The sequence below is a fragment of the Pholcus phalangioides genome, unplaced genomic scaffold (assembly GCF_987345545.1).
Source record: "Pholcus phalangioides strain wild (caught in Gottingen) unplaced genomic scaffold, Ppha-v1.0 ptg000013l_1, whole genome shotgun sequence".
Taxonomy (NCBI): Eukaryota; Metazoa; Arthropoda; class Arachnida; order Araneae; family Pholcidae; genus Pholcus; species Pholcus phalangioides.
In genome coordinates, this window is record NW_028301606.1 from 30,354,734 (window position 1) to 30,643,091 (window position 288,358).

Below are 288,358 nucleotides of genomic sequence, written 5' to 3' on the forward strand. Positions count from 1 at the left end.
GGTTATTATGCATAATAGACATTTCGTATTGGTAAGTGGGATAAATCGGTCTCATTTCCGTGATAACATTTTATTATCTAGATGACTATCGGAATCAGATATAATGAACTCTGATTTAGCGAATTTTTCCGAACATCTTCGAAATAACACCTATAATTATCTCATATTTGACGAATTCTGAAACTTGACCTTGATATATAACAAACGCCTGGTTGACAAATTTTACGATTGTTACGATTTATATGCAATGAATCTTTTTCCCCAACGTTAGGTATAAAAAACAGACGAACATTCCCTGGATGGAATCAGCTCTAATCTCAACAATTTCTTGAGAAAACGTCATCAGCATGGGAACAAAAGTGACGCTTGCCACCTGGCAGTCGAGCCGTTAGGAAGCTAGCCTCTCACTGTGCAGGTCTGGGTCCTGCAAAGTCCCTGGACGGATCATGCTGATCCCTTGGGAATACGTGAGGATCACAAATTTAATTTAGTAATTTAATTCGTCGTTGTATCCGAGGTGGTTGCATTTTATCGACGCTATAAGCAATGTTAATTAACATTATTCTTTATGGGAATGAGTACGAACAGTCAATAATTACAGCCGAGGTGTCGTTATAACCGAGTTTGACTGTACGTTAGGAGTCACGCATATGCACACAACACGTTCTGCATGCACAAATTCCTTAGAAATTTCCCAGAGAAATGTTTACGAGATGCATGGGTGGTTAAGTGTACTACGGTAAAACCCCTCTTAACGGGGACACTCCACTGATACAAATACAAATACAACGCCACAACAGGCAAATTGCCCAACGAGGTGGTTGACTTAAGAACATCATGGATCCCCGAGCCCCTACCTACTATTGCTACACCACATCCCCCCCCCCCCGCGGAACCCCCCAACGAATCGGTACATGCGGGAATGTGCGTGTACGTGTAGTGCAACCTGACGTAAAGTTTGTTTCTGTGTAATGCTTGTTATGTGTAGTGCTGTCATCTGCCCCCAGTTTTACTAACTATGAGTGAAGTGTTATGGTTGAATGATTTACCGTTGTAGGACTGTTGCTCTCTGTGGTGAGACTTTTTAACGGGGAGATCGGCTCGCATTTGCGCCTTGAAGTTGGGAACCACAGAAAACCAACTTCAGCCGACCACCACTGTGGGGTTCGAACCCGGATTCTCGCATCACGAGTCCGGCACTATAACCACTCGACCACCACAGCGGCAAAGTGGAGTCACCCCTCTTTTACGGCCACATAATATTTTCCCTTGATGCAATAAAAGTATACCATTGAAATCCTTGATAAACGGTCACCCATTTTTTACGGACGAATTTTATTTTCGTCCCACCAGTGACCGCAAAAGAGAGGTTTTACTGTACTTATAATCATCTCATTAATTACACTAGTAAACAAATTGATACTTTCTAAATCTCTTAAGCTAAGCAAATGGGTGGCTTTACTCAATGGGCGGCTTTCCTTGGATCAGCGTGGAGTCACTTCGGTTATAACTGGAGACACCCAGACTGACGCAAAAATCAACGTAAGCACTTCGCCCCCCCCCCTCCGGGGGAGGGGGAAACCGGGTATCTCAGGTAAAACCAAAATTTATTGATATGCCAAAGATTAAATGTAGTGCATCGTAATTCACCACCACTGTGGTGACGGTAGAGTTCGAACCCGGGTTCTCGCATTCGACCACCACAGTGGTTTAGTGCATATACCTACGTTTGACTGCAGTAGTCTTGAATGAAACGGTTTCTGCTCAGCTCTGCGAACCCTTAGCCCACCACCTCAAAACCCGGCACCATTGGCACAGTGGCTCGAAACAACGAGCCCGTGATACCATTGCCACGACGATGTTGAGTGTAAGTGGCTGAGCAACTGACCTCCAAATGCAGAGAGGACGAACGCAAAGGGTTCGCTCACTCAAACTGCCGGGGGTCACGATGCTCGGTACCTCTCTGGTCCACAGAGCTAAGCCAAACTAACAGGGGAGAAAGAACAACGAACCACAAAAACATCAAACGAAGACATCGGGAACCCTTCCCGGAGCTACCTAACCGTGTCAATGCCCACGACCGAAGCCCTAAAAACTGTGATTCTTACCTGAATCTAGATTAAGCCTCATACAGAGGCCTTCCTTCGAGGTTAGACGCAAACACGTCTTACCGGAATGGAATCTCCAACACGAATGATTTTCAACAGACGTTTCAACACCTCCAAAATGTATTTTTAGGAGATTCCGTTGCTCAATAATGAGCGAGAAAGTAATTCATTTGTTGAAACACATTGTTATGGTAAGAGCGAATCACAGTAGTGCGCAAACCGTGGGTCGTGTCAATGACCTGGGGGTCATGAGAGATTCTCCAAAATAAAAACTTACAAATAAGAAATGTTTATTAAAAAATATGTCAAAACTAAAGAATGCCTTTATTCAGCTGAGCTAATTACCATGTATCATACTGTAATTTGTTTTGTAACGTAATTTTGTCAAATTCTGCTTTTACAATAACCAATATATCGGCTACGTCATGCCAGAATCACGAATGTGCAATGTCCTCGCAAAAAACACAAAGAACGTGGGAAATGACATTTGAATGGATTCTCTAGCCATGTCGCTCTATGGAAGCTATTTTCCTAAGATGTTTTGTAACGTGTGCTTCAAAAGGAATGCACATCCGCGTTTCAGGAACAACTTAGTATAGATCAGCGATTCTCAACATTTTTTGACTCGCGGAGCTCTTTTCAGTACATAACTTTTCAAGGGCGTAGCGAGGGGGGGGGGGGGAAGTTGGGGGTCTGGTCCCCCCCCCCGAAATGTGAGAAAATGACCGAAAAAGGGGAAAAAGATGGCCAAATCCATTGTTCTGTCACTTTGGTCCCCCCCCCCCCCGAAATGAAAGTGGTTCCCCCGAACGAAATTTCTGGCTACGCCCCTGTAACTTTTATATCGGAGCCCGGTTTGACTCGAGGAGCCCTTTTTGTATATAATTTTTATGGTGGAACCCTGTAGGCCTCTTTTTTTCATTTTATATATATATATATATATATCAAATTTACTTATTTATTTTATTTTCCTTAAGTCACCGCGGAGCCCCTAAGAAGTGCACACGGAGCACCGGTTGAGAACCGCTGACTTAGAGCATGTGTAAATGATGAAAAGAATGACCCAGCAAGGAACCCTGTCAGTGAGCAATCAAAAGAATGACCTACAGCGTATGCAACCGTGTGAATCACCAAAACAATGTTTGAGCATGTGAATGACTAAAAGAGTAACTTAAAGCGTGTGCTAGCATGGAAGTGACCAAAAGGGAGTGACTTGGTTTTACTCCACTCTTTCAAGTACATTTGTGTTTCTTAGCGGGTTATAGCACAGGGCGACGAATTCGAGTAAAGAGCAGCCAAAAAATTAGACTAGAATGGGAGAAGGGCGGCTAAGTTCGTGTAGACCAAAGGCAGCAAAACCTTAAATGCCTGCCCCCCCCCAACTACTGCAAGTAAGCCCGTGTCTCCGAGTAATTATTTCAGCACACTGTTTTGGTCACTCACATGCTTGCACATGCTCTAGGTCGCTCTTTTAATTGTTCACTGATTTAGGTCACTCTTTTGATCATTTACACGTTTACACAGTAGGTCGGGCGTTCTCAAACTGAGCACTTGCAACAGAATGATTCTTTGTTAGACTGCTATGGGAGAGCCGCGGATAAGCGTTGATTAGGAAAATGGGTGCCATGTATGGGTTTGAGAATCTCGGCTATAGGTCATTCACATGCTAGCACACGCTCTAGGTCACTCACTGAACTGGTCCCTCGCTCGTAGGTCATTTCTTTGGTCATTCACATGTTTGGTCACGCTCCAAGTCACTCGTTTGCCCACTCACGTGCTTGCAAACTCCTTAGGCAGTGAGTGCACTGACCTAGTCCCTTGCTGTCTGGGCAGATGCGGATTTATTGAGGGTTATGCAAATTTTGCCGCCCTTCTCCCATTCTACTAATTTCAGAATTTGCAGAACTGTTCATAGAATCAGCACCATTTTTTTAACGCATGCGCTCATACACGGTCATGGGGCCACTTGAGCTGTTTTGCAATGGAGGAAGGGCCAAATTGTGTTTCTACCATTAGAATATTTCCGGATCGCAAGGGGACCTACATGACCCTAGGTTAACAACTACTGGTATAAGTCTGGCCAGAGCAGGTCTATATTAAGTGCATCTTGGGCAAAATGACTTTTCTGAACTCCCCAACTGGCCGGCCGGACATGCCTGCTCACCATTTTAAATGGTTACTCTTGAAAATTCCAACCAGATCTCATTAACATGAGCCCCCCCCCCCTCCCCCCCAATATGTCGCGGGTCGCTTAATTGATATGAGAATGTGCCATGAGCAGCTTGAGTGATGTGTAACTATGCCGCGGGACAACAATTGAGTTTTCTGGGAATGAGCCAAAGGTCATTGAAGGGATCTTCAAGTATGCCGCAGTTCACTCAAAAGATCTGAAAATATGCCGCTGAAGTGGTCTGAGAATATGTCACGGGCCACACTCGAGTGATGTGGAACTGCAGTAAGGGTCACCTAAGCGATCTGTAACTATACCGCTTAGCAAGGGCTTAGCGGGGGGGGGGGGACTTGGGGGTCTGGTCCCCCCCCCCCCGAAATGTGAGAAAATGACCGAAAAAAGGGAAAAAGATGGGAAAATCTATTGTTCTATCACTTTTTGGTCCCCTCCCCCCGAAATGACAGTGGTCCCTCCCGAACGAAATTCCTGGCTACGCCCCTGCCGCTTAGCTTATATTTACAAAATTAGGTTTTAAGTCGCGAGCCACATAAGATGATTCCGACTGCAACGGGTTCAGCATGTATAATAAATACATGGTAATTATTTTTACAATAATTCTCACGATTTCAATATTAATCACAATAATAATGTATTTATAGCCTCTGGATATGGATCCTTATATTCCAGTCGCCCTAAATTTATTTGGATCAACGTGAACTTGGATCGTATTTATCAAGCAATTTTCTTGGTAAAAATACCTTTATTCGAAGGGGAAAAACCCCCAACGGATAAAAAGAGAAGTTTTTCAAGAAAAGATGAGAGAGAGAGAGAGAGAGCGCCCGCGCTCCCTCCCCGTTCATATTTAGGCAAAGTATCAGCAGGTACCTTTTGTTCGCGTAACTGTACAAAGAAAGGAGTACAACAGCATTCACAGTTCCAGACGTGTCTGGCAATCACAGACGGTATTCCCTACTGCTGTCCATGCTCAACGAGTGGTCTATTATGACGACTATAATAATGGTAATGGTTGGGTCCTACCCCCTCTTGTTGAAGTAAGTAGATGACTGGACTACAGATGGTGCTAATACCTGGTGAATGAAACACCCGCTATGATTCCCACAGTCAAAAAGTCATATTTTCGCTCCAGGCCAAAATTCGCGATACCTCGAGAAGTGGACAGACGGTCGCCTTTTTATTACAAGGTGGTCAATTCGCACCTTTTATGATAGGCGGTGGGTACTTATGATGTTTTCATCGACGCTTTTGATTTGAGTCTTGCCGACGTATACATTCGGGGGGAGGGGGGAAACATATGTTCACCGCCATTGATTCTCTTACGACAGTTTGGACAATGGATGGTTCGAGATGAAACACTACTTATAGCGACCCCTTAAGGGTAAAACCGGGAGCTACTGACTATACACTGCACACAATCGATGCCTAATGATGTCTGAAAGCTTTGATCTCGGACCTCCTCGTTGATCTATAAGTGAAGGGTTATCTAAAAGCAATTGAGAGATCGTATAATTTCATCTCTGAAATTACCCCTTCGATTGATCTCACGGTGCCCTGGGGTGACGCGGTATACTCACAGTTTCGGAATTTGTGATGCATCATAAATGTGCATAAGCTTTCACAAAGGTGAGGCCGGTGAAGCCTGGTTGTGTCCCGCGGAGATATTAATATAGTACAGCTTCTTTTTCTTTAATTTCTTATTCTATAAATTTTCTGGGAAAACAATATAGACTTTTCCGTTTTCGCAAAGTTTTCTCAGAAATCCTGGGTAACGGACCCCACACCCCCGAATGAGGGGGGATGGACTCTGTTTATATAAGGCAGCGTTTTCCGGCTAGGTACCGTTGCGTGATTTCCCGATTTATCCTTCAGTCAAAATAGTCCCGTTTCATCCGATCTCCTCTTGCCCCCATGTCTATAGATTATAACTGTCAATCAAAATAAAATACCCCGTGGTTGAACACTGAAAGAAATACGAGTGATTGACAAAACAAGAACTTTATCATAAATAGAGCTCCTAGAGTAAATGCACTCTCTATACTGTGTACCCCCCCAACAATCATATTGAAGTGTTTTGTGAGACAGTGACGATTCTTTGTCTATTTCTAACCGAACTCCTTTGGTAATGAAAAAAAAAAAAGCACTAAAGCGCCACCTTAGAATAAAAACTTTTTCAAAAAACTCGATAATTTGAAAATTACGAGCTTCTTAAATAAAAACTGATTGAAACGAAATTTGTAAGATGGAAAAATTATGCTATGGTTGAGTTTTTGTGTTCGTATGTCAAGTTTTTTTTTTAAAATGAAACTTTTTTTGCTTTTATTTATTCATTTATTTTATTTTATTAATTTTTTTCGTGAAAAATGACTAAAAATCAGTTGCAAATGTCTTTCGAGATGCACAATTAAACAATAACTTTCCGTTGCAAAATGTTTCTAATTCATTGGGAAAAAAGTTACAGCAGTTTTAAAATTATTCTTCCACTCAAAGTTTAATTTTTCTAGCTCAAAAAAAAAAAAAAAAATTAATAAATATAAATATATATACAGTCAAACCTCGTTATTGAGTCACTCTTGGGAGAGCAAAAATATGACTTAGTAAGCGGAGTGATTCGTTAAACGGAGTAAGCCATAGTTGTGCCAATTCCTGCCTGAGGACAATTGGGACTTCCAAAAAGTGACCCGGTAAGCGGAGTGACGTGTTAACCGAGGTTTGACTGTATATGTTACCGGCACACAAAGCACAGAATGCCTGGTCGTTTCAGGCAAAGTATGAAATACCGGTTTTATTCCATACTTTGCCTAGCCATTCTATAGAATAACTAGTCATTCTATAGAATGCCTAAAAACAATCAGGCTAAGTACGAAATTCTTCATCTTTGAAACAAACATTGGCAAAATTTTCATTATATAAGCCGCAGGATGCCTGCCAAATGAAATAAGAGATTTTTGTTGAATTATAAATTTTAATAGATTTCTGATGAAAATGACACGTTTTTTTTTTCTCCAGAAGAGAATTTCCTTTTCGCACTCGTGAGAAAGGATCTCTAGAGGGGCGGTATAAAGTATTACAATTTCGTCAAATTAAAATTTCACAGAATTTTCATTTTTTTTTCTGGAAACGTTTCCCTTTGGCTCTCGTGAAAAGGCATGTGTTGAGGGGCGGTATAAAACATTAGAATTCCGCCAATTTCCCAAATTAAAATTTCACAGAATTTTTGTCATGCTTGTCTAAGCAAAGTATAGAATAAAACCGGTATTTCATACTTTGCCGGTAACATATACATCATTTAAACCTAATACCTCCCTCCAAGTTTCATGTATACAGTATACCGGCTATATGGTGATTCCAATACGAATTTATCACATTTTCCGGTGTTTATGCATAACCGCCTGTTCGTAGTCTTCGATGTCATAATCGAATGAATCAGATTTACCGGACACTATGCATAATCGTCACACAATTCGGAATAATTCAGAATTTAAATTGGAATTATCTATTCTTTTTGGTAAATGATGATCTCTGCGTCATTCATACTTTCGAAATGAAAAAAAATAGATATATATTTCCCGAGTTATGCAAAATCTGTGCTTCTCACCTGAGGATGAAACGGGAAAAGACGAATCGGGACATCACCGCGTTTTCCCAACCTTTTTTTACGTCGCAGACCTTCTGAAGTGAAGATCAATCGTACAAAGCACGTGTTCCTCGTAAACATTACTCTAACAGCAGTATGCAAATTGTAAGCATCTTCTGAATCGCTTTGTAAAATGTAATAATGTGTGTAATACGTAAAATTGGTGAAACACATGTCGACAGATTAGAATTTGGGAAGCAGTTTTGTAACCGATGGTAAAGTTTTAATAATTGATAACTATTACCCTATATGAATGTTGATGAATGCAGTCGAATCCCTTTATGTAGCGGAATTTGATTTTATTATCTAGGTAATAAAAAGAACGAAGTTAAAAACTCCAGCTCAACAATGTTAAAATGGGCATTAAATTAATCAAAAGAAAAAAAAAAGATTAGAGGAAAAATGGAATTTCTAAACTTTTACTAAGACGGGATTTACACTAAAAAAATTTGACAAAAGATATTTCACAAAACTTGAAAAGACAAAAAATCTATGTCTATTGGTTACGTTCGATCGAATTTGACCGATACTCTTATTGGTTGCATTTTTCAAGTTTTATAAAAGGGTTTTTTTTTTAAACTTTTATAGTGTGATGCCGGCCTCAGTCTTTAAAAATTTGTTCTTTGACAAAGTTATCAGGGGAAAGCAAAGTCTAGCTTCTAGTAAAATGTTTTCCAACCTAAATTTCCTCATGCAAAAATCATGATTTTTTTCTCTCCGAAAAATTCGAAAAAAGCTCGAATTAAATAAGAAATCTTAACACTAAATTAGATAGAAAACTCAAGGGGAGTTCGTAAGAGTTCGAATGTATTCAAGTTCTTCTGTATTCATATGTGCATAATCAATTCTGCAAAATGCACATCTGGCCCCGTGATACAGCCCATTCTTGTTTATATTTTGGCCAAAGACCCTGTCTGTTCTCTCAAGTTTTCTCAACATTTTCGTTGTCAAGGTATTGCTCAAAAAAGAAGTGAGAGCGCGTGGTGTCGTGCGAATTTTCGTTTCAAATATTTAAAAATTTATGTTTCTAATCAGAGGGGGGTTCTTGACCTTTTACAACCAAGACCTAAAACAACAAAAAGATCGATGGGACCGTTATCGGAATTAGAGAAACCATTGGCGCAATAAGTGCATTTATAAAAGGAAAGTGGATTTGTACGACCCATATTGGATGTCCCTGTGAATCAAGTTTGGGTCGTGATCCATAGCTCTGGAATCCTTGGCTGTAGGTGGATTTATACGACCCATCGGTTAAAACCTCTGGTCTGGAATTCCTTGCCGCCCCAGTGCAATGCACCCCTTGCATCCTCGCTTAAGCCGCCACTATCCATGGATACGGTCAAGCCTCTTTTATGGCAAAGTAATTTTCATTTCAAAAGCTTCAGTAGTAATCCCCCCCCCCCCATTTTTTAATGGACGAATATTATTTGTTCCGCCGGTGTCCACAAATGATGGGGGGAGGCTGTACTGTATCAGAATTTTAACATGCATATAAATTAGGCTCAAAAGATGGCTATTAAAAAAAGAGCTTATTTCGCCCGATCCCCCGAATTTGTTACAACGAACCTGTATAACTTGATTTCAATAGTAATAAAAAAAAAAGTTTAAAGTAAATTCAATGATTATAGAAAAATTTAAATTTTAGCACCTGATTACGAGAAACGCGTATCTCCCAGAATCGAGACTCAGTGGAAGAAATATTTCAAATAGCCGAAATCCCCCAAGGGGGAAAGGATCCTGAAAGGAGATCATTCCTTTGGTCTTGGATGGCTTGGTAAGATAAAGAGGTCCTTAGGGACACCAGGCGGATGCACAAAGGGTTATCTTTTCCATCTTACTCCTCCTCCTCCTCCTCTTCTTGTTGAAGAGAAGTGCTTATTTTACCTTGAACTTACGTCACTCAAAAAAAAGCTGCTCCATGTGCATAATGGGTTGAATTCTAGGAGGAGGAGAGAAGGGTTGTTTTGTGTGCGTTGATCTATACGCTTATTGGTCTCATTTGCCTGTTTTTCTCTTGGTATACCAATTTCCTATCTTCCAGTTGGTTGGAATTATTTACCTACGACAGAATATCAAAGGTGGTTTCGTTTTTAGGAGGGCGTTTCTCGCGAAACTTGGCCAGAGCTCTTTAGTTGGTTGATCGAACGATCATTTTGGTATTCAGTGTATGATAACTGAGTTCAAGCGATATGAATTTTTTTAAGGACGAAACCTTGCCCACTTATGCCTCGGCTCTGCAGTATCAAGTCGAGCAAAACGTTCCGCAACTGCCTCCGTTCTCAGCTCTATTGAAGCCTGAAGATACGGGTTCACTAGCACCGAAGACGATGAAGGCAAACTACCAGTGTCAGTACGACTTGAGATCACGCTTCCAGTACGACGGATTGGTCCAGGAGAACGCCACCCAAACTGTCGGCCCCTTCGATTTCAGCGTGTCGTCTTCACACGTCGACTTGACGGTGTCTTCGTCGCACCAGCAAACCCTTAAGCCAACCGCCGGTTTTCTAACTCAAACTAATCCCGATTGGAACTTTTTCGATCGAAAGACTTCCCTGGTCTTTCCAGAAATCCATCGTGGGGGTGGTGAATCGGAATCGAACCGCTCTTCGTCGGATCAAAAGCCTGACACCGTGTCATCATCATCGCAGATCGGCATTCGAACGGAAAGTTGCTTGTATGAAACTACGCGACGTGCGTGGAAGAATCCTTATCCTGCCCATCAACCTCATAACCCCCACCAGATGAACTCTTGCGCTCCCCAGCATCATCCACAACACGAACATCCAGCAGCGAACGGGTCTCCTCCGTCCAGCCAAACTTCGGTCCAGTTCGGCAACTTCCACGACCCGGTCTGCAACTGTGGTAGCTTCGTCCAGGAACTGCACACGGAGGAATGCTTCGCCAGGAGAAAAAGACGTTTCATGGCCAACAAGAAAGAACGCAAGAGGATGAGTGAAATGAACGACGCCTTCGACATCCTGCGGGAACTCGTCGCGTACGGCAGCAGCCACCATAGCATCCGGAAGGCGAGGATGTCCAAGATCATGACCCTCAAACTCACCATCCAACACATCCAGCGACTCCAGAGAATTCTCAAAGACGCTCACCACGTCAAAAAGTGTTGAAAAACATTCGGTATTCGGTGTTTTCTGGACTGAACTACCTCCGCGTGCAGTGAGTGAGTGCTCTGTCAAAAAATAGAGGATAATACCGTGTTGGTAACTATATTTCGTCACGAGTTCTTTACTTAATTCTAATTTGATCATGGGAAAAGCGTGTAAATATATATGTAGAGTGTATATGAGTATAATATTATGAGAGAGAGGCTTGTTCTATTGCCAGGTGCTTTAGATGTAAATAAACAAATATTTAGATCAAAAAATGTCATTTGATTTTTGAGTTCAGTTGAACAACACGAAACTCTGATCAATATTTCATTTTTTCCCCTTGTTTATCGGATCTTAATGACGTTTGACAAATTTCAGTGGAATATCGAATTTATATTCATAAATGGAAGACATTTATCGTTAATTTACTTTCTCAAATGCACACATTCAATTGTTATGAGTTTCTAAACGTAAACTATATAGGAAATACAGAGAAACAAGACAATCTGGCAATGAGGATTCTAACACGGTAATAGTAACGATGATACAGAGTAGCCGCGCCCGTGGGTTGTGCGACAGGTACGGTCGCACCTGGCCCTGCGTTATGGGAATCCCCCACACTTACGGTAATGGAAGTGGAAATATATATTTATCAAATGTATTTTTTGTATACTGCTCAAAACAATTAGGGGAAATGCAGTTTTTATTTAATTGATAAAATATTGACAATGAACATTGCTAGGTACATTCACAAAGAGTTATGTCACAAGAGTTAATAATCATCAAATAAATTTTAATAAATAATACATATACCCCTAATTGTTCTGATCAGTGTAGTAAAGGAAGTGTCTGAGCTTCAACTGTGGAACTCTGAATTTTCATCAATTCTGTGGAATTATTCCTTTCCTAAATTCTGGAATTGCCCCTTCCATGAATTTTGGAATATTTCCTTTTATACATAAATTCTGGAATTATTTATTTAATGAATTCTGGAATTATTATGGAATTATTTCTTTTTTATAAATTCAGAATTCTCTCATTGGTGCTGGAATTATTTCATTTAATCATTTTTCTTATTTCTGATTCATCGATTCTAAATTTTTAATTTGTTTTCAGATAATTCCTTTCATTAGGTCTTAATTTCTTCTTAGTTCCGGAATTATTTCTTTTATAAATTCACTTTTTTTTTTCAGTTTCGAGTTTTGATCAATTTGAAACTTCCATTAATTTTTGTGTTAATTTAATTGAATTACTTGAATGCAATAAATTGGGGAAGGCCGAAATTGTTGATGCCTCTCGCCCCGCTATCAGTTTTGCACCGGGTCCTCGCTTCTGATAAAGGTGACTCCGCGATGATGCCTAATCAATTTTATGGCCAGATCCATCCAATTAATTTGTTTATTTTAAATATTGTATTATATGTGTACAATAAAAATCTCCGATAATTGTTTTGAAGGGGGGGGGGGAGTTTCATTCCACAGGGTGAAATTATGCAATTATAATTTTTGTTATTCATTTGAATAATATTTTTTGTTGTTTTTGTGGCTGTAAGTTTTCGGAAAAGCAAAAGAATCTAATTTCGTGACGAAGGTAAAAGAATTGCTATTAATACACTCACCATATGTGCTCAAAGCAGTTAGTGGGGAGGTTGGTGTAGTTTTTATTTCGATTGTGATTTTTGAACATTTTAATTGATAAAATATTGACAAAGAACATTGTTAGGTATTCACAAAGAGTTGTGCCACAACACAGGGCCGGACATGGGCAGGTTCGAAAGGTGCAGCCGCACAGGGACGCTAAATTTTAGGCGCCGCAAAACTGAATAAAAATACTTTGATTGTATTGAGTTACATTTTGACTTCTTACAGGGCCGTCATTTCACTTTTTCCGCCGGGGGGGGGGGGGGGGCCCGGCAAAGAACATGTAAGTAACTAGCAAAACTAGATGTATTGCCAAGCATCGCAGGAACTCCATCAAATGAACGAAGTTTCTCTTTCTAATCAAAATTTTGTCTGTGAAAAAGTGTTCGATAGCATCGAAAAACATCGATAGCCTTCGTAGTTTCCGAAAGCTGCTCACAAAATAAGAATTATTTTTTTGATAGCTTCAACAGGCACATAGCGAGCAAAACAAGAAGCCGGCGATATTGAGAGATGTCTGTAGTTTCAGATCCAGCTGCCCGCGTGTCGATTCCTCGATGAAATTATGAGTACAATTAATTTCGTTCAGTGTATGAAAGAATGTATTTAGGAAACAGTTATTTTCCGGATATTATGCTGAGGTGAGCTCGGAAAGAAAAGTCATCACGTCTCCGCCGGGACTCGAACCCAGGCCCTCTTGCATACCGGGCAAGTATGCTACCATCTACACCACTGGAGACACATGAATCTGCCTTCCAAATTTCACGCACTGTGTCGTGAGGCGCTGAAGTAGAGGCATTAGTAGCCTCTCTTAACTTCAGGAAATGGCCCCCGGGTGGGACGGTTTAGAGAGATATAGATGACTTTTTTCTCAGCCAGAGATATCAAGGAAACAGTTATTTTCCGGATATTATGCTGAGGTGAGCTCGGAAAGAAAAGTCATCACGTCTCCGCCGGGACTCGAACCCAGGCCCTCTTGCATACCGGGCAAGCATGCTACCATCTACACCACTGGAGACACATGAATCTGCCTTCCAGAATGTATTTAGTTGAATTTTCTCTCAATGAAGCTCACGGACCCCTAAGAGGTCCATGGACCCTCGGTTGAGAAACGATGAGCTAGAGCATCGTTGAAATAGTTAGTTGCGCACAGTACCGTCTCAACGCATGGGCCCACCCGGGCACGGTCCGGGGGCCTCAAGAGAAGAGGGGCCTCAGAAAAACGAGAAGCAGTTGAATTTTTCAAACATTTTCCAGGTAAGGCCCTCAGAAAAATCACTTGGCCCGGGGTCCCATGATGCTCTTAAGACGGCCCTGGTTGAGCAACGCTTCGTAGATAATCCGCCGTCTATCCCATGACTGCCTTTCCATTGTGGTGAACTATATAGGGTGTCCTGTAAGTGGCCTTTATCTCATCAACCGTCCGTCGCAGCGGTATGATTGAAAACAGGGGTTCAAAAATTACTCATACCAGTTTTAAGAGTGGAAATACAGTGTGTGACAAAATGAAAAATTTAAAGCTTTATACGGTAACCGTGTGCTCAAGAACTCAATTTCAAAGTTGTTGCCCTATCTCTGCTGATGCCATCAAAATAAAAAATTCCATGTTTCTAAGGCCGGTATAAAAGTTTGATAAAAGTCCTATTATAAAACTTGAAAAATGCAGCCAATAAGGTTAACGGTTGCATTTTCTAGAATATAACCAATAACCTTATTGGTTAGATTTTTCAAGTTTTATAAAATGGATTTTATCAAACTTTTATAGTGTAATACCGGCCTAAGTGCAATATTCTCAGAGATATTCTCGAATACGAAAAATTCATCGCCAAGTGACTTTTTTCAGAATAAATTTTGCTCATAGTTTGATAATCGTTCTCTGGTGCAAATGTAAACATGGCTTGCGCCAGGGTACTGAGGATACTGAAGTAAGTGTATACAAAAATACCGGAAAAAATAATTTTGAGGGCCGCTAAGCTGTTTTCGCACCGGTCCGGAAATTACTTAAGCCCGTCCTCTGCCACTAGAGTTGATAATCAATTAACTTTTATAAGCATGATGTCTACAGCCATCTATTGATGTAAATTAATGCTATAGAACAGCGTATCTCAACCTATGGTTCGCGCAAGGCCAGATCCTGAATCCTGCGAACTATGCTGCCTCAGAAGGCGCCAAGTGAAGGAACCCGATTTTTTAGTGCTACCTGGGAAGGGGTGATTTTTTATCACCAAAATGTTATTCACTTACTCTTGAAAACTGTCCAGAATCCCGTGGACCACCTCTGGTCCACGACGATAACATGGTGCAGGGTCGTAACTGGTCGAGCTTAATGGGAACCCACAGAGAAAAATATACATTTATTTTTCATAATGATAACCCTTTCAAGGCCCCCCCCCCAAGAAAAAATTTTCCCCGGGCCCCGAGAAGGCACGCGACGGCCTTGCATAGGTGGTCTCATGGCTCCACATGGGGGGGGGGGCTGACAGGGCTCTAGCCCTGGGACCCGGGACGGTTATCACAATTTTTTTACTTTTTCACGCTACAAATTAACTACAGAAGGGGCCCGTTAAAAGTCTGACCCAGGGGCCCGCAAAAGATCCCAGCCTAGGGGCCCCGCTACAGGATGTGGGGGCCATGGGTGGTCTACAAAGCAGACTTGATAAAACTATTCACCAGTTGTAATTGATGGTTTCAAATAATATTATATCTTTCTTAATAATATACTTATAAGTTCACCCACATATCATCGAGGAGAATGCAGGAAATTGCGATCCCAAATGCGGAATATCACTAAATTTTGCCAAAAATTGCAATTTATTGCTTTAAGTGCAATTTGCAAATTACTGCTAAAATTGCTGAAGGGTGAGGGAATAGAGGGCTGCTACAAATCGCAGTATATATATATATATAAACAAAAATGTATTTCACAAAAATATATATATATTCAAATGATCAGATGACCATATTTATCTCATTGAGAAAAATAACATTCGGTAAACTGAGATCTTATCTTAAATAATAATCCGTAAAATACGGGACTTCTCCAACTGTCATCAAAAACATTGTCAAAAGTAGGCACAATATGTATATCGTTGTTTGTTATTTTCACATAAATTAATAAATTTCCGGATACACCCATCCCCCGGGAAAGCTTCGATATCTCTCTGAGATGGGAAGCGGGGTGTGTCTGGCCCTTCAATATCAAAAGTAGGCACAATCACCGATCGTAATTAAAATTCAAAAAAAAAAATTGAGGACAAAACGTGAAACTTAACAAATAAAACGAAGTAAAGATATAAAAAATATCGGAAGTACAGTAATATGTCCCGTAATACGGGACACGAGCGGTCCATCAAAATCTTTGCAGGCATTTTTTTAAATAATAATATACAGTTTATTGAAAAAAATATATATATACAATATACATACAATATCATACTCAAGGGATCGGTGGTCTTTTTTTTCAGAAAGGTTGGGAAACAAGTGCTATAGAACAGGGATTTGCAAACTCCGGCCCGCGGGCCAAATGCGGCTCATTTCATCCGGTCCGCGGAAGGTATTCGGGTAGAAAATTTCAACACACATAACACAATAATGGCTAATAACCGTATTAGGGGCCGTTCAAGTATTACGTCATCATCGATGGGGGGGGGGGGAGAGGGGTTTCCGATTCGTTGACTTTTGATGACAAGGGGGGGGGGAGGGGGGTTTGGATAATGCTTACGTCATCAACCACCCTTTATGAAAATATGAGTTAGGATTCAGAGGGGCAGAACTGATGACGAAATTTTGCTGACAAGGGGGGGGGGGGGGTCAAAAATGGCTAAAAATTTGCTTACGTAATACTTGAACGGCCCCTTACCTTCATAAAAATACGGGTAATCTATCTGATGTCACTCTCCGCTACCCATACAAAGCTTTTTAACAGCTGGCTGATGCGAAGATATATTTTTGAAAGAGAGAAAATTCAATTGTGCGCCCTTGCGGGGAATCGAACCCACGTCCTTTCGCTTTCCGGTGTGAACACTGCACACGAGCGCCAAGGAAAGATCGATATATTCGTTGTGCTTCTGTAGTCCAGTGGTCAAAGAAAGGGTAAAAATCTGCTGATGTAATCAGGGCCGTAGCGGAGGCCTGGGGCAGATCTTTTCTTGTGGGGGGGGGGGAAGTTATGCAAAATAAATGCACACGTTATTTGTAAGGTTCCCCCAATTCGGGTCAGGGCAGTGCCTCGGCTGCCCCAGCTTAGTTACGGCCCTGGACGTAATACTTGAATGGCCCCTAAACTCGTACAGCAAAATTTCCTTTTGAGTAAATCTCCCCCCCCCCCTCCCTCATTCCGGAAAATTATCCTGTCATCTAACGGGAAAAATACTTATTCGAGCATTTTTAAACGCAAGAAAAGTATTGCATTGTATTTATTTTATTTTCCTAAAAAAATTCTTTTGTTTGCTGAGCTCTAAAAATTTCTCACAAATGCTAAGACATTTACCACGAAGACAAATTTTGGCTAATTCTCTCACGAATTGCCATCACTGATTTAAAATCAGCGCTGAATTCCAATTTGATGGAACTTATGCTGCCATCTACCGAATACTCTGAAAATACGGTGAAAAACAGGTCATATGGTCATTTTGGATTATATGGTGACAGAAACTACTACTACTAACACATAATCACCTGGTCAAAGCCGTCTATGTTTACTCTCAAATCGACGCAAAACTTCCATTAACTTCATTTCATTAAATCGTGATTCGCGTGAACCGGACTTTATAGAATTTTGCATCGGAAGTATTAAGTAAAATATCAAATCCAATTTTTTGATTTTTAAAGCTTCGTTTATCGTGTAATTGATCACATTTTCAATGCTATGGTGGAGGGTGTAAATGAAAATCGACTTGAAGTGTTTAATAATTTTATTTTCTGTTTCTAGATTGGCTTCTGTTGAGTCGCGATATGTGTACACCTTTTTCTCGCCAAGTTTTAGACGACGCCAGAACAGCGATATGTCGCTAACACCATCTTCTCTGGCACGCTTTTTAAATCTAGAGTGCGAAACCTTTAAGAGGACGCAAGCCACTTCACTGGTTTGAAAATGTGCAACAACTGGGATGTTGGTTACCACTTGGCAATTCTTGGGAGAATATTTTTGTTTTCTCCCGGTGCCAAAACACGTCTGACCACCTGACGAAAAGTCGCCAAGGCCGTCGGAATTGGCAGCGTAGGAAACATGGCGGAAAATAAAAATATCACTACCTAGAATAAACAACATATTGTTCTTAAAATAAACAACGGTACTTCTTGCTGTGTAATAAATATTCTCTCAGGGCCGCAACTAGGCTATTGTACAGTACACCAACTCCAGTCATATATCGCCATATGGCAATTTCCAACTAGCGGAGTTGGGGGTGGGAAATTAAGGCGGAATCTATCCGTAACTAGGCTGGCTCAACCAGGGCCTTAAGTCAAATGGGGGCCTCAAAATTTACATTTATTTTGCGTAATTTTTTTTCTTTTTAACGACCCTCCTTCGAAGAAAGTTTATTTCTTTCAAACTGAGCACAACTCAAGTCTATCACCATTTATGGGCAATTTACTACTTACTGAGTTGTGCCGGTAGGGTAAGTGTGTGTGCCTAACAGTCTGAATGCATATCTAGTGTTGCGTCTGGCTTTTCTGTGCTGACATCTATATTTCAGAAGTGAAGTGTAATGATAGGTTTACGTTTGCAGGTCTGTTGCTATCTGTGGCAAGACTTTATAGGGGGGGGGGGGAATCCACAGTTGGAAATCACAGAAAACCGACTTCAGTTGACCACCACTGTGGTGGGGTTTGAATCCGAGATCTCGCGAATCCTGTGGCTAACACTTTCTTCATTGGTTCTCGAAAATTCTTCCTAGCGATATTCTAGCTTGCCCCCCCCCCCCCCAAAAAAAAATGTGCCAAATTAATTTTTTTGTCTGCCATCTAGATTTTTATAATGTTGAAGATGTTCTGCGAGCAAAAAAATTCTAGATCACCAAGAAATAAAAAAAAGTTGTCACAATTGGAAATCCCCGAATTTGGCGCTACACACACACAAGCGTAAGGAAATAATTTTTATTTTGGACAGAAAAAAAATGCACATGGAAGAAAATGGATGACCGTCGCCGACCAGGAAAAAAAGCTCGAACAGGCTAGAAAGAAAATTACCAAAAAAAAGTCACCAAAGGGGAAAAGAGGATCATACTATAGCTCAGTGTGTGTCACGGCTCCTTGGGGCATTGCCAATCCTTGTCAGAGGTATCGGGGGAGCTGTAAATATTGATGTGTTTGTACCTATTCACATGCTTTGAAGTAGTTTTTTCAAGTGAGCGCACAATATCTGCTAAACTAGTCTGGAGAGCCGCGGATGACAAAAGTTTGAGAAGCACTGCTAATAGCTGTTCCATGTTTCAATGCTGTTTTCTTTGTGTATATTAGATTTGTGTTTTGATTGTATGAAATCGTTTATTTTCAGTTGCTGGTAATCTACGGGAACTACTCGTGCATGCCATAATATATGAGAGCATTATGAATCTGTCAGTGCAGCTGAATTGCCCTTCGTCCAATGATGCTGAAATATCCAAGAGAATGTTTGAAGCGTTGAAAGTATGTTTTGAATAGTTAGCCGATAATAACTCATAAATTATTATTTCGCTTATAAAGCTAGATATTAGTGAAGTTTTACGAATAGAAATGTACAACCTGATAAAACAAATCTAAAATAAACTATTCCAACACGGAAAACAGTGTAACATGCTGGGGAAATAGTATATGCAATACAACATATAAACGAATGAAGAAAAAATATGCTCTAAAATGCTAACAAATTCAATTCAAACGGGCAATCTATACAAAAGCCAATTATCACTGGCCACTTCTAGGAGGGTGGCATCACCCTCTTCAGACAATAACCAATAGTAAGAAAGAAAATGGCAACCTAGAAAGCTAAAGGAACAATAATAATAGCGGGAATAAAAAGATAAACACAGAAGAAAATTTCAACCACCGCTAACCAGGAAGAAAAGTGTCTACACGCTAGAAAAGAAAACTCCCAAAAAGCCATCACCATAAAAATGGATTATACTACAGAGAGAGCTGTTCCTAATCTTCTAGCTATGTATAGGCAATATTTTCTTACTTTGTCGAGAAAAAAGTGAAAGTATGATGATAAGTTGTCAACAACACACACACGAAAAGCATGCAGTGGTTATAGAGATTACCGTGAGAGTGGTTTTTATGACTTCCCATTTCGTAGAAATGTTGTTTTTTAGAATGAACTGAACAAATATAGAAATTTTGATGCTCTTCTCATTAGTTTGTTTCCCAAATTTCTGTAGCCGCTTGATGATGTCCTGAAATGCCACATATGTTTCGATTATTTCAATATCTGCGTAACAACCAAATGTGCTCATAGTTGTGAGTATTACAATTATTATTATTTTCCAATTTCTATGCTTTTCTAATTTTAATGACTTATAGATTATGATAATTATGAGTCTATCATAATTGATTAAGGCAGGGGCTCTCAAACTTTTTTCACCCATGGTGCCCCCCTCTCCATATTCAGTGATTATCAGAGAGCTCCGCCAGCTCCCTAGAGCTGTTTAATAAAGAATCTGTTTTAGAAAACCTTTGTCAGGGTCACCGCTCCACCTCTGACAAAGGTTGGCGGGGCCACAGTTTGAGAACCCCTGGATTTAAGTATATAAATATGTTCATCTCACATATTTGCCAATCACGTGCTTTTCTTGGTGAATTAAATTTCAATCCACTGCGACTTGCAGTAGCCCTCTATTTCTTGTCATTGGTGATTTTTCAGCAATTTTAGCAACAGTTGGCACTTGGCAAGTTTACAAACTTTTGAGAATTTGCTTGGCTATAATTAGCATCTTTGCTCGACTTTGTGACAATTTCATTTTATTTTTTGATATATAGTGGAACCTCAATATAACGGTACTCTGTGGATTAAGAAAAAATACTGTTGTAGAGGGATTATCGTTATACATCAAGTATCATTGTAGCAAGGTTTCACTGTAATTAGCAACCTTACTGGCCTTTCACAATTTTTTGTTCATAATTGGCAAATTCACTTGCCTCTTAAAAAGAAAAATTTCTCGCTGCAATTGTAACTTTACTTGCCTTTGACAATGTTTTCTGTAATGATTAACTATGTCCTCTATGGATCTAGGCTAGTGATTTCCTGTATTTTTATTGAGGAGATATGATCAGCCTAGGTGTAGATCATATTGTTAATTTTCTACCGGAACAACTTTCGCAGGCTGAAGGTTGTGTTCCCGTGCTGTAGATCAATCCAACAAAGATAAACGTCTACCCAAGATGCATATTTGTTCAAAATTTCTCTGGATTTTAGCAGAAAAACAGATTTGGAAACGTTTTTTCGATTTCATTTAGATCAGATTTTTTTTTAGATTTTCCCTCAGCTTATAGGATGTGATAACTTTGTATGCCAAAGATTATCCATCGCTAATAGCATCAAAGATTATTATATTCTGCTCAGGGGCTACGCAAGACCTGCTTAGGGAGGAAGGGGGGCAATTTTTTTTATCGGGTCCACAGGGAAGGGCTCCCCCACCCCAGGCGAATCTCCATATTTCTGGATTCCAAAAGTTGGCACGTCTGATCATATTTAATATAATAGAGTTCTAGAATAAATATTTTTTACACCCATGAATATTTCAAACATGCAAAAGTGCATATTTTACTGCAATAACTTTCACATCGGCATTTTGCTACTTTGAGAACAAAAAATGCCCTGTAATCTACATGAATAAATTTTATTCCCCCTTTAATGAAATCAAGAAATTTGAGGAAAGTGTTTGTGATTTTCAGAGAAAATGTTGCTGCTTCTAAATGATGCATCCATGCACAGTCTGTTACGCTATAAAAATATACACATATTTTGCTAATTTTACATTTAATTCTTGTTTATCTGACTTCTATTCCGCCAATTATACACGGGGGAACTACGGTATGGTCGCAGGATTTTTGCAGGAAATTGTGGGACTTTTGTGAGAAAATTATAGGAATTTTGCATTTTCAAGTTGGCAGGTCTGTGCATTATAAAATAATAACCAAGATATTTATATTCTTGATTTATTTTCTATATGCTTTTGAATTTTCATGCCACAGTATTCTATAGGATTTTTTCCTCTTTTTTGCAGATTGTTCATTATGTATCAGGAAATACATGACGTATAAATCTCAGTGTCCAGAATGTCTTCAGGTGAATGATCCAAAATGTTTTCATTTATTGCAGCGCCCTTAAAAATGTTACACGAAACCATAGCACTGTATTTGACTGGATAACATGTGAAAACATTAGGATTAATGCAAATTGCAGCATTCTGTTTATCTTACCGCAGGAAGCTGTTGAACCCGATCTAAGAAGCAACAGACAAATTGACCAAGTTCTTCATGCCTACCACAAGATAAGGTAACAAACTCGATCAGATTTTGTTTTAGCCATAACATGTGTTTTTGATGCTGTTCGCATGTGCTTGTATGTATGTTCTCGTGTGGGTATCGTGATACACTCGCATCATGAGTACGAGGGTTAGATTCCTTCAGGCGGCACCGTGGTTGTTGGCTGAAGTTAATTTTCCAACTTAAAGGCATGAATATGAGCCAGTCTTCCATTAAGAAAAGTCTCTCCACAGAGAGTAGGCAGACCTTCATCACAATACTTAATAAACACGAAAAAATTCAGGCTTCTGCCACTTTTACTTCCAATACGGAAGATAGATGGCTGCACTTCTTGAACACACAAAACATTCATATCTCTGACAGGGTCACACATGTACACACAACTAATTCCAGCACTAGTTCATTAGAAATTCCCCCAAAGGTTTTCCACATGAAAACCTTTGGGGGGGGGGGGGTTTCCGATTTGCTGACTTTTGATGACAAGAGGGAAGGGGGTTGGATAATGCTTACGTCATCAACCACCGTTTATGAAAATATGAATTAGGATTCAGAGGTGCACAACTGATGACGAAATTTTGCTGATGGGGGGGGGGGGGAAAGGGGTCAGTGTTTTGCTGGGGAGGGGGGGTCAAAAATGGCTAAAAATTTGCTTACATACGTAATACTTGAACGGCCCCTTATCCATAGTACCCAAGTGTCATTGATAAATTTGATAAGCTCTAAAAAAACATGTATTCATCTCATTTACTAGACTCATTTGGAATTTTTTTCGTATTTATCAAATCTCCCAATGACACTTGGTTATTATGTATAATTGCCTGTAAGTGTTTTTAGTAGTATTTATCAAATTTAGCAATGACACTTGTGTGTGTGGGGGTATTATGCATAATCTCCGGTGAAAATTATAATTTATTTTGTATTTATAAAATTTAAAATCTTCACTTTAATTTTGTTTATGTATTTTTTTAGGAATTTCTTGAAACTGTCAGGTGGAAAGAAAAGCCACTTGGAAGAGTTTAGCAATACCACTGACAAATTTTCTGCTCCCAAAGTGCCATATTCAGAGGTATCGTGAAGTTATGAAGTTTTTGAGTACACTTAAGTATTACGTATCCAAAAAATATTACTGTCTATTTCTGGTTAGTAGAATATTTAGATCCCCTTAATTAATGGACACATAGTGTTATATTTGGGTTTTATCAAATATATACAACCAAATAACAAAAACAGTAAGAGGAAAGATCACAATTTTGTGGTAAGTATTTTGAATAAATTGCTAACAGTACCTGATGCATTTTTCCAGGTTATTTTGAAGACAGAAATACATAAAAAATCAGATATGCTCATTTCTGAAGCGGCAGCTGGTTCATCTACGGAAGATAAAGGTAATAATATCTATATTTTCGTTTGCTAGGTCAGAAGTTATCAAACGGTGAGGCATGCTTCCCTAAGGAGTAGTTTTCCCAGAAGGGTTGCAAGAACTTCAAAATGCTCAGAGCCACTCATTAATTAGCTTATTTTTGAATGCAGTAGTCCCTACATCATGCCTCTTATAACATACATTTGGATATTTCACCTCTTTTATTAGAACTACTAAAGATTTAACTGATGGTGGAACTTAGATAGAGTCGCCGATTATATTGTGCTTTCAGTACATCCCACTTTTTCCATGTCTCTCAACATGTGCGATGTAATGAGGAATACTATTTTGATAGAAAAAAGATATGGGGAGGGGCAAGCACAGATATTTCAAGCTCAGGGAGGTCATTAGCTCAAAAACCCCTCTCACAGCTACTAGGAATTAATCACTATACTTGGTGTGGATTGGATTTAATTTTTTGTTTCTGTTCAAGATGTTATTGCTACAACTTTTTTACCCCCCCCCCTTCCCCTTGAATGATGTACCATTTCTTCGAATGGTTATTCTGTTAATGAATTTTTGATTTTATTCATAAAAGTCCAATCTAGTTTCTAAAAACGTATATAGAATGTATTCTGAGGTTTGCTATAGTGGAAGTTTGACTGTATATGTTTAGCCTTACATTTGTAAAAAAACAATTGTTTCTTGATTCCAGTTTCTTGTCCATCTTGCTCAAGGCCTATTTCTACCAAAGAGATCAATGACCATTTAGATATTTGTCTTTCAGTTGGAGTTAAAGGAATGGAAAAGTAAGTCCATTGTCATGTTTTTTTTTGTTTCCTACTTTAATTAAAGTTATAGATTTGTCAGTTCCTTGAAGTAATTCAAGTTACAAGCAAAAATATATTCAGTAAGGGGCCGTTCAAGTATTACATAAGCAAATTTACTCTTCTTTTTCTCTTAAATTCGAAAGATATTCACATTTGCAGACAGAAAGGCATTGCTTTTCCTTCATAGTGCATTACAGACTATTCTGTTTTTCATTCTACTGATCAAGTAGAACTTCTACTACTAAATTCTACTGATTCAAGTTCTTCATTCTACTGATATTTATATTTTCTTGTCCTTCAGATTCCACAAGCCAAGAAGACCTCTATCAAAAGTTGTTTATCATTTACTCACAGACAAAGGTATCAAGAAGCTTCTGAGAGAGAATGGTCTCTCCACATTAGGCGATAGACAGGTTATTTAGATTTTTCTTACTTTCATTATAATTTAAGATGTATGTATTCAGTTAAGAATATTTTTCTATATATCAGGAAAAATAAGTGACACAAATTATAAAAAAAATCATTAATATATGCAGTAATAGATTAAGCTAATCACTAATAGAAATAACATAATGAACATATTCAATCAATAATAATATAAAATTATAATTTAGTTCTTGGAACTTTTATTTCTTTTTCTCTCTTACCCTTTGACATTCATTGCATTATTTCACATTATTAAAATAGTCAGACTAGTGTTTTCGTCTGTTTAGCTCTTACCTGAGGACCTTTTGATTAACACTAGAACCATGGAAACAGTCATGTTGACCGCAAAACTACTTTGACATGCAATTACACCCAAACGGTTTATCTCAGGTTGTTGAAATTTCATAACTTTTCTCATCTTGTTAAGGCTTTTAAATTCCTAAAATATGAAGGTTTTAGGTGTCTTGATTTAGTGGTAAAATAATAACTTGGAACACGACAGTAGTGCTTATTTTGACCGCTATAGAGATATTTAACTGATGTGATTGCAAAACATGCTGAAATGGACAATCTTCTTATGCGAACATCGATATTGAGGGAACAGATGTTCTATCATGGTGTTTGTTTTTCCTATTTTGCACTCAGTACCCATTTTGTACCATTCAAAGGTACACTTTTGAAGAAGCTGGTTATCTTACGTTATCTTTGGAACAGAATGTTAAAATTTTGCAGGACAGATGCAAAGTGAATTGTTTTTTTAAAAAAAAACAGGAGGTGATGATCATCAGTTGAGCTTGCCAAGCAAGGAATGATTTACATAACAGAAGTATTCTATGATGAAGGAAATCTCACTCAATCGTAAACTGTCAATGAAACTGGATATGGACATGACTATGTGCTAGTTTGCGTTTCTCACGTCAGATGATGCTGCTATCAATTCAGCATCTTTTTCTTTTTAAACTTTGAGTGTCCATGCTTACTCTTAACCTTAACTCAGCTTTGTTCTAGAGTTAAACACCAAGTACCATAATCACTAGCTGTATTTTCATTCTAATTTGTGCTTTGTTCTAAAAGCAGTTTTGCACAGACTTTATTAAACCCTCTATAATATGCGATATTTTTTTTTTAATGAAGTAGGATTTCTTCTGATTTTCAGCAGGCATAAACTAAGGTATATAGGGAAAAGTTTTCCATTGAGAAATAAACTTTACAAAATATCTGGGCTTTGCCAGTTCTTAAATAAGAGGCTTTCAAGGAGGCAAGATATCTCTTTAGTGCGGTTAAAGAGAAATTTATAGTCTTGTGAAATATAAAAATAATATTATTAGTATAATAATCTTATATGTAAATTTCATTATAGAGTATTCATATCTAAATTGTCTATTTTTCCTGTTAATTATGGTATTATCACAATTTTCTCTCCTTAGAGTCTTATAAACAGACACAAGAATTTCATCGTCTTATACAATGCTGAATGTGATTCATTACATCCTAGACCAGGTTTGTTGTTTATGTTTACACAAATCATGATTTCCTGTTGTGAAACAAATGTTAATAAAAGTTGAGATAAGATTAGATTCTCAGTACAAGTATTAAAAATTTGATTTTACAGTAGAAACCTTCATAATTCTACTACCCCGGTAACTTGACATTTATTATCATCATGGTTGGCACAATATTGATTCAATGGTGAGAAACCTCTCTAACTCAATACAAGATGGCTAAACCACGCTTAAGTTGACTATGATTTGCACGGTGTTATCACAACTAATTTTTTGAAATCACTTATGTGTTGGCCAGTTTATAAATTTTCTCGACAACATTTATTTCATAATTTTTCTATTGTGTGAAGATTCTCCCACAAACCTTAGGATAGGGTCTTTTCCAATGTTTGGAACCAGAAAACTCGACCTTTGGACTAAAAAAGTCACAGATAGGTGTGATGACTGCAGTTTTTGGCGAGTGACGATTGAGTGAGCTAGATCGAAATATTTTTAAGTTTAAAAAAATGAAAGTTTCATCATATTTTTAACAATTGTACTGCTCCTTCACAAACGACAGATCTTTCAACAAGCTAGGATTTTTTTAGAAAGCACACTACGGCAGTATTTTTCTGAATTAGCCAGCATGCTTTGGGGGGGGGGGGGAACTAGCTAGATCAACATGCAGAAATGTAATTTACAGATTTTAAGCAATCTGAAATATTACGACTCTTAAGAAATGATAGAACTAACGGGTTTCTATTTGTCCTCTGCATCTTGAAGGAGCCCTTAAAATATCACCAACTGTATTCAGATGTTTGCATTTCCTACTGCAATCTCGATTTATTAAAAACGTCAGAAACACTATAGAATATATTATAGGTGGCAATACCCCTAACTCGAAAAATGTGTGGTTTGTCATGTGATGAAATGTTTCGCTGCCGAAGACATGCCATAAAAAAAAAAAAATTAGTAGTTTTTTTTTTTAATCGTTTGGGTGACCATATTTTCTGGAATATTTGTGTTTTTTAGTAATTTTGGTTGTGTCCTGACTTGTTTTATAAAAATGCCATTTAAAGAATCCCGATTTCCCATACTTTTTTTCGAGGAAATATAATCAACCAATTTGTCAGCCAGGATTGCAAGAACCGAGGGATTTGCTTTGGGGGATCTTTCTAAAACTATACAAAACATCAGAAGAGTCTGGTTTCTGATTGGAAGATTTCAATAGGGCTAAGAAATTGGAAGGCAGATTATTCTGGCCAAGATTGGAAGCATTGATACCTATGATATATGTATGTGCTCTCAGCAAAATTTGCCTGATCATATCCCTTACCAAAATTGTAGCCTTCCAAATTAAAAAAAAAATTATTTTTAGAGTTTTTTCCCCCTTCACAGTTCTTTTCTGTAACTTTTATCAAATATTTGCATATTTCTCTGACCTTTACTAAATATTTAACATTTTACCTGACTTTCCAGGTCGCTAGGAACCCTGATATAGCTTTTATAATAGAAATTTTTACGAAATTGTGTGAGTTAAATGCACATATAACTATATCTTTGTTATTCTTATTATAACCATGCATGCAAGATTAGCACAGGCAGCACAAAAGGTTAAAGAATCGTACAACAGGACATGATGTTGAAAATGCAAGAATAGCTACATATTCCACGGATTTCTAAATATGCAGAAAAAAATTCATGAAATATCCTGAAATGAAAAATGTTCTATTTGATTGAAGAGATAATAAAATCATGTATCTGCTAAATAATGCTTATTCATTTACCTGGCGCTATTATTTTTAGTGTCAGAAATAGTGAAGCAAGTGGAGAAGGAAGAATGTGAAACTGAACGGGGCTCTGCTAGAAGAGTAAGTAACTTCATCACCAATTTCAATGTATATTACAATATAAAAAAATGTATATATTTAAATAATTTGTAAAAGAAAAACACAAATACGTTTCTTATTCCAGCTATTCCAAACAAGCAAGATGAGTGATGCAGAAAAAATAGCTGAAGAAAATGAAAACTACAGTAAGCATTCATTCCTCATAATTTCATACACTTTTCACCCAAGAGATGGCCAGACACATCTATCAATCCTGCTTCATGCTCAAAGTCATCTTTGCATCTGAAGCTCGGGTCACTCTAGCCTCTTAATAACTCATCAATATACAATGGGATCATAGCATCGATGTGGGGTGAGAGGGTTGGGATTTGGACTTTTGATGACAAGGGAGGAAGGGGGTGGGGTTGAATGATGCTTACGTCATCAACCACCCTTTAATGACATCTTTACTGAATGTGCCAAAAACGAGAAAAACCTTTCCCTAGTTTGTGGGCACCTGAACTAATATTCCCCTCATAGATGTCTTCTATAGAGCCACTTTAGTGATCTCTAAATGTTCCGCAGATTTTTTAAGTGATCTGGAAATGTGTTGTGGGTCTCTTAAGTGCTATAGTAATATGTCGCGGGCTGCTCAAGTGCTCTGGAACTGTACCTCACATCACTCAAATGATCCGTAAATATGCTGCAGATCACTTAAGTAATCCGGGAATGTGCCGTGGGTAACTTGAGTGATGTGGACTCTTTAAGTGCTCTAAAACTGTCTGTCACTTAAGGCTCTTATTATTATTCTGTCACTTCTTATCTCTAAATGCGGCCACAGACCGCGTAAGTGTTCTTTAACTGTGCTGCAGGTCACTCAAGTGATCTGTAAATGTGCCACGGGTCACTTAAGTGATCTGAAAATGCGCACTTAGTTCATTTTTACGAAATTAGGTTTGAGGTGGCCAACTGGGATTTGAGCATATATCATAGGGTAGGTCGCAATTAATTTCTTAAAAGAGAAATTTTGAGTTCTTAGCCTTCAAATAGCATTGAAATTAACAGAAATTTATTATAATAACAAATAAAGGTATTTTTTTCAAATATTTTTTGCATTAAAAAAAATTTTGATCGCTGAGGGGTGCATGGGGGGAAGGCTCTCCCCCACCCCAGTATAAGTCTCTGATCCCAATGTGCATTGGGGGGTCAGAGTTTTGCTGACGGGGAGGGGGGTAAATGGCTAAAAATCTTAATACTTGAATGGCTCCAATATACTCACTGCATTGTTCGCTCTCCCCCTCCTGCATGCATTTTCAATGTATTCTGTGTATCAAAGCCTTCTGAATGGATGGTATTGTATACACTAGTCCCCCTCCCCCCCCCACCAACTCTGATCTAAACTCAAAATCAAACATCTTAGAGTAACTTACAATGCCAGACCAAAACTGGTTCATCATGTTGCAGGAGATGAAAAAAGAAAAACACTTCTACTGAAAACTAAGTAGAAAGTTATTAATGAAAAGAGGCCTTTTTGTGTGATATAGCACTGAATGATGGAATTACAGCCTCAAATTAAGCAATTTCCTACAGACATCCTGTCATTGATGTATAGTTTGTAAATTACATTATATGCAATTGTATATGCAGTCAAACCTCGTTAATGAGTCGCTCTTTGGAGAACAAAAATATGAGTTGATAAGCGGAGTGACTTGTTAAATGGAGTGAGCCATAGCTGTGCCAATTCCTGGTTGAGGTTAATTGGTATTTCCAAAAAGTGATCCAGTAAGCAGAGTGACGTGTTAACCGGGTGACGCACTAACGAGGTTTGACTGTATATATACTAGAGACCGGAGGTTTAGGCAAAACACCATAAATGTCTTTTTTTGCCTATTTTCAAACTTCTTTGTAAAAATGCCCTTTTCCAATTTTTCCTGCCATGCCTTTTTAACATTATTTTGTTCTTGAATTTCAGAGGCCATATTCTGTAGAATTTGGATATTTATAGCATTGAGAACTTCAAAAAAATTTCTCATTTCAAAATCTTCAACACTCAGTATTAATTCTTATCAAAAAGCCTTCCTCGTCCTGGCTTCATTTAAACACAAATAGGCATAAATGTGTGAGAGACAGGAAAATCGGTGTTGGGCATAGAAGTGACAGACTTTTCATCTCTGCTATATGTAGCTTTCAGATAGAAATCAACACACACACATACCTTTGAACTTGCATCAAGATTGTAAGGGTTTTAGACAAAAACAACCTTTGTATAAGAAAAGCCAAAAAGAAATTATAAGTTTGTTTTTCCACTTGCTTCACATGTTTTGCACAACATAGTTGAATAGCTAACCAGTGACTGTCCCAATAGCCTATTGGTTCACTTCATGGCTACACCATAGTGGAGAGGGAGGGAGTAGAAACTGATAGGGCTCTAGCTCAGGATCTCGTTATTTTGATTTCATTTTTTTACACAAAATGAATGCACTGCAAACAGTCATGGTCAGTTATTTTAGACGTGGAAAAATTATCTCCCAAATTTGAGAGATTTTTTTTTTAAATTGATACAAACTAATCAAATACATAATTCAATATTTGAAAATTTTTAGACACATATATCGCTATCATAAAAATATTTTTAAATAACTTCACTACAGTTTTGACATTTTTAACCTCAGCTAGCACTATATTCTTGCGTGTTAGCTAATTACATTTTAAGTATTCGATTGAATCGAATTCCGACTTAATTTTTACTAATTTTGAGGGACCACAAGCACTTTTTCTTTAGCATGATAACATCAAATTAATTTGGCTGATAATGAAATAATTATAATATATTATTGAAACAGACAATTCAGTGAGTGCAGCCAAGATTTTAGCAAATTTTTGGACCCTCAATATGGTAGCTTTTAGTTACTTTTGCTTTTTTTTCATTATAAATGCCTTTTTTGACCATTTGTAGTGCCTAAACTTCTGAGCTCTAGCAATTACAGCTGAGCCTGCTTATAACAAAATCAGATTCCAAAGTATTTTTATAACAAATTTTTTTTCAGTCCTGGTGAACCTGTAATACTAAAATAATGGTAAAAATATAACAAATTGCTATATTTATGGATATCAGATATAACAAAGTATCAGACAGTTCCATAAAATCAAAAATTCTCTTTTAGAAACAAAGGCAGAACACGTGAAGTAGTATCGTACCATTCCAAGAATGGCTACGGGTGTGTGCTCTCTATAGGTAGATGATGATCTCTATCTACAGATAGAGCTGGTTCTGTTAATTCCCAGAACCGCTCGAATAAAGAGGGATCAGCATAACCAGTTTAATTTATGTCGGAGCGTTTCTCAAACTTTGTGCACCCCATGGCCATTAAAATGTCTAATAATTCAATGGTTCACTTAACAGTTGATTAAAATGCAAAGGCTACAACATACAAAATGTCCAATGAGGTGGCTGAAACAAGATGCCTATAAAAAATATATGTTAATGTTCTTAAACTTTCACCACCTGCAGCTCCCTTGCCATAGTCAATCCCAAAAAAATCTAATGAGAACCATTTAAAAGCATTGAACAGGCACACACCAATATTGACAGATCATTTCTGACAAAAATTGGCAATGCCCTTAGAAGCTACAATGTACACCTTGAGAACCACTGACTTTCGGTTCTGTCCAACAATGGTACAATTATTCAATCATTACACATCATTCATAGTTAGAAAAATTGATGGCAGATGACAGCACTACACATAACAAGCCATAAACAGAAACAAACTTCACATTAGGGTCACAACATGTACACACACATTCCGGCATGTTCTAATTTGTTAGAAATTCTGTAGAGGAATGTGTACAAGGTGCGTGTATAGTCAAGTAGTAGTATATGGGTCTGAAATTTTATTCAAACCTATGTGGATATGGTTATTATTATTTGTGGCATACTTAAATAATTTTAAATTAAAATTTCAAGTCTGTCCGCATACCAACTGTCCGATCTTTGTGGACCATAGGCTGAGAAATGTTTGTTCAAGTGGATTCCTCTCATTAAACCTGAGCATCTATCATTTATTGGTTACAATGCATATTGGATATAGTAAATGTTTTTCATATAAAATGTGACTGTTATAGCTGAGATTGACTGTAATTACATTGCATACATTTTATACTGCATGAAAAGTTTTTCTTACAGCTTTTTATTGGACTCTCTAAAAATATGTATTGGTAATATAACTCTTATATTCTCATTTTATTTTTCTTCTATGTTTGCAGTAAAGCAAAACAGAAACCAGTTCAATGTTCTAGTCAACGAAATTATGAGCAGGACTCATGGCAATAATCTTGATGAAGCAGGTAAGCTTTCTGTAGGCATAAGCAGATACAGGCTCCTCCAGGAAGAGGGGGGGGGGGGAAAGAGATATCATTGAGAGTGTAACATTGAATGGGAGTATTGTCATTTCCATCCTCCCACCTATATGGCAATATATATATATATTTTACTGAAGGGGGGCCAGTAGGCATCTTGCTTAATTTCTTGGTTAAGTTTATACAAATTTTTCTAAACAATTTGTTTTAAACAGAGTAGATATTTCACTTTTATGCTTGAATATCTTACAAATGCCCCCCTTTTTTGTCTTAAACCAACTTTCGGCAGTGATAAAAAAAAACCCATGAAATACAGTAAAATACCACTTTTCTGGCCAAATATTAATTTCCTTTTTCTTTGTAAAAAGTATGAATTTCAAACTTCTGATCAAAGGCCACCCCTCTTTCACAGACAAATTTTTTGTCCTGCCAGTGTCTGGGACTTTACTGGTTGAAAAGTTAATCATAGAGGCATACATTCAATTAGAAAAAGTATCCTATTTGGATACTACGCATGAAACTTAGATATCTCATTCATGTTGCAAGGGATGGCATAGTTATTAATTATTAAGATGTACAATTTAAGTTTTTATATGTACACCATGTTCTCAAAAACAAATTACAAAGCTGTTGCTCTGTCTCTTCTGAGGCCACCAAAAAATTTTCATGTTTCTAAGTGCAGGGGCGTAGCCAGAAATTTCGTTCGGGGGGGGGGGGGGGGACCAAAGTGACAGAACAATGGATTTGGCCATCTTTTTCCCTTTTTTCGGCCATTTTCTCACATTTCGGGGGGGGGGGGAGGGGGGAACCAGACCCCCAAGTCCCCCCCCCTCGCTACGCCCTTGTCTAAGCGCAATATTCATTGAGATATTTGAATTCAAAATCAGAGAAAAGTTGGGAAAGAACATGACCTAACGAATAACTTTTCTTTCCCTCGTTCATGCTGTTTTTCCCTATTTTTTGAAGCCAAATATCTCAGCAAATATTGCTCTTAGCAATGTGGAATTTTTTGTTGGCCTGAAGAAAGACTGGGCAACAACTTTCCAATTGGGTTTTTGAGGATGGGTGCCCGTATAAAAAGTTATTATTATTTTTTTCAATTTGAATATCATAGCTGCCAACTTTTGAAAATGAAAATTCTGGAGATTTTCGCGCACACCCGTATTTTATGCTAAGACCACTCCCTAATAAATACAATAGGGATTTTTCCAAATAAAATAGTGATTTTCCAAACATAAAAGTTGAAGCATAGGGAATAAAATCCCTACTCAAAAACTGAAGTCAAATTAAAATAGGGATTTTACACACATGGAAGTTAAACCCTTGGGAATAAAATTCCTACGCAAAAAACAAGTGAAATTGGAGGCCAAAATTTCAATGATGTAAAAATAAATATTGTGTTCAATCAGAAACGCTGTGAACAAACATTCTCTGCGAATGACCCCAAAATCATCGGAAGATGAAGGAAAACACCGTCAATTTTTGAAGAACACTGACTTTTTGTGACACTTGCTTGATGTTTTTTTTTCACTTCACGACTGATGATGGCAGTCTTTCCATGACCGATGTTTATGTCCGTAACACAACTTGTACAAAAAGGAAAAGTCAGCCCTCTTCTGGAACGTTTGATGAAAGGAAATTCATCGGAATAAGTATCTTTAAAATTGATTAAATATGTTTTTGCTTATCATTATTCATGCTTTGTTATATCGCACGTACGTAACTTCAACAAAAGAAATTTTGACCACATGTGCATCACCATAATCTTCAATTATTATCCAGGACTATTGGCTGCTAAGCCATTTCCCTGCACGATAAGACAAACAACTTTCTTGTTACCATCAGAGGGTTTGTAAAACTTCCTTAAAAAGGGAATTTCCCCATTTACGACATGTGACGTCATTTCGAAAGGGAAAAAAAAGAGGCCTTATGCCCCACAAGAAATTCCTTAGGGATTGTTTTCATAAGTGGGGATTTTTTTAATGAAGTAGGGAATTTTTAGGGACAATTAGGGATTTTTGTGATTTTCGTAAAAATTTGGGAGATTTAAGAACTTTTCGGGAGATCGAGCGATGAAGATAAAATTTGGGAGATTCCCGAAAAATTTGGGAGACTTGGCAGCTATGGAATATATATAACTATGCAACCAGGGCCACAACTTGCCTTCTCAGGGCCCCGAAAGGGTTATGCTCAGAAAAAGGTAGATTTTGGGCCCCATTCTGCTCAGGGTTCTGGAGTGATTCCCCAGGTTGTCCCAGCTTTGTAACGGGCCTGTGTACAACCCCTTGCAATATGAATGATGTATCCGAGTTCTACATTATTTTGATACTTTTTATAATTGCAAGTACGCCTATAGGATCACCAGTAAAATTCAACAAGGGGAATCATGGAATCACAACAATCATCAGAATTACAATTATTTGGATCACTTTGAGAAGAAATAAGAAATGACTAGTCAAATGGGCTTTTTTACAAGTTTATTGGTAAATGATGAAAAGTGCACTAGTGTAGCGATAGAAGATACACTGGCAATGAGTCATCAGTCTTGTCACTTTCAGTGGTCACGCTGAAGACCCCGGATTCCAAATTCTCAGTGACAATGAACTCATTCAAAGTGTGAGAGGAGAACTGATGACTTGTAAGATAATGATGACTAGGCTAACTCTACCAGATACGGGACTGTCAGCTAGCAAGGTATTTTTTTAAATGCCTTTATGCAGCTAAAATGGATAAAGCGGATAAACGCTACGACTACGAAAACGAAGTCGCGTCTTTGCCAGTTGCTTAAATGCGGTCACAGAGACTTTTTTAAGGCTCCTCAATGGAAATGACCACGGCTGTCCTCTATGGGTGTTTTCCCTAACGGCGGTGGCAATCATTGACGCCATGGCAACGCGAAAACTAGCGTAAAATCTAATTTTCTGCCAAAATCCGGAGAAATTTTAACAAATCCGGAAAGCGGGAGGAAGGGTGAAAAATCCGGAGTCTCCTGCCTAAATTGGGAGAGTTGGCAGGTCTGCTGATATATTCAAGCAATGATACATTTTACATTTTAATCCAGTATGCAAGTACAAAATGTAAGCAATTGTTTTTTCATAGTCATTAAATAACATACTGAAGCAAAATTTGTTTTTACTAAGAAATAACCTTTATTTTGTAAGTTATCCAATTATCCGGATATTCGATTACCCAGATGGGGTCTGGTCTCACAATTGATCCAGATAATTGAAGTTCTACTGTATACATAATCATGAGTATAACCAAAGTCATAATGCAAATAAGATTCAGTGCAAGAAAGGGGGATATGGAAGTATATATGCAGATAAAGTAATAAAAATAATATCCCACTTCTAATGTATTTATCACAAAACTGTAGTTGACACAATAACCAAAAGAGCTCTTATTTGGGTACTAGAATATCAGAAAATTCTGATTAATATGGAAAAGCCTTGTGTGCTTATTGATAACTGTTTCGAATCCACTTAATTATCTTTGTGTGTGTGATTTTATTCCTGAAATAGAATCTACAAATATTCAAGAAGTTATGAAAGAAGTTGAAGAAAATGATAAAACGATTATAGAATCTAATCAACAATCATCAGGTATCGTTAACTCATTCTCGTATATCACATTACATCTCATGGTATAACACACTTAGTACTTGGTTCCCACCCATATTTCGATTTACCAAAATTTTTGTCGTCAGATAAATTTGTATTTTTTTTTATTGTATTTTTGTTAGCAAAATATGAAACGACAGAAAACTCACCAGTGTTATTTGTTACTTCAGAATCAGAGGATGAGGGTTGCAACTCTGGCAAGATATTCGATAGTAGTACGTATTTACGTTTGAAGTAAATTTGATACTGATTTTGAACATAGCTGTTTCCAGAAAATATTATCAATAGAAATTATTACTTTGTCTTTTTTTTTTTAAGTTACATATCAGTAGAATTAAATTTTATATTTTTTAATAGATGTTATACATTTAGCAAAACAACATAAAGCTCACACTTCAAGCTGCCACTCCAGTTCAGGTTCATCAGACAACTACACAATATGCCAAAGGTATGTGTTTTTTAATAACTTAATGCTTAAGTAACCTTAATCTGTCCATACTAAAGTGATTAATCTGATAACTTCTCATTCAAATTTAGATGTCTCATTTGAAAATGCTTAATTGATTGCTTCTTGATTTTCTTTTAAATAAATGTAATGCTAGTGATCTGTGAGATATCTTTACAGTGTACTGTTTTCATAAAAAAAATACACTGACTAGTTAATACCATGCAATGGGATTTAACCTGTTAGAGAATGTTCTAAACTTTTTTGCTGTGTGGCTTCCCCGAAAATCCAAAATATGATGTACCATCCCTCTTCCTGAGCATCTAAAATCTATTTGCACTTTTCTAATGCCCTATTTCTGTCAGGATAAGGCTTTAAAACCAGATAATCAATAAGTAGGATAAATTCTCAGTTATCATGCATCCCAGTTTCCTAAGCAATAATTTTATTCTTTGTAATGAAATCATTGCCAATTCCCAAATCCTCCTGGTAATGAAAATAAAGTTCACAATTAGAAAGAACAAATAAGCAAAAAGTAGTGCCTTTGAGTTATTTTTTAAAGATGTTGCTTTATTAGAGTGGCAACATTTACTGACTCATCAGAAAAAATGTTGCCAAAAAATATCATTAAATAATTACAAAGCAAAGGATGACCAATCGGCCTAAAATGACTTATCTTTCGAACCGAGCACAACTCCTGTCATTTGCCTTGGGAAATTTACTAGTGCAGACGTGCCAACTTTTGGAATCCGGAGATTCTACCAAGGGGTACCCCCCCCCCCCCTATACTCATAGACTCGATCAAAAAAACTTTTCGAAATTTTTTTAAGATTTAAGACAAAGTTCCATTATTCCCCCCCCCCCCACCCCCAAAGCAGGTCCTACATTGCCCCTGAGCAGAATATAATTCCATGTCAGTCTTTCCATGCAGAATAGAGAAATCAAGTCTACATACTGTTCATAAAACAAGTGTTTCCTTTCGTGGATGCAATCAGTGATTGATAATGAACTCTTAAAAGCTTGATATTTAGCTTTATATAGCTTAAAGTTTTATATTTTCTTTCTGAAGACATATTTAATCGGAGGAAACAATTTAAAAACTTCAAAATACAAAGCTGCTGACAAAAAAACTTGTGTTTACCGCACGGCTGTTAATGGGATATAATAACGATTATACAGGAATTTCATAACCAAGGTCATACCACTGATAAATGACTACAGATAAACGCTACATAAACAGTCACGTCTTTGCCAGTTGCTTAAATGCGGCCACCAGGACTTTTTTTTACGGCTGCTTGATGGAAATGACCACGGCTGTCCTCTATGGGTGTTTTCCCTAACGACGACGCAGTCATTGACGTCACGACAAAGTGAAAACTTGCGTAAAATCCAATTTTCTGCCAAAATCCGGAGAGCAGGAATAAGGATGAAACATCCGGAGTCTCCCGCCTAAATCCGGAGAGTTGGCAGGTCTGCTAGTGTCTAAAATGGTTACGGTCAGTTGTAATTGAACCTTCAAATTAATGCATATTCCATTACCTACAAATTTCTATTTACCAATGTAGGCTCATCTCAATAATGTTAATTATCCATAATTGAGGATCTACTGTAGTTTCTAAAATTCTGAACCTCTCACATCTCCGATGAGAAGCTTTGATGCCACCTGAAGACACACCTCAGTCTGTAAACCCCTGCACTAGTCTGTTCTGTAACTGGTCTCAGATAAATAAATATGGTAGAGTGTTGGTAATACTAATTAGAGTTGAAATTGATCAGAACTACATCAAATTATCTGTAAAACCATAGAAAAATACTTAATAAACAATTGGATAGAATTTCTTCATGCTAAAATATATGATGAGCTCTAATATTTAAAGTTAATTACATCTCTCTACTTGAAGTACATACATTTAATTCTTTTTTCCAGCATGAAAGAAGTAAAGCAATTGAAAAGAAGAAAATTAGAAGAAAACGAGTCCCGATATCATGATAGATGAGGAAAGTAATGCTTCATTTTAGCATTTCCAAGTTTCAATACACAAGAGAACTTCAAAAATTATTTATACATATATTTTAATATATTATGTAATAATTGTGATGTCACACAGTGTATATTTTTCACTTTATATAAATCTTTTGTTTTTAATATAGTGCTATGTGTCTTTTCAAGCAGCATAGTTAGATTTTACCATTGGCAAAATCATATATATACACCATATTTACTCGCATAAGATTTTTTTATTCAATTTTCACTGCTTTAAAAAAACCTAGGCCATCTTATATGAGCAAGCCTTGGATTTATTACATAATGGTTTTCTTTTAATCGGCTATAACTCGCACTGCAATAATACTACTACTGCTTATATACAGGGTGCATAGGTAACAGGGCGTATGACATTTTACTAGTGAACCATTGATCCTAGAGGCATACTTCCAATTAGAAAAAGTATCTAAGTAACGTGTAGTACTCAGATATATCTCATTCATGTAGCAAGGGGTTATATAGTTATTAAAATGTAAAAAGTTAACTTTTTATACAGTCCTTGTGTGCCCAAAACCCAATTAGAATGTTGTTGTCCTCTCTGTCTCTCTTGATGTCAACAAATAAAAATTCCACGTGAGATATTTTAAAAATACAGGAAAGTTGGGGGAAAACACCATTAAATGCAGAAAAACCATTTTACTCAGATTTAATGCTGTTTTTTCCCAACTCTTTCCTGTTTTTGAATATCTCAGTGAATATTGCACTTAGAAAAGTAGAATTTTTTTGTTGGCACCAGGAAAGACTGGGCAACAGCTTTGTAATTGGACTTTTGAAACACAAGGTGCCTCAGTATAAAAAGTTAACATTTTCATTATAATAACTATACAAAACCCACATTGTAACATGAATGACATATCTAAGTACTACAAGTTATTTGCAGATACTTTTTATACTTGGAAGTATGCATATAGGATTAATGGTTAACCAGTAAAATGCCATACGCCCTGTTACCTATGCACCCTGTATATATATAACCATACATACACATTTCTTTCTGGAATTTTTAATGAATCGGTTCATGTTGGAATTCATGTTCTGAGTCTGCGTGTGGCCCTAACGTAATTTATGTTGGCAGAGTTGTGCTTGTTTTGTGTTTTTCTGGTGCAGCGCTATCTCTCTTCCATATTTTGAAGTGTAAATCCCTTGTACTTCAAAATATGGTAAATGCTTGAATTTTCGTGTGATGTATCATGTTGTAGGTCTACCTGCTCTCTGCAGCAAGCCTTTTTCGAATGGAAGGCAGGCTCGCATCCTCAATTCGGAAGTTAGAAAATTGCAGAAATCCAACTTCCACTAACACTACCTGTATACTCGTGATGAGAGCCCTGAGCGCTGCAATTACAGCTTACTATCAGACCAATCTTCAGAGGTAGGTTACATGGTTTGCATTTAAATACACTTGACAGATCGCAGGACAATGTTCTGTGGAGTGAGAGTGAAAAAGAGGAGAGTCTGAGTAGATGATAGTGTTGAGGAAACATGTTTGCCTGCCTTAATACATGCATTTTGTGCTATTATCCGGGAATAAATGAAATAAGGAGTTTATGTGTTAATAAATTTAGTTTTCCTTATTTTGATCTCTGAATATACATAAGTACATACTCTCCTATACATGAGTAAATACAATGTTTATATATATATATATATATAATATATATTATATGCGAGTGTAAAGAAGAACTGGCAGAAATTGAAGAGAAATCATGGATGGATTTGTGAAAAAATATTTTCAAACTTATTTATTCATGCCATCAACTTATGCATGTGGGGGGGGGGGGGGGGGAGGACTTATATATTAACTTTTAGAATACACCAGGAAAGTCCAAAAAAAAAAAAGCAACACACTAGTTTTAGTACATCACTGTTTGTAGAAAGAATATCCAGTCTGGTTCCATGACTTGTCATCTGTGCTTGTACTGCTCCTAGTTGAACCATATCCTGTATCAGTGTGAAGAAAAAAATCATGTTTGAAAAATATATCCAGTTAACTTGATGCATCTCGTTTTCAAAATATTGTGCATGAAATATCTATATAGTGTTTTAAAAAGACCAAATGAAACTTTCAGGATAAGGGCTTTACAGTTATAGATGGAATCTAATTAAATATATGCCATCACTATGGGACATTATGCAAAAACATAGAATGATAAATACACAAAGTATTTTTCATTATAGATGGAATCTAATTAAATATAGGCCATCACTATGGGACATTATACAAAATCATAGAATGATAAATACACAAAGTATTTTTCAAAAATAAAAGTCAATTGGCAATAAAAAAGCAAAATATGATCAAGTTACTTGCGCTCAACAACTTTTTTTACATTGATCATGTAGTTATTATACATTTGTCATGTACATATAAATGCAATATTTAGAAAATTTATAATCCTTCACTTTTGTGTGTCATTGAATAATGACAAATGCAGAGCCTGATTGAGAGAAGAACGATGAGTGATTAGATTTATTATTAAAAACACCAACTCAATCAGAAATAAAGATTGTGGAAAACATGAATTATCTTTGAGGCCAAAAAGATATGCTTTTGGAGAATTTTGCGGAGACTGGGACACACAATCCCTCAAATATCTCAAGTCTATTCCAAAAATTGTTTGCAGCAGAATTCAGAATTGCAGATTTTATGCACACAGCTTGAAAAATGTGTGTAAAAAAATAATTGGAGATATTTTTGTGTGCTTTGATCTATTTAATTTTTGTTTCATTTTTTGCTTTTTTTATAATCAATCAATCTCTACTTTCCAAACACCCTTTGCATTGGTGTTATTCTTATGATATAGCATTTTGATAACCATAACAGGGCTGGACAAATCAGAAAAAAAAATTCCCGAAGAAAAATGGTGAAAAATAAGATTTCTTTTGACCTTTTCAGGACATAGTGACCCTCTTTCATGTTGGCAGATATGCTGTTATAAATTCCGAACATTTTGTGCTGCTTTCAGTCTGCAATTTTGTAACTGCACAAAAAAAAAAAAATATTTAAGCACCATACCAATTTTTTAAGTTGCCATGGCAAACCTGGCGCCTACGATTTGTCTAGCCCTGAATATATTGTGAAATATTAATTTTTTAAATTAATTAAATTTAAGGAAATATTAATATTTTGAAATGAAAATTACCTTCACCACTGGATCAAACTTTTAATTTTGATCTTTTAACTTGATCAAAATTTTACATGTCACACAAATTAAACATTCATAATATTATGGGATGGGGAAAACTTTTCAACTTTCAAGAAATCACCAGCACAAGTAATTTTTAGATGAGATAGTTCAACTGATCCAAAAATATGAAAACAGGCCATTCTAGAAATTAATAATGTGTTCAGTTTTACAGCCCCAACTCTATTGATATTTACCATATTACTTACAAACCCATGAACACATAATTAATTATATGTAAATGTGAAATCACAAAATAAACTAGGCTTCCTATTATACCTTGGGGTACATTATAGTCATAGAAGCCTTGGTTTCCATCTGCACTTGCCATTGTTCCTGTGGTGTAGACCGGACTCGCTACATTATATGCATCGGGACAGCTGAGGAAATCTTTGAATAGAAATATTCATCAAGTAAATAGTTATTTAAATTCATTTAATATTTCTCATGCATTCACGCTCTTTACTGGTTCAAAATGAATATGCACTGGTTAATTTATCAATATTTTGAGCATAAACCAATGTTTTTGTGTTTGTTTCTTTAATTTTCTGATTTAAGTTTAAATGGCTAAAATTGCCAAAAAAAAAACAAAAAAAAACCATGAGTTATGATTGAATCAAAAATGACTATTAAATCATCAGCATGTGATATATGCACACTTTTCATAAAAGAATTAAAAACTTCAGGGATACACATATTGTAGTACAATAATCACTCACTTGCATCATAGGCATTGCTGTAGAAACCGCAGTTTGGATATGCATTTCCAGGTGTTTGCCCAACACCTAAGAGGGAGGAGAAAAAAAAAACCTATGAAAACCTTATTTCAACCTCAAAAGTATACAAATACAGCAAACTCCAATATAACGATACTCAAGGGACTGGAGAAAGGTATCATTATAAATTGAATTTATAAAAACTATAAAAAGTTTACTGGGACAGCATTGTTTTATAGGATTTACAGTTTGTACTTACCAGGTGTTGAATGCAGTGAAGCACTTCCATAAGTTGGATCTGACGCTTTGTTGTGCGAAGCTTCAGGATATGAATAGAGCATCTCGTATCCAGATCCTGTTGGGCTGCAGGTAGTGCTATTGTTATAATGATCCATGCCTATAAACCAAGAAATAAAAATTCATGTCAATATGGAACTCATAACATTGTTAAAAATACAGATATTTATCTTTACTATAAATCTCTTGAAGTTCATGAGTATGATTTGGGATGATTAAAAATTTTGCACACCAAAACTTATACCAAAATTTTACATTAACTTGTGTACAAAAGCTTCAGCAATTTGAGTTCTCCTGGTTCTAAAGACACATGAAAAATAAAATTTATTATCTCTCGATATAAACAAAAAAAAAAAAAAGCGCGCTGAAGAGTAAAATGAGAAAAACTTTTTTTGAATATACAGCAATACCTCGGCTAACAAATTTTTCTGCTAAAGATGTTCTATGTTTTTCCACCTTGGCTGATGAATACGGATTTGGCTACGAACATTTTTGTTGATATGGATGCACGTGCTAACGCAAAACAGCTGCATTGCGACTGAATTTTCATACCAATTAAAATGAATCCAATGAATAACTGTCACTCGAGCCAGATTAATTCATCTTCACCTCAGAATTATGTTCTAGATCCATCTCTATCTTTCAGAAAGATTTTGAACCACTCCATGTAAAATGAATGATTAAGTTAAAAAAGATGCATTAAAAAAAGTGGAAAGCCTTAGACTTGAATGGTTTAAGTGATTGGTTCTCAAATGTTTTGGTCCATTGTACCCTTCTTTAAAATTTTTTTCCTCTCATCTATCACCAACCCATAGGATCCTATACTAAACCCAAAGCTTCTACCACCCCCAGGGGTGCAAGCGCCCCTCATCTATTTCGGAGCAGCAAATTTCATTTTTGGAGCAGAAATTTTGAAAATGGAGCAGAACTAAAAACGAACTATATCTGCAATATAAGGAGTAATTTTTCTGTGAAATGCCAAAAGTTTTGCCAAAAATGGTTGAAACAAATAATTCTAAATAAATTTCCTTCACAAATTAAAATCCATTTAAATTTTTTCTGAATTATGTCACTACTAAAACATGCATTACTGAAATGACGAATAAAAATTATTAGACTCTTTTCAAATTAAGCAACATGCATACTAAAAACCTAGGTAGCAAGAATTTCTGCTGTTTGAACTCCAAAATCTTATTCATCCTGATATAGCAAAAAAAAGTGCATGCAGAATATAATAAGGGTTTCCGTGAAAAAAAAAAAAATAGCTTCTCACAGAATTTAAAGGAATTATTAAATTTAAAAGCAAAATGTGAAAAACGAGAAAAATATATATAAAAAAAGAAATAACTTATTTACTTAAGCAATATCTCAATCTAATAGCATGTTAATAGATTAAGAATCACGAGTCGCTTTCAGAAGTTCAGCATCTCAATGACAATTTTTTTCAAATTTTTCATGCCCTTGAACATAAGATTTTGTATGTCTTATTCCATTAAAGCATTGGATGGACAGATTTTTTAATGTTCAAACACACTTTTATTTATTTGTTAACAATGAACTCTCATTCGCTGTCTGTGCTAAAGATAAAAAAAGCCTTCACCAAAACTGGCAAAATTTTGAACTTTGGGCTGCTTTCAAGGTTGCAAAGTTTGAATGTGTCAGCCCAATATCTATCTCTCTATTCTCTGAACTGATTTCACTTCTTGTAATTCTTTGCATTATAGTGCAACCCATTCATCACACATAATTAATAGTTCTGTTGGTACTACAATGTTAAGCAACATCCCAGCAATACGTGAGGGAGTGCAAAAAACAATAAAGAGTACAAACGTTTCATTCTCTTCAACATGTTTCGGAAAGGTAGGACATTAATATAAAAAAGGTATCTCACAGAAGTTATATAAAATGAGTGCATGCTCCTAGTACAAACTCCTTCCTTTGACTATTGTTAAGAGCATGCCCCTCCCCCCATCAATGCAGTGGCGGACCGTGAGGCCATATTGGGCGCCGCTCTAGGAGGGGTGCCAAATGGAGTTGAAAGGGTGAAAAAAGCTTTGTTGACCAAAAAAAACGCCGTCAGTAGCGCCAAAAACAGATTCCACATGGGTAGAAATTTTTTTCCTCGAGTCGCCCCTGTTCACCAAATCCGGATTTTTGCAATGTGAAATTGTCACGATCGGCAACCGCTGACGATAACTACACGACCGCATAGTAGCTAGACGACAAAACTATGGATATTTTAGCTGGAGTTTTTGCAGATCCCATTTTTTCCCAATGATCTTCGAAAAATGTCGGTAATTTAAACGAGTAAACCAATCCCCTTTTCGATGTATGCAGTCTTTGAATTTCGCAGCCGCGAAATTACCATTATTTTCAGTATATAACCAGCAGGAGAAAAAACGGTCTCCGAAATCGGAAAATTCGGCATATTCATTCAGGGACTTTGATAGCTAGCCGGTTAACCAATAACAGTATAGGACTTTACACTTCAAGGTAGTAGAACTACTTTCCAAGGTCACGAGATAACGCGATTGTGGTAGATGGTGGGAAGTGAAAAAAAATTGAAGTTTCTCCCGCCCCGTATCTTTTTCCGTGTCTCGGAAAAAACGCGTCCCGTGAACAAAATTTTCATGCTTCTTTTTCCTAAATTCCGGGTATTTGACGCACTACAGTGCACTAGCGGTACCTCCGCGAATCACAAACAAGAATTTGCGCAAATGCGCAGGGATTCGGCGCCTTGGAGCAGTTCTTGCACCCCTGCACCCCCCTGGGCATATACATCACCTTCCGGGGGCGACGTTGCCCACTTTGGGAAACACTGGTTTAAGTGAATACAGTAAAGACTCAATATCAAACTGTATAGTGTGGAAATTCTAAAAACTTATCTTTTCCATCTGCATGTGTGTGTGAGAGAGAGAGAGAGGGGACTTTATATTCTATAGCACACCACACCTCACACACTTTTGTTTCACTATGGCTCACCAATCTGACTGCACAGCATACATAGTGTAAAATAAAAAGATGTACAGTTTTACATCATCTTTTGAATTCTCATTCATCCAATTGTGAAGTAGTTTATCTTAGCTTTCTCCATAAGTTTCTATTTTTTGTTAAAAGTACTTGGAACAAATTAAAAGATTTTCAATAGAAATCTGAGAGAAAATAAAATGAGTTTTGGTTAACGATCACGATTCTGTAACAAATTATCTTCATTAGCTGAGGTATCATTATAAAACAATAAATATGCAATAGGTGGGACAGACGATAACAGCATGAGACAGGGGAAAATTTTTCATGCAAATAAATATGAATATTAGTTGATTGGGCCCAAAATTTAGGGGAGAACGCCTGCTTTTTCTTCTCTCTTTACTATAGCTGTATTACTATGTTATTATTCCTCTATGGCTTCATAAAGTTTACCTTGCCTTGCAACTTTGCAATTTGGGCCTTGAAAAAAAAAAAAAAAAGAAAAAAAAAAGGGATTATTATGACATGAATACGGATTTGAATAAGGATTACTCCCTAAAAATCTTGTGAATGTTTCGATAACACCTTAGTATATTGAAAGAAATAGGCTGCTTGTGTTTGGAAGAAAAACACTTTCACCCACAGATTAAAATTAAGGCCTGCAGCCATTGTCATCAATGAACATCACATTAAGCAAGTTATTTTTTTAAACTGACACTAATGTTAGACATCAGCTTTGAAACTGATCAATCGGCAAAAAGGTAAAAGGTGGGTATACTACTAGCCAGTCCATTTCCAAATCATAAAGCTTTCTTCTTTTCCTCTAAAAGATCAGCTTAGTTAAATTAAATACAGTAATCTGATTGGGCTAAAATATTCTTGATTAATAATCCCAATTCACAATTCTGTGATTTTACTGAGGAATTAGTATTTCTCATATAAAATTATGTAATTCGGGGTACAGCATAAGTAAAGGAAAAAACAGTTTTTATTCAAAATAAAAAGAAGGAAAAAGCAATATTACCAGGAGGAGGGGGAATGTATGGCTGTTGAACAGCTGGCCCCCAATTATTACCATAGCCAACATTGTAGGGAGACCGAGATGACATGGGATTAGAACCTGCTGAACGGAACTTTGAAGCTTCTGATGCTTCCTGAGAAGTCCACGTCATATTTTGCCTTCGAGCAAACTTTCTATTTCTATAACTGAAACCTGTGCCAGATTTATCTTGTGATACGGATGCCTTACACTCAATCTGTAAAAAAATTACAGAAAAAATATGTGTTTCATATATTTTTTCTTCCTTTATATTTCATACAATCAACTTGTATGGTTGGCACAGCAAGTTATAGGTATTAATCAACATTATCTACAAAACTAGTCTAGGTGAATAGTTATGAAAATCAATTGATTTTTTTTTTGTTATGTTAGTGTAATCAATTATGCAAAAAAAAAACCAAAAAAAACAAAAACTTTTATCCTAGGCAAAAGTTATTTTTGCTTAGCATGGATGAACAACAATGATGATTATATCAACCTCAAACTTTGCTTTTGTGGTAAGGGGGAATCAATATTTGAGAATTGGTCATTTACCATTGGCTGACTGAAATATTGATATTGAAAAAAACTTTTTGTGCTGATAATTATTTTAAAAACAGGTAATAACTTCCAGAATTTAAGTCATGCATCTAGATGTTCCATAGAAAATAAAAAAATAATAACTTTTTCCCATCTTTATTCATTTTTTCATTTTAATGTATGCTTCATTTTCACATTTTAGTCACCAAAAATCTCTATGATATTTTTGATATTTTCCCTGATATAGATGAGTTAAGTCAAGAATTCCTTGGTGAAAGTGCTCTTTTAAGTAAGAACCCATGGTTCTTTTGAATTTCTCAATAATAGCATGGAGGGCATGATGTGCCATTTGGAGAGACTGACCATTCCATGTTTTCTATAGATTTTTGTTTTTCCACAAGCTTAGGATGGTTTTTGATCCTGCGATTATCTAGGAAACTGTTAAGCGTGCAAACAAAGATATCCCATGCTTTTTTTTTAGTTTTTTTCCTTTTAAGTTCCTTGTATTTCAAATTCACTTTAATCCATTAAAACCATTCTTTTGATCTTTGCAAATAAAAACATACCGTAGGTTTTGTTAATGCTGCTGATTTATCATCTAGAGCTGTAAAAAACTATTTAATATTTTTTTTTTATAATATATTTTTTTTGGTGCACTGGTAGCATACATACCTTCCGAGAGATCAATCACATGAAATAATGTAGCAGACTATCAGTAACAGTATATCAGTAACATATAATCACAGCAGAATATCAGTATTTTTAAAAAAATTTAACATTGCATGACACAAAGCTAAATAAAGAGTGGCCGTGACCGCGATTCTACCATCAGATATATTTTTAAATAATAACGTGATCAGCACGTATTCCCAAGAGATCGTTACGATCTGTCCAGGGAATTTGTTAGTGTTAGTAGACATCCATGCCCGACCCGGGATTATATCAGATATAATCCCCTTATAATCAGATATATATCTGATTATTTTTGGTCTCAAATCCACTATTGTTTTATTAGTCATAACTTTGGTTTGTTTTGGAAGATTAGCAACTGAGGGAAAAAATTGTTGTCTATTGCATAATATTTTCATGCTACTTCATCACAATTCAAGTAATAGTGCTTTTCATGTGTTTAATCCCCTGAAATACCAAAAATTTGCTCTTCCGAGGTCAAAAGCAAAGTTTAAAACATAAAATTCCTATTTTCTGTCCTTTTTAGTCCTAAGCCATCGGCAAATAAAACTGGTTACCAGGAACAAAAATTGTGTTACATAGTGTTGTCAAAACTCAACTGCATCTTTTCAATCAATACCTTGAAAACATAAACTCACTAAATCATAGAATTAATAAGTAATAAAAAAGGTATCGTGAACCTAACAAAAGCATTGATCCATCCTACAAACCTGACTGCCATTCACATCCACATAACGTTGATCACAAGCTTTCTGGGCACTATCCTCCGATTGAAATGTCAGGAATCCATAACCTGAAAATGTACATGTTAAAATATTCTCATTGACATATTATGATTATTTTTTCACCAATCACATCAAAAGACAATGGAGGGTGTAATAAAAACACACATGGTTGGTGAATTTTGCGTGAAGTACTCATAATAGTTCATACAATATTGAACAGAAAATAAACCCTTACATTACGAAAGCTTATCCATCACATCAATACTAACTTATGGACATACCCAGCGAGGGACAGCTGACCCTCAGAAGAGAAATTAAAGTGCAGTAATTGGTACACAGCACAGACATATCAATTTAGTATCGGTGAGTTGCCCCCCTCTAGTTCAGATCCTGGGTATGCCATTGTACTAACCTATCAATAATAAGTATGAGTAGCTAAACAAAATTTTGAATTTAACACAAGGTGATATGAAACTGAATTTGAATCACTTTTAAATCCTGGAAAACACAAACTAATGTTATGATTACTCATAATGTGAAAAAAGTAATTGACAAGACACAATCTACAATTTTGTGTGTACAAGTTACTGTGTATACTTGTGTATAAGATAAGTTTTCTTGTTCAGAAATTGAAAAAAAAAATTCTACTTGTTCTAAAAAAAAGTTGCCCATGCCGAAGTCATTGATACGATGCAAAACATTTTAATGCTGTCTCATGAAGTGAAGAGTGAGTAAATGGGAGGAGGACAAATGCTTAGAAAAAAGTTTTGATCATTTTTCATTGTGTATATATACTTTTATATTTTAGAAATATACATTTTTTTAAGATTGGCTTGTACAAAGGTTTCCAATTTTCTATCGTTTTGGTAGTCCTTATGATGGGGGTTGGCTTATACTTGAGAATACATGGTAATCACAACAGTCAAAAAGTGAGAAATCGAAGTATCTAAACAACGTATTGACAAGTTACAAAATATATTTGACAAAATTCAATATGACAAATCACCTTTTGACCTTCCTTTCTCTTTGTCATATATAATAGAAACATCTGCTATCTGAAATTACAGTAAGATTGAAATGTTTAAAAAATGACAGATGCTGGAGAGGAAAAATATACGAAATCTATATTCTTATTTTTTTAGAATGCTTTTACAATATTATCTTACCAATCCAAATTCTGAGAAAGCATTCCTAATGTCCATCTCTGTAGTATACGGTTGCAAACCACCAAGGAAAATCTGGAACTCGTTATCTCTCTTCATTTTCTTTGCCTACAAAATAATCACATTCATCAGTGCCTATGAATCATTTGACAAGTTTCGCTGCAGCACTCGGAGAGAGAAGAAAGAAAAACCAACTTGCACCAATAGAACTCAACCCGAAATATCAAACTCACCACATTTTCACTTCGAGGTCTGCAAATCTGTGGATCGATCTGAAAGGAAACAAGATATTCTGAGGAAAAGAGCTTTGGAAAACGAGTTTGTCAATCAAATATTTTTTTTTTTGGGGGGGGGGGGGGGGCTACAGTCATTTTTTTGGCAAGCTAAATTACTTTTGATAGGACCCAAATACATATAGAAAACCCAAAATCAATAACATAATGTTTAAATTTGTGAGAAAGTATCTACAAAATAGCCATGAATCGGTATGCATACTGCAATAAATTTTACAGTTTATGTGATGTTAAAAATAGTGCATTGAATAGTGTAGTGAAATAGTGTATTGTTTGAATTGCTTTGCAGGCCTGGTATAATGCTTGGAACAGACAAGATTCGCTCATGGGCCGGAATTTAAGAAAACATGCTCAGGGGTGGGTTCATAGTTTCGCTGCCTGTGGGCTATGCATACTTTGTCACCCTGGGTTATAGCCCCCCCCCCCCCCCCTGTCAGCATACCTCTGTCTCTAAATTACTCTTTTGGCTGCTCACATGCTTTCATACCCACTAGATTATGTACCTTTTTCATCCTTCAATCACTCCCATGCTTACACACTCTCTAAGTTGCTCTTTTTGCCATTCTCATACTTACATACTTTCATGTATTGGTCATTACATACGTTCAATGCATTGGTCACTAACTGATTTGGTCCTTCATTCAGTGACCTGGATTCCTGCTTTTTTGGTCATTCACATATTTGCACAATGTTTTGGCCACTGACATACTTGCACACTCTTTAGGTCACTATTTTATTCACACAGCTTGCTTAGCCCTACTAGTGACTATGCCTTGCCCATGTTGGATAACAAGTGTTTGTTCATTATTAGGAATGATAAGGTGTGATGAAACTGGCCCATTCTCCTTGATTCATTGACAAAATTAACACATATTTCAAGTTTTGAATAAATGTTTTATATCAGCCTATACACATCCAAACAAATATTAATATTAAGATATTACCAATGTATATCAACCTTGACATTATTTAACAGACTCTATCTTTGAGGCAATAATTCGAAAAATAAAATTTTGGTGATACGAGGTACTTACAGTCTTGCCGTCCAAGTGATGTGGACCATTAGCCATCACAGTTGTGATAGAATCAGAATCTTCAAACTCGATGAAACCAAAACCCCTGGGTTGATTGGTCGTATTGTTTTTCATAATGATGCAATCTGAAACCTGCCCGTATTGGGTGAAATATGCTTTCAAATCATCTGGAAGAGAAAAAAAAGTGCATCTCAGGTGATGTCAAGGAGATGGATTCAAATTAGCTGACACCAAAGTTGTGATTGCATTCATTGCAGTATGTTGAAGAAAAAAAGGAGTTTTTGTGTAAGTTAACCTTGTTAACAAAAAATTCTTTAATTCTAACAGTATGGAACATGATTCTTGAATCATTTTACATTCTTTTTGAATAATTATTCGAGGCTTGATCACATATTAAAATGCAAAATTCGTCATTAAATTAACAGGGAAAAGCTTGGGATTCAATGTTAGTGCATAGAATAACTAAATTTGAATAACTTAATCGATGAAAAACGTGCTTCCCGAGCACCAAAAACAAAGTAAGACCTCATATAGTTTTTGATATACCACTACTACTAACCTGTCCATGCCCCTTGTACACAACCCCCTTGCAGAATTTCTAACAAATTGGTTCATGCCCGACTGTGTATTCTGAGTGTATGTGTGTGACCCTAGCATATTCATGCTGTAAGAGTTACACTTGTTTTTGTATCCTTGCTGGTGCTGCCTGCTGTCTTCCTTTCCGGTCTTTATGATATATAGAGAAAACAATCTATACTGTATACAGTAAGAACTATGATAACATTACACACATTTAAAATTAGCATTCCGTATTAATCAGTGAACAGGGCAGTCTTTATATATGTTGGGGTGGGGGCACAATTATAAGACCTGATACTGTGATTTTCCAGAATATGCATGTAAAGTGGTATTTTCAGGCACATAATGGGAACTATTAAAACTTAACCACATATGCACCTCTTACAAATTCTTCTGTTTAATTTCTAAAGAATCAGAACATGCCCAAACGTGTAATATGTGTGGACCTAACATATTTATGTTGTCAGAGTTATGCTTGTTCTGTGTTCTTGCTGTTGCCATCTGTCTTGAAGTAAATATGGTAAATGCTTGAATTTTCATGTCATGTAAGTATCGTATTGAAGGTCTACTGGCTCTTTGCGGAGACTCGTTTAAATGGGAGACCTTATCACACAGGGAAATTACAAAATTGTTTACCCCCCAAGCCCTTATAAACGAATTATATTGATTTATAATAGATGAAATCTATAATAAACTAAGATAAGCTGAATTTAAAACCATTCACACACCTCATGGTATCAACAAGGGAGGAGACACGGTTTTGACCTGAGGATATCGACCTAGCATTTTTGAAAAAAAAAAAGAAAAAAAACTCGTAAAAGGTAGGAAATCATCCTATGGTATATCTGAGTGAATGTGAGGGGTGGGGCTAGTTTGAAGATGCCTAGGAGTGAGGGGCGGGAAATGATACAAGCATGCAAACTTCTTTACATACATTCCTTTTAATATGATTATAGCACAAGTAATAATAAATCTTTAGCAGCGATAAACAGTCACATTTGTAATAATGGGGAAAACCAACTTGCGATTCAGGTCCGTGTTAAGGGCACAGTGGAGCCCAAGAAAATTTTTTCCTGCTAGAGCAATATTCTGGGAGTTTCCCAGAGATGTATTTATGGTTTTGCCACCCTTCTTCCATTCTAATCTAATTTTCTTGAGCACTTATTCCTCGAATTTGCGGCCGTAGATTCAGTCCACCTCGTTCCTGTAAATACACGTCTGTCACTCTTTCAGTCACTTCATGCTCACACTCCTTAGGTTACTCTTTTGATCAGTTCCATGCTTACACACAGTGCCATCTTAATGTATGGGCCCACTTGGGCACAGCCCGGAGGCCAAACAAAAATGAGAAGAGGTTGAAATTTTCTAGAATTTTCCAGGTAGGGCCTCAAAAATATCATTTTGCCTGGGGGCCCATGATGCTCTTAAGACGGCCCTGCTTACACACTTTCCACGTCACAATTTTGGTTGCTCACTGACCTGGTGTTTTGCTTTCGAGGCGACTCTTGAACATTCGCATGCCTTAGATTGCAATTTTGTTTGTCCGACGTCTTTGCACACACTCACGTGCTTGCAAACCCTCAAGGTCAATTGTTTGGTCACTCACTGATCTGGTCCCTCTTTCTAGGCAGAGTGGATTAACGGTTTTGCAACCCTGGGGAGGTTTTTGCTTCCCCCCCCCCCCACATTCAAACTAATTTTCTTGGCCACCCATTCCTCAAATTTACACGCGAAGCCCTATCCTACCTAGCTGGAAGTACCTGCCAACAACATTTGTACATTTCCAACGAAGAGCCTGGGTGCTATGTTAAGACGATCTACGGTTGTATTAACACAATATAGAAATAATTTTCAGTTTACCTTCGGATGTTTTCCAACTCAAACCACCAACAAACAACTTCCTATATTAGAGAAAAGAAATTCATTGTTATATTTTAAATTCTAAATAAACTACACACGCATTGTTATTTAGAGCTTTTAAGACTAGTTTAAAATTACTGCAGCGGCCTACATATTGTGCGCTTATTGACGTTCAAATATGATTTCGCTTATCACACTACCATTTCAATTACACTGCAAGTAAAAGGGTTTGAAATTGTGATGAAAGGTACTCTATATATACCATCTATGATACGGATAAAAGTGAATAAAGAAATGGTTTATTTTTCCGATACGTACCTTTTTTCGTCGCCGTCATCATCGGTGCGAGTCATGTTGAGAAATAAACTAGACGAGCTGCGATATCGACGCTACTCTACTATCAACTGAAATTAATCACAATGTAACGTTCATTCGCAGAAGTTCAGAAACGAAACTTGTGTTTTCAAATGGAACCTCGCGGAGTTTTGCCAGTCGATGTTGTTTACGCCTTTGTAGTGGATGAAACCTCAATCTCCGATGTTGAAGGACCAAAAAACTCCGCATCGTATTTCTTTGACACTAACTATGCCTGACCATATTAGCAATATTTTACGGGACGCTATTGTATTTTTAAAACCGTCAAAGAAAAACTTTTAAGGCGTATTTTCCTAAGAGCAAATTTTTTCCGCCACGTGAATGAGGCTTTTTTGGATCACGTGATATTCCACCTTTTTTTTGAGGGACATACAAGATAACCAATATGGTGACTTCCTGTGCGATTCATGAAAGAAACAGATCTAAATTAAAGTAACATAGAAATGAATCGTTTTTTCTTTTTAATGGGAGCTGGAGAGAAATTTCGAATTTTTTTTTTTAAAGTTATTGATCTGCCTATTTTTTCATCAAAAAATGTTTGATTAAAGCTGCGCAATTTCTTCGATGTAATTTATATGGGCACATAATTAATTTAAAAACATCCTAATGGATTGAGAGATGCAACTGGATAATATTCGAAATCAGATTCCCTATAAAATGCACCTAATGGTTTCCCTTTATCTTGAAATTTTTTTTTTTCGGAAATCCACAGTACCCCCCCCCCCCCCCTCGGAAAAATGACACCGAAAAATCATGGGATTCGAAACACATTTTTTTCGATTTTTTTCTCACGGGTACGAGCAGAGTTGCCAGATTGGCGGTTTTCCCGCCAAATTGGGCTGGTTTGAAAACGGTTCAGCGGGAAATTTTTGGCTTTGGCGGGTGGCGGTTTTTCTAAAATTGTGTTCATGGCGAATTTCTCTCTGTTTTTCTTTGCTTGAGAGCAAAGAAGATTTTCTTTTTCACTTCAGTCCCCACCTCATGTTGTGTTTCTTCCTGACAAGGCAGAGGGGATGGGGGGGGGGGGCATCTCACGCAACTATGGAAAGCCAGAACTTTCAACCATAATGCCTTTGCCACCCAATAATTGAAGGGACCGTAAAACAAAAACTTGGGAACTGTCCTAGGCTCTAGATAGTGGTTTTCAACCTTTATGATACCGCGGCCGGTCGGTTATCATATATCCAATGTAGGATAAGGGAAGTAGTATGTTGTATATCCAATGACTGTAAGGGAAATGGGAGACTTCAGTGATGTCACGAGCTTCGCACGGAGGCCTTCTGCTATAGAAGGTGTTGCTCTGACCCGACGGTTGCGAAACACAGTATCTAGACCACAGAAGCCTGTGAAAGAAATCGTAGCCTTCACAAGCGTGGAGCTGGCAGGGCTCAAGCCCAGGAACCAGTTCTGTAATAACACATGGGCCCACCAGGGCATGGCCCGGGAGCCTCAAGAGAAGAGGGGCCTCAAAACAACGAGAGGTGGTTGTATTTTTCCATGTAAGGAATCAGAAAAATCACTTGGCTCTCGGGGCCCAGGATGCTCTTAAAACGAACCCAGAAGAGTAGACAAGAAGAGAACCCTCTTCTCAAATTTTTTGTTTACTAGACCGTGAAAAATCTGGTCTGCGATTTAAAGCCCATACCTAATTTTTAAAATCATTGTACCAAATTTCGTAGGCACCTATGCACAATTTGAGGGAGTGCCGTCTTGACGCATTGGCCAACCCGGGCACGTCACGGAGGCCTTGAATGAAGAGCGGCGGGAGGATAATGAGATATGGTTAAGATTTGCGAGATTAAGCATGTGAATTGGTAAGTAGGCATTTGCAGTCTGGATAGAGGACTGAGCAAAATCAATTTGCCCGGGGGGGGGGGGGGAGCCCATGATGCTTTTAAGACGGCCTCTACTCCAGGCCATCTCTGGGCCGTTTTTCCAGGAGAGAGAATGTATAGCCCTGACTTTCGCAACTTTTCAAAGAAATCAATTTATTCGGTTAAAAAAAAAAACCCATATTTTTACGGAAAAGTGGGGGGGGGGGGGAGTTACTGGACTATAACAAGAAAAGCTATAAACCACACCTGTGCAGACTAATATATCGTCAAACTGTAGCTCGCTTGTTGCTTCATAGATGGCAGCACATGTTCAAATATTTTGGGCTACTTTTTGGCTACTTTTGAAGAGGATTTTGGCTGGACATTTTTTAAGGACCTGGCAACTCAGGGTACGAGTTACGCGGTTACGGTTGAGTTTTTCTTATTCGAAATCAGATTCCCTATAAAATGCACCTAATGGTTTCCTTTTAGCTTGACAATTAGCTTAAGACAATGCAGAGACATTAATTCTCATTTTCCCCGGTTCAGAAGATATAAATAAAAGTTTGAAATCAATGTCATTGCATGAATTATCCACCTCAAAAAAGTGGGTCTGGCGCATTATTTTATACAATTGTATTTGTATTTAATTTTCTAGGCTTCGTATCTCTAAAGGCGCGTATACACTAGCACGCCGATCTTGCAACGCATGACCCACCCTGCAGTGGTTCTAATCCGCTCGTGGGGACACAAACTTCCTTTGTGTTCGTTGAAAAAACCGATTCCAGGTGGGTCCAGTGAAAACAGCTCAAGAATCGTTCGCAACACCGTACAAATTACTGAACAACCGATTGCGAATGCTTTCATTGTATGATCTGCGCGCTAGTGTATGCGCGCCTTAAGCGAGATCAATATTTCGAAAACCAAAGATTCAATTCAGTTTTTGAAATTATTGATGTGGCGGTAAACCCCACTAAATTTCTGCATTTCTACGCTAAAATCGGCAATTTTAACATTGATCTCTATGGGGATCATCCATGCTGATGATGATTATGACGTCTATTCGAAAAGCCTCATAGCCCAGCGTGACACGCCGTTCACTCACCATAACAAAACCTGTGCGATTGTTACTTGCAACACGGCTCCCCTCTGTACGTCGGGCCAGGAGTCAATGAGGCTTTTTGAATAGACGTCATAATCATCATCACTTTGAGAGACATACACTGGATGATCCCCATAGAAATCAATGTTAAAACTGCCGATTTCAGCGTAGAAATGCAGAAATTTAGTGGGGGGTTTCCGCCACATCAATAATTTTTTAAATTGAATTGAATTCTCTATTTTCGAAATATTGAGTTCGCTTAGAGATACGGAGCTCAGAAAATTAATTATAAAATAATTAGCCTGGCCTACTTTTGAGTTGGATATTCATGCAATAACATTGATTTCAACATTTTACTTATATATCTTTAAAAGTACGAAAATGAAAAAATTAATGTCTCCGTATTGTCTTATAATATCCAACTGCATTAATACATATAGTTTAGGATGTTTTGAAATTAATTATATATATATATGGGCCTATAAATTACATTGAAGAAATTCCGTAGCTTTATTCAAGCGCTTTTTGAAGCAAAAACAGGCAGATCAATAATTTGAACTTGAAGCAAATGTTCGAAATATCTAGAGCCCATCAAAAAGAAAAAAAAAAAGAGATTCATTTTTACGTTTCTTTAATTTAGATTTGTTTCTTTCATGAGTCGAGCAGGAAGTCCCCATATTGGTTACCTTGTATGTCCCTCAAGAAAGAGGGAAATATCACGTGATCCAAAAGCCTCATCCGTCCCGTCGACTTTTTCCTCTCTCAATGTGTTTTCTTTCCTTTTATCTATTCCTCCAGTCTCCTTTTTTATCGTTCAAAATGGTGGCCAAAGTATGATTTACCGCCTAAAGATGAGCAACTGATAGAACGCCGCAGACGAGAGAACAGGTCATGCGCCACGCTAGGAAAACACAAACGCGCAGCGCAATAATGTTGCACGTTTCTGACGACGGAAAATTATCCTATTCGATTCTCGTGGAGCAAAATACCTGCTTCTAGGAAACCCACCTTTAATATTTGTAATCAACTGAAAAAAAAAAAAAATTACGAGTATTTCCATGTTTTGGTACACATACGTGAGATAAATATACAGTTAACCTTCGGTTTACGAACTTGACATCGTTATCATCGTGCCCCCCCCCCAGACTTTCAAATCTATCTCCACCTATGATGCAGAACGATTTAGTCCTCCTAGGACTCCGATTTCCGCGGGAAGTTGACAAAACCACTGACGTAAAAAAAAATGCAGTTTCGATTCGTAAGGTAGCCAGCAAAGTATCTGGAAAATAAGTTATCAAAGCAAAGGTGGCCAAATTCTTTGCTTAAAGGCCAACATAACGGTCAGGTGCAGCATCATGTATTAGCCGCACTCGGAAAACACTCATTTGTGCAGGCCATGAGTACTTATATAACTATGTTGCAAAATACGGGCAAATTAGTCGCTAATTGGGGGGGGGGGAGTAGTCCAAGTCGATAAGATACTCGCCTGAAGTACCAAAGGATATTTAAAGGTCTCGCGAGTTCGATACCCGGTTACCAAATTTCTTTAACCGACGTCAGAAAACGTTTTTACTGGGAAATGCTTAGTTCTACTTGCAATTATCGCTCTAAAATTTTCATACATTTATATATCCATACAATTCCCTACTCGTGCCAGTATCAGCGTTGTGAGGAAAAGAAATGATCAGGCTCAGAATTGGGGATTTCTATGCTCCACATCCAATCACTATGCGGTATTTGTGAGCCAATCAGGAAGATTCTACGCCAAAACAAGAAAAAACAAAATAGGATGCTGTGCTTCAAAATGTGGCAAACTTGCTACGTAGTCTGAATGGCGTTTATGGCAAACAGTGTATAGGCCTATCTGTCGGTTTTGGCTTAAGACGCTTTGCAAAATCTTAGCAGGCTCAATCAGGGATGGAAAAACCTGTTTTTAAAGTGGTCTAATCGTTTAACCAAAAAAAAAATCTGCGTGAGAATCTCGTGCGACAGAAGTGTAACTTCTGGGTTTAACATGACTAGATTCACCTACATTGAATTGTTTAAAAGTTTGCGCTAGAAATGCAACTGTACCGAAGTCTGAGTGCGTACGTAATGCTGTGTTTCTTCAGTGCTGCCACCTATATTTCAGAAGTGAAGTGAGTGATGCGCTGATTGAATTACATTTGTACTGTTTGTAGGTCTGTTGCTGTCTATGACGAGACTTTATTGGGGCTGAAGTTTAGTACAGGAGTGAAGAGTTGTAGAAGGGGGATGAGAGGTGGTTAGAGGCAACACTTCTTTCACAATTCAAACATAATTATACATTTATATATATTATACAAAGCCATCCACGGGTGGACGCTGTCGCCACAAGAGAAAAAAAATTGCAACAGATGTGACGAGCCGGAATCGAACCCATAACCTCTGGATTGCGATTCCTACGCTCTATGGGGGGGGGGGATTAAAGTATTGCGCTAGCAGATTTTTAGCCATTTGCGACCACCATCCCCTTGCCAACAAAATTTCTTCAGCTTCACCCTGTACATCCTAACGCACATTGGGATCAGAGACGTACGGGGGGCATGAGAGAGCCTTCCCATGCCCCTCCTCCCCAAAGGATTAAAAAAAAAATGTTGATGCAAAAAAAGTATTAAAAAAAATTAAAATATCGGAAGAAAATGCATCGATACGCTATTTAATAAATTTGTTAATTTCAATGCTATTTGAAGGCTAAGAACTCAAAATTTATCTTTAAGAAATTCATTGTGACCCACCCTTTTAAGCCTCTGAGCTCAATCCATAGCCCCGCGGTATGTGACCAGCCACCTCAAACCAAATTTTGTAAAAACTAAACGGTACATTTACAGATCGCTTAAGTGACCCGTGGCACAATTACAGATCATTTTAGTGACCCACTGCACAGTTTTAGAGCACTTACGCGGCCTGCAGTGTAATTCTACACCACTCAAATTATCGCGGCACATTCTCGGATTACTTAAGTGATCCGCGGCATATTTGCGGATCGCGGCCATCGACCCAATTTTAGAGGGCTTAAGAATCGCACATTAAAAATGACTACACATCTTTTGCTCCAAAAGGCATCTGTCAAGTAATCGTGTTGGTCTGCTTGCTCTTGGCAGACACGTTTTCAAATGAGGATTCATTCGAGTCTCAGAATTGGACACTGCAGTACAAAGGCATTAAACATTTTACGCAACTAAGGATCACCTTGAAAATTTCAGTAAAGATCGCATTGCCAATAGCTGGTGCATCGAGCTACATTAACCATTCCATTTTCTGGGGGGGGGGGGCATGCGTTGTAGACAGTTTACAGAAGTTTCTTCGTCCCCGGTACATTTCGACTGCCCTGCGAATGACCATATGAGTGAAAAGTATTTGACCAAGTGAGTGTGGTCACTCATATGGCCGGTCACTCATACACTCACCCAATTATTTGAGCAGGCGAAATGTCAGAGGACCAAATATACCAGAAACGTATCGGGGTGAAATTTCCAGATCATTTTAGTGTGTACGTACATGTAAAGCGCAAAATTGGGTTTTCTTAAACTGCGTATCGAGACTTTTTCCCCTTCTCTCAGACAGGGCCGTCTTAAGGTTATCATGGGCCCCGGGCCAATTGATTTTTCTAAGGCCCTACCAAATAAATTTTCCAAAATTTTAACCAGATCTCATTTTTGTGAGGCCCCTCTTCGCTTGAGGTGCCCGGGTGGGCCCATGCCTTAAGATGGCACTGCTCTCAGATCAACACAAATCAAGGAAGGATGCTTTGTGAATATTTCCTTGATGAAAACGTATTATAAATGCTTGCAGTTTGAATGAATTAAATTGACACAAGGTAGTGGAACAGATTCTAGAGCGGTACGATAAAACCCCATTAAATTAATATTTAATTCATATATTTCTCTCTCTCTCTTCGCACTTTTTCCTCTTCACCCAAGAATATTCATCTCTGAGGTGTCTAGAAAATCGTGGAAAAGTTTCATCGCACATGAAGAAAAAAAAATCGCGATGCACAGTATCGCTTTATTTCGGCAATCCCGAAATATCTCTGGTTCTTAACTCCCTTTCATTTCGGCAATCCCGAGCCCAGCCACAGTCTATAGCAGGAGTCCTCCGCGCGAAGCTCGTGACGTCACTGAAGGTCATCTCACCTATAGCCTTTGGATATACTACAAAAAAAGGGTAAATGCAAATAGCCTGCTATATCCAATGGGTATAGGTGAGATTATAGCCACTAGAATAGGGGTAGCCCCTATCCAGTCGCCTTAGGTGAGATAACCTTCAGTGACATGAGCTTCGCGGGGAGGTCGTCTGCTATAGGATGGTGTTGACCCAGGTACTGCATTGAAGTTTTTATAGTCAAACATGTTTTCTATTCCTCCTCCCCCACCGGTCGATCAACTGCCAGTAGACGGAATCAGATTTTGTTCCAAGTCTGATAACGGAAAAAAGGATGTTTTTTTTCGCTCCAGGTATTATAAGATTATGCGACAATAAACAAAAAAAAAAGTTTTTCCCTTTCTTTTTATTATAATTTTCAGTTTTTGGGGAGAAGCATTTAGCAGCTCCTGCAATCGTGAAAAAAAAAAAAATCTTGAAAATAGGCGTCGATTTCTAGAAGGTTTAGCGATTTACACTGCGGCAGTTATGCGGATCAGGAAAAATTTAAAAATCACTTAAAGGGTTAAGATATATCGATTTATCACAGACCATTAAAGAAATTACAGTTGGACAATAAGTAAACCAAAGTTTAATGAGTTAATTTCAACAATATTTGTAAAACAGTCGGCGTGGTGATGAGGGAAAAACAAGCGGTAAAACATTGAAAAGTAAAAACGTCCGATTAAAAAAAAAGCTGCGGGAAGGAAAGTAGGATCCTTTTCACGTGATGTCCTTCAGCAGTGAATGACGAGTCTCCTTCAATCGTGGTCTGCACAAGAGTAAAACGGCCGAATGACACAGAGCTAGGCAGGCGCTGAAGATGGAGATAAGTAAGAATGACCTTCGGCCTCCGTATCGATCGAAGGATATTCCGGCCACAAGGCAACCTACACCACTTCCTAAGAGGGAGGAAGAACTCTGTTAGAAAAGTTTGAAGTTGTAAAATAATATGCACTGAATTCCATAGTTTATGCGTAGAGCCAATCATTTTAACCATTATGTCACACGATAGGACAGCAGAGTGCTGAGTGTAATCTGGGGAAAAATTCGTGTCCATGAAGTTGTGACGCATGAATAACACTTGGGGGCCCCCCCTACAATTTCTTTAACCTCTTCAAGTGCAGGCTTATTGAGATAAATAAATTTGTGATATATATAGCTGAGGTACTCTATATAGCGATAAATCTCAAACCCGTATCTTTACCAATATTTAGAAAATAAAGGGAAATTACTCTTCAAACCGTTTGACGAGGAAAAGGAAAATGCTGAGATAAAGGGAAAAGAAAATGAATGTCCATTTGCCCATTCATAGGGGTTTTTTATACTTCAAATACATATACAGACAAAAGTGCAAAAAACACAATGAACGTCAAAATACAAAATATAAAAAAACAATGAAAAGAAAACAAAATAAACACGCACTTTGTGACGTATACGGATTTTGCAATCCTTCCATCAGATCTAGATGAGATAACTTGTCTAGATAACAGATCTAGATTGAGATAAGTTGTCAATAAGGCTTTTCGAATAGACGTCATAATCACCACTTTTTCTATGGGGATCATCTTGTGCTTGTCCCTCAATGTTAAAATTGCTGAATTTACTGTAGGAATGCAGGAATTTGGTGGGGTTTTCCGCCAGTGATTTTAAAAATTGAATTCTGCATTTTCGAAACATTGAGTTCGCTTAGAGATACGGAGTGCAGAAAATTAAGTATAAATAATTGGCCGGACCTACTTTTGAGTTGGATATTCATGCAGTAACATTGTGCGATTTCAACATTTTATTTATATATTTTTAAGTACGAAAGTCAACTAATGTCTCCGTATAGTCTTATAATGTCCAACTGCATCAATACATATAGTTTAGGACGTTTCGAAATTAATTATGGGCCCATTAATTACACTGAAGAAATTCCGCAGCTTTATTCAAGCATGTTTTGAAGCAAAAACAGGCAGATCAATAACTTGAACTTCAAGAAAATTTATATATCCATCAAAAAGAGATTCATTTTTACGTTTCTTTAATTTAGATTTGCTTCTTTCATGAGTCGAGCAGCCCCAAAGCAGAATATGCCGAAATGTGCGACGTACGTCGCAGAACAATCTGGAAGAATTTTAAGAAAAGCGTAAAAAAACGTTATTATGTATATGTGAATTTTTACCGCAGAACATTTTCAGTCAGCTGAGGGATCGTTGCAGAACATCGCAAAACATTCTGCTTTGGGGTCGAGCAGGAAGTAGCCATATTGGTTACCTTTTATGTCCCTCAAGAAAGAGGGAAATATCACGTGATCCAAAAGCCTTAAAGCGCCTCGATGAGGTAAAGAACAGATCGGGAACCCAAATACATTTCTTCCATCCACTCTATATAGGCAGAGATCTCTCGTCAAAATATTTCCCCTGTATTATCCGGCATGACGGGTGAAATTCGAGTGAGATTACGGATAATTTTCAAATATCTGAACTCTAAAGCAGGATCCCCTCCAGCGGCGCTACGTAGCTTCAACCCGCGGAAAAACAGTTTTTGAGGTGTGGCTAGTCCAGCCAACACCTTCTAGAGCAAGGTGCTCTGCTTTAGAAAGTATTGGTCCAGCGCGGGCTATTTTAATGGTAGATTTTGCGTATCTACCTTTCTAAAACCGGTTTGTGCTGCAGGTGTCGACCCGGCTTTAGAATCAACTGAATTTGCTGAGTTGAAGCTCGTCTGTTTTCTGCATTTTAGGATCTTGTATTTTATGAAATACGTTGGTGACAGTTCGAATTTCAGGTTTGCTTTACCATTTCAAATATCAGATACAAAGTAAAATCGTTCTCGTAGATCAAGATGAGCGAAATAGGAAAAATTAGTAGACTGTAAAGCACTTTTGAACTGTTTGATCATCAGTTTAAGAGTTGAATAAGCAGAGAAATTAAAATATAGAATTGCCAAACATGATGCTGGAATAATAAAGCCACAGCATATATACATTTAGTTCTTCGATCTCAGATAATGCAAAAAAAGTGCAAATCACAGTAGCTGTATTTCATATTAGACTAGTGATGTAGAGCGATCAGTAAAAGCTAAACTTTCATTACGCTATCAAATTTTTGGACAAAACATCGTTTACTAGTGAAAAAATTTATTCCTATTCGCGTATTTATTCAGTATTCAAGATATTAATCCGTCCAAATGGTTCTGACGTAATATTACGTCGAAAATTCTATGAGAGAAATACAAAACGCCATTCTTTCGTTTTCCAAGTGTGTGTGTGCCGATTTGAGATAAGAATGTAACCTTGAATTTTTGTGCGAGTACATGAAAACACGTTTTCCACTCGAAAAATCTTTTCCTTTTTTTCTATGGTTGTGTCTGCTTGAAGGGTCGTACATTATGGAATAATTTCGTAGAGAGGATTTAGTTTTAAATCCACTCTACGAAATTATTCTGACTAGTGCGTTATCAAAATATTGGGAAGGCTTAAAAATATTGTGGGGGCCGGGAGGTTATTATCGAGATAGTGTTAAATATTGGGTGGGCCGGATGCAAGTTTACGCCTATGATAATTCGTCATTATATAACTCGCTAACAGTCTATTTAGCATTGTATAGTTATTTGTCCCTCAGATTATACTCGATATAGTTCTTTTCCGACAAGATATTACGCTTGAGAATTAATTTCATATTTTGTACTTGATAAAGGTTTCATTTCACGTCGTTGATTTATGCATGGTACTAGAATCAAAATGCTCAGTTTAAGTGAAGGGGATTAAATTCAGGGGTGTCGGAATATTGAACCCGTGGTGCTTGGCTTGAGCTTCGTGTAAAAATTCGAATTTCTCAATAATGTCTATTGTTCTCGAATGCATGCCAAAAATACAGGGAAATGCTCGAGCACTCCATGACTCTGATGTAACAGTTAGTTTTACTTACGTAGTTATATAACAGTCCCTAATGAAACAAAAAAAAAAAAAAAAAAATTTAGGTATCAAATACTTGTTCCTATGCCAAAAATTGCTACTTACTGTAATGACTAATATTCAATCATAGACTTCCCCCAATATCTCCACGTATACATCTTTGTTATCGAATCGCTAAAACCTGTTTGCGCAAGTAATCCTTTGTACTCTATAAGCATATAAAAAAATTTAGAACTGGATTTACCTTCCCCTCCCGTTTTCACAACCCCCCCTCTCCAGGGGTTCCCACTTTTGGTAAATTCTTGTGTATCGGGGGATATACATTTCATTGAAAGAAGGAGCGAGAACAAAAACATTGGAGAGGTTAAACTGATACGTCTTCTGATGAGTATTATGTAATAATTATTGAGAGCCTTGCTTTTTTCTGCACATGACGGGAATGGACCAGGCTCCAACATTCAAAAAGCTGGCCTCCCCGATTTTTATGGCATGCCGGCTTATGTGGGAAAACGCGGCAATTTCACATCTACTACACGATTTAAATAAAGATCAACACGATCAGAAAGAGATAATGTGGGCCAGGAAATAGACTCTGAAATTAGGAAAAACAATTTGAGGTCAAAATCTCTATCTGAGGATTATTACTAGTTACGGCAACTATTATTCGCATCTAAAAACTGTTAAGTAAAGTAATAACGAGATATTCAATTAGGTATCAAAAAGAAAAACTGAACAGCTAACAAAGCAAGTGCATTTTTTCAAGACAAGAAACTGATTTGCGATACCTTACCTAAACCTTGATATGTTCCACCAAGAATTCCTTGGATAGTTGCTCCAGTACCCATCGAAGAAATTTCTTCCCCGTAAGACGTTATCGTGGTATAGATGAGTCCGTACGTTATTCCATGTAGGATTTCTATCGGCAGTACCATCCAAGGATCGCTGATCAAGTAGTAAGCTCCGAACCTGGCTCCGAACGTAGCGAAAGTCAGCGTGACGATATGCCAGTGGCCCAGTTTCGAAATGAGCCAGCCAGATACGTACATGAAAGGGGCTTCGCCGAATAAGCAGTCTACTGCGAGGGCTAGACCCATCTGCACCCTGCTACTGCCGAGCATCTCCATGTACCAGATAACATAGTTTGTCGCGTAAGCGTTGAGCACGCCCATGAAGAATACATTGATTTCCATGAGCACGAAGTGCCAGTGAGCCATGATCCTCCTAACGTCGCCCAACATACTTTCCGACTGTTTGGCAGGTGGGAAATCCATGAAATATAGATTTATTAAGAAAAAAATCGATAGAATTGCCATGATGTACCAACCAGACGAGTAGTCTTCGTGTAGAGAGCTACCGGTTACGAAGTCGTTGAGGAAACCTGTCAATGGGGCAATCGAACCCCAACCAACAGCTGCCCAAAGTCTCTGCCGGCCGAAATCTGATTTACTGTCTCTAAGTTTTTCGTAGCAAGCCGTGTCTGATAACGTGTACAGAGCACCTTGGCACATGGAACTGACGAGAGCAAACATGCAGAACGTCCAGAACTGGTAGGTTCGATAAAGACGATTTTCATCCACCTCTTTTGCGCAGAACTTCGTTTTTCTGTCGTACTGTAAATGGCATTGTGAAGACGAGGCATTGCAAGAATGCTTCTTCCAGTGCCTGCTGGATTTATCGTAATACACAAAGCTGTCTGGAAGGACGTCGACAACTCCTGCCACTTTGAGATCCCATTGGGAATACGTGGACTTTATACGATAAGCCATAGTGAAATTTAAATCATCCTGTGGGAATCCCTCGCAGTGACTGAAGGCATCTTTATTTTTGGAGGCGGAGCAGTAGAGGGTGTTTTCGGCTTGCAGATCGACGCAGTACTGAAACGACTGATAACACTCTGCATCTGGCACCAAGTTGCCACACATCAGATGGCATTTGTAAAGTTTTTCTCCGTTGTTGCTGCTGCTGCTGGGAACATAATTCGCATGTCGTTTTGCTCGTGGCTTCCGATTTTCGCTTCTTGTGGCTCTCATCGAGAGGGCTGTCACGGACTCATCACTCGAGGAATGGACTTCATCCGATAGCTCGTTTGTATGTATGAGGTGAATATCTTTGATGTCACTAATCTCACTTCTATACTGAAAGAAATAAGAGGAGCTATCAAAGATATGATTTTTTAATAGTGTTATTTACTTCAACTGAGCTTATTTTTTACAGAAGGAAACTTTCTTTTTTTTTTTAAATAAATTTTTCAACGGTTTCTGAATCGTTAGAATGAGCTCTGATTATGCAACAGGGTGTATTCAAACGGGAATATTTTTTGGTAGAAATTACAATTTATAGTTAGTCGTCTCTCAGAATTGCATTGCACAGTAGAAACTCTCGATAACGGACACCAGGGCCGGAACTAGAGAGGGCGGGCCAACAGCCCGGCCAGAAAAATTTAGTGGGTGCGGCAGTTTTAACAAGGGAACAAAGAAAAAACACTGGTATAAAATTATCGAATATGCAAGTTGTGGGGACGGCAAAATTCCTAGTTACGGCCCTGACGGATACTCACGGAACCAAAAATTTTGTTCGCTAACGGGAGTGTTCGTTTATGGTTTAAAAGTCTCACCACAGAGCAACAGGCTACAACGGTACAATTATTCAATCATTACACTTCACTCATAGCTCGAAAAATAGATAGCAGCATTATGACAAGCATTACATAGAAACAAACTTCATCGTTTTAGTACATACAAGTTCTAATGTTATATAAATCAAAAGGTAACATTTCCACTAAATTTTCTTTCAAAACGGAACATTTCCAAAATTTAGAGATAACTCCCTTTAAACGTTGATCAAGAAACAATTTGAATATTTTTCTACCACTCCCATGCGCTATACGAGTTGGGCTATCTTCCACTTCCGTAAAGCAGTCCATTCTGGAGGAATAAGTTTTTTTACTTCTACAGTAAATTTAGTAGTTTTGGAAATGCTCCCTTTTGAAAATAAGCTCAACCGACGATGATACCATATGCTTTGAAATAGAAACCTTAAACGTCAATGAGCCGACCGAGTATGGAATTTAATCATCAAAATGTTAGTTACCTGTAAGTGGAGCCCCCAATTGATGTCGTAGGCCCTGGGTGGTGGTCCCACATATCGTAGAATATTTCGAGACAACCTGTTTCTCGCATCTTTGGCAGACACGTCCGCGTATTCGTGTTGAGTCGATGCTACTGGGTTTTCGGTGTTGACATCGATCGGAGGTAGGACCAACATCAACATATTGACTAGGATCTCCATGCATAACAGAATTCCGATGAGGATCTTCATGCGGTTGAGGTAATCGGCAAGCATTCCGAAGACAGGTTTGGACAAGGTTGTAGAGAACTGCATGCATGTCGACAATAGACCAACAGTGGTAGCCGAACATCCCAGTGAGGATTTCGCGTAAACTGGCAAATAGGGTACGACGCCAACGTGAGCTGCTTGAAAAACGACACAAGTTTTTTTTTAAAAAGAGCATTTTGTTTCAAAAGTTCGTTCATAAATTATTTTGCATGAGGAAAAAAAATGGATGACTTGCCTCCATTTAACAGGAAGTAGTGCATCTTGAAAGGCACGAAAACTTTTTCCACGCTCCAGCAGCTGTAACTTTCACTCTCGAGGCTTCCGTCTGACACTTGAGACCTTCAAATTTCGAGAAAATATTAAAAAAAAAAAAACCACGTATACAAACTCAAATGTGAATTCATTGCATAGGGAAACATCTTGTTCAATGTCGCAGTCACACATTCGAAGCCCATAAATCAACGACCCATGAAATAAAACCATTTCATTGCATGCATGTTGGATTCCTAAATTTGATATTCAGCAGTACATTCACCAATGGACATTTTCATGGAAGGCTAGAACATGCCAACGGCTCACTGCAAAGAATGGATAGATCATAACGAGATCAGTGTGTAAGCCTTGGATTTCAACTATAAACTCCCGAGATTGATATCTTTGGATGATCTTTATTTGCAATATCAGTGATAATTTTAAAAAATAAAGGAGGTCTCATTATATTCGAAAAAGGAAAGGGACAGAAACATTAAGGGGGGGGGGGAGGGTACAGTACACATAAAATAGAATAGATTTCTCTTTTGCCCTTACCCTCTATGTTTTATATTATACAATAAGATTTTCGTTTTGTTGTATCCTTGTATATTATAATATGGTAAGTAAGATAACATGAGATGGCACGCCCTCCCCCCGCAATTGCTTCTATAAAATATACCTCATTAATGTACATTAATTTTTCTTAACGAAACCCCGGAACTTTTCTCTATATAATAACTCACAACCACATCTCGTCTGTTATCACCACAAAGTGTGAATCGCGACAGTACCCAATTGTCCAGGGAAAATTAATTGAATTTTTTTTTTTTAATTTTGACTTAAAATAAAGTGTTCCGGACTCTGAAACGAAGCTGGGTTGGAAGAGATCTCGGCAACGGGGGAAATCGAATGGCAAAGTTCTGGCATTCATTCATTTATATACGCTGTGATTCCACGATTCCCCTTATTGAATTTTACTGGTGATCCTATAGCAATACTTGTAATTAGAAAAAGTATCAAAATAATGTGTAGAACTCGGATACATCATTCATATTGCAAGGGGTTGTATATAGACCAGTTACCAAGCTGGGACAACCTGGGGCATCACTCCAGGACCCCGAGCAGAATGGGGCCCCAAACGTACCTTTTTCTAAGCATAGCCCTTTCAGGGCCCCCTTTCAAGAAAAAGTCTGCCCTGGGCCCGAGAAGGCAAGTTGCGGCCCTGGTTGTATAGTTATTGAAATTAAAAATTACTTTTTATACGGACACCCGTGTCCACAAAAACCCAATTATAAAGTTGTTGCTCAGGCTTTCTTCAGGCCAACAAAAAAATTCACTGGTGACAGATAATGGCGTTACGACGTTGTCGAAGATCTTATAGCTAAATACGGCTTCGACCGTAGTCGCATAGTCGGGATGTGTGAAGCCGGCTGGTCATACCGAGTAATAGGCGGCCACCTGCATCTTACGAACACGGCTGTGCAAAGGTGCTGGCAGCAATGGTTGCTGCAAGGAATGAGGGCTCATTAAAGCCAAGTTGCAGGAATGCGAGGCAAGATCGGATGATTGTGCGACAGGCCCAATCTGGAGGCGCTTGGCTGAGGCGGCGTTTAAGACGTCTGTCTTTAGACGACTCTGGTGGTGTGGGGGTTACAGTAGTGTCGTTGCCGATCATCAGGACTGGCATCACATTTTTAAGCGATGAATCTCACTCCAGTCTTGGAGCAGTTGACCATCGGATCCGTGTGGGGAGGGGAAGCGGCCAGTTGTCCTAATCAGCCTTTGTTTTACAGAGGCATACAGCTATTACCCCTGGTGTGATGTTGACGACAGCAGCTCGCCTCTAGTCATCCTGCGCCCAACTTTAACGCGACCGGCCGCAGAATCATCAATATATCATTGAACTGTTACTCTTCATGGCACGTCATCCTGGGGCAATCTTCCAACAAGATAATGCCAGATTTGATTGCTTGGTTGACATTCACTGAATTTTTGAAAGCCCTAACTTCGAACTCATTGAATTCCAATTGTGATTTTTAAAAAAAGTATCCATTCCTTGGAGGGTCGTCACGGAGCTCCTCCAAGAAAAGAACTTCAAAAATATCATCCAAATGAAGAAAGTTGAGAGAATATAACACGTCGCAAAATTAGAAATGCCAATAACTGCAAGTCTTCTGACAGTCATGAGGCCACACGACAACGTGCGCTACGTGGAAGGAATGAATAGACTTGCCTACTTTACTATATATCCCTCTAAGATGCGTATTAGAAAGACAAATTGAGATGAAGAAAAAAACCTACTTGACAAGGGAATAGAGAAATAATGGATAGGGGAAAACAAGGCTTCGCGATGATGAGAAAAGTAGAAAGCACAGGTAGAGCCACAATGAGTTTTTTCTTTCCATTTAGAGATGTCCCGTTCGTGATCATTAAGGGGTTAAATCGACAAACTCTTATTTGACAGCCGTTTTTCGACGTGATATATGAGCTAAAAAAAACGAAGTAGCTGGGTACAATTTGTTTCCAACCAGCACACAATGATTTGCTATGAGTTTGATGCTGCCGAAATGAATGAATTGAACTGTAGTAAATCTGATACTGCACTGCATTATTCATAACTAATGAATGGCAATAATTGAGCACATGATTAAGCAGAAAATATCGTTTATAAATACCCATATTCTTGCCAAGACTCGAACTCCGGACTCAAGCATCTGAAGACTGATCCACCAATCATTCGGGAATCGGTTCATCATACATATTAAGGATTGTACAAACTAATATTTGCCAAAGAATTATCCTAAACAGTCACAGTTCAGCTTTGAGGAGCACGATTTATTTTCTGTTAAGCATCGAAGTACAAAAAAAAATGTGTGAACAAAATGGACACTTGGTAAATTTTTTTTTTTTGGAGAAGGATTTCAATCGATCAGCTCTCTAATATTTTAAAAGAAGCTATCGAACCAATGTAAATTGTGCCTAGATGAAATATCGGGCGTTGTCTAGGTTTTCCTCTAATATCTGTAACGCTAAGGAGTGGACGTTGCAAAGGAATAAATGTTGGGAAATGCATTGTTTGGGAAACATGGAAACGAAAGTATATAATATGAAATTTGTTGTCAAAGCCGAAAAACCATTTTGCCATCGGACAGTTTTTTTTTTACCATTTGGAGCTTCAGTTGATCTTTCATGATACGACTGTACGGGCGTATGGACTCCTATCGCAAGCAAAAGTGGTACACCTCATTCACAATTTGAAAAAAAAGATGGTAGCATTACTCACTTGCCCCTGAAAGGGAGATAAAATCTAGGGCAGTGCGGCCGCACGGGGCACCGCTCTATAAGGGGCACAAAATTCGCTCTATGAAAGGACGCAAGAAAAAAACACAACTTTGTCGACCAAGAAAACCATGAGTAGGGAGCGTCAAAAAATAGGTCCCGCACCGGTAGAGATTTTTTTTCTTGAACCTGGATGAAACGGTGGCACAATTTCCACAATGATGTTGTGATAACTATTTTTTAAGAAGTTTCGAAGTTCTCCAACAAAGTCACTAATGAGTTCTTGTTTGGGATTGTGTACAAGTGGTATTTGGCCGATCTCGGCCAAGACTGTAGATATGCTTAGAGAACATACAGAAGATGGATTTTATTATTTGTGGACACCCGATGTATAAGTGTGAATGGTAATTCAATCATATCACTCACTTCACTTCTGAAATATAGATGGCACCCCTAAAAAAAAAAAAAAAAAAAAAAAAAAAATCAAACACTACATACGCACTCAGACTTACGTACACAGTTACACATCCGGCACAACTCACTAGGTAGTATATTAGTGATTACGTCACGCTTGCGCCAGTGGAAAGCGCATTGGCGCAGAAAAAACGCATCAGTGTAGACATAGCTAATCGCCCATAGATGGTGATAGACCCGAGTTGTACTTGGTTTGAAAGAAAAAGTGTGATTTAGCGATTTTTTCATTTCTGCAATGTTAGAGATATGGCAGTTCAGTCAACCCTCAGTGTGAGAACTTAATTTGTTCCTGAAGTCTGTTCGTAAACAAATCGTTCGCAAATCGTAATAATTCTTCCCCATGGGAATCAATGTAAAATGATTTAATAAGTTTTTGGGATTCCGAAGATTTTTAACCCCTTTACAATCACGGACGTAATATTGCGTCCAAATGCCAGTGGAATGAGTTCAAACACGAAATGTATTTTATTCCCTTTCTTCACCATCGCGAAGCGTTATAGTAACAATATCTCAACTGAGGTTTTTTTTCCGCTCTATACTCCCGATAATGATTTTTCCCCCACACATCTTTCTACTATATGCATGTAAGAGCGAAAGAGAACACTGAGGGTGAAAAGAGAACTTATCTACACACACTTTACATATTATATATACTTCCTTTTATATTTGTTTTTTCCTTTACCCCCTTTTTTAACGTGCGGGTTAGGTTGAGTCAAGATTACCAGATTTATCGCCGATTCGTCAAATAGAGATAATTCAAATTTCTTGCCAAAAGCTTATACGTGAAGTGGCTAGTGTGACCTTTTACAACCGCCCTTGTGTATAACCTATAGTTATCATTAAACTTAACACACGGGAAGGAAAATAACCATAGTTCAAAAGAGATGAAGCACAAATGAAATGAAAACCATGAAAAGGCAAAATATGGTTTCGTGAATATTTATCATCTATAATTTCAGTGCCAAAGCCATCAAAATCTCCGCTTGCAACAATATCTGGCCACAAAATATATCTAAGACAAGTTGATGGTTCTATAAGACACTTGCTGCCAAGCTCAGAAAATAAGAGCTATGTAATGTAGGATGATAAAATGGTGTTTCCAGAAGTCACTGTTGGTTCCATGTCAGATATCATTGCAAAAATTCACTGAAAAAGTTCATTGCTTCAGAGCTCCATAAAGTTTGAAATAACCTGTTGATCGACGGATTTCAATCGAATTCAGTCAAGAAAAAAACGATCTCGGATTTCTGAAACATGCTTCCTCCGGGATTTAGACAGTTTTGCGTTTTTGTAAACCGAGATTAGCTCACAAGCCGAATCATTTTTTGTTTTACGTAAACCGAGACGTTCGTAAACCGAGGGTTGACTATACCGAATTATGTTTAGATGGATGATCGCTCGTTCAGGAATAACAATTTCAATTAAACAGGAATTGATAATATGAATTGCATAAAATTTAAGTAATTTCATGGCTTAATGAACGGTGTCGAGAAATTGAATATCGATTTTCATTAAATCTTCACGTGCAATACTTCTATTCGTATTAACAAGTGGAAATTAAAAAATAAAATGCGTATGGGTTTTTTTTTTTACTTAGTAATACATTTAACAGCGAAAAAAAAATAAACATCCAATTCACTTCCCCTTGTTTTCAGACGCTACGTAGGGCGATATTCTGTTGATTCAGATGCATATCGTATATAATGGTCAATTACTTCATCTTTATTTCAAGGTTATTCTTGATAAGTTATCAAAAGCGTAAAAAAAAAAGTTATCTGTTGTAATGTTTATATGTAACGTCCACGAACATCAGCAGCAGTCCGGAAACATTTAACATCCACGCGGCAAAATGGGATGATCATCAGCACAGGTTTGTCTTATTATTTTATGAATGATCCGAAAATTTGACCGATTTCATTTGATACGATAACACTACATTCGCCGAGATCTTTAACTCGCATGAACTATCGTAATTTACGGTAAATAAGCCGCCGAGATGTTAAAGCCGCATCCAGAAAAATGATCCGAAAAATTGTTTTCGTAGAAGAGCCGTGGAAAATCTTTGTATGATCTGCATGTTATTTTCATTCAAGAACGAAAAACCTAATATTTGAATTAAAGCTTTTGTACGTTTAAGCTGCCGTTTTAAACAGTAAATGCGCAGCTTTGCATATATGTACAGAACTTTTTCAAAATCGTGTTGCTGATATTATTCATAAATTTCTAGTTTTACGCATTTTTTGGAAAAGAAATGCTAGGAAAAATATTGACATGAAGCACACAAGAAAACTTTCCGTAATACTAGAAATCACATACAAAGAGAGTTTCTCTTTCATCCTTTAAATTAAACGAATAACCAACATAAAATAAAAACTTTAGCTTTTTTTTAAAAAGTCAAGTTTTTCTGAAAATTTCATTACATATGATTTTATTATACTGATAAACATTAGACTTTTATCCCAGAGTAAAAAGTATTTTTTAAACAGCAATAAATTGAAATTTTGACTACGAATTAAAAAAAAATTGGTATCAGTCATTAATAGTTATATATATATAAATAACTATTAATGACTGATAACAATTTTATTTTCGATTCGTTTTCAAAAGTTAAATTTATTGCTGTTTACTTATAAGTAACCTACTGTGTGAACAAAAATAGGTCGCAAATAAAACAAATTTAGCATTTGGAATTTTTTATTTAACGGTTTTCAAACTACGGGCTAGGACATACGGGTCCCAGTCGTAATCGGTGCTGGGATGCTTGTGGGACTTATATGTTCAATTAGTGGTCAAAGCTGTATAAGTAACGACTTAATTACGGCAAATCACGGTACTGAAACCATTATAATAGAAAACGAAGATAATATCGATTCGGGCTACAATTTATCAAATAATATTTCAATACATAGATACGATGCACTATTTCCGATCAATATCTGCACTTTTACTTGTCACTACGTTGTATCGCAAGTTCATTCACTCAATGCTTATCGCAAAAACTGATTATCCTTCATTTTTTTTATCCACCGATGAACCAATATAGAATCAAATGACTCATGAAATAACAATTGTCACTATTGTTTGTTGGAAGGGCATTCTGAATTATGCAATTCATTATATTTAGTCACGCGACTTGAGACTGTCAAGTTACAAAACGTGCTTATGACCATGTCCGGATAGAAATAGAAAAATACCATACATGACATATACAGGGCAATTTCTTAATTCCCTTAGCCTCATTTTGCTGGCAAATCGTCGATTCTAGAGGCATACTTCCAATTAGAAAAATTATCCAAATAACGTGTGGACTTTTTGTGGAAATCAATTATATTGCAAGAGAGGCTGTATAGTTACTAAAATAAAAACATTAACTTTTTGTACAGACACCGTGCCCAAAAACCCAATAAGTTGTTACGCTGTATCGCCTGAGGCTAACAAAAAATTTCCACGTCTCCAAGTACAATATTCGCCGATATATTTGAATTCAAATACCCGAGGAAACTTGGGAAAGAACAGCATAAATAAGGGAAAGAAGGGTTGTCCGTTAGTTTATGCTGTTCTTCCTTCTGATTCTTGAATTCAAATATCTGTAGATATTGCACTTGAGCACAGAGATTACACTATAAAAGTTTTATAAAAGACCTTTTACAAAACTTAAAAACCACCAATAATCCTATCGTTACATTTGCACCAATGTAACCGATACACTGTTTCTGTATTAGCAATCAGCATTTTCTAGTTTTATAAAACTTACATTTCTGAGGTTGGAATTACACTATGAAAGTTTTTTTTATTGGCCTAGGGAGAGGCAGGGCAACGACTTTCTAATTGGGTTTTTGAAAACAGGGTATCCGTACTATGAGTTTCACGAGCTCCCTTTCGAAAATTTTAGAAATTATCAAAAGGAAATTGGTGAAGTAGATAGACGGGAATAGTCGGAAAACCGGGTTCAGGAAGGGGTAGTCATGTGTAACCAACCTAATTTGATTCTATGATCACGTGATTAAGGCTTTAGGTAAGGGCAAAAAAATGTATTGTTTATCTTGATTTCCGGAAAGCATTCGATCGGGTCCACATGGTAAAATAGCATTTACATAAGATTGGAGGCAACTTGCTGAATTGGATGGAATCGTGGCTAAGAGATAGGTCACAACGGGTTATGATGAACGGAGAATTGTCTGATTGGACAAGTGTCACAAGTGTCCTTTGCCCCTAGACTTTTTTCACTTTTTATCGATAAACTCGACCATCGATCTCGCGTATCGATGGGATTGTTAGCAAATTTGCAGATGACTTGAAGCTAAGGAGTACGGGGGGGGGGGTAGTCGGGAATCAAAGCGATAGGGAGTGAAGGGCTCCAGAGACCAACTTAAACAGGATTGCAGCATGGGCAAATGGAGCGATTCATTTGTGCATGTGAGCATGGCATTTAGTGTTGACAAGTGCATGGTGTCATTTCTTATCTAATGCGCAAGCCTCGGAGTCGAGTTCACATGAATGTGCTTTGCTAGTGAGACTTACATGTTTCTGCACTTAAAGCTATGCGATTTCCGGTGTTTGAAAGGGCTTAGAGTTCTGGCCATCCCAAGACGTTTCCTAAAAAGTTTTATAATTTTGTGATGTGTAGTTAAAGCTGTAGACAGTCTAGAACAAGCCGAATTCGATAAAACAAATTTTCAGACACAATTTATGGTTAATAACTGAAACATTATATCCATTGCTTTTTGGCAATGATTGAAAGCATACTTCAAATCATTTAATTAACAAAGCCTTACCATATGAACCGAGAGAAACATACTTCTATAAATTTTACTCGTATGACAATTCATTTATACGCACGAATTTTTAGTCCCGTCTCTTACGGTTGCCGATTACGTAACCAGCAGATTCTCCGACAATTTTCACGGGCAGCGATTCTTAATGTCTCGTCACGAGATCTTCCTTTCCTTTCACTCAAATGCTCAGAACATTGTGATCAGTCGTGACACGCTATTGCGCTTACAAGCCCATTATATGGCATAGGCACGCAAAACCAGTTGCACGTTAAAATGAGCCCCTTTTTCTTGTTGACATGAAAATCGTAAATTTTTTATATAAAGACAAAACTTTACTTTCCATAGAATCAACCGAAGGCAAGAAATGTCGACAGCGGAGCCGGAAAATCGCACGGAAGCGGATATCTCCAAGAAAAAATTCCAAATCAACAAGAAGCTCCTTCCAATCAAGTTCCACTATTTCATATTTTTCGCAGGTGAGTAGACACATTAGTTTTTCGGATGAAAGTAATATTGCCGATTATGAACAACAGTTTTTTATCCGATTAACATTTACCGAATGACAGTTGTTACACGCAGCCCCACGTATATTCAGAAAATATTTAGTACCATATGAAAATAACTATTTAGAAATTATTCAAAGACATATTCCGGTATAATATAGATGCTCAACCTGTGGCCAGCCGGCCGAATTTGGTCCTCGGAGTCATCTGACGTGACCCACAACCTCATACTTAGTTTTGTAAAAATGAAGCAAGCGGCATATTCCCAGATTACTTAAGTGCTCTTAGACTTCTAGAGATGTGCCGCAGGTCACTGAAGTGGTGTACGGCATACAGAGCCACAAGATGATTAGTTAGCCGGGACAAGCACGGGATTTGTCGCCCCCTTCTGATGTTGGAGAAGTAAAAGGGTCAAATAATTCTCACCCCCTCTGATCCGGCACAAGCGGCGCCAGATCCCCCATGTTCCCCTTAGTTGCGGCCCTGGCACATTTTCAGATCACTTAAATGATCTGAATGCAGTGCCAGTCACTTGACCCATTTTTAACCGCTTAAATTCGTGAATAAATTGTACAATTTTATGTATGATAACTAGTTATTTAATCCTACGATGTTACCTAAAAAAATCTACGCTTAATGATACCAATACAAACTACATCTCTTACGGTCGTATTCACCGACTGGTCAAATTATTAGAGATCAACAAGGATTGGCTAAAAATCCCGAATTTCACCAATCCGTTTCGACCTCCAATCCTTTCACTTACGATTGCAGTTTAAACTGTCGGTGAATACGGCAGTTAAACGTGTATAGGTACTATTTTAAGGGTTAAATAACATTTGAGAAGTTTGAAACAATGGGCATTATTTACAAAAGAAATTGTAAATTTACATTACTTTAGCAAGCTTAATTTTTAAATTAATATAAATTAACTTGATTTAATTAAAATAATTAGATTAGTTACGATTTCGAGAAACCTCATGTACCGTGGTGAAAAAAAAAAATCATGGGGGGGGGGGGGGGAAATGCCAAATCGAAAAATCAGTACAAAATTTCCATTTTTGAAAAGTCATAAAAAATTAACTTTCTTTGTAAGCAAATTTGCGCGCGCACACACACACACAAAGACCTTTTGATTTCCAAAAAAAAGTTCGTACAAAAATTTAAAAGAAAATTTTCAATTAATTTTCATATAAACAAAGCGTTGCGCAAATGCAGTCAAAAAATGGTTGCGACTCATGCCACATCTACAGATGACTTAAGTAGCCCGATTTGTTGTCATTGAGCTTATATTACTGGAGGGAGCATCGAGCCGCAGCGAAGGGGTCAACATCGAATGCAAGGAAATCACGTGACTCGTTGAATAACAGTTCCTGCCTGACAATTTCCCAATTGAAATGTACAGTTCAGTCTCTAAATATATCGCGTTTTAAAATTAAAAAAAAGGATAGAGAACTAACTCATCTAAAGATGAAAAATAATTGAATTGTTTATTTCATTAATACTGGAATTATTTCTTTCTTCAATATGCTGAAAATTTTCATTAATTATGACATTTTTTCATTAATTATCTCTTTCGTTAATTAATTATCTCTTTCATTAATGCTGAAATTATCTTTCATTAATGCTGGAGTTAATTCCAGAAAGAAATAATCCCAAGATATAATTCCAGAATCAATGAATCATCGCTTTCATTAATTCTGGAATCATCACTTTCATCTCTCTCAATGCTGGATAATTTTGAAAAATTATCACTTTTAATATTCTAGAATTAGCTTATCTATGCTGAAATTATTTCTTTCGCTTATTGTTTCAAACTCCTATTTATGCTATTAGAAAATAACAGATTGCTCAGGTATTTCAACGAGTCACGTGATCTCCCGACGAATGATGTTCTCAGCACTGCCAAGGCTGAGACCACTGACGTCGTACTCCCTCCATACGGTAATATAAGCTCTATGGGAGTTGTTCCAGAACACGAATGGACCGCGACGCACGTTTCCAAATCAGTGAAGTGGTCCGCATTCTTCTAAAGATTGAACGCCATTGACTTGAGTGATCTGCAGCATATTCCCAAATTACTTCAGTAACCCGCGGCACAGTTTGAAAATCACTTGAGTGGACCGTGACGAGTTTTCAAAACATGAAATATTTTTAACGTGATCCCCACGCATTCCCAAGGGATCAGCATGATCCATCCAGGGAATATTTTAGTGTTAGTAAACATCCATGCCCGAACCGGGATTCGAACCCAGACCTGCACAGTGAGAAGCTAGTTCCCTAACCACTCTACTGCCAGGCGGCAATAGAGTGGTTAGGGAACTAGCCCGCACTCCCTTGATAGACCATACAGTCGGCCCCCCGTATTCGCGGGGGTTACGTTCCGGGGGTGACCGCGAATAACCGAAACCATAGTTTCTTCTTGTATATCTCGTTTATTGAATATTATGGGAAAGAGCAGGGTGACGCAGAGGACAGAACGAAATGTAAAATAAGGTGCAGCGATTGTTGGCGATGTTTTCTGAAAGAACATTGTGATTTCTGTTTGTCGTGTCTTCTTCATATCATCAAGTATGTTGTAATATGACAAGGCTTCCTCTACCAATTTTTCTAAATGTGAAGAGCGTATCATATGGGGATCTATGCCATGAAAACAATCCATTGCTGATTTGAACGTGCGAAGCCTTTCCGCTGTGTCACATGGTGAACCTGTGTCTTCTACTTCTTTATCTTATACAAATACAAATACAAATACAACGCCACAACAGGCAAAATGCCCAACGAGGTGGCTGATAAAAAGATGCCCATAAAAATATGGTTGTCATATGTTTCAAAAATACAGCAACCCAATTAAAAATGCAAACAACACAAATTACAAACAATATATACACATGATAAAATATTATACGATGCCCATAAAGATTACTTATGGTTGTCTTATTCTAAGAATGGATAGCTTCTCGATTTACCCCAACATGTTTATCGTATTTCTTTTTAAACGTGTCAATTGTGTTACAATTTACTACCTCCGGGGGTAAGCTATTCCATTTATTAACAACAAATCTTGATCTTCATCTGGTACCGCTTCATTTTCAGGAGCAGTCAACCTGCATTAATTCCTCCTCGGTCAACACCTCTTAATTGCTATTAATTTAGCTGTTCGACTTCCTCTATATCAATATCGTTGAACCCTTCTCCACCCACCTGTTTCGCTAACATAACAATGTCTTTTATAGTCTCTTCAGTTGGCTCTGCAGAAGTGGTTGTATCCTTTAGTGCACATTGTGGCAAAAGGTTAATCCAATCCAAGAGGACTGTCTCTCTTGGGGGATGCCACGGCTCTGGTGATGACAGTAATGTCATTAGCGAGCCATTCTAAATATGAACAACTAAAATGTTGTAAAAAAAAAAAAAAACATGAATGACGATTTCTGAGTGTTGAAAAAAAAAGAATACGGGGGGGGGGCCGACTGTACTAGACTTATTGATTTCTCCAAGTGACTTTATTCTCCTTCCATGTTTAACTCTTTATATCCTGACGGTACTTTAAAAAGTATCAGGTTAGATAATTTGTTTACAACTAATTGTTTCTAAAACATTGTTTTTTGTTTTTAATTAGAACTGAAATGACCTACCAAATAATTCACATTATAACTATATTATCATTTTTTATTTAAAATATATTATATTATCACACTTTGTGAAGAGAAGTAAAATAATAAATTAAAATCAATGTCATATATAAAAAGGTTAAAAGATCCTAATACGTGGATATTTCTCTCCCCATAGCACTCGCATGCGTGCTACCATACAGAACAATATATGCTAAACAGCTGGGCGTCTCCGGGACAGAGATGGGAATTACATTTGCTATCGTACCGATGGTCAAAGTTTTTGTTAATCCCATTTGTGGAGGTATTGTGGACCGGTACAAAAAGTTTCGTGTCACCCTATACGTGATCCTTCTGCTGGTAGCATTGTCGCATTTGTCTCTGACATTCATTCCTCTCCGCAGTGCCGGCGATAACAAAACCATTACTGTCAACGCTTCGAACCAAATGTCTTTTGACAACGATTCTATATACGAAGAGTTAACGTTTAAAGGACGCATCATTGATTGGGGACCAGAGCGTACGAAATGCGACATCCGTTGCGATCAACTAATAAAATTCGAGCTTGGGAACATCACTTATTTGAATTGCACCTGGTTGAACGAGAAGCAAAGTGAAAGATGCGGGGTCATATCAACTAAACTCGTGCCAGTCACGCACCAAAACATAGCGTTGCGATATTGCGATGACATAATAGCTTTGAGCATAGGAATGATGTCACAAGATAGGAAAAATCTATTGCCGGAGGTCAGTTCTTGTCTGGGCAACGCGACATATAACTGTATATTAGAACTTTGCAGCATCACTGATATGTATTCTAACGATGAATCAAAAATTAGTGCGCCGACACCCCCTCCTTTCCAATCTTTGCAGTTTTGGTCGTTTCTTTTGCTGATGATCATCTCAAACTCTGCCTTCTGTGCGGTCATCTTTCTCGTGGACGTCGTTTGCTACGAGCTCCTCGACGAGCAACCAGAAAAATATGGACAACAGAGACTCTGGGGAGCTATCGGATGGGGCATCGGGAGCCTTCTCGCCGGTTACTTCAACGAGTTATTCACTGGAGACTCGGAAACCGTGGACTACACTCCTTGCTTTTACTTACTAGTTGTTCTCACGATCATTGACATCATACCGTTGCATTTCGTGCGGGTTGAAAAAGTCAAGTATTCCCAAAACATAACGAAAGATGTCGCCAGATTGATACGACAACCAGATTTTCTGGTCTACGCAGTGATAATCTTCAGCATCGGAGCTCTGAGCGGCTTGATATGGAACTACGAATTCTGGTTCCTCGAGGACCTGGAAGCCAGTCAAATGCTCCTTGGGTTGACACAGACCGTTCAATGCTTTCTTTCGGAAGTACCATGCTTTTTCTTGGCTGGATGGGTGTGCAAGAAATTCGGACACGGCCACTGTAATACCATAGCCTTCTTTTTCTTCTTCCTACGTTACATCGTATATGTACCTATGAAGAATCCTTGGCTAGCTCTGCCAGCCGGGATGCTTCATGGACCGACGTTTGGTCTGTTCTTCGCTGCGATGACCGCTTTGGCGAAGGAAAAAGCTCTACCCGGAACAGAAGCAACCGTGCAAGCCGTTTTCGCTGTCATATTTGAAGCCATTGGTGAGTATACGAGATCATTATTTTTATGCCTGTATACATGCTAATTTCGTTACGAACCCCCAGAACCTTCGATGGGACTTTACGTTAAGACTTGAAAGGGGGCCCCCTTGTCTTCACAAATTTATTAAATTTGTACTTTAACCCCTTCACTCCGGAGGTACACATAAGTACCTGATTTTTTAACGGTTTTTAATGATTCTTTTTTCAAGACCTTTCATTTGCACCTATAAATCAAATGGTCCTAGTAAAGATATTAACCCAAATTAATTTTTTTAAAGGCATTTTGACATACGATAAACACATAAAAAAATAAGTCAGTTTTGACTCAGTTTTGTCAGGAGGTATAGAAAATAATTGAGGTTGATCTCTGGATCAACTGAGGAGGAAAAAGTGTATCAAACAAGAAAAAAAAAATCACTGATCTCGAAGTCACGACATAAAAAAGGTAAGATATACATACATATATATACTATAAGAGAGGCACCAATAAAAGGACGGACTCATTGTCCTCCATCTTGAACCAAAAAAAAAAGTATTGCTTCAAGCGGGCGGGGGGGGGGGGGGTACAATGAGTTTCTTCCAAAGAAATCAAGTTACTAACCACCTTCAAAAAAAACACATTCAAAGTACTTTCAGAAACTGATTGAAATAGCATGAAAAAAAGGTATTTTCTTTCGATATTTTAATTTTTTCACGAAAATATGAAAAAACATTTGTTGGGTAGGGGGGACACGAGCCCCCTATGCCCTCCGCATTCCTGTGCAAGTGACGTCTAATCACTGAAAAAAGAGAAACAGTGATCGGTTGTAGCAATAATACTGACGTCACAGTTCACTCAAAGCTGACACGAGTCAGCCTAAAGCTTCAAGGAGCTTTAAGTATGTGTGTCTAATGCGATTCAGGTATATCTCAACCTATGACTTAACCAGTCATCTAGCAATGACGTATAATTGCGTCATTAGGCTGTATAGCAGGGAACTTCAACAGTTTTCGACCCGTGAACATCTCTCTAAAACAACTCTGGTGCAGTCTTAAACTCGACTCAGCATAATAATTTTGACGGGCTTGAATAGTTGACCAAGACCGCTCAATGAGTACGAATTCACATACATATAAGCACGAAGCATTCTTGGTGCTCACTGAAACAATTTCTAAATTATGGGGATATTTTATGAATTTAGCTGCTACTACGACTACTACTAAACCGTACATGCACCTCGTACACATTCCTCTACGGAATTTTTAACGAATCGGCACATGCCGTAATGTGTGTTCTGAGTATGTGGTCCTGAAGTATTTGAGTTGCGCTTGTTTCCTGTTCGTGCTGCCATCTGTCTTCCATTTCCTGAAGTTAAATGATTGAAATGCTTGAATTTTCAGTTTTGTCAATATCGTGTTGTAGGTCTGCCTGCCTGTTCTCTGGAGAGACTTTCAAATGGGGGGACCAGCTCGCATTTGTGCCTCGAAGCTGGAAAACCGAAGAAAACCTGTTTCAACTGAAGTTTTTTTTTGTATGTTTAGTACAAAGTGTATTTGCCATTAGAAAGTTATTCTTAGAGATTTGACCTTCCTCCATTGATACAATTCAATTTCAGGTGTAGCAGCTGGCAGCATACTCGGAGGTGTTGGTATAGACAGAGTAGGTAGCAGGATGACGTTTCTGTATGCAGCTATATTCAGTTTCTGCATGATTTTCGTCAATGTTATTGTGCTAGGGCTTCTTGGGATCAAATCTAGCAAAGGTAGGATTTTAAAAACAAAATTGTATTTGGACATCGTTATTGCATACCTAAGATACACAATTTTCGGAAAGAATCCGTGACAAAACAAAACGTTCTTTTGATACGCCTTCATTTTTTTTAACAGCATTTCGATTTTCCCAAATTATTGAATTTTGATGGTTTTTCTTTAAAAATAGATTAATTTATCGACTGAATTTTTGTTTTGTGCATTAGGGAAAGCAGAAACATTCGGAAACAACTCGAAGAATCTGAATGTAGAACAGAAAGATCGATATATCCAACGGAGCACTATAGATGGAGCTTCGAAGTCTTTATAGGAACAGTCGCCGACTTTACCAACGCAATGCAATCAAGGACCTACGCAAGAGATCCACAGTTGGTGGGAGGAACATAAGTGTGTAAGGATGATGTCACTCTCCGCTACCATACAAAGGTTTTTAACAACTGGCTGTTGCGAAGATTTTTTTTTTTGTTTGGAAAGAGAAAATTCAACTTATTTTGCGGGAAATCGAACCCAAGTCCTTTCACTTTCCGGGTGAATGCACTAGACATCAAATTCAACGAATCATTCAATTCATCTTCGCAACAGCTAGTTCTTAAAACCTTCGTATGGAAGTGGGGAGTGACGTTATCCGTCTATGTACGGTCCCGTTCAGTGCACACGAGTTCCAAGGAAAGATTGAGATTTTCGTTGCCTTCGTAGTCTAGGGCGTTCAGCCGGAAAGTGAAAGGCAGTTGAATTTTGAATTTTCTCTTTCCAAAAAAAAAAATAATTCATCTTCGCAACAGCCAGTTGTTAACATCCATAAGTGTGTCTGGGAGAGATCAGCATTAATTCTTCGTTCCCTCCAATTTTACCGCTAACAGTCGAAAAAAAATTATCCCTTGTTTATTGCAAACCTAATCACGTTTGTTCAGGAAAAAAGTTACGTTTTAAATCTTGAGGGTATAGGGGGCACATGTCCCCTTTACGTTTTGACGCCTTGAAGAATGACGTTTTCTAATCTTGGCGAGTTCGTCTGTTATACAGTAAAACCTAAGTTAGACACCTACGGTTCCATTAAAATCTGTCCAAGTTTTAAAAGTGTCTAAGAGGTACAGTATTGTGGATATTGTTATAGGATTATGGTTTGTTCCCATTCAAAACCATCCAATGTAGGATACAGAGGTGTCCAAATTGACGTCTTTACTATACTTTTTTTTTGAAGCTGAGAGACACCCAAATCCCATCGCCATATGACACTCTCAAAGCGCTTTTTACGTATCTCTCGTTTTATTCTTCCAATGAATGAGAGTAATTTCTTTTTTAACGGGCCTTGATCCTAGGCTGGGACTCCATGCTAAAATTTTCTATAGAAGGTTCTATAAATGTAAAAAAATAACATTCATATCGGGACCCAGGGATATGAGGGCCCGTTTGTCTCAAAAATGGCATCGATCTACACAGATCTAATTTTAATGAACTAAGTCAGTGGTTTTCAAAGTGTTACGTTGCGATTCCTAGGGATGTCAACATCCTCTATCAGGGACGTCGCGAGAAGTTAGTGTACTACAAGAATCTTCAACCACTCGCACAGCTCAGGCGACATTTTCAGTTTTAGTCAGGCCCGAGGGTCACTAAGCTATACTAAACATGTTATCAAAGAGTGCGGGCAGGCCACAAGTATCCCACAGATGGTCATGCGTTGAAGACCTGTAGTGTAATGATTTGTGCCTGTTTTCAGTGCTTTGAGTGATTCTCACCTAGACTTATGGGGGGGCGGTTGGAAAAAGTTTGAGCAACAGTGAACTAAGCCACTGAAATGAGAACAAAACGGGTGAAAGTGAAGAGTAAAGTACCATTGACATAAGTTATCTTAGACATAAATCTAAGAGCCCTCCACCCTCTAAAACTCGATTTCTATTGAGTTTTTTTTGGATAATCAGAGTTTTCAGTAATCCGAGGTGGCCTCGTTCCCGTTTACCTCTGACTATCCAGACTCTACTGTAGAGGGTTACAAGTGTACGTTGCTGCATACGAACACGGATGCATTGATGCAATTACGATTGATTAAAAATCAAATAACATCGATTCTATTCAAGAAAAGCTCATGTCAAGCTATATTTGGATAGATTTTAAGCCATATTTAATAAAATTTTGTATCATTGGACGAGCTTTTTTTTTAATGATTTAAATCTATTTGATCATTTTTCTGTCTGCCCACCCAATCTTTGAACAAGGCTCCTATGGTCAGAATTTTCTTCAAGATTCTCCAAGGCCTTTTTAGAAGCAACCCCCTCTTCCCCCCCCCCCACACACACACACAAACACACTGTATTTAACTTCCGTTGAAAAAATTAAAATATGGTCCAAAAAAAACAAAAAATTTCGAAAACCCACGACTGATGCTAGAGACCAACAAGCCTGCCCTCTGTGTGTGTGTGTGTGTGTGTGTGTGGGGGGGGGGGGGTCATGCATTCGATACCATGAGAAAAATTCATCAGGGCGTCGAGGGCGTTCGTCGGATCATGGCCTCATATTGCCATCATCAGTAATGCTCACAATCTCATAGTTTTGGACAGCTTTCTTTATAACAATGCTCTGCTGAACAAATCTCGCATATTTGATTGGCTATTTTAAAATCATTTAACAGCAGCGGAATTCGATATTGCCCGTGAAATGACTAAAACACCGTTTTCGATATAGCTTTTACGCACAAATTAAAACCTGATGAGACATTTAAAAAAATAGATTTTTTTTGGCTTGGTATGTGTGAATCTATTTCACATCACTAGATATAGCCAGGACAGCAACTGGGGAGGAGAGTAGGCGGGTCTGGTGCATGGTACCAGGGGGTACAAATTCCACCCTTCAACATTGCTAGTAGGCGCCAAAATGCGCGCTTGACCAAGCATGTAGTTGCTGCACTGACCTTGTATAGCAGAAAGCCTCCGCGCGAAGCTTTGACGTCACCGAAGTCGCCCATTTTGTAGCCATTGGATATTTCAGTCCGACGTATGCGAAATCTAACTTTTCGCAGTATATTCAATGACTATAGGTGGAAGGAAGATACGAGCTTCGCGCAGAGGCTTTCTGCTATAAAAAGGTGTTGCCCGGTTTTTAGTCAAAGGATCCGGGGAGTATCAATTGTTTCCAAATTACTAATTCACTAGGATAACCAATATAGTAAGACAATAGTTTAGATATCTGACCTACTTCAAGATGGCGGAGCACTAGTTTACATTCAAATTTGAGAAAACTTTCTTAAAAAAAATTTATATTAATTCCAAAATATGACTGGAAAATAACCAATCAAAAAAAATGGATTTCACGGTTCTAAAAAAATGAATACTGTACGTGCGTTATTACTACCAGTATAATACTCATGAGTTTGGAATCATCTCCCCGAGCCAAATTACGATTTTTTGTTTCACGCGTCTAATTGAAAATCAATTTAAGGTGCCTCCGACTCAAGGCTTCCCACGTTCACTATCTCCCCTGATGAGACGTAAAACAAAGTTAAAACGTCGCCGTATCGATTTTGACACCCCCAGTGATTTTTAACGAACAAAGAGTAAACTCGGCGCCCTTCTGGGTCTGGTACCAGACCCCTCTGCCCACTAATTGCGGCTCTGGTTAGTTACGTGATTTCAGACATTAGAAATGATTTTATAATGAACTACATAAAAGCAGACAGGAGGTTGAATTCGAAAAGAACTAAGAACGATTTCTCATTCCACGTAATTATAGAAATTTCGTATTCATCGCGAGAGAGTATTTAAGAACAAACCGTGAGTGAATGCACCACTAAGAAAAAAAAAAACCAAACAAAACACCTCACTTGTCAGTGGGCTTGTTCTTCTCAGGATCGCTCATTTTCAGTGACAACACCTTCACGATTCGCCGAATAAATTATTATTTTTCTTGAAAAAAACTTCACCGAGCCATCGCCTTTCAATTCACCATGCGCACCCAGTAGCAGCAGCACAGAGAGGATTTCCCTGAGAAGTTGTTGGGAAGAAGCTGTAACCGCAAGCTTGTTAACTTGTGAACTAATGATGATGCTGGAAAAGTTGAGCTTTTATAACAGCGTTTTTTCTTTCTCCGAATGTCAACCTGCATGATCACAATACAGGGGAAAAAACAAGTTTCTTAAATTTGTGAAAACTTAATCGAAATTGTTGGCTAAAAGAGAAAAAAAAATTCAGTATATTAATTTAGCATCTCTCTCAGTGGTTCCCAAGCACAGTACTTTCTGTAGTGGACCCCCCCCCCCGCCCCAGGAAATCTTGGTGTTTGTCATGGACCCCCCCCCCCCCCACTCTTACTTTTAGTCGTGGACCCCAGAAAATCTTGGTATCTGTCACAGCCGCTATGATGGTCGAGTGGTCATAGAGACGGACTCGCATCGTGAGGATCCGTGTTCAGGGCCGTCATTTCAACTTTTTCCGGGGAATGTGGGGGGGGGGGGGGTGGCAAAGCACATGTACTCAATGTATGTACATATATATTTTATATTTGTATATATACAGGGTGATCAGCGAATAAGCCCTTATTTCAAAATTAAATATCTCTACAACAAATATCAATAGAATTATGCAGTAAACGGTACGTTTATTAGCAAAACTGTAAGAATGTTGTACAGAAATTTCGAAAATTTAGTTTTTTTTTTAAATTTTTTAAAATTTTAACAAAAAACAACAACAAAACTGGAAATTTTGGGGTTCCGAAAATCCTCATTTGTGTGAAGAGAAACCACTGCATTCGCCTAAAGTTACTGCATGGGCTGCGGTATGCGCCATGTGTGCTGACAAATTGTTCCAAAATTGTAACGTAACGTTCAGGAGTAATCGTTTCTCGCACGAAGAAGGAGCCGATAATGCCTCTGGCGCATACCGCAGTAACTTTAGGCGAATGCAGTGGCTTCTCTTCACACAAATGAGGATTTTCGGAACCCCAAAATCCCCAGTTTTTTTTTTTTTAAACCCCACCATTATTACGGTGATCGGCTGAAGTTGGTTTTCTGTGGTTCCCAACTTCGAGGCGTGAATGTGAGCCGATCTCTCCGTTAAAAAGTCTCGCCACAGAGAGCAACACACAGGCGCTTACAGCAACAATACAATTATTCAATCATTACACTTCACTTATAGTTAGAAAAATATATGGCAAATGCAAGCACTATATACTTTAAGCATTACACAGAAAAACAAATAAAAAAAAAACTTCGTCAGGTTCACTACACACACACATTCCAACATGTACCAATTCGTTAGAAATTCCTCAGAGGAATATGGACGAGGGGTGCACATATGCGTGGTTCAATAGTAAAACGGTGTCTGCCACAGACTCCCCATAGCACACCAGTCGAAATGCAGATTATGCACTCGAAAATTACACAGAAGTCTCGTGAAAAAAGTAGGCTACTACTACTTAACTCTCTATGGTTCACCTCCACAAAAACCGTACATTAAAAAAAAAAAAATCTTTTTTATACAAAAATGGATGTAAATGTTAAAATGTATTTTTAATTGAAGCAATACATCAACACAGAAACTTAATTAATTAATGGGTTTTTCTAATTAACTGAAATGGTTAATTAACACTAGAAGAGCCGGACTATACGTTATGACTATAAGGGCCACTAGCAGTCATTTTGTGTGACTTCTGCTTCTTTTTAGTGCAATATATTTAATCACACTAAATTTTTACAATAAAAAATAACAAGCATTATCCCACATGGTTCATTTGTTAGTTTTGAAGAAATTTGCGTTTTCTTAAACATACAGGATGTCCATAAAATGACTATCCAACTATAAATATGAAAAATTAGAGGGCAACTGTGGACAAGATTTACCATGAAAAAAGATAAACATTGCATACACATCACATCGTACATTATTGCTCCATTTTGATGATGCACACCTTTTTGTATGTATATCACGGTCTTTTTTTTTTTATTCACACTAAATAGTTGTTCGCGCACGCTATGGATAACATATAGTATTATGCCACCGTAAATTTGCACTATCAAGGGAAAAAAGACCATTATTGAGATTCCATACTACAAATCAATTTATATAGATTATACAATTAAAAAAAAATACATCTTTGTTTTTCATCAGCGTTATCTAATTCAGAAAACAGTCGCTTCCGGAATCACTCTCTTTGGTAGATATAGCAGAAAATCACTATCTTCATTGACAGAGTTTGCATCATAAGTCCCCTCAGCCTCTGATTTATTGTCCGAAATATCATTTACTAGTGATAAAATATCATTATTTTGTTCTAATACAACCTTTTTCTGAAAGCCATTTCTCCACACTGTGAATGAACCTCTGTTTTCTAGGAAGCTTTCAAAGCAGATGGTGACATGAAGAGTCATGAAATGTCAAACTAAAACAAAAACTGAGCTTGCCAGGTGAACCATCAGAAAAAAAAAAATGTCTCCTCGACTTTGATAACAGAAGCTATAGCTAAATAAGACATAGTGTTTTTTGATTGCTTATACGTACTGTCTCTGCCAATAGACTTTTTAGATTTCCAGTAACATGATGTAACAAATACTATTATTATTTGTTGCATCATAACAAAATAAATAAAATAATGCTGGTAGTATTATTTTATATTAATTTTTTCTTATTGGTATATTACTCCTGAATATATGTTGCGTTGTGTGCCATCAGTGAATGATAGGCATTAAACCTAAAATTAAAAGTATACATCAACGGAGAAAACATACAATTTACTTATAGCAGTCAAAAGGACTGCTCTTGGCCGTTCTAGGTATAAACGTCGGGGGAAAAAACCTTCAATGTCCTCAAATCCTTGTATACAAAGAGAAATACATAAATGATGAAAAGACACCAAAAATTGAATGTGTACATCAAATACTGTCCAGATTATAGCGTTTTCAAAATTAAAAACAGTCAAAAGGACTGCTGCGGCCGTTCTAGTGTTAAGGGTGAAATATACAGTTTGCCTTGATTTTAATGTTATTTATAAACAGATAAAATCTTGCTTAGCAAAATTGAATGGTTTTCAACTAGAATTGCATTTAAAATATCTTTTCAATTTGGTGCGAATTTAAAAAAATTGAATGAGTAAAATGTCAGCAGCTCAAAAAATGACACCGACAAGGAATCAACTCCTTCTAGATGAAAAGTATTCTACTTATCTATAGCCGTATTTTGTATTGAAATTACATTAAAAGATGTACTTTTTAAAATACCAAAAAAGTTGAGAAGAAATTGGTATAATGAGTTTTTGGTCATGTATATTCAAACATACGCGGGACTATAGAGTACTACAGCCCTAGCTATGGTCATAGTATATACTATGACCCAGGTTATCCGTGCATGCATTTTGTACTCATTAATCTGTTGAACTTCTAACGAATCGGTGTATGCCAGAACGCGTTGTGCGTATATGTGGCGGCCCTAACATATTACATATTAATGTTGTCAGAGTAATTTGGTTCGATTTCTAGCTAGTGCTGCCATCTGTTTTCCATATTTTGAAATTGATAAACGCTTGAGTTTTCATTCGTAATTTGTAAGTGCGGTGTTGAAGGTCTGCCTCCTCTGTGCGGAAAGGCTTTATCAAATGCGAGACCGGCTAGCATTCGGGCTTCGAAGCTTTCTCGTAAAGATTATACCAAAACCACAGAACAAGAATCTTCGCTCGAAGTAGATATAAGGAGTGTGCTGAGAATCATACTTTTACGACCCATTGTTTTTTTTTTGGGGGGGGGGGGGAGCTAATGCATCACATCTGAAGCTCGGAATTGAAACATGCATTACCAATGAAAAAAAAAAATACTAGGGCTTTTTTAATCCCAGGCTCACTCATCCGCTATGTTTGAACGAAAGCTTGACGTCAACCTTATCGCTATAGCTAGGGTTCCTAGAAACCCGGGCTGACAGATCCGCTATGTATGTGCAAAGTGTGACGTCAGAATTATCTCTACAATCACTAGCTTGTTTAAACGATTATACGTCAATTTCAACAAAAAACTGGTTTTGCTACGCTAAGACGAAGCCGCTGTGGTGGTCGAGTGGTCATACTTACGAACAATCTCGCATTGCTAGAACCCGGGTTCGAACCCCCACCGTCGCCACAGTGGTGGTCGGCTGAAGTTGGTTTTCTGTGGTTCCCAACTTTTCGAGGCGTGAATGTGAGGCGATCTCCCCGTTAAACAGTCTCACCACAGACTGCAACAGGCATACAACGGTGCAATTATTCAATTATTACACTTCACCCATAGTTAGAAAAATTGATGGCAGCACTACACATAACAGCTTATACACAGAAACATAATTCCCGTTAGGTTCACAACACGTACATGCACATTCAGACATGTACAAATTCGTTAGAAATTCCACAGAGGTATGTGCATGAGGTACATGTACGGTTCAGTAGTAGGCTAAGACGGAGGATGATGATCCTCCCTTAAGAAATACAATACTGTATTCTAATGTCACAACAGGCCAATCGCTCAGCTAGCTGACTGTGAATGCTCATGACTTGCCACTTGCTCTAGTGTCTTACGTAGTCAGCAGTGTATCGAAAATCTGTTCTGACAGGACCCTACTGAAAATATACTGCATTGGTGCCTTATTTTTGATTATTCGAGATCCTATGTATCTTGTCAGAGCACTGGTTCTGATTCCGAGCGCCGGATGTGGTACGATAATTTTTTTCATATTATCCAGAAGCTATAGGGTCTTCAACACATTAGAATAGCATATGAGCAGGGGAGGCTGAAGCTCACTTGCCACCCGGCTGCAAATCCTCATCCGCCTTTAAGGGCGGCGTCTCACTTTCGGGAAAATGATGGAGTTTTTCCTTAGGTTAACTTGAAACAAACCTTTGATTTTTTACAAGCCACAGACCACTGTTTTCCGAACAAAATGTCCGTGACCATGCGTGCGTCCCTCTTTTAGAGAAACTACCCCGCATTTTCTTGCCGGACAAGTTGATCCATCTTTTAATCATGAGCCATCATTACCACACATTGGCCCCCACAACTTGCAGCAGGGCCCCTGGGCTGGGACGTATGTCGGGGCGCCCCCCTATAGCGATTTTATATTTTATAGAGTAAAAAAATCAGAATCTTCCTGGTCCCCAGCCGGGCCACAACTACGTGCTTAGTCAGCCTGGGCAAGCATTGGTCGAATTTTTCAATTTTTATAAAAGAACTTTTCTAAAACTTTTATAGGGTGATCCTGGCCTAAGAGCGATATTTACTGAGATATTGAAATTCGAAAAACGGAGATAAATTGGTGAGGGAAAAAATCAGCATTAAAAACAGGTGAAATGGTTTTTTTCGCATTCAACGTTATTTCTTTTCCAATTTTCGCCGTTTTTCAAATTCGAATATCTCAGCGAATATTGCACTTAGAAACAAAGTTTTTGTTGGCATCAAGAGAAACAGGGCAATAACTTTCAAATTGGGTTTTGGAGCACACAGAGAAGCATAAAAAGTTACTTTCTTTATTTTAATAACTATACAGCCCTTTACAACGCGAATGACATATCCGAGTGGTACATGTTATTTGTATACTTTTTCTAACTGGAGGTCGTTGCGCCAATAAAACCAAAATTCAATCCATTCCTTTTCTAACTGGAAGTATACCTCTAGGATCAACGGTTCACCAGTAAAATGCCATACGCTCTGTTACTTATGCACCCTGTATATCAGGAGGAGCACGGAGTTAGGGGGGTTGTTGCAAACTGAGAACATCGCGTTCTGATCAGTGGCGAACGGAAGTCCCCATAGGAACGGCGCATTAAAGTCAGTTTAAGCCGCGGGAACAAAAGAAAGTATTAGGCCCCGCTTAGATTAGAAAAAAGTGTAAAGTTTAGGTTTTTCGGGGACCTTCAGAAGTCGGGACCCAAGTGCACAAACGGTGCTCCCACTGTTAAATCCGCCTCTGCATAGAAAAGCGACCGTAGGGAGCCGACTTATTTCTTTCTTATTGGCTCATAATGGAAATAGACTCACTAGGTGACGAAATATAAAATTTATGTTGTGGTAAATCATTGCATTTATTACACGATAATATCATATGGGCTACTAAAACAGACATGTACCTCGTCCATATTTCTTTGCGGCATTTCTAACGAATTGGTACATGTTGGAATGTTTGTGTGTGCGTTTAGTGAACCTTCCAAGAAGTTTGTTTCTGTGTAATGTTTGTTATGTGTAGTGCTGCCATCTGCCATCAATTTTTTTTAACTGTGTATGAAGGGTAATGATTGAACAGTAGGCAGGGCCGCAACTAGATGTTTGGTTACACTGGGGAAGTGCGCATTTTGGCAGCCCCTTGTAATGTGGAAGAAAAAGTTTAGGAATAAAATTTTTCCCCCCTCTCGTCCAGCGCTCGGGGCACGAGACCCGCCTGCTCCCTCCCCCCTCCAGTTGCGGCCCTGATAATAGGTAACTGTACCGTTGTAGACCTGTTGTATTCTGCGGCGAGACTTTTTAACAGGGGGAATCAAATATCATTTGGGCTAATGCGCACGTGCGTTTTAATATGTTCAGCGCTGCGGCGAGACTGTAGTTGTGCTTCTAATTTTAATTTTGCGCGATTTTAGCCAAAATTGGCAACTTCATGGCTAGACCCGGTTTTTTCTCGACAAAATATAACCATTGAAATTTGATAATTCAAATTTTTCGAACTTTAAAACACTTTCCATATTACTCAATAGATGTCACTGCAACAGACCTATGATTTAATTTGATCAGGGAAGGAAAGACGGAAGTCCTCGTAAACCTTCGCTGCCAGTAGACATTCATGATCATGGACGTGTTTGTGGATGAATCCTCGCATGAATGTTTTTAGTTTTACAAAAAAACAAACTCGAAGGTCCATTGATTTACACCTACAAATAGGGCATCGATGACTCAGGTGCACAAAGTCGAAGCTTTCAATTCCCGTATGAGGTGCTCATTTGAATGATGTTTATAATTTGCGTGATGTAAGGTAATTTCGAATGTTTTATTTGTCAACATCTCATAATGAATACGTTGGCATCAACGTAATTTTGAACAAATCATAGAAATATATATACAACCAGAGAGGTGGGGGGGGGGGTCCCCTTTGTGAACTGCATATAGCCCAGGGTGGCAAATTTGACAAATGAGTGGTCAAGAAAATTAGTATAATGGGGGGGGGGGGGGAAGGAGGGCCTCTGAAATTGGTGAAACTATAAATGCCTTTTCCTAGAGAGCGAGGGACTAACGCTGAACACCTAGTGACGCAACCGAGAGGTTTGGGAGTGCACAATGGGGGCCTAGGGATGAAAACAATCATATTGTTTCATATTCTATACTACACATACTCCAGCAGTGAGGTAAAACAGAGGCCTCTGAATGAGGTGCACGACTTGAGAACAATCGAGTTTGTTTTCGCCCTCATCTGCTGGTTTTTGCTATCTGCTGATTGGTCTGTTTCTCCCTTCTCTGGAGCGGTTCATCATCATCACTCCCTTATATATCAGAATCCCTCCAGCCATTTTCTATCTATCCTACTTTTTTTTTGTATGTGCGGACATCTATTCCATCACCCCCATGCATTTTTTTCTTTTGTGGTCGCAATTCTCGTACTGCTTACCTCTTTGCTTCACTATAACCTTAGCCTAAGCCGGGAGTGGCCATATAAGTAATGTAGAGTGCAAAGCCCTTTCCACACACACTGGTGTAATCGTTAGGGGCTGTTCAAGTATTACGTCATCATCGATGGGGGGGGGGTTTCCGATTTGCTGAGTTTTGATGGGGAGGGGGGAGAGTTTGGATAATGCTAGTCATCAACCACCCTTTATGAAAATATGAGTTAGGATTCAGAGGGGCACAGCTGATGACGAAGTTTTGCTGACAAGGGGGGGGGGGGGGTCCAAAATGGCTAAAAATTTGCTTACATAATACTTGAACGGCCCCTTACAGGAGAATGCTGTCCTGGTTTGCCCTCCGGTTGTTGTCTTTTGTTATTCCTCGGACCGGCCGTGTCAATGCTGCTGGATGGGAAAAGATACAATCTTTGTAAAATGGCTCCATTCTTTCCCAATTTTACTGCTCCCCTGCCCAAAAAAAGACTGCCTGCAATTTTCTTGTCCAGACAAAACTGGTGTTTGTGAAAGGAGACCAAGCATTCAAATACATGAGTGACCAAAAGATTAACTTAGAGATTTTGCGAATATGTGAGTAACCAAAACAGTGTGCGAGAATGTGAGTGACCGAAAGAGCAAGGGAGTGATGTAGAGAGTTTGCAAGTAGGCTACATGAGTGATGAAAACAATGTCAGAGTTTGTGAGTGTCCTAGAGAGCAGGGGAATGGGTCGTGACCTATAGAGTACGCAAAGGCGTGAGTGGCAAAAAGAGCAAGAAACCATGTCTAAAAGCGACCAAAAGAGGTAGTAGATTTCGTCGAGAGAGCAATGCAAGCCTGTGAGCTGGGCCGTTTTAAGAGCATTGTGGACCTCCAGCCAACTGATTTTTCTGAGGCTGTGCCTGACGAATTTCCAAGTGATCGAAACAGTGTGCAAGCATGTGAGCGGCCGAAAACCACCTAGTATGCAAGGGAACAGGTCAGTTAGTGACCCAAAAGAGTGATAGTGAGACTGCAAACATATAGTGAACAAAAAGTAACCTTGATAACAAGGGAACAAATTGGTGAGTGACCTAAAGAGTTTGCAGATGTGTAAGTGAACGAAAGAGCAAGGGACAGGGTAAATGACGAAAATAGTAACCTAGAAAGTTTGCTAGCAGGTGAGAAACCAAAAAACAACCCAGAGAAGAAGGGACCAGGTCGGTTGAATGATTAAACAATTAACCTACAGCGATTGCAAGATATGAGTGACTAAAGCAGGGTTCAAGCATGTGAGGGACCGAAATAGGACCTGCTGAATTAGGTCTGGTGATAGAAAAAATTTCATTATAGTGGTGCACTGTTGGAAATTAACCTGCTTTAGTGTGATAGCGAGTAATAAACAGCGAAATGAATATCTTTGGTAATTGAGGAGTCCATACAGCTTATTGGTCTTAATATGTGGGTCGTCATACTCAGTGGTCTCGGGTGCATAAGGGAGGCTTTTCATGATAAGATCTGGTATACATACTTTCAAGGGAGGGAATATATAAATTGGTTGGCTGGGGGTACTTCTCTAGCTGGTAGGGAGGTTTCGATGTTAGAGGCGGGGGAGGGGGTGGCTCAAGCTTACCTGCAACATCTCTGTTGTTAAAGTATGGCTGAAAAGCATGATTTTTAATTTTGGCCCTTAACTAAAGCCTAAACCGCCACCCCCCCCCCTAACAACCTGCTGTGATGCAACCCTTCCGCCCTCGCTTAAGCCGCTCCTGGTTAGAGGGGAGCCTGTACGTGGTAATCAGATTTATCAATGCAGATAAATGAAATTGAAGGAAATGAATCTAGTCTGTTGTAATGATTGTTTTTGTGCATTTTGGGACCAAAGGTTTGCATGGGGGGGGGGGGGGTGCTCCGTTCATTAATTATGAACTATTGAGAAATCAGGGTTGTTTGTCACTTTTTTTGGATATTTTTTTCTACTTGCATGTTAATCAAGTTTGATGTAAGATACATTGTAGTGTATAATGCGGCAGTTTTTCTTTTCGCAGATTTCAATCATAATGTCGATCATCTCATTTGAAGCTTGCTGCATCAAGATGCTGTTAGGCGAGAGCACTCCAATCTACGCATTCATTTTCCCAGTGTTTCATTGTACTTATTTATATTTCTGTTGATAATCATGGATGCCGATGTTTTAGCCGAAAGGATTTTGTTGGACTTGAGGAACACTTTTAAGAAAGATCCTCTCATGTAAGTCTTCCATTTTTTGAATTTTGAATACATTCCTCATCAAAAAGTTCTCCAGACAGTGTAGGGAAAGCATGTACAACTGTGCCGCAATTGTGGTCTGCCAAGAGAAGGAGTCTATCCGGCCCGCAAAAGGTGTTCCATTGGAAAAAAACGAACACCCAATGTAATAAATGCTTAGACTGACTATATTTCCTTCATGAAAGTATGGGAAATCGGGATCCATAAGAAATATAGTCAATTATCAAAAAAAAAAACCCTGTTGAATGCAAAGTAAACTTACCACTTACAGCCAAAAAAAAAAAAAAAAAAAAAAATCAAAGGCAATTTTAGTTGCTAATCACAGCTGAACAAATAGTTAGAGGGCAATAAAAGTAAGTGAAGTTGCCATTTGCAACCAAAAAATTATCAACAGCGATTAAATTCACCATCCGTCACTAAAATTGGCGAAAACTCACCAATGGTAAAAATCAAGGACTGCAGCAGGTTGCGGTGGGTAAGAATGTAATTCACCAAAAAAAGCATACATGTTTAACAAATATGTGAGATGAATATATTTATATAATCATAGTTAATTATAACAATTATTTAAGTGATAATTATCATAATATAATTTTATTAGTCATGAAAGTAATTCTAATTCTCCATTTGAAAAATTCAAGTCTTGTAAATAAGAGTGAAAAAAAAAAAAATTTCCATTGGGAACTGCTATTTCATAAAACACGACCCATATGATCACTCCCCCTTGATATAAACAAGTTTCTGACCTGTGAGCTGCTTAAATATCGCATGTCTGGCGTGTGGACTGAAAAGGTTGTGCACCTCCTGATATAAGGGATAATCCACCTAAGCCTCTGCCACCAATACTTTCCTCACTATCAAAAGCTCTGGTTATGACAGAATTTTACTGCATTTAATTATTTTTAAGCTACACTTGTAGGTAGTAGTTACATATTGCTATTGCATATGTAGGCCTATGTTAATAGTTCGAGTTGAAAAAGTTTTTTACGACAGAAATCATCCTTAATCCATCATGTAAAAAAATTTATCTGCCTTATTTCTCACGCATTTTTTATGTGAGACCTTCATGTGCCATTCTTGGTACAGTGGCATGCCGCCTACAGATTAACCATACCTTGATATAAACTGGAAATTTCTTTTTTGCTGGTGATCTGGTAGGACCATTGTAAAAAGAGTTGTGGATCTCTGTGCAAATTAATGCACTGGCAGCATTCGTACCAGTTGCAGTAGAATAATATCTTTGGACCAATATGCATCTCTCAGAGCAACACCCGGGTGTGTCCCCCTGTGCTAAGATAACTCTCTGGCATTTCACAAAATCAAACAATCAATTGGCAAAGAATTTTTCTATTTGCACCATATTATTTTCTCCGAAACATTTAATTAAGTCAATTTTTACCATGTGAAGGCTGCTTCTCGTGTCACTTATCTCAGCTCCTCATCACCAGATATATAGATTCTCTTCTTTGACTGCACTGGCCCTGTGGCAGAGTTGTCAGCAATCGTTCAGCTTTTGGCCTAGTATTACTAGAATACTAGTCAGAAATACTAGTAGCTCAATGACCTAGTATTTCTGAACCCTTTCTTTTCCATAGGTTTGAGACTAGAGACCATGGAATTACACCATCCGTTATGATATCATCATTACTATGGAGGCCATGGAATCACATGATATTTGTTTATATTTTTATGGATATTTTTCAAGAAAGTGAATGATTGGTTGAGTATTTGCTATTCAAACCTTCTTATTTTTCAGTGACGAGTTTGACATCTTGCCAGTCAACGACTCAATATGTAATAAATGCCCAGTGATACATGTGGACCATAAAGTAGCCCTCGAAAGCTGGTGTGTTCAGCACGTTTACCTTTATGCATACACTAAGTTCATTCAGTGGCGACAGCACCCACACAAAACAGGTGAGTTTTTTTATCTCAGAATTTTCAAGCAACATTTGATCCATGTTTCTGAATAGCATTGCCTGTTAGTGTGTGTGATGTGTAGCTTTATTAAACATCAATACTTTTTAAACTTTCTGTAATGCTGTGCTTTGATATATGTGGGTACCGAGAATTTAATTGTTGAATTTTCTTTCCACAGAGACCTCTGTTTTGCTGAGTATAACAAGTGCTATATTGCTGATTAACCCAGACATGGAAACTGCATGGAATTCGAGGTAGGAGTGACACACACACACACATAATTGTTATTGCTTTTAATGATACAAATAACATTGTACCCTCATGCTAGAAGCATGAATGTGCAAAATTTCACTTTTATTTATTAGCTGATGGACACCTTATTTTCGCTACTTTTAAGTTTTGCCTGAAATGCGAATGTATATCCCTGTTGAAAAAAAATATAACAAAAAAAAAAATTTCATATTAATATGGGTAAACATTCGAACGTCATTTCCTGCATTCTTTTTTCCCAAGGACATTGCACATCATGCTTTTGGCATGATATGATAAGCTCGTAATTGGGGCTCAGAGTTTTATGACCTAAAGATCAAACATTGTTGCTGATAGGCTAAAAAATTTGACATTTTTTAGTTCAGGTTTTTTAACTGATCAGCAACAACGTTTCATCTTTAGGTCATAAAAATCTGAGCTCTACTCATAATGATGCATCTAAATTTGTATATAACGGTATCCTCTATTTGCACAATTACCTGTGTTAGCAATATTATTCTCTGGTAACATTTTCATAGTGTAAATATGTTCCATCTCTAACGATAACTCCTTTATAACTATACGTTTTTCTGGTTCTTTGAATAATGTTATTTTGACGTTTTGCTGTATATGAAAGGCTTGTGTTGAAAATATGCTGAATTTAACAATGTTTCAAAGACTGTTTCATCTAATTGCAAAACGTAAATTTTCTTAGGAAAGAATTAATCCAGTCTGGAAAACATGCTGCCAAGGATGACCTGAAGTTCTCCGCTGTGGTTCTTAGTAGGAAGCCAAAAAGTTCTCAGGTTTTCTCTCATAGGTATCATGCTTTCTTGTTAGTTTGAGCTATTTATTACCTCGACATCACAAAAGGCTAATGCATATTCATTTTTGTGAGTTGAATATACATGGTGTGATAGACCTTGTCAAGGTTTCTATCTACTTCCTATGTGAATCAATATCCTCCACTCACAAATGAAATATTTTTTTTTGCCATTGACTTGAATTGCTTTGAAATCCAGACTAGGGCTTGACAAATATTAGGCACCAGGGTGACTAGAAAATTCATATACTAGAGCCTAATTTTTTTTCATGTATGACACCTGAATTGAAGCGTGAAAAGAGCACAAAATTATCGGAAATTTTGTCAGCATGCCTACTAGCATGGAAAAAGGCCCGTGGGTCCTGGACAAGCAAAAAAAGAGAGCTTCATTTTTTTACCGACTTTGTCAGGGGAGAGCGAATGTGTGTATGCGTGCTTCGCACCTATGAAATTTCGCCGATGTCTAAATTTTTTTTCCAGATTTGTCTATCCCTAGTGTAGACACCACTGTTCACTGATACCCCTGATTTGTGTCAGTAATTCATTCCAACACTAACAATGTAAGTGAAAAAAAAACACGTCAAGGTGAATTTTTCAAATAATAATGCCCGTGTCAGAGAAAGTAAGTAATGCGCAAATGATCTTTATACTCTTATCTGTACATCTTTTTCATATGACATATTTCCATTCTAAGAATAAGAGGCCAAATGCTTTCAACATTTTCTCAGTGTCTCTAATTGAAAAAATTCCTGTTCAGGATGAGATGACGTAAATGCTGGATGATTTGAGTCACGAAGACTTATGTTGGGGGTATTACTGTACTTACAAAACAATGTATAGTGTTATTGTTTCACTTTTGTTTTTGTGACATCATAAATAAGTTGTTTAACTCTACTTAAAACTGAAAGCCTAAGATTTGACTCTTTTTTCCCCCTTCAGGAAATGGGTCCTGATGTGGTTAGTAAAGAATTGTTCTTCCTTATGTACATTAAAAGATGTTCTTCTGAATGAAATAGCACTCTGCACAGACACTGCCAATAAGTATTCCAGTAACTATTACTCGTGGAACCATCGGATGTGGATAATGAAACACCTACTTCACTTTTGCCCGAAGGTGATTACTTTTTGATTTTATCAAGTGGAATTTTATTGCATCCTATGTAATTAGAGTGAGCTTGTGTCAGCAAATTGAAATTTATTGCTAATTTAATATGTGTTTTTTGGGGTGATAGATGGTTTAATCAAAGAATGAAATGCTATTCCATACAAATGAGCTGTGAATCAGATTCTACATAAATCCCCCTTATGCCAGAAAAATGAATATGCAAATTTCCATAACATGAAAAATGGCATTTGAACATTTACTCTACCCATGTTAGTCTATGAATATTGTTTTCCTAAAATGTTTGTGACATGTGTTTCGATAGGGGGATTCACATTCACGTTTCTGGCCAAACTTAAATAGCAAAATAAGTTAATGTACCCGAAAAAGTTAAAAATTTTCACAATCATGTCTCTTACATACGAGGAGATGATATGGAAGTGTATAACAAGTTGTAAAAAGGGCCTGTTTCCTCATACGTTTTAGCCCTGGGTAAATATGTGAATTTATATATATTTATATAAAACGTTCTTTGAGGTAGAGGCATGGGGGGAAGGGTTTGTGTCTATTATATAAAAAGCAGCCTATTTTTTGATTAAAAAATTTGTGGGTCCTGTTTGTCCATTCAAGGAACATGCTGTGGTTGTAAGATATATAGACAAAAGGGTGGGAAAAACCACATGCTTTGTCCTATTCACAGGTTCTAGCATTCTCGCTGCGAATGACATGCAATATCACAATGATGTCGTGACATCAATGACTACGATCGCTGTTGGGGGAAAAACCTACTAAGGGCAGCTGTAGTTCCCGGAACCTACCTACTCCGTTGAAGACGTCACTTCTGTTGAGTAGCCATCAAAAAATGTCTTGGTGTTTGCATTTAAGCAAACTGGCAACGACGTGACTTTGTTTACGTGATTTAGCATTTATTGGCAACCATTTATCAAGTGATGGTCTTAATTGTATAATTATTATTGTAATCTATTAACCACATAGCATATACAACAAGAGAGATTGGCATAAAACCCTGTAGTAATTGAAGAAGAGAGATTGATTAATAATATACCACCAAGGCTTTTTTCACAGCAGCCTTATAATATATATATATATTTTTTAATTGTTTTCTCTCTGATCAAATGTCTTCAAAAAGAAAATATGCAACTGCTTTTGGGAGTTCGTATACCCGAGGTTATCCATCAGCATGCACAATGTTTATATTCTGCTCCAGGGGCTACACAGCCCTGTCTGAAAGGGGAGGGGGGCACTTTTCTGAATTGATTAAACTTTGTCTTTTCTTTAAAAAAAATTGTTATTGTGAAATTTTTTTTGCTCGGGTCCACACGGGTGGTTCTTTTTTCCCAGTATAAGAGGGGCCCATGAAAAATATGGTCTTGGAGGACAGGGCCTTCTTAAGAGTATTATAGAACCCCTCCCCAGGCTAAATGATCTTTCTGAGGCCTCTACCTAGCAGGGTTTAAGCTACGGTCGCGTTTTTTGCAAAATGCGAAAGAAAATTGTAGAATGCGAAAAAAGTAGCACCCAATTTTGCAAAAATGCGTACAGGAGGTACGCAACGAGACGTCCAACCATGAATCATTACATTAGCATTGCAGCATTTTGCTAAAGCTTTCCCCCCCCACCCCTATTTTCGCTTTTTTGTGAAAGGAATTGTTTATCCAGCTTAAACCCTGCTACCTAGGCTACAAAAATTCCTTCCTGCTAGTATGCTTACTCTCAATAATTTTATTTTGAGGTCTCCCTCTACACATTTGAAGTACCTGGATGAACCCATGTATTAAGACGGCACATGCTGGTGGCCCACCAGCCTAGTGCCGTCGAGTTAGGTCACACCAACTCGTTATATTGCCATACTGCAATTTCAAACTGATAGAGTTGGATTGCCCCAGGCTCCGTAGGTAAATAAATAAATTTTGTTCTTTTCCTGGATTGAACCAATAGACCCTGAAGGTAATCTTCATGGTGCAATACGAGCATCTTACCACTGCACTACTCGGGCAAGGTCCACCTGCCTAAGGGCCCTCCTGCAGGATATGGGAGCCATGCTTTTAATCTCTTAAAATCTTTTAAAATGTTGTAATTCAATTGTTTCATTATAATACAGTATGCATTCTCTTCAGTGTGGGAAAAAAAATCATGTCCACAGTAACAAGTATTTGCCATAATATGAAGTGATAGAAACTGCTGAAGTTTTACTTGAAATAATGGCTTTGATTAGGTTTGATGTTGTAGGCTACATTTGGCCAAGCATGTAAGTTGGTCAATATGGCTTTGTAGTAAATCATGAATGCATAATGAAGATGCATGAAAGGAGCTGATTCAAAAATTAATATTTCTTAGAATATTATATTTCTTGTTGCAGGTGATTGATGATGAGCTACAAACAACAGAACACTGGGTTTCATCGCACGTTTCAGACCACAGTGGATTTCACTACAGACAGTTTTTGATTTGTAACAGATATTCACCACACAGCGATAGTGAAACATTGGGAAAGTTCTGTTTAATGCATGCAAATTCCTTATCAGAAAATGAGCAGTCTACATGCTATGACGACGGCATCGTCGATAACGACCTCGCCAAAACCGACAGATTTCTCTGTTCTTTGCTTACAAAGGAGCTGTCGCTGCTCTCTGACCTTCAGTCTGCATTTCAAGGGCACGAAACGCTATGGAACCACCGCCGCTTCATCATAAACAAAATTTCTCACCTGCCAGATTGTGCCAAATCGGGTCAGTCCTTGAACTGTACATCTACCAATGCGTGCATTCAACCGGAAGACTTTTTGGGTCACAAGAAGCACAAGTTGGAATCTAGGTTCTATTCTGCCGAAGATTGGGCTCCGGTGAAAGAGGAATCTTTTTTGCACCGTTGCTTTCAAAATGCAAAAAATAGTGAATGGGAGAAGAAATTGATTTTAAAGCACATTACGTGGCTTAATAAAACTGCACTTTGCCCAGTTAGTCTTCCATGAAAATATATGGTGAGGGGTGAATAAAAAATCAAAATCTGCCAAAAGAAATAATGAATTTATTGTAAAATATTTTATGAAGACGATATAGTTGTTGTTAGAGGAAAGTATTTTTCAATACTTGTAAATATTATAAGGATTTTAGCCTCCTGTTTTTCCTTTCATTATTTAAAAAGAAGACTTAGGTCACTTGTTGGTTGAAACAATTGTAAATAAAATCATGTTATTTAGCCGAAGAGTTCAGTTCAAGTTAATAATCTTTTCTTTTGCAGCAAAGCTGTACAAAAATGCAAGGTGCACACATTCACAACATTCATTTTTTTAGTCCCGAAATCAAGTATACAGTTGAACTTTGACACTTCAAAGTACATGTAGAAATTTTCTTAAAAGTATGAAAGATTGCAGTCATAGAAAATTTTATATGGGAGATTAATAAAAGTGCTTCAAGATGTCACAAATTCATATCGTGAAAGTTCAACTCTTTATGATTTCACTTACATCATATTTCCTAGAAATGGTGCCTGAGTGAAAGTTCAACTCTTTATGATTTCACTTACATCATATTTCCTAGAAATGGTGCCTGAGTGGCAAGATGTTTGTCTTCCACCATGAAGGTTACTGTCAAGGTCCACGAGTTCAAATCCAGGCATAGAATATTATAGCAACAACTTTACTTACTGAGCCTGGGGTTACCATTGATAAATGGCTCCTTCATTTCCCATCTAACTCCACTGGTTGGAATTGCCATATGGGGAATATATGACTGGAATTAGTGCACGGTAAATAGCTACTTGAAATGAAAATTTATGCTGTCACCCCGGTCCAGTACCCATTTTTGCACCCTCCTTTTAGCAGAAAACAAAGTAAATACTGCCCCCATTTCTGGTCTTTGCCCTGGCACCCCTCACTCCCTTAGTTGCGGCCATGGTGCCTCAAAAAGAAATGAAAGGTTTATATAGAAAATTTTTCATATGCAGTCCCAGGTTGGGCATAAACGCTCCAGTGCGCAAATGTTGTGAGTGTCTGAGATAGGTCTCGCACACCCATACTGAATTATATAAAATATGTTTACCCTTTCTTTTTACTATTTTGATAAATTATCATTTTCATCTACCATTGGATAAATGTCAGTGCTGTGAAATTGTAGTTTGTTATTTCAATAATTTTATATCCAAATTATAAAAAAAAAGTTTGCGGATTTTATGGGGGGGAGTGATCGAAATTGATGTTTCAAAACAAGATCTGCCGCTTGACAGTCGAGTGGTTAGGGGAGCTAGCTTCTGACTGCTAAGGTCTGGTTCAAATCCCGGCTCAGGCATGGATGCAGACCTCCTATTTTTCCTACTTTTTAGAAATGTCCTCCTACTTTCGTCGCAGTTGCCTTATTTTATTCAAATTCTCTCCTACTATTTTATCCCTTCCTTCATTTTATTTACGGCCAATATCTCACTACGAAAATTCCGAGAAATCGCAAAATATCACTGCTTTGCTTTCCGTCCCTTTTTGACAACTCGCTACTGAAAAAGAGAGGGAAAAAAGAAAATTTTTTCAGTTCTACGGGAGCAGGGGATGACGATCAGGGGCGTCGGAAGTGTTTCGAACCCGTGGGTGCCCATCTTGAGATTCATGTAGGAAATTTCGATTTTGAATCAATTCTGTGGGTGCTCGAACCCGCTCTACAAACTTCTGTGGGTGCTCGAGCACCCCCGGCTCCGACGCCACTGATGACGATAACTGTATTTTCGCCCCCGCGACTTTTTTTTTAAGCAGTTGCTCAACCCACGGCCTAAATATGGCGTGCCTCAAGTGGCCCGTGGCACATTTCCAGATTACTTGAGTGACCAGCGGCACATTTACAGATCGCAAATAATCTGTGGCGTTGTTCTAGATCACTTAAGTGGCCCACGACACGTTTTCAAATCAATGGAGTGGCCCCACCCTGTTCACAAAAGGTGGAGTTAAGTTGTAATGTGCCGCGGGCCGCTTGAGTCATTTGGAAATGTGCCACAAGTCACTTGGATGATCTGAAAGTATGCAGCGGGCCTCTTGAGTGGTCTAAAAATGTGTCAAGAGTGCCACTAAAATAATCTATAAAAAATGCATTGAGCCACTTAAAGTGTTAATGTATTGCAGACCATTAGGTGATATGTGTGCCGTGGGCCACTCAAATGATATGTAAATGTGCCTCCAGACACTTATAGTAATCTGCAACTGAACTACAAGCCACTTAAGTGAACTAGGGGTTTGCCGCGTGTCGCTCAAGTGATTTGGAAATGTGCTTGGGGTCACTTAGGTGATATGCCGTTGGCAGCGTAAATGATCTGGAAATGAGTCCTATTTAAATGATTTGATGGTCGTTCGTGAGCCACTTGTGTGGTTTTGTTATTCGTAACGGGCCACGTAAGATAACTCCGAGGTGCCATTGGTTAGCATGTCTGTTTTAAGGCATAACTAGGTTCATGTGTATGCTATTGACGACTGCCGTTGTCTATGAAAAAAAAAATTCATGAACATAATATCCAAGCTATTCTAATCGTTGTATCCTTCGGGTGTAATGTAACTCCAGGAGGTGTGTGTGTGTTACATCAGCAGTGTTCAACATTCAGTAGAGTGTTGGCCATTTCATTGATTTCGAAATCGAAATAATCTGTAAATATTCAGCGACATATTCACTGATCAAGGAATGTGCCGCGGGTCACTTGAATGACGTGTAAACGTTCCGCGGGTAGTTGAGTGGTCTGGAGCTCTGCTGTGAGTCACTTAAATGATCTAGGAATGTGCCATAGGTTATTTAAGTGAAGTGGAACAGCAACTGGGGTAACTTGGGTAATCTGGAACTGTGCTGCGGTGATCTGCGAATGTGACGCGAGCCACTTGAATGACATGAATCTGTGCCGCCGTGTCTCTTGAACGATATGGAAGTGTCGTTTGGTTCATTTTTAACAAAATAAGATGTGAAGTTGTGAGCCACAACAGATGACTCCGGGCCACATTTTTATGGCACCTAGGCAGGTTTTTTTTCTTTCTTCGAAAAGAACGTGGGGGGGGGGGATGGATCACAATCAATAATTGGACTTTTCAAGTAACAGTAGCAATTTGATTAGTTTCTTTTTAGTTTTGCTATTTACATTGTTTTTGATACCAAATTCTATGGAAATGAAAGATTTTTAAATTCATTAGAACTTGAGTTTCCTAAAATATCTATAGATAATACTATCATTAAAGTATATAAGGTGTGAATCTTAACGGCACAACATTTTGAAATGCCAAGAGAATTTGGCAATTCCATTTTTTCCTACTTTTTTTTTTCAAATTTTCACTTCGAGGCCTGTGGATGTCTACTAACACTCTAACCAATTCCCTGGACAGATCGTAAGGATCTCTTGGGAATATGTGATCACATTATTAATAAAAGATCTTTAGGTTTTAAAATTGATGGTAAGTTAAAAGCAAGAACTATTATGACTGTCGTTTAAAAATTACACAAAATTCCTAATAAAATTAGCATGCAACAGTCATAGCGCATCTCTCATTTTCGAAACATATCAGTATGAATAAATAGGTTAGTGGAGAGAGAAAAGAAAAGTTTTCGAACTGAAAATCAATTTCTTAGAACGTAGACGGCTGTGACTGTTATGTGCATGTAAGTAAGCCTTTAAAATAACTGCAAGTGCCACGAACACTTTCCTTGAGCATTTACAATTTCGTGTAATGAATTATAGATTTGCATGCATAATGAAGACCATCTGAAAAGTGTGTAGGAATTTCACACAACACTACTTTCTGACACTTTTTTAATTCTAAAGAATGCTTCCATGGGAAACGTCACAGACCTCAATCGAAAGATCGTACTTGGTCATCTAATTTCTATTTTTTAGACATTTTTTTCTTCAATTCTACCAATTCAAGAAAGGATTTGTCAATCAACAAGAACAATTCAACTGGAAAAACAGATTATTAATGACAGCAACAGATTAATTATAATAGACATTCAAATATTTATATTACAGAAAACATCAGGACTTACCCTTCACGAATGCAAAAAATCTCTAACTCATAAATTTAAAAAATAACTCGTAAATAAAAAAAAAAAAATTATTAGACAAATTAATCGGACACAAACAGTTATTGACAAATTTTATCAAAAACATCCGTATGCAACCCCCTTTCTATACAAGAATTTTGATTTCTCAAAGTGCTATATATGTATGTACAGGTCTATATGGGGTGTTTCACAAAATGTGTGTCAGGAAATGATAAAACTTCTAGTTTATTCTAAAATTAAATTATATATATACACAAAAGAAAGATTAAGGGAAAAAATAGAGAAATTCAGCTGTTATAGTGGCACGTCTGTAAAATGACACTGGCCAACAATTTTCAACTTTTTTCCCTAACATCCATAGAGTGCACATGCACAAAATGAAATTTATACCAATTTCTCTAGTACTTTATGAAAATAATTAATTTCTTTCTCTTATATATTGTGTTGTGTGACTTCTTTCTGTAAAAACCGACAGTAATCATTCATCATTGACGGGTCCAACCTGCCTTGATCCGTTAAAAACCCCTTCATTGCAAAAACAAAAATCATTTTATAGTTTCCTTATTTGAGGACTTACAAATACTTCTTTTAGAAGTAATGGGAAAAAGTCTCATGTAATTTTGAATTTTTTTTTCTTTTTTGCCACCTTCCCCCCCCCCCCAAAAAAAATAAATAAATTGGGGGGGGGGGGGAAGGATTTCACAATGATTTTCTTCCACATAAATTATAGTTATTATCCTTCAAAAACATTTAAATTAACAGATATTGATTAAAATATCTGATAAAGGTATTTTACGTCTTTCATATATATATATATTTATTTACTCTTTCAATATTTTATTTTTTTTACAAAAATATTTTACATTTTTGATGATCTTGGGAGGAGCATAAGCCACCGTTCCTCCCCTGCATACATCTCTGATTAGCCTCAATTTAATATCACATTGTGGCAACAAAACTTATTTGGAACATTAATGCATCTGCAACATTGACTTTCATTTTTTGACTAAAGGGCTGTATATAAACAAAGTATGTTTCTTTTTCAATTAAAAAAACAATCCGTTGCAATTAGATATAAAATCAGTGTTTTGCCATTCCTCAAGTTTTAGACAGCAAAAAATAGAAATATTATTTCTAGTATCATTTCACATGCATATACCTTAAACATGTAAATTTTAAAAGTTGTTGAAAATTAAATACTATATAACAAAAAAATTAGACGTGGACATTTTTTAAGGTCAGATCTGGAACCAGCACCCAAATATTAAGAGTAGCTAAATTTTTCCTGTTAAGAAAACCTTGTAGACTAGTGTAATTAGTAGATTAAATAGTTTATATACAGATTAATATATAATAATTTTATATATAGATTAATTAGTTTATATACAGTAGAACCTAGTTAATTTAAATTTTAGATAATTCAAACTTTTGCCTTGAGTTTCTTTCTAATGTCAAATTTTGTGTAATTAGAATTTTTTGGGTAATTCAAAGTTGGAAGGGGGGGGGGGGAAATCAAGATATATGTATATGAGCAAGTTTAATTTGAAAAATTTCTAAGCCAGACTGGTTTTTTTGATCAAGTTGTTAAACAAATTTTTAAAGACTAATAAAGGTTTGAAAACACTGTTTTTCTCTACTCTTTTTGTTTTTAAGATAATTCAATGCTCATTTCAACATTGTTCAGCTAGTGTGCATCCAGAATGTATAACACTTTCTACTGATTATGTTTTTCAACCTATAGATCAAAGTGTACCATTCAAAATCTGAATCTTTTTGTTGCCATTAAGAGTATGGAAACTATTAGAAAGTTCATATCATAATATGTTAATGAAAGTACATTTCCTTGATAGTATATGAAAGATAAGCAACATTTGGGAAACAGTTCTCTGACCGATAATCATGAACTGTCTACATAAATCAGACCTTGAACGTGGTCAAGGAATTTTGCAGTGTTGCTGATTCCAGAACAGCGGAATAATGTAGCAGCTAAGATCAATTAATATAATTATAAATTATTAAAATGTATGAAACAGTTTCGTAATGATAAATTTTAATGATTGATAATTATTATCCTATTTGAATATTGACAGTTAAGTTGGAACTTCTACTAACTTTACGGATCCAAGATAGATTAACTTTAATTCAGACCTTTTTCCCAGTCACTTTGAATTAACCAAGTTCGGATGTATATGAATATACATGCCAAATCCATGGTAAAAAAACCATAACAGCCTACCAATTACTTTAATTTTTTTTTGGCATTTTAAAAAGTAAATTTGTTAGTGTCATTTCATTGCGAAATATAGCTCCATAAGCACAATACTTTTTCTAAATCTAGAAAGAGTTCATTCCTTGTAGGTGTCATTTTTTGAGAGCTGCTGAAATTTTACATGTTCGGAGATTTCTAAGATCACACCAAATTGAAGGGACTTGAAATAAAATTATAGGTAAACTATTCACCTTGGCGGGTCTAGGTCAATTCGTCGCGATCAACTTGTCGCGCGACAATTCGTCGCAATCAATTTGTCGCAGCGTCAATTCGTCGTGCTACAAACTCGTCGCGGTACAAATTTGTCGCAGAGTCAGTTCGTCGCGGTACAAATTTGTCGCAGAGTCATTTCGTCGCGGTACAAATTTGTCGCAGAGTCAATTTGTCGCGGTACAAATTTGTCGCAGAATCAGTTCGTCGCGGTACGAATTTGTCGCAGAATCAGTTCGTCGCGGTACAAATTTGTCGCAGAGTCAGTACGCCGATCAAATAAATTTTCAAAATTCAGTTTTCATGGTATTCATGCCACACTTCCCGCTTTCTGGCGGGATCTCCATTTCTCGCAGCGAGGGGCGTTGGGCGAACACACGAAGATGATAGATAAGTTATGATAAAATAAATTTTTAAAATTAAATTTTCACCGTATAAGCCGCACTCCCGCTTTCTGGCGGGATCTCCATTTCTCGCAGCGAGGGGTGTTGCGGGAACACACCAAGATGATAAATTAGGATCAATGCCCATCCCAAAGCACAATTTGCCTAAGGGGTCATTTAAGTATTACGTCAGGATCGGGGAGGGAGTTTCGGATTTGTTGACTTTTGATGGCGGGGGGGGGGGGGGGGTTGAAGGTCGCTTACGTCATCAACCACCCCTTTTTGAAGATATGAAATATTCTAAGCTGCTGGTGAAATTTTGCTGACAGGGGAGGGGATGGGGGTCAGTGTTTTGCTGATTTTTGCTGACAAGGGGGAGGGGGTCAAAAATGGCTGAAAATCTGCTTACGTAATACTTGAATGGCCCTAATTCACTATTGAATATGTATCTGCCATGTAGAGAATACATCTTTGAGGAATTTTTTACCGACAATATATCTAAGGCTAGCATTACACTATGAAAGTGTTCTAAAAGTCCTTTTATAAAACTTGAAAAATTCAACCAATAAGATTATCGGTTGCATTTGCTCGAATGTAACCTATGAACTTTATTGGTTGGATTTTTTGAGTTTTTAACTTGAGCAACTTATCCGGTGCAAATTAAATTTTGAAAATGTATGTGATCGCAATTTATCATCTCGGTGTGCGCCCCAACTCCCCTCGCTACGAGTAATGGAAATCTCGAGAGAAAGCGACAAGTGTGGCTTATCCGGTGAAAATGAAATATTAATTAAATTAAATTATTAATTATTTCAGGTTCTTGTGGAGATACTGTAGTGGTTAATGTTGGTGGGAGTCTCGAGTCCACATGGGACAGATACAAGTTTACACTTAAAGAGAGCCTCCGCTGTGCTGTAATTTGGGGAATATCATAAACACCGACATTTTTTTACAGAATTTTAAAATTTTATCATAGAAAAAATGATTTTTTTAACATTTACAATAATTGAATAATAAAACATTAATATCAATTGTAATTTTAATTTCGATGTAATTTCGATGATTTTTTTCGAAATGACAAAAAAAAAATTTAATAAACTGTGTGCATTTCTTGATGGAAAAAAACTTTTCTTCATGTTTATTTTTTCACGTATGTGACAAAAAACCTACATACAGATCGCGTGACGAGTTGACTCTGCGATAAATTGACGTCCCGACGAATTGGTTACACGACAAATTGTCACTGCGACGAATTTGTACCGCGACGAATTGGCTCTGCGACGAATTTGTACCGCGACGAATTGGCTCTGCGACGAATTTGTACCGCGACGAATTGGCTCTGCGACGAATTTGTATCGCGACGAATTGGCTCTGCGACGAATTTGTACCGCGACGAATTGGCACTGCGACAAATTGATGCGCGACGAGTTGAGCGCGACAAGTTGAGTGCGACAAATTGACCGGCTACGCACCTTGGCATAGCAAGATTTTATCTGTTCATGGATAAGGCAACCTGTGTACTTTACCCTTAATAATTTTAGCTAATTAAAAAAATTCATTTTTATTAATTAAATTGCTGTATTGATGTATTGTTTCAATTAAAAATATGCTAACAGCACCAATTTACATCTCATCCATGTTTGAAGAAAAAAAATTCAGTACACATTCATAGAGACCATGGTTAAAAGTATAACTTTTATAATGTCTCAGATTGAGGGAAAAATAAAATCCAATCAGCAAAATTCGTACGTCTCTCTTTATTCTACAAAAGAAAATTCCCCCCATAACAATCAAGTGAAAATTCATTGAAATATCGATGATTAAAAAAAATCAAATTTCACTAATTTTCAAGGTCTTGAAATTGTTTGCGACAGTTACATCTCTTAATAAATTTTTTATTCTCATTCTTATATGGTAAAATCTCATTTGGTTCAACAGAGAGAGACGGGTGTAACTTTCACTATCATTTATTTTTTTAATTGGATGTCATTAGAAATTCTGATCTTTACATTTTCACCGATTATCAACTTACGGAGACGCAACTATCATAGCTAAATTTACCTCTATGCTGATATTTATGATTTTACTTCAATTCTAAAAAAAACAACACTACAGTATTTTTATTCCTTATGGGACGCTCATTGTGAAACACCCTGTAGGAATACAGTCAGACCTCTATTAGTGAATTCCAGATGGAGAGGGGAGATAAACCTGTGGAGTTAGCATTTTTCTTGTGATCTCACAAGTTTCCATTTATTATTAGCCGAAGGATTTGGATAGGTGGATGAACCATTGAACTCAATGCTCATTCTTAGTTCCAGACTTTCAAGGTATTAGATTGTGCTGATTCTGAATGTTTTTGACAAGTGCATGTTTAAGCTGCTGTGCCGCCTTTTGTGTGAGATGAATGTTTTGCCCGCAATACAGGGAAGTTGGAAGTTTATGAAGATGTGAATAGTTTTTGAGTGTGTTGAAAAGGGATGATCAAAAGCTGTATTTTAGGCACTCTACATTTTTTTTAAATGAATGTAATTCTGCTCAAAGTAGTATTATTGTTCATGAAACCCACAGATATGATGCTTTAGGTTACTTAGCAGTTTGACAATTACGAGAAGCTTTAAACGCATTAATTTCAGTCCAGAACAGGGGCTCTATGGAGCGGTGACCCTGACAAAAATTTGTTGAAAATATCCTTTGTTAAACAGCTCTGGGGAGTTGACAGCTCGCGGATAAGCACTGAATAGGGAAAAAAGGCGCCCCCTTTTCCCACCCTTGCCACCTCACAGTTGACTGGTTAGGGAACTGGCTTTTGACTGTGCAGATCTGGGTTTGAATCCTGGTTTGGGCACGGATGTCTATTAACAGTAACAAATTCCCCAGACAGATCGAAAAGATCTCTTGGGAATATGTAATAATCAAGTTAAAAAAAAAAGTTTGAGAACCTCTGGTCTAGAAGATGACGATTGGAGTAGATAACCCATTGCAGATCATTTGAGCAGAAATTGAAGAAATCTCATGATCAGTCACTCAAGACATTAGATTCTATTTTTTTTTAAATTACAATTTTAAAAACATTCGATGAAACTAATTAGGAAAAAACCCTGCATGGATCAGTATTTGGTGAGCAACATGCTTCTTTAAATACACCCAAAATGACACTTTTTTTTGGTAACTCTAATCAACTTTCATTAGATTCATACTGTGCAATGGTTTGCCATAGACACTATACTGACCTTACAACCACCATCTCGGTTTTGTTTCGAACCTTTCAGAGCTCCTCATGAGAAAAAAAAAATCACATGTTGAAGCAATGCTGCCAAGAGACACACACATGAATTTTCTGACTTTACACTAACTGTATCCTACAAGGGCATACTTTTTGATTTAAAAATACCTCAAAAGCTGAGAAAGAAATAGAGGACAAAAGTTTGAAATCTATTTTTTTTACTCAAAAATATATTGGGGAAATTTTTTGAGTAGAGAAAAATCCCACCCAGAAGATTCATAACAACTATAACGTTAACGAACACTAAATTTTGTCATTCATTTCCTTGAACACTCATTGACGTAAAACAAAATGTAGAAAGAGCATTAGTAGAATAAATTCACCTCTAAAAACCAATAGACCGATTTGTATAATTTTGTGGCCAAGCAAGTCTATGCAATAAGCAAGTTTAATTCTTTGTTTGGCAATGTTTTGCTCAGACAAACTGGTTTTCTTATATTTGTAGCATAAACACATATTTCGAGCTCATTTCAGCACTGATGCTTCTAAGCAGATCTTAAACACCCAATTTTTGCTTCTGAGATGTTTATGAAGTTTCTATAATTACCAGCAGAATTTGTGATTCAAAAATACATGTTTTCTATTTCTTGACAAGCCAAACAAGAATGATTTTTGAGCCCTGTTTTGTAAGGAAATCACATATATGGAGACATATTGCTGCATATTCTTTGACAATGATAGAAAAGGAAGTTGACCAACAATAAATGACATTTTCTAAGTACTTGAATACTTATTCAAATCTACGTAAATTATTTAAATGCTGCATGTTCCCCTGCAGTGCAACATCCCGTATTTTTTCATGTATTGATTTTTTTCTTTCATTTAATAGCATCCTTCACTCTTACATAGCATGTTTCACTTACAAGTTAAATGGTGATATTATTTATCCAAGGTGCAACTAGGGTCACAGATTTGGGAATTCTTGGTGAGTGGCTTGTTTTTGAACATAGTCGAGTGGTCAGACATTCGACTAGAATGCTCAGTTCATTAAAAAAAAAACACCCTCTTAGGGTTTTTCCTAAAGTCATTTTTCTGTTTTTCTGAGGCTTATTTCGTCCTGGACATATACTAATTTGGATGCTGTAATGTTTTGTAAACCATATCTACAGAGGGACGCAGACCTGGTTAAATGGGCATCTTTTTTTTTCAGCCACCTTGTTGGGCAATTTGCCTGTTGTGACCTTTGCATTTGCATTCAGAGCACCTCATTTGCTTAATATAATCCCCCTTCAATGTTTTTCCTCTGGATATTTCAATGCTTACCATTTAAAGGTTTAATGAATCAATTTTCCTGTATTCTACATGACTGGATAAGTGAATTATTGTGCTCTAATTCTTAAGGGCATCCACTTAAGAGAGGTTTGACTGTCTACAGATATATATAGTCGAATCCTCTTATAACGCTGCCCTGATGTCGCACTACTTAGTGCCAAAATTTTCAGTGAGGAAGCTTTTCATTTCTAAAGGTAACGCGATAAACCGTGATTGAACATAATACCGAACTTATCAGTGCCAAAATTCGACAATATAAATGGCAGCATTAAGAGGTTCGACTGTAAGTGTGTGCATCTTACAAAATTGTTGACCATTTTTTAAAAAATAAATTTCTAAATTTTATTTTAATAGACTAAGTTGTGCAGACAAAACAGCCATCTTGGCACCATAGTGGTGCAGTACTAAATTAATTTGCTGGGAAAACTTAAATATACACAAAGATTCAGAAAATGCTTTGCACTTAGAAATATGTTTTTCTCAATTTAATGTTTGTTACGCAATAATAATAATTTGAGGGGGGTGGGGAGTTATGCAGCCATAGTATAATCAAATCGTATAGCGCGTTTCAGAAAAAAAAAGAATCTTTATACATTAATTGATCACAGATTTAACATCCTCATTAGCACAAGTACGGAGATAGCTGTGGCTGAATCGTATTCACTGGAACAGCCGAATTGTTATTATGCACAGACATATGAACTACTTTGATTTTCCAGGTGTAATTGCATGTTGGATCATTGATAAGACCGAAACCAGAGTCAAAGAGTCCAACACAGTTACTGTATTGATGTATTACGCCGCTTACTTTCACCCTAACCATGCCATGCTCTTCTTGGATGCTTCTGATAGCCTCACTCGAGACATTTGGATTGAAGTGCAAGTTTTCATTTGTGACATAACCGCTGAGCCGAGCAACAACATTTTCAGCACCTATTATACAGAACTCTTCCTCTTTACTCATGTGAGCTTTCAGATTCAACCACATCTTACAATCGGGCCAGAAGTGATGAGGTCCAAAATCTTGCATAGTGTTCAAGCAATTGAAGAACCAACTAGAAAATTGTACACCAAGCTGTACCACATCGGAGCCGGTCAGATTCAGCTGAGTAATCATCTGAGACGCTGCTGGAGCTGACAACTGTGGTGGATCCAGAATCTGCAGTATGTCATCAGAATCTTCTGTCATTTCGGGTAGAAAAGCCTGCAACAGAGTGATAAGTGTAAACTTTGTAGTGTTTTTCTATTCAATCACGACAGGTCACATAATGATGGGGGAGAAAAATCCATCAAGAAATCCATCTTCGGATCACTATGTTTTTAATTTAAATTTTGTTTTACACACAATTTGGTTTTTACTGAAATATTTTCCGTAAAAGCCAAAACTGTCCAAATGTACCAAACAACATGACAAATCAGCGATTTTGGTCTAAAACCTTGGTCTAAAAATGTGAATACACACACACACAAGCTGGTCTTTCATTTGAAAAAGTCTTCCGACAGAGAGCAGGCAGACCTACAATCTGACACTTATATAACATGAAAATGCGAGCATTTTACAATCTTCACTTCAGAATATGGAAGGCAGATGACAGCACCAGCAAAAACATGAAACAAGCATAAATCTGACAATATAGATATGTTAGAACAACACACATTCTAGCATGTACAGATCTGCTGATCATGACAAACTCTGGTCTATCGCCAAGGTCAATTTGCTGCAGAATGAGTCGTGCCAAAAGTGTGTGTACCTAACATATTTTGTGCCGTCTGATTTTTCAGTGCTGCCATCTATATTTTAAATTGTGAGGGAAGTGTAATGATTAAATATTTGTACAGTTGTTCAGTCTGTGGCGAGACATTTTCCCATGGGAAGATTGGCTTGCATTCATGTTTTCAAGTTGGAAACCACATAAAATCAACTTCAGCTGACAACAACTGTGGCACTCGATGGCTTTGAACCCGGATAATCACTATGGCCACCACCGAAGCAGATGAAGGTCTGAATATATGAGCCTTTGAAGAAGTTGAACAAATCATTTGATAATTTTTGTCGAACCACTGTCATTTTCTGCACACAAGGGCTAATTATACCGGGACCTACAATTTATTGCCGATTCTGAATGGCAGGTTTGCTTTTATACTCATAGAGAGGTTGGTGCGCTAACCCCTCGATGTGGGACTCCCTGCAGTAGCAATTTTTTCTGCAGTCATGTTGCCATTTCTGTTGGAAGCCTGTGTCAGGAAAGATTTCTGACAAGGACGAACCGGGCATCGAACTTGCGACACCTCTAAACATTCTTTGGTACTTTAGATAAGTATCTTCTCGACCTGGGCAACCGTGCTAAGTTCAACAAAGCCAGGAACTTTATTTTACGCAAAACTCTTGCTATGTTAGATTCAAAATTGATGGGTTTTTTTTTCCAGCAATAGTTCAATTGCTCGAATTCATAGATCTTAACTCATAATGTGTGCAATCTGGTTTTCGTTCAACTCATCCTATTCTATGTAACCTAGATAATCCCCCCCCCCCCATTGAGAAACCTGGAGAAAATATTTGGTAACCGACCCAAGTGCGATCTCTGGCCAGTGTAGTTTATATATCTTCTCAAGATAGCATCTATTATGTGTCAAGAAATTCATAACTTTTCTGCATCTTTATGTGTTTCTTTTCTGTGTTTTTATTGTGTTGAAATGAATTGTCAGATAAAAAAAAGACTTGATCTTATACTCACAGTTAAGTTATCATTTTTATCGGGAGATTGCCAATAGTTCAAGCATGCTTTGATATAGTCCGTTTTCTCACCATCCACTGGGACCAGAATACCATGCTTGCGTAAATACTCAAATATGGTTGTTTTTTTCAGCTTCCTTCTCCGAAGCAAAGTAGAAGCTTTGTCTGTATACGATATTGTAATCTTGATGGCTTCTGTATGAACAAAAATCAACAAATTAATAAATTGGAAAGTAACTTTTCGTAAACACACTAAGGTTATATCAATAAACTGCTTTTATTTTCCTTAACATACACACTACACAATAGCAGGCTTTAGAAATCTCTCACGTTCGCCACCAGAGATTTGCTGGCACATTCAGTACATAATGAAATAGAAATTTTCTTAAAAAAAATGACTGCATGATCACAGACCCTAGAGGACTGTTCCTCAACCTTTTTCAGCCCATGCCCCCTTCCCCTTGGGACAATATTTTCTTGTGGCCTCCCCTCACCCATCTACTTATCAAACCAAACTTGTAACGCACAAAAAGTTTATAAATAAGATCAATTTTGAAATCCTGGGCCAGGCACAGATTTAGAAAGGGGGTGGTCATCTGTCCCAAGACCTGAATTAAATGTGGAAAATAGGCCTGCGTATGTGTGTAAAATATTGGATGAGCCATCAAACCTACGATCTATCCTCCCGACACATCACCCTGGGTCTATGCCTACCCTGGGCTGGAGTTAAGTGAACTTCCTTCTTATGTTTTATGCATGGCCATCCTCAACATCATGGGGCCCATACTTCGCTAGAAGTAAGAGCTTACATATTTACTTTTGAAAATCATGGTACCAGATCTCATCACATATGCCCAGATGAGCCTGTGGGTTAAGATGACCATAATTCTATGGAAAAGTTTTGCTTGCTTTCTTTCTTTCACACAGAGCACAACTCTGGTCTATTGCTATGGGTGATTTACTGCAGAGTAAGTTGTGCTGGAAGTGTGAGTGTGTACCTAACAGTCTGAGTGCATATATAGTATTGTGTCTGATTTTTCAGTGTTGCCATCTATATTCCAGAAGTGAAGTGTAACAATTGAATATTTGTACCATTTTTTTTTTGAATGAAGATTGTTTTTTATTGGATAGAAAAAAAACATCTTTTCGGTATAAAATATGAGAAGCGATACAAATAAACAGAACTGTGAAAAGAGAAAAAAAAATCATTTAAACACTATGCATCAAACATTTGTTTTGCAAAAATTTGAAATACATAACGTGAAAGAATACTGTAAATCGATATATTCAAATTTATTTCACTCCTCATAAAATACACAATCCTTCTTCTGAACTACACCTGAACTGTTTTTTAAAAAACATGTTAATTAAAAAAAACAAAACTAGGCCTATTGCACTCTGTGGCATGAGTTTTTAATGGGGAGATCAGCTTGCATTCTCGCCTCAAAGTTGGGAACCACAGAAAACCAAATTCAGCCTACCACCAATGTAGCAATGATGGAGGGAAAAATGTTCTGATGTATTCTGAAACTATGGTGGGAGAAGATTACTTTCCTCTCACCATATTTGACTTGAAAGCTGTAATTCTTCATTGTTCTCCATCCCTCTCCTTTAACCGCTTGTATTGGCTTCCCCTTCCATCTGATTTCCACCTGGGCCCTATTAGGCAATCCCAGGACTGATGGGAAGGGGCATATGGCCCCAAGGATGAGAACAACCGCTCTAGAGCACAAGGATCTGCATTATTCAGCAACGAGCCTTCAGCTGATTGAAACTATTCTGCAGTAAAAATTCCCATAGTAGAATTAGTTTTCTACACAAGTTTTTTATTTTCTTAAAATTTTTATTAAGATTGTTCTGCGGCGTATGTGATAATTTTTGGTACATTCTACTTCGGAGGTCATAGACAAATTATGTTAAACCAAGAGCTGAGTAAAGATCTCAACAAAATATGAGGATGTGTTTTTTAAACAGGGGCAACAGTGATGTAGAGATGGGATGAATATTCGGCTGTTATCCAGCTCGTCTGAACCTTTTGTCAAATATCTGTGCAAATTTAAGCACAACGAACTAATTTTAAAAAATAACAATGTTTGGAATTTTCTGCATAAATTAAAAATTTACTGATTATATCTTATTGTGTGGCATAAATCCCTTTTTGTAATAGAGATTATGTCGGAGGAATTTCTAGGATAAGGTCAGGTGGGGTAAAATGGTCATGAACATAAAATAGCATAACTTTAGAATTTCCAATTTAGGTATTGCTACGAAATTTCTGTTTTAACTTTCAGTTGCAAGTAGCAAAACAGGGCTCTCTTAATGCAGGGGGATATGGAGCCTCACATTAGCGAGATATATGCAAAACAAAAAATATCTAATACATAAAATAAGATTTTAATTGGGGGTGATTATTCAGTTCAAGTCTGATAGGGGGTGATGGGCAAGGAAATTCTTTTTTTCCTGAAGGCTCATAGCACTATCAGGACCATGCTAAACCCTCCACCATGGGAAAGACTGACAGGGCCCTTTGGTATCAGTCGTATTTTTCCAATAAATAACTAAAAAATTTCTTTAAAATCAATATAAGGAGGCCGCTAAAAATTTTAACCTGAGATCCCATCAAAAATTAAGGGATCATTCAAGGAGGCGGGGGCCACAGATTCACTACGATATGTATGTCTGTCATATAACAAAATTGACACATTTTTCAACAATAGAACAATAGAATTTCAAATTCTGGCTTTTTAAAGCAATTATTGTAAAATAGTATACGTAATCAATGCAATAAAATCTAGTTTTACCGCCCTAATATTTTGCAGCCTGGTACGTCCGACCCTGACTGTGGGGAGGTGGAGGATCAGCGAGTGAAGAACCTGCAAGAGCTGTTATAACGTGGCAAAATACAAGCGCAATTGCATTGTGCTAATAAAATAGAGATGCAAAAATCATTTGTTTCAAAAGAGGCACGCTAGTAATGAAATTACGCCATAATCAAGTATGAGTGCGGCAATGTATAACAGATTTGATTCGTTTGCCGTACATTGAATAAACGTCCGGTGTCACGTAACTGTAAAACATATGGCAAAGAGCATCACTTCACATCAAGTCTCCCGCCATACACTGAATAAATGTCCGGCTTCGCAACCTCTGCCATTTCTAAAATTATTTCCCTGAAATGTGTTGATTGTTTTTTTTTTGTTTGCTAGTCTCAGGCAAAGTTACTGATTTAAATTACAATGCGGAAGGTGCGTAAATGAATTATTCTATGTTTATTGTACATCATTAGTTGACACTATGTAAAGCTATGAGCCTGTTATCACAGTGTTACTATTGAATAAAACGAGTGATCCTGTAATGTAATTGAAGTTAAGAAAATTCAACATGGTGTGTACTGACAACTGTTTTTGTTACCTTTTGAAAATTGTTTAAAGCGATTTAAATTTTATATAAATAATTTTACTTCAATCTATTTGTTTATAGTTCCTATACCACAATTTTGATCTAACCATTAATCAACTGCTTTTCACCCTGAATACAACTTTTACACTGAATGCAATGCAAGCAAACATCACCGCGAAGTTCCGCGAGATAATTATCGTTTTTAAACGTAAGCGAAAATATAATTAGAAGCAAGGGAAAATTGTAAAATAGATTGTACGGACCTTCGAGATTTTCGGCTCTTATCATATGCTTGGTTGTGGTTTCCATTATGGACATGACATCATCGGGCCTCGCATCCCTCAGGATTTCCGTGAGTCCCTGTATTTCGGGCTCGTTCATTCTCTTCTCATTCACCCTCGCGAACAAAACAAAAGAGCTAAACAATTAGCTGCAGTCAAAATCACGTACACTAACATTCAACTCAGTTGTCCATATTTATCCTCGTCCATAAACTTTTCGAATGAGGATCTTACGTGTGGGAGAAGGGCTTGAGTCCCTACTACAGATTACACACAGTAAGGTAAATTTAAGGTTACAAACCTTAAAAATGAATGTTTAATTTTTTTTTAATCATGTGTGGTTCTTTTCTAGCATTATTAAAATTAGGGTTAACAGATACGAAAAGTGAGAAAGGAGTTTGTTTGCGCGAGCCCTTTTAGAAACGTCACTTCCCCCAATTTCACAACAGATGGCGCTACGACACAAAAAAAACTAGAGTCATATACATACTAGAGTCATAATGGTTTTTCCCAACTTAAACAGAACTACCAAAAAAAAAAGAAAAGAAAAATAACCAATAACGATCCTTCTCCCCCTCAGTCATAATGAATTGCTCGCACAATCTCTTGTCAGTTTTATTACTTTCCCTAGAGCAAGGTGAGAGGTCTCTTTACCTTTAAGGTGGTTTCTATTCCTTTCGCGTGCGCTCATGGTTACAAATTCGCCATAGAATCAGCATTGAGTGTGTTTGTATCCTATTATCTTCATTTCTGAATCAAAAGATAACATACACCCCATTCTGTACACGGCAATAGCTGTTTGTGAGCAAACGATTTTATTCTTAAAAATGGATGTTACGGTTTTCTTCCAAACCTGTTTTTTTTCTGACTGTCTTTTTCATTTAATCCTGTTGCAAGCTCTGCCATGGGTACCATCCACATTACATGGAGGCAACTTGGGTTCTTGCTTTCTGGAGACTTCGACAATTGGTAAAAGTGTGTACACTGAGTGGGAAAAAACACAAAAACACTTATATCCAAGGGCGTCGGAAGTGTTTCGAAACTGTGGGTGCTCGTCTTTAGTTTTGTATCGGAAATTTTAATTTCTGGATCAATTCTGGGGGTGCTCGAATCCATGTCACAAATTACCGTGGGTGCTTGAGCACCCCCGGCTCCGACGCCACTGCTTATATCAATGAAGAGATACATATCTCAGAGTGAAAAAAATTTTCCCTAGGAAAAAAAGAATTCCAGAAACCTGGAAAAGGACAAAAAAGCAAATTTTCTGAAACAGGATGATGCTTGAAATGGCATCGAAAAGAGGACACACACACTCCTTTTTTTATGATTTGAGACATACTACCCATATTTGATTAATAGAAAGTATAGGCCATTGATACAATTAGTGTGAATTATTGTTATATGTAATTACCATTTGAAAGCGGAGGTTCAAAGCTTGATTTGTATGTGTTGGGGTTAAATGACCTTCTGGAATCAAAAGCATATCAAACAAAAAGTCACAATGTCTGACTGAAAGAAAACAGATTAGGGAAATTAATTAGGATTCGTAAATGTTTGGGACCACCAGAGAAAAGGCCCGCCAAAAGGTACGGCTGATAGGGCTCCAGCCCTGGGATGACTCTCAGCATTTTTGTTCTTTGATGCTATAAATTCACTATAGAGGGGCCCTGATCTAGAATGTGGATGCAATGATTTTAGTACCTTGTGAGTGCTGGTAGCATAATTTTCTAGTGTAAATATGTAAATTGATAGGAAAGTACTTCCAGTCAAGTAGAGTGCCCAGAGCCTAAAATGGTTGCAGATTATGAAGGGCCGATGTTCCTGAGTTCAAGAGCAGGCTATTTAGATGTTAGAAGATTAACCTCAAAACTTAGAATTTTGGTTCACCCCAAGGCTTGTACCTAGAGTTTGGAAGATACTTTTTAATGACAAATTTTCTCATTTATTAGAAAATCAATTAGTAGATTAATTACCAATAATTTGGTATAAAATCAATGCAGTAAACATTGGAAAATAATGGAGACTGGACAAATATTCTGGACCCACGGTTGCAATTAGATACTTTGTTAACCAGGGCAAGCATGCGTTTTGGCACCCTGTGTAGTATCAAAGGCGGCAACTAATAGTTAAATTCAGATCTCCCCCTCCCAGAGCAGTACCTGGGGCACCAGACCCACCTTCTCCCACTAGTTGCAGCAATTCCTGGGCCAGTTTTTGAGATTCAGTACAGTCTGGACGTAGAGTCGCATCACATTATAAAAAATGATCAAATCAGGCCATTTAACATCTGTACATGTATATCAGACAATGATAGATAATTACGAAAATAAGTTGACTACATGATCTAATAAATTTTTATTCCTGCACATTTAAAAAATGACAAAATGCAATCACACAAAGTTCATGTGTATCTTAGCTGTTTCTTTAAACACAGTCTTTGAATGAGCTACATCAAAACATTGTGGATTTGATTGGTAGATATTATATACACTGCTATACTCATTTTTTCACTGATAGGATGCTATAGTACAAGAGTGAATTATGGTGAAAGGAACGTAGACAACTTCAAATTTTGAAAGAAATTGGCAGTAAGACTAGAGTAAACGTCCATTACAATTTACACTTCAACAATTAGTACAGATGTGATGGAAAAAGAAAAGAAAAAAAGAATGATTTCATATCTATATAACTGCAATAAGAATTTCTTGTTCTGAGTCAAGAGTAGAAAGATGACACCAAGACATATTTTGCTTGTTCGTATGTGCCAAAAAATATAATGCCACCTAGTGAAATCCAAAGTACTCTGGGAATTATGCCTGCAAAAATTCTGAAAACACGTCCAAACATGAGAAATTTATGCTACATGACTAATTTTACTGTTTGCATTCCTTCATTTTCACTGATAGCATAAATAAAACTTTAACTTTAGTATTACAAGTGTAACAATTTTTTTTTTTTACACAATGAAGTAGCTGAGCACAATGCAAACCATTTAAACAATTCCAGGAGGATAGAAAGATACAAAAAATTAGGAGCGTTATAATTTTTAGAAAAAAAAGTGCCTCATGAAATTTTAATGGATAACATTTTGGGAACCACTGTGCCATAACATAATGCATAGAAACCTAGCTGCAACATTACTTGATATAATGATAAATCCCTCTATAGCAATATTTTTCCTGGTCTGGTCCATAGAGTATCGTTATATTGAGACTTTACTGTACTTTAAAAATATTAAAAAATCGAAATCAAGGAGAAAACTACAAAATTTAACAAGTAAAACAAAAATATTCAGATTGGTTTGGTCATTTCCTATGCATGCGAACTAATTAGACCAAGACTTATAATTTATCACAGATGCAATTAAACATTTTCTTTTTGTTTTTGTGTCTCTTATTGAAAGATTGAGGAGATAATCAGGAAGACATTTTAATGAATGAGCTTAGGCATATACTGGGTACCTCAGATGACCTAGCACACTAATCAATGGCAATTGTGTCAGACTTGCAGGAGGCTCTACGTGTTTTGGGAACCCATGATCCTGTTAAGATAGGCCTGGGTGTAATAACTCAGAGTAGAGGACTGTCTGCAATAGCAATGCATTCATCTTAGCATTGTTTCTGTTATACTTCATGTCAGAAGGAGATTCTGACAAGGACTGGGAGCATGTATCTAACATATGGCACATCTGTATATAAAGGCAAACGTCTTATCAACCAGAGTTATTATGCCCTAAAATGATTATGAAAAAATTACAAAATAAAAAGATAATGCTTTTATATTTACCCTTTCATTCCCTTTTCTCTCCAAACTTCATTAATTACAACTGCAACATTATCACTAGCTGCACCTTTCTATTGGGAATACACACAAAAAAAGAATTAGATTCCTGCAAGTAACAGTTTTTCAGCATTTTAGCATTTACCTTCACACAATGTATGTTACATTGTGTGAAGGTAAATGCTTAGTAAATAACAATGTATAAGTTACATTGTGTGATAACATTTAAAACGTTTAAGTAAAAAAAAGCAGAGATTGGGGGGAAGAAAAGAAGAAGATTGGTGGTTTATCAGCCACCTCGTTGGGCATTTTGCCTGTTGTGGCGTTGTATTTGTATTTGTATAAAATGAGATATGAAAGAAATGAAAATTAATTCAATTGGACATTGGTTACCAATACTTCCTGCATATAACGCAGAAAGTAAATTTCATTACTTTGGGAAAAAAAATTTCACCTTATAATCCCTACATGCAAACTTCTGGCAGTCACCTATTTTGATAATAATGAAATCTTAAAGAATGTACGTATAAAGGGATGTCGGACAGGGTATTTATTTAGAAGAAATGCTTTCTTTTAATTGCATCTATATACCCGGTTATACATCAAATAATTATTTTTTGTGAATTATTCATTTAAATATCAAAATTTTTTCTGTATATATTGTGTGGATTATATGCATGAAATTACGGTATAAGGAATTTTCCAATTGAGACATTCTTGAATAACCTAGCAAAGTTCAAAAAGTTGCTTTTGAGCAGTGCACCTAATTCAATATAGGCAATTGTAATTTTGGAACAATAGTCATACAATAAGGCTCGCTTACATTTGATAACATGATACGGGTTTTTGCTACATCAATTGGAGTAGTAGCAGCAGCTGCTATACCACCTGTCAGGAATGGAAACAAAATATTACACAACACAATTAACAAAAACATTCAGATTTGAATTTACTAAAACACAAGGAGTAGAATCTGATATTATTTGATTAGCTGTAAATATATTTTTAAATAAAAAAAGAATGAACATTGTACACTTCATTCACTACATCTATAAATGACCTTTCATTTTAGCAATTATATAAGCAATTTATGGAAAACAAAAACTAATCTACTGAAAGGTGATGTTCAACTTAGATGATTTTTACATTCATATTTCAAAAATTTATATGCGGAACCCTCTGACAGTAAATCCGGCATCATAGAGATAGCTGAAAAAAACATGACCATAGTGAGTCAAAGAAAAAAAAAGACACGTTTTTGGACTATGCCAACAGTAGTATGGTGGTAACTCTTTAACTCTTTTTTTTTTATGAAGCTCTCCTCCTTCCTTTAAAATAATAAAGGACAAAAATTGCACTCTTATCCAGGTGTTCACATTTGTTCAACATTTCTTTTCAACTGCTCACTCTAAAAGTTTTCCAGATTATTATATGTTTATATTATATTAATATTATATATATTATATTAATATTATACATATTATATTAATATTATATATATTATATTAATATTATACATATTATATTAATATTATATATATTATATTAATATTATATATATATATATATATATATATATATATATATATATATATATATATATATATATATTATATTATTTATATGTTTGTATATTCTGACATAAAATGATTCAGCTTTCTAATGTTAAAAAAACAACTTTGCTTTTCACATGCTGTATCACAAAGAAAGTTCCAACTACGAAACCAACAAGGAAAAAAAGTTGCTATGTAGCTTAAAAAAAGAGAAGGATAAATTTTAATTTTATCAATTACCTCAAAATAAGAGTCACAAACCGTAACCTTGCATGGTGTTTTAATATTGTATGCCCATGTTTGTGATATAAAATTTGCCTCTCTAAAACAGAGACTTCCAGAACTTCTGATGTATGTTGTGATATTGATATACTGATCAATATAAAAACATTTTTTTAACAGTTTAACACTCTGTTAGCGGCAATGAAAAGTATTAATAGAAATTTTGTCTCAATAAATCTCCAGTCCTGCAAATGTTTTCAAAGTTGGAGGAAAAAAGAAAAGAGTTTAAGATTTAAGGTATTTAAGATTTTAGATATTAAGATACATTTCTATACGCATTTTCATATGGCACTAACAAATTAGTTCTAATCTGATAGATGAAAAAAGAAAAAAAATACCTGCGATTCCCCCACAAATAGCAGATTGCCATGATTTTACATAACTGTTTTGCTGTTTCGACCAAGCTTCCTGGAAAAAAACAATATTTTTTCTTGTTTCATAAAGATCTTAAATTAACTATAGCATATTATGAGATCATTGATCAACAGTTTTCGTCAATTGATTCATATACAGAAAGTCATGAATACATATTTAACATAACAAATCATTGAAAAAATACCTTTAAAAATTCCCATATTGGAAATTGGATAAAAGAGAATGGTATTTCCCGCATCACAGTACTAAAATACCCTCTATATAGTCCAGGAATACCCTAGAGAGAAAAAAATTATAATGACTAAAATTTCATTAAAGTACAGTCAAACCTCGTTAGTGCGTCACCGGTTAACACGTCACTCCGCTTACCGGGCCACTTTTTGGAAGTCCCAATTGTCCTCGGGCAGGAATTGGCACAGCTATGGCTTACTCCGTTTAACGAGTCACTCCGCTTACTAAGTCATATTTTTTCTCTCCCAAGAGCGACTCATTAACGAGGTTTGACTGTATATGTTGCCTTACACAAGTCACACATTAGATAGACCAGCAATAGTCCACCATCTCCTATCATAGTGATGGGCAAATTTTTTTTGAGGGGGGCCAAAAAACAAGAAAATATTCTGGTACGCCAAACATATTCAGATATTGATTCATAATAGGAGTATTTATGCTTAGAAATGAAGAGGCAGGGTTTGTTGTATTCTTTGAAGACTGCAATGGTTTCATTGCAAACGAGAGACAATAGCTTATTCTTTACAACTGCAATAAAATAAATGAGTATATTTTAAGAATTTTATAATTGCATATGTGCTAAAATTTTTTTATATATATGTGAAAGTTTTTAAAATAATTTTTATTCGAGAATTCTTGCAACTATATTTTCCGTGCACAAAAGTATACCCTTTTAAATTAATTTTTTTAAATACTGAAATTTCTATACCATTATTTTGAAATCTGCATTGGGTCGGATAGAACTTCTAAACAGGTGGCATCTGTCCAGTGAGGCCACAGTTTGCCTATCACTATCCTAGCCCATACCAATATTAAAAGTATTTCATGCGTCACTTTCTAAATAAATGTTTATGGGTGCTGCTTAATTTCAACCATTTTTCTTGTTCAAAATTGCCAGATAATCTGTATTTCAAAAAAATTTCCTGCTGTCCGAAAATATTTCAGTGTATGGGCTTGAAACATTCAATCTGGAGTATTGCAGCTTTTGTACATAAACATATGGACATACGCTTGAAGGGTTAGGGAAAAGACCTAATGATGAGTACTTATATTTACATATCTATAAGATTAGTCAAACTTATCATTTATATGGGGGGGGGGGCTTTACCTCCTATGAAGGCCCCTCTCGTATCTCAGCTATCATATTGATATCAGATAAAAAAAATTCTTAAGCAGGAAAAAACCAGCACATGAAAATCTCTCATGTTAAGAGAATTTTCAGTGAAGGAAACATATTTTCTGGATGTTATGCCAAGGTCAACTAGGAAAGAAAAGTGCTCAAGTCTACACCAGGACTCAAACCCAGATCCTCTTATAAACTGGGCAAGTATTCTACTAATGACTGTACCTTAATGCCTCACGCCACTGTGTGTGAAATAAGGATCTCAGGGTTGTGTCTCCAGTGGTGTAGATGGTAGCATGCTTGCCTGGTTTGCAGGAGAGCCTAGGTTCAAGCCCCGGCGGACACCAAATGACTTTTATTTCCAAGTTCACCTTGGCATAATATCCAGAAAACATCTGTTTCTGTGATATATTGGACTGATGAAAAAAAGCAGAATTTTTGCTATCTGAAAATTTTTTGTGGCTAACTTTTGAGTTCCACCCGGAGTACCATATGTGGTGCCACAGGTACACCCTTAACGTAGAAAATACATGATATTTTTTTCTGATATATTATGAATGTGATTTAGAGGTTAGACTGAAAAATTCAAATGAAAATTATCTACTGAATATTATTAGTAAGAAAGATTAGAAAAAAAAGAAATTTGTTTAAACTTTCACACTTACATCGAAAGATAAAGTTCTTTTTAATGTCAGTAGACTAGAAACTGCACTGTTGGCTTGGGTTCTTTGCTTAACCACTTCTGTAGGAACTCTTATCAAACACGAAGCCTGAAAATAAAAACAAATGTGCAAGAAATACAGTAAAACTTCTCTTTTGCTGACATGGGTAGGACAAAATTCATCTGTAAAATAGGGGTTGACGATTAATTTAGCGGTTTGAAAAGCATAGTTTTATACATGGGGGAAATTATTATCTGGCCGTAAAAGAGGGGTGTCCATTAACCCATCGCATGTCATGAATCCTATTATTTTTTTAAAAGAAATGCATTTCAGATTTCTCTGAGGAGAAAGTAACCAAAAAAGAAAGATACGATTACATTAATGCGCGGTAATAAGAAAGGGAGAGATGTCTAGTTAGATTTTTTCCCCAGTGTGTGGATTCAAAATCGGTTTTCATGATGCTATTTGTGTGTAAAGATAATATATAACAATCGAAGGTTTAAGATAATACAATAGACTACGTATAGATACAGTACACTGAGACTGGGAAACGTCTATGATTAAATATTTGGTGAATGGGTGTTCATTCGAAGCTTTGATCAAGTGCTTGTGAGCAAGAAATTGGACACGTGCATTGATCATTCTTGATGCCTCAAGGAGCACCACGGTGCTTGCTAGCTTGGGGCCATATGCTTATGTGGCTTTAACCCATCTCGGGGCGGTTGGGGGGGGGGGAAGGGGCGGGGAAGAGCTTTAATGCCGGATGAAATATTAAGTTATACACAAATTCAAACATTTCCATGATTTGATTTTTTTGCGGTGTCCCTGAACGTCTAATCAATTGAGTTGATCCAAATGAAAGTAGGTAAGTCAAGGAACCGTAACATCACATCAAAAATGAACAACAGTTATTAGCATCACATATATTATTTAAGAAAATAACGAATTATATTTGATTTTATACAGCACTTCAAATGATTTCTGAGAACAGAAAATGTGAATAGAAAAAGTGCATTGTCATATGTTTGCGTCTTTTCTTTATGAATTTATTTTAAAGTAAATCCCCTCAGAGAAGGATGAGCGGGGAAAAAGATGTTTGTGAGTGAAAAAAGAATGTGTTTCAATCTCTCAAACGAGAAATTTTAGGGTTGCTTTATTAGGCGAACATGCACCGTAACAATAGCAGCGAAGGAATGGTGTTTCTATTTCTTCCATTCAAATCCCAACATAATATCATGTCAGAAACACTGGACAGGTTAAGAGATGGTTTTACTGTATTACTCCGTTTTTCTTGAAATATTTAACTATACTGAGTAGTTTATTGCAAAAAAATCTTGTCGCAAGCATTATCATAACTACATTTTGCAACCCATGAAAAATACAGATATATAGTCCGCCAAGCGCAAGATGAGACTTAGCCATGTCATGTTGGATGATTCTATTGTTCTAGAGGCATAAGCCAAAAGTGAAAGCCTCTATTGCTGATGAGTGATTCTCATTGAGCAATCTCCTTAACATAAAATAATAAAAAAAATTTTGACGAGGCATGATGTAGCCAAGTCTTGGTTTGGAGAACTTAACTCTTGATATACTGATTTTTCATTTAATGATAATACTACTTAGAACAGTGGTTCCTCACCTTTCTGGACCTGCTGAACTTTTTTTAAAATCAGTTTCTGTGGAGGAGCCCTGGAAGCCTTTTTTTTTTTTAATTTATTGATTCATTTTATTTCTTTGGAGCCCCAGAAAAGTGCACACAGAATGCTAAGAACTCAACAGAGCACAGGTTGGGAACTACTGACTTAAAAAAGAATGTACATAAATTTGCTCATTCCATTCTTCAATCAACCTGAACAAAGATACAAAAAAAGAGGGGGAAAAAGAAGTAAAGCCACAAATATAAAAATTGCCTAAAACCTTACAACTTCACCACAAGAAGCAGCTATCATATGAAGAAAACTGTGCTTTTCAGGAGGAATATAAGGAGATAGCACAGATTTCACAATCTCATAAGTACAGAAAAATGTGGCAGCTGAAAAAAAACAAACAAGAGATATAGCTTTGAGTGACAAAATGTTTATACAAAAAAAAGAAAAATTAAAAACATAAATTGAAAATTTAATTTTTCTTCTTTATTAATGATTCTTAATTTGAATCAATAGTAAAGTCTCTCAGAGCTACAGAGCCATTGTGAGTTTAAGCATAGACTCAACTTTCTCAAACACTAGAAGTTGCCATTATGTGGTCATATTAGATGAAACAGACTTATAGTGATAAAACTGAACATGCTAATTTGGCCATGTTTAAATAAATCTCAATGTGTGAAAAACTTAAGCAGAAAATCTTTGCGTGTCAGCATAACACGGTTCGGGTAACCCAGACATTTAAAGTGTACTTCAGTAGTTTATTTAGATGTGAATGAATAAGATATTCTTAGGCTCTGAAGGGCTGTCATGTTTTATTAGAGACTTGTTTCTTCAATACCAGCAGTTGGCATCATCACTGTTGAGGTGGTCATAGCGATGGACTCGCATTGAGAGGACCCAGGTTTGAACCCTCAATGTCGCCATAGTGGTGGTCAACTGAAGCTGGTTTTCTGTGGTTCTCAACTTTGAGATGCAAATGAGAGCCAATCTCTCCATTAAAAAGTCTTGCCACAGAGAGCAATAGGCTCACAACAGTACAATTATTACACTTCATTGGTAGTTAGAAAAATTGATAGCAGCACTATATATAATAAGTATTACACAGAAACAAACTTCATGTTTGGTTCAAAACACACACACATTACAATTTGTACCAATTCGTTAGAAATTCTGTAGAGGAATGTGTACAAGGTACATGTATGATTAAGTAGTAGTGGCTAGCAACATTAAGTGATATTGGACGAAACTGACTGTAGCAAACTGAAGAGAATAAAAATTATCACTACTGGCCCTCACTGACTGAATCATTGAAAAAATTCAATTATTTAAGACTGAGTTGGCATTAGCAGACTCATTTAATTGATTATTTTGTTAATTCTAATATTCACCCCCAAATGAAGGTCTGGCATTGCTCAAGATCCAAGTTAAACTTAACTTTATTGCCCCTTTTTATATTGGTGTAGCAGTTAGGGTGTTTGATGATTTCCGTAGCTTTTCTGTATAATCGATACAAATTTATTATCTACGATTAAGAAATGAAAAACACATTTTTGCATGTCCCATCATATAGATTTTGTAAATATAAAATGTATTTTTCCATTTTCCGTCAGCAATGTGTAACCAAGGTTCAATTTTATAACATGCCAAACATGTATATGTTTAAAAAAAAAAAAACAACAACAACAACAACAACATAAAACACATTTATTTACCCCCTGGCGATGAACCTACAACAACTGAACCAAGTCCTGAATATATTTTCTTGAAACCACCAGCATTATAGAAACCAGAGGCACTCTGTAATCGAGTTTTGATTGTGTCCAGAGGAAAAAGTAACACATCAACTGCCAATCCAGAAACAGCACCTGCCTATTTTATGATAAACATTTCTAGTAAATAATGATAAACATTTGAAAAAAAAAAGAACATCTTTCTAAAACTATCTATAAAAACTGCAGTAGTGTAAACCAGTGTTTCTCAAAGTGGACAATATCGTTCCTGGTGGGCGATGGAATGGCCCAGGGGAGCGATAGAAACTATGAGTATAACATAAGATCCTATGTGTTCACTTGCGTTGAGGACAATGAGAAAAAAATTTCTGAAAAAGGGGGCGATGTAACAAAAAGTTTGGGAAGCTATGGTGTGAAACCATGAATAATCAGAGATTCTCATCTCATTACCCAATTAACAATCAAGTGAACTCAGAACCTCAATATTTCCATGATCCGACCGTTTCATGATGGTGGACAAGCGTCCTCAATGAATTTCAGTAATAATAATTCATTTCCTCAACCTCCGGTACACGTGTTGAATCAGGGTGAACAAGTGGTTCCACACAACTCGGTGATGCCCAATATTCCAATTTACACTGGGCTACAACCACCACCATTTCCCTGGTTTTTCAATGTCCCGCCGCCACCTATATTTAATAAGATTATACTTATAGAATTATAGCTGCATAATTTTTTTTTCAATTGTCAGAATCATTGCCCGAATTTCCTGGAGGCTTTCTTTCAAACCGAGCACAATTCAGGTCTATCACCATCTATGGGCGATTTACTACATAGTAAACTGTGTGGGAAGTGTGTGTGTGTACCTAAGTCTTAGTGCGTATGTAGGGCTGTGTTTGATTTCTCAGTGCTGCCATCTATATTTCAGAAGTGAAATGAATGTGTTATGACTGAATTACATTTGTACTGTTTGTAGGTCTGTTGCTCTCTGTGGCAAGACTTTTTAAAGGGACGATTGGCTCGGATTCACGCCTTGTAGATGGAAACCACAGAAAACCAACTTCAGCCGACCACCGCTATGGCGATGGTGGGGGTTCAAACCCGGGCCCTCGCGACGCGAGTCAGTCACTATGACTCCCTCGACCATCATAGTGGCAAAAATCCTGTAGCTGCCTCCTGGAGCCCTAGACCAAGATCTTTGGCAGGCCTCTCTTATGATGAATTTGTAGCGTACAAAAATACAAAAATAATTAAATTTGTGTTGGGCCTCCAAGATGACGCTCAGGCTCATGCTACAAATTACTGTGGGTGCTTGAGCACCTACAGTACACCAGCTTCGATGCTACTATGTGCAGCAGTACCCCTAGGGTGCTGTGAGATGACCAAAGTTGTCACAATACATTTTTTGAATGAAATTATTCAAAATGAACTGGAATAAATCACCATTGCATGCTCAACAGAGAACAAACATGTTATAAGCACTACTTACAGCCAATGCTACTTTGAAGTTTGGATTTTTGATAGAATCAGCAGCCATCTATTTGCATGTGCCAAATGCAACAATTAGAGCTGCAAATAAGAAATAAAGTAAAAAATATTATACCCAAAAAAATGAAATAAATTTCAATTCTAAAACTATTTAATATTTGAATATATAAAATAGTATTGAGAGGTAGAAAATATTGGGCCTGAGAGCCACCAAAGATCTACATCCTGGTCTAAGAAGCCAGCTCGAAGATGTTGACCTCCAGAATAAAGGTTTATTTTTTAATTAAAGGGAAATCTAAATTCAAAGTAATCAAAAAAGAAATGTTGCCTAAATGAAAATTTTGGGGCATCTTCTCAAAAATTTCTTGCATACCTTCAGTCATATCTGGAGGGGGGGGATATGTTATCTATAGCCCAGGGCAGAAAGTTCGGAGGAGCGACAAATTTGAAGAATCAGTGGTCAAGAAAATTAGTTGAATAAGAGGAAGAATGCCAAAATCTGAGAGAAACTATAAATCCATCTCTGCCTAGAGAGCTACAAGGTCAGAGAGTGACCTAGAAAATTTACAAGCATCTGAGTGAACTTATAAGCGAGGACGAGAACATGTCAACATGTCGGTAAATAGCAAAATGAGTGACCTAAAAAGCTTTTAAGTCTATGACTGATAAAAAGATTATGCAAGCATGTGAGCAACTTTAAAGAGCTATAAGGTCAGTGAGTGACACAACGAGCAATCTAGAAAACTTGCAAGCAATTAGTGAATTTTAGATTGATGCAAAGAGTGAGTGACCTAAAGAGATTGCAAGCATGTGTGTGACTTAGAGAGGAAGGGACCCTGTCAGTGAGCGACACAGGGCATATGCAAGCATTTGAATGACCAAAAGAGTGACCTGGTCAGTGAGCAACCAAAAGAATGACCCAGGGAGTGGTGCAAGTATTTGAATGACCAAAACAGTGATCAAGAGCATGTGAGTGACTTGGAATCACAGTTGAATTTAGAGAGGCGGGAAATTTGAGGAACGAGTGATCAAGAAAATTAGATAAGAATGGGAGATGAGCCGAAAAACCATTAAATCTTCCTCAGCATGCTTCACACATAAATTTTTATAAAATATTATAAATATACAATTAAAATATATAATATTATAGCAAAAATTAGTTTATAATTTATTTGCACACAACCATAATTACCCTTGGTGACTGTCAAATTCTCGATCCCATGTGTTTTTCTCCCCTCCACATGCTCTCTTAGTAAACAAACACGCCTATAACAGAATGGACTCTACCTCATTTCTAAAAACAAATACAAAAAACTAGTTTAAAAATGAAAAATATTCTATTTATGCATACAAAAGTATTTATATTCCTATACACAGGTACAATTTCGAAAACTAACTTTCAAAACATTTTTTTCATTAAAGAAAAGCCTACACATTACTACTGCTACTACCAAAGCGGCTCCATATTTTTATACAGCTTTGCTTCTACCAAAGCGCTTGAAGAGGCTCTGCAAGCATTTTGGCTACTACTGTCACAAAGGAAGTTATTTAAGTCTAGTCAAGTCAGGCTATGGTTTGTTTACTGTTTACAAAGTTGCTTCTGATTATAATCCACGTGAATAGATGATCAGTTTGTGTGTATGTGACCATGGCTCGGTTTCATTCCAATATTAACTCATTAACGGGAAATTGTGATGCCATGAATGATCAGAGATTCTCATCTCATTACCCAATTAACAATCAAGTGAACTCGAACCTCAATATTTCCATGATCCGACCGTTTCGTGATGGTGGACAAGCGTCCTCAACGAACTTCAACGATAATAGTTCATTTCCTCGACCTCCGGTGATGCCCAATATTCCAACTTACACTGGGCTACAACCACCACCACCTCCCCGGTTTTTCAATGTTCCGCCGCCACCTATATTTAATAGTAACTCAAACTTTTGCCCACCTCCTCAGTCGCAAAGCTCCAGCTTGGAACAGTACAATTTTTATTCTAGCCAAGCGCCTTGTGCAAGTATTCAGCCAGGAGTTTCTGCAAGTGCTGCCGTTGCGCCTCATAATCAACCATATACTGCTCAAAATCTGATTGCTAACTACTCATCTTTTAACTCCGGGGGACAAGACTCCACCCAATATCCCTCTATGGCAGTAAGGAGCGAACAAACTCGAAATCAAAGTTTAATGACGGGTGATCTGATAAGAAGTAACAACAAAATTTCTCAACGTGTCTCTACAATACCACAAGCGCAACATCCAACTTTTCAAAACCAGACTTCTAACATGCTACAGACTGTATCAAATTCAAGAAATGCTGGTGGAATACCTATAGAGAATAAATTTACATCTAATTTTCATCAACCTCAACCCTTGATGAACTTTCCTCCACCACCTTTTCCTATGACGTTGTTGCAAACCCAACCCTCTAACGACATGCAACCTAAAAATGCTGGTCTATCACACATGCCTTTGATGAACTCTCAGCCCGATAATGATATTTGTTCGTTTTCATTGGTTCCAAGTGGTGCATCTACTCCTATTACTGATGTTCCTTTAAATTTGGAAGAAAGTCGCTTACACAGACTTTTACAAAAATATGTTGATAAAGGAGAAGCAAAACATGAATCAAAAATCACAGTAAGCAGTACATATTGTGATCATGCTAAAAACTAGATTAGCTAGTAGATATAGGGTTTTTTTTGTCCAATGTGATCAATTGATTTTAAGCCTACAGTTTGCACTTGGCTTTACAAACTGACATATTTTAATGAACCAGTCTTCTAAGCCTGACCAATATGTCGTTTTTTTGAGCAATTTTACCATTTACCAACTTTCAATTTTATGGACTAGCTCTTCAAGTCTGTTCAAGTTCATAAAAATAAGCTATGACTGTAGTGAAATTATCGGCTATTTTATTGTTTCCTTAAACAATAAAATAGCAACCGTACATTGTTTGAATGTAATATAACCTAACAAAGTTCATCCATTTTTTTTTGTAATAGGTTGCAGAATTCCGTGCTTCTCTTGCAGCTGCTTTTGATGTTTTGAACCAGCTTTCACACTGTAAAGAAGAGTTGGAGACCTGTATTGATACCAACGAGAAAACTTGGAAAACCAAAGTTAAACATATTGTTACACTGCAAGTACGAAAAAAACCTTACTATATGATAAATTGTGATTATTAATGGATTGTAATTTTCTTTTATAGTCTTAGATGAAAATCATTATTTGTATGATTGTATGATGCTATTTTTATGAATGCAATAATTTTTTTGCCAAGATTATACAAAAAAAATTATTATTCAATCAAAAATTACAGTATTTGTTGAATGAATCACATCAGGAAATCATATAACATTTTGACATGATCGGTTGCAAGTAGCATCTATGGTAGGATCTCCCAAATCTCTGGACACCCGTAATCCAGACACTTCAGCTGGGGGCGAGGGGGGGGGGGAACTTTCCATCTGGAGATTTTTGATTATTTTCTTTGCACAAATTCTGTTCAGACTTTTTCTAATACTTCAACCTTTTTATTTCTTATTTGTACTACTTATTTTTTCTGTCCACTGTTAATTTCAGACTTCTGGGAAGTATCCACTGCTGTGGTTGAGTGGTCGTAGTGACGGACTCGCATCGTGAGTATCCGAGTTTGAACCCCACTGTCACGACAGTGGTGGTCGGCTGAAGTTGGTTTCTTGTGGTTCTCAACTTTGAGGTGCAAATGTGAGCCAATCTCCCCATTAAAAAGTCTCGCCATAGAGAGCAACAGGCCTACAATGATAGAATAATCAATCATTACACTTCACTCATAGTTAGAAAAGCTGGTGGCAGATGGAGCACTACATATAACAAGCACTACACAGAAACAAACTTCACGTCAGGTTTCACCACATGTACATGCACGTTCCAACATGTACCAATTCGTTAGAGGTTCTGCAGAGGAATATGAACGAGGTGCATGTGTGTTTTAGTAGTAGTAGTAGACTTCTGGGAAGCAATGATGGCATCTGTGTATCTCAATGAACGTGATTGGTCTGAAAACCAGCTTTGATCAAAAGAATTTTTCTTCCTCCATTTCATTTTGTTGTGCCTTATAGTTAATCTTTGTGTTTTAGAAGTTGTCCAGTGTTATATTTTTGCCCGTGATCAATCAATTTTAAGTAAAGTGTGGGAGAGAATCAAACTTTTGAAAAAAGCTAGAAAATGCAGAACACCAGTACCAATGTTATAGATTCACCAGTGTCTAGATTATTTGTTGCTATATGCATATATATTGCTTTATTAAATTTTTTTTGAAGGAAAATATTAATCAAAGTGCTCAAGATATATATTACTGCTTTATGAATATGAAAAATTAGGAAATAAGTAAAAGTGGATTAGTTTTAAACTCTCTGTATGAATTTGAACCAGTCATCTCAGCATTGGTGCAATACTGAAAACCAGCTTTGATCAAAAGAATTTTTCTTCCTCCATTTCATTTTGTTGTGCCTTATAGTTAATCTTTGTGTTTTAGAAGTTGTCCAGTGTTATATTTTTGCCCGTGATCAATCAATTTTAAGTAAAGTGTGGGAGAGAATCAAACTTTTGAAAAAAGCTAGAAAATGCAGAACACCAGTACCAATGTTATAGATTCACCAGTGTGGTGACTACACTGGTGATTCCCACACTGGTGAATCTATAACATTGGTACTGGTGTTCTGCATTTTCTAGCTTTTTTCAAAAGTTTGATTCTCTCCCACACTTTACTTAAAATTGATTGATCACGGGCAAAAATATAACACTGGACAAATTGAAAATATTGGGAAAAGGTTGCTCACCAGCTCAATGTTCTAAGACACTGTTGAATATTATCAAGATTTTTCCAAATATGGAGGTTTGGTTGCAACTTTATGTCTGTGCATTTGGGTATACCCAGCATCAGAGTATACTGTCGTAATATGAGACATCATGTCCATATGAATACTCAGGATAGGTGAGAAGTCTTGGACACATTTTAAAAATTAATAAGAAAACCCAATTGACAGAGAAAGGGGCCAACTATACCTTATTATGGCCTAAAGTTTTTTGGATAAATTAAAAAAAAAAGATGTTTTACTTGCAGATAGCGCTGTATCATGAAAAATTCAACATTATATCGACCTCGGCTTCCAGATTTACTATCATTGATTTCTTCTTAAGGGAGATATGTTGACAACAAATTGTATGTGTAACCACCATCAAAGAACTGAAGACCAGAATCAGGAAGTGATCACACAATCAATGTTAGCAGATACATAGGTTGAAATTGAGTATCATTTAGGTGTAAAAAAACTACAAAGGATGCTCATATTCAAATGCAGTAGTTTTAAGCAACACAAATTGTTCGAAATATTAACTATGCACTGTTTGTGTCACATTTTATGTGCAACATTCTGACATTTTTAAACAATAAAACGCCATCTGTGAGTGAAATTTTGAACTATTTTTTTATTCATAAAAAAACAAAACTGAAAATCTCTAGGCCATGATAAGTATTTAAGTGCAAAGTTCACCTTTCTATGCCAATTGCTTCGTTTTTAATTAATTTTTAAAAGGTGTTCAGTACTTCCCACCCACCATGTATATAAAAATTTCTATTTCATGATTGACTGTTCAAATGATTGAAGGAAGACATGCTGCGAAATAACTGATGATATTTCATTGATTAACATTGGTTTGCCTTTAACTTTGAAATATCACGAGAATGTTAAATATTCTTTTCAATATTACACAAACAGCACACCTGAAAATCTCCAGCATGAAACAAAATAATATAGTTTGGTTTTTTTTCATCTCAGGATCAATTATGTGAGATTTGCGAGAAGTTATCAGATCCTGAACAAATACAGTTTGTCATGGTGAAACTTCAGAGAATAATGAAGAGAAGGGTCAGTACTGTGAATTTTTCTTTCTCCTGCAATCAAACCAATACTTATATTTCTGTACTCAGATGGCAAAATGTAACAAGTAACTTTTTGGAAATTTCACTAGGGAAAATTTGTAAATGATATTTTGTAAAAATGTGATACTGTGGCTTTTTGACTTATTGTGATTTGCCTCCGTTGGTCATTCATTTGATCATTTTTGTCGCACCACGATCATTTTCTGCACACAAGGGCCAACCTACAATTTATTGCTGATTCCAAATGGCAGGCTTGTTTTTTTATACTCACTGAGAGGTTGGTGCGCTAACCTGCAATAGCAATTTTTTCTGTGGTCACGTCACTGTTTTTATTGTATCCCTGTGTCAGGAAAGTTTTCTGACAAGGACAAACCAGGTATCGAACTCGCAACACCTCTAAACATCCTTTGGTACTTTGGGCGAGTATCTTATTGACCTGCGCTACCATGCCCTGCCTCCGTTGGTTCATCATAAACTAAAAGAGATGGACGAAATTTTGTGACCTTCCCTAATTTTGATGAATGAGACTCCAGAATGCAAACAACTCAATTTTTTGGGAAAAGTGACTTGTGACATTTTACCATCTGACCATATTTGATCACAGGATTTGATGCATAATACAATTTATTCACATTTACTAAATAAATTTCTTCAAATTTTATTTTGTGCATTATAAGTTTATCAGCAGAGTTGATAAAAATTGATTAAAAAAAAAAACAAATTTGATTTTTTTTACTTAAATAAAAAAAAATTAATTTGATTTTTTTTGATTCAGATTGGATTTTTTTAAAAATTTGAATCCAAAATTTACTAATTTTTAATTCAACGTTTGAAATATTAGCTTATTAGAGGTATCAAACAGTTTTATAACAGTCATAGTTTTCATTTTAACTTTTAGACAATATTAGGCTCTAAAGTTCTTGCTTTGAAAAAAATTCCATTATCATGTTAAACTACTAAAAATCCTTCCATTTAGCATACCGATGACATCTATGATTATCATTCTATGTTAAAAACAGTAATGAAATTTTTACTCAATAAAAAAAATCAAAAGCACGGTCGTATATGCAACTAATATTATTGATTATTAATTTAACCAAATTAAATATTTAAATATTCTGGAGTAATATCTTTATAACATATTGTTGTGATACCATAAAGTCTTCCTTGAAAAACAACTACACTTTGAATGTAGAAAAACGTTTGTCACAAGCTGTGAAAAAATTTCTCTACACTGTAGCATAATTGAAAAATCATGGAGGGTAAGAACTAGAGTTGTGAAGTTTTTATTATTATACTTTTGGAAAGAAAAATTCCTAGAAACAAGCAAACTAGTTTCTCAACTACGACCATTATTCTTATAGATAGTGTATTTATTGCCTACTTCCTCAAAATGTCTAGTATAATGGAATGCACTAGATGTTTTGAGGAAGTAGGCAATACATAATAAATTGAGGAAGTTGGTATGCCCCCCATAAAGGTGGGGCTGACATGGCTCCAGCCCTGGGGCCCAGGACAATTACTATCATTTTTTTGTTTTTTCATGCTATAAATTCACTATAGAAGCGCCCGTGAAAAGTTTGGACCTCGCTAAAGATCCAAGCCCAGGGGCCCTGCTCCAAAATGCTGGGGCCATGATTCCATTCCATATATATATAAAAATCTTGTTTATACAGTTGACACCCTCTTTAAGAACTTTACTCTCTCCATGGGGAAGAAAATTCTTGGCAGGACTCTAGAAACCTCTTTCTCTAAAATCTTAATTTTCTGAGAATACCTGAATTAATTCCACCAACATGATTGTGAAAAAAAAACCAATACAAACCTTTCATTACATTTTTTTAAATATTAATTATTGTGTGAATAATTAAAATACACACCTTACCATATATTTATTTCTATTGCATCACACAAGTTGAAAAAAAGCATGTTATTCAAAATTGTTTGAAAATCAAAAGTATCATATTTAAAACAGTGATTTTTAAAAAAAAATCTTGATTTAAATCAGAATTCAAATTGAGATACTCTTTTTATGAGTGGCTCTACAAGTTTATGAGGGTCTTGGTGATTAAATTGATGACAATAATTCATTTCAGGAAAGAAAAAGACAACAGAAATTGAATCAAGCTCTGGCTAAGAAACAAGAAGAGCAGAACAGGGCAGAAAAGCACAGAGAAGTTGACAGGTGGTACGATGGTCTGAAAGAGAAAAATGAACAAGCTAAACGAGTATGTACCGTTTCAGTTTAATTTACTAAATTTTTAATTATTGTCTCTTATGATCTATGGTTTATGCAATACTAATACAGTGATACCTCAGCTAACAAAGATAATTTATTCCAGATTCATATTCATTAGCCGAAACACAATTTTCCACAGGTCTGTAAGGAAAATTATTTAATTGGTTCCAGAAACAGCTTAAAATTTGAAAATAAGTTTCATAAAAACACTGAGAAGCTCTGTAAAAAAATACAAAAACTAACAGAAGGCAGTGGTTAAAAGACTTCACAATGGGATGAAGGTGAAATTTAAAGGAAGTTGAGAAGCTGAACATGTATTTATTTCACACTATGAATGCTATACAGAGCCATAGTGAAAAAAGTGTATGAGGTGGTGTGCTATATATGTGGTGCACTTAACTCATTTCTCTCTCACATAGACATGTAGATGGAAGAGATAAGTTTCTAGAATGTCCACATTATTTAGTGCGGTATTAACCTCCTCTATACCAGGGATGTACATGCGTACATCTTTGTGAACTTGAACATTAATACCATGAACGTAGGTGCAAACCTGAGAATAAAATTACAATAAAGCAAATCAGCATTGTTGTGGTTGCATAACATGAACATTATGTCTTCCATTTGGTCATGTGAGATAAGGTTTTCACATTTTGTAGATTTTTTAGCATTCAACATTTTGTGGCAAAGCACTTAGCTCATTTGCAGTATAAGATTATACTGCATTATGTAATTGACATATGTAATTGAAATACTTTGCCATGTAATGTTCAATTACCTCTATTCCCCCATACTGCTTACCATATTACCCTGCATTAAAATCATTATGAAAAAAAAATTTCTACAGTTCAGATATTTTCAGCGAGCTAATCTCGCATCCTGGGCAGTTACAGCTCCGGCTTGCCTGGCGTAGAAGGAGTTAAGAGTCGTACCATATCCACGGAAATCATTCAAGTCAGGCTTTTTTAAAATATATTTTTCAAATGCATCTTCTCTTAGCCTAATTATTCATTTCACATGAAATGGTTCAAAATCTTTCAGAAAAAGAAAGAGGTGTATGCAGAAGGCAATTCTGTGGCTGAAATAAATTAATCAAGCTCCAGTGACAGTTACTCATTGGATTTATTTTGATTAGCACATAAATTCAGCTCATGATAGGGCTGTTTTATGTTAGCACATGCATCCATATAGACTAAAATGTATGTCAGCTAAATCTGTATTCATTTTTTAAGGCAAAAAAATGGTGAAAAAAATCTTTGCTAACTAAAAAATTCGTAAGCCAGGGTGTTCATTAGCTGAGGCATTATTTTATTGTTAAACCACACATGCATCTCAGAAACGTTTTTCAGAGAAATTTCTAATGAATTGGTTCATGCGTGGAAAGTGTTCTAAGTATAAGTGTGTACTTGTCTTAGAAGATGCATTGATGCTGTGGGCAGGGTAGTCTTAAGAGTGTTATGGGCCCCCGGGCCAAGTGGTTTTTTGGAGGCCCTACCTGGTAAATCCTAGAAAATTTCAACCGTATCTCATTTTTGTGAGGCCCCTCTTCTCGTGAGGCCCCCGGGCCATGCCTGGGTAGGCCCATGCGTTAAGACAGCACTGGCTGTGCAGTCATGTAAGCATCATGATGAGCTCTCATCGTGATGTCCCTGGTTCTATTCTGTGCTGGTGGTTTTCAAATACTTACTGATGTTCAATTACTGAGGCTCGGACCTAAAGCTGATCTTCCATTCAAAACTTTCTTCATTAGAAATTCTTCAGAGAATGTCACAAGATGCGCATGTGATTTAGTAGTAATAGTAAAAGACGTATGTTCAAATAGGATTCTATGGGTTTGCTTATGAAGAGGATGCTGAGAATTTCTTTTTGTTAAAACTGAGGCTATTGAGTAAATACATTTGGGAAATTCTGTTGTACTTCATATGTGCACAAATTGCAGTTGTGGGGGGGACACAATCTGACTATCCCATTTCAGAATTTTATCCCCAAAGCAATTTAAAAATATTCTGTAATGTCAAGTTTAACTAGATATGTGAATAAAAAAGAATCAAACCTTAGATGTTTGTTGATATTCATAAACACTTTTGTATCAGATAAAATAATTTGCATTGATTTCATTCTCTCTTTTTATTCATGTTTGGCCCTAGAATGAATAATTTATGTAGAAAGCAAATATAATTGTGTATGAAGTTGCAATGCTTCTAAAAAAATAGGTTTGACCTTTTTTTTTTATAATTTAAAGTCATATTTCACATGCATAAAACTTGGTGTTTTATGGAATAAAAACGAAATCAGTTCCATCCATATTTATGTAGTTTTTAACAAAGGTTCTCTTAATTTTATGTATATGATCTTTGTATAGGAAGGAGAAATGAAAAAAGAGGCTGACAGTATTCTTTCAGAAGTTAGGAGAAAAATATATGAAGCAAAGCGCACTGTAGAAAAGCTCAAGATATTTGAAAAGCTTAGACAAGCTAGGAGAGAAAATGCTGTCAAAAAAGGTATACATTTAGTCTCAAAACATGAAAATTCAAAATAATATGTACATTTATTTCCAAATAATTATTGGAATCGATGTTTGAGCACTTAAAAGTTTACCTTCATTACAAAAAATATAGAAAAAGAGGAAAAGTCTTTAATTAGGTCAATTGAAGCTTCTAAGGCAATTGAGAAAAATTTTAAGTGAATCAGAAAAAAAAATATAACTCAAAAAACAGCCGATAGGGGGCACTGACGTACACAAGTCAATGAAAAGATACGCAAATAACAAACAGAATGCCTCCAAATCATTTATTACAGCAGTATGTGTTCCACATGACTGCCACCATGGGGATAACACATTGCAGGCAAGTTACAAATCCAGCAATGGCTGAGTGCAGCAGGTGCACATACACAGTTTACAATGGTGAACTGGTTGTGGATTAGGAGCGCAAGTTCTTATAACCGTCTCATTTGCATATTTTCACCAAATTTGCTCGTACCAGTGCCACCTATCGGCTGTTTTTGAATTTTTCCCTATTTAAAAAAAATTCCCATGACCTAGCAATGTTAACCCTGCAAACTGTTTTTTATTTTGGTTATTTTTCCTGTTCTTATTCATTTTCAAAGTTTCTACGGACTTTTTGCCCAGCCTGCATTCAAATTTACAAATACCTTTAAATAATAATACAGTAAAACCCCTCTTAACAGTCACTCCTTTTTTATGGTCAGAAAATGACAGCACAAGTTCTAATATTTGATTCACTCTTTCGCTACCTTTCAATGAAAGTTTAGCTTGAAATCCATTATGTTAGGCAACCTGATGTCAATGATTTTCTGGTTGTACTCCTATATGCTTCTTGATTTCATGCTGTTTAAATGGCCAGCTCTAGTAATCACTCTATTACTAAGAGGAAAGATTCCGAAGAGAAAAAAATTGTCATTGAATGCAGTTGAAAATGTAAAATGGAAGTTCATGCTCTTTGCAAATTAAAATTCAATGTCAGGAGGATACCAAATTGTTCCATTTTGAAGCAGAAGGAATGTTGAAGAGAAAAATTGCTGGAAAAACTAAAATCAAGCTATAAAAAATAAATTTCTGAAGACAGAAGGACTTGCCATGAACACAGTTGTGTATGATTGGGTTGTTTTAGCAAGAAGCTATCTATTCTACAAGAACCCTGTATTACCCTATTCTACAGGAAAAAGCTTGGAGCTGCAGAAGAACTCAGACTCATCAACTTTAAGCTTCTATAGGTTGGTTGGATTGTTTTTGTGTGCTTCACAAAATTGTATTTAAGAGGAATCTGCTGATGTCAATGAAGCGTGCGTAGAGTAAAAAAAACCCTAAAAGTGGTTGAAAAATATTCAGCCAATGATATATACCAGAAGTGGTCAACAGTTGGCCAGCAGTCAATGATTGAAGGAGTTCAAATACTCAGCAAAATTCACCAAGCGTTGATTGATTAGTTTTTGCAAAATATGTAAATTCAGTATATGAACTTTGTATTATATTTCTTTTGTAATTTTAATTGTTTAATAATTATGTACTTTCATGAAACTTTAAATTCATCGTATATTGTCAGAATTTTGTTCATTTGTTAACAAAGAACCAATTTAGTTATTGTTAATACTGTATTTTACATTTTCAACAGGAACCCCCTATGATGTTGTCACCTCTCTTTTAAGGACAGTTTTTTTTGTCCCATGAGTGTCTGCAAAGGAGAGGTTTTACTGTAATATTTACTGGTTTCCGATAAAACATTGCTTAAAATTCTGTAAATTTTTTCAGATAATAAATGTCACAATCAAATTCTACAAGTGAACTGAAACTAAAAGTAAGGAGAGATTCTAAGCAATCCACTTTTTTAATGAAGTATCTTTTGAGGAAGATATAATTTGCTATTTTAAAATTCAGGATTATACTGTAAGAGCTGTATGAATTAGTGAGAATTCCTAAACAGTATTGTGTTTTAGTCAAGCATGTGTGCAAGTCATAAAAAAGTTATAAAAACCCTTTGTAAATTTTCACTTGAACCTCAATTATAAATTATTCCAAAATAAATATCTATCAATTTGCATTGAGTAATCCAAGAAAAAAATATTCATAAATTGCATAAATTTTTTTACAGGGAGGAGGGGGGGGGGGGTAGAGGTGGCACACACTGCCCCTGGTGTTTAGGGGGTGGAAAATTTTAGGAAAAAAGCAAAAAAGTACCATTATAAACTCATTAAATTTTATAGCGGAGGTTGGGGTGACCAAATCATGTTTGATCCCCCCAACAGAAGTCTCAACTATCGCCCTGCAATGCCATATTTTTTTGTTGTTATTTAGGTGTTGGTTTCAAGTAAAACTATAATAATTAGGATTTTAATGTATTACATCTTCAGGGATGTTCATTCTACCAAAACATGACAGAAATTTTGAAATAAAAATTTCAAACATGAAAGATGTCATACAGAAGCAATTGGTTGACTATGAAGCTGAAGAGAGAGCCTTGAAAGTGATGTTAGAAACTGAGCAAGAAGGTCAGAGAGAAGAAGAGGCTAGTTGGAGAATGAAGAAACTGGAAGAAATTCAAAACAAGAAACACAAGAAGATCCTGTCTTGTCTGTTTGGAAATTCAGGTACAAGTATAATATTTGATTAAGAATAAATGCTAATGCTCACCAATGAATGTAATAGGACTCTGTAATGAAATTTTGTCATTTCAGAGACGAAATGGTTTTCTAAAATTCAATTTAGGCTAGACCAGGGAGTGACAAAAAAAAAACAATGTAGAGCATGTGCAAGAATGCGAGCATCCAAAAGAGTGACCTACAGAATGTGTGATCATGTGAACAACCAGATGGTTGATTTAGAGCATGTTAGTGACTTAAATATTATGCAAGCATGTGAGTGACTAGAGGAGTACACAAGCTTTGGGGGGGGGGGGGTCCCAGTGCATTAAATTTGAGGAATGAGTGGTCAAGAAACTTTGAATAGAATGGCAGAAGGGCAGCAAAACTATTAATCTGCATCTGCCATTGCACATCGATAAAAGAACACTGATAAAACAAATCTGAATATGTTTGATTGATACTGAGGTAATTTTCACATAGTTGTCATTGCTTTGAAATAAATAATGTTTTACATTTCTCTATTAAGTGTGCCCCAATTTCATCAAGAGTAATGTCCTAGAATAATTAAATTCAAACTTGCCAAGCAATAATGAACTGTTGTTCGGGCGATCGACTTACATTACAAGATTGATACATTAGGAGACACGAAAGTGTGATGTGGGAACTACTTGTTGACTAGGTGACTCACTAGAACAATGTTTCTTTAGCTGCTGACAATGTCTGAGAGTTCGCGGATCGTTTACAGCTTCAGCCTCAACCTTACTGATTAGATGTTGCTGTATGGCATCTGCAAGTGACTGGTGCCTCTGAGCATAAGCGTGGACTTGCTGTCCTACCACTGAGGGCTGTTAAGCGGGCTATAGCCCAGAGTGACAAATTTGAGGAATATGTGGCAAAGAAAATTAGTAGGATTGGTGAAGGGTGGCAATATTGTTATATTCCACCATAAATCAGCCTCTGCACAGAGAGCTAGGGACTAGGTCAGTGAGTGACCAAAAGAATTTGCATGCTGGTGAGAGTGTGCAAGCATGTGAATGACCAATAGTGTGCAAGCATGTGAATGACCAATAGTGTGCAAGCATGCGAATGACCAATAGTGTGTAAGCATGTGAATAACCAATAGTGTGTAAGCGTGTGAATGACCAATAGTGTGTGCAAACATGTGAATGACCAAAAGTCACCAAGAGAGCAAGGGTCAGCGAGTGACAAATAAGTGAAGTGTAAAGGTTTGGACACTACGGTACCTGTAGCACCATTAATGTGGGTGCAGGATGCAGACCAAAAAGGATCTCACCAAGGGGTTGGTGTGTTAGTCGCTCAGCCATGGACTTCCGCAGATTTGAAGAAATTCCCTGACTGAACGTCTAGCGCATTAACCCATTGCAAGATCTTTCTTTGTCTGCATCCTGCGCCCACATTTATGGAGCTACAGATACTGTTCAAATGCCATTTATGTTTTTTGACATCCTGATTATTTTTGCAATGCATAAAAATTGTGGTTGCCATTTAAATTTTTTGAAAATTTTTCATTGTGCCCATAATGCAAGAGCTAGGGTTTCGTTTTTATCACATCCTCAAGCACATATTCTGAAATACCTATATCCCGAATTTCATCCATATTCGTTAATTTTTGCGGGCACTAGGGGTTCGTACGTCGGCTAAGTTGTTTTCATATCACCCTGTACATGCACCTTCTTTGTTTTGGTAGGGCAGATAATTTAGAATGCTGAAATTATGTCATCTAATTCATACTGAATGAGTTACATAAACTGTGCAAAATTTGTAGAAAAAGATTTTATTCACGCATAGAAACAAATTTAACATTGATCTTTTTTTTAGGCATGCATATAGAATATTTTTAGAAATTAATTATTATTATTTTATGTTCATATGAGGGCATGGTAGACCAGGTCAATAAGATAATCGCCTAAAGTACCAAAGGATGTTTAGATTTGTCATGAGTTTGATACCCGGTTTGTCCTTGTCGGAAACTTTCCTGACACACGGGTACAACAGAAACGGCGACATGACCACAGAAAAAGATTGCTACTGTTGAGAGTCCCATGTCAAGGGGTTAGCGCACCAACCTCTCGATGAGTATAGAAAAAGGCTGCTGTTTTTGGAATAGGCAATAAATTGTGTCATCCTGGTCTAATTAGCTCTCCTTTGCAGAAAATGACCATGGGGTGACAAATATGATCAATATTCATATGATTAATTTTGTGCTTATCTTCTTTCCCCCAGGACCCTCAGCTTTAATGGTTTTGGATAGTTTTAAATGGTTTTTAAAATGATTCTTTTTTTCAAGTAGAAACCTAAGGCATACATAATGTGTACCAACCTAACTCGAATGATCCTAGTAAAGATATTGACCCTAATTAATTAATTAAAAAAATAAAGTTTTCTTTTTAAGGAGCATTTTTCATATAATAAACACAAAATTAATCAATTTCTTTTTTAAAAATACTTTTGATTCAGGGATAAAGGGGTTATTTGAACTCAAGCATATCATACAACATACAGTAGAACCTCTCATAATAGATAACCAGTCAGATGACGTTACCCCTCTTTTAAGGCCAAATAATAATTTCCCTTGTATAATAAAGTGTACATTTCACACCCCTCATTAACGGTCGCCCCCCTTTTATGGACAAATTTTTTGTCCTGCCAGTGTCAGCAAAAGAAAAGTTTTATTGTATTACAGATACAGCATATATGATCATACGATAAAATCTCTACGTGATGCTTTTCAAGAGACTAGAAAAAATCGTCATTATAAAAAATTTAGTGCTATAGATGGAATCTAATTAATCTACATCATCCCTATAGGAAATCTATTGGATCAAAAGTAATAGTAGTTTTTATTCACGATTATATTTTTATATAGAAGTTTCACTGTGTATACAAATTCAGATACCAAGAATATGTGCATATTTTTTATTCAGAAAGATAAATGGTGAATTTCCTAAAATATCTGAAATATATTTTTTTCTTTATTAGATCCTCCTGTGAACAGCCCATTGTATTACTTCTGGCAAAACTACAATATTGCCAATACAAGCATAGAAAACTTAGTTAAAATCAGGTATGCACTGGCTAAATGTCTCAGTTTTTAAAGTTACGAACTACAGAAATCATTGTTCTGGCAAAATGTTGATGTTCATAAAGTAATCTGTTGTAAAATTGTCTAATTCAGTCGTGTGTTTTAGGTGGGGATTATTCTATAAAAGTTTGACGAAGTTCCTTTATAAAAATTTTTTTTTTTTTATAAAACTTAGTTTGTAAACATGATTTTTATTTTGTTTCTCGAAATTCTTGAGTAGCACTTGTAATCCTTCATCAGGATAAAGTAGTTTTGCTTGAGAATGTTTCTGTGAACTGTGCTAGCCAACTGTGCATTCACTAATAGTGCAATATTCACTGAGATATCTGAATTCAAAAAATAGAGAAAAGTTTGGTAAAGACAGGATAAAGGGGGATAACTTCCCATTTATCTGAGTTCTACATGTTATTTGGATACTTTTCCTGGAAGTACACCTGTAGAATCAATGGTTCACAAGTGAAATGTGGTGCATGCTGATAGCTGGAGCCCAGATTATATACACTAAAAAGTGGCAAAATATGCACTTAAAAATGCAAAAATATGCACTTAAAATGCAAAAATATGCACATGTAGATGCAAAAATAAGCACCTAAAATACAGAATGTGCACTTTAATACCAAAATGTGCACTTAAAATGTGCACTTAAATGTGCACGTAAATATGCATTAAAAGCCCCAGAATATGCATTAGAAATCTTGAAAAAGTCAGAAATTCCGAAATATGTATAAAAATGAGAAAATATGAATTAAAAAAATCACCATGCAGAACAAGCAGATGTGTTTTTAAAATGCATCTTTTCTATTTTGCATATGTATTCATTTACAAAAATATTCCCATATATATATATATATATATACCACATATGCAAATATCTTTTACATATTTTTATTGAGGCATTTTTTAATTTTCAGTTTGTTGTAGCTGCTCAATAATGAAATAGCAGTTTCAAAAGAATTTTGACACTATTTCTGAGAAATAGCCTTACAATTAAACGGTTGATGTTCATAAAATACTTTTTAAATATGTATTAATTCAATAAATTTCACCTGCGGGGAAAAAAACAATGTTATGAAAATATTATGAACAATATTTGAAAAATTATAAAAAAAAATTTTGTGACCTTAAAATATATCTTCAAAAATATGCACTTATAATAAAAATTCTTTGATTTTATGCATTAATGTTAAAAATGGCTGAAATATGCATAAGCACTTGCATATAATCCGGGCTCTATGTACCCTGTATAAGAAACATCATTTAAACTAGAATTTCTGCGACCACCTCTTCTTACCAAATGAAAAACAACTGTTATAATTCTTCTACTGAAATTTGTGAACGGTTCTTGGTTAATGTGCCGCATAAAAAAAGCAGTACAATATTACTGAATGATTTATAAAAAATAATATTTGTTAGTTTATTATGCTTGTCTCCATATTTTAACAGTGTTGTTTGGGTTTTGTAAAAAGCATTGGTAGAAATTTGTCAAGTCCAAGTACTCCTTGGCTTCCAGTAACTGTAATCAAAAAGGTCATAAAAGCCAATTATGACTGCAAATTTTTACAATATCTAAAGAAAAACTGTTAAAATTTCAAGGCTAACATTATGATTCCATTATTATATATTGTTGCTTATAAATTATTTAGTAATATCATATATATTGTTTTTTAATGCAGCACACTAATTGAGAGCTGGTCACCAATTTCAATCCAATATTTGTTATTTTTAATCGATAGGTGGCGGCATAGGTTTTAGTTTAAATGATGCTTTCTATATAAAGGGTACATAGCTAACAGCTGGCACCACAATTAACTGTGCAAACCATCAATCCTAGAGGCATACTTCCTGTTAGAAAAAGTATCCAAATTATGTGTGGACCTCAGATACATCATTCCTATTGCAAAGGGTTGTATATATAGTTATTAAAAAAAGAAATTAACTATTTATATAGACATCTTGTGCTCAAAACCCCAATTATAAAGTTGTTATTTTCACTCTCCTGAGTCCAACAAAAGAAATTCCACATTTCTAAATGTGGATACCTAAGAGCAATATTCACTGAAATATTTAAATTCAAAAAATGGAGAAAATTGGCAAAAAAAAAAAAAACCAGCATAAACTTATGAAAAAATTCTTTTTTCCTGATTTATTTATCATTCAGTTTTTCCTTAATTTCCTTAATTTTCTCAATTTTTTGAATTCAAATATCTCAGTAATATTGCACTTAGAAATATAGAATTGTTTTAGTTGGCCTCGATAGAGACAGAGCAACAACTTTCTAATTGGGTTTATGAGCACAGGGTGTCCAATTAAAAAAAAATATATACTTTTTAATTTTAATAACTATACACCTTCTTGCATTAGAAATGACGTATCTGAGGCCCTGACATTATGCAGATATTTTTTCTAATTTAAAGTATGCTAATGACTAGGTTAATGTTATTATACCAGGCTGGTGAGCAGTTGAAAATATGGTAAAACGCATATGAAACTTTAAATCTGGCATGCTAGGTTGAAATTGTACACGTTAATCATGATTCACTGATGGCATATGGTGCACAGCCATCTTAAAATATGGATCCAATCTCGGAAGAAATAGCTATTACACTTCACTCATAGTTTGAAAAATTGATGGTAGCACTACACATGACAAGCGTTACACAAAAACAAACTTAATGTTTTGTTCACAACAAATCCAGCATGGGCCTAGGTTTTCTTCTGTCACCTACTAAAATTTCTTCATTGAGGTAGAGTGGCAGTTCATGATCTGGTTAGGAGGTGGGGGGCCTTATGTGTGAAATGTTTCACCTGCCGGTTGGATAAACAGTTTAGTGCAAAAACTAAACACTTGATGTTTGTCCTGATATATTTTAACATACTAAAAATGACATTTGCTTTAATTGATTCAAAAAGAAGATTGCTCTCAACATAACTTAGAATAGATGTAAATTTTTGAAACACTAGAAAAAATTATTCATTTATTCTGTAGTCCCTGTGGATCATCGAGAAATCTTTGGCAGAGCATAGTTTGGGAACCCTGGCAGTAAAACACTACTTTAATAAAAAATAGTTCCCTAACAAACAAATTATGGCTTTCTTTGTGGTAAAATAAATGAATATTCATTATTATGTATTATTCAACAAGTTTGAATTGGTCTTTCTTATTTTTATCGTGAGCGTATATAGTGCTGACAAAACCTTCAAGTAAATTAATTCGTTGTGCACTAAATAGTTTTTTCGAATTTTATTTTGTTTTTAGGCTTTAATTGGAACTAAAATGACCAATCAAAAAATTTACATGATAATTATTTCAATTTTTTTCATGATGTGGTAGTGAAAGGGTTGAGCTAAAGTTATTGATGACGTAGTGAACAAATTACTGAGTTATTGCTGGAGTGTCCAAGATTTTTATGCTCATCAGGGAAATTAATTTATAAGTCTGTCCCTTTTTAAATAAACATTGAAATGAAAATTCAAAGAATAATTAAATCAAAATATTTTTTCCCACTGTGTATTCATATTGCCATGAAGATGACATTTTACTTGAAAGATATCATTTCTCTTGCAGCTTATTTTATTAAAAAAAAGATTTACATGCTAAAACATTTATGTACATGCAAATCGTTCACATTAATAATTCGATTCATGTGATGTAATTGTTTATAATTTAACATTAATATTTCAACATGAAAACAAAAATAATGGTAATTTTTTTGTCACTTTCATTAAATTTTGCTATTCAAATTCTTTTTACAGACATATGTGGGATGTGCATCTAGTTTCTCCAGATAGTTTAGAAGGTAGCTGTGTTCCACAGCAATGGGTTGTACCTGAGCCGCCATCTGATGACATATGGTCTAGCCTTTTACAGAAAAACAGCTGATATGATGTGAAGAGACATAATTAAATTTATTATTTTTGCAAATGTAAAGCTTCTTTATTATAACTCACATGTGCACCCTTATTCACAGTTTTGGCCTGGGTGTTTTAAACCCAGGATTTTAGGGGAGTGATATTAAAAGAAAAACTTTTGAATTGATTGCGTGGGTGTTTCTTAGAGTGGGTAGTGCCTTTTTGCTTAAAAAGATTGTTAAATCCTTGACTTATAATTGAGAAATAAAAACGATCAATATCTGTGGATACATCATATGATGATCAAGCTTTGAGCATGTGTGTGTATTTTATCTGGCCATGAAAACCGGTTCGGTTTTCGATTACCAGTTCGTCCTTGTCAGAAAACTTTCCTGACACAGGGGTACAACAAAAAACGGCGACTTGACCGCAGCAAAAATTGCTACCGCAGGGAGTCCCACATCGAGGGGTTAGCGCACCAACCTCTCGATGAGTATGAAAAACAAGCCTGCCGTTCGGAATCGGCAATAAATTGTAGGTCCCGGTCTAATTAGCCCTCGCGTGCAGAAAATGACCGTAGTGTGACAAAATGATCAAAAATGATCATGAAAACCGGTTCTCAGTCTTAACTGGCTGTCCAGAATTGATTGAATGTAACCACCTACACAGCTTATATAATCAATTTATGATGAGCCCGACAGTGGCATCAGAGCCGGAAAGTACCCACAGTAATTTATGACATAGGTCTGAACACCCACAGAATTGGTTCAGAAATAAAAATTTCCTGCGTAAAGATCAAAATGGAGAGCACCCACAAATTTCGAACATTTCCGATGCTCCTGAAAATAGGTTTTCAATACCTAAATATTTTGTTTTGAACAATTTGATTTGAAAAATACATTTTTAAATGAAAAAGGACACTAGAAAATGATAGTCTAAGTTAAACTTTTCTCTTTTTTATTGAATTTTATTGTCCTTGCTGTCTTTGAGGGTATAGTTGTGCTTTTAATAAATAAAACTCGAAACAAGTCTGCGAGACTATTTTTGAATAGCTGAGTCAACTCAAAATTCGCTACTCTCATTGTCTTGCATGCGTTGCAGCTCCAACAGGCTTTCCAGCTCACGATTCTGCCTTAACATGGACGCTTTCTTATTCTGCAGTGACACTTGAGCTTTCAGAGCTGAGTGAATCTTCCTCATGCCCAGATGGACAGTGTCCCAGATGCTTCTTCTTCCAACCGGTAATACCGAAGAGTAAGGTGCCCAAAACTCTGGGTTTTCCCTCTCATCTACGGCGAACGTTTCTTCAAATAACCAATTCCTAGGGGCTTTGGATTTTACGCCCTGCTTTGATTTCACGTATTCCTCGAACCCTTTAGGAATGTCTTTAGCGCAAAGGATCAGCTGTCCGCTTTCGTCTTCATCGGCCACGTGAAGTAAATGCGCGGTTAGCGATTCGAGATCTTCCTTATATTTTATTCCGAGCACGTTGAAAATCGAGTTGGTCAGAATGAAAGATTCGATATTTGGAAATACCGATTTTGACACTTTGAGCATTTGTTCACCGATAAGAAACTCGAACTCTTTGCAGAAGAAATTGAGAAGCTTTTCCGTGTCCAATGGTCTTATTAATCGTATCTCACCGTTGTCGGTGGATTCAGTCGTTTCCTTGAAATTCGAGACACTAGAAGTCTCTGTATCTTTTCCCATGAAATCTCTTAATTTTTTTAAAATTTCGTCTTTCTTGCATATTCTGGTTTGCGGTTTCCAAGTCGGTAACTGGTATTCCAATGGTTGCCACTGAACTTCTAACATTTTCTCCCAAATATACCGGTCAATCTGCCTTATATGATTTATGTGGGAGAGAGCTTCTTCGGTCCTTTTCGTATGAATCTCTGAGAATCTCGACACCTGCGTGTTGTGAATTGACTTTGCTGCTGCCAAGGCACGTTTGATTTGTTCCTGGGATTTGCTGCGGCGACCCACTTCTTTCAGGTACTGTTTCTGGCTATCCTCTTCGACCTTCTTCAGGCGTCCTTTGAGTTTCGTGCTCCGATCGAAAAGCTTTATGTTGTTGCGTTTTGTTTCACAAGCCATGAACTTGCTCTCTCTAAACTGTAATTTCATTATAGCTAAGGCGTACCTCAACTTGTCAACATTCATGTAGTGGGTGTACTCGGTGTTTCTCAGCTGAGTGGAGAGCATGCGCACGCTGTTCTTAAGTTCTAATATGATTTTGTAGTTATCGTCAAGCAAGGTGAATTTTCTTCCTTGCAAAGCTTGAAGATTAGACCAGATGTTTTCCCTCAGTGCCTTGTATTTCATTTGGTCGTCTTCTTTATGGATACCTTCAATATCAAATGTGCTCATTTTACTCCGGCGCAAGGAATCAAGCACATTTTTTAGGTATCCTTCGATATTAGTCAATTCAGTTTTGCAGTGACCGTGTAAGTTGTTAACTAGCTCGTTTATTCTGTTTGTCATCACGCGAGCCGATTCATCCAGATGTCCACTCGTATCCAGGTATTCTTTCTTATTCTTTTCCAGCTGTTCACGGAGCTCTGAGATAACCAAATCTTTTTCCTTCAGAAAGTTTAAGCACTCCTCACGTTGTTTTGTCACAATTTTGTGCAACGTTGGGTTATCAGATGCACTCGAAGCAGCATGAAAGTCTGAGAGAATTTTGTTGAATTTATTTTCGTTGTCGGCATAATGTTGAGAAAGGAGTGCAACCCTTTTTCTTGAATCGTTCTCTCGAGCATTTCTCCTCGACGCTTCTTCAGTTTCCAACGACGATATAACGTTCAGTACTAACTCATTGTCAATGCTATATGATTCGTCGAGACGGTCCTGGCTCTCCTGCACCACATTTGCGATTTCTTCGCGAGTGCTTGATATTTGAAGCTGATCATCATTTTTCACGTGTTGCTCCATCTCAAATCTCGGGATTTTTCCAAGTTTTTCTGATAAGCTCAGACGAGTTTTCTGTCCAAGGAAATAGATCCGGACATGAGTGGACTACAAATCCGGGAAACTGTCCACTTCAAACACGAGTGCAACGATGTCACGCTACTAGGCAGACTGTTGCCGGAATTAGACACCATAGGATTCTAGGGTGCTAGCAACGAGAAGGTTGACTTAACTACCCCCCGATTCCGAGTCTAAACTGGTGAATTCAAAGCAGCCAGGAAGTTTTAATTTGCCTAATTTTTGCTTCAACAGCAGATATTCTAACAATACCCTCCAAAGAAAGAAAACCATAGAAGACAGAAAATTTCGAAACATTATGCAATGACCTATAAAGCAGAGTTTTCTAGATTTTTATCATGTTCAAGGCACTCTTGGAAGCTCAATTAATACTTCAATATAATTTTATTCCAAAAACACAGAATTCTTATCACAGAACGTTTTTGCAGGGCCGTAAAATTGGTTGCAGGATGCTCGGAAGATTTCGGATGTTCATTTTTCTACATCTAATTATTGTTTCCAAGGTTCCTTGAAGTTCATTGGTCTCAAGCAATTGCCCTGGTCAGGACACGACCACCTAGATATAGGTTATATAGGAGGTCGTGGTCAGGGCCGCAGCTAGGGTGGGGGGGGGGAGAGGTTGTCTGGTGCCCGGCTTCTGGGTTTCCTCTTTTTCCAGAGGGGGGGCCAAAATGGGTACTGTTCTCGTGCGACAAAGCGAGTTTTAATTTCGTCCTAGCTGCCCCATCGTAGCCACGATCTTGCTTTTAGAAACTATTTCTATGAAGCCTATCATAAGTCATTCTTTTCACGGAAATACAATTTGATTCAACCAAGTTCATTTTGAATTAAAAAAATAATAAAAAATGGTATAAATTCTATGAAGAAAACTTGCTGAATTGATAACCACAGACCCGGATGTCAGAACCCACACAGTGTCCACACACGTGTCTCTCCCCCCCCCCCCCCACCACAGTCAGAAATGAATTTCAGAGAGGGGAGACAAAGTGATAAGTCAATAGATATAACCATGCTATTCCATAAAAAGCAGTCATTTTATAAAACTTCGTGGGGGGGAGGGAGGAGAGGAGGAGGCTATGGCTTTAGATAACGATGACTATGGGGCTGGGACCGTTCAAGTATTACGTCAGAAATTTTTCAGCCATTTTTGAATCCCCCACCGATCAAAAAATAATTTTTTTAAATCAAAGTTTCGAAAGAAAATACCTTTATATGTTATTATAACCAATTTCTGTTAATTTCAATGCTATTCGAAAGGTAAGAATTCAAAATTTCTTTTTAAGAAATTCATTGTGACCCACCCTCTAAGCCATATAATGATAAAGCCTTGGCCCGTGAACCAAATGTGGCCCGGAGGGTTATCTGATGTGGAATGTCCCCTCAAACATAATTTTGTAAAAATGAACTAAGCGGCACATTTACAGATCGCTTAGGTGACCCATGGCACAATTCCAGAGCATTTAGGCGGCCCGTGGCACATTTTTCAGATCACACAAGTAAATCTGAAGATTCTAGACATATCAACGCCTGCGGATATTTTTTTCACATTCACAGATCACAAGTGACCCGCGACACAGTTCCACAACACTTTAACGATCCGTGGCACATTTAGAAATTCCTTGAGTGACAGCTGGAACAGTTTTAGAGCACTTAAGCGAACCCCCCCCCCTACATCACTCAAGTTACCCCCGGCACATACCCCAGATTACCTAAGTGTCGCGGCATAATTACGGATCACTTGAATGATGCGTGGCACAGTTCGAGAGTACTTAAGCTGCCCAAACAGATTTCTAGATCACTTGAAGGATCCACGAATTATTTAGAGATCATTAAAGTGGCTCTCTAGGAGACTTATCAGTAGGGAGATTGTTAGTTAAGGTGCCCACAAAGCACAGTTCAGGATGCCATTAAGAATATTTCATAATTTTATAAAGGGTGGCTGATGACGTAAGCATCATCCAAACCCTTCCCCCTTGTTATCAAAAGTCAGAAAATTGGAAATCGCCCCCCCCCCCCCATCGATGCTGACGTAATACTTGAATGACCACTATTCGGCCGGCTCTCTGCGAAAGTCATCATAACTGAGATCCCGCTATGACTATTATTATTACACACAATTACACAGTGCTTATCCACTTAAGTACGGAAGGGTCTGGAAGCGGTAATGAGCGACTAATGCAAATTAATTTTTTTTATGCGTGCTATTCTGGTGACGCGGAAGAAATTGGGGGAATAGTTGAAATTTTCAGCCCCATGTGACATGACAGCGCAGTGGAGTCGGAGCTGAGGATGCTCGAGCACCCACAGTATTTTGCAGCCTGTGCCCGAGCACACCAGAATTAATGTAGAAAAATCAAAAGTGTCTGCATAAAACTCAAGTCGGGCACCTACAGGTCTGACATGCTTCCGACGCCCCTGTGACAGAGAGCTCCAAGAGTGATCATATAGCTTTACAATTTTGATTTTGCTTCTTGGAATGAGTGTTTGATCATTTCTTATGCCGTTGTCATCATTAGAGTGCCACTTTACTCCCCGGTGGTGAAATTTCCAACTATCCCCTCCCCTCCGTTACCTCTTCCGTATCATCAGCTATAGCACGTATGATTAATTTTATTTGCTTGAAACCTCCTGCAGATGACAAAATTAAATTATACAACTATCTTTTGTGACAACGATTCTTACCTTTATAATTTCTCGTATTATCGATATGTATAAATATGCATAAATCTACGAATAGGAAAAGAACAGTTTCTCTCTTCTCTCTAGATCCAAGCCATAACATCAGCACAGAATTAGACTCTTCGAAGAGAAAATTGTTTTTTTTTTTTTTGCCAGACAAAATATAATGTGTAGGTGTTTACCGTATTCCTCCGCATTTACCGGCCGGTATGCCAGGAATATCCGTATTTTCCGGCATGCCGGTAAATACAAGCAGCAGATTCCGAGAAATTCTTAAATATCTGGACTCAAGCAATCAAATTAGTTGATAAGAACCCCCGTCTGTTCTCTGCATTTTAGAATCTTTTGCATTTTACGAATTACGTTGGAGCCAGTTCGAATTTCACGTTTGCTTTTTACTACCATTAATAATTTTTTATTGGAAATGTCGGATGCTAATGTTATTCGTTCTCGTAGATAAAATGAGCTGAATGGAAGAATTAGAAGACTGCGAACTATTTTTTTGTATACTTTGATCACATATTTTAGATTTGAATAAGCAGAGCAAAAAATTGAATGTCACAGCAAAACATGATATCGCAATACAAAAGCGATGAAAACGCAAAAAAAAGGGGGAAAAAAGTGCAAAACACAGTATCTGTATTTCGCACCAGGCTTGTAGTAATTAGGTTAGAGTGCTTATCACTCTAACCCAATTTCTACATTAAGTAGAATACATAGAATTCTTAGTTTTCATTATCGTTATCAAATTCCTGGACAGTACATTGCTTGCCACAGTGAAAACCATCACTTTATTTCGATTCATGTATTAATTCAGTATTTACAACATTGGATAGATATCGGTCTCCTGAATGTATCACGCGATCCTTATTGAACCTCACTTTTTCCGGCATGTCGGCTATTTGGGGGGGGGGGAATACGGTAATTGAAATATTATGAAGAAAAGCATTGAATATAGCAACGACGTTATTCCACGCCTTTCACCGAATTCCTTTTTATAATGCCATCACAGTCGAACAGTCATCAAACCGTAGAGTTCGGAGAAGCCCCTTTGACAACCTGCATATACAAAATGAAAGCATATTTTCATCTCAGCTGTTGCAACTGCTGACACCGGTTTCAACACCTGTTATATAAATAACTCAACTTTGTACCATGTGTACAGAGATTTTTTTCCCTCCTGCCCGGCACTGCCATCATTGTTAATATCTCAGGTGAATATTATAGTAGAAATGATTACCTTTTGAGATATTTATCAGTTTTCCGTGTTGCGAAACACTTTTCGATTCACATTATTCCCTTAATTATTTTGCAAACGACGTCGCCATGCGCTGTTTAAGGAAGTGAATGAATGAATTTGCATGTATGTGTAGTATGACAATTCGTTTTCAAACTCAACAATACGCCAGTAACGATTGCTACTACTACATGAAATCGCAATCAAGATGGCGGTTCTTCATTCTTCGAGATTAATCATCACAATCTCTTGGGAATTATTATTCATGCCATGTCCATCTTTAGCAGATGGAACGCACATATATGTATGTTCTGAAAAAAAGGGAGTATCACCATTGTTTTTTCTTTCGTAATGAGTGTGGCTGAAACAGATTTGCTTTCATTTTGATGATACGCATGAACTAGCATATATATATATATTTTTTCAAGGTACAGCTTGTGCTTGTATATCAGGTGTAACTTCACTTTATCCATTATTTCTTTCAGATAAAGCTCTATTTATCTTTTTTTCCCGCATCCGCTATCCAAATAATATAGTCTCTGCTATCACTTTACGGTCTATACGAACAAGTCGTCATCGGTGCTTTACAGTTTTATAAAATGTGACAAAATTATTAGCTAGGAAATGGACAAAAATTAAAAATAGGATTTTCGATGCACTGAATAAGATCTGAATATTTGAAGCAAGTGAGTATATTTGTAGAATTATTCTTTGCGTATGAATAAGATAATTATAAGCCACTCTTCGTATTGTTATTTAAAAAAGAACTTATGACTGAAGCTTTCGTGGTTTCTCTTCAGAAGTTTTTGTCAAATTCTCTGAAACGTTCTGACCATAAACGTGCGAAAAGTGAAGTGAGGAATTTTTTACACGAAAAATATGTACGGCGTCGAACCAAAAAAAAAAAGAAAAAATTACATCTAAACACATATTAGTCCCTCTATATGTGTCTGTTTCTCAGGGTACGATGAAATGTCAATGAAGACACATTGTCCTGATTATTCTCAGTGAATTTATGCCTGATGTGTCACAGTTCCCTTCCTGTCCCCAGTCTACTTTGACCTCTGGCATCAATGTACCACGTTCGTCCCAATCCTTGTCGACGACGACAAAGTGTCACCTATTTGATAGGTGCTGTTTCGTAGGTGATCTTATTTAGAAATTGGGCTGCAGCTAAATCAAATGAATCCTTTTCGTCCCCCCACCCCCCATGCTGTCGTAAAACAAAGGAGCGATTTCAATAGCATTGACCCAGGTTTTGTTTACAACTCTTAACTCTGAATCTAACGAACATTAGAACTTTTCAAAGTTAACATTCATTAAAAACAGAAGTTCGTTTCTTTAATGAAACGTAAATCGCTGAAGTAACTTTCGACATTGAATTCACGACGAGAGATTCATAATCTTTTATGGTTCACTCCAACAAAAACAGAGTTGAAATTTTTTTTCTTTCCATAAACGAATGCACTTATAAATTGAGGGCATTAGCATAATTTTAATTGAAACAACACCCCAACACAGCTATTAAATTAATTAGAGTGAATTTTTTAATAATCTAAAGTAGTTAATCATATATATATATATATATATATATATATATATATATATATATAACTGTAAAATATATACAGTTTGTTTTGATTTTATAAAGTTATCGATAAACACATAAAATACTGCTTAAAAAGTAGTACAGTTTCTACCTTAATTTTATTTCCGATCTTCTCAATTACGTGCGATGTTATAAATCTCTGAACACGTAAAATTTTAACAGCTCTAAAAAAAAAATGACATTAACAAGGGGAATCAACTCTTTCTAGTTAAAAACGTTTTGCACTTATATAGTTGTATTATTTTGTGCTGAAATTACACTAAAAATGTACTTTCTAAAATTTCCAAAGAAAAAAAAAAGGGAAGGGAAATTCGTACAATGGGTTTTTTGGCAAAGTATTTCCCATCTTATATTCAGTGTCGGCGGCAGAATATAATAATAATTTAATCCATAGGGCTGCCCGGAAGGACTTTGTGTCCCTTGGGGGGCCCCAATATGATTATTATGTGTTCATGTCTCTTGTCCTTCCTATGTGGTTTTAGTTTTGTCTTTGAAATGTATTTTGTGTTACTTTTTGCAAATAAATAAATATATAAACACAGGACCACAGAGGGTTAAGATTCGTGTTGACAGGAAAGAGAAGAAACTATTTCTACATCGTCTTATTTATGAAATAATTATATTTTTTGAAGGTATAAATTTGAGTACAGACAGCCAAAATCATGACTATACAGAATATTATTGACTTTGATACTTAGGAAAAATTCCCTCTCTCATGGTTGATTGGGGGTAAAATATAGTTTGCACATATTAATGTTATCTATAAACAGATAGAATCTTGCTTAGCAAAGTTGAATTGTTGTGTGTGTGTTGCATTGAATTTTATTTCCAATCCCTGCAATTTTTGGTGCGATTTTATAAATCTTTGTACAAGTAAAATTTCAGCAGCTCTCAAAATCTACAAGGAATCAACTCTTTCTGGGTAAAAAATGATTGTACTCTTATGTAGCAGTATTTTGCACTGAAATGACACTAAAAAAATGTGTACTTTCTAAAAATACCAAAAAAAATTGGGAAAATAAATTGTATGATGTTTCTTTTTTACCATGTATTTACCATATATATTAAAATATACACTGAACCTATAGGATGTTAACATCACTGAAAACAAAACATGATTTATAGCGTACCTGTAAGATTTGTTATGTACCTGTAAGATTCTTGTTATTGTTTTAGTTTCCACACACAACCTCTAAATTAAAGGGGGGAAGATGGCTACACGATCGTTCGAAAGAGTTCATTGCGGCCCCATTGCAATGGTGGTCTTAATGGTGACTGGAACTTTGATGGTCTTCCTTATCGCAGCATTGAGAAAAGATGTATCGCCTTATATGCCATTCATCAGGTAAGTTTTTCTGCACTTAGAAAGTGATTTTCAAAAATCAAAATGTTTGCTGCGGTAAGAACTAACTGATAACACAGTTGAATGGAAATTAATTATGCATCAAAGCCAGACAAATATTCTCAAAGAAGTATTCGTTGAAAATTTATGACAGATTAATTTTTTTTTATCCTATAGTGAGACTGGAGCTAAACCCCCTGAAGCTGGAATATTCAGCATCATCTTGTATTTCTCAGCTGTCATTGGTCAGTATATGGATATGAGATGTATCCTTAATTTAAGCTATAAATGTTACGGTAAATGTGACTATTTTGATAAGTTTAACAAACTTTGCGAATTTATCTCATTTACCAGTATAATGTATTATGTATGATCCCCAGCTCGTATCGATAAATATCAATAATTGTTAATGAATTACTTAAATTAACCTTCTCCTTACCGGACCATGGCCCACCGCTCTGTCTCAAAAAAGAGATACAAGGTCGTACACACAGTGGCACGACCAAGAGGTACGGAAGTGTATAATAGAGACTAGTGGGGGAAAATAATTGTATTGTTTTGTTCTACAACCGCACATATATTCGAGCAGCGAGACGGAGAGGCTACTCAACGAAGTGCGCGACTTGAACAAACATGCTTGTTTTCACCTCAATCTGCTGATTGGTTCGTTTTCTCCCTAAGTAGGTGGTCGAAGAAGATCTGCGCCATGCTGAGGAAAACTTGAATTTACCGGCTATTTTGCTTGAACTTCAGTCTAAGATGGTATGGATTGGATCGGTGATGTTGATTAGATTTAAAAATGCTTATAAATGTGAAGAAAGCTTACACAAGACCAATAAAAATTAATACGTTTTTGTCCAAAAACGCTTACTTTAATTTAATTTTTATGTCAAAATATGTGTAGTGCAACCATCACGTACGGGAGAAACTGATAAGTGATTGAATTTAAGTGGTATTTACGCATGATTTTTTCCATATTTATCACACTTACCAACTTTATTCGGGAAAATGTGTAGGTAAAGTGATAAATGTGTAGGTAAATTTATCAAACTTACCGAGACGATTGATAATTATGTATTACCAGATTATGCATATAATCTCCGATTTATTATATTTACTGTAGCATTTTTACGTAATGTGATATCAGAAATTTATTGTCCTGTTGAAAACATGGATGAATATCAATGAACATCATATGTTGAAGCTTCAGATCTTTGTAGGCGTGGTCCAGAAGAAATCGTTTCTAAGGTTCCTTCTACATTTGTTCATTGGAATATGGGTCCATCGATACACTACCCTACTTCTTAACAGTACATGTACCCCGTACACATACTTTTGCGGAATTTCCATCAAAACATTGCAACTCCTACCTTCAGTGATCTCTCGATAGCCGAGGAAATATTTGTGAACAGCTCTCAGCTCCCATCGTCACTGAAGATTTATACAGTAGCGGTAGGCGGAACGTTTGGAACAATTTCTTCTGGACCACGGTTTCATAACTCACAATCTTCTACAGATATTAAAATAATAGTACAATAATAAATAATATAATAGTCATACTGAATGTATGAGCATTGCCATTATTGCATTACACGAATAACCAGCCATAAATAGTTAAAATGAAATAGAATTTATATCTTATAACGAGTTTTGCTCTTATGCGATATATTATATAACATTTTATATGATTTCAAGTGTATAATTAAGAATAATGTGTGAATATACATATGTGAGTGGATGACTGATAGTTGATTATTTCGATCTTGATATAGGGATGATTTTGATCGTTATTCGTTTCATGGTCATCGAGGAATGTCATCAAGGACTGAACAGAGTCATTACGATACTAAATAAGATCGCACTCCCCGTGGGTATTTTATCCATGATGGGCATGATTGTGGTCGCTGCTTATCCTGTAAGTTTCTCTAGTCTTCAGTAATAGCGATTTTTTTCCCCGCCATGTTCGAAGCACAGGAAAAATACTTCAAAGAGTTCATACAGGGTAGCCATAAACTAATTTTGCCGATATAATAGCCCCCAGTGGCCTTAAAAATGAACAAATGCGAATGACATTCGAGATATCAGTATGTTATCTCGGAGCACGTGATCGAGAATGAGTAGAGAAAGAAAAACTTAGCTCTCTCTCTCTCGCGGCTACGGTTATAGCAACAAAATTTCGAAAAATTCAAATAGTAACACTTTTATGCATTGCAAATTGATCAGCGCAGTGAAAAACTATAAATGTGGCGATGTGGAACGGTATACGTAGCACCACAAACGCCTGAGCTATATGCAGACCAAGAATCATGTGGAAACAAAAAATGCAGATCACATTTCTGCCGCCAGAATTTCCCCTGCGGGGGGTTAGCGCAACTCCTTGGTGAGATTTTTTTTTGTCTGCGTTTAAATGCTGAAGGCACTGTTGCAACGCCATTCACGGTTTTTCACTGCGCCGATCACTTATCAATGCATAAGTGTGAGTCTTGCCATTTGAATTTTGTGAAATTTTGTCACTGTGAACGTAATCACGAAAACTAGGGTTTTGTTTTTCTCTTTATTCTCGAACACGTGATCCGAAATACTGATACCTCAAATTTCATTCGCATTCGTTGATTTTTGCGGCCGTTAGGAGCTCGTGTGCCGGCAAAAGTTATTTGATGACCACTCTGTAAAGTACGAGACAATAACTACATTAATAGCGCGATATTTCACTTACACATATAAATACGTAATTCTACTTCTATATATATTACAATATTGACTGTTTTCGTGAAAACAAAATAATAAGAATACATTTTTGAAGAAATTGTTGGTTTTTTAATTATATATTGCTACACTCATGCTTAAAAGTTGAGCAACGTACTTTTAATTCTCCATTGTAACGGTTTGATGATCTGGACAGAAATTGCTATTGGCGCCCGCATCGATCTTCAAGTCTTCACTAGAGGTTCGGAGATGGTAGTGCACTATCGAGATGACATCCTTGCACCATAAATCAGCACCATTTCTTTCTGTCACGGGACCTGATGCTATGTTTATGGACGATAATGCAAAAGTTTGTGTTTTCGAGCATTACGCTCAGTCTGAAACGCTGACTCGTATGGAATAGCCCCCCATTTCTTATGGCTTGATCGCAGTAGAAAAAATATTAGACATTCACATGTGGAAAGCATTCAACTGCTCTCTACGACCCTCCTAAACGCCTCGGTGAGCTGCTAGGGTCTTTCGCTTAAATGGACCTTGATACCACAAAATGCCATTAATAGTCTTATTATTGGTATGGATCGATGCTGTCGAGAATGTGAATCCAGCATTGGTGGTCATATCCCACATTGCTTGACCTTCTCCACTGAATTTTTTGTGGCTCAATTATTTGTTCTCAACTGTTTATAATTGTTCTTTTCTACGCCAGTTATTCAGTTCCAGATTTTTTATTTTCTTTGTAATTTCACCAGAGTCATTTGCTTCACCCTATAATCTATGTAAACTCCAAAAAGAAAAAAAGAATTGAAGCATTTGCTTTTATAAGCATTTTTGATTTTGTTGCTTAACTTTGGAGCATTAGTGTATAATATTTGATATTAATCATTTTTATTATTGGAAGAGCTATACTTGTAACTTATAATAAAATTTATTAGAGGAAAAATGAGCGTCAATCATATTTGTAAATTAATTAATAGGCCGATCATATAAGGACTAAAAATATGCAGCGAAACATGGCAAAAATTAGGGAAATACTATCAGAAAAATGAACTTTTCCATTTACATATCTGAAAATGTGTACTTGTTCTTGTGATCATGATTCTATTATAGAAATGCGACTTCCAGTAACATTACAGATAACGGTATTTGACACTTGTTTTTTTTCCCCTTCTCTAGATGGTTACGGTCATGGATGCTCATATGACTGGTGCTTTCACTTTATTCATAGGTTTAATAATTTACGCTATCTTACATACTGTTATCAGCTACCTGTTGCATCCGTCGCATAATAGCACAACGGTGTTTGGACTGAGGATAGCAATCGTTATCTTGGGCACAGCGTCATTTCTTATCAGTATCCTTTTTCCTCCTTTTCTTTTCATTGTTTGAAAATTTTCCACTGCTGATACCAGCAGTACTTATAAATAATCAACGGTGTTTTAACAAACAGAAATTTTTCGATTACGTATTGATCATGAACAACTAAAAAAATTGCCAGTAATCAATTTAATTAATTGTCTAAGCACTTATCACACAGTTCTACAAAGAAAAATTGAAATCGTTTTTTCAAGTATAACAGTCGTGATACTGATGAAAATCTGCTTCCTGAATTCAAATTTGTGATTTGTTTCTTCGTCTGTAACTTTTAATTTGTTGTCAGGCATAGTTTTCAAGTAATAGGCGATTTCAGATTTTTTTACTTTTTTTTCCTAGGCTATTTTCCTACATATAGGCAAAATGTGTAACAATCACTATTCCAGTCATTCTAAAATTGTATCGAAAAATTCCAAACAGAATTAAAAAATATATATAATAATAAATACAGGCCTATATGAATTATATCATATATTTTATGAAAAAATTTTATTTATTGATAGAAAATATCAAGAAGTTCATGTTTTTTTCCAAGAATATGAAAGGCTTTCTTTTTTTTCTCTTGCAATCACTTTTGCTCTTTCAAGTAATGTTCAAGCAGCAATCAGCAAGCATTGCAGGCATCTATTTCCCTCCATGCCGCTTTTATAAAACCTTTCACCATAGTCGTCGGAAACATCACTGCTGTTCAAGTGATGTATCCGACATCACTTGAAGTTCTCGGGAAAATAATGTAGATGTGAATGATGTGAATCTAGGAAACACACTTATAGGGACAAAATACATCCTAAATCCAAGTACGCATTTATCTGCTGTTGAACCAATTCTTCGTAGTTGTTAGCTTTTTCTTTCCTAGAACGTTTTGTGTTACATTCTTGAAACAAATTCATCTACTTTTCTCTTTCGGCGCCAAGGTATTGTTCAAAATCTGTGTCTTTCTGATCTCAAATTTGGAAACCAACAAACAATCTTTTTCCTTATTTCTGCGGCCGAAAGACAAGGACATTTTTTTGAAAGGTACATAAACCCCGATTCCAGATGGATTCATGGCTATGACAAACTGTTTTATAGGACATAGCTTGATGTGCAGAGGGTGCAGCAGGACATCATCACTGGCTACCGATTTCTCATTGTGTATATTTTTTTATCCCACTTTCAATTCGCGTTGATGCCAAATATTCCTTTTGTAATGGGAATTTCTGTCGCGGCTATTTAACTCACGTGGCTATTTCAAAAACATCCAAATTTTAGTGTAGCCTTGTTAGTCTTAATATCATGGAAACTACTTTCAAATCAAACCACATATTTTAAATTTGTGCTCATTGCACTTCACTAACTCAAACCTCTATTTCAAAATATTGTATGAATCTTTAATCATATTGGCATAGAAGAGAAAGCACTATTTCCTCACCATGAACAAGAACTTCCGTTAGACTGTATTTTGACTATTCATTCTATTTCATCTATAAAAAGTCTTCAATCCTGTGGCTCGTATTTGAATTTAAAAGCATTCATTAAGCCCAAACATCATTGCAGAAAGTCATCATGCTGTAAATTTTCAAAATATGGAAGAAAAATTCGTCCCTATGTCTATATTCTACGTACTTTGTTGAATATTTAAAAAAACTGTGCCTGATAACAAATTTCTATTTCCAGATAAGAATTTCCCACACTATAAACCTTCAGAAATAGATATATATTTCCATATAAGAAAATTTGTTCTTGTAGAACAGTGTTATTTAACAAAAAAACAATGGTTTGGAGTATGGTATTTCAGACAACATCTACAATGATATACGGTTTATCAGATCCGGATGTAAATTGATTTATTGTTCATTCTTTATCATGCTAAACAATGCTAAATATCAAATAAATTTTTATTTAACTCTGAGAAAAGTTAGAGTATATCAAGTGAATCAGATTTGTATATAGGAATATGTGGCCGGAGAGGACACCATGCCGAGGGCATTGGAGGTGCTGTTCACTAGAACCCCAGAAGGGCGAATGATTAGGGCTTTCTTTGTTCGAGTGGTGGAGGAGAGATTGCTTTAGCCCCTTCACGTACAAGCTTTTGGCAACAAATTTGGATGATCTCCATTTGACGAGTCGGGACGAATTTGGTAACCTTGTTTTAACCTAACCGCACGTTAGAGAAAAGAAGGAAAAAAAAAATGAATAGAAAAGGGAGTAGAAAAATTATTTATAAATGGAAAACCATTACACACAATAGACAAGTAGATAAGAGCGTATATGCAGTAGATTTCTTTTTCACCCTCATCCTACGTGTTCTCTTTAGCTCTTACATGAAAGTGCAAAGATGCATTATATGTGGGAGGGAATTATAAGAGAGAGGAGTATAGAAAAAACTGGGAGAAAAAAACAACTTCGGTTACAATAATGCTTCGCAATAGTGAGGAGAGAGGAAGGAAAACACAGATGAAAAAGTTGATTGAATTTATTCCACTTGCGATTGAAAGTAATATATCGTCCGGGATCGTAAAGGAGTTAAAACCACGATTGTATCAAAGTCCTGTAGCTTCCAAAAAGCGCAGAGTGGCAATAATCGCTATCACTCCTAAGCAATGACACGCGGTGTGACACTAGCGATGTATTGTGACTGCCGCGTATTTTTGAAGGTAATGGACACTAATGGACGAGTTTATAAATATGGGTGTAAAAATATTATACATATACAGTACAGGGTTTGCACTTATGAATGACATAATTTTAAAAATTTACATTTTCAATACTATCACATGTAATATAATCCGTGATACATGGAAATAAAAAAAATTTAAAGTTTTTTCAATATTGCTCAATAGATGACAGCAGATCCTCCGTAGAGCACAGTGACTGAAATTGACTAAACCATTCTTTTTTCTCAGTTACAAATTTCTAAATGCGCGCTGCACGGAAGTAGCGGAAAGAACCTTTGTATATTCTAATATGCAAAACTTTTTCTGTCATTGTCACCATTTTTAATTTCACATACTGCGTTCTACGGAAGTGCTGCCATCTATTGAGCCATGTTGAAAAAAAACGTTTAATGCCTTTTCTTTATGTATATCACAGATTATATGTGTAATAGTTTTGAAATATAAATTTTTAAAATTGTGTCATTCATTTGTGCAAATCCTGTATATTTATTTACTCCCACGTATATGTTAATCCTTTCAGTATCACATTATGAAAGAACTGTTTTAACAGTGGAGTGTGTCGAATTTAATACTAATAAATCGATCTTCATGTGGATCACTGGCAAAAAGGACTTACCTCCGGACGGCCACTATTGAAAATAATGGCACTCAAATCTCACCTGTTAACACTAGTAGATACCTTGGTTCATTTCAGACAAGAGCTTATGTTTTAGAGCTCATTGTGAGGAAACAATTACAAAAGCTAAAAAAAAGCAAAACACATGATGAACAAAATTTGTCACACTCGATCTACTCTCATCATCTCCATCAAAATCACCTTATACAAAATGGTAGTTCGACATATTGTGCTCTATGCCGCTCCGCTCTGGATATATTCGAGTAAAACTAATCTTATCAAATTGGAAAGATTTCAAAATGTCACACTTTTCATTTGCTCAACAATGCTCCGAGATTCATTAGAATTGAAGATATAAGAAAAGATACTCGTAGCGAAACAATCACACAAACAATATATATATATATATATATATTCATTTCATATTATTCGCATTTCACCATATTAGCATAATACCAGTGTTTCATATAATTAAAAAAAAGAAAAAGATTGGTATGTGTGGGTCTGGTGTGTGTATATATATATTTTATTTTGATTTTTCCTTCTAATCGATACCTCATTTTCACAATATTTTCAATATTATTCACCTTGATCATCATAAAATATCTTCACGCTTCTTCTTTTGCATAACCTACGATAATATTATACCTAATAGGGGCATGGTCCTCCCCCGTCGTCTAACTTGATTTTGCTGGATGCATTGTATTTTTCTAGCCCAAAAATGGTGCCAGAAAATTTAAAGTATATTCTATTATACCCTATTAAAGTCATTTGCTTAGTCCACTAATGTTTTTGAATTGGCATAGATATGATAAAAAGGCTATCAGCTGAGCCTACACTCAGCGAGGGCCCTCGTTCCCCCATTGAAGATTTGAAGAGATAAAAGAACGAAATAATTATTATGAAAATTTTTTGGTAGGACATTTTAGTTCTAATTAAGGTGTGAAAAATTAATTAGTACACATAATGATTTAATTAGAGAACTGGCTCTTGAAAGTTTAGTTAAAACTATAGTCTTGCAATCAAAATGAAAAATACCAATTCAAATGTGTTGAATAATACATAATAATGAATATTTACCTACATTATGTCACTGCAAGGGCGTAGCGAGGGGGGGGGACTTGAGGGTCTGGTCCCCCCCCCCCGAAATGTGAGAAAATGACCGAAAAAAGGGAAAAAGATGGCCAAATCCATTGTTCTGTCACTTTGGTCCCCCCCAAAATGAAAGTGGTCCCCCCCCAAACGAAATTTCTGGCTACGCCCCTGTGTCACTGTATTTTAGAACAAAGAAAGTCATAATTTGTTTTATACATTTTCAAGGAACATTTTCTAAAAGCAGTTTTTTATGTCTACATTATGCATTAAACACTTTTGCAGGGGCCAAACATCCAACTGAAAATTTCATTAATTGAAATATTTAAAAAAATCAGTTGGCCCCCACTTTTGCTGTGCTATCTGGTAATTGTAAAGTAGTTATACTGTACAACCTTCATACTTCAAAATACCAACCCCCAACAACGTATGTAAGGGGATGTTAAAAAGAGTTAAAAAGTTGGTGGTATTTATATTACCGTCAGTGCTGAAAAAGATAATGTTTCCTCCTTAATAAAAAAAGTGTCATTTACAACATCGCCAGCTTTTAGGCAATGGAGATCCGCAAACCACAGTCATTGGACCGGATCAAAAACTCCTGAAGACGAAGTATGAAAAATTATCCAATATAAATTTTTTTCCTCAGTAACTTAGAGTAGTGTGGCAATATATGTGTGTTACTGTAGCTAGTGTTAGAATATTTTTATTCGATATGTTATTCATGTATTTTAATTTTTTTGTCTAGGGTTTCACATACCTGGTTGTTAGTGCTTCTGCTGAGTGGGTGATGATGCTCTGTTTTTTGGTGTTCTTTTTGACATTTATTAGTGAATTCAAGAATACCAGCATTCACGTAGGGATCCAATTGATGGTCGAACATTTCGAGGATGACAACTCAAGAAGACGTTACACCGGAAGCTTATGACGTAGATGAACCTATCAGTGTAACTGTATATCTTGATGGAATCGCGATTAGGGAAAAAAATTTAAATATGGTCAACCTTTTATCTTAAATGGTATGAAAGTTTCCCTTGTCATCAATGTATATGATTGAAAATCCACGCGGCGTTTTTTCCCCTGAAATAATAATGTACTGTGATCATCGACAGCAGTATTACACGGTATGAGATGGAATACGCGTGTATGTGAAACTGAAATTAATAATTGGTCGCAACAAATATTTTTTACATTTTTCGTTTTATAAGATAAGTATCCGAGGTTACAAGATCTGATTCATATGAACAAATGAAAAAAAAAAACAATCGAGAGGAATTATATAAAGCATCATGAATAAGTTTAAAATATACATGTTTTTGCTATCTTATATTTGTTTATTTAGTTTCATGCATTTTGTGATTTCTTTTATTTAAAAGTGTCCGTATAATTACTGATATAAAAATCGAAGATTTATTTACTTTTGTTCCTGAGAATGAATAATAATAATAATAATAAAAAAACAGGTATCAAACATGGATTATGCTTCCTTTCTTTCGTGCCGTTTCTATTATATGCACTGTATTTGCTTTTTCTTCTTTTTTTTTACACATTTGCATTCTACATTTCTGTTTTGAGTATTTATATGCTTACATTTTTTTACACTATTTTTATTTTTCTCCTTTCTTTTTTATTATTTTTATCAGTTATTGCTCTTTTTAATAATGATTGTTTTTTCATCATTATTACTTTTCATATTTTATAATTTTTTCACATCATTATTATTTTATTATTTTATATTATTGTTATTATTATTTTTACTATAATAAATTTTTCTTTTTCTTTCTTTTCTTTAAAAACTATCATTCTTTTATACAGTATAAATATTATCATTTTTCTTTTGCATACAATGCTGGTTGTATTAATTACATACGGCTCTATGTAATACCGTGTGGTGCATAGGGCAATGCTTTTGCGACAAAAATTTAAAAAAAAGAAGAAAAAAACGGATTATGCGCTGATAAAAAGTGAGAGAGATTTTGAGTATTTTCATAAAAATATCAAACAATCACTTTTTTATACATTCTAAGAGTGATTTTACACTAACTTTACACAAAATTATTTTCCAAACGTTAGCTAAATTTTGACAATCAGAAAAAGTATTCAAATAACGTGTAGAACTTATGTCATTCATGCTGCGAGGAGTTGTAATGTTATTAAAGTAAAAAAAATAACTTTTACATCAACACCTTCTGATCAAAAGCCCAGTTGGAGAGTTTTTGCCCTGCCTCTCTGAGGGGGGGGGGGAAATAATCCACGTTTTTTAGTCATAGGTGGAGATAAACGTGAAAGTCGGGGGGGGGGCATGATGATGATGACGTCAATTCATATCTAGACATATACATTAGATCAATAGTCTCCATGTTTGACGCTGTATCTCCGCCCATGCTGTAAGCGCAATATTCGCTGCTATATTTAAATTAGAAAAACAGAAAAAACGGAGGATAGTTGGGATAAAATAGTGCTAAATTGAGCCCGCGGGATTTGGGTTTCGCCCCACATCAGATGACTCCAAGGGCCACATTTAGCCCTCGGGCCATGGGTTGAGCATGTATGGTTTAAACATTTTTGACACAGCCAGCAAGCACAGAACCACAAAAACTCCACTGGAAATGATTGAAAGAACTGATACGAGGGGTGTGTGTACCGTATGTCTCTTATTGGCGCACCCCACCCCATGGGCATAGACCGGGGACCTCAAGTGCATAAGAAACCTTGTAATAATTGTATTTGGTGCTATGATTTTCGAAAGAAAGCATAGAAATTTATGAACACGTATAAGTTAAGTAATAATAAACAGATAATAATTATTTAATTTCGCACTTCAGCTAATTAATTGGTTGTTTTTTTTTTCAAGTTTTGTAAAAGAGCTTTTATAAAAACTTTTATAGCGTAATCCCAGCTTAAGATCGAGTGAGAATATTGTATCTTGAAAAATTGGAGAAATAGAGATCTTTAAAATATAGGGAACAATGCAAATTATTGTTAAAAAATTTCCAATCATGTTAGAGAATTGCCGAATGCGGTTAAAGTTACTACAAAAGTGCCAACGAATAGGAAAAAAAAAAGACTTCTGCAAATCGCAGTGAATCAGAATATAGTTCACGGGGAAAAGAATGTTGACGACATGAAAATATGTGAGAGATGATTATTTTTTATTTACAGACAATTATCATTTGCTGCTGGTGGTTGTGTGGGCATCGTGTCGGACTCTGATCGTGAGAATCCAGGTTCGAACTCCGATGGCGGCACAGTAGTGATCAGCTGAAGAGTTGGCTGTCTGCGGTTTTCTAACTTTGAGATGCGAATGCAAGCTGGTCTTCCATTTGAAAAAGTGTCACCACAGAGAGCAGGCAGACCTTCAACACAATAAACAAAAATCACGTGACGTGGGAATCACTTTAGTCACATGGAGAATTGTGATTCGTGGGAATTCACCATGTCACTGGTGACGAAACACTACGTCACGTCAGAGTGTTGTCTAGATGTCTTTGGTGCTTCCCATTTTTTATAACATGTCCGACGAAGGGTTTTTAACAGCACATTATTAGCATCAAATCTAATTCATAACATACTCGAACAATTTCCTATTCCGCTAGTTTCTATATAACGTTCTTCACATTAAAGGGAAAGATGGCAGTAGTATAAAAAGGACAGTTCAAACACAGGGGGAGGCGCGGAGGCGCGCGCCTCACATCCGGCCCCCTCACGCGCCTCACATCCGCTCCCTCACACACCTCACATCCGCCCCCTCACGCGCCTCACATCCGCTCCCTCACACACCTCACATCCGCCCCCTCACGCGCCTCACATCCGCTCCCTCAATCCTCTTATCACCCTAGCCAATGCACCGCGCCAAACAACGTAGACTTTGATTTTTGAGGAACAATTTCATGCAAGCGGTAAACGCCAACTTGGCGTAACTCGTCACATATTTATTTAAACGCGTCGCTGTTACACTGCAACCACTTCATTTTACTCAACGTTTCGCCTGTTTGAGTACTCTCAGTCTCTACACTCCACAGCTAGCATTACCTGTAAGTAAAGTATTTTCCTTTTTGAATCGTCATGTCTTGTGTGTTAGATATCGAAGGTTTTAGATTGAATTCACGTGAATTCATCGTGAAGGAATTAAGTTTTTCCAATTTGGAATCAAGTGAAACTTATCACACCGTTTATAAGCCGCCATTCGACGTACATGATTTATCAGATTGGGAATTAACCCAAGTTTCATGGGTGTATAGGAACATACATAACATAAATTGGTCTAAGGGGTTTAACCCATATGAGATGGTGACGGTTGACATTAACCGAATTAATGAGAACTTCAACACCATCTACGTGAAGGGCGAGGAAAAGGCAAATGTTTTGAAGCGGCAATTCGGCCTTCACTCCTTCACGCTACTGGATTGTCCTAAATCTATTTCAAAGAGTAGGGCTTCATGCCCATATCACCCAAAGCAGAGAGGTCATTGCACTTTAGCCAAAGTTGCTGCATTCAGGGAATGGTTGAACTGCGTTCATTAGCAGGAGAAAAAAAAAAAAAAAATTCTTTTAAAGTAATAATAATAAAATAAAATATGTGCTAGCAACTTTTGTGGAGTGTAGAGACTGAAATCTAAAAAAGAAAAAAAAAATTCATTCAATTAGCTAAATCCATGGACGTGAATTATCAAGAAAACATTCTAACTTCGCCTGATGACGTCTTCGAAAAGTTGGAAAGAGAAGTTGATTACCTACCTCCCGAACAGTCTCGAGTCACGGTGCAAGGAAAGGTTTACCAAATACCACGTCAGCATGCAGCGTATGGAGACCGAGGTGTTTCGTACAGCTTCAGTGGACTTACGTTAACGGCGAAAGAATGGCTTCCAGTGCTCCAAAAAGTACGAGACGTAGTTCAATTAGCTACGGAGTGCAAGTTCAACTTCGTCCTCGTAAACAGGTACTCCAATGGTAAGCATCGCATCGGCAGTCATCGAGATGAAGAAGACTCAACTGTTGCCACTATCTCCCTCGGTGCACAACGCAACATCGTCTTCACTCGCTCTGGATTCGAACCCGTGAACTATGTACTGCGGAACAACTCTCTTCTGGTGGTACGCCCGCCCACTAACCAATTTTGGTTCCACAGCATTCCAAGCGATTCCGAAGTTAAAGACGTCCGGATCAGCCTCACGTTTTTCAACATCAACACCAAACGCGTTCGCGATGTTGAAGTCTTCGATACCGTGAAACGTCCGCGAATTGACCCACAACAAGAGAATATTTTCCATGTGCACGACGGTGTCTACCTCTCTGTGAACATTTTCAAAAAGACTCTGCGAGTGCATCTGCGACAATACGAATACAACGAAGAGGGTTATCTAATACCCACCAAGAAAGGAGTCTCAATGAGCCCTTTCGTGTTCGAGTCACTGAGAGAATTAATTCCTACGCAACCACGAAAACGATTTTTCTTCACGGTGTGTCAGGATTTATTAGTTTGGTCTAACGGAAGCGAAGTGTCATTCCAACCCATTATGAAAAAGGACGATGGTTTTTACATAACGTGTAAGAACTTTATCTCCATCCGCAGTGAGTATCTCAATACTCTAACTGATTCAAAGTGCTCTTCTTACCTACACCGTGTAATGTGCACCGACTTCATGCGCGAATGTATGGGGGTGAAAGAACATTTCGTGCAACTGCCTGATCCTGAAACCGAGTTCGCGAAACTGCTGTGTGATAAACTTGAACTATGCATAGGTGAAATAATCGAGTGCGATGGATGTGATATCGAAGCGGGGAGTCAACTCTCCCATGACTGCCTGCAGTTTTCTCACGAGACACGGCTTCTCAAGTATTTCGATCGGGCTTTTGTGAAGATAAATATCAAAGACGTTGCTAAGGACTTTAACGTAGATCCAAAATTTTTACATGGAATAAACGTCGACAAGTTTTTATCAGCGGTAAAGGAAATGTATGTAAAAAAAGACCCGCTGATGTCCTGGTTCACATTCTAAGATTAAATGTATTCTCTATCCTATGTTTGCTCCTCGTTTCGTTCTACGTATTGTTGTGACTTTATTTTTGGCAATGTGTCGTATTGTTATCTGTGTTCAGATGACCCCAACGCGCCTCATATCCTCCCCCTCACGCACCTCAAAAATCCTCACCCTCATTCCTCAAATATACACCCCTCACCGTGTTAGATAAGAGGGTTTAAATACTCGGGGTATACCATGATAACCATCTCACTTTTAGTCGAGTCCACCTCAATCGTTTTTTTTTTTTTTTTTTCGCTTCGAGTTTCTGCTTTTAACGATGTCGCAGTTTATCAACTTTGGAATTTCGGAACTAGAGTTCCATGATTTAACTGTTGATGATAGAGCATCAACCTTAGCCAACTTCGGCATTTCCGAACGGGAATTCGATTCTATATTTGAGAATTCGGACATGTCTGATGACTTTATGATACCCGAGTTGGAAGAAGATTTTTTTGAAAAAAAAATAATCAATTCATCTGTGTTAAAAGACCGGCAGAGGATTTGAATCCAACGGTAAAGAAGACGAAAGTCACCGTGAGTACTCTTTTTTTAAAAAAATTTCAGTTCGTGTAATTTTTTAATAACCATAATTTCCGATAATTAAGTTGATAATATAATTCTCCCTCGTCGTGGTTAATTTTCGGTGCTCGTTTTCAGGAATGTGAAATCAATGTCGGGGCTAGTTGCTCAACTGCAGAGCGACCCGTAGGAATTGTGAGTGTTATTTTTTTAAAATTTCATTTATCAAATTTTTTAAATAACCGTAACGTACCCTCGCTCGCGAACATTGATAATATAATTCGCCCGAATGGTAGTTAATTTTCGGTACTCGTTTTCCGGTATGCAAAGGGGTTGATCGTGTGACCGTAGAGCAACCCCAAAGAATATGTGAGTTCTGTGCGAAGGAGTTTGCTAAACCATGCGACCTCATTCGTCACCGTAAACTCCACACAGGGGAAAAAAAACTTGTCGTGTGGGGAGTGCGGCAAACACTTCTCAAGGAAAGATAACATGAACTTACGTGTTCAAGCATCCAACGGGGTGAAGGTGACAGACCCATTAATGCATCTCGCCTTTGTGAGGTTTGCGGAAAAACTTTCCGAAACAAATATCACTTTAACAGGCATGTCAAGCAGCACACAGGTGAAAAGAAATTCGCGTGCAGAAAATGTGGAAGGTATTTCGCACGAGATGACAATCGGAAGAGGCATGAACTTACATGCATCCGTGAAACTCCAGTTGTAGAACAACCTCCTATAGTAGTGGAGCCCCCGCTTGCAGAAGCGGAGGTAGAACCACAACAAGAGGCGTTAAATAAATTTAGCGTTTTTACGATAGAACCATCACCTGATAATCAGTTTGATTTGATAACATTTTTAAATCATACCCGGGGTCAGCTGCGGGATATTTTGATCCGAGAATTAGAAGAAAGTTTTATATAGTGGTTAAGGTTCTATTTTCGAGACAAACCGAGTTGGGGGAGATTTTTTAGATCGAGGGTTGAGGTTCTACTTTCAGAAGATGGGTTTGATGATAAGATGGACACCGCATGCAACAAAATCTTATCCTCATTCGACGAATACATCAAGCGGTTGGGTCTTCGAAAAAGTGTTGAAGTTAGACATTCATGTTGCGTCATATATACCCCTAGCGCCGGCCTCATATATTCCTCTTCCTCCATCGATTGCGAAAAAGAAAGCTGTCATCAACATACAGAATGATGATAACAAGTGTTTCCTATGGAGCGTACTGGCCGCATTACATCCACCTGTTGTGGCGTTGTATTTGTATGAATTTATGCAGTTGAATATTAAAAAACAATAAAGAGACATTAATTTTCATGCTTGAGAAGATATAAATAAAAAGCTGAAATCAATGTCATCGCATGGATATCAAACTCAAAAGTATAGGTCTGACTAATTATTTTATATTTAACTAGTTATAATACCCGGCGTTGCCCGGGTTTTCTTCAATGAGGCTGTTTGGATCACGTGATATCTCCCTCTTTCTTTGAGAGACATGCAAACCGTGTCTAAGTTAACCAATATGACGACTTCATGATATAAACAAATCTAGATTTAAAGGAACATAGAAACGAATATATATTTTTTTTTCTTTTTTAAGGGGTGCTAGGTATTTCAATCCCCCCCCCCCCGAACTTTAATTTATCCATCTGCCTGTTTCAGCTTTCAAAAATGCTTAATTGAAGCTGTGGAATTTCTTTGATGTACTTTACGGGTCCATAATTAATTTTAAAACATCCTAAACTATGAATTTATGCAGTTGAATATCAAAAGACACTACGGAGACATTAATTTTCGCTTGAGAAGATATAAATAAAAAGTTGAAATCAATGTTATTGCATGAATGTCCAACTCAAAAGTAGGTCCGGCTAATTACTTCATATTTGATCTCCTGGGCTTCGTATATCTCTAATCAAACTCAATATTTCAGAAATCTAGAATTCAACACAATTTTTAAAATTATGTATGTGACAGAAAACTCCACAAAATTTCAGCATTTGTACAGTGAAATCGGTAATTTTAACACTGATTTCTGTGGGGCATCATCCTTTGCCTTACCCTCAAAGTGATGCTGATGATGGTGTCTATTCAAAAAGCTCTCATTACTGGGAGGATTGAATAAAGTGGCAAACCATTATAAAGACATAAATATTATACATATACGTACAGCATTAAAGAAACGGTAAACCATTGTAAAGGCATATACACGTCTTAAACGCATTGCTATAAAGGCATATACACGTCTTAAACGCATTGCTAGGGAACCACGGTAACCAAAGTAAACGTTCGGAAAGTGATTGTTGAGGCCCAAAAACCATTGTTGCCCTACGGTTTTTTGCCCATTTGGGGCATTTGCCCTGATCTGACGAAAGTTTAAAGTAGCCTATCGTTCAAGTCGGGTCCCATTTGGTATATATGCAAAATTTGGCAACGATCGATCAAAAATTGTAGATTTGTATAGAGAACATACACACACACACAGACACACACACACAGAAAATCAATTTTATATATATAGAGATAGATTTTTTGTGGGCTTCGTATATCAATATATCAAGAATTCAATTCAGTTTTTTAAATTATTGATGGGACGGAAAAATCCACTAAATTTCCGCATTTAAATCGGAAATTTTAACATTGGTTTCTATGGAGATCATCCTTTGCCTGACCCTCAAACTGACGCTGATGATGATTCTGACGTCTATTCAAAAAGCCCTATATAATGGGAAGATTGAAAAAGTGCTAACCATTATAAAGGCATAAACTATTTTAGATATATACTAACAGCATTGAAGAAGTGGCAAACCATTGTAAGGGTATGTATTGAAACGCACATTGCTAGGGAATCACGATAAGTAGAATAAACAGTCCAAAAGTGATTGTTGAGGCCCAGGCCCGTCATTTGGGGCAGGGTCAGGGGGCCCCCTGGCTTTTGAAAATACACTAAAAATGGTGTATATATATATATATATATATATATGTACATAAGTAGTAGAAAACCAATGTTTTTTTTTTGTTTTTTTTTCAAGATAGAGCAAACCGTTGTCGTGGTAAAACCGGTAGCTGTTGTGTTCCCTAGGATGAGGGTTACTCCGGAGTCATCATCAGAACCATCCGCTGATCTTTGGCCTTCCCCCACCCGCAGAGATGATGATGCACGATGGTCACCCCCTCATGATGAAGCATCAACGGAACCATTTCCAAACCACGGGGATCCCACAAGCCCCGAATCGCCCTCAAACCCTGGATCCCTCAACATCATCGATGCCTGAGATTGAGTATTTAGGCAGGTTGTGATACTTGTCAGAAAGCGACGACGATTTTGAATAAATTTTTTATTCATTTCCAAATGTAGTTTATCAAGAGACGCAATTGTTTTGAATTCAATATTATCTGCGTTTTATTATTCACAAACATTCTAACATCGTATGTTGTGTTACAGTGAGTTAAAAAAACATTATCACCGAGCGGCTCGGAAACAGTACAGTTCTTTGATATCAGCACGATATGTTCAGAGACAAGTGTCACTACCGTTATCAGCGAGAGAAGAGAAGCCGCGGTTAACAGCCCTCTAAATACACGCAGCTTCACAGAGTCAACCATTTCTTCTTGAACTTCTTGTTTCTTATCAAGTGTTGCGGTAGGCGTATCTTTTGTAAACCATCTAAGAATTCTTTTTCGGCTGGAAGGCTCTTCTTTTTTTGTACACTAACAACTTTCGATATCAAATCGGAAATGTTTGAGTTTTTCATCTTCACACCTTTATATATGAGTCGACCATTCGGCGACCATCGGATGACGTCTGGAAAGTCTTTTAAATAATTCAAAATTTTTCCTGAAAAAGGACGGTGAGATTTCGGTATAGTCAGCAACGGGTCCGGCGGTTTGTCGAGATCGCGCACTTTCGGTTTTTCTTCTTCCTCTTCAATAAGCGAAGAAAGATTTAACGGCGAGTTATTCTCCAGCGTGGTGTTCCTCTTATTCAGAACTTGTTGATAAAACTTTATCTTAACATCGTCGGGTAGTTTACTGTTTATTATCTTGTCCATCTCGCGGTCAAGTTCCGAAAGCTGTGACTCTTTGACAACGTGACGATTTACTCTTTCTTCTGGGACGGTGACCACCATTTTTTTCGTGAATTCCATATCCTATTAGGTTGGATATCAACCCGATAGCCGCCGGTAATAGAACTTGTAAAAACCCACCCTTTTGTATAAGGACTTCTCTCTTTCTATACAAAGGTACCTTCTTCTCTGCTAACACTCGGAGTGTGTTCTTATATTTTCGAAGTTTCTCCTTCTCCTTGACCGATACCGGAATATTACCGTGCAGCAAGTTCAACGCGCATTCACAAACTGTTTTAACATCTGATTTTGAAAGTCTTTTTAATAATGTCGCACGTTGTTTTTGAGGACATGCGCGTAACAACCTCAACACTTGTTGCTTTCTCGTAGACATGACGTTAAATAAGAAGCTCCGCTCATTGCCGCAGTCTTTTAACGTCTCGGTTGATATACGTATTGCACCTGCGTAGGTAACACGTTAGTGCGTAAACGCATTTTTTCATCGGTCTCTTGTCGGAGATCAATCAAGAGGTATGAATAAGCGGATTTCGTAGCATCTGCGTAACTTTCTTGGAAGAACTTAATTTTTGTAGGATACAGCTGTCTACCCAAATGAGTGACTTGGTTCAAATCTCTCCTATTTTTGAACAAAAATATATAATGTGAATTTAGCGTAATTTCCCGCAGCCCTTTATGAAAAAAGTTCTGAGTTATAAAAATCACTGATAAATTTCTATGATGACTGTATTTAGTGAATAGTTTAGACATCTTCTGCTCGGACGAAAGCTCAGACATAAGATCGTCAAAAATGAGCAACGCGTTATTAACCCCCTCAAAATCATAGTCGTCTCGGAATTCGACATCTTTAATTTCCGCGTGCAGTGGTTGGGATTCACCGTAGAACCATATTATTCGTTCCGGTAATGGTTTTATGAGTTTATCACGGTGTTCAAGCAACCCTTTCAGAAAATAAGTTTTTCCGCTGCCGCTTGCTCCGGCACAGACTGCCGTGAACGGGTGGTGTAATGTTAATGGTTCCATTTTGAATAATGACGAGATGCGTACTATGTAAATCAGTTTTATTAGAAAGAAAAATATTTTCTTACAAAATTGAACACGCGCAAATCGTTGGTTACATTGAAGCGGGATACAATCGAATTCATGCTCTCTCCCAGACATTTACAGTGCACGTAATAAATGACGTAATGTCCACAAACTTGTGTATCAGCCGACTGTAGCGCCACATCGTTGTAGTTGAGTCGTTGATATCTTTTCAGGAATTTCGTTATGTTACCTTTCTGGAAATTAGAAGGCGGTCTTCCGAATGAATCGAAGAATTCTGCAGTCATGTTATCGTGGAGATAAATCGCCAACCAGTGTGTTCCGGGTTCAGTGTTAGTATCAGTGTTAACGATCAAAGCTGCTGGATACTTCTGTATTTTCAAGGGTAAAGTATTACTAGCGTAAACATCTGTAAATGTTTTCTTAGTTATCGGGTTTGTTCGAAGAGCACGTCGAATTTGATCGGAATCCATTAGCTTGAGAAATCACACAAGACACTTCTAGACTTTGTAACCTCTATTAGACTCTGAAATTCACCGTAAATGATTACCGAGATGGTTTTGGGTAATGCCTGTGCAAATTTCAGTTCCACACGTAAGTTACCCTGTCGGACTAAATGTAGGTGTCCGCAGTCACTTTGATCGGGGAGCAGCGAGAAACAAAAGAGGGTGTAGCCGTTTTGGAATTCCTGTTGGCTTATATCGATGCCACGATCTTCCTCGATTCTGAATAAGTTGTTGTATGCTCTGACTGTGTTCCCGGTTTCAAAGTTGGGTTCCAGAGGTTTATGAGGCACCGGACGTCCGTCTACGTATACGGAGACAAAGGTCAGGTTGTAATGCTTGAAATCAAACGGGTTACTTGTAAAGGTACCATTGAATGCTTCGTTATCCACTAAACCAATTGTAACTCGACGCGGCATTGCACCGAGGTACACATTATCTTGCACGAATGACATGCTACCCTGAGCCACTGAATAGACTTTTGTGAGAACCCTATCGATGGGGTATTTAGCTGTGGTCTTCTCTAAAGCTTTTGCATGTCCGATGGCAACGGCGGGACTAACCCTTACTTTTCTTACGAAGAGGCTGGCATGTTCAATGATGATGTCATAATTGCTAGTTGCTGCGATTAGGAAGAACGAAGGTTTAGAACGCACTAGACGGACTTTCAAATCCACCAAATTGAGTAACAGTCTTTGTTGGAAGAATAAAGAGCAGTGAATTCTTCCCATCATATCGTAAGATCGGCTGTTTGCGATTTTTTTGGTTCTCTTCTTCATACCATCATTATTTGTTGCGTCGGCCATATGTCCCGCGGTGTCCTTGTGATAGCCTTCCATCGTGAGCGGCCCAATCTTCGCATCTCGACCGTAGTTTAATAAGGTTTCTATGTATGCTCTATACGGATAGGTGTGAGACGAATTCGTGATGTTCCTCCCGTTTAGAGATACATCAACCTGAGAGAAGAGAGAATGTAGCGAGAGGTTAACGAGAGAGACCGGATCTTTATCCGGTAGAGGATTACCATCTTTCGTAACTTTCAACTTGATATACAGTTGTGTAGCTGATAAGTCGATGTAATCTTCAGTGCTTCCAGCAATATTAAACTCCAGCGGACCGTCTCTGATGCCTGAGAGCGGGAGAAATTCGATCCATTCACCTCCTTCAATAGCGGTTTGCGTGGGAGGTAAAGCAAACAAGTCCACTTCGCTTTTCAAGCACTCGGGTGAGTTTGTCATGATTAGAGTCATCTTTTCAATCAAAAATATCGTGTGTTGTTACTTTCCTCGCTTTCTTGCGAATGACGTTTCTCCTCGCTAAACGCTTTCTTTTATGACCTCCAAGCATTTTCTTTACCTTTGTTGACGCTTTGTCGCTCAGCGAACGACCCGCTTCTTTGGCTCTTTCCAGTGCTGCCGTTTTCGCATCTCTACCTTGCACAACATCGTTCGCAAAATCGACCCCGGATTTCAGAACCTGTCGACCTAAAACTTTTGCTCCTCTTTTCAGTAGCGGCATAGCAGATCGGAATAAGGAGCTGAAAATGGATCCAAAACCATAACCTCGTTGTAGTGGTATACCCTGATAATATCCAAGTCCTTCACCTGCCTGGTTGACGTAATAATCGGTAACGCTGGTTATACAGCAGCGGTATGGTTGATACGACATGTTTATAAATGTTTCAGTCTAAAGTGTAGTTTAACTATCACCTTCCCACGTTCAAATGACACGAGATGACCTGTATGTGTCCTTATATGAACGTGAACTGTTTCAAAACTCCTTCGGGCTAAAGGGATGTAGTGACCTCTCTCGAATGCAGCATTGACGATGTCACCATCATGTCCTTCGGTTTTCACGATTCTTAGTAATGGGGCGAGGGTGTTGCCAACAATCTGCGGTTCTACTATATCACAATAAACGTACAACAGATGAAAGTCCAGTTTCGGATCAGCCGTGAAAGGTCCTTCGGTCACCATTCCCTTATATTCACCGGGTTCAAAACCTAGGTTCTCTGCTATCCCTGTATGCAGAATTAACTTGGCACTTTTCCTCGTAAACACCTTTACTTTTTTCGTGGTTTTGTTGAAAGTCAAATCAATGTCTTCCTTTCTAAAATTTCTCGTTATCGCCTTAATGAGGTCGGTGGTAGTCTCGTAGAAACCGCAAGGAATGACACCTTTATTTAACTCACCATCTCCAGAATCAAATTCAAAGCCGTTAGACCGTTCCGTTATGTTGTGGAAAGAATGGGGAAATATCAGCTCCGAGAGAGCTACTTCCATGTTAGACTCGAGTTCCAATGCATTCGGGAGCTTTATGGTGAAGTTTGAGAGAGTATTATCGGGGAAAAAATTCATGCTAGCATCGCTGGGCAACGTGAGGTAGAAAGAAGACATGTTGATGTAATGAATCCAGATCATCGCGGAGTGGGGTATTTATAGCTCAACCCACATGTTAAATTTGTCACCGTAATGTTGAAATTTCACAAGATGCTCCGTTTTCCCATTTCGCTTTCTTTTCCTCAACACTTTTTCAATGGGGAACGTCTCATCCAATTTCACCTTCACCAACTCATCTGTATAAAAAGTCCCTTTAATTTCTTCACCCATTAAATCTTTCAACTTATATACGGGTACCTCTCTCTCGATACATTTATCCACTACGAAAATTTCATGGGAAAAATTAGACTCGTAACCTTTTTCGAATGGGTGTTTCGAGCGGGTAATGCGAACGTGGTCGTCAACTTGAAATTTTTGGTAAAACTTTTTCCTATTCTTTCGCATGTATAGGTTCTCCCATACCAACTTCTCGTTTTCTTTATCTACTTCCGAAGGGGTCATCTTTATGCTGCTATGATGAGTGTTATTATAACTAAATATTAAGTCCGGTAAAACGTCGATATATCTATACGTGCTCTTCGCTGTGAAGTGCCGCCACATCTTAGATTTCAGGGTTCGGCTGAATCTCTCGACGATGGCAGCCTTCACGTCATCGTTCTCAGTCGTGAAGAATTTTACGCCCTTCTCTTTCAGAAACTTCTGGAAAATCTTGTTTTTGAATTCGGTGCCTTTATCGGTCTGTAACACTTGCGGTTGTCTTTCCTGGAATATTTCCTGAAACGCTCCCACGACAGCCCTCCCCGTTTTATCTCTCAGCGGGATAGCCCAAGCATATTTTGAGAATACATCGATACAAGTCAGGATGTATCGCTGACCACCGTTGAATTTCTCTAGATTTCTCATGTCCACCAGATCAGCTTGAAACTGTTGGTCGATGGCACCTACCAAAATGGGATTCCTGGTAAATTTTTTCCTTCTCTGGCGGTGAAGAGTGTAAGACTTTTCTCCTTCCAACCACTTTCTTATTTTTGCTCGTGTCACCTGTCCTTTCAACGCTCTGTACAACGCATCCACTCCACCGTAACTTCCGACGCTCCTCGGATTTTGATAAATATTCTCCATCGATTGGAGGGAGACAACGTTCAGCTGATGAGGGTTGGGTGAATGAGGTTTTGGATGAAGTTCACGGTGAGGGAGCGGATGTGAGGTGTGTGAGGGAGCGGATGTGAGGCGCGTGAGGGGGCCGGATGTGAGGTGTGTGAGGGAGCGGATGTGAGGCGTGTGAGGGGGCCGGATGTGAGGTGTGTGAGGGAGCGGATGTGAGGGGGCCGGATGTGAGGCGCGCGCCTCCGCGCCTCCCCCTGTGTTTGAACTGTCCTTTTTATACTACTGATGGCTACCGTATCGTTCGAAAGAGTTCACTGCGTACCCATTGCGTTGGTGGTTTTCATGGTCACTGGAATTTTGACGGTTTCTGTCATAGCTGTGTTGAGAAAAGAAGTAACTGTTTATATGCCATACATTAGGTAGGTGATGCTTCCTACAAAGGGGAAGTGGTTCGCGGTACATTCGAGATCACTGAAGTGGTCCGCGGCACGTTCGAGATCACTCAAGTGGTCCACGGTACATTGGAGATGACACAAATAGTCCGCGACACATTTGCAGACCATACAAGTGACTCGCGGCAGAACACTTAAGCTGCCAGCAGTACATTTCCAGACACCTAAGTTATTTGCGGAACATTTCCAGACACCTAAGTTATTTGCGGAACATTTCCAGACACCTAAGTTATTTGCGGAACATTTCCAGACACCTAAGTTATTTGCGGAACATTTCCAGATCATCCAAGATAATTTCGGCGCATTCCCAGATAACTTAAGTAACCAGCGATACATTTTCCAACCAATGAAGTGGCTCACACTCTCCTAAAGGTTGAGCATTCTTGATTTAAATTTATCTCCCCATTTATATGAACTAACAGATATTACTTAAATGTCATCATCACGACTTCATTTTAAAGTGTTATAATAATGATCATTTTGTGAATTTTTTTTTCAATTTCAATAAGATAACAACCAGTATAAAGTTGAAACTTATTTTGTGACCACGTGAAATGTATGAAAAAAAAAAGATACCGGTGGGGGTCGGGTGTTTCAGGTCGGAAATCTGGTAGTAATCCATTGATTTGGTGAAATTTAAGTTTTGTTCAGTAAGTCTAAAAATTTCAAAGCTGTAAGGAGGAGCTGATCGATTATTCATTAAAATGAAAATTCACGTTCACTTATAAGTTTTATTAATGATGAAAAATGTGAATATAAGCAATGCACACACGAACAGCACCTGACCCAAAGATAAGGAATTATAGTTTTAACTTATTTTAGGAAGAAAAGTGTTTTTCATTGAATTAAAAGAAATCATCATTGAAAAGAGAAAGCAATATAATTGCTAGAAACTATAACCCATAAAAATACCGCTGTAAAAATAACTAAGATTTCAATAATCATTTCACAGAATAAATAGTCTCTGCATACTTTCAAAAATTCCATAAACCAGGACTGAAGTAAAAATTTCGAAAAGAAAAAGGCACAGAGAAGAATACTTCAAATATATTTTACGCCGCTGAACATTTTGGGAATAAAAATAATCTGTTCCCCTAATAAATTATTTACGCATTTTTCTAGCAATTTTCTATGACACAATCGCTATAAAAGCAAATTTATGAAAACAAATATTTTTCTGAAGCATTATTTTACGTTTGATGACGATAAAAAAAAAATCGTTCATTGTTTTTTTTAATGCATATTATTTTTTCAGAAATCGTAATTTTATTTTTATATTATTTTGCATTTTAAATTGCTTTCTCGGTCTATTTTTTATGATTATCATCTTCCTCACGTTCTTAAGAATAAATGCATTTATTTATGCATACACCATACATTCTTGATGTATCCTTCTTTTCTGGATAAAAGAAATATACGTATTTTTGAAATTCTTGTGTTTCCTAAGATAGCCTTACCTAAGAGACGTGAGTGGTTTCTATATATATATATATTATCTCTTTATTGGATTTTTTTTTTCATTTCAAGTATTGCGTAATATCAACTATGAGTGGGGAAAAATATTTTTCTTTTGGTTTTTTTCACATTGAATAACCATTTTATAGATAAAAAAAGCTTCCGATGGATTTTTTTTGGATGGATGATTTTTTCAACTTCCATATTTGAATTTTTTTGAGAACTCCCAGAAAAAGTTTATTGCATAAAAAAATTATGAAAAAGATTCGGGAATTCAATGAAGCATATTCAAGGATGCCACGGGGCCCGGCGCGAAAATAATTTCGGGGTTCCTTGGCCCGATTTGATACATTTTATGTGAGAGGGGAATCAGTACATGCTTATCATAGAATATACGGGATCTACTCATCAATGCAAATTCAGAATTAACCAGAGTAAAAAATGTGAAATTCGATAGAAATTCGGGATTAATGAGGGGAAAAAATCCCGAAACCGATAGAAATTCGGAATTAACGATTTTTTATCGCAGAATATGAATTTCGTGAAAAATTCAAATGGAAGAAAATCCCAGAATTAATGAAAATTCAGAATGAAAGATAGAAAAAATTCCAGAATATTGATGAAAATTCAAAATTAATGAGAGAAAAATCCCAGAATCGATGGAAATTCAGAATTCATGAGGGAAAAATATCGGAATCGATGGAAACTCAAATTTAATGCGCGAAAAAAATCTCAGAATTGATGAGAATTCAGAATTAATGAGAAAAAAATTCCAGAAAGAAAATATATTTCACAAATGTATATTTTTTTAACTTCCAAAACCTATGTTCGGAGATCCTAAAGTTCGGGGCCCGGTGCACAGTCACACACCCTTAAGGGAGGCTCTGGGTATATTCATATGTAAATTAAAAACAACACTCGAACATTAAAAAGAATATACTATTAGGATATAAAGTACAATATCAACTTCACACACACACACACAGTGGCTAGTCTACTTGTCTAGTAAATTTTGTGTAATTATTTTTATGTTCAGTCATGAAAATATGTAACTGGGTTTTAAATGCAAATTTCTATTTCATTTTTTAAACGTTTTCTGCACATTTTCCGTAAACAAGTGGGTAAGATACGAAGTACGAAAGCCTGGATAACCAAGCGGAGATCGAGAAGTTGTTCGGAAAGAAAATTCACACTCCTCTGTGGGGAATCGAACCACCAATCTCTCACTGTCCGGGCGAGTGTTCTAACCATTGAACTACAGAGGACAGACATTTTCAATCCTTAGCGCATATGTATGAATGCTGAACGGGACTGCGCATGGACAGCCTCCAAGCTCAGCTAATAGCCCTTACGACGTTAGCCCCCAGATGGTGACATATAGAGAAACGATTTTCATACGAAGTACAATGTACCTGTAGTTCAATGGTTAGAACACTCGCCCGGACAGTGAGAGATTGGTGGTTCGACTCCCCACAGAGGAATGTGAATTTTCTTTCCGAACAAATTCTCGATCTCCGCTTGGTTATCCAGGCTTTCGTACTTCGTATGAAAAGCGGAGAGTGACATCGTTTCTCTCTAAGTGGGTAAGAACCTGAATAGAAATATTCAAAATTCAATTTGAATATAACATGGTATAGCATGTCGGCTTACGGCCAGTTGAAAAGTTCTTACTCTGTCTTTACTGGGAATAAGAACAAATTTCATCTTCCCAAGTGCAATATTCACTGGGATATTTGAACTCAAATAACACTGAAAATAAAGGAAAGAACAGTAGAGGTACTATCGGAAAAACTTGGAAATAACAGCGTGGAAACTCTAGAGAGCCTTTAAAGTAGCAGTTTGTTAAAACTTTTTTAAATAGTTAGATTACCTTCCTTACCCTTCAATGAGAAATATTTCAGCGAATATTGCACTTAGAAACATGAAATATTTTTGTTGGGCTCAATAGAGCTAGAGAAACAACATTCTAATTGCAAATTAGGGAAAAGCAGAAAGGCATAAAAAATAAATTTCTATCTCACACATATCTATAAGTAACACATATCTGAAATGTGCATGTAATTTAAATACTTTTTCTAATTGAAAGTATGAGTCTATAACCAACGATTGAGAAGAAAAAGGCCTGGGTAAGAAGTTTCTGGACACGCTGTGTAGTAGTAGTTGAGCATAAAAAATAATATATCGCTGTATGTTTCTTTACTCTTTCTTCGAGTTCATTACTAGATCCTCCATACCATTTTTTCCCTTTTATTTTTCACATTCGGTTCTTATTTTTTTTTCTCCTCTCTCGACTCTTAGTTCAAGTGTTGTCAGTCCACACTTCGGTGAGTTCGGAAGTACCACAGGAAACATTCAAGTCCAAAGAGTAAAGAGACGGATTGTCGCCGTATGATCAATGTCCTGGCCAATCCAGGCCAATGGTTTGCCAAGTGATAGCTTCTACTTCTCCATCTACTATTGCTTTTTTTTTTCCTCTATGTGTACTTGATATATATATTTTTTACGGGTATAAGGAACTTTTCTCCCATAATCTTTTAGGAAACACCCGCATTTCCTGAAAAGGGAGAAGAAACGAAAAATAACAAAAAACCGGGAAAAGAATGGGAGGAAAGTAAATAAATTTTCTCTCTCAGAAAAGTCTTTTCCAACATAAAGCTTTGAAACTATCATCTAAGGAAAAAAAGAAAGAAAGAGACGTTTCTTTTTGTATTTTTTCTTCTCTTTTCGTCAACTTCTTATTTTTTTTTGGCTTTCCTTTTGTAGTAAATAAATGACCACAGTAATGATGATGGTATTTTGATGTTTTATGGAGCGTCAAAAGATATCGCGGCCAGTCTGAGAGATGACATTATAAGATGTGTGGTCTCATAAGAGTATACAGAGAAAGAGAGATTGAAGATTAAATGCATTTAAAAGTACATGCATAATGGGTTCTTTTAATTATAGCTGATGAATAATGGTTTATTTGAGAAAAAAGGAGAGTTTTCATCGCCAACTTGGAACCAAATTTAGAGTAGGAAGGTCCGCAGTAATTACTTCAGGTTCAAGAGAATATCTCGCGTGTAATTGTGATGCAGTGCGATTCCAGTATATATTCAATTGAAAATTAAACATGAATGGTATGAAGAATAGTTTGAGAATACTCTCTTTTGAAAAGCATTAGATATTCTTCCAATAAAACCCCTTGTAATTGATGAGGTAATCCACAGGCCTTTATCGAGAGGCGCATGATGATCGGTTTTACTCTGGTTGGCAGTGCAATTCGGGTGAACGTGAAAGTTGAAATGTTTAATATATATTCAACCGAAGGTTTCGACACATTACCCTGCCCACAGGAGGGAGGGGTTTCTGCAGTAAATTGCTACTAACGTTTGGAAATTGTGGAATGTATATGGGGGATACTCGTATGTAATATTTAATTTTGCATTTTAAACATATTGGAAATATGTTTCTCGGTGAGGGCTTTAAGGTTAGAAGTCCCGTAGGATATGGACCGAGCCATCACATAGTTACTTAGTTAGTTAGTAAATTGCTACTCCACAAAGAGCAGGCAGATCTTCAACACGACACTTACATAACACGAAAATTCAGGCATCTGCCATTTAGACTTCAATTTATGGAAGTAAGATGGCAGAACCAGTGGAACGTGAAACACGCATAACTCTGATAACATGAATTTGTCTTTTTCAAACATCTCTTCTACTCAGTTCATCTGTAGGTAATGGTAAATAATTTACAAGTATGTTGTCAGTATTGTGCTTGTTTCGTTTCGTGTTCTTGCCGGTGCTGCCATATGGAAGGCCTAAAGACCAAACTTGTCCCCGCTCGTCATATGGGAGTCAGAACAGAACAGACCAAGTACGACCAGGCACTGTCACTTACGCGATTTTAGCTCATTTCCCCGGAGGGCACTGCCTTTCCGGAAAAAATTCTGAAATTCAAGGAGGGAGATCGGGGCCCCCCTTTCGTAGGGTACAATATACATTCGTTAAATGTTATACATACAATCGTTGGGACAATATACATTCATTCGAGATTCAAAAATACAATTCACAATGTGTATAAATGCAAAATTACTAAGACAAAAATCGGGAGCCCTACCATGGTAACCAAAAGAGGGGAACTTAACTCATGTCGTTAGTGGCTCAAGTTCCAGGTCTTATCCTTCTGCGTCTGACTGGATCTCTGTGTACACGTGCCTTGTTGTCAGTCTAGCTGATCTCCGGGGTGGGGGGGGGGGTGGGGAGCACTTGGATGTTCGACTCCACACTTTCTTCATCATCCGGGCCCCTCATCAGCTTGCTCTTCTATGAGTGGTCGCTCAGGAAGGTGATGAGGTTTACTAACCGTTTGGTCAGTTCCGGTCTTTTTAGTATCAATTTCATCTACGCCGATGTCCAGTGTTCAGCAGGGGCCCTGAAGTGCAGAAGCGTTGTCTTAGGGCAGACTGTCACATAGTCATATGGGAGACAGATGGCAGCACTAGCAAGGTCATGAAATAAGCACAACACTAACAACATAAATACGTAAAGGGGGCCCCTGCCGGCAGTATACGAAGGCCGGTTGGTAATCTTGTTTGGTAGATTAATTACTTTGATAGGCATACTAGCTTGTGTACGGTAATCTTGCTGGTTATCTATGCAGATCAAAGTTGTAAACGTTTTTGAAAACGCACGATATATTCATTCTCAATAAGCTTCTATATCCCCTCCTCGTCCAGCAGTATTCTTGTATTCAACTTTCGGATGTCCTGCAATCTCAGAAGGGCCTTAAATTTGGCAAAGGAAATGCCACATTTCTGGGAAATTTGATATAAAAGCTGCAGATAAAATGACTAGACTAAGATTGACGAATAAAAATGCTCTGCCTTACCGAGCCAATGCTTCATCTTGCAGATAAACCATTGCAAAGGCCGAATTTCAGGAATTAAGTTTCGTACAAAATCTTTCATTCACTTAATTCTACGGATCTGACACCCACGTGACTTTTTCCCGCTCCCAATATTGAAAGTTTCGCTTGGTGGAAAAAAAATTGTTCATCAAACGAAGAGACCAGTGCAGCTGTAAATGACTTTTTTGAAGAATTAGAGAAAATGCGATTTTCTGACGGAATGAAGGAATTCGAACATCATTGAAAAAGTGTGTGGAGCTTGAAGGAGACTATGGGGGGGCAAAATAAAATATAATTTTTCCAAAAAAAAAATATGTAAAACCATTTCTTACCGTACTTATCAATTACCAAACGACCCTCCTATATATTTCTATATTGTAGATGAGAGCTGTCTACGATCCTATCTCTTGTAGAATAATTTATTAAAATATTTCCATGAACAAAATTTCATTATCAAGCTTTTGAAAAGCCTATGGGGGAAAGTGGAAACTATCATCTGTTTATACGATCGGTTTCGCGTTTGAAGGTATTGGGTATCATTCGAGGCATTAGGTGTGAATGCTGAGTGAGTAGTGAGCAGTGATTTTCGAAATAGCGAAGTAAGTTTCAGTGTATTTAGCAGCAAGTTTAGATCGTCCACGACAAGATAAATTAGCCGTTTTCTAGCCGAACGTCCTAGAAGATCGCACGTAAGTTTCAATCGTATCATTTTACCAGCAATATTATGCAATCTGCACTGTTTAAGGATTACAAATAGATTGTGTGGAATAGATAGAGGTGATTTTAAATTTACGGGAAAACTTTAAGCGGTGATATAAGACAAGCTAAACTAAGCAAGCATTTTTTGTGATATAATATGTGGTCGAATCACAATAGCAAAGGTGATATAGGTTGCTTTTAGAGAGCGCAGAAATAGCACTTCACCAGTAGAAAACACCATATTCTCCCAACGGATTTACTGCGATGTGTGATGCCAACCATCCGAAGGTATAGGGAAAGGGTATGAATGTTGCAGGCCTCCTCGTGCACATAAATTCAATCCGAGGGTTCATGTAGTTCCAGCAAAGTGCAGTATTATACCCATTCTGCAGAGTCAAATACAGAAGTATTCAAACGCTACATTTCTGCTGCAATGAATTGGATACGGCATGCCTATCCGTTACTTCTTAGGCCATTACCTCCTAGAATCTCCCTAGGAGATATTAATAATAATGGCCTAGAGATTTTTAATAATGGCTTATCACACGACACTCGTCTCTCCCTTGAAGTCTCTTCTCTCTTGATTTCTTTTTATGTACGCAATTCTATTGAACCCTTTGAAGATTTCATCACCAAAATGAGTGACACTGAAGTTTCACCATTGTATCTTGTTACAACATCTACACTTCGACATTTCATATTCGACCACACTTTCCATGACGAAAAATGCTTGTTTAGATGTGTTCTATCATCCATTAAAGCTTTTCCTACGAATTCTGAATCGCCTTGTATTTTTACTTAACCACTTCGAACTTGGCTAAATGCAGACAAGTTCATGATAGCTGTTATGTGTATTAGTTAGGAGTTTTAGTCACCTGTGCGTAATATTTTGCAAAGGGCAAGTTCTCACATTGCTCTTTTTGTTTTTTTTTACGTATGGATTTTCCAGGAATATGTCCAAACTTAAAATTAACAAGATTCATCACATACCTACTGTTCTCGGACTTTGGATAGTTTGCGGAATTACCGTAACCACAATAATTGCTATAGCTAAGCGACATGCCACTCCGTATTTTCCTCTTATCAGGTAAACCGATGGAATTTATGATTATATTAATTAAGATAACCATGGATTAGTTATTCGGAATAAGGGAATATCTGTGATAAGCATTTCATGCTTTGAGATAAAAGAAAAAAGCATAAGAGAGTGTTACCGGTTATTGACACTATCCAGTATGTATAATGCACCACGGTGCTACATGTTTTTGGAGATTGCGGGATACTTAAATAATATATGTGATCTGGAACAAGTTTCAGGTCACATAGGGGTCTGGAAATGTGTCCGGGCTACTTAAGTGATCTGCATCTATACCGCGGATCCCTTTTTGGGATATAAATGTGTCCGGGCTACTTGAGTGATCTGCAACTGTCCCGCGGATGAAAATGGCGAAAAAAAGCGTTTACCCCGTTAGTTTGTTATTTTTTTCCAACTTTTCTCCGATTTTCGAATTTAAAAATAATTAATCGAATATTGCACTTAGAAACGCGGATTTTTCTTTGTTGGCATCAGGAGAAGAGACAGGCAACAACTTTCTGATTGGGTTTTTAAGCACAGGGTGTCCATATGAAAATTTAATTTTTTTTATTTTAATAAATATGCAACCCCTTGGAATATGAATAACATCTGAGGTCTACACGTTATTTGGATAGTTTCACTAATCGGAAGCATGCCTTTAGGATCAACGGTTCGTTAGTAATTTGCGGTATTAGCTATGAGCCCTATGCTGTATATCGCCATGTATCACACGTTATAGATGAAAAAAAAATTTATTTGGTGGGGGCCTACCGGACCGTCTTACATCGTGACATCGAACATTGGCTAGGAATCTCCGGCCACTTCGCGAGTTTGATGGCCAAAGCCCGAAACATTTCTGTAAATCGGACTTTGGCGAAAACTTCCAGTCGACTCGCGAAGTGGCCAGCCATTCCCCGCGAATCGGCTTACTTACTAACCGAAACGTCGACCCAGTCCATATTCCGAAGAATTTCTAAACGATACGTGACCGCTGAGAAAATTCCCGAATCGGTTGCACTTCGGGCTTTGGCAGTAACTACTCATGGTCGTGAATTCGATAACAGGTTCGTCCTTGTCAGAAAACTTTCCTGACACAAGGGTACAACAGAAACGACGACATGACCAGAATAAAATATTGCTACCACAAGGGGTCCTATACCGAGTGGTCAACGCACCATCCTCTCAACGAGTATAAAGAAAAGGCAACAATTTTGAAACGCTGTCGTTCAAAATCGGCAACAAATTGTAGGTCCCGGTCTAATTAGCCCTCGCACACAAAACCCACAATGGAAAGACAAAAATGATCAAATGATAATTTCAGAATGCTGTGTTAGTAACTTATATCTCCGGTGATAGGCAAAGGTTATGGATGCAGGTAGCCATACAGCAAAACTTATTTTTTGCGGTCACTGGTGTGACAAAAAAAAAAAAATTGTCCGTAAAATAGGGGTGACCGATAATCAGGGGTTTGAAATGCATAATTTTAATATGCAAAGGAAAATTATTATTTGGCCGTAAAAGAGGGTGTGACTGCATCTGAGGGGTGTCCGTTAAGAGGAGTTTTACGGTGTACTAATTTATAAATTAGTAATATGCATTAAATTACTCGATGATAAAAACTATTGCATCATCATATGTGCGTTTTTCGTTGGACGGAAAAATTATTATTTTTTTGTATTGCAGTCAAATCGCATTGGAACGTCCAGAGTCAGGGTTATTTACCTTCGTGCTTTCACTCTCCGCAGTTCTCGGTAAGTATTAATTTGCATGTATTAGAACTGCTGTGCCGATAAACACAATGCTTTCAATATTGGATAACTTACTTCTAGAATTACTAGTAGTAAAATAATTCAGAAAATATTAAAATGGGTTTTTTAAAAACAAATTTCATTACTGTGTTCAACTATTTTTTTTTTTTGTGTGTACCCAATTGATTGGTACGCAATTGGCTGACAGCGAATATGCCAATTTTGGAAAACGAACCAATATGGCATTTACGTCTGTTACAGAAAATTTGTCGTGATTATTCAACCACCAAAAAGCATGAAATTGTATATATTTCTAGGTATATATGCTTTTAAGATATTCAGAATTTCAGTGTCAATAAATTAGCGTTGGTTCGACCTCACCTATAGTATTTTTGGGGAAGGGGGCGGGGGTCTCATGCATTTTAACATGGTGAAAAACTATGCTCTAGTAGAAATGTCATTAAAAATATTTGATCATTTCACGGTCATTTTCCGCACATAATATAATATAAGCAGATGTAAGTTACTAACACAGCATTCTCTGAAATGATCATTTGATCATTTTTGTCTTCCCCCTGTGGTTTTGTATGCGCGAGGGCTAATTAGACCGGGCCCTACAATTTATTGCCGATTCCGAACGGCAGGCTTGTTTTTACACTCATCGAGAGGTTGGTGCGTTAACCCCTCGATGGGGGGACTCCCTGCTGTAGCAATTTTTTCTGCGGTCATGTCGCCGTTTCTGTTGTACCCCTGTCAGGAAAGTTTTCCGACAAGGACGAACTCGCGACTCCTCTAAACATTCTTTGGTACTTTAGGCGAGTATTTTATCGACCTGGGCTACCGCGCCTCATTAAAAATATTATTTGACCCTTGATTTATTTCGAATTCGGTACACAAATACTTTATTGTATCTGCTATTCTATGTCAGTAGAATGTTTTACGTTTCTCTTCAATACTTAATTTTTTTTTCAAATTTTCTAAAAAACTCATTATTAACACCTTGGGCGCATGATAAAATAGCATGAGATCAATGAAATTGACTAAAATTTGATTCACAATGAAGGAAACTGTTCAGCTGATAAAATTAGAAAGAAATTTAAGATCCACTTCATAAATATTTGATTTATTAAAAAAAATATTTAATTGTTTTTTAAATTTAAAATTAAATTTCAAACAGGATTGAGTCAATAAAATTTCAATCTTTTCATCACTCTATGGAACTGACCATATTTTTTTTCAATCACTTTTTATTCAATTACATTGATTTCATGTTATTTTATCATGCGTGCAATGTGTTAATGATGAATTTTTTAGAAAATTTGCAAAAAAATGGAGCATTGGAGATATGTAAAACATTGTACCAGCATAAGTTTTATTTTCACTGTATCAAAAGGTATGAGACTCTTTGAGCTGGTATTTGGAAATATTCGAAAATGGGCTGCACATGCTTTTAAGCTTTTCAGTGAGTGGGCCAGATATACTTTAGTAATGCCGCTCGCGGGCCAAAAACTCATATACATATATAGTAGAACTTGGTTAATTCGAATTTCGGATAGTTCGAACTTTTACGAACTCCCCTTAAGTTTTCTATTCAATTTAATGTCTTCTTGTTGAATTCGAACTTGTTTTCGAATGGCTTTGAAAATTCGAAGTTTTAGGGTAAAAAGTAGGGTAAACTACGATTTTTATGTGAGCAAATTTGGTTTGTAAAAATTCTACCACAGAAGTCAGACTGTTTTTCTCTACCAGGCTGTTAAACAACAAATCTTTAAAGACAAATAAAAGTTCGAATATTCAAAAGTATAGAGCTTTACCATTTAGAGCTTTTGTCCATTTTGACATTGTTCAGCAGGAGTGTATAGGGAATGTTTGATACCACTTGATACCGATTATGTTGTTCAACCTGGATCAAAGTGAATCTTTTTATCGTCATTTAGAGTATGGAAAGTATCGGAAAGTACAAATTAGGGTAATATGTTAATGGAAGCATGTTTCTTTGACAGAGTATAAGAACGATAAGCAAAATTTTGGAAACGGGTTTCGTAACTGATAATCATGAACTTTTTCAGTAAATCAGGCTTTGAACATAGTCGAGAAATTATGCAGTGACTCTGATTCCAGAACAGTGGGATAATGTAACAGCTAAGATTAATTATATTATAATTATTAATTATCAAAATTTGGAAAAAAGTTTCGCAACTGATGATGAAAAAAAATTGATGATTATCATCTTAGGTAAATGTTAATAATTAAGTTGCAAGTAATAGTCGTTTCATGGATTCAGGATAGAGTAATTGGATAATATGAACGTATTCTTCACTGACTTTGGACTTCGAATTAACCAAGTTTGACTGTATAAATAAACAAATAAATAAGAGAGAGACAGACAGTTATTTTATGGGCGATTTCCGTTATTTTTGCTGTCCCAATTTTTTAAAATTAAATACATCCCGTTTCTGCTTATTTTAAACATGGTTTACTTGAATTTTTGAGATCAAGAATTAAGATTATTTTCATGACATAAATTATATTATGATAATTATGACTCTATCATAATTAATTATAGTCATATAAATATATATTTATCTCACATATTTGTCAATCACATACGTTTTTTTGGTGAATTACATCTTTACCCATTGTGACTCGCTGCCCTCTATTTCTTTCCATCATTTGGGATTTTTCAGCAATTTTACCCCATCAGCAGCTTTCGGTAGACAATGTTTTTTAGCTTTAATTGGCAACTTCACTTGCCCTCAAAAAATTTTTTTTGGCTGTAATTAACAACTTTACTTGCTCAGAGAATTTTTTCGCGATAAGTGGTAGCATATCACGCATGGATCTCGATTTTTCGTGCTTTTATGAAAGTAATATTGTAAGCCTAATGATCTGTTGTGTGTATCGAGTCTTCTCTGCAGGAACACTTTTCGCGGGCTGGAGGTTGTGCACCCCGATTCAAGGTAATATAAGTATAAAGTATGAGATAATATACTGCATCTTTTTTTTATATTTTTTACAGGTTTGATAACGGTCTTCATTCGTTTTATGATTGTGAAAGAATACAATAAAAACTTCGATAAGTCTTTTGGAGTTTTGAACACCATCGCTATGGTGATTGGAATGATTTCGATGGCTGGTATTGTGATCATCGCTTCTTCTCATCCGGTATACCATATTCTCTTTTCTAATTCACTAGACATAATTTCTCTACTTGATTGGCAGAATGTAAAAAAATACATAGCAAAATATTTAAGAAAGGGCACCGACTGTTTTCTCAAAAACAAGTTCTTCAGAGAAGTAATAGTATCTTACTAATATTTAAAAAAAAGCTGCAGGCCTGGAAAAACTGACCGTAACTGGAGATGCCCCCCCCCTCTCGATAGGTGTGGCTGCTCAGAGAATGGCTTGAATCTTATAGATCCAGGTCCGAATTCCTCTCGAGACACAGTGGGCCGGCAAAAATTACTTTTCTGTGATTTCCCAACTTCGAGGAGTGAATGCAAGCCGGCCTGTATCTACAGAGAGCAACCAGGCCAACACCATTTGAAATTCCTTCGTATTACGTACAGTAAATAACCTGCAGATTTTTTGCCTCCGAATTTGGAAAACAGATGGCGGCACTTCTCAAACAGCTAATACGCATTCCTCAAAAATCATCTTCACGTGAGATACACAGCTCATTCCGGTATGCACGATTCATTAGAAATTCCTCAGTAGAATGCTTATGAGGTGCATGGACGTTATAGCAGTAGCATGAAGACAATGTTACTGTGAGAAATCGACATGCATATAACTATTGGCCACTTGTCCTCCTCCTAAGCAGATCATGGTCCACCGCCCTCAACGAGTGAAAAAAAAAAGTCGCAATCCCTTAAAGTTTCGGAGGCTTGATGATTACCGTACAACACATCTAAACTATAAAAAAAATTTCAGTTGTCATTTATTCAGCGACTTAGGTGGAAATATGCAAATGAGACGGTTATAAAAGAACTGCGCTCCTGATACCCAACCAGTTCACCGTTGTATACCGTGTATGTGCACAAGGATGCTGAGTGCGATGGACAAAAATTTGTTGGGGAAGTTTTTTTACGTGAACCAGGAATCAGCGACCATTGCTCTGTAAATTCCGTGTTCAGAAGAATGCGAGGACTTGAAAAAAGCCTTTAACAGCGACAGGCCTCATAAAGCTTGTTTAGAGGTTTGAGGAAACTGGAACGATTAGGATAGTGTAAGAGAGCCGGACGACCATGTTTAAGGGAAGCACGTTCGCCGCGTGTTTCAACCGAAATGGAAGCGTTAGCTTCCGAATCAGCTTCAGGGTCCAGCAGTGCTAGTGAAGCTGCCAGACGCTTGGGCTTACCACCATCCTCGATACGCAATATCCTTTATAGAATCCTTGACCTTGCAGTCGTGCCATGAACTTTTACCAGCCGATACCGTACAGAGGGAAGCATTTGCGAGGTGGGCTTTCTCCAAAATCGAACAGAATCCCACCTGGGTCTTTAACATCTTGTGGACAGATGAAGCTCATTTTTCAGTTCATGCAGACATTAATACCTATAACTGTCACATCTGGGCGACGTCTAATCTATGCGAGTACACACAGGAACCATTGCATACCCCAAAATTGACAGTGTAGTGTGGGTTCACAGGTTCGTTCATCATAGGACCCTTCTTCATTGACACGCAGTGCCCTGTAATTGGGTGGAAAACGGCTACAGTGGATGCGCAGCGTTATTTAACACTTCTGCGGGAGAAGGTCGTGCCATGTTTGCGTGAAAGAGACGCGATTTCTACAATCACATTTATGCAAGATGAAGCAACTAGTCACACTGTTACTCTGGTCAAGGCATTCCTGATACAAACGTTCGGGGAAGACAAAATCATTAGCAGGCGTAGCAGGTTCCCATAGCCTCCTTGGTCTCCAGATTTGACACCGGCAGACTTATGGTTATGGGGGAATATTTGAAATCCCGGGTGTATCGATCTGGTCCATCCGATCTGTCTGAACTGAAAGATGTGATCCGTCGAGAGATGTCATGTATACATCCGGACCTGCTGCACTCTGCCGTTGCTGGATTTGTGACTATCCTGCAATGTGTTATTCCCTGTGGTGGTGGTCATGTGAAACAAATACTGCTGTAATAAACGATTTGGAGGCATTCTGTTCTTTATTTGCATATCTTTTCTTTGACTTGTGTATGACAGTGCTACCTATCAGATGTTTTTTCCCCGTTTCTTGAAAATGTTCCTGTGACCTAGCGATGCTAACACTGCAACCTTTTTTATTTCGGTTATTTTTCCGGTTTTTATGAATTTTTAAAGTTTATACGGACTTTTTGCCCACCCAGTATAACTTATAAATTACTAGTTCATTCAAAACCCCTTCCCCGCTATAGATCTGAACCTCTAATTTATTGGGGATGTTGCCTGGAGAGAGATTTTGCAAGTAGGCATGCTTTAGTAACAAAATTCTTTACATGTTTTTGCAGTGATTCTTCTCAACATTGCAAATTTAGTGAACTATATTTACTAATTGTATAGTCGATGCAGTCAGTTGATAAATCATACCAAGTACTCCATCATACCAAGCACCGTGAAAAAAGTTATTAATATTTTTTACGAATGGTGGAACATTGTGTACCTTCAAACAGAAAAGATCGCATACCTCGGGACAGTATAAAATCTGAAATTTTCCTAGTTTACCTTGGAATTCTCAACTTACACTAATTTTCGACTCTTCTTTTGCGTTTAAGTACAATTCATATTTTAAAATTTTTATCCTACACAAACAGTTTCTCTCCCATAAAAACTTTATCTACTCACCATTTGATTATTTCTTGGTAAAATTTGTTGGAAAAAACAAAGTTTACAATATGGGATGTGTCCAACTAAAACTTTTACCAAGTGAATTTCATTAGGAGGAGATGTGTCGATGCCAGATATGGAAAATGTTGACGTCACGGATGTTGTATCTCTAATGCAATCACCTTGCATCAAAGGTACTGCCAGAACTAAAAAGTTAAAACAATTTAATTTCCTTTTTTTACAAGTATAATGTGGAACAATTATACATTTCATCACATAAACACGTTCATTGATGATAATTTCTCATTATATTGTTTTTACAGTATTATTTGAATTTTTTTGTCTTTGTAATTTCACCCTGTTTGAAGTCGCAACATTTCATGTTTCAAAGTACAAGACCCAATGCTGTACCTTGGAAGATTTTAGTCCGCTCTTAAATCCATATCTCATATGGTTATAGTAGAACATAACAGAAAGGTAATTTATATCACCCGACGTTTACATAAAGTACACGGATACTAAAAATCAATTAAGTGAAGTTTTACAATAAAAATTAACGTGGAAAAAAATAATGTTAAAAGGTTATCTACATTCTTCCCTATATCTAGTGACTTACTTTATGCATATTTTTTCCTCATTGAATTTGAATTATAATATCTTTGACTGGTTTGTTAATTTTCCATTAACCATAGTACCGCGTTGATGAGAGCTCCATTCATTTGTCGGCAGTATTCCTGTTTTTTTCCTGCCTCCTGATGTATGTTATATTACAGACCATCATCACTTATAGTTTGGAATTTTCACCCTATACAATAAAAGTTCTCTGGGTTAGGATCATCATGGCTTCAGTCATCTTTTTCATGATGGCGTTATGTATCCTTTTTTTAGACAGTATTGTTTGTAAATATTATCATTATATTGCAGATTATCATCATTAATTTTAAATCGTCAATTTCGGTAATTTATTCACTTCACAGTTTCTATATTCACAAATTCTGTGAATTAAACTATAATTTTTATGACCTTATTTGCAAAAGTGTGCATCTAATTTTATATCTTTCATGTTTTTCATTATTTATCTGGAATTTGCAATATTTCTCATTGTTATAATTCTCTGAATGCTCAAAATATTAATTAAGGAAGAAAACATTTATTATGGGAACGTTCTGATGGAAATTTTCGAGGTATAATTTTAACTATTCTATCAGTCATTTTGACAGTATCTATTGGATACACAGAGTGGCAACTTGGTAACCACACTCACCGATCTGAAATGAAAACACCAAAAGATCGTGTAAGTATATTTAATAAGTAAGTTATTAAATATACTTACTTATTTAGTAAGTTATATTTAATTCATTTTATTAATTTTGCAACAAAATTTGCGAAAAAAGATATGTCCTTGTTTTAAGATCTGGATTTCTTGTTTATTACTGTTTTGTTAATTACTATTAAGAAATGCATTGTAGTACTGCCATTTGTTAAGTTTCTTAGAAGTAGGTTGATCGTTCTACATAACACGAACCTGATACACGTTGGCATGCTCCGCCTGTAATCTCAAGCTGTCTCATCTTCTTTCGGTAGTGCTTTATGTTCATCAAAGATATGGTACTTTCTTTTAAATCATAATGCCTGAAAACAGCGAGTTGGATACAAAAAACTTTAAAAACTCCGACAGCCTCGTTTCCAATATGGAAGGTTCTATATCTCGTCTTTTGATTTAGTACTCCAGCAGAAGAACCCTTGTGCAGTCGTGTGGGCATCGTGCTAAACTTTCATCGTCAAGATTCAGGTTCGAAGTGATCGGTAGAAGTTCGTTTTTCCAAATTCGAGGTGCGAATGTGAGCCGGCCCCCATTTGAAAAAGTCTTTCCGCAGGCAGACCTACAACATAATACTTAAATAACATGAAAATTCAGGAATTTACCATCTTCTCACTTAAAAATATGGAAGGCAAATGACAGCATCAGCAAGGACTTGAGTCATTCTACTCAGGCAATTGACTCTTGTTTGAAACAATTCTACTCAGGCAATTGACTCTTGTTTGAAACAATTCTACTCAGGCAATTGACTCTTGTTTGAAACAATTCTACTCAGGCAATTGACTCTTGTTTGAAACAATTCTACTCAGGCAATTGACTCTTGTTTGAAACAATTCTACTCAGGCAATTGACTCTTGTTTGAAACAATTCTACTCAGGCAATTGACTCTTGTTTGAAACAATTCTACTCAGGCAATTGACTCTTGTTTGAAACAATTCTACTCAGGCAATTGACTCTTGTTTGAAACAATTCTACTCGTCGAAATGTTTCAAACATTTTAATAGTCCTTGGGTTCAGAAAGGTGGGGGGGGGGGAAACACTCTACTGTTATCTAAGTTTCATAACTGTAGCTTTGTCCACCTTATCTGAGGTCAAAGGGACTTTCTTACGCGACCTGTAAACGCGTATAATTTGAATTTCACAGTGTGATTCTTCATGTATTGACCGAAACATTTGAGATATGCAAGCACCATCGGAAACACATGCTATCATATTTAATGAAATACAGTATTCCATTATTTTTTCCTCGACAGGGTTTCGTGCCGTTGGTATTGGCCGCTGTATCGGAATGGCTGACAGTAGTGTTGTACTGTCTGTATTTGATGACATTCTCCAAAGAGTTCAAAATCGCCACCGTTGAAGTTAATTTACAACTTAAAGAATTAAACGCCAATAAAGAAGTGATTAACGTTGACGCCACAACTGCTGTTCCTGAATCTGATGGAAACACGGCTTAGGATTTTTTTTTTCGTATAATCGATGTTGTACAGAATTAGAAAAAAATATATGATGGATGTAATAATAAGTATTTTAATGAAATTAAATGTCTTTCTTTTGCTAAATTTGGCCAACTTCACTTATGAAATTAAATCGTTTGACTATGGAATATATCACACTTCTTGCTATTTTACTACTTAATAAGAACACAAAATGTCTAAAACTTATTAATTGAAAAATTGTCTTGGTACCACTCATTTAAAAAAATATGATTATTAATGTAATAATATTATTATTCTCCAACCAAGTATAATTATAGAATTAAAAAAAAATTTGATACAAAGTCGAGTCTTATCGGGGCCGAATCCCACCGGTGCTGACGATGTTGGTCGGTGGAAGTTGATTTTATATGGTTCTCAACTTCTAGATGCGAATGCGAGCTGATCTCCCCATTAAAATGTCTCGCCACAGTGAACAACAGGCCTACAACGGTGCAAATCTTCAATCATTACACTTTAGTTATAGATCGGAAATTAGATGGCAGCACTGTAACGAGCATTATACAAATAAACTTCATATTATGTTCAGAACACGTACACGCACATTCCAATTCATTAGAAGTTCAGCAGAGGGAATATGGATGATGCGTGTGTTTGGTGTGGTAGCAGTAGTGAAACGGGAAGATGAAAATTTCGTATTTTAGAAAATTATGAGATGAATTCTTGCTGCCTTCGTGAATATGAGATAATAATAATCGATGCCACATTCTTATTTGATAGGATAGATTGATAGAACCGCTCATAACCCCGGACTGATGCAAAGCACCTTACTTCCGCTACCTCAAAAGAGGCAGAGTTGTGTCGGAAAAGTAAGCAAACATTTATAGTGGTGGCTCCCCTTGCCCCGTGCTCCTCGCAAGTATCGAATCACTCACGTCGTTCTCCCCACGAAGACAGCCATCAACTCGATGCAACGTACAAGACATTTGACTGAAATGGACAGCTAAACCCAATGACTAGGGAGAAAAATTGCACGTGCGCCCAGTGGCACATAAGGGCCGGAAAATAATAATTTTCATTGTCAATGAAACTGAACAATAGAAGCAAAGTTGAAACAACTGTTTCTGTTCATCTCTCTTTGTAGGATCCATAAAAACAACAAAATTTAAATTATTTTTAAATTTCACATATGAATAAAAACGAAAAAGAAACCGGCACTATATAGATTCGAAAAGGACAGCAAAGAAAGTGAGTTGAGATTGAACGAGTATAATCTTTCTTTATATATATATATCCTTTCGATAGGATATATATCCTATAGAGTATTGTATATCCTTTCTAAAAATTCTAAATTGTTCCTATTCACTACATTTTACATTTTCTTTTCAGAAAAATGATTTATTATTACATATTATTTAGTTTTCAGACTGATAGATGGCAGCACAACGGGAGTTCTCCATCGAATGGTTTTTTTTGGGAACTGTGTAGCTAAATTTTCTCATTTAAAAAAAAAATACAGGTTTTAGCAGTTCCATCTTAACGCAGGGACAAGTTCAGAGGGGTCTGATGATAACGAGATCTGGTTGAGAATTTCGAGATTAAGGACTTCAATTCATAGGCAGACGTATTTCTTATCAGATAGAGGAGGGGGAAGGCTCATAAATATCAATTCACCCGAGGCGGGGGCCATGATGCTGTTATGAAGGTCCTGGAGTTCAGGCCAGGATTACGCCATAAAAGTTTGATAAAAGCTCTATTTTGAAACGTGAAAAATACGATCAATAAGGACATCGGTTACATTAGAGCGAATGTACAATAGGCGTATTGGTTATTTTTTGTTGTTGTAAAGATGAGTTTAAGGCCGGGATTACACTGTTTTAGTTTTGTAAATGTGCTTTTATACAACTTGAAACATACAACCAATAAACTGATCGGTTGCATATGGCTCGAATGTAACCGATCAGCTTATTCGTTGTATTTTTCAAGTTTTATACAAGCACTTTTACAAAACTTTTATAGCGTAATCCCGGCCTAAAAGTGACCTCAGTTATAAAGTTCTGTAAAAGACCTTTTATCAAACTTTTGTAATCTAAAATCCGGGCCTTATACCAAAATAATGCTGTGGTTATCACGAGTAGCAGCAATACACTGATGTAATGGGACAAAAAGAAAAAAAAGGTATTTTCTAAATAATTGAGTGTTATTTTTGGTAAGAGTTAATCCTTTATAAAAAAAAACGAAGTTTTTAATGGTCTCTTACAAATGCGTTCAGCAACACGTAAATGAATATGTGCAGCTGCGATTAATATAACAATAAAAATAACTAACGTACGCGAGTTTTGTGCACGTTACTTGATTTATTTTTCTAATTGGAAGTATACCTCTAGAACAAACGGTTTGCCAGTAAAATTCGGCAAGGGAATTTAACTTTCAAGGTAGATGCGGTTCACAGTTTGAAAATGCCCTACCTTAAAAAAACCCTAATTTTTTATGGTTCATATTGAATTTGATTACGCGTATACAGTTAACCCTCGGTTTACGAACATTATTTGTTCCACAAATCCATAGTATAAACCAGAGTTCGCAAACCGAAATAATTTTTCCCCATAGAAATCAATGTGAAATGAATTAATCCACTTCTGGGGCACCGAAGATTTCTAGTGTGAATTTTTACAAGGCTTCTGTGCATAGCCAATGGTTATCATTAAACCAACACTAAAAAAATTACCATGATTCGGAAGAGATAAAATGCAAACGAAATAAACAGAACAATCAGTTTGTCTTGGAGTATATTTTGTGGCCAAATACGACACCGTCTAGTATCGTGAATATGTGCCATTTATAATCTCACTGTCAAAAAATTCTCAAAATCTCCGTTTGCAACCCTATTTGGCCACAAAATATACTCCAAGACAAACTGATTGTTTTGTAACATCGGTTTGCTGCCAAGTTTTGTAAATTAGAATGATGCAATGTATGATGATGTAATAATATGCAATGTTTTAAGATGTTAATGTGTGTGTGTGTGTGTGTGTGTGTGTGTGACTGTTAGTTCTATATCAGATATTACTGCAAAACAGCTTTTAAAAAAGTTCCTCTCTTCAAAGCTTCGTAAAGTTTGAACCGATTTGATGAGCCATGGGTTAGATAATAGGAGTTGTATTTGGTGGCGGGAATTTTGATGAAATATAATTCTTCAGCCGAATTCTATCGAAAAAAAAAAAGTGATCTCAGACTTCTGAAATATGCTTCTTTCAGGATTTAGACCGTTTTGCGTGCTCGCAAACGGAGATTAGTTTGTTAACCAGAATCATTTTTAGTTTTTCGTAAACCGAGACGTCTGCAAACTGAGGTTTGACGTTTGATTGTATGCATGAGTACGAGGGAATATAAGTGCTTAGAGGAATCCTAGACATAGAAGTGCAAAACGATATTTTAGGTCGTAATAAATATTCAAGAAGATGATGAGAAATATTTTATTCGAAAAGTGGAATATTTTTCTTTCGCGTTCGATCAGAGTGTGCATTCAGTAAATAACATTTGTCAAGGCGTATGATAGATTTGTGTTGTCTTCGATACAACGCTGCACTTAAAGGGGACCAAACTTCTCACGTAGAAAGTCACTTTTTTCCCCCTTACGTATTCAATGCAGGGAGTGATCTCACAAGAGAAGATGCATTTATCAAGTTTCCGCTCAAACCGAGAACCTGTCAGAGGTCGGTTAACTTGGATATTCATTCATTTATTTCGGGAATTATTTGGGTTCCTTCATCGTCATCAATGGCCGCCTCGATTCTTTCTCTTCTTCGAACTATCGATAGTCTCCCTTTTTTCCCCCTATTTTTATCCACTTCTTTCCTTGAGCTTATTACATTGCTCCCTTCCACTTGTGTACAGTATATATATTTTCCATTCTGACGTCTTAAGATGAAAGACCGATATGAAGAAATAAATATATAGACGTATATGCGATTAATGATGATGGAGCTCATGAAGAAATGGTGTCCGGCCTAAGTAAAAACTTTTCGACGCCATGTTTCTGGAGAAATATCGGAAAGGTTATATATATAGGTACTGGGGGGAAAAAGATTTTCTTTGTGGGGTTCAATCAAGATATATCGCTGCTTGTGGCCTCTCATTGCTATTTATTATAAATTCTTACGTTAATTCTTTAGAGGGCAAAAATCTATTCATGTTTTGAGTGAATAAAGGACTCGATTTTATGATTGCATTGTTTAGAATAGTGAAAATTACGGGAGGCGAACGATGGTAGCATTAAGACTCGTTTACATGTGCAATATTGCGGTAGCAGCATTGGAATTTCTAGCACCCGCTTGACGACTTTTTTCCTTCGTAAGGAAAGAAATGGAGAGCAGTGATTGGTGAAAATTCTTGAAGCGGGTTTTAAACCCGCTTTTTCTATTTCCCATATAAACGGGGATTTAGAGGTTCTATCCGGCTCACCGCATATCTAAAAATAATATTATAGAAATTTTCGATGTCAGTGTTTTAAAATAATTCATTCAAGAGGGTGGTCCTTCTTTTGAATGTGGGAAATATAATTGTGAGAATATTTCTATAATTTTAAATAGAAATTGATCTACAAACTTTTGCACATGCAAAAAAAAAAGAAAAGAAAGAGAACACATATGCAATAAATATGAATAAACTTTTTAAAATACATTCTTTGTGTATTTATTTTTTTTTACAGTTATAAAAGATAACCGATTGTCTCATTCGCAATGAAACCATGGCAGTCTCTTCAAAGTATACAACACATTCCGCCACTTTATTTTTAAGAATAAAATTCATTTATATAGAATACCTGCTAAAATTCATTTAGCAGGTATGCCGGGACACAACGAGAGAGAATGGCATGAGAGGAATACCCGTGTTTTCTGGAATGTAGGGAAATTCGAATTATAGGGTATTTAAGAATTTCTTGGAATGTGTGTGTATATTTCAAAAACCCATTCAATTGTCTAAATGGGTAATATGATCTTTATTACAGTAAACCTCACTTTTTCCGGCATGCTACAAAGAAATCAGTCACCAACATTCAAAAAGCTGTCCCTTGAATTTTACGGTATTCCAGCTAATGCGGGGAATACGGAATGAATCAACGCTCAGCTCTCAAAATTCTTTCTTTTTGTTTCTTCGAACGCTTCTAAAAAAGTTTGCCACCGACACCAATATTTCCACTACAATCCCAAAAGGTTGACCAATTTTAGCTCGTGTTCAGATTTAAGCAGAATCCTATATTTCTGTAAAATAAATAGCATAACCCTTTTAGATTCAAGCATTAACTTTTTTTGAATTTTCAAGATGTTTTTGTATTTTTGATACTCAAAAAATACATTAAAAAGGCAAATGTTCGCAAATCTTTGATTTAAAACAAAAAAAAACAATACATTTTTTTGTTAAGAAGTATTTACTTCACACTCAATTTTTTTCAGCCAAGATGATGCAAAGTATTATCATCTTCACATACAGTTTCTTTAAATGAAATTCTATTACTACATTTTATGTATTAAATCACACTTAGCCATTTTAACGTCCCCCCCCCCGAAAGTTGAACATACTGTGAATGTGCTGTCCTCTGACGGAAAAGTCTCCAGAGCTCACATACACCCACATTTATAAATCAAAACTCCTACAATCCTTTAGATGAAATTTTGACTCCGAAGAGTTAAAAAAAAAAAAAAAAAAAATTCGCAATGAGAAAAAAGCAACAAGCACATTTGTGGAAGAAGGATTTGAAACGGTTAATATATGCTTGAATTACATATTTATAATAATGATGATGTAAATTACAGAATTTGTGAGTACTATAAATAAATAAAATAATGATGAAGGGGGTTTGATATGTTAATACTACCCGTTGGAACCCCGAGTGAATGATTACGGTTTCAAAGTTTATTGATATAAGTTAAAACATTACAGTAGATGTGGTAAAGAGGGGCTGAACCTACTCTCAACGAGGACTCTCGTTCTACCTTTCAAGATAAAATTTATTATCCGATCTAAATAAAAACTTTTCGACGCTATGTGTCTGGAGAAATATCGTATATACTAGGGAAAAAAAAATATTTTTTAAGGGGAAATCAATCAAGATCTATCACTGCTTGTGTGGTCTCTTAATATTATTTATTATTAATTTGCTCAGGTTAATTCTTCAGTAAGAAAATGCTTGATAGATGTTTGCGAAGAAAGTAGATATATAATTGTAGACTCGATTGTAAGATTGCTTCTGTTAGAACAATGTTCTTCAACCGCTGGTCTGTGAGAGTTTCCTGCCATTTAAAATAACAAAAAAATTAAACACCTTCGCTTTTTAAAATTTTTTCATCGACGATGATGCAAATGGCGGATACACACATGCGTGAAATTCTACAGAAATGATTTCCCTGGTAACCATGAAGCAAATGTGTAGTCAACGTATAATGCAACGGGGCTCACCTGAAAACTTCGCTACTTGAACGAAATAATAGTCTATCCTGATGGTATTCACGGAAGAAGAGGAAAGATTTCGCGTAGTTTGCATAGAAACGCAAAAATACATTTTCCCAAAAAAAGTATAAATTATATGGCCCTATTATATAGTGTCCACAAGAGATAAAAAAATCTGCGATTGATTCTAAAATTGTAGAAAATATTTATGAGTATTTTTCGTCTACACAAAAATATCAGAAGAAATATCTATCAGAAAATGGCTCCCCCATCCTGCAGCCATCTATCAAATAGAAAGTAAACTATCTGTTATAATATTTAAAGAAAAGTTGATTGTTGAAAACTCCAAAAAAAACACAATAACCGGCACATAACACAGTATACTGGCACATCAAATTACACCGACCGATATGCGGCATAAAAAAAAAATACAGTTTCATACTACATGTTGTTGGTCTTTATTCTATACATTGGTGTAAGATTAACAATAATTTTATTCTAAGACATAATTTTGTTTTTATTCAATAGGAAGCAACAGAGATCCGAGCTAGCTGATTATAAATATGAAATATGTACTCAAGTAAATCCAGTGTTTCGAACATGTAAGATGTAAGATATTGATTCGGCCCTCTATTATTTTTTACATGACCGAATGAACATGTAAATTTCTAGAGATCTGTCCAGCCCTTCTATACATAATTTTAGATTTAATAAATACATATTATATCATCTCTATATTGGTTTTTATTTCTGTCTTGTATCATGAAGGTCTGTGAATTATTTTCTAATTTTTTTGCCAGTTCACAAATTATTTCTCCCATTCGTGTATACATGCCAGCATATATTTTTCCACCGTGTACAGTAAACCTCTTTTCATTTACCTATTTTACAAATTTCTAAATTATTTTTTCACCAAATATTTCTTTTTTATTTCTAAATTCTTTTTGAATAGGTAATTGAAAAAAGAGGCCAACCTATGTATCAGAAAAAAATCTTTTTTCTGTTGTTGGGATGATAAATAAATGAATGAATTCATTAGTTTAGTTTGCTGTCCTTCAAATGCAGTCCTGGCAAGTACAAGCAGAGTACAGGTTTAGAACCCTGCACTATGGGTATTACACGGGAACGCTAACTATTCAGGTTATAGCTGGGGCTTGATTACTCAATCCTAGTCTATTATTCATCAATTATACCCGAATATACAGCAAAGATGTTTTATGCAGCACCTCATTTTGTTTCCCTCCAAGGAAAATTCTTTATGTGAAAAACCACTCGCTGAAAAGATACTGTCAAAAGCTGCAAAGACGAACTTTCAGGCCTCTAAGCCAGCTAAATCGTACAAAGACGGACTCTATAAAATACCTGTAGAACAGTTTGAAATTAAAAGAACAAAAATAACGTAATCTCTCCGAAGAATAAAAGAAAAATCCGAAGAATGAAAAGAAGTTAAAATTTTTTTTCTCTCCACTCAAAAACCGCTGAGAACTTTCGGGACGATCTAATGTATTCCAAAAAAAAAAAACCTTAATGCTGACTAATGGACGAGAAAAAACACCCCGCAATTAAATATTTTTTATGGATAGAAACGAAGCTGTAAAATATTACACCTCTCGTAAGAAGTAGTCTCTCATTTTACACTTTCTTTCTTCTCTTCTTGTTTTTTAAGGGTTGTGGTTGTATGGCTCAGGTTATCCATTATACTCGAGAGGCATACGATTCATCAATGTACGAGATTGTACCCCCTCCTTAATGACTAGAGAAGTACGAAGAAGAAGTATTTACAGATGGTCTCTCTCTCTCTCCGATCTACCTTTGCTTTTCTCTCTACCCGTTTAATCTTCTCTCTCACTCTATATTGCCTATTTTTATTTATTTTTACTCTTACGGAAGGCAAGTGTGACCAGAAGAAAAAAAAAAAAGAAATCCAATAGCCGAAACTCTTTACTTTCTTTCCTTGGTCTTGATTTAGTAAAAGCCCAACCTCGGTATTTTCCCGTGGAACTTTGTAAATGGATGATTGTGGTTAATGGTCAAATTCCAATGTGAAAAGTGGAAAAAAGTTTGTGTCGGAAACGAAAAGTTTTCCACCACATTCCATCAAAAGTTAACTGAAACTTTCGATTTTTTTTTCAATATCCAATTTTTTCTTCTTAAATAGCGATAAATACGTGATATAGGATTTTGAAAGTCTTCAATGTAGAATCATTAGTTTTGTTTTATGCCAATATACTCCGTCCGCACAAAAATTTTCCGCACATAGGTGTGAAAAATCCAAAAGAAATGTATCAAACTCCTCATTATTAGACTTCGATATACAGGGTGATGGTGATGACAACCGAGAGACACCCAGGCTCAATCACACTTAGTTGTAAGCACATTATCCAGGGGGACTCGGGTGCCTATGGGAAACCCAACCATTTATTGTAGCTTGAACAAAATATGTATACATGGGCATAGTTCATTCATGCACAAGTGTAAAACAGTAAAAGTGTCAAAAATTGATGATCCCAAGAATGGTGATAGAGGTAAATAGATCACAGTTACAAATCACCGGTTGCGTATATATAAATCACACAACTCTTAATAATCTCTCGGGAATAGCTTTTGGTAATCGATATAATCTGATCAGAGTTTCTTTCAGGGATTTTCATTGACTACTTTGTGATACATCTGATTTCATTTGCGGCCTCCTATTGGTAACTGGATCAAGCTCCAGCAGGGTTGCTCCACAATCGCTCTCCTCCTCTCTAAACAGATTTATGAGGTCGCTGTCTGGGTGCACTTGACGTCTTATTCTAGTAGATCTCCTAACAGGCATAGGCTCTCTATCAGGTGAAGCTTCAGGGGGCTGTGGCTCTGATATCATCGGGATGCTGCTCCAGAAAGCTGACCAGTGACCTTATTGAATCCTCCCGCTTCAGGCCTTTCGTTCACGGGAAACGACAATCTCCGCGTGCTCCGACATTGAGTATAATGACAAAAGGCGTCTGGCGTGTCCACTGAAAGCGACCTTTATACGCGGCTAACGAACACACTAACAGCAACAGGAATACAACAGTATACCATTGCACTTCATTCATAGTTAGAAAATTTGATGGCAGATGGCAGCACTACACATAAAAAAATTACATAGAAACAAACTTCACGGAAGGTTCACTACATGAACACATTCCAACATGTACCAATTCGTTAGAAGTTCCGCAGAGGAATATGGACGAAGTGTATGTCTGGTTTAGTAGTCCGTGCAGTCGAGCGTGTCCGTTAAGTAATCTTGAGGAAATATGGGAAACTGAAACTTTTGAGAAAATTTACTAAGTGACATACTTAATAAGACATCTGGAACAAACTCGGGAAGGCGTCCTTGTTATAAATAAATAATTATATTTAATCGATTACACAACTTATACCATCACAACCCATAAACGGCAGTTATAAAATTTTGAAATTTCATGCTCACGCGTGCAAGGAGGGAGACTCATTTGCACAGAGAAAGGGGGAGACCCACCGAAGGGGAAAATAAAACAAAAACGGAGCGGTGGTGCGGAAAAAGTTAACAACTATACTGCGCATGGGTAGATAATAAAGACGCGTATATTCGCAATCTATATAAGTATAGTCATCGCGATTCCTCGCTCGTCTGCTGATATCGATTGCTCAAGATCGTTTGCAGTGGATGACGTTCTCTTACTTTCTGTGCAATGGGTTCATTCTTGTGCATACGGGCAACTGCGCTAGACTTATCGCTTCAAGTCGCTGGACGAACGGCCTCGGGACGCGTTCAATCTATGAAGTGGTACGCAACGCGTTGAGTAGATGCTTAAAGCAGCATTATAATTTCGCTAGTAGAGACGGGATTCCCATCACAACGCCTCAGAAAGGCTATTTGTAAGTCGTCAGACAGCCGCTGGGGAGAAAAAAGACAAAATAAATTACATTCCATTTTGCTTCCCATTCTCAGAAGTCGATGGAGATCGACTCCAAGCCACATTAAAAGATTTTGAAAAATTCTCAAATAATATTGATTTCGTAAAATTTTATATAATTTATTACCTTTGTAGTTATTAATAAAATATGAGATATATTGTATGTATAAAAATAAAATAAATTTTTTTCTAAAATTTAGTTTGTTCTTATGTACATTAATTTTATTTGGGACTTCATGAAGTGAAAAATCTCTTAATTATTGGAAATATCAACTGGCGATTTTCTTTTACTAGATGGCGTTACATTGTGCTTAACGATGGCTTTCCTATAGTGAATTCATATATGCAAGATAAACGAAGTCATTCTCTTCAGTTCGTGGTCAGTTTCTTTAAACTGATCGAATTTTCTCTCCGAAATATTTGGAAAGAGTTGGAATATCTTCACAAGAGATCTATATGGAACGCGTACCGCACATTAAAAACCGTAAATGTACCGTAATGTGTGATACACATCAAACAGTTCCATTGTAAATCCTCGCAATTTCTGAATTAAGAAAAGGGTTTTAACTCAAAAGAAAGAATCTTATTTTAGAAAAATGAGAAAAAAAAAGAGCAAAAGTACGAAAAAAAAAGGACACGATCTAACATTTTTCTGAACCTAGTTTTGCGGAAAAGAAAAACGAAACTGTCCCGTTTCTTCATTCGTCCCGTTCGATAAAACGGGACACATTATCATCGTACTTACCACCGTGATTTCTTCGGATATAGTTACAGTTTGTTATTCTTATTATAGAAACCCCGAGTCTCGATGTGAAGCATTGAGTGGTGCTCACAGTATATAATCTGTCAAAACACGAAATTTTCTTTGTGATATATTGTCTTTTCACCGGTTCACGACTCGACTATGTTCACTTAATTTCAGCGGTCTGCAATGAGAAAAAAGTTGAAGAACACTAAACAGTAAAAGGCACAGGATTTATAGGCAATTGGTAATTTTAGCCATTTGCCTTGCAATTCTGCACCATAATACTCTCTGAATTTTTTTTAAAGATGTCCTGGTTTTGCTTGGTCCAAGGCTATAAACACAAAGTTTAAAGAAAGAAACCAAGCGTCTGACATTAAGAGGGTGGCACGCCCCTCGAACTTCATCTCCGCTTGCACTCGAATTGGGATTTATTTCCGTATCGCCCTGCCGGATCTGTACTGAGCAGGATGGCAGCATTGAATCTACAGAAAAATAGCCTGTATACCCCTTAGGGGTGGGTCAGGGGTACACCAGAAGCATTGCCGCACAGTGATGGTCGGCTGAAGTTCATTTTCTGCTGTTTTCAACTTCGAGTTGTGAATAAGAGCCGGTTTTCCATTTGGAAAAGTCTGTTCGCAGGGAGCAGGTAGACCTACAGCATGATACCGACATAACATGAAAATTCAATCATTTACCATCTTTACTTCAAAATTCGGAATCCAGATGACAGCATCACCAGGAACACGAAACAAGTACAATTCAGAGAACATAAATACGATTTGGTCATACATATACTTACAACACACAACGATATACCGAGCCGTTAGAAATTTCGTAAAGAAACGTGCGCGAGATGCATGTACGGTTAAGTAGGCGTAGTGGTAAGATGCTCGTCTACCATCATGAAAGTCGTCGTCAGGTCTGCAGGTTCGATCCTGGGGAAGAGCAAAAAAAAACAACAAGTGCTGTTGCTTAATGAGCCGGAGGCGACCACCGATGCAGAACATCTTCATATCCAACCCAACTCGTTCGGTTGTAAGGGGCCGTTCAAGTATTACGTCATCATCGATGGGGGCGGGGGTTTCCGATTTGCTGACTTTTGATGACAAGGGGCAGGGGGGATTTGGATAATGCTTACGTCATCAGCCACCTTTATGAAAATATGAGTTAGGATTCAGAGGGGCAGAGCTGATGACGAAATTTTGCTGACAAGGGGGGGGGGTCAAAAATGGCTAAAAATTTGCTTACGTAATACTTTAACGGCCCCTAAATTGCTGTACGGCAAAACGACTGGAGTTCGTGTGTGATAAAGTAGCCCTGGTAGGAGGTCATAAGGTATGCTACGACATTGCTGACGGAAATTTCGGTACTCAGTTCACGATGGGGTCGTGATAGCCACTATGAATTTCATGTTGGTGTAGCGATGGTTTTTTTTAACGTTTTTCTCATAGTAAAGGAATGTATAAGGTGAAAAAAGGTATCTTTTTTCAGTTCTTGGTCAGTTCCTCAGTTCTTTTCAACTGACCATATTCACTGTTCTTCGCCGGAAGACTTACACAAAGGAATATATGGAACACACCGTACATTAACAAATGTATTGTAGTTCATGATGCACATTAGACAGTTCCATTCTAACTCCTCATAATGGCTGAATGAAAAATGCAGGATTTTAGCTTAAAGAAAAAAAATCGTCTTGTTCCCCAGAATAAAAAGGAAAAAGAACGATTGTATGTGTGAACATTTTGCAACAATACGGTCCTGGCACGGTGCGGATATGTGTGTCCAGACCTTTGTGTGGGAAAGAAAAACAGAGTTGTCACTCTTTACTAATATCCGCTTAGCATAAGTTCCGTTTGACCAAACGGCATCTATACGCTCAAAAGCTAAGCAGCAAAATCAAAAATGCTTATAAAAGCAAATGTTTCAGTTATTTTTGTTAAAGGGATCATAGGCTGAAGCAAATGGCACCCTCTGGTGAAATTATAAAGTAAATAAAAATATCCGATATCGAATGACTGACGTAAAAACGAACAATCAGATATTGAACCACAAAAGTTCAATGCAGAAGGTCGGCCAATATGGTATATAACCAGCTATCTGGATATACAATCTCGACGATGTCGATCCATACAAATAATAACATCTTCAATGGTGATTTGCGGTATCAGGGTCCATTTAAGTGGAAGACTTGTTCGCAGCTAACCGAGGCTTTGGGAATTGTCGGGAAGAGCAGTTGAATGTTTTCCATGGGTGTCTAGTACATTCCTATGGAGTTAAAGCCAAAAGAAACGACTGGCTATTTCATACGAGTCAGCGTTTTAGACTGAACGTAATGCTCGACAACTCAAACTGTGTTAACTTTTGCATTATCGTCCATAAACATGACATCATGTCCCGTGACAGAAAGAAATGGTGCGAGCACATGGTGCAAGGATGTCATCTCGATTGTGCACTACCGTCTTTGAACTTCTAATGAAGATATGAAGGTCGATGCGGGTGACAATAGCGATTTTTGCCCAGATCATCATACCGTTGCAATGGAGAATTAATTATCAGCTCGTTGCTTAACTTTTGAGCATGAGTGTGTGGTCATCGTACTAGCAAACGGGATTTATTTGTATATAGTTATCATTCCGTTATTGTTATCCGAAACCCCAAGTCTCGATGTGATAGCGGTATGGGCTTCAGCAACAGACAAGAAACTAAAACCGAAATTAATCTAAAAGAAAACTCGATATCTCAAGGTAATTCAAACTCACTCAATTTAGAGTGAAAAAAAAAAAATAAACCACCAAGGTCCGTTGTATATGATCCATGAAATCTAACACTTGAGAATTTCTGTAGAGAGTCATAGAAAGTGATATTCTTCATGTCGTTTTGTGTTGAAGCAGTGCTAAAGTTGATAACACCTTATTTTCGATGTTATTTGGGATCATCTGTCAGATTCTCGGGATGTGGAGGAGCAACTTCATTCTTGTGTGTGTGTATTTGTGAGAAGACGGCAATTTCCTGTCTCTTTTGGCCACTCTGGAAAAGAGAAGCATTTTCTTCGCAGAATAAAAAAGTGTCGGGAAAACGAAAAGAATGCCTTTCTTTTCACCGAAAGAGTACTTCTGAGAATCTTGAATTGCTTCTGAGAGGGGAGAGAAAGCGAGAAAAGAAAGACAATCACCTCTGCTGCTGAATTCCAAACCTTACTTACGAGCGAGGTGAACATCCATCTTTTTTCTTTGTTATAATCCGTAATACGGACTCTCTACTATTTTCCTGCAAATGATTTACAAGACGTTTCTTTTGTTTCCTATGGAGAATAAAAAACAGAAATAAAGTTACATACAACAGATTTCATTTTAAGCCGGCGCGATTCGAAATTTCTAAGAGATATTCTCTATTTCATTTATTGTTAAATAAATTACATGAAAAAATTATGATAAGAAACCTTAAAAAATGTTTTAGAAATACATAAATGAAAACCATATTTATTATTAACAATTTCTCAACATTGCAGTTTTATCTATCTTCTGGAATCACCTCTCTGTGTTTCTTTCATATCCTTGTCTGTCATCATCCTCATCGAAATAAAGCTTGTTAGAGATTTTTTTGATCCTTAAACTTCATGAAAGTACATTCATGAAACGGGAAGTGAAAGTAATTTTTTTGAGGCGTCTTCCAGATTTTTCAAGTGAATTCATGGAAAGACGGCGTTAATTGCAAACGTACTTTCAAAGTCTTCAGTTGTAAGACTTCAGGTGTCATATCTGTTGTTAGGAACATTTACTGCCAATTTTTCTTCTGTATTTGAAGCGCATTTTGTTTGCTAAATGGAGGAAAGTTTTCGTGGAAAAAGAAAAAGCGTTGGCGTTTTGAGCTTGCGTACAGATAATATTAGTGCTCAGGGAATAATGTGTTTTGTATATAATCAGGAAAATCTTCCAAGCTATAAATCGTAGCAGTCAGCGTTCGAAATTATTGGTACTCCGCTGGTCCGAGACCACTGCTTGGACAACCGGTCCACCGGGGAAAAAATTGTGGTGGTTCGGTTTACCAGTAACGAGAAAACACGGTCCTCTACATTCTCGGTGATAGGTCGATCGCGTGTGGAAGAATGTCTTCTGGAGAATCACAGATTTGCAACCATTTTATACTGTCTCAGCCGTTTAAATGGCGAATGATAAATGTTTATTGCTGTAAATAATATTTAGAAAACCGCGTTCTCTGCCAAAATTCAGAATTTATGAGCGAAACTGATTTTGATATGCTGCATTATACAGTATGTAAGCTAAGTATTGTCTCAATCCTTTAGTATCCATTCGAGCACTCAATATCTTTCATCTATTTTGCAACGACATTTGCATCATTAATCTGTTATAGTATCACAAGTTAAATAACTTTCTATTTTTTTTAATTGAAGCCGAATTTTTGAAATGAATCTTGTACCAAAAATGAAGTTCTCAATTCACTTATTTCAGATCTCTCTATAATAAACCATCATTTTCGATTGTTGTATGCTCCGGCGTGCGCAGCTGGGGGGGGGGGGGCTCTGAGCCAACATAAGGTGTTTTCAGGAATGAGGGACCCCCCTCAGCTAGAGAATCCTACGTTCGCTACTGTTTGTTCCGTTAAATTTTATCGTGCTTCAAACACAAAATTACTCTTTATTGTTGTTTTATTGAGTTTTTATAAAAAGAATGACATTATAAGAGATTGTCATTTCGAGCTGTGCAATATCAGCTGATTCTCAATCCTTTGGCATCTATCTAACGAATTTTCATCTTTTCTACCTGGGACAAAAATGTGGATGTAAATGGTTCCTTTTCACTTTCACCTCCCCCCTTATTCCAGAGAGGGTGCATCCAAAGTCCTTTTTACTCAAACTTTCACGCTTTGTAAAACGAATATTATTATTATTTAGATCCCCGATTTTATTTAGTGGACCAGTTATGGTATCTAGCGCCCGAGTGGTGCATTGGTAAGATGCTCGTCATCGTCCAATGAAATTTACCGTCGACGGGTTCGAATCCGGGAAGGAACATAAGAAACAAGTTCATTACCTACCGGTCCTGGGCGACCACCAATATAAATGGTGTCTTCATTTACCACCCAACTCCACTGGTTGGGAATTCCTGTGTGGCGATATATGACAGGAGTTGGTGTTCTGTAAAGTAGTTATGATATCTGCGAACCAGTAGGTTCTCGTATTCACTGCTGTGCGGGACCGGTGACTTCAATTCCAACACTGCTAGCAGTATAAACTACATCATTCAAGTCCAGGTGAGGGCTTCAAAATATTTCCTTCTTGGGATAGCGAATGTACAACAACGCCAAAAATGTGTGTGAATAGGAGTTTTCATATTTTTTCTTGCGAATGCAAGAGATGGGGAGTCATGAGCATATAGCAAAACATGACCTGCAGGTATCTTTTGCCCACAAGGGAAGGGTAACAGAACTTTAGCTTGGGAATACAGGGGTCCTTGGGGTTCCGAACGCTATAGTTAAGACAACCATAATTTTTTATGGGCTTTGTATGTATATTTATGTATTTTTATAATTATTGCTTTTTATTGTTCTTATTGGGTTGCTGTGTGTTTGATATAGTTTAGATAAGTGTTCGACAACCATATTATTATGGACATCCTTTTTCAGCCGACACGTTGGGCATTTTGTCTGTTGTGACACTTGTATTTGTTTTATAAAGAATGTATTTTCAATCTTTTTTGCATTGAAAACTCACTAGAAAATCACTATAGGAACTCGTTAAAATTTCTGGCCTAAGGGTCAAAAAAAAAAAAAAATCGTGTGGTCTACAGGATCCAGTCCAAGATACTGTGTCCCTTTCTTGCTTATTGTATTCGAACTGAATGGATACAAAAATTAAGCTTTGAAAGCTTATAAAAGAATGGTATATCTCGATAGAAAAATTTACTGTGAATCATATAAAATTAATTTTTTTTAAAAATAAATACTTTCTCAGTGAATTCAACATTAATGGAGTTCCCAATACTAAATTTCCGAATCAATTACCAAGCTCATTAAAAATTCAATGAGTGATCCGTGTCACGATTGGTATACCTGTAACCTCATTAATTTTATCTGCCATCTAACTATACTCAGAGAACTGTCGCAACGATTCAAGACAAAAGTTCGAATATTGAAAGAAAAAAGCTGTATTTGTTCAAAGTTAGATAGACGAAAGAATGAAATCTCTGAGAGGGAGAAAGCAAATTTAAACAGGAATGAAGAAATGAGAAGAAAAGATTCGGATACGAAGAGATTGAGCACCTTTTCACTCGTCTGTCCGGAACACTCGATCGACTCAAGATAAACACTATCCCCTGTGCGCCCTCTACATTTTGCTCATTCAACGATAAGTCTTACCCCCTCCCCCCCGGAAATAGAAAAGAAAAGAAGTTTGAGAGTGTATACACATTTGATGAAAGATTCTTTCTTCTAGAACTCCTTATGAAACGAACTGAGTTCTAAATTGTGAAAAATAAGAAAAGGAAAACAAAATGCTAACTGTAAATAGAACGGAAACTACGGTATTTCTATGAAAGCGAACAAAAGGAAATGTGAAAATAAATAAATATCGCCGGGAGGAAAAAGATAAGAAATGGGAGGAATTGTTCTAAAGAATGAGTGAAAAAGAACTTGAAACTTGAAAGAGCCATTAAGAAATAGATATAAAATTTGAAAAATAAAACAAAAAAAAAGCATACTGTATCGAATGATCGATATTCGAACTCATTCAAAAATTGTTTAATTGATGTCTTTTCGATTCCATCCAAATTTCATATCAGAGGTTATGAGAAAAAATCATTCTTGTAAAAATCTTCGTTTCCAATCTATATTTTCCATTTTTAATGGATGAATTTTTTATTTTTAAGCATACAAATTTATTTATTTAAAATGGCATCGAAAGCATGTAAAAACCATGGGTTGTATTAATTAATGAGGACATATAACTGTTGTTGTTATAAACCGTGCATATAACCTCGTGTGCATTTTTCTCGAGAATGTTGGATCTGCTTGCTGGAAAGATCCGCATTTATTGTAGTATATGTGTGTAGTGGTCGAGTGGTTACAGTGACGGAAGCATCGCGAAGATCCGGGTTCAAACCCCACCGTCGCCGCAGTGATGGTCGGCTGAATTTGTTTTATCTGCGGTTCCCAACTTCGAGGCTCGAATGCGAGCCGATTTCCCCCGTTAAAAAGTTTCGCTGTCGAGAGCAACAGGCCTACGACATTACAATTATTCATTGATTACACTTCACTCACTATCAGTTGAGAAAAAATCTCTTGGTTTAAAAAATTGATTGCAGATGGCAGCACTACACCTAACAAGCATTACGCAGAAACAAACTTCATGGAAGGTTCACAACACGTGCACGAACATTCTAACATGTAGTAGTAATTCGTTAGAAATTTAGCAGAAGAATATGGACGACGCGCGCATGTGCGGTTTAGTAGTAGTAGTGGAACGGGAAGATGAGAATTTCATATTTGAAGAAATTATGGGATGGTCATTCTTACTGCCTTCAGGAATATCAAATAATACTAATCGATGCGATATACTTATTTCATAAGATGGGATTTTATAAAAATTTACCAAATCATCTATTTATTCTGTATTTATTCTGTTCAAATGGTATGGTTAGAAACCCAACTAAGGCCGGGATTACAAAGTTCCATAAAAATTTACTATATCAAACGTGGCAAACGAAAGCAATAAGGGTGGCTGCTACGTTTGAGCGAATATAACCAGTAGGCTTATTGAATGTTTTTTTCCAAGTTTTGTAAAAGATATTTTACAAGTAAGAAGTTTCGCAGGGGAATGTGGACGAGGTGCATGTGTGGTTTAGTAGTAGTAGTATATGTGTTGAAAAAAAGAAAGAGAATATATGTGTGTAGGCTGTGTGTATAGTGTTAGGCCCCGCCATCAGCAAAAGTCAGCAAATCTCTGATCCCCTCGCCCTTGTCAGAAAAATTTCGTCAGCTCTGCCCACCTAACACATATTGGTGGGACCAAAGACGTACGCGTGGGGCAGGGGGGGGGGACCCCCAGACGATCAAAAATTTATTTTTTTTAATGCAAAATATATTTAGAAATAATTAAAATTTCGAAAGAAAATACCTTTATATGTTATTACAATAAATTTCTATTAATTTCAATGCTATTTGAAGGCTAAGAATTGAAAATTTCTTTTAAAGAAATTTATTGTGACCCACTTTCTAAGCCATGTATAGTAAACCCTTGGCCCGCGGGCCAATTGTGGCTCTGGGGGTTATCTGATGTGGCCAGCCCTCACAAACCTAATTTTGTAAAAATGAACTTAGCAACAAATTTACGCCACTTAAGCGACCCGTGGCACAATTCCAGAGCATTTAGGCTGCCCGTGCCACATTTTCAGATCAATCAAGTAAGCCCGTGGCACATTCACAGATCACTTAGATGACCCGCGACACAGTTCCATAGCACTTAAGCGTTTCGTGGCACATTTAGAGATCCTTGAGTGACACGTGGCACAGTTCCAGAGCATTTACGCAGCCGTTGACACATTTCCAGATACGCGAAACATATAGAGATCACTAAAGTGGCTGTGTAGGTGATTTATCAATAGAGGGAATGTTAGTTCAGGTGTTCACAAAATAGCGAAAGGTTTTTCTCGTTTTTGGTGCATCGGTCAAGATTCCATTAAGAATATTTCATATTTTCTTAAACGGTGGTTGATGACGTAAGCATCATCCAAACCTCCTTCCCTCGTCACAAAAAGTCATCAAATCGGAAACCCCATCGATGCTGACGTAATACTTTAACGACCCCTTTTCATGTCAGATTTTCGAATGTTTCGTAATAACGAAGTGAAGTGCAGCGGATATAACATGGTTTTCCTTTTTGATGTGTGTTTTTCCGTCAGAATTTGATTTTCATCAAATTTATGTGTAAATTTTTCATTAACAATTTCGACAATACGAAATAGAATTTATATTGCAAAATTGTGTTGAATACAGTCGGAAGTTTGCGAATTGTCCCTAATTTATTTGTAATCTTACCTAAATCTTCTTATCGATAAATTAAAGGCTACTTACGTTTTTAAAATTTATAGCCAGTAATGATAATGTCTGTTTTTTTTCAGGTTTAGGCAACATCTCCTGGAGATAGAGCACCTCTTCTCTAGGAGGTGCTAATGTAGTTTGATTGCCCTGAGGATGGATCTCTCGTGAGGAGAATAAAAAGGGAGTCGATTGTCTTTTTTCCTTCCAATTTCAAAAAGACAAGTCGTTTGTCCTTACCAGCGATTTCTTAGCAGATCAGGTAAATCTTTTATTAATTTTATCCTAAATTATTATTTATTATCAGTCTGACTATCCTTACTCTGACAGCAAAGCAAAACATAATTTATCCGTCTTTTTCCTGTTATAATGTGCGACCGTTGATTAAGCAGTGGTTCCCCCCCCAAAATAAAATAAACTAGGTTTATTAATTCAAATCACGAATTATATATATGTATAAGGGTTTTTTTGAATAAATTCTGGAGGAGGGGTGCTCAGAATGGTGCTAAAAATTGTTGTGGGTGCTTGTACCTACTGCATCCTCAGATCTGACGCTATTGTAAGGATCCCTGTGTCTAGCTCAGCGACCAGAATCAAACAGGCCCCCCCCCCTCCCCCAAAGTATTGAAAACTTTATAATGCCTGAAATGATTAAAATTGCAAATTGCCTTTATAAATTATGGAACTATTTCACTTATCAATTTTCGATTGTTTTATATTAATCAGTTTTCAATTATTTTACTTCCTGATTTTGACCAACTTTCCATCAATATTGAATTTTTAATGAATACCAAATTATCAATTTCAATCAGTCAAAATTATCGTTAGTTCTGGAGTTAGTATTAAATTTATAGCCATTTATCATTGGTTTTTTGGTGTTTTAGTGGCATTTTTTGTTTAGATATTCACTCGTGCATATAGGACGACGTAGGTTTTTGAAACAATGAAAATTGTACAAAAATCTCGTTCTGTACGCGAGCAAATACGTTATATATATACCTGAAAAATACCAACCTCAGTTTTAATGATGCCTTGGCCATCACCATTCCTAGATGTCACTATTCCTTGGTCACTCGAATGTCTTATTATGAAGTTAAAATGTATTTTGAAATAAGATTGAATTTTATTTTGTGCTTTTGAGTAAAAATATTTACTGGTTCAATCAATCGATATGAAAGTTATATAGTAATGAATAAGACTAATAGAAATCACTATAACTTTGGGAGTGTCTTTCGGAAAGCTATTCATTACTTTTATTTTATTTTATCCCAGCCTGTGAAAAGAATAAGACAAGGAAAAAAGATTAAGTACAACGAGAGGATAGAGTTCGAAGAGGTCGTGTGTAAACACTTCTTCCTTAGCAGCTTCAATCATTAAGAGAGACGACAGCGTCGGACATTGATGAATTATTGCACACACTTCTCGTTCTTTTCTTCTTCTTCTAAGTATAATGAATAATCCGAAAGGAGAGCTGAACACATCGTCCAGACATTTATTTTGGTAAGAAATCCGCCGAAAGACTTTGATCCTACGACAAAAAACGAAGCGTAAGTATTATTTCATTGACGTATCACTCATCTAATAGATGAATAAAAAAAAGGATTGAGTTTTGATCAATAAACTACGAATTATAAACGTGTATTGAATTATCTTTTAAGAGAGATTCAAAAATTGGGTATAATTCTTGATAATATATACAGTCAAAGTCGGTTATAATGATATCAAAAATTCAGCGAAATTTTCTCGTTATAACCGAGGTTGACGTTTTCGAGATCTTTTGAATTAGAAACATAATAAGATGTAATAATATACTAAGCATGGAGTTGAAATTTAATTACGATTAGGGTGACCATATTTCAATGAGAAAAATGTTGGAAATTGGGATCGCCAACTGGTAGCTAAATTACAAATCATTGCTTATAAACAGACGGTGCCAGAAATAAATTGCTCTTTTACAAACACATATCGATTGACTTTATTAAATTGAAATTGTTAATAACTATGATTATGGGAAACCACATGCACCACGTGACAGGAAAATTCAGGAAAAACTTTCTGTTCATAGTCAGGACAACATAAAATTCCTATCGAAAATTAGGATGAAATTTCTGAAAATTTAATTTATGAGAAATAATAAATGATTAAATTTCTTTGTGAAAAAATTAAAAAAATACTCAGACTCCGTAGACATTTTAATTTCGAAAATTATCGTTTCTTACCAAAATTTGCGTGAAAATGATTTGAAATTTCTTTTTTTTCAATAAAGTGCTGCAAAAACGCAACGTCAGCCACATTTTTGCAATTTGGTCTATGACCAACGGTTGAGAAGCAAAAAGGCGAGTGTAATGACTTTCAGGATTCAGGACACGCTGTATGTATAATTTTTAGTGCGTGTTTCTCTCCTGAAAGGAAAAATTACGCTATATTAAGAACTAAAATAACAATTGAATATCCAGGGAAAACTCACCATTAAGTGCTGAGAAAAAATATCATTATCTAAAAAAACATTATTGTTTTTTTTTTTTAGTCATCAAAGCTATTTGAAACGTTCTTGACGTAATAATTGACGTATGAATATTAAAGGGGAAAAAAGAACAAAAAAAAAAAGAAGAAGAAAAAACGGGTAACGAAGCAAAAACAAAAGCATATTTAACCACCTTTTCTCAGCAGTAACAGAATAGCGGAAATTAATTGCTAGTTGAGATTGCCAATTAGCGCATTCATTAAACTTCCGGCATTTCGACGATGAAACTTTCATGATGAAGTCCCTTTTTTATTAACAAAACAAAAATGAGTAAATAAAGGAAAAATATCTTCAAGGGAAGGGGAAGGCGATGGAGAGAATTTTTTCTCGCGTAAATCTTGCGTTCAAAGCATCGTTTGCCTTTTAAGCAAATTTGCTTTCGCTGAGCAAGCAATAAATTTGACTCTTTTCTGAAGTTTTGAAACCTGTTTTTATCTTTTTATATTCCTTGGTATGTAAACACTTCTTTTGATTTTTTTTTGTGTCTATTTTATTTTTTTTTAAACGTATTTTTTTTTGCATTTTCTTATTTAGGGAAATGTCGGAGACGAACCAAAAAAAGTTTAAAGACTCTCTTAATCCATTTTTTAAACATCTATTTTTAAAAATATGTTGACAAGTGGGACGTTTACACAAAATGAAGTTTTTTTAAACCCATCCGTTTAATCAATTTTTTCATACTAAATCACCTCGGAAGGAATTGCTCAGCATCGAATAATATTGAAGAGTAAATTTCAAGGAATTTTTAAACAATTAAAAAATAAAATTCATGTCAGAAGAACGTTTCTAAGATATTCTATTCTATTGTGTGAAGCGAAGAAAAGAATTTATTTAAGAATTTTGTTCCGTTTTTTTAAAAGAAATATCTGTTTTTTGTTCCTATAAAACAGCGATTCTCAACATTTTTTAACTCGCGGAGCTCTTTCTGGTACAGTTTCTATCGCGGAGCCCTGTAGGCCTATTTGTTATTTATTTATCAAAGTTACTGATTTATTTTTATTCAAAAGTATTTATAACTATTATTTTTTCTTGAATTTACTGTTCTGTTTTATTTTTCTACAGTGGCCGTGGAGCCCTTTGGGCTCCGGGGCTCCACGGAACACCAGTTGAGAATCGCTCCTGTAAAATAAACATATTTTTAAGAAACAAACTTCTTGTCATTGTCTTAAATTTAAAGATTTATGATATTCATCATGTTGAAATGCTTTATCCCATGTTTGACTGATGTTGCATTTGCACCACGGTTTTCTTTAAAAATATTTTGAATACTTTCATACAATTTTTGTATAAAATGAGCATTTTTGGGAATTAAAAGGTCAAATGAATGTCAAAGTAATTTTTTAAATTTGTTTACAATGAAATTTAATTTTTTTGACTTTCTCTAAAAAATCAAATTTTTCAGAAATTTTATCCCGATTTTCTATCGGGAATTTTTTTTTTCCTGACCATGAACAGAAATAATTTTCTTGAAAAATGTGAAAAAAAATGATTTTTTTTTGCCACATAGTACATGAGATTTCGAAAATTATAATTATTAATTATTTTGATGAAACTAAGTTAGTTAAATTAGAATTAGTTAAAAAATAATTATTTGGGAATTTAAATTACTTGTTGAGAAAACATGATAAATTAATGTCCAATTTTTCGAAACTTCGAAAATATGTTATTCAAGTAGAGACTCATCATGCACATAAGAAATTGTGCAATTCGGTCTTGAATTGCAAGAGCGGTCAAAAATGGGTTTTACAAAAGAATGAGTATGATGTTCTATGCTATAAGAGAAGTTTTTGAAATTTTTAAATTTTGTTGTCATTGGTCATTAAAAAAATGGTGGAAATTTCTCGTCACCAATGATTAATCTTTTGAATTTCTTGCCACATTTTATTTAAAATAAGTTATGAAAAAACCAGTGAAGCTTTAAATTCTCTTCATGATGAACATATCCTTCATGAGTAGAGTTATTAATCAGTTTATATTTTTACAATAATCAACAAGCGACTTCATGTCCGGACGATGAAACGACTCCCAGAAGGCTTGGTTTTTGACGGAAGCGTAATTCATTAAAGGCTTCTTCAAGTTTTACGCATGTTCATAAATTTGATTTAACACATAAACGTAGTTATACGAACATCTTAATAAGCCTGTCCCGTGGTTGTCAAGTGAGAGATTTTTGAAGAAAAATAAACGATTATTGGCTGGTATATGTAGGTAAAATCTCTAAAGCTTTCATGCATGTCACGGTTCGTGAATCATAGAAGAAATTCACATGTGAGGTACATATGCGTAATCATGCCTATTTATATAGCTGTCTAGATTCCAAAACTAATTCTATTTTCTACAAATAATTTACGCCAGTGGTTATTTGCTTCCATTCTTCTTTTTTCTGGTTCGAAAAAACACTAGTAAAAAACGATGAGGTATCATTGAATCTCATAAAAAATTGATTTTCTACTTTTTTTCATGCACGAACGATGACTACTACTACTACTACTACTACTTAACAGTACATGCACGTCGTACACATTTCTCTCCGGAACTTCTAACGAATCAGTACACGCCGGGATGTGTGTTTTGAGTTTATGTGCGGCCCCCTAACGTATTTAAATTGTGAAAGTTGCGCTTGTTTCGTGTTCTTACTAATGCAGCCACCTGTCTTCTACATTTTGAAGTGAAGACGGTAAATGCTTGAATTCTCATGTTAGTAAGTATCCTACCGTAGATATCCTTGCTCTCGGTCGGGAGACCGGCTTACATTCGCGTCTAGAAATTGGGAAACTGCAGAAAATAAACTTTAGCCGACCACCATTGCAACGTCAGTGGGGTTCTAACATGAAGCCTAAGGATGGAGTCTAGCACGATGACAGCACGACAGCACAACGGCGTACGTGTAATCATCTAATAATGACTGTGAATTGCATGAAGTTGGATGTTGAGTTACGAAATAGTGCATCAATTTTTGTCTGTAGCTTCACTATGAAAACACAAGATGCCAACCTTGGAGAGTTAGATATAGGGAGATTTTTTTTCCCACGCGGATTCAAATCTCGTATAACCTTACGCGGACAAATACGAAAGGGATATTTTCGAACGAAATCTGGATTTTCCATTAACAAAACTGAAATTTTAGTGATTTTTCCCCTGCGGAAAACTTGACATCGTACTAACTATCGTCAATTTGCACAAAATCGCTAATTATCGCAGAGCAATAAGGCTTATTACCTGCACAGACATAAAACTATAGTTATATTATATCTATGATTACCTGCCATTATTACACTCAAATCAAAATCAAGCCCACAATAAACGGAGATAAACATGAGAAAAACCTGGTGGGGGGGGAGACATGATAATAAAAAGCTGTGGGGCATGATGATGATGATGATGCCAGTTAATATACGAGGCTCTCGTATATTGGGAGGCTCTCGATAATCCGTCCCGTCCAGTAATCCGTAGTTATTTAGAAGGGTTTTCTTTGAACGTACAAGAGAAAAACATGTCGATGTATGTTTTTTCGCAGAAGTTTATATCATTTGAATAGACTTTTTCAATTGACTTTCAGTAATCAGGCGATTTCTTTAATCCGGCATACCCTGGTCTGATATGTGCCGGAATTAGGGAGAGTCTACCGTATATGCATATACATTAGATTAGTCGACTCTGTCATTGACCGAGGTCCACATATCATGTGTTGGGAGGGAATTGCCCACAAAAATTTTCGTCTGGCAAAAAAACGAGACTGGCGGACTAAATGGGATGTATTTATTCCCTACATGGACACACGTGATCTCGCTGAATTGACTATGGGGGGAGCTCGAAATGATGGTGGCTGTTTGGTGAACTTTGTCTTTCTCTTGTGAAAATGAAAAATTTCTTCGTGATATAGCACAAAGGCGACAGTTTATTATGAGCATGTGAGGTCATTTCGGATGGTGGGAAGGAAAAGGTTACAGACTTTTTCCGGGTTAATTCTTTTGAGAATAATCGCCCCCCCCCCTGCAAAGTAGTGATTTTTCGTAGACATGGTCAAAGTTCGGGAGATACAAGAATTTTCCGGGAGTCCGAGAGAGGTTTTGGGATCCTCCCGAAAACCAAGAGACTATTGTGTTAAACTGAGAAGAAATCTCAGCAAGTTTAGTGTAGATTTAGACTTTTAGAAAATTTATAATTAACAGATGTGCCTATATAAAGATGCTAAAAATAACGTTTTATAATCGGTTGTGAACATAATCTAAAAGCACTTGCAGTAATTTGAACCAACGTATACATTTTGTCACTGACTTTTCTGTTTAAGCAAATGCAACATTACTCTAAGCCTTAGAATATCTAAACATCCGAGCGACGAACAGGAGCGCTAACAAGGAGCATAGTGACGTCTCCACACTACCTCCAAGAGTTGAGTGTGTGTTACTCTCTCTTTCCCTCCAGTAACAAAGGGTTCGTCGAGTTTCGTCTCTTGTGGGAGTCGTTGCATTGTCCGGACCTGAAGTCGCTTGTTGATTCCCGTAGGAATACAAACTGATCGTTAGCTCTACTTAGTAGTCGTTTACGAGGCGCGGCTCCACATATCATGTGCTCCCGGGGATAACATTGTTTGAACGAATCTACGTGGCAACACCTTAGCTAAACAAAGTTCATGTGTGCCACGAATAGGTCGTTTTATTCATTGTCTCGAAGGATGTAGGTAGAAGGAACCCGGCGGCAGTACAAATTGATAAGGGAAACAATTTCCAAAAACTAATTCCTACTCGTACATCAGCTTTTTATTTTTCAATTCCCTTTGAAATCATAATGTATTTAAACAAACATAATTAATTTATTTTCATAATCAATTAATACATATAATTAAGACAATTGCAGGGAGATGTTAAAACATTCAGTGCCATATTTCCATGAAATTTTCTTCTACGATTTTCGTCAAAGATGAATATATTGGTATTATTGTTTTAATTTTCTATTAACATTCAAAACTATACCTATAAAAATATAGTTAAAACGTAAATTAGAACTGAACCAGCTCCTGAAATAGCGTCCGAGTGGTGCAGGGGTAAGTTACTCATTTTCCTTCGTGAAGGCTGTCGTCAATGTCTAGGGGTTCGAATTCGGATAGAAAACAGGTTTCTTACCTACCGAGCCCAGGGCGACTACAGATAGATGGCACCTTCGGTTCCCGCTCAGCTCCACTCGTTGGGAATTTCCGAATGGTGATATGATTGGAGTTGGTGTTCGGGTAGAATACTTTCTGAAATAAAACCTTTTCGAATGGGAAGCGTCTGAATTTTTATGTTTTATATGATCAAATAAACAGGATGATTCCATAATTTCCCTTGTCACATTTTACTGGCCAACTATTGATCCCAGAGGCATACTTCCAATTAGAAATAAAAATATCCATATAACGTGTAGAACTCAAATATGTCGGTTAACTAAAATCTTGAAAATGTTTTTATAACGAACATTATTGTACACAAATATCATTAAATAAATTGGACTTAAACTGCCCCTCGTATAGCTTCGTATATTGTCGTATACACCGACAAATTGACAGTGAACAAGCACTCCGCAACAACTGATCAAATAACATAAGCTGGTGCATCAGAGTCTAAAAAAGATTATTGTGGCATTTGTCTCTGGGTTCACCAATATTTCTGGCAGATACTTTCTACCGATATTGTTATGAAATAATTCTTGCAAGCACATGCCATAAATGCCGATTTTCCTCTCTGGGACTTATGGGACGTTCTATCACTGAAAAGCGATGTGCCCTATCGTTAAAAATACTGGGAAATAATTGGGCAATTATAACAGAAACTCTCAAGTACTCCTCCGGCCCTTTTCCTTTTTGTAAACCGAGCATGACTCCGGTATACTGTCAAGGGCAATTAACTACAGAATGAATTGCACTGGATGTGTGCATGTGCATGCAACAGTCTGCGTAGGTATCTAGCGTCGAGAGTTAATTTTTAGTGCTGTCACCTGTATTTAAAATTCTGGCTCTAATGTAGTGACTGAATATTTGTACTGCTTTCCTGGCCAGATTTCGACTAGAACGCAGTTCAGCACATTCGGGACCCATTTGCTCATTATGTTTTACTGTGGATCATCCACTGCTCACACACCACAAACAACTGATTAGACAGTAGTCTGAAATGACACTAGATATTTGCGACAGCCTTTCAGAATTCTATATTACTGCTACTACTACTTAACCGTACGTGGAACTCGTAGAGATTCCTCTGCGGAATAATCTACCGAATCGGTACATACAGGAATGTGTGTTCTGAGTACGTGTGTGGCCTTAACGTATTTATGTTACACGTTTGATGTTATAGGGGTGCTGCTATCCGTCTATTTTGAAGTGAAATCGGCATATGCATGAATTTTTTCAGAAAATTACTACCGTTGTACAGTGGTACTACGTTTTACGTGTTCGGGTTCAAGGAATATTAATGTGTAACTTTTAAAATGTTTGTACTGTACAAGACCCTAAGGGTGGATCCACATCTACAGACACTCACTGTGTCGTGTCAGACACGGCAAACATTTTCTAACGTGAAACCAATGAACATATCCATGTCTATCGTATCGGGGCTGCGCAGGCGCAGACAGACATTTTTGTGTTAAAGAATGATTGCCGAGTCTGACACGACACTGTGAGTGCCTCTAGATGTGAATCCACTCTTATTCCAAGTGTTTGCTAGGCGGTCACATTAATGTGACTCAACTGTGTACCTTTTACCTCTGTATTCGTAGTTCCATTTCAATATTCCTACGATATATATATGTATTTTTAAATACAACCTTCTTTCAAGTATCCTTTATTACTCTTAAATAATTTCCACGCAATTTGAAATGCATAAAACGCATCAAGGGTTTTTAGTATTTCAGAATTGTTCAGTATAACGATAATTGACTCTTTTTGGATGTAACTCGAACGATTTTTGTGATTCGGAGAAAGAAAAAAAAAAGACTATATCTCCCTACATCCATCACGTTTTATTTCATGGAAATACATAAACAAACAATAAAAATAATAACTTCAAAAGATATGGTTGTGGTACAAGTATGTGTGTTTATAGACGGATGGATAATTCAGTATGGTGTACTAGAGCATCAAGTCATAAAAATCCCGAATATATCGGAATGGGAAGAGCGATCAATCAAGCGGCAGAAACTTCCAACCAAATAAATAAAAATCGAATATACAGTAGCAGAAACAAATGCAAATTTTATTTCTGATTTCTTCTCAAGAGTCGCATTCGGTCCCCGAAGCAATTACTGAGTTATTTTTCCTGGATGCATCTTTTTTTTTTCTTTGCATCCTGAAAACTTCCCCCTTGAACTTTTTTCTTGTTATTTTTCCTTTTATTGTGGTATTTTTCATACGAAAAATTTAAAGAAATAAAACATAGCATAAAAAACAAAAATAGCAAACTTTTGACACATGAATCTTGGGACCAATTTGTCGTTTTCCTACCGAACTTTTCTTCTTTCCTATCTCATCCAGAAGAAAATTCACAAAAAAGAAGAGAGTATGGGTCTCCTCTCTATATATGGCATCCGAAAAACGGCTGAGAAAGGAGGAAAAAAAAATGTAATTTAAAATTCAAAAAACATAAAAATGTACGGGAAGACCAGTTTTCGAGAAACATGAGAAGACCGACAGGAAAATATATAAATGTATACATATATATTTGTTGCCAGAAACCAAGTGAAAAGAGCAAAAATTCCAGTCGCTCAAGTGATTCACTCGACTCAAAAATTCCATGAATATTAGCCTTCCATAAATCGCGTTTATAGGTTTGCAAACTCCACTACCGTGAATTTCAAAGGAAGTACATGAATAATTTGTAGATCATTTCTTTTTCATCTCGTACATCAATGTTATTTAGGGGAGAAAAAAAAAACTAGATGCGTAGATCATATTTCCAGTCTTTTATACTCTCTGCGTTTGTTACGAATTGTTTGAATATTTGCATCCGTTTGCTTGCTGATGTCACTCTACTGTCATTTTCAGTATTTCATTAGGTTGGGACTTTGAAGTTTAGATCTGATGCCGAACGGCTGCACAGAGACAACTTTTCTCCGGCAGTTGACACTTCGACTGCATATACAATAGGCTTACAGGATATAACGGGAGATAAAATCCCTCTACAACGATATTTTTTCGTCTTGTTTGGGAATGCCTATACTCTAATGTTGAACTGCTGCCTCTGGATATAATTTTGTAGAGGGAATACTTTTGATAATATAATAATGTACGATATAGGAAAATATAAGGATATCTTCATGTTTTTAGATAATTCTGTGGCAATTATAATCAAAGTAGAGATATGCTGAAATGTAAATATCTATGAAAAATATACTATTCAATATATGCATATTTTAATATAGTCCTGAAGTATTGAAATATTGCATAGTATATTTTTAAGGTTAAAATACTTGCAATGTGTTATCCCCCTGTGGTAAAATGAACTATATGGGGGCATTCTGTTCGTTATTTGCGTATCTTTTCTTTGACTTGTCATCGCCACCTATCGGCTGTTTTGAGTTTTTTTTTTCCTTAGAAAAATTCCGTGACCTAGCGATACTAACCCTGCAAACCATTTTTTATTTTGTTGGCTATTTTTGAGGTTTTTATAAATTTTTAAAGTTTCTACGGATTTTTTTGCCCACCCTGTACTTCTTTTCGGAGAACCACAAGTTTTCAGAAATATGCTTATTTCATCCACTTTTTTTTCGAAACGCATACTTATTTATCCAAAATTATTATTATTTTTTTATTCTAATATTTTTCTGTTCACGTAGGTTTCACAAAATATAAGTTTTTACTTTCTATGTGAGATAAATTTACAAATACAACGCCACAACAGGCAAAATGCCCAACGAGGTGGCAGAGAAAAATAATGCCCTTAACAAATATGGATGCCATATACTTCACAAATACAGCAACCCAATTAAAAATGCCATTACAAACAATATATATATACATGATGAAATATTTATTATACAATGCCCATAAAGAATACTTATGGTTGTCTGATTCTAAATATAAAATGGAAGGCTTTTTTTATTTCACTGCTCAACAGTGATTTTTTTCTCAAATAATGATTTTAAGATGATTTTTGTGGTGCTGATTTTGAATCTGGTGTTTGTATTTGCTAGATTGACTCTAGTTTTTGAGATAAAGTGAAAATTAAATTTCAATGGCAATACCATAAGCAGCTCACAAATCACATTGAAAATGTACGTCATAAATAAATACAGTAAATCATTGGTGAAGGTATTTCAGTGATTTTTCAAGGTTGTGGGGCAAATTCCGAATCTGGCATTGTTTTTGTTAGATTTTTGAGACAAAGTAAAAATTACATTTCATTGGTAATACATAAGCAGAATGCAAATCAAATTGTTGAGAGATTTATTATCTCAAAAATTAAAGACAATTCAGCAAAACCAAAACCAGTTTTGAAATCAGCAGCCCTGATATACCATAAAACCATTAAAATTTTCTTAAGAACATGAATTATTTTTTCTTGGGTAGTATTGTATTAAAAAATATTTGAAAAAAAATTTCCTTTCATAAAGAAAAGTACCGCACTTTTTTCGGAATAATAACAAAAAACATGCTTTTAAAACAAATTTTAAAACCTGCGGTGATTGAATGAGTTTTTTTTTTGAATGAATAATGTTTGAAGACATTAAGACAAAAGAAAAACCTCGAAATAATAATGATAAAATCTAATATTCCTTTCAAATATAAGTTCATTGAATCGCAGTCTGAGCATTTGAAAAACATTTTTTTACGATTTTCCTCATCGATGATAAAAATTGAGAAATTTCAATGCCTTTCATTTTATACCTGCTTTCGAAAATCTAATAGTTGAATTATACTGTATTTCTCAGTAAAACTTTTACTAAAAAAATGCAAAACTCCATTTATAAAATGCAAAACTCCATTTATAAAATGCAAAACTCCATTTATAAAATGCAAAACTCCATTTATAAAATGCAAAACTCTATTAAAAAAATAGGTGGGGATGGTTCTGGTGTCTTTAAAAATACTCAGTTATACTCATATTTATTTCAACTAAAATATTAACAAATAATTGATAGTGTGCGACGAAAGAGCATATAATTACATATTCTACTGTATTTACTATTGTGTAACGAATCTATTTTCCCAGTATGGATATTTTGACTAACTCTCTGTGGCCTTACAGCACCTAATGCGTTTTGTTTGTTTATACGTTGTTAAAAGAAGTTGAGAAGAGAAAATCTATCTTCCAAGAGAAGAGAACGTGAGTTGGAATGTGGCTTCCGTCCTGGAAGGTTGTCTGTTTTGAGTGTGCTTCGAAATAAAGTCTTCTTCGTTAAGCTCCGTAGTTTCGTGTATAAATTGGACATCCCTCCAATATCAAGTGATTGGGGATATTCCGCCACCTCACGGAAAAGAGACGCACCTCCGACTCGACGTCCCCTTATAATTGTACATTATTTTAATGAATAAAAAAAAAAAAAACGTAACTGAAGAATAATTTCTACAATGAATTCTGAACGCAATTTTTGAAAATAATTCTCAACATATCTTATTATGTTAGAAAAGTATCCCTTTCGTATCACGAGAAATTTTGAATGCTTCTTTTCAAGAATATGCACTTGAAATAATTATATATAAATTTTTAATCAGATACAGATCTTTTACATAAGTGAAAAATAATCTTTCCGAATAATAAATCGTTTCAAATGCAATACTGCAAATCCAATTTTTTTTACTCTCATATATTGCATAATACATACATGAGTTATTCTTATATATTACGTAAAATAATCTGCAGCACGTAAAATATGCACGTGTTTTGTTTGTGTCATCATTGTGTTTTGTAATTTCAAAGATAAAATATTATAAATACGTCTCCGGAATTCTAAATTGTTTGATTCAATTTCAAAAGAGCTGATTCTACTTGATTCTGTTTCCAGGGAGCAAAATAGCCAAAAATTCGTAATGCACTTACATGAATTTATATTTTAAGGAAAATAGAAATTCTCTTCTGAAATTCAAATGATTTCTACATTTGTTTTTTATGGTTTTTATAAGCTACATTTTATTTTTAAACATTTTTTTCAAGAACTGCTTGAAGAATTTGTCAATATGCGCTGGGGTATTTGTTAATTTTTCTCCTATTATTTATAACATTTATCTCATAAATAGATAATTATCTCATAGAAAAATAATTTTTTTAATTCAAAATTTTTATTAAGATCGTCATTTTCTATTATTTTTTATTTTCTACTATTTTATAAAAAAGGATGAAGATTTATTTGTATATTTCGTCCAAAACTACGATGCTTTTAGTTTGAGTTATATAATAATAATAATAATAATAATAATAATAATAATAATAATAATAATAATAATAATGATGTTTCTTTTAGGTTAGTGTACGTTTTGGTTTTTGGATGGCTTACTGGCTTTTCCCGAAGTCTTATTATTTCTTTATTTTTTAATTTTTATTTCAAATAAAAATGATCGATTTCATTGAAAGATAAAATTTTGAATTTTGTATTTTATTTGCGAATAAATAAATAAATTTATCTTTCTTTCATTTCTAGGAAGTTGTAATTCAGTTTTTTTTTTTCAATTGAAATTACTACGTAATGTTTTTCTTGTTACCAATTGGAAACAAATAACCACCGCTCAAGTCTTTGTTTCGATCGATATCAATCATGAGAGTTTCGTAATGTTCCGTGAAATGTTTCGATGACGATGTTTTATAGAAAAAAAAAATATATAAGAAAAGGAAAAACATTAAAGTGCATTTACACCACAAAATCTGAGAGGAAACAAACAATACACTTTAACCGAACTTCTTGTTGATTTCACGGCTAAACTGTTCCTTATCCTTGTTTTGCTCGTTGTGAAGTGCATTTTGAGTGAAAACCGAACTTCTCCCATCTCTGACACAATGATGTTTTTTTTTCTGTATTTCCAGAATCTCTGCAGGAAACAGGAAATTGCAGTCTCTAGAGTCCCTCACTCAGCTCCTCATATTTCTCCTTGAAAGCTGACAGATGATTCGGAATAAGCCAGAGTAAGACGTTATCAGGTTTCATACACAGTCTACAAATCCGATCACCAGCCGCTAAGAGAGCTCCTTTTTTGCTTTCTCCCTATATCCTGGATTAGGAAGCTTTTTTTCGGTTTTCTTTTCTTTTTTTATTCGTTCGCTCCTTTATGCCTTTTTTTCATTTTTGCGTTCTTCGTAAATACATTGAGCTACTATTTCTCCTGAAACTGTCTGACTTGAATTACTCTAGCAAAGAGTGGAATTATTTTCGCCACTACGTAATTCTAGAAATAAGAAACCAAAAGATTTTAAGCTAGAGGAATTTTATTCAACACTGACAAATTTCAGCTCCTCTTTCATTTCTGTGATATTATTATACGCTGTAATTATATTATGACTTTTCAGTCTGAAATATAAAAAAAAGGGAATGGTACTTCGTATCAAAAGACGAGATGAATGTGCATAATATTCATTTCCATAATTGAGAATCTCATTCGCCATGTTTCAAAAGCTCCACGTTTATGAATCAGAGTATTTATTGAAAATATATTGCCATGACATATTTCTGAAACACCATTAAAAATTTGCGAGAGAATTTGAATATTGTAAATAGCAGCATGTCAACCGTGGGCATCATTTTTATGGCTTTAGAAAATCCTACCGCGTGATACACAGTGAATGAAAGCTTCTTGTATCACAGTGAATGGATCAGAATGATTAATGTTGTAGAATAGGATTCATTAAATTCCCCTTACAAAATATCTGTAATTTTGTTATAGTATGACATTCAGAGCTACAGTTTGCGTCGGTAATGACAGTTTTTGACAGTAAAATGGAACGACACGCTGATATAAAATAATTTTTGTGAAATGTTTAGGTGGTGTTATTCAAAATCTAGATCGATAATCATCATAACAGTACACGATCAAAACCTTGTTTTGTTTTTGTTGGAAAAGGTCAGAGATATCGTTTAAAAGATTGAACAACACATTATCAAGCAATGCAATAACAGCGGGGTTACATGAGAACTAGAGGAAAGCAAACGGAAAAGGGAACATTACATATTATTCCCGACAATCGCCTTCTTACAGTGAAATTTTCTTTTGACACAATACAAATCAAATTGCATACAAGAACCAAAACGGCAACAACGGTGCCGCTATATGAGAACTAGAGGAGGCAAGACGAAAAACAAAATTACATAATATTTCCAACAATTTTAAACATGCTAGGATGGATATCTGAACGTTATAGATAATACGTTTTTGAATAACCCACAATCATCTTACAAACCTTACATTCCCCGTAATGATCTCCCCAGGGTGAAAGAAATATATACTGATAAAAAATATACTGATATTTCCCAGGAGAAACAACTCGTGAGATCAATGCAATCCCTACACTTTTATGCGATAAAAGCACAGGGCACGGTAGCCCAGGCCGATAAGATACTCCCCTGATGTTCCAAAGGATGTTTAGAGGTGTCGTGAGTTCCATACGCGATTCTTCCTTGTCAGAAAACTTTCCTGACACAAAGGGTACAACGAAAACGGCGACATGACCGCAGAAAACATTGCTACCGCAGGCAGTCCCCATCGACGGGTTAGCGCAACAACCTCTCGATGAGTATGAAAACAAGCCTGCCGTTCTGAATCGACAATAAATTGTATGTCTCGGTCTAATTAGCCCTCGTGTGTAGAAAATGACCGTGGTGCGACAAAAAAGATCAAATGATGATAAAAACACAGAATTTTTTTCCCTAGGAAATATGTACCTTACGTTGAAGATAATTCTTTCGAGTATTTGAAATAATATTGATAATGTTCGTAAAAATAGTTTTAAGCTTTTTTTTCCGTAGATTCCTTTGACTGCGTTTTAAAAAAACAAAAAAGTATGAGCCTCATCACTATAAGCACCATAATCTTCTAAAATTATGTTTTCATAAACATAAGCACCATGGTATTTGTTCCGACAAATACGATACTTTTAGTTCACGAACTGATACATAAAAAAATATCTTAGTTATCTTTTTTAAAACTAAAAAAACTCCTCTGAAATGCTTTTCATGCATCTTTTGTGCTTTCACCTTTCAAGAAACGTGTTAAATCTTTCAGCTTAAGTTATAAGTTTTAATTATTTATTTTTTTCCACATTAATTTTTAAAATAAATTTTATTAAATCAGAATTTTGATATGTAAAGTATTTTGTGTAAATATGTTTATTTTCTATTATTTTTCCATCAAAATTTTTTAAAATTTTTAGCTATGCATAAAATACAAGTGATGCTCCTCTTCTTTCGTTGTACTGTATTTATATTTAAAAATGTAAAAAAATGAAAAAAAAACTGAAATGTTCACGTGAGAGTATTAACTTAATATTTCAAAGAGAAAAAAAACATTTTTTGGACGCTTGAAACATTGCAAAATAATGAATAGAAATATTGCGGAACAAACACTGTAACTTCAAGAAAAAGAAATTAAATTAACTGAACTAACCACATATATATAAAAAAATCCTCCATAATTTGCATATCATTCCTTGGAAGACGCTATTGGCGTTTATCATCAGTTATAATATCTGTGCAAATAAAGAATATACAAGCACTAATTCAATAAAGTAATTTGATATTCAAATCGAGTTAGAAACGAATTAATTAGTGTTAAAAAAACGGAAATAACATAAGAAAACTTATATTAGCTTCTTTATATTTCGGAATTATTTTATCATTACATAATTGCTAAATTGCAGCGATATACTTTAAGAAATTAACTTTCAAATTCGCAAGCGTCAGCCAATTACATTTATGTCATTATTAAATTATATTATGTGAATATTAGAGACAAATTGCGTTATTATTGAATCATCAACGTTTTAAATAAGCAGGAAATTTCTTCATGTTTCGTAATTAATATTATAATAATTACGCTCTGAATCGCGTTATGAAATTTCTTTTAAATATTTAAAGTTGTATAGAATCCAATCGATGATGAATCTTGCTGGCTGAGCTTTGTTTAAAAATTAGATGGTGAATAAAATTTAATTTTAAATATTCGGATATCTTGAATTCTGTATATCCAGAGCAAGAGTTTTCAACACACGGCTCGCGGGCCACATGTGGCCCTCGAAAGTTTTAGCTGTGACTCACCGACCGAAGCCTTGCATGGCTGCGGAACTACAGAAACGTCGAATTATGATCTTAATCAAAAAATATTCCAGAAATTGTTGAAAGAAATAATTTCAAAATTATTTTTAGAAAACATTTAAGAACTAATGAAACAGATGATTACAGAATTCATGAGAAATAATATCAGAACTAATGAGAAATAATATTGGAAGAAATTAATTTAGGATTATTGAAAACCAATTTTAAAATTATTGAAAAATAATAATTTTTTAAAATTTTTGAAACAAATAATATCTGAATTTTCGAAACAAATAATTTTATAAATAATGAGAGAAATGATTTCATAATTAGTGACAAAATGAAATGAATCTAGAAAAATTGAGAGAAATTATTTAATAATTATTGAGAGAAATTATTTAATAACTATTGAGAGAGAGAGAGAGAGGGGGGGAGAGAGGGAGAGAGAGAGATAGAGAGAGAAATTATTTGGTAATTATTGAAATACTTCAGAATCGGTTGAAAATCTTTTTTTAATTTATAAAAGAAGTACACTGTCAGTGAAAAATATTTCCATAATTAATGTTTCATATTTAGCGAAAAAAAATCGGAGTTATTAGAAATTCATATTTAATGAAAAAAAAAATCACCTCACAATATAAGTAAAATTTTCCAACAATAACATAGTACTTCCTGTTTGACTCTGAACTGTAGGCCCGGTGGGCCCATCTTTGAAGACTTTATCTTAGAATAATACCTAAAAAATCTTTGCTTAATAGTACCTATTCGAAACTACGTCTCTTAGACGCGTAGACACCATTCTAGGGTGAAGACCCCTAAAGCCATTGTGCGAATCTAGATGCCGCAGTATGACTTATTGACCCTCATGGGCTTCACGGAATTTTATTTTTTTTGGCGCGTAAATTTCTGGGAGGTTGACGTTCCGTGATCCAGAGTATTTCACATTCCACACATTGATTAAATCCATTTCCTGCATGTAAGTATACATTTTTTCTTCAGTCTATTCCCACAAATCAACTGGCATACTTTGAATTATTCTTTCACTCATATTCATGTAAGGCGACGTCTTACTTTTGGCAATATGGGGGCGAACGTACGTACCACTGAATATTTTTTTTTTCACGTTTGCGTTGCTGATGTAAGACGTGTATTTGAAGTTCATAAGTTTGCATTCTGATTTCATATCTTTTGCCATCGAGGGAAATAAAAACACGTGCTGCGGACATTCATAAATTCCGATGCGCGGAAAAGGAGCGGCAAAAATTCTGATACGAAATGAATTTTTGATGAAATTCACGACGTTCCTTTTCAGTCCGAGGAAAAAGACCGTCTCTTGTGGAGAGATATATAAAGCTATGTGAGATGTATATATATATATATTTTTATGGGGAAGGATTGTAAATAAATAAATAAATGAATAAAAAATCGGGTATTTTTTTTTTCCTTGGAAAGCTCGGCATTGAATTTGCAGGCACTAGCTCTGCTCATTTTGTACGTGACTGAATATTCTCGTAGTCTGCGCACTTCGTTTTGAAAACTTAATAAAAGCTATGCATTTTCAATGCACGTTTTGAGCCCATGTAAAAAAAAAAAAAACCACGCATGGCCAAAAAAATATAGAGAGAAAAAAAGGAAAATAATAGCAAGAAAAAAATATGTACATAGAAAACGACGCCTTAAATGTTTGACGTTTTCAGCAACATATTTCTACACTGAAATATCTATTTGTATATGAAATATATGTATACGGAATTATAAGCACTCTATTACAGGCGTGCTTTCCAGTCCGCGGGTCAGAAATTTGTATACGTACGAGTAACCATATGACCCGTATTTCATAGAAATCCCCGAGATTTTTGCCATCTCAATTTTTTAAAGAACGCTCAGTTTTCCCCTCATTTTCACCGATTCCTGCTTGAATTTTTATTCCTTACTCAAATGAAGAATTGCGATTATTTTCATCAATAATAGATTAAATTATGATTGTTATAGCAACATAATTAACTATTATTAATGAAACATCAATATAACTCTCTCATAATTAATTAGAATGGTATACGTGTTTTCTGGTGAATTACAGTTTATTCCTTTTGGGACTTGCAGTGGCCCTTCATTGCCCATCACTGTCGGTTTTTCAAGTTTTCAGATAATTGGCAACTTTACAAGTTTTTGACAATTTGTTTGGCTATAATTGGCAACTTTAATCAATTTTGACAATTGGCATTGGATACAGTTTGCAACTTCTCTTGCTTTTGATAATTTTTTGGGAATAATTAGCATTTTTACTAACGTTTGACAATTTATTTTGGCAATAACTGGCGATGTGTGGTATGCATTCCGATTTCTCGTACTGTTATGAAATACAATCGACTTCAATTCTATATTGGAAGCTAGTTTCAATCCTATTATGAAAATTCCGTATCTCATAATGTGTCGTACAAAATAATTAAAATCTCTTTCATGCTCCCCAAAATATATTATATGATAAGATTCACTCTCCCTCTCCTTAAAATGCAGGGTATCAGGGCTAAAGGTGTTTAAAAAGAATGGAGATAACCATTAATATTTTCCAACTTATCACTAGTGGTTTTCTTTACAGTGAAATAACCACCAATGATTAGTCATAAATTGAAGTTGCATTGAAGAGGGAAATTGGACCCTCAAATTTATTTGCAGGTCAGTATCATTGTGAACACCATTAGTGGCTAGAACTGCATTCGATTTTTTGTCAAGTGTCTAGTAGCACTTGGTGTGCTATTGAATCAATTGCTGCAAAAACACGCTGCTTTAAATCACACGGGAAGCTTTAGATTTCATTAAGTTCTTGTTCGGCATTTGGCAAGTGTCACTGAATTCAGCTAACATAAGGAAACTTATGTTGCGGCACCACGTGCTGCTACTACTATTACCACTTAACCGTACATGTACCTCGTACACATTTCTCTACGGAATTTCTAACGAATTGGTACATGCCGGAATTATTACTACTACTGCTAAACATCACATGCACCTCGTAAAAATTCCTCAGAGCAACTTCTAACAGATTGGTTCATTCCGGAATGCGCTGTGTACCATCTTCAAGTTCGTTTCTGAGGAATGCTTGTCATGAAGTGCTGCCACCTGTCTTCAGACTTCCTAAGGCAACTCGACAGTTTATTTTGCATGTATCACGCACTATGCATGAATTTAAATTTTGTAGCCCTAATTGCTTTGAGCTGCAGAAGGCGTTTCAAAGCAATTGCTGACAATGCGCTGCGCAATCTTTACAACAAATGTGGATCGAGAGCGGAGCCCTTTCATAACTAAGCATGTATGATTTTCTTAGTTTAAGGCATGGCTACCTACTTGGATGTCTTTTGGAAACCTTTAGCCTAGGCATCCGAAATTGACACTCATATAAAGTTAACTAGAATAATTAAATAGGATCACAAGATGTAAAAAATAATTACGGTTCTATATTCTGTTAACGAAACGAGATTTGTGTGTATAAGACAGATAATGTAGTAGATAAATGTAGTAAAATCGGTATAATACATTATTCACTAAACCATATATATATATATATATATTATATAAGTAAGTAATATATATATTAAATTAGTAAGTGAACTTTGAGTCAGTGAAACTGAGTAATTTTTAAAATTCGTTTTCATGCTTATTTAAAGATGAAAGAAGTTTTATTTACTTTCCTTGGGGAAGCCTTAATGATCCAAACACGTTTGCAAACACATTCAAACACCTCTTTAAATGCGATTGATTTTGAATATTTAATTATCACAATTTAGAAATCAAACCAACTAAATTTTTAGGGTTATTTATGAAAGTTAAAATTTTTTATGTTGTACAAATTAGAGGCTACAACAGGCAAGTTTCCTAAGCAGGTGGCTGAAACTAAAAATATCCGAAGTCTGGCAATTTCGCACATCATCCCGACTTCAGAAATTGTTAATGGCCAATCCGCGAATAGCCCCAGAGTAACGATAATCTATTATCGTTAGTAGATATCAAGAGCAAAATCCCGGACTTTCGAAGTTGGTCGAAACAAAAAAAAAATTCATTATTAATTCAACATTCATTCATTAATATTTCAATATTAATTCGTATGTTGGGGTAGCGTAGATGAGACTACAACAAGGCCTACCCCACCTTCGAACGACATTGCTCTGCCAATTAATTTCAGTAATGCATTGAAGCCATGGGTCAGTATAAAAGAGATAGGGATGATGACAATGCAAGAGCAATCTCACATTATTAAATGATGGTGAAAGTTGAGAAGAAATGGGAATTCTCTGATAGGAGATGGGATAGTCTGATGGGAATTCTCAAATAGGTAATATTGGAAGCACATTTCTACTTCAGGAGTTATCAGACCCACCTACTCGGGAATTAAATTATAAACATGGGCTAGTGAAAATGCAGATATTGATGCTATATAAAGGAATGCTAACGTCAGAATGATAAAAAACGTTGCCTAAAACATTGATGAGCGAGTTCAAATTCTATTCGCTTTCCTGTTCCGATATTTTTGTAGGGAAGGGAAATGCGCATGAATATCGATTGAAATAGAGAAACCTTGCGCTGGGACCCCTGCTGCCACCTACGAAATAAGAGCAAAACTATTTGTTACGAATTCTCCAAGTAAAACTTAATGTTGGTTTGTAATATTGTGCAGCTTGAAAATAAATAGGACATGTGGTATAATACGATACATTGTTTACTTTCATGTGGCATGCCGATGTAAATCTGATGCATCATAATACCGGTTATAATACCGCAACATTGTTCTGGAGTAAACATAAAAACATAGTAGCCGGTATTATGGCGCATAACATTTACACAAATATACGTAGCACGAAGATAAAAAATATATGTAACATATGCTATTTATTTTCATGCTGCATACCAATTTAAGATCAAAAATCAAAATGGCAATTTCATAGTAATTTCATAGGTGGCAGCAGGGGTCCCAGCGAAATAGCTTTTATTTTTCGTATGTGACAAAAAAATTTCTGCATAAAAGCTTAATAACCGGTATTGTGCCGCGGAAAATTTTCACAGGTGTGAGTCATAAGAATAAGAAATGTATCCTTTTACACCGGAGGTACGCATGCGTAATGCGTTCATTTTTAATGGTTTCAATGATATGGTTGCAATGATTTTTTTTAAGACTTGAGTGACACGTGTACCTAACTCAAATGGTCCTAGTAAAAATATCGAACCATATTAATCAATTAATTGTGATTTTTTTAAAGGGCATTTTGACATACACATCAATTCATTTTTTTCAATAGTCAGTTTTGGCTCAGGTGTGAAGAGGTTAAGGTACCATACTGTGTACTATTCGTTTGCATGCTGCACGCTGGTTTAAAATCAACAACCGATTTCCCTTGAATTATTATAGTTTTGTTTTTATTTAATAGGTGGCAGAAGGGGGTAATAGGTCAATGGTGTTTCTCACATGATAAAATATAGTAAATTAGAAGGTCAAGAAATTTCCTCCTATTATTTTTTTTACCGGTTCGTAAATTAACTCTCGTTTACGTAGGTCCGCAAAATTGTTCACTTAATTTTATCAGTCCGCAAGTAGAAAAAGGTTTAAGAACCCCGTTGTATATATATATAGGTAATATTGGAAAATAAATAATAAAGCTTTCTTAACTAAAAAGCCATATGTGTATTTCTTCTATACATGCGTATAGAAGTTTTGACGTATGGTCAGCATAAGCTGAGCACTTAAGCGCTCTAACAACCGCAGAAACAATCAATCGATTTGTACAACAATCTTTCATTTTTGAAGCAACTAATGATAACAAAAAAACTCCCGTTTTATAGATGAAATAGCGATGCGAACAATTTTCACAAAAATGAAAAATGGCCATTTTAATCTTTATCACACATATTTGAACTGGTTGTTATCAGAGAAAACAAACACGTGTTCCGAACGCGAATAAAAAAGTATGAGGGAAAACATGAAAAATAATTTATGTCCGAAAGAACTTTTTTAAATAGTTAATATCTATTTTTTTTGTTAATGGAAGAGAAATTGTCATTGATACTACGCGAGGTGTTGAATTATGTTTCTGTCACTTACTTTTTCTGCATTTACTTTTCTTGATAAATATTCTCAAATGGTTAGGGAGGAGAAGAAAAAACAAAACTGTACACAATTGAGGATTTCTCATGGGATGTTGAAAGTTTAATGAAACTTCTAATTAATATTCTTATTAAGCAATTAATTAAACTTTTTTCCCCCATTCCGAAGAAAAATCATTTCTCAACCTTTTCCCCTGGATATTTTACAAGAGTTTCTTGGATTTTCGTTGTTTTTTTTTAATTAGTTTTAAAAACACGAGATTCGTGTAACTCTTTTCTTTCTCCCCCCCCTCAAGCTATACAATGTCAGTGTAAATTACATTTTATTTCTTACAGTGTATTATGAAGAATCCCTCTTTTAAATAATTCGAAACCTCTTTTAAAATTAATTGCGACACCGTCATAAAAAACGATAGCTTTAATTACTGTAATTTCTGAAAAATAAACCAAACACCCAGAAACGACAAATGGAAATATCCAACAGAAGAGAGAGAGAGAGAGAGAGAGAGAGCCAAACACAACACATTTAGACATCCATTAATTTTCGGATTTCTCGTATCCAGATGGGCAGTAGCTCATGAGTACACAGTAAGGTGGAACGGAAAAGAGTGTTTTTTCACTTTATTTAGAAATCGATGTTGCCTTAGTATTCAAAAGCTGCCCTTCAATGTTTTAAGAAGTTATACCAAAATCTAGGAAAATATGTTAATATCTTGAGGTTTTTCACAGACCCTAAATGTCGAGCAAAAAGACTTTTCTGAGTACACATTATGAAAATCTTTTCAAACATAAACGAAGTTGATGATTTTTAAAAAGCATTCGCTAAAAAAAGAAAAAAAACTTAATTTAAAAGTTATTCTGTACATGGAGTGAAACTGAAATATATATATATATATATATATATATATAAACCCAGAGAAATACGAAAGTTAAGAGTTCCATATATGCCATAACTGACAAGCATATTTGCAGCTCTCATGGCAGTTGAAAGGAGAATTTTTCAAGCACTCCGAATATAGTGATTGATAGAGGGACATGAAATGAAAATAATCCCCCTTTTTTTGGTGGGGGGGGGGGGACAAAACTATAACATGTTCCAAATTATAAAAACATAAAAGCAGTTTGACATGAAGCCTTCACGACTCTCGGTTACAGCAAGAGATGCTTCAGTAACGAGTCGTATGCACCGTTCAACTGCTTGTGTGACACGGAAAATTCGGTATAGATGGAAAAGCAGGTTCAAATCATTTTTGTGGGTCCATTGCCTGATTTTTTATAATAGGTGGTCCAGTCACTCGTACTTGATCCCATGTAATTAGTTCCAAATAGTGTTTAGCAGAAAAGTTTATTTTCGGAACATGGAATGTACGGATTTCTGCTTCTGATAATCCCTCATTTCTAATTTTCAGAATTCTCTTGATTCCCAGTTTTTTTTGTAAATGAGTTTCTCATCTGAGAGTAATGAGAGCAATAAGTTCTCTGGTGGACGTAGAAGTTTTTTTCTCCCATCGCCCCCAATACAATTTAACCCATAGGATCTCATATTATACCCGTAGCTTCCATCGCCCCCTGGAACGTTCCATCTCCCCCAGGGGGCGTTAACGCACACGTTGGGAACCACTGATCTAGATGCTTCACAAGATGCCATAGAGGTAACTCATTAAAGTGAAATAAGCCATTGCACACAAGGATGGCCTTTTTTTCTCTATTAATTTGATAACACCATTTTTATAACCAGTATTGGTAACAGTCCCGTCGCATCCGATCGCCATCAATTCCTTCGTATCAAAATCTTGCTTCAAAAAGTCTAGGATTGCTGACTTTATATCCCTTACTCTACTACTTCTTGGAGTTGTTCAAAAGCAAATGAAGTACTTGCTTCGGCACCGATTGATGGACCAGCTTCAGTACTAGTAGATGAAAATGCTGACTTCAACGGTAAACCTGTGTTTTGGCTCATATAAATCACTTTCCTCAGAATCGTTGGATATAGAGTTTTCAGTAGTTGATGAACTAGTTTCCGCCGTTTCTTCTTGAGATGACTTCAAATGGGATACCATTTTTATTTTCCTTTGTTCATTGTTTTTCAATTTCTTCGTTGTTACGACATCTACTCGACCAATGGCCATCTTGCGTGTACTTCTTTGATCTTGCAAGAAATCGAGGTCACTGAATGAATCACGTGTTCAGGGGAATGGGAAAGCGTCCTCCGCGGTGTCATGTTACAGAATTCTACACCTGCGTAAAACTTCAGGGGCGATGAAGAACCTCAAGAAGTTTGAATTTTTGGGGGAAAAAATTAGGAATGGCATTTCCTCACACAAAGGCATATTTTAAATTCTATTACAATGGCAATTTCGAAAATATTTTTTTTGTTAGTACACAGCATACATAAAATATGCTATGCACAATGTTGAAATGCCCAATACAATGACATGGGACCTCAGTAGGACCTCTCAAATCCTGACACCGAATTCCGGTTCTGGATTAGGGAATCTCCCGGATTATGAATAAACTTTTTGTTCATTTTCCAAGTTTTCACTTCTATAGCAGTAATAATATGCCTCTTTGACACTTTGATTTATATTTTCCTTTAAAACAAAAGGAAGCAATATAGGAGCAAACGGGGGGAGGGACATGGCATTTTACTGGCGAAAGCGTTGATCTAATATGGAGGCATACTTCCAATTAGAAAAAAAGTTTTCAAATAACGTGTAATACTCAGATATGTCATTCATGTTTCAAGGAGCTGTATAGTTATCAAAATAAAATAAATCAACTTTTTATACAGTCTCCGCGTGCCCAAACACCCAATTAGAAAGTTGTTGCCCTGCCTAATAAAATGGCCGATGTATTAAGAATCAAAGAATCATTTGAAAAGTTCCCATTTGCAAGAAGTTTTCGGCTGAAATGTCCGTATTACGGATCTGTCCAGATTAATGGTGTCCGGATCTGAGAGGCTGTTTACCGGCTGTAAACCTGTTTACTGTATACAGTTTTAGGTTCCCCAATTCAGCATGTAATGTGGTAGTGTACTTCGTGGTGCCATCCACGGGATGAAATCGATCGACAACAAAGTCTTCGTTTCTTATGTGTAATAAGATTATCCAAAAGCTAACCAAAGAAGAATGTTAATTGACATTCTTTATTCTTCAACATTCAAGTTATTCTTCTTATGTTAATTAACATTCTTAGTTTTACTTAGTACATCATTCCGATTCCTTCATCCCATAGTACTGGAATTTCAACCTACCGCTGAAATTAGAGCCGGTTCTAGAAATTCTGCTACCTGAAGCGAATTATATTTTGTTGCCGTTAAGATACGACTATCTGAAAAGAGTTTTCTTTCTTCCCCTCTACCACCTTGATACGATGGTTTCCGAAGTGTTGGTCACGAACAAACTCGAAGAAGTGGGCAACGTTGATGATTTGAATGCTGCGGGAGAATTTTCCAAATAAAAATGTACTGATGATTAAATATATCAAATCAATATAATAACTCTTTGCTTTTTGAGGGTGAGTATCTCGAAATTTCTCTGGGAGAAATTCCCTTTTCTCTCCAAATGTCGAGGGATGTTCTGGTCACGTCGATGCGCGTGACCAGGGTGCAGGGTGCTGTAATGTGGTAGGCCTTCTCATGGTGCAACCTTGGCCTTGTCATGGTAACGCCAATTCTACCACCAGTCATTGTACCGTTTGATCATTGTTTAGCGCAGCATAACCTTGATGGCCAGTCCTTGAACCAGTGAAAAGCAATCAACAAACTCCAATGCAATCCAAAGTTGCACCCTGGAACGGTTGATGACACACATACTAATCGCTGCAAATCCGCATCTATATTTCAGAAGTGAAGTGAGTGATGTGTTATGATGTAATTCAATCATAACACATAACTCACTTCACTTCTGAAATACTCGTATAGATGGCAGCACTGAAAAATCAAACACAACACTACATACGCACTCAGACTGTTCGGGTACACGCACAGTTACACTTCCGGCACAACTCACTAGGTAGTAAATCGCCCATGGCGATAGACCTGAGTTGTGCTCGGTTTGAAAGAAAGCAATTCCGACGGAAAAATATATGTTTCTGATGAAATGCTGCTGTGCACTTTCCAAAAATACCTCTACCGTCTTTGCTATTGTGATTCGACAGCACATTTTATGACCAAAAATGCTTGTTTAAGTGTTTTATATCACATTTGAGTTACTCCCATGAACTTAGAATCGCCCTGTACTACATGTGAAAAAGGCATCAATGAACTAGAACCCCCTTCCGCCACCTATCAGACAAATCTGCTTCAAACCAATTCTTCGATTGAAACTAGTGACTGGAATTTGATTAATGTAGCACATGAAAAAAAACAATTCGATATGATATTAGCTAATATTTTAAATTCATTAATATTAGTTAAATTATCAAGCCTGCTCGAAATTTTAACAGTTGTTATTTGTGTGTGTGTAGTAAAATGTATGACGTTAGTCAAACTCGCTAAGTGTAACTATTCTAGGGCTCTTTATAACTTTAATCATAAGGAATATCAAAGAGATTAGAGAGCCATCAAAAATCTTTTAGTCAGCTTTGGACAATAGAACTTTGTACATTTCACCAATGTTCCTTTACCGCACACAAATAACTACTGTTAAAATTCCAGGGAAACTCGATAATTTAACTAATATTATTACTTATAAAATATTAACTAATATCACCTCTCATTTTTTTTTCATACGGCACAATAATAAAATATCTGGTTGCTAATCACAACAGTTTTAATTGATAGGTGGCGGAAGAGTTCTAGTTCATTGTGATGTGTGTGTTTCTCACATATAATATATTGTTGTATTGTATAATTGTTTTCAATATTTTCTAGAAGGCATATTTTTGTGGATGAAATTTTATTTTTACTCGTTTATTGGTTACGGAGATATTGGTTATGTGCCTATGAAAGACACCATTTTTTGGTATTGAAAAAATTTGGATGGACGTTTATAGTTTGAGAATGACTGTGAATTTGCTTCCGTGTGCACAAAGTATTTTGCAGCGCAGAAAAAAAATCCATGTATTGCATAAAGCAGCATGTTATTTTGTCATTCCGCACAGATATCGAAGTTCTGTGAGCAGAGAAACAGGTCTGTGAAGATGAAATAAAAGACAACGTGCTCCCTATTCTGGAAAAAGAAAAGTTAAACGGCACATTTCATGTAAAAATAATATTTTTCCTTTTTACCGCGAGCATCTCGCTGCTCATCATGCTCCCCCTCCATCCTGAAGCTGGGCCTCCCCTTTGAGATTGAGATGTTTGGTGGATTTCTTGCAAGCAAACAAAAACAATGAGATTTTTTCCAGCCCTGTCAGCAATCAGTATGTATGGTGAGCATCTCCTGCCTTTGTAGGGGGTCGTGGTGCATAAGCTCTCTATTATTTTGTCCTGAGGCTATGACGTAGTTGGGACACATTTTTTTCTGGATAAATGTTGAAAATTTTCTTTGAGGTCTGCAGAACATTATCATCAACGTTTCCGTGGAACCGCGTAATAACTATCCAGGGTTTCACGAGAAACTTTACGTTGGAAACTTCTTACATAAAGAACAGATGTAGGTAACAGATATGGGTAGTTAGAACATTCCAGACAAACAGCACCTAGAGATACTTCTGGTATGGTGTTGGTTGAAAGAGACATTTGTCGGGAGATAAACAAGGAATCCAAACCTGTCCTGGGGAATTCGACTAAAGCATACATGCTCAACCCACGAGGGTCAAATGTGATCATCGATGTCATCTGATGTGGTCTGTAACCTCAAACCTAATTTTGTAAAGATCAACCAAGCGGCTAATTTCCAGCTAAATTAAGTGACCCGCAGTTCAGTTCCATATCACATGAGTGACCCGTAATGTTGTATATTCCTGGATGACTTCGTGACCCACAGCACATTCCCAGATCATTTGAGTGACCGCGGTGCTGTTCTACATCACTTGAGTGGCCCGTGATATATTCCTAAATCACTTAAGCGGCACATTCAAAGATTTTTGAGTGACCCATGGAATAGTTGCAGATCACCCAAGTAACCTGCAGTGCTGTTTTAAATTAAGAGGTCCTCGTGACACGTTTTCAAAAAAAACAATGAAGTGGTTCGCACTTTTTAAAGGATGAACACCCCTCGACTAAAGAAAAGAAATTTCATTGGAAAAAAATGTGGATAAAGAGTGAAAAGATCTTAATAAAAAATAGAAGGAAACTAACTTTTTTCAGGAATCAGCTTCTCTAGAAACTGGTGGCATTTTTTGGAAGAGCGAGAGAGGAGGCGCATTGAAAAGCAAAGAGTTGGGTAGCATTTCAACATCGAAAGGTATTGTATATTTACCTGCTCTTGTTTATACACTCGCGCCGTTACAATAAGTCGGTCATAAAAAATGGCGGCCGCCTTGTCGCTTCATGCCTGGTGCCGGCTTTGGCTGAAATTCGACGACACGTAAAAAAATTGTATCATAGTTGCCTATTTAAACCTCTATGGTTCAGTGTATATTTGATTATACATGACAAATTACATGGTTCAGTTTTTTTTGGTAATGTAAAAGTTTATATCTTTTAGTATCATTTCAGTGCAAAATATAACTATATAATACAACACTGTTTTTAAATCTAGAAACAGTTGATTCCTTGTCGGTGTCATGTTTTTGAGAGCTGCTAAAATTTTACGTGTTCAGAGATTTTTAAAATCGCACGAAATTGCGGGAATCGGAAATAAAATTCAATGTAAATATTTATCAACTTCTGTAAGCAAGGTTTTATCAGTTAATAAAACGCACATCCATATTCACTTTTACTCTTGCAAACTTTGTTGAGGAGTAAAAATACCCGTTCATTTTTTTAATAGTAATTATTTTTGAATAGTTATTTGTCACTGATAAAAAAAATACCCCTCCTTTCAGAAAAATACCATTAAAAATATTGGTTAAGAGTAAAATTACGTCCACAATTATATTTTCGGATAACACTGATGTGACCTGCCCTTTGTATCTCGGAATAAGCGATGCATGGGTGTATGCAGCTTAGCGCAACAAAAAACATTGAAATGTACTTGGGAGCTTAAAGTAAGAAGCACATTTGTGTAGGATAAAACATATTTTCTATTTAATTAGATCAGTATTTACTCGCATTGCACATACGAACAAATTGTATTTGTTTAAAAATGCTTGATAAATAGTCGGAACCGATTCTAAATGTTTGAGAAAAATTATTCAGGTAGATAATACAAATATATATGAATATCTCATACGATGATATTCATTGTGGATTTTTTTAAGGATGGTGTTTATTGAACAAAAAGTTAACACGTGCATGAAACATCAGTAAATGCCTCAAGCCCCCAAAATTAGGTTTTGAAAAGGTGAGTGATGCAGCGGATAGGACTAGAAATACATTATATTCTTAACGGGAAAAAAAAACTACAATCTTTGTCACTTGATTTTCAAATTTCGGAATGAATGTCCTATTATTCATTTCAAAACGGTCATAATATATCTTGATTTGAACAGAAGTGTCGAAATAATAGGAAATATTTTTGAAACATTCTGAGGAAAAAGAAAGAACAAAAACGCACACGGATTATTTCTGCTTCATTCAGCAACACGACTGCATGAACGCACACAGAATGTGTATGTTCATTTTGAATTGAATTCCCCAACGCCCCCAGGAGACTCCAAAATACAAGAATTCATCAAGGTTTTTCTAAAGAATTCTCTGGTACTTCGAGTAGAAAGTATAGAAATATTGTTCGCGAGATGGAATGTCTTCTTTTTTTTTGCTTCTTATTTCTTCGTCTTATATCTTCTTCTACGCCTTCGGTCAAATTCAACAAAATATTTTTCCGATTGATTCATCGTCCAGGGAACTTCAAAATTGAACAAACGTCTAAAGAAACCATTGCCATTTCGTATTAAGCGTTTTTAAGAATGTCTGCTTTTGGGGGGGAAAGTCTTTTATTTTATTTTATTTTCTGGCCACACACTTGAACCTAGAGAAGATCATTCTTCAGAAACATTTCCCGTTCTATTTTTTTTTCTTTTTAATATTTTATTTCCTCCTTCAATTTCCATTTCGTGAAGGAAAAACGATTTTCATTCTATTTTTCCCCCATCATTTTCTGAGTAAGTATTTCCTTCGTGTTTACTGTTTTCAGGGTCCGTTCATTTCATAAGGAGTTTCTACGGAAAAGAATCATCGAATGTATATTCCAACTCCATTTCTATTTTCTAGATATAGTTTAGTTTCTGGAGGTAGTGAAAGAAACAAATAAAAAGAGAAGTTTGACGATGTTTATCTTGAAGTCCATCTTCTGTTGTGGACAGGAAAATGAAAAGTTCTTAAATCTAGATTTCATTTCTTTTTTTTTTTTTTGTGAGTGTAAAAGAAAAGCAGCTTACGTTGGATTTTTTTTGTTATTCAACCGATTACTTTTCTTCTCGGTAATGAAATATTGAAGAAACGTATTTGATCGTTAAAAAGAGTGACATGGAATAAATATTTCTGAAGTTATTTCCAGGTATTGCAAAAATTTACTAGTTTTGTGAAATTGTCATTCCGAACGAAATTTTACAGATGTAAACACAAATCAATATGAAGATATCATTTTAAAATCTTACTTACTGTTTTCATGAAAACTACAACATTTAACTGAGAAGTGTATTTGAATTCTGGAATCAATGTAGGTATTCGAAGTTCGGGAAACTTTTTGAGACAATAATGTCTTCCCCACGCAGAGATCTCACCCATATGGCAGTTTAACAAAAATGTCTCCCGGCAGAGAGCAGGTGAACCTTCAACACGATACTTACATAACATAAAAATTCAGATATTTGCCATTTCACTTTAAAATACGGAGGGTAGATAGCAACACTTATAACAGAAATAAGCATAACTCTGACAACATAAATAGGTAAGGAACGTGCATATAAGTAACCTGCATGTACTAATTAGAAATTTCAGAAATTCGCGAAGAAGAATGTTTTGGAGGTGCATGTACGGTCACGTAGTAATAGTTGCTTTAAGTAGCCACCATCAGCTTCCAAACACTTTTGCCATCACCGTACTGTTAAAGTATTTATGGCAATTTTAGTAGGAAAAAACTGAATTTGTTTGTTTTAGTGTTTGCAGGCTTTTTCCCTGGCTTTAATACAACGGCAAAATAACCTACCGGGTTGTTTATTTCCGACTTAAGAAGACGGATGACAGCATAACTTAAACACATAATCGACGCTCCTCAGAAAGAAATTTCACGTGAGGCGCAGGTCACAGTCCTACATTCACTGAAACGTTTGATGTTACTCAGAGGAAAGTTTACGAGATCCTTGTTTAGTTTACTATACAAGGAATATCATCTTCGCAACAGCCAGTTCTTAAAACTCTTCGTTTAGTTTACTAGTAGTAATAGTGTAGCTTTCTTTATCTAATTAGCATCACCCTTTACGGTATAGGAAAAAAAAAATCGTTTGTTGTGTCTCCAGAGACGATGGTAGAAACGCACCTCATTTTCCAGTTAACGTTTCATTCAAATACATCCGGGAATCTCAATACTAGTGTGTAAGCGCAGCATCTTGTTGAAGGTAAAAGCTCTTGCCTTCATACATCACTTAGATGGTAAGTGACGTTGACGTCTGATGGATATTAAGATACAATGCACTAGTATCTGTGTTTTCAAAGAAAAACCGTTAACTCATAATATTTAAACCCGGGTTGAAAAATCAACCAATGACTGATTAGCATTGGCAGATCATCCAGTTATGATTTACAACCAGCTACGTCTTATAATAGGAAAATATTTGCATTTACTAAATTAAAGGACAGAAATATAGAACAGTAGGTTTGAGAGAGACAAACCAAATAAGAAAGTGGCCCCGTTAAATTGACAGGTTGTTCCAGACGAATGTGTGTGCTTCAAGAGGACCAAATACACGACATCACGGAAATTTACAGTATTATTCAGTGTTTGCTGTTTCACAGCTTCGAGGCGCGAATGCGAGCGAGTCACCCAAGTGAAAAAGTCTCACCGCAAACAGCATGCAGACCTTCAACACGCCACTCGGGCGCTATATACTTCTGAACTAGAAATTTCAATTTATTCGAAAGATATTGACGAATATAATGCGATCGAATTCCTTTTTCTCCCTGGCCACTGTTTAGACTGAAAAAAAAGGATTTTGTATTTAATGCCTTTTTAAACACACGTTTAATCCCACTTAAATTCATAGAAACCTCCCTACTTATGTTGACTATAATGAAGATAGATTCGAACTCATTTTCAGTGGTGTTCAAACAACGTGTGTGTACAATTTCCTTCACGCACTTGAATCAAGATTAATAGCTGTGAAGTTCCATAATGTTTCGCGGCATCAGTTAGGTTCCCTAAATTGGAGGTTATTGTTGCAACAGCCATCGGTCACGCGAGCGCCTGCACATCATTAGAGCTGTACTGTCGTATCTCATTTAAATTTATCTCCATAGGAATGATAGCAGCACATGATGTGTCACCACCTAGTCAATATGCAATATATTTTTGTCGTATCATAAGTGTATGGCAGTTTCTCAGGGTTATAAAATGCTTTATAATTATTCTTTTTTATGATGGAGTGCCTACGAGTAAAGAATAAATTCAGATTTATTAAGTTGAACAAAATAAATACAATTCTAAAGGTTGCTTTTATATTTTGCATGTACTGTATTTTTAATTTCATAAATGAGTAAATATATGAAATAATTTTGAATATAGTTCGAGTAAAATCACGAAAGTGTGCAGTGGTAAGATGCTGGTCTTCCACCAGGTTACACGAAAGTTACCATCAAGGTCCATAGATTCGAATCCGAGAGCAGATCAACGAAAACAAGTCATAATGAGCCCTTTTTTTTTCAAACCGAGCATAACTCAGGTCTATCGCCATCGGCAATTTACTACCTAGTTAGTTGCGCCGGAAGTGTAAGTATGTGTACCTTACAGTTTGAGTGCGTATCTAGTATTGTGCCTGATTTTTCAGTGATGCCATCTATATTTCAGAAGTGAAGTGTAACGACTGAATATATTTGTACTGGTGTTAGGCCTGTTACTCTCTGTGGCATCACATAATTCATTTGTCCCCGGTCAATTACGATAATATTATACGAATTAGAATTTACAATTAAATTACACATATTACAATATTTAAAAAAAAATGAAGAGAAAGAAAAAAAGTTTGAATGAACACGGTCGAACAGTTAATTCATAATGTGATGATCAAAGTTGGGACAGGTAAGAGTGACATTGAGACTTTTTAACGGGAAGATCTGCTCTCGGATTTGCTCCTCGAAACCTAATGAGCCTGGAGTGACCATCGATAGATGGCGCCTTCATTTCCCACCCAAGTTGCCGTATGGCGATACGACCAGAGTTGGCGTACGGTAAAGAAGTATAATCACGAAGCGTTAAATCGTTATATCGAAAAGTTGAAAAAAGTTAGCTTCGTAAGAGAATGCGTATGTGCTCGGACTAAAAAATTATTATTATTTTTTTTTTATGCCAGCATTTGTGATGAAATGCATATATCAATTAAAATTACACGCACCTCTATACTTATATAACGGATACTCCAATATTGAGGTTAAAGTCAAACACAATTTTGGCAAATTAATAACACGCATTTTGTTAATTTCTTCACAAAAAGGAGGAGGGGCAGAGCTGGGTTAGGGCGTTGTATTGGATTGAATGGGCTTGTCGTACCGGTTGTTATAATGGAACGGTCGCAATAACGCATGGTCGTTATAATGACGGTCGACCGTATTTATAATTGAATAAATGAACCAATATCTGAAGTAATTTAGAATATTTTATGTATATGGTTCTAATAAAATTACAAAGATAGTATAAAACAGTCACCGTTCGTTATAACGACCTTCATTGAACAACTCAAAACAGACGTTATACTGGGAGTCGCTATATTGAACGTTCGAAAAAATCATAAGAGAAATTCACATACTGCTCAAAACAATTAAGGGGATATGTATTATTTATCTGAATTTATTTATTTAAATTTATTACCATGTAATTATTATTACAGTAAAACTTCGATTAACCGTCACCGTCCGGACCAGGGCTGTGACGGATAACCGAATACACGGATAACAAAAATCTCTTAATACATATGTACAGTAACGTGATTTCACCGTGGCCTTGGGATGAAAATGAAAATAAAATCCTTTCAAAGTGAATAATACATACACATTGCATTTAATTATACAAAACGATTAATATAATCTTCAATATAACGTCAGCCCAGGCAGCGGTGACATAGAAAACAGCGTCCTTTATGTTGTATCTCTTCCAAAATTCTCTGACAGTCATGACATCAGATGAAAGCAAGCCTTCGATACAAGCTTTTCGGTAACGTCGCTTCATATTTCCAATTATGCCCTGGTCCATAGGCTGGATAAGTGGAGTTTTATTCGCGGGAAGAAAAGAGGTATTTTATTTTGTCATCATCACTTTTGAGTTCACAAGAGGGGTGTGTCGGTTCATTAACAGCAGTGCTTACTTAAAAAAACGATAATTACATGCAATAAAATTGTAGGAATTTATATAAAATTACATGCACGTACTTCGCATGCACCGAATTCTCCAATACCAAGGGTCAAAGTCATACATAATTTTGACAAACAAAAAATTTTACATACCTTCGCAAAAATACAGAAAAAAAGGAGCGCACCTGAATTCGGACGTTGCATTGTATTGTATCAAATGCTCTTAGTAGTTCGTTATATTGGCTGAAAAATAACGGGATAAATAAATCCCATTATAAATGGATAGGAGAATAATTATGGACATATCGTATCGAATGTTGTTATGGAATAGTCGCAATAGCGAATCCTTGTTATAACGACTGTCGACTGTAATATTAAAATTTTTTTGCAACAAGGACGAAACTATTTGACAGAATTACGAGTAAAATATTTTTATGATAAGAAAATTAGAAAATTGTTGAAAAAATTTTAATACCACTCAACTAATTAAATTTTAATAACTGTAATTATATCATTGAAAAAAAAATCATTCATTAGAATTGCAGAGTTAGAAAAAAAAAGGAAAATAATTTCGTTTACAGGAAGAGAAAGAAAAACCCTATAATGATCGCTTAATACTTATTAAATTCCAGAAAAAATCAAAATGAAGATACACGATCTAAACCAGGGGGAAAAAAAAAATCCGAATATCGACCATTCCACGCACACACACACACATCTCGTATTCAACTTCATGTAAGTACTGGCGAGAGGATGACATTATCCTTTCTCTATGATTTATGACTTGTAGTTGCATCGAAGTGAAAAAGACATAGTAATTTCAGATGCAATTGGCCATGTCCCGAGACTTCCTCTCTTTTTCCTTTTCTCTCCCGTTTTTCCAAAAAATTGGAAAAAGATCAGTAGCATAAAACTCAAAACTGCGCAGAGCAGCATAAGAAAAAGGAAAAAAAGACAAAAATTACATCGAACTGATATTTTTAAACCTTTTATTTCTGAAAAAAACTAAAATAGCTGTAAAATACCTCGAAATATTATCGTGTATAAATAAATTCTGTATAACAAATATAATTACTTTTTAATTACTTAATTTGAATATATATATATATATATATATTTTTTTTTTTGAATTTAATAAATAAATAAATTCATGAAATTGTTTAGATCAGTGGTGTCTTCCATTTATAGCAACAGAAAACAGAAATTATAGTCATATAACAGCGAGAATGTTCTTGAACAATGGAGGACATTTCTGTGCTCAGATGAAAAAATGTCATATATGTAAGTCACTTTTCCCAAAAAAATTGAGTTGTTCTCATTCCGGAGTCTAATTCGTCAAAATTTTTGACGGGGTGTGGCAAGATTTCGTATTTTCTCTTAGTTTATGAGAAAACAATGGAGGCGAATTGTAATAATTCAAAAAGCCACAGTATCGCATTTTGGCAAAATAATGTTTACAAATTTGTCATTGTGATATTTCGAGAAAGCGACTTATAAAATTTTGCCATCTGAACATAGATTTATCCAGCGCTTTTGCTTTTGAACTGCACAAGTCCCAGACTCCATCACCTGTTTCTATTCAGTGGTAGCAAAGGTGATGCTATAACAACGCCATCCACACACATATATTGGACGTCAAAAACTAAAACAACGTGCCTTCCTCCTATCGAGAGACCACAAGTACGATTTTGTCACATCATAACAATATTACTACTGCAGTCTACCAACGTTGAAGAGGTATTTTTGCGTGTAAATTCAAACTTTTCTTTTTGAATAATTTGTTTAAAATTATTTGAAATATATATATTTTTAACTTAATTTACATTGAACATTAATTTGCTTTATAATTATACAATTATGCCGAGCCCCTTCCCCCCAGAAAAAAAAAGCCGTGGAACCCTGGAGGTTCAGGCACCCCCAATTAGAGAGAGTTGATTTAGAGAGTATTTTATTTATACAAGTTCCCATCAATTTACGAAGACAGCGCTAACTTTGTACCATCATGGTCATTTTCTGCATACGAGGGCTACTTTGACCGAAACGTGTAATTCATTACAGAGTCCAAATGACACTATTTAACATGTATTTTTCCCCCATATCTCCCTGATAAGTTGGTGCACTAACCCCTACGAACGGGCGGGGGGTTTCCTGCGGTAGCAATGCATTCTGTGTATTTCGTTTCCGTTTTTGTTGTATCTGAGAAAATATATTTAGACAAATCGTATTGAAGGGTATCAAACTCGTTATACATCTGAATATCCTGCGGTACAGTGCGCGAGTGTCTCATCGATCTGGGCAACCGCGCCAATTAATCGCCAATGACTATTAACTGGGGTTTTTTCCGGCACGACCGCGTTCTCCGGGGAACTGAACTCACATCGCTAGTGCGACAGAGCCTGGCCGTTCTCGGTTTGTTCAGTTCAGTGTAGACATTTGAAGTTTATTTTCTGTGGTTTTTCAACTTCAAGCTGCACAGGCGAGACGGCTACCCATTCGAAAAATTCTCTCCCAGAAAACAGGCAGACCGTCAGCACGATACTTAAATAACAAGAAAATTCAGGCGCTTATCGCTTTCTAACAAATATAGAATAAAAAATATAGAAGACAGATGGCAGCATCACCTCAGCTTGACAAGCATGATTCTGGCGAAATAATTACGTTAGGGCCCACGAATACACCCAGAACACGTTACCTGCATGTACTAATTCGTTAGAAATTCCCCAGAAGAATGTTTATGAGGTGTATTCATGGTTAAAGAGCAATAATACTCTAAACATTAAATACTCTAAACATAAATTTACATTAATTATGTATCTACTTTAACCCCTTTACGATCTAGAACGTAATATTGCTTCCAAACACCTGTGGAATAAATTCAATCAAACTCTTTCTGTTTTCTTTCTATGCGTCTATCAGTTGCGTCTATGGTCTATCAGTTGCTAGCTGTGTGCGTCGCATACGTTGGGCTTGACCATGCACGAAATTGAGACAATTTCTATAATCTTTATCAATGAGATTATCCAGTAATTACATATATCTCTGCAGACACGAAATCACACGTATGATTTTTATTTCTATTTACAATGTTTACCGTGATACCCGGTTATGCCACTGCAATTCCAGATTTTCCACTGCTAAAGTAGCGAATCTGCTCATTGTAGTTGCGTCTTTTTGTGACACGAATAGAGGGATGAAGACCTTTTGTCTAAACAAGGATGAACACTATGACGGCTGGACGTCCTCCCCCCATCGATCACCGATAGGTGGCGCCTTCATTTCCAACCCAACTCCACTAGTTTGAAATTGCCCTATGGCTATCGATATATGACTGGAGTTGGTGTGCTGTAAAGTAGTAGTAGATCAGTTAAAAAGAACCCGCAGCATATTCACAGATAACCTGAGTGACCTGCGGCACACGTCTAGATCATTTAAGGGATCAGCAGAACATTTATAAATCAACTAAGTAACGGGTGGTGCAGTTTCACATCATTTTAGTGGCCCGCAACCATTCCCAGATCACTTAAGTGACGCGCGGCATAGTTACAGATCACTGGAGAAACTCGATATTCACTCGTGACTTCACTCGAAACTCACTCGGGTTGCCCGCAACCATTCCCAGACCACTTAAGTGACGCGCGGCATAGTTACAGATCACTGGAGAAACTCGATATTCACTCGTGACTTCACTCGATATTCACTCGTGACTTCACTCGATATTCACTCGTGACTTCACTCGAAACTCACTCGGGTTACCCGCGACACATTTATATATTACTCAAGGGACCAAAGGCATAGTAGCATTGAAGCCGCCCGCGTTGCTGGTAAACATCACTTAAGTTACTCGTGACACATTCCCAGAGATCACTCAGGTGATCCGTAGCACATATGCAAATCACTTGAGTAACTCACGACATAGCTGCAGAGCACTTGAGCCGCAGTTCAGTTCCACATCGCTTAATCTACCCGGGGCATATTTCGAGATTACTTGAATAACCAGCGATACAGTTTCAGATTATTCAAGTGGCCTTTGGCTCTAGTTGTTACTCTAGTCTCACTGATGCAATAAAAAGCAAGTGACATCAAAATTCCGGCCGAACAGAAAAGATGAAACACGAGACAGAATTGGAAAGAAGAATTTTTTTTCCCTTCTCGGGGAAATAAACTACAGTACTGTAAAAGCCTCCGTCACCAACTTCACCGTGGCTGAAGTTGGTTTTCTGTTTTTCCCAATTTCTTGGAGCAAATGCGAGCCGGTCTCCCCGTTAAAAAGTCTCGCCACAGAGCGAAACAGGCCTACAACGGTACAATTACTCAATCATTACACAATTCACTCATAGTTAGAAAAATCGATGACAGATGGCAGCAGTACACATAACGAACATTAAACAAAAACGAACTTCACGTTTGTTTTACAACACGTACACGCACATTCCGATATCCGGGAATTTCATTTAACAATAAGTAACATAGACCCGCTTCCGACAAGGCAACAAATGTAAATTGATTAGTGGCTTCAACATTCACCCATACAACAATATCATGTACTTCGAACATAATTATAGGCAATTGGGTCTAATAAGAATGATTAATCTAAAAATTACGCATGCAACAACCATCGACAGTTCCTCAGCGCCGGGACCGTCCCACGCTAAACTGCAACGTAGGATGATGGCATTCTTCTACTCGTGGTTACGTATTCAGTTCAGGTTCTTGCATCGTAGCTTACGTTGTTGGTGAGACTGGATGTCTAGCCGCCATGGTGTTCGACCTCGTTTAAATGAAATGTCTTCATTTCTCTATTCACGTCACAAGACGCATCTACAATGAATAGATCTGTACTTTAGCAGTGGAAAATCTGGAATCGCAGTGCCATAATCGAGTATCACACAATTGCAATTGTAAGTAAAAATCAGTATAAAAGTGCTAAGAAGGTAATTTACTGTCAGCAAGTAGGCGGTGATAGATTCTTTACACAAAAATTTACGTATAAAATTTGCACTTATTGTAATATTGATTAATATACAGGGTGGGCAAGAAGTTCGTATAAACTTTAAAAATAAATAAAAACCGGAAAAATAACTGAAATAAAAAACGATTCGCAGGGTTGGCATCGCTAGATCATGGGACTTTTTTTTAAGACGAGGGGAACCCCCCCCCCACAAAAACAGCCAATAGGTAACGCTAGTACGAGCGACTCAGTGGAAATATGCAAATAAGACGATTATAAGAACTTTCGCTCCTAATCCGCAACCAGTTCACCGTTGTAAAGCGTGTATGTGGACCCTGCTGCACTCTGCCGTTGTTGGATTTGTGACTCGCCTGAAATGTGTTATCCCCTGTCGTGGTGGTCATGTGGAACATATACTCTTGTTATGAGCGATTTGGAGGAATTCTGTTCGTTATTTGCGTATCTTTTCTTTTTGGCGCCAGCGCCACCTATCGGCTGTTGAGTTATTTTTTTTCCTGTCTTAAAAAATTCCCGTGACCTGGTGATGCTAACCCTGCAAACCGTTTTTTATTTCAGTTATTTTTATGAATTTTTAAAGTTTCTACGGACCGTTTGCTCACCCTGTACATACATTTAATCACTTCTTCCTCAGATTACACAAGATAAATGAAATGAACAATGCTCGTGTGTTTACTATGATGCGAAAAATATCATTAAAAATATCTAGAAAATATTCCAGTAGGAAAAAGGAAATTTAAATACTTTTTAACAATTTTTAAGTTTCCCCATATTTTAGATTATTCTTTCTTCATAGGAAATTTCTTTGAGTTTATCCGAGAGATATTTCGATTATTGTATCTAAGAACGGGTTGAAATTCGAGAAATAAAATGAATATTTAATGTGTCTAGTCTTCTTTTATTTCTCGAAAAAAGTAGTTTTAACTCCGGTGCTAAAATATAGAATGATGAAAAAACGTCTTTGCAAAAGTAATATTTCTTCCGAAATAAAATAAAGAACTTTTGAAACTTTGTTACACAGTTTCGCTGTTTGGGTTGAATTCTTTGCTACGTGATGCTGTAAGACACTTTTGGGTGCATGATTTCAAATCTTGGAGCTGGCTATATATTCTCAAGACACGTACCAATAAAATATGGAGAAGACACTTCATCTTTGTCAACATATATCCAGCGGTTTAATACAAAATGCATGTATTGACAGTACATCATATATGAGAAATAATGGTGGAAATTATAAAAATGTGATTAGTTTTCTCAAGGAAATATAATATATGATTTACTGAGACTGAATTCAAGTGATGACATATTTGAAGGTGTGAATTAAAGTGATTTTTTTTTTCAGAGGTTTGCGAAAAATATGGATTGATATATAAATATGGATAATATACATCAATGTCCTTTAACCACTGATCGGGTCGAATTTCTTGTCGGTCCGCGAAACATTCCACCAAATATTTGATGCTACTACATGATTGGGGAGCTGCGGGGTGAGAAGGATGCTTTTCAAATTTTGATTTATGCTAAAAAAATGTTCTGCGGTGTCAGTGATAAAAACCGAATACAGGGGAATCGAATAGACGTTAATGTAAGGAATAAACGTTAATCGCTTTAAATTTACAATTTTAGTAGCACAGAGAAAGAAAGCTATACAAATACAACTTTTTTTCACGAAGAATCAGTGAATGCCTAACTAGAAAAAGTGTAATTCGACACACTAAAAGTGACTAGTGAAATTGTGCGGGAAATATAAAAACATTGTAACCGGCTTTGCAGCGAATAAAATTTACTCCGGTGTGCGGAAGAAAAATACAATTTTTATGTTCAGGAAACTCAACATTTCATTAATTTCAAAAACAATTCTTTCAAAAACGAATGTGTATGATACACAAATAACAGCTACTTTTTCTAAATAACTGATATTCTTTCATTTATATTAGTAATTTTTTCTTTCTTTTTATATTTAATAGCAGTCAATTCCGAAATAACTAATATTTCTTATTTATATTAGTAATGTACATGGAATTTTTTTCACGAAAACGCGCTTTTTTAATACGCATTTGGTTAGAAGTTATGTTTTTAACTATACATTCATTCTCGTGTTGCACACCGGTTTGAAACCAACAATCTCTTTTAATTGCAAAAAATAGTTTTACTTTTAATGGACAGATGACAGCAGGGGTCTATCTACATTTCTTTCCGAGGTTACCTCGGTATAATATCCTGAAAATATCTGTATCGTCGATACCACGTAATGTTTATTTTGGTACTGCATACCGGTTTTAAGTGCGAGAACTTATCAATTTTACTTACAGAACTATGAAAGATAGTTTTTTTAATATAGGGCAACAGAGGTCCCATGCTGATTGAAACAATATAGATAATATTACGCTATTTCACCACACACCAACTTATATTACATTACGGCAATTTACTACCGATGAAAATGGGTTTGTAATGAAGGCGCCAGTGGTGGTAACGGTGGTAGCCGTAGTTGCATAGTGGGAAAAGAATTGTTTTCTGTGTTCTTCCACAGGGTCGACCCTACGGACCTTCACTGTGAAAGACGAACATCTTATCACTGAGCCACTTGGGCGCCATTATTATTGCATTGGTATCACTGCTGCCATCTACAAGAAATAAGGCATGCGCACGGAAAAATATTGTAGCAGTTTTTATATATATTTCTAGTTAAGTTTGGCACACCAAAATACGTGAAATAATTTTTTTGAATTTATATAATATAATTTTAAATGAAATAATGACACAAATTTCGAAAAAAAAACCCTCAGTATTATTTCGGTATTAAATTTGCATTAAATATAAAACATATAGCGTATCATACGATATATTTTTCATTTTGATTTGCATACCGGTTATATACTGGCAATTGATCTTACTTTCTTATTATAACAGATGGTTTGGTTTTTACTCGATAAGTAGCAGCACTTGTCTCAACGTAACAGGGTTTTTCGAACGTAAAAAATAGAATATAAGCTACATGTATATAGAGTATAATAAGTAAGTCAGAAGGCTGGGAAATTTTCTTCCCACTAATATTATTGTTGTGGGTTCACAAACTATTTCTACCATTCATGCCCGTCCGTCAGATTGTTCACTTAATTTCATTGCTCCTCAAGTATTAATAGGTTGATGAACATTTATATACGTGATGCGGTGAATGTGATGAATCCGGTAATTGTGCCGAATCACCGACCATTTTGGTAGTTTCGTTCGAATTAGGTAGTTATTTGAAGTTCGTTCGAATTTACTGCGAATCACATATACCTGTAATTATGCATAAACCCCAGGTCGTACTAGTAGGACAAATCGTCAATGAAATTATTCAAATTCACTAGAAATGAGCGTTAATTTCAGTCTAGGATAATGATTTCGATCGGTAATAGTGGCAAGATTTTTATCTTTTTAACACTCATTTAAATTTTTATGGCAAAATATGTGTAGTGTTCGTATCACGTACACCAAAAAAGGATGAACAAATAAAATGAAGAAGAGAGAGATAATAACTTTTTTTAAATTACCACCTAATATGTATCAAATTTAACCTAATATTTATCAAATTTAACCTAATATTTATCAAATTTAACCTAATATGTATTAAGTTTAACCTAATATGTATCAAATTTAACCTAATATGTATCAAGTTTAACCTAATATGTATCAAATTTAACCTAATATGTATCAAATTTAACCTAATATGTATTAAGTTTAACCTAATATGTATCAAATTTAACCTAATATGTATCAAGTTTAACCTAAGATGTATCAAATTTAACCTAATATGTATCAAATTTAACCTAATATTTATCAAATTTAACCTAATATGTATCAAATTTAACCTAATATGTATCAAATTTAACCTAATATGTATGAAGTTTAACCTAATATGTATCAAATTTAACCTAATATGTATGAAGTTTAACCTAATATGTATGAAGTTTAACCTAATATGTATCAAATTTAACCTAATATGTATCAAATTTAACCTAATATGTATTAAGTTTAACCTAATATGTATCAAATTTAACCTAATATGTATCAAATTTAACCTAATATGTACCAAATTTAACCTAATATGTATCAAATTTAACCTAATATGTATCAAGTTTAACCTAATATGTATCAAATTTAACCTAATATGTATCAAATTTAACCTAATATGTATGAAGTTTAACCTAATATGTATCAAATTTAACCTAATATGTATCAAATTTAACCTAATATGTATGAAGTTTAACCTAATATGTATCAAATTTAACCTAATATGTATCAAATTTAACCTAATATGTATCAAATTTAACCTAATATGTATTAAGTTTAACCTAATATGTATCAAATTTAACCTAATATGTATCAAACTTAACCTAATATGTATTAAGTTTAACCTAATATGTATCAAATTTAACCTAATATGTATCAAATGTAACCTAATATGTATCAAATTTAATACATAAAATTAAATTCATACATTAAATTTAAATTCTTATCAAACTTACCTAGATGGTTGTGGTGATCGTGCATAATTACCGATTTATCACATTTACCGTGTCATGCATATTCAATCACTAAAATCAATGTATCTTCAACTTTGATTGCCTTAAAATAATTGTTAGAGAATAGCTTAGCAACATAATATTATAAATTATCTGACTGATTTTCAATACATGCATACTAGTGAGTTTCAAAAGATTGCCACAGCGTGTAAAATTATATAAAAGTATCTATTAAAAATGCTGAGATTATAACAACTAATGTGTCACGACAATTTAGGGTGACACGTAATTAAGGTTCGTGGTATTTCGAGAACAGGTATCTGTTCCCACAGCTATTATATTTCCCAGGTTACATTTATATTCCACAGTTATTACATTTTTTAGGTTACACTCCACTGCTATTACATTTTTTAGGTTACACTCCACTGCTATTATATTTATGAGATTTATAATTCCACAGCTACCATCTCAGAGTTTTAGGAATCCCATCACATTTATTATTCACTATTATCTGTAAAAAGTCTGAATTATTTAATGCCATTTTACTTTGTCTATAAAATGTGCATATTACCAATCAAGTAGGGATTTTTCGATCAACAGGTATTAACAATTTTTTGTTCAAATTCCACTTCCAGCACTGGTTTATGGTCTAGTCATACTAGCATTCGACTCTAAAGGGTAATTAATGGTTTAATTTAGGGTGAGGCAAAACGAACGCAAATGAACCATCATTATATAATCCTTATATATACAATAAAAAACACAAGATCCTAGTTATACTTGCTCCTATTCTCTTACACTTGTTTATTCTCCGCTATATCCGGCAGCATTAGTATAAAAAAAACAACCAGAAAAAAAATGTTAATTAAAAAAATCAAGATAATTAATGCCCCGAATAAGCAAATACTTACACAACTTCTATACCAACATTAACTTATTTTTCCCTCTTTGAATTCTAATGAACACCGGAACAGAGAAAGAACAAATATTTATGCGAAATTTATTATGGACACGAAACAATTTTTTTCCCATAAGAATTGTTAAGAGAGAGGGAATTTAAATTAATATTTCTCTCTGAACCTCCATTACATAAAAATTATTTTACAATAATGTATTATAAAATAGTTAAACTTCACTTTTGTAAAATACATACTGCAATGTTCAATTTTTGTATATTTATTCATACTTCAAATTTATTTTTTAGTTTTAAAGATTAAAGAAAGACAGAATTTAAAAAGAAAGAAGAAAACACAACCATCAATCCACTTTATAAGGATAAAAGGGTCTTCATCTGACTAAATAAGAGCTTTAAAAAACAAAAATGAAGAAAAAATCTTTCTTTCTCATATTTCTCTCAATTCTCATATTTTTGCTTTTAGTATTTCTATTACGTTATGTTTCCATTTCTTTTTGTGATTTCTTTTCCTTTTAAATCCAGTTTGATTTTTTTTATTATTATTTCTCCTTTTCTGACTTCCGTTTCCATATTTTTCTCATCCTTTAAGCTCTTTTTTTTTATTATGAAATATTTTTTTTTCTAGGTCCAACGAGCCGTTAAGCGTAAAATGTAGTTTCCGCTCTTACTTACTCGCCTTTGCAAACACAAGACTATAATTTAGACAAACAAAATACATTTTTTCCTCTTCATCGTTTCTTATTGAAACTTATTTTTCAGTATTTTGTTGTTTTTTTTTTTTTTTGTAATTTATTTTTTATGAAATCTTTCCAAACAGAAATCATTTGTATCTCGAAGATCTTCGCTAAGCCTTTTTATTTTCCAATTTCTTGTTCAGTTATCGGTGAATAGTGGAAGATATATTCTTCAAAATGATGTTTTCATGTTTTTTATTTGAAAAAAAAAATTATTCTTTCCCGTTTTATATTTGTTATACTGTTGCTGAATTTCGGAATGGAAATTCGCTTTCTTGCTTTAAATATTTTTAAGGAACAAATTTTTATGCAAAGTGAGATGACAAATTTAACTAAACAAATATTAAATAGTTAAAACATAACTTCAAACCAAATGCATATTAAAAAAGTACATTTTCGTGAAAAAAATTCCATATTTTTTTCGTGATTTAATTTATTTTTATCCGGCTTTGTAATTTTTAAGAAAAAAATTACTTATTACCGGAAGTTTTAAGAAAAACATTACTAATATAAATAAGAAATATTAGTTATTTCGGAATTGACTGCTATTAAATATAAAAAGAAAGAAAAAATTACTAATATAAATGAAAGACTATTAGTTATTTAGAAAAAGTAGCTGTTATTTGTGTATCATACACATTCGTTTTTGAAAGAATTGTTTTTGAAATTAATGAAATGTTGAGTTTCCTGAACATAAAATCTGAGTTCTTTTTCTTCATCTCTTTGAAAATATTTATTTTTCGAGAGTTAATTGTTGATAAAAACCTTTATTTTTAAAGAATTACTACTTACCTCGACTTCCATCTAAAAACAAAGTTCATATGGATTTTCTCAAATTATTTCTTAGTAATAGTAATTAACATTGAGAAAATTTCTGTCTCGCTTTGACTATTAATATAGGTATTCCTCTGTACTTATACAACTGCTTACCGAGTGTTTCATAAATAACTAATTCAAGGGCAATTTAAATGTATCACTAAAATCGACATCATTTGCTGATGATACGGTGATTTTGTATCCTTGAAGGAAAACTGATGAAATAAATAAAGCAATGAATACTGACTTTGTTCCGTTTGTAACACAGTTATTTATAGCGGAAAATATAGAAAATGACACCAATAAAGCTAAATATAAGCGATTATTCCTTAGAAATAATCTAATCTGTTCCTCTTATGCTTTTATTAGTAACAAATCAGTTGCAGTATTGCTAATTGTTCGTGCCCTTTGTTTGAACACGTTATAACTATGAAATATTTCCGACCACTACTGATTACATTTTGAAATGAAAATCTCATCGATAGCTGTTGGAAACAAAAAACTCATATTCACAATCTGTATAAATTCTATCTTTAAAAATATTATGTGGATAGAAAATTTATTATTCCTTTATGCACATCTTGATGTTTTCTAACATCAGCGGCTCCTTGTCCTTTGGAGAATTTACATGTTTTAAGTTATGTGTTTTTATGTTAAATAAATAAATAAATAGAACTCAACCAATTTACTGATATGATAAATGGTAGACTCGGTAAAAAAAGCGATGAACACAAAAAATTTTAGTGTTAATTAAAGTTCATAAATCGAAGAAAACTTAATGAGGAAATTAATATTACTTTGTGTAAAAAAAAATTGCTTTCAAAACTGGCTAACAAATTATAATACCGGGACTCCACAGAAACAATTATTAGATGCCAAAAAACTATCATGAATGTATGGAAATAAAAATTACTAATAATTGTATTACACTAGCTTTCAGAATAGTTTCGATATTATCTGAAGGTTATTTAAAAAAAAAAAAATAGAAGCCGATTCTAGGTGATTGATACTCAAAGCGATAGTCACAAAGGTAAAAAAAAATCACTGACAACAACAGGAAAATCTCCCAGTGATCCAAAATGTTTTCCAAATTCTGAAAGGGTCATTAGTTTTTATGGTGGAGTGAAATATTAGAACCGTTGTTCAAAAAGTATATATTTCTTTTGTTTTAGTCAGTAAGCATTGTACAAGAAAGCTTTAAAAAAAATAATTCTTTCCTAAAACTGTGAAATGAGAGAAGAGTCTTGAAAGCGTCTTAATCCTGAATAGAAACAACGAGGAGAGGAAACATACAAAAAAGAGAACTCTTTTGTAGAAATATAGCCGGTGTTTCTCTCGTTGACATGCTCATAAACCGAGACAAACGATTATGTCCTTCGTAACAAGACCCGTAATTGCGGTATTACCAGCTTCGTCTCTTTTTTTTACAGACATTATTCACTGAGATTCCTCAAAAATGATGCGCTTTTATCCTTTTCTCTCCCTTTTTTTTCTTCTTGGTTGTCATCACAGTCGAGTGTTGGAACAAAAAAGGAAAAACTTAGACAAAGCCACTTACATTAATAAAAACAAAACTAGAAAAAGTAAATCAGATTGCTAATGGTGAACCAAACTGCTGTTAAAATGTTATTTTCTGAAAAAACATGATGATATAATTAAAAAAAATTATTTTATCGTCTTTTCTCTCTGGAATTTATTATTATGATCATCATTATATATTAAAGTTTGAAAGTATTATAACATTTTGATGTTTTATTTGGAAAATTGTACTATATTGCTTTTCATTAAAGTGGAATGGAAATAAATTCTGTTAAAGACAAGAGTTGGGGGATGCATAAGATTGATAGTATATGTACAGTGTATATAAAAATGAATTCGATTACTCATTCTTGTTGTGACACTCATACATAATTTCCTAAGTTGATAACATTTTCACTGATAATATTCATAAAAATCCGAAATTTTTCAAACTAATCTTTGAATTTTAAATCTCGAAAATTAGTATTGGAGAAAATTATTTGATTATCGTGTTTTCCTTTTTTTTAAGTGGAAAAAGGGTAATGATTCATGCTTGATAAATTGATAATCCATGATTAAGTTTCATCTATGTTTACCTGTAATTTTCTTGGAGATATTTTTAATCCTTGGTTTTTGAAGCCATTTTTTCACATAATTAAGTTTAGTTATTTTTAGTAATAATTGTTTCTTTTATCACACCTTGGTTGGATATGGAGCCCAAATTCATTGACGGTCCATTAAAGAGTTTAGTGTACGATCTTGACTTCCTATGCTTTCCTATGGGAAAAATCACTTGCTTTTAAGAAAAATTCAGACGTTTTCTATTCACTATGAGCACATTTTTTTCTTAAATTCTGTGAATTGTTCTATACAATTTATTGTGATTTTGGGATTTTAATTGTTGGTATTTTTTTTCGAACTTTATCATCAACAACATGCAACTTTTCAAAAGTCACAAAAATTTACTGAATGAAAAAAATCGCTATAAATTATTTTGATGAGAAATCTGTTCGTTACAGCACGTAACATATGTGTGCCAAGAAACGTACAAAGTTTCAAGGTTTTTGAGCGAATATTACTTTGGAAATATACAATTGAAAAAGTATTGTTCGAAAAAAAACTTGTAAATAGGAAATCTTGATTTTTATATTAAAATATTAAAATATATGAAAATAATTTTGGTTTTTTTGGTTTCCTGAAACAAAAATTCAAAAGCAGACTCAGAAAGACTTATAGTATTTGAAAATTGAAAAATCCTTTTTTTTTAAGAAAATTTTCGTGCACACTTAACATTTTTACCGGCATAGCAGTAAATCACTCTAACCCCCCTGTAAAATATTATACGTTTTTTAATGAGCTAGATTTTTTTCCAATTTTCAGCAAGAGAAAAATAAAATAATAGGAAAATATGTTCCATTGAGAGAAATTAGTTTTACAAAATATCTGTTGTTGTTATTGCTAGAATGAAAAGGTTACAAGAGAGCGAGATATATATCTCATCAACGCTTGTGAAAGATTGAAAAAAAAAGCTTTTGAATTATTTTTGTATGAAACCAAACATTTCTATGTGCTTGTGAATACAAATGGCAACATGTGTTTCTTGGTAAACAAAAAAATACGTGAGTTTCATATTTGGACTCTTATTCAAGTATCCAGACCTGTTTTTTAATCTTGAAATTGAAATGCTTAATATGAAATATGCGCTGCAATTCCAAAGAGGAATAACTACAGTCAAATCCCGTTATAAAGAACTCCAAGAGACCGGAAAAATCACTTCGTTATAGCGAAATTTCGTTATAAAGGAATTACAGATTTTTGCATTGTTCCTATGTAAAATTATCTGGGTGATTAGAAAAGTTCGTTAAAACAAAATTTTCGCCATAACGGCATTCGTTAAAACCGGATTCGACTACACAAATAAATTTGGAAAAATATATTATCAAGGGGGAAAAAATATCGAGAAAAACAAATTTTAGAAAGACACTAATCGATGCAAAATGAGATTTTAACATTCAAAAATTGGAAAAAGGGGGGGGGGGGTTGTTGATAGAAAGAGAGAGAGAGAGAGAGAGAGAGAGAGAGAGAGAAGACTTGAGAAGAAACCGCACATGCAATTACCGATGAGATGTTGGAGTGAGATATGGAATCGGTGCTAAAGATAAACTCTTTAGCAGTTTACTTTGCGAAGCAGTTCGTCGGGCGGCACATTAAGTAGCTTTCGCATCAACCGTTAAGTCTAGTGAGAAATCGGTCTCGAGGGGTCGTGGCTAATGGTACTCGCTGGGCATTAAGTTAATTAGTCCATTAAGTCTTTCTTCCCGTTGTCGATTGTCGGTATCCCGAGGGCTTTCATTGCAATCCTTCCGAGTTTAATTGCACGAGCTTCCCTTTTAAAGTTACAGCGAGTAAACAAGTTTGAAGGGGGGCGAAAAAGGCTCTACCTCATACGTATGATACAGTATTACCGTGGGAAGCTTGCTTTCCGGAATAAATAGTTCTTTCTTCGTGGGGGGGGGGGGGGGCCCTTCATACACATTCGCTTCTAGATAAAAAAAAAATACGTTAAGTGTATTTTCTAATTAAAGAGAGGATGATAGAAAGAAATCTTCGAAATTTATGGCCAAATGTTCCTCATAGACTTAACCGATGATGGCGTATTAAACGCCTGAGGCGAGCAATATCAATTCGAGGAGCTTACCAGGCTTAAATTCGAAAACTATTTTAATTAAAATCGACGGAAAAACCAAAAAAGGTGGAGATCATTCCCTGAATAAAGATTTTCAACGTGACTATGAATTTAATCGAATCATTAACGATAAGGAGAAATAATACTTTGGATTTCTGTGAATTGTTGATATTTTTCGTAGAGAAATTTTTATAACCAACAAAAATAAGATGATATGAATTTCATAAAAAAAAGCTTTATATATTAATTGTATAAGGCATGTAATTAGTGCAAAAATATATAAATTTGGCATCAATAATGAAGTTAAATTATAAAAGTTAGGAATATCGCTTTTAGCTCAATATATTCATCATCAATAACTCTCATCCAATTATAACTAAAGATGAATTGTGAATAAATTCGACATTTCCAGTAGTTATATATATGAAATTAAAGAAAGTATTGAAATCTTCGTTCATATTTAATGCTATTACTACCACTTAACAGTACATGCGCTTCGTACGCATTCCTGTGCGGGATTTCTAACGAATCGGCACATGCCGAAATGTGTGTCCTGACTGTATGTGTGGCCCTAACGTTTTTAAGTTGTCGAGTTGAGTTTGTTTCGTGTTCGTGCTGCCATCTATCATCCATTTACTTAAGTAAAGATGGAAATGCACGAATTTTCATGTTATATCAGTATCCTGTTGTAGGTCTGCCTGCTCTTTGCGAAGAGACTTTTTCAAATGAGAGACCGTTTGATTTAACGCTGAACGTCATAAGAGATGCTTCTAAAAATTACCTAAAATTTGTTTGTAATGTATCACGTATCATTAAAATATCTAATGTATCATTGAAATATTGTAATTAATTAAAATATTGAAATAACCAAAATTAAAACTAAAACAAAACTAATATTATGTTTTCTTAATTTAATGTGCATGTTGTATACCAATGGATTATGCTCGTGTGTAAAAGCACACATAAGTTTTCAAAAAAAATACTTTTTCAAACCTTAAATCAAGTTCTCTCTGATTTTCTAAAAAAAATTCTTAAGAATTTCCCAGAGATTGGTAGTCATTTTCAATAAATGCAAGAAAAGCGTCTCTCTCATGCAGCGGTAATGCCTGTCAAACTATTCCAAGCCCATCTTGGAATAGTCTGTGATCTTTGCTAAATGGGTTTAATTTATCGGAAAAGACTTATCTCGCACATTAAATAATATAAATATGACTTTCTCTCTGACTAGTATGTACAATGGCGCCTTGAAGGGGGTGTGCCAACACCTGATTATCACAGTTTTCCTGTTCATTGAATCTATTCATCCTTAATTCTGAATTTTCACATTCACATTCTGATTTTTTTCCCAATATTTTTCCTTCAGTATTTAATTTGATTTTGCTACAGACAATCCAATTTAGTACTTTATCATTATAAGTAATGTTTTCTTAATTTCAAGGGGGCTTCTAAAAATTTTCAGGAAAAGGCCCTCGAACTCAAAAATATGTTCCTAAGTAAGTATATAGCTATTTAAAACACCGAAAAAATATCTTATAGGGCAATATAGGAAAAATATATACCGTGTTTTTTCTGCGTATAATCTGCAAATTTGACTTTGGGGAAACATAGATAACATGTTATATCAAGGCAAACTGTTACGGTGTATTTCACCCTTATAATTATCTACCTTAGCTAATTAAAAAATCTATAAATAACTAAATAGCTGAGCGGATGTATTATTGCGATTAAAAATATGCTAAGAGCACATGATGAGGTACCATAAACTGCGGTGACTTTGTGCCACTTTTTTAGGTTTTTCCTTGATATTTTCCCTTATACTTTGCCGAGGCTGCTAAGGATTTTACCAAAGGTAGCCTCACATCTCAGCTTCCGATTTCTGGTTTATTAAAAATTTATGACAACAAGGAAGAGAGACAAGGAAAGTTTTGCTCGTGGTACATAGTCGCCTCATGGAGGGGGGCGACTATGTGTCCTCACTTTTCTCGCCTATAACTCCCCTGAAAAAAACGTCGCGCCACATTGTCGCACCCAGTTTTATTGAATTCCAGGTGCTAACGTTTTACTAGGAACGCTTTGAAAAAATACTTCTGGACGAAATAAGGTCATTTTTGGGATTTTAAATAAAATGGAAGTCTCTGAAACCTGAAGAAACAATTTATAGGTATTTTTAAGTAAAAAAAAGTTTATTTTTACTGTTTTCTGAAAATTTTAATTTGCTGAAACATAAACCAGAAAAAAGAAGACTCAAAACTTGAAAAATATATGACTAATTTTTTAAAAAATGAAACAATATATAAATATAACATTTATTTCTTCAAATCCGCTACAAATTCGTTGTCACTGCCAATTGATTGAGGTTTCTTGATATTTATTATGATTTGGCTGCTCGGATACCAAATTTCATCAGCTGGGTCAGGCAGAGTAAAAATTACAAATCTGACGAACTAACTTTCTACTAGCCTCTCGAGTGATAATCTGCTTGTTTTTTTATCTCACGAAGATCCTCTTCAAGTGTTTTATTTGAGTAATTGCGGTAGGGTTGACCACCCAGCTTCCACACGTAATTGCGAATTGCTGGAACAATAAAATATAACAAACTAGTGACAAAAGGGCAAAAACGATGAAAGAAGAGGTGACACAAGTCGCCTCCTAAATCCCCATTTTTTTGTTTGTGCATTATATATTTCTACCAAAATGTAGTATTTTTACAATTCAAATATGTATTTCTCTAATCGTAAGTGATCCTACATAGAAATATCAAGTTGCCTAGTTTTCACGAAACACACACAATGCCTGCATCAGGAGAGGTGTTAACAAGCACTTTAAAAATTTCATGTAAAACTCAATTTAATCTAAAAAATTCTCCAGACAGCAACTGACAGGATATGATGCAGTAAATACTGTCGGTGAGTCACCTACAGCTCATGAATCGGCATGAACAATCTTGAAACCAATAGTTCACCCATACGCTCCCAGGAAGCTTTTGCGTCCTGAAATTTGCGAATGGCAGTTAGTCCGAACCTTGGCAAGTAATCAAAATAATTATAAATTGTAAAAAAAGTATATTTTTATAGGTTCGTTATCCAGTGAGGTAAAAAAAATATTTTCATAAAGTACTAACTCAGTGCTACACGATTGGAAAATAGTGGAAATGAGAGAAAATGTTAAAAAATGTAATGAAAAATTACATCCGCCCATTTAACTAAAAGCTACATTTTTTATTAGAACGTTTCTATGGGGTGAACTAGACAGAGTTAAAAACTAATTAGGGTATGAAGAATTATTTTTTGGAAGGTCTATAGATGGCGCATAATTCCCGAGTAGAAGAAGCGGCATTTGTCTGCGTAAAAAGGGACAAACACAACTTCCATTTCTTCAGATTTCATTACTAATAAATATTTGAAATTTTCATTTGCTGATTATACGCCACTGTGGACTATACGATTACTTTTTTTTGATAGTAGCGAAATCAGCATTTGTATGCACCATGATAGATTGCACGCAGGACATTACGTCCTCAAAAATAACAAATTCGCAATAAAAAGTTTGAATAATCAAGGTATAAGTAGCTCTCGTTGTATGGCTATAATCAAGTCATTGTCAATTATTATTCTTGTTTTACCTGAAAGAAATAGAGCATGACAAGATTAAAACGTACGTGAACGTAGGCCTATACGGGCACAGTATCATTTCACTGTACGATCTGTACGAGCCAGGCTCATTAAAATGATTAATGGAATTCAAACCTGTCTCAGTTCTGACGGAGTTGGAATTGGATATTCAAAGTTGTCTCCGTGGGGATAAATTTCCCAACAACTGCTCGAGCCTTCTTGTCCCATTTCCCTTGATGCCAGGACCAGCCTTTAACGGGATACAGAGGGGAAAACTCCCGAAAAGATAAATGCGTCCTGTTATCATAGCTTTGATTTATGAATTTAGAAATCAAGCGAAAACAGACGATTTATCTCCGCCGCTGTCAGATTAGATTGTGCCGTAGATTATGGTGGAAAATTTGGAAATAGCGGAAACTGGAAATTTCGGTGACTTTAACTCGTACAGAGCAAGGTATAGTGTGGGCCGAGAGAATTGTGTAAGTGGAATACACGAGTGCTATGCATAGGAATGGGTTTATGAATAATAGAGAAGCAATAATGTAGTAAAAGAAGTTTATTGCCAACGATGAATCGATTTATTTCGAAAAAAAAACGTTCATTTCATTTTAAATTCCCCCTCGATAAAGAAATAAGATTAGAATTGAGAGCATGCGGATGTATTGCTTCTCCTCTACAAATTCGCATTTTGAATCCGAGGCAAATCCAAGGTATATACAGTGTGTCCTGTAAGTTTTAACGGCCTTTATCTGATCAACCGTCCGTTGTAGAGGTATGATTCCAGTTTAAAAAGTGCTGAAAAAGCGTTCAAAAATTATCCTGTACCAGTTATGAAAGTGAAAATACTGTGTGTAGCGAAATAAATAATCTAAATTTTTAAATGGTCCTCTGTGCTCTAATTTCCAATTAGAAAGTTGTTGCCCTGTCTCTCCTGATACCAAAAAATAATAATAATAGTCCATGTTTCGAAGTGCAATATTCACTGAGAGATACTCGAATTCAAAAAACGGAGGAAATTTGGGAAAGAACAGCGTTAAATGCGCGTAAAACGGTTTTTCCGTATTTACAGCTGTTCTTTCCCGAATTTCCTCCGTTTTTCGAATTCGAAAATATCTCTGTGAATATTGCACTTACAAATATGACATTTTGTTTTCGCATCAAGATTGAAAGTTCCTGGGCCAATCATCACCAAAATTTTCACAGAGTTAGTAAGCTTTCCTATGCATCAAACAAGACCCGACTTGAACGGTGGACAACTTTAAAACTTCGTAAGTGCTGGGAAAATGCCCGAAATGGGCAAAAATCTTTCGGGCTACAATGGTTCATACGCTTCAACAATGATCTTTGGTATGTTCACTTTGGTTACCGTGGTTAAGAAACAATGTATTTCACACATGTTTATTATTTGACAAGGCGCGGTAGCCCAGGTCGATAAGATACTCGCCAAAAGTAACAAAGAATATTTAAAAGTATCGCGAGTTCGATACCCAGTTCGTCCTCATCAGAAACTTCCCTGACACAGCGGTACAACAGAAATGATGACATGACCACAGAAAAGGATTGCTACCGCAGGAAGTCCCACACAGAGGGGTTAGCGCACCAACCTCTCGGTGAATATAAAAAAGGCTGCCGCTCGGAATCGGCAATAAATTGTAGGTTCCAGTCTAATTAGTCCTCGTGTGCGGAAAATGACCATGGACGTGGTGCGACCAAAATGATCTACTCCTTTATGATGGTTTGTCACTTCTTCGATGCTCCTAGTATAAACAGAAAACCTGGGCAGCGATGGGGTATTATACAAGTACCTAGTAACAAGATAAATGATGATAATAGTAGGTAAGCATGAGTGAGAAGAGTTTTTGGAAATAAAAATTGTGAAAATAGTCATATCATTTTACTTATCACACTGGGAAAACATCCAATATTTCTGACAACTTAATTGCCTCACGTCGGTGTGGTGAAAAAAATAATTCAATGAAACAAATATTGAATACTATGATTTCAATATAGAAGGAGAATTATTTTGCGATACTTTATTACTTCACTAGATAACGAAAAATCGCTCATATTTATACTTGATATTTGCTTGACGCAAGTGACGCATTTCTCCCATTTTTAAGGGCAAAATATGATTTATTTGTTGCTCGAAACTTTTTGAAATTCTAATTTCTTTCGAAAATCCTCACGCATTTTAGGGAGAAATCAGAACTTTCCAGTGTACGAATGTTCCAGGAGGTAGGAGAGAAAAAAAATAATATACGTTCAGAAATATTTATATTTCGTGACAGACGTTTCCGAACCTCGAAATCAAGAACAGAATCCGGACTCAGAAATATCATAACTTTTTTGACATGACTTTAAAAAGAAGAGAGAAAATAAAAAAATATATATATATGTAGGGAAGCTAGAGTTTTTGGTGAATTGAAACTTTCTTCTGCCAAGATGTGAGAAATAACTTACATTTTTGAGTATAGAAAGAGAGAGGAAAAGAAAGGGATCAAATTTTGTTTCGACGTCATTCTCAACAATCTCAGACAGATATACTGTGACAGGAAGCAATTTTGTTGCAAAGTTCTGGATTTTCATATGACATCCGGTGACAAGTGCAGTAAAATATCGTTTACGGTATTTTTGTTTTTGGGAGGGGGGGGGGAATTATTACGTAATAATTTGGGATGTGATCAAGTACAGCTTGAAAGTTCTTACCATCACATATGTATGCGATTTACTCAACTTGCATTCAACTCGCAGACTTCAAGAAACCACACAATACGCATTTTTTTTGAAACAATGGATAGAAAAACTTT

At 36.2% G+C, this 288,358-nt stretch overlaps 11 protein-coding genes across 12 annotated transcripts; 5 read left to right on the top strand and 6 right to left on the bottom strand.

The window, feature by feature from the left end:
- The first annotated feature begins 17,344 nt into the window (after positions 1-17,344).
- On the top strand, positions 17,345-38,636 carry LOC149078956 (E3 ubiquitin-protein ligase RAD18-like). 2 transcript variants are annotated; one of them, XM_089241187.1, is made up of 17 exons: positions 17,345-17,472; positions 19,174-19,304; positions 20,036-20,114; positions 21,881-21,942; positions 22,082-22,152; positions 23,112-23,208; positions 23,446-23,527; positions 24,218-24,311; positions 24,634-24,745; positions 26,186-26,258; positions 28,046-28,110; positions 28,214-28,274; positions 32,335-32,415; positions 35,949-36,029; positions 36,170-36,262; positions 36,405-36,495; positions 38,420-38,636. In XM_089241187.1, exons 2-17 carry the CDS (start codon positions 19,227-19,229, stop codon positions 38,487-38,489), a joined length of 1,290 nt encoding a protein of 429 aa, XP_089097313.1. In that variant the 5' UTR covers positions 17,345-17,472; positions 19,174-19,226; the 3' UTR covers positions 38,490-38,636. The 2 variants fall into 2 exon arrangements, with proteins under 2 accessions (XP_089097313.1, XP_089097314.1); XM_089241188.1 differs by having other exon boundaries at positions 36,218-36,262; positions 38,420-38,608.
- A 1,609-nt stretch (positions 38,637-40,245) lies between these two features.
- On the bottom strand, positions 40,246-54,160 carry LOC149078957 (uncharacterized). The gene is made up of 12 exons (XM_089241190.1): positions 53,940-54,160; positions 53,622-53,662; positions 51,183-51,349; positions 50,089-50,127; positions 49,859-49,963; positions 49,699-49,747; positions 48,678-48,760; positions 46,723-46,954; positions 42,694-42,831; positions 42,438-42,503; positions 41,998-42,108; positions 40,246-40,474 (listed from the first exon to the last, which is right to left on the bottom strand). Exons 1-12 carry the CDS (start codon positions 53,972-53,974, stop codon positions 40,395-40,397), a joined length of 1,146 nt encoding a protein of 381 aa, XP_089097316.1. The 5' UTR covers positions 53,975-54,160; the 3' UTR covers positions 40,246-40,394.
- Positions 54,161-61,648: 7,488 nt separating this feature from the next.
- Positions 61,649-88,610, bottom strand: LOC149078958 (uncharacterized). Its single transcript, XM_089241192.1, has 5 exons — positions 88,395-88,610; positions 68,546-68,649; positions 68,065-68,444; positions 65,765-67,109; positions 61,649-61,975 (listed from the first exon to the last, which is right to left on the bottom strand). The coding sequence occupies exons 1-5, from the start codon at positions 88,427-88,429 to the stop codon at positions 61,797-61,799; spliced, it is 2,043 nt and encodes a 680-aa protein (XP_089097318.1). The 5' UTR covers positions 88,430-88,610; the 3' UTR covers positions 61,649-61,796.
- On the top strand, positions 74,107-86,722 carry LOC149078959 (major facilitator superfamily domain-containing protein 6-A-like). The gene is made up of 5 exons (XM_089241191.1): positions 74,107-74,185; positions 77,436-77,566; positions 81,383-82,831; positions 84,427-84,573; positions 84,787-86,722. The coding sequence occupies exons 2-5, from the start codon at positions 77,455-77,457 to the stop codon at positions 84,888-84,890; spliced, it is 1,812 nt and encodes a 603-aa protein (XP_089097317.1). The 5' UTR covers positions 74,107-74,185; positions 77,436-77,454; the 3' UTR covers positions 84,891-86,722.
- Positions 88,611-95,289: 6,679 nt separating the features above from the next.
- On the top strand, positions 95,290-105,719 carry temp (protein prenyltransferase alpha subunit repeat-containing protein tempura). Its single transcript, XM_089241193.1, has 7 exons — positions 95,290-95,538; positions 98,187-98,388; positions 100,163-100,323; positions 100,505-100,580; positions 101,291-101,395; positions 102,338-102,512; positions 104,881-105,719. The coding sequence occupies exons 2-7, from the start codon at positions 98,318-98,320 to the stop codon at positions 105,490-105,492; spliced, it is 1,200 nt and encodes a 399-aa protein (XP_089097319.1). The 5' UTR covers positions 95,290-95,538; positions 98,187-98,317; the 3' UTR covers positions 105,493-105,719.
- Positions 105,720-109,269: 3,550 nt separating this feature from the next.
- Positions 109,270-123,744, bottom strand: LOC149078961 (uncharacterized protein C3orf38 homolog). Its single transcript, XM_089241194.1, has 4 exons — positions 123,351-123,744; positions 119,690-119,883; positions 113,869-118,158; positions 109,270-111,994 (listed from the first exon to the last, which is right to left on the bottom strand). The coding sequence occupies exons 1-3, from the start codon at positions 123,466-123,468 to the stop codon at positions 117,577-117,579; spliced, it is 894 nt and encodes a 297-aa protein (XP_089097320.1). The 5' UTR covers positions 123,469-123,744; the 3' UTR covers positions 109,270-111,994; positions 113,869-117,576.
- Positions 123,745-125,699: 1,955 nt separating this feature from the next.
- On the bottom strand, positions 125,700-137,592 carry LOC149078962 (mitochondrial S-adenosylmethionine carrier protein). The gene is made up of 10 exons (XM_089241196.1): positions 137,431-137,592; positions 136,240-136,319; positions 134,733-134,889; positions 133,297-133,406; positions 131,378-131,482; positions 129,543-129,635; positions 129,322-129,391; positions 127,972-128,036; positions 127,155-127,222; positions 125,700-126,195 (listed from the first exon to the last, which is right to left on the bottom strand). The coding sequence occupies exons 2-10, from the start codon at positions 136,285-136,287 to the stop codon at positions 126,084-126,086; spliced, it is 828 nt and encodes a 275-aa protein (XP_089097322.1). The 5' UTR covers positions 136,288-136,319; positions 137,431-137,592; the 3' UTR covers positions 125,700-126,083.
- A 198-nt stretch (positions 137,593-137,790) lies between these two features.
- Positions 137,791-156,643, top strand: LOC149078963 (uncharacterized). Its single transcript, XM_089241197.1, has 8 exons — positions 137,791-138,879; positions 139,245-139,385; positions 142,062-142,151; positions 144,262-144,393; positions 146,767-146,905; positions 149,274-149,510; positions 152,505-152,589; positions 156,361-156,643. Exons 1-8 carry the CDS (start codon positions 137,887-137,889, stop codon positions 156,485-156,487), a joined length of 1,944 nt encoding a protein of 647 aa, XP_089097323.1. The 5' UTR covers positions 137,791-137,886; the 3' UTR covers positions 156,488-156,643.
- Positions 156,644-157,518: 875 nt separating this feature from the next.
- On the bottom strand, positions 157,519-159,390 carry LOC149078964 (dynein regulatory complex protein 1-like). The gene has a single exon (XM_089240473.1). It carries the CDS (start codon positions 159,388-159,390, stop codon positions 157,519-157,521), a length of 1,872 nt encoding a protein of 623 aa, XP_089096599.1.
- Positions 159,391-163,795: 4,405 nt separating this feature from the next.
- LOC149078965 (DNA damage-regulated autophagy modulator protein 1-like) lies at positions 163,796-176,226 on the top strand. The gene is made up of 7 exons (XM_089241198.1): positions 163,796-164,046; positions 166,146-166,314; positions 166,489-166,556; positions 168,084-168,226; positions 170,191-170,368; positions 175,277-175,362; positions 175,499-176,226. The coding sequence occupies exons 2-7, from the start codon at positions 166,181-166,183 to the stop codon at positions 175,676-175,678; spliced, it is 789 nt and encodes a 262-aa protein (XP_089097324.1). The 5' UTR covers positions 163,796-164,046; positions 166,146-166,180; the 3' UTR covers positions 175,679-176,226.
- A 10,669-nt stretch (positions 176,227-186,895) lies between these two features.
- On the bottom strand, positions 186,896-188,176 carry LOC149078966 (uncharacterized protein F54H12.2-like). Its single transcript, XM_089240474.1, has one exon. It carries the CDS (start codon positions 188,174-188,176, stop codon positions 186,896-186,898), a length of 1,281 nt encoding a protein of 426 aa, XP_089096600.1.
- Between the last annotated feature and the right edge of the window lie 100,182 nt (positions 188,177-288,358).

Excerpts from the sequence above, each read along its gene's own strand:
- LOC149078956 (XM_089241187.1), top strand. The coding sequence starts at position 19,227 with ATGAATCTGTCAGTGCAGCTGAATTGCCCTTCGTCCAATGATGCTGAA. Across the intron at positions 24,746-26,185 it reads CCACATTAGGCGATAGACAG|AGTCTTATAAACAGACACAA; the intron begins GTTATTTAGATT and ends TTCTCTCCTTAG. Across the intron at positions 36,030-36,169 it reads ATCTAATCAACAATCATCAG|CAAAATATGAAACGACAGAA; the intron begins GTATCGTTAACT and ends TATTTTTGTTAG.
- LOC149078957 (XM_089241190.1), bottom strand. The coding sequence starts at position 53,974 with ATGACTCGCACCGATGATGACGGCGACGAAAAAAG. Across the intron at positions 51,350-53,621 it reads GAGTTGGAAAACATCCGAAG|ATGATTTGAAAGCATATTTC; the intron begins GTAAACTGAAAA and ends TTTCTCTTCCAG. Across the intron at positions 42,832-46,722 it reads ATACATTCCCCCTCCTCCTG|GCATGGATCATTATAACAAT; the intron begins GTAATATTGCTT and ends CTTGGTTTATAG.
- temp (XM_089241193.1), top strand. The coding sequence starts at position 98,318 with ATGGATGCCGATGTTTTAGCCGAAAGGATTTTGTTGGACTTGAGGAAC. Across the intron at positions 100,324-100,504 it reads ACAGCACCCACACAAAACAG|AGACCTCTGTTTTGCTGAGT; the intron begins GTGAGTTTTTTT and ends TTCTTTCCACAG. Across the intron at positions 101,396-102,337 it reads TCTCAGGTTTTCTCTCATAG|GAAATGGGTCCTGATGTGGT; the intron begins GTATCATGCTTT and ends TTCCCCCTTCAG.
- LOC149078966 (XM_089240474.1), bottom strand. The coding sequence starts at position 188,176 with ATGACTCTAATCATGACAAACTCACCCGAGTGCTTGAAAAGCGAAGTG.
- LOC149078959 (XM_089241191.1), top strand. The coding sequence starts at position 77,455 with ATGTCGACAGCGGAGCCGGAAAATCGCACGGAAGCGGATATCTCCAAG. Across the intron at positions 77,567-81,382 it reads CTATTTCATATTTTTCGCAG|CACTCGCATGCGTGCTACCA; the intron begins GTGAGTAGACAC and ends CTCTCCCCATAG. Across the intron at positions 82,832-84,426 it reads TGTCATATTTGAAGCCATTG|GTGTAGCAGCTGGCAGCATA; the intron begins GTGAGTATACGA and ends ATTCAATTTCAG.
- LOC149078963 (XM_089241197.1), top strand. The coding sequence starts at position 137,887 with ATGGCTCGGTTTCATTCCAATATTAACTCATTAACGGGAAATTGTGAT. Across the intron at positions 149,511-152,504 it reads TTGTCTGTTTGGAAATTCAG|ATCCTCCTGTGAACAGCCCA; the intron begins GTACAAGTATAA and ends TTTCTTTATTAG. Across the intron at positions 152,590-156,360 it reads GAAAACTTAGTTAAAATCAG|ACATATGTGGGATGTGCATC; the intron begins GTATGCACTGGC and ends TTCTTTTTACAG.
- LOC149078961 (XM_089241194.1), bottom strand. The coding sequence starts at position 123,468 with ATGAACGAGCCCGAAATACAGGGACTCACGGAAATCCTGAGGGATGCG. Across the intron at positions 119,884-123,350 it reads AAGAGCCGAAAATCTCGAAG|AAGCCATCAAGATTACAATA; the intron begins GTCCGTACAATC and ends TTGTTCATACAG. Across the intron at positions 118,159-119,689 it reads ATAAAAATGATAACTTAACT|GCTTTTCTACCCGAAATGAC; the intron begins GTGAGTATAAGA and ends ACTCTGTTGCAG.
- LOC149078965 (XM_089241198.1), top strand. The coding sequence starts at position 166,181 with ATGGCTACACGATCGTTCGAAAGAGTTCATTGCGGCCCCATTGCAATG. Across the intron at positions 166,315-166,488 it reads CCTTATATGCCATTCATCAG|TGAGACTGGAGCTAAACCCC; the intron begins GTAAGTTTTTCT and ends TTTATCCTATAG. Across the intron at positions 166,557-168,083 it reads GTATTTCTCAGCTGTCATTG|GGATGATTTTGATCGTTATT; the intron begins GTCAGTATATGG and ends ATCTTGATATAG.
- LOC149078964 (XM_089240473.1), bottom strand. The coding sequence starts at position 159,390 with ATGGAGCAACACGTGAAAAATGATGATCAGCTTCAAATATCAAGCACT.
- LOC149078958 (XM_089241192.1), bottom strand. The coding sequence starts at position 88,429 with ATGAGCGATCCTGAGAAGAACAAGCCCACTGACAA. Across the intron at positions 68,445-68,545 it reads CTACTTCCTGTTAAATGGAG|CTCACGTTGGCGTCGTACCC; the intron begins GCAAGTCATCCA and ends TTTTTCAAGCAG. Across the intron at positions 61,976-65,764 it reads TGGAACATATCAAGGTTTAG|GAAGTGGTGTAGGTTGCCTT; the intron begins GTAAGGTATCGC and ends CCTCCCTCTTAG.
- LOC149078962 (XM_089241196.1), bottom strand. The coding sequence starts at position 136,287 with ATGGCTGCTGATTCTATCAAAAATCCAAACTTCAAAGTAGCATTGGCT. Across the intron at positions 134,890-136,239 it reads ACTTCAAAGTAGCATTGGCT|GCAGGTGCTGTTTCTGGATT; the intron begins GTAAGTAGTGCT and ends ATCATAAAATAG. Across the intron at positions 129,636-131,377 it reads AAAGAACTTTATCTTTCGAT|GGTATTCCTGGACTATATAG; the intron begins GTAAGTGTGAAA and ends TTTTCTCTCTAG.